Source organism: Anabrus simplex, chromosome 8, assembly GCF_040414725.1.
Source record: "Anabrus simplex isolate iqAnaSimp1 chromosome 8, ASM4041472v1, whole genome shotgun sequence".
NCBI lineage: Eukaryota > Metazoa > Arthropoda > Insecta > Orthoptera > Tettigoniidae > Anabrus > Anabrus simplex.
The window spans coordinates 105,438,027-105,726,384 of record NC_090272.1 but is presented as its reverse complement, the minus strand read 5'-3'; the positions used below and the strand labels follow the sequence as shown (position 1 = coordinate 105,726,384).

Below are 288,358 nucleotides of genomic sequence, written 5' to 3'. Positions count from 1 at the left end.
CAAACACTACCGAACTGAGACACGATCGAACCTGCCAACGTTAGCTCAGAAAGCCAGCGCCTTAACCATCTGAGCCACTCAGACCACAGGTTCCATGTACACACTATAATTGATTGTATCTATCATCTTATCCAAAGAGGATAGAATAGATCTTGTCCTAATCCCGCTACCGCAACATTTAACTGCTACCTACTGTTTAATGTTCTTATTGTTGCCAAAACATAATTATTTGTCACCAGGTGGTATTCCCAATAATGTTACATAAATAATATACCGTAAATACAGTGGAAGCATGATTAAACACGGTCCGATTCATCGTGGATTCGGATTGAAGGCGGTAGCAAGTATGTCTCTCCGAAAAAAATGATCAATCAAGTACGTATTTTTTAATGTAGTAACGAACTGCATAGAGGGACTGCATTGCAATCTAAAACTTACCGACTCCGCGCTAATAGAACGTCAAGGGATGACTGGATGGGTGCCAGCGTGCCTGTCTACTCAGAAAGAATGAAATGGCGTATGACTCTATTTTTTTCGTACCAGGAGTGTCCGAGGACAAGTTCGGCTCGCCAGATGCAGGTCTTTTGATTTGATGCCCATGGGCGACCCGCGCGTCATGATTAGGATGAAGACGACATATACACCCTGTCCCAGTACCAGCGGAATTAACCAATTATGGTTAAAATTCCCGACCCTGCTGGGAATCGAACCCGGGACCCCTGTAACCAAAGGCCAGCAGGCTAAACATTTAGCCATGGAGGCGGACTGTCTATTCAGAGAAATAACGGGACGTGAAAAATAGCTAATCTTTTCTGTACACGCATGCACAGAAATGGTGCCCCGATATAAATAATCAACACGCCCGTACTGGAAAGGCGGGGGAAGTGAAGTAGTAGTGTTGAAGGCCACTCCAGTACTGAAAAGGAGGGGAAGGGAGTGAACGGGTAGTGGTGAAGGCACGCTGTGTGTATTGCTATACATCCACCACTGTGCCAATTTCAATCACAACAGTGTTGTAGCGCGCTGTCTACCTGCAGCAATGCATTAAGCGAGGAAGTGCGGGACGCCATGCTTTGTTTATGTCGAGACACAATTTCTGTGTACGCATGTACACAGGGAAATGTTAAGATGACCTTCCCCCATCCCCCTCAACAACTTAAACTTATTTACCTGCACCTGCGCTTACAAAAAAAGTGACCGTGTTGGTTTTTACCTTTTGTCAGAAAATCTCTTGAGACTGGTGTACGTGCTGTGTCACAAAAAAGAATGAACAATAAATTGAACTTAATCGATCGTGTGAAGAATGGAATGTCGAATCTGTGATCAGTGTCTTCATAAATTTATATTCTCTTGTAGCCTATTACTTTTTCCCAATCTTTTGCTGGCCTGTAAGCGGAGTAAAGCATGCCCCCGGCAACCGCGTTAAATAGAGCGTCTACTGTATTATGATAATAAGTGTATAGTGACGTATGACCTATCCTGTAGCAAAATTAAGACATAGTGTCACTTATCTAAGACGGCGGTGTATGATTGACTGAAGATTGATCCACACTGACCTATCATCGTCAATTCATATAAAGAAAGACAAGAATACATAATAGGACAAACAGTATCTATTTGATAAAAAATGGCTTATGGCTTTTAGTGCCGGGAGTGTCCGAGGACAATTTCGGCTCGCCAGATCAAATACAGTAGAGACAATACGCGACACTTACGGATTTTGCCTTGCTAAAATGAGAGACAATTCGACGGTGGCGCTCCTAGTGACTTGACCTGAAAAAATCGCGCTAAATTCAAATATCAATGGAAATGTATATACGGAAATGGATAAATAAATTACGTCTAGAAAGAAAGTGTTACTGAGATATTAACTTCGAAGTTGCTAAAGCAATTCTGGATAAATGAATGAAGAATTATTTAAAAGGTTATTATTCAAAGACTGAAATTAGACATATAAATTAGATGTGAAATGGACTGCGTGAAATGGCTTTATCTTTCATTTATGCATTACTTTTTTAGCTTTAGCATTCCTGCCTGAACTCTTACGGTTGGATTTGTCTTTTTCTCATTTAAAAACATTGTATCATCACATTAAGACACTTGTCAATAAAAAATATCGGCACATTCCTTACACATATGATGCAATGAATTAACATTTAAAGCTGAACAATTTTCCTCTTAACATGAAGCCTACTAACAGAAAGAAAATCTATAAAATCCCGGCTTTAATCTGAGAAGAGGGATAAAAGAAAGAAAAGTATGAAAATGTTGTCGATAGTGATGCTTTGCGGAATATTTACTTACAATTAGAGTAAAAATGTAACATACGCTTGACTGTATAGTCGAGGATTTTTAAAGTCGCTGGCCTGGAAATGATCTGAACAGATCTTATAATTCTTATATAAGCGTAACGTCCCTTCTTTCTTGTACACCTTATCCAAATCACTTCTGTGACATTTCAAAACCCACAGATCACACCTACAACAACACATCTGTATTGAAGGTTAACTGCTGCGCTATACAATAAAATATGCGTATTACATTTTAAGCCAGTTAAAACATGGGTCTAGCAGGTCAGAAGATTATGAAGTACTATAAAAATCTCTGTCACAGGAAGAATATATATGCAAACACAATATTACTTACATTTTCTTGTCACGAGGGAACCTGAAGAAAGACCGCGCATTCTTCTCTACTTCATAGTTACTGCAGCCAAACACACCACATACCTTTCCCCTCATGTTGAGAGGAGATATCAAGGAATGACACACGTTACTATTTAATTATGTAAACTCACTGAAAAAGCATAAATAACACCAAAAACTTCACACAAAAATACACGTGCTCTTATGACAGAATCAGTAGTTTTCAGGTCTACTCGCTAGAGAGAGCCCCAATAGCTGTCCCCCGATATCTCGCTCAGTGTCCCGTATTGTCTCTACTGTATTTGGCCAGATGAAGGTCTTTTTGGATTTGACTCCCGTTGGCACCCTGCGCATCATGATGGGGGATGAAATGATGATTGATTAATTAATTAATGACGTGTGGCCTCCGAAGAGACCTGGTGCAGGTCTTTTTAGTGGACGCCGTACAGGAGACCTGCACGTCTGTGAGGATGGGGCCCTACCTGTGATGAATTCTGGTTATGAAGACGGCACACACACCCAGCCTCCGAGCCATTGGAATTAACCAATGAATGTTAAAATCCCCGACCCAGCCGGGAATGGAACCCAGGACCCCCTGGACCGAAGACCAACACGCTAACCATTTAGCCATGGAGTCGGGTGAAATGTGATGAGGACGACACATACACCCAGCCCCAGCTAAATTAAACAATGATGGTTAAAATTCCCGACCCAGTCGGGAATCGAACCCGGGACCCCCGTGACCACGCTAACCATTTAGTCATGGAGCCGGAAATCTATTTGATGACAACGGTGAATGGAGATGTGAAGATTGTCCTTGTTCTTTTGTGTTTTCGTGTTTGTTCTTGTATTTTGAATTTTATTCTTTTAACAATTTGTTTTAAGTCGAAAAGACACAGACAGTTCTTATGCCGACGGTGGGATAGGAAAGGGCTATGAGTGGCAAGGAATCGACCGTGGCCTAAATTAAGGAACAGTATCTCCAACTTCATAAAATCCACAAAAAATGAACAGTAACTAGCTCAGAAAACACTTCCACCATTCTTAAAATAACACTAAGCTGTTACAGTATGTGTGACTTAGATCTGGCGTACAATATAGAATACTATTTGTTCTTAAGTTTATTATTTTTCATAACAGAGATCATTGGATTAAAAATTATTGTAATTATTTTATTTTGGATATCCTTACTAAAGTTCGTAACCAGTCTTCCGGGTTTTGCAGATAGCTAAACATGTTCATTTAATACAGCATCAAATTCGGCCATCAACTTAACTAATCAATAAAGTTTCCATTACCTGGATGCCTCAGCTCTTCTTGATCACCCCTTCAAAGAAAGATTCCTTCCCGCCAGTAACAAAATAATAGAAAACAATATATCTAAAACTAATCTCCATATTCTTTCTTCCTTTTCAAAGATCTTGTGTTACCCGGCCCATTAATGTTGATCTTTCAGTTCTTTGAGAGAGTTCCTTCCATTTGCACATTTGTTTTATACGATTGCGAGACAGTTCATGGTTACAGACAACCTTCGAGAGTCCTTGGTAGTCTCTGTATCCACTATCCGTGAGAGAGCCACAACTGGAGTTCAAGAATTTGCAATAAAAGCAATAGGCTATAGAGTATCTTTTCCTTCTGAGTACATACGCGAATTACGCTTTGCCCTTTCATCATTTGGGATCCGACGAAAGCAACACTAAAACAAGGTCTAGTTTCTTTGTCTGTAGAACATATCATGTTCTTGACAGAGATGTCTATAGGGCCTTCCTTAACTTTTATTTTTACGATTTGCTTTATGTTGCGCCGACACAGATAGTTCTTATGGCGACCATCGGATAGGAAAGGGCTAGGAGTAGGGAGAAAGTGGCTTTAATTAAAGTACAGCCCCATTATCTGCCTGGCGTAAAAATGATAAACCACGGTCATCCATCTTCAGGACTGCCGACAATGGGATTCGAACCCACTCTCTCCCGAATTCAAAATAACTTCTACATGCCCCAAACCGCGTAGCCAATTCGCTCAGTTTGTTATTGCACTTCTTCTATTGCTCCCTCTCCCAATGCTAACCTATTATTGTGTTTATCCTGTTGATGTGTTCCTATCAACTTTTCCTTGCCGGGTTGAATAGCTCAGTCGGCAGAACGCTGGCCTTCTGAGTCCAACTGGGCAGGTACAATCGTGACTCAGTCTTGTGGTATTTGAAGGTAGTCAAATACGCCAGCCTCGTGTCGGTATATTTATTGAAACGTAAATGAACTCCTGCGGGAAAAAATTCCGGCATCCCGGCGTCTCCAAAAACCGTAAAGGTGTAGTTGTTGGGATGTAAAACCAAAAATATTATTTTAATTATTACCATCATTTTTCCCATCTTTCTTATATGACTTGATTTGTCCGTTGCTTGTTCTTTTCCCTCATTTATACAGGATGTTTCAAAATTATAGGCATAACCAGCAAGGGAGGGAAGAGGACACTGGGACAAGGAGAAGTGCCCTAATAAAATCAGGTCCGGAAACCAGCCGTTTTCGACATAATGGCGTAATCACATTTATATGCAGAAGATCTGGAGAAATTGCTGAATGGTATGAACACAGTATTTGAGAACGAGTACAAGAAACATCCAAAACAAAAATAATGGAATGCAGAGTGGAACGAAGCCAGGTAATGCAGGATTTACTAGATTGGGAAATGAAGTATTAAATGTAGTTGAACATCGTTACTTCGGTAGTATAATAACTAACGATGGTAAAAGTAAGGAGGACATAAAATGCAGCCTAGCAAAAGCAAGGAAGCCCTTTCTTAAGGAAAGAAATTTACTCACTTCGAACATTGATATAGGAATTAGAAAGATGATTTTGAAGACTTGCGTCTGGAGCGAGGCATTGTATGGAAGTTAAATATAGACGGTAACTATCTCAGAAAGAAAGAGAACAGAAGCTTTAATAATAATAATAATAATAATAATAATAATAATAATAATAATAATAATAATAATAATAATAATAATACTTGATTTACGTCCCACTAACTACTTTTACGGTTTCGGAGACGCTGAGGTGCCGGAATTTTGTCCCGCAGGAGTTCTTTTTACGTGCCAGTAAATCTACCGACACGAGGCTGACATATTTGAGCACCTTCAAATATCACCGGACTGAGTCCGGATCGAATCTGCCAAGTTGGGGTCAGAAGGCCAGCGCCTCAACCGTCTGAGCTACTCAGCCCGGCAACAGAAGCTTTTGAAATGTGGTGTTACAGAAGAATGCTGAAGGTTAGATGGGTAGATAGAATCACGAATTATGAGATACTGGATCGAAATGGTGGGAGGAGACAGATTTGGCGAAATGCGGCGAGCAGGAGATATAGAATGATAGGATAAATCTTAAGACACCCACGACTTGGTTTTCTTGTTTGTTTGTTTTTTTTGTTTTTTGTGGAAAATGTTGGCGGTAAGAACGGTAGGGGTAGACCAGGTATTAATATGACAACCAGATTGGAAGAGATGTAGGATGGGGTAGTAACGTAGAAATGAAAAGTTTAGCAGTGAATAGGGTGGCATGTGAAGCTGCATTAAACCAGTCTATGAACTGATGACCCAAGCAACAACATACATTTTTCTGTATGCGACTTGGCCTGTCATTGTGTTATCCTGTCATTTTTCTTTCTTTTTACAAATGACTTTAAAAAGAAGAAAATATTTACCTTAATGTTGCGTAGATCTAGAAAAGGCGTATGCCAGAGTACAAAGGGAAATTATATTGGCCTTTCTTCGCAGTATATGTCATCAGACGATCGTACTGTACGTATTTATGTCTTAATCAAGCTGCAGAATGGGCGTCTATTCAAATTGAGTTATCCATTCATACCTTTTATGACAAGCAATCAACGTCAGACTCGTAATGATAACCTAACGTTATCGTCTGTAGGTTAAATTGTCCGTTTACTGAAAGGCATAGCTAACTTCTTCCTTGCGAAATACAATAAACTTGCTGTTGTGTGGTAGTCGTTAACGAGTTAGTTTTCACGTATAACGTCTTATAAGTCGGTCTGTCAGTAGGGGAGGGTAGAAAAGTTGGCGTAACGAAATTTGGTAGGAGTTTGAGGCCTTCGTAAAGAAGTTGCTGATGAATTTTCGTTCATTTAGGGAGCAATGTGTGGGGCACATCACTAAGGGATGTGCCGGTTTGATGGAGTGTTAATTGGTGGAGGGAAGGGGGGAGGGGGCAGCTGGAATACAAAATTGGATGCACAGTAAGTTCGAGAAAGCGCTGTGTGAGATTTATAAGTAACTAGCTGTCGTAGTAATGGTAGTAGTAATTGTAGTTAGGGGCGTCACGATATTATCGAGTTCAAAGTGTATCAATAACTGTATTCGATATTTGCAGTATCAGTATCGATGCTGGTTTTTCGATAATATCGCAGTATCGAAACAATTTCGAGTTCGGCTCTTTGCCTGAATGGTCAGCGAATTGGCCTTCGGTTCAGAAGGTCCCGAGTTCGATAGCCGTCTGGGTTAGAGATTTTAACTGCAAATGATGTCAGGTGATGGAGGAAATATTAGATAAGGAAACGAAGTCTTAAAGGTAGTGGATGAATATTGTTACTTGTGTAGCAGAATAACTGATGATGGCAGAAATAAGGAGGACATAAAATGCAGACTAGCGCAAGCAAGGAACGCCTTTCTTAAGAAAAGACATTTGCTCACTTCGAACATTAGTCCGACTCGTTGGCTGAACGGTCAGCGTACTGGCCTTCGGTTCAGAGGGTCCCGGGTTCGATTCCCGGCCGGGTCGGGGGATTTTAACCTTAATTGGTTAATTCCAGTGGCACGGGGGCTGGGTGTATGTGCTGTCTTCATCATCATTTCATCCTCATCACGACGCGCAGGTCACCTACGGGTGTCGAATAGAAAGACCTGCACCTGGCGAGCCGAACTTGTCTTCGGACACTCCCGGCACTAAAAGCCATACGCCATTATTATTACTTCGAACATTGATATAGGAATTAGAAAGATGTTTTTGAAGACTTTCGTCTGGACCGTTACATTGTATTGAAGAAATCTCGACTGTCCACGATAAATGCTTCTTCTGATGACGGAGAGCACAGTTCTCTGCGAAACGTAAAGAATTTAACCCAGAGTCAGCCAACTGCGTGTACGTGTGATGTCAGGTAACACGTCACACACTCTGCTCGGGTAGCGAAACGAAGTACTTAGTACGGTAACTGAGAAGTGAAGGCTAGAGGGGGAAACACAACGTCATTCGTAGGGGGAGGTCCAAGGACTGCAGGTACAATGCTGTATGTGTAGTACATATTTCTCTCTACATATTTTATTGTAACGTAACTTAAGAGTTATAAAGCAAGTTTATCTCTACATATACAAACTAAACTTGTTTTCTGTCGGTGCATCTTCGGAACCAATATTGAACAAAAAATTGCTGTGTTTTACAATATCATGCACTGTAAAAAGAGTGCTAATAGTAAGAAACAGTACAGTTTTAAAACAAAAATAGTACAAAGAGTAATCTGTAAACTCAAAACATATGTTTTACCTCATGATGTCGATACTCAGTTGCCACTCGTGGGTTTCCTTGATTTTTTGTAGTCTATTTTCGTTGACTAGTTTTTCAGTATTAGGAGTTAATGTTTTTAGAAACACTAAGTTTAAGAGCACACTTCAAATTGTGATCTGACAACTGGCTTCTCTGTTTAGGTTTAGTTGTTTTTAAAATAGAAAAAAGTCGTTCACAGGCATACGTAGAACTGAAAATACTCAACATTCTTGCTGCAAACCTATGCAATCGGGGCAACCTTTTTTGTGAAAAATTTCTATAAAAGGCACAAAAAAACTTCTTATTTACAAATTTATCTCTTAGTTCTCTATCACACTGTAAATCTATTAACTCTATTTTTAGGTATGGATCAACGTTATCTGCAACAACTGAATATGGCGTGATTAAAAGTTGAAAATCAGTTTCCAGACACTCCAAATTTTTAAATCTAGAATCAAATTCCAAATAAAGTTTTTTATTTATGATTTTGACAAACCTATCAATATCCTCAGCCGTAGCACATTCAAACACTGTAAGCAGTTTTTGAAAATGTGGAATAGTTCTGTTCATGAACTGACGCTCCCACAGACACAGTTTTAATTTGAACGATTTCACTCTGTCAAACATTTCTGTAATTATTAAACCCTTACCCTGGAGAGAAACATTCAGCACATTCAAATGACCTGTTAAATCTGCAAGAAATGCGAAGTCACAAATCCACATGCGATCTTGTAGTTCGGGGACTGGCACATTTTGTTGTTCCATAAATGTAGCTACATCTTGTCGTGGTTGAAAAAAATGCATCGAGTACTTTGCCTCGACTAAACCAGCGAAGAGCACAATGACAAGGCAAATCACCAAGTTCACTGTCACTTTCTGCTAGGAATTCCTTGAATTGCCGATGACGTAAGGCCCTTGATCCTATGAGGTTAGTAATTCTAACTACTGCCGTCATTACATTGTTCAGTTCAATGCTTTTCGCACAGATTTTCTAAATGTATGATACAGTGAATTGGAACAAGTGTTTGAGCTATATTGAGAGTCTTCATTTTTTGTATTATGAGCCCAACCACTCCAGAATTGCGTCCTACCATAGAAGGTGCACCATCTGTTGCTATTGAAACTAGTTTGTTCCATGGCAAGGAAGCATTTTCAACAACACTTACAATGCAGTTGAAAACGGCTAGTTGGGCCATGTCAGAAATATCTGTGCTCTCGTCAGTTGCTAAGGAGTATGCCCGGAAGCTTTTTGTCAGTTCTATTAATTGTAGGTGGACATCATCAAATAGGTCTTGAATTCTTCTCGACACTGTGTGTGCGGACAAACTGGTAGCTTCGAATTCTTCAATGATATTTTGACAAAACTCCTCACCTGCTAGAATTAAAATTCCTTTACGAATTCACCATCTCTGAACGGTTTAAGTTTCTTTGCAATTAAATATGAAATGTTATAACTCAGTCGAACTGCTGACTCACTGTTCGAATGCTCGACAGGGATATTTAATTTACCTTTCTTTCTGTAATTACACGCACCCTTTCCTCGCCTTGATACCGATCATAATCTGCAGCGTACCGAGCTCGATAGCTGCAGTCGCTTAAATGCGGCCAGTATCCAGTAATCGGGAGATAGTGGGTTCGAGCCCCACTGTCGGTAGCCCTGAGGATGGTTTTCCGCGGTTTCCCATTTCCACACCAGGCAAATGCCGGGGCTGTACCTTAATTAAGGCCACGGCCGCTTCCTTCCACTTCCTAGGCCTTTCCTCTCCCATCGTCGCCATAAGACATATCTGTGTCGGTGCGACGTAAAACAAAATAGTAAAAAATAATCTGCAGCGTGACACAAACTGTAGTGGCGTTGTAAATTATATCTTTTTGTATACTGTAGCTCTTTTCTACAAGCTAAATATTTAGCTGTAGCATTCCTATCATTTTCAACAAATAAATATAGATCTTCCCATAAAGATAAAAAGGTCGGAGGGGTACGTAGCTTGTCGCACCGTGATGTGCCCGGTGTATCCATACTTATGTACTGTACTGTACTGTACTGTACTGTACCACTACCACTACGTATGGCACTGAACGTGTTTACTACAAAGCGAGGCTGTCTCTTCGTCTCACTCTACGACAGCGCCTCCCTACCTTCTGCGCTCATACGTCACATGGACTCTCCGACGTCACACGGGCCCTATTACACCACACGTCAGCGAGTTGGCCGACCCTGATTTAACCTTATTTTCTTCACACGGCATAAGCCCAAAAACATATACAGTATCATGTCTATAAGTACGGGCCGTGAAAGCATCAATGGCAAATCTTTTAGAATACAATTATTCGAACCTCACTATCGGCAGCCCCGAAAATGGTTTTCGGTGTTTTCCCATTTTCACATCAGGCACATAAGGCAGTATCTTAACTAAGGTCACAGTCGTTTGCTTCCCACTCGTAGCTCTTTCCTGTCACATGTCGGTGCGACATACAACAAATAGGAAAAAACTTATTATAGGGCCTATAGATATCTCTGTTAAGAACGTGATATTTCTTACAGACAAAGAAACTGAACCTTGTTTTAGTGTATGCCACTGCTTTCGTCGGATTCCAAATGTTGGAAAGGTAAACCGTCACTGGCGTAGGTCTCTATCCTCAGTATCAAACGATGTTGTATACTGCTTTTATTACAAGTTGTTCTATTGGGAAGTGGATACAGAGACTGGCAAGGACTCTCAAAGGCTGTCTTGCAATCATTCAGAACAAATGTGCAAATGGAAAGAGCTCCCTCAAAGAATTGGAAGCTCACCATTATGGACCAGGTAACACAAGAAGAAAGGAAAAAAATGGAGGTTAGTTTTAAGATATTTTGTTTGCTATTATTTTGTTACTGGCGGAAAGGGATCTTTCTATTAGGGGTGATCAGAAAGATTCGGGAAATACAGATAATGGAAACTTTCTCAGACTAGCTGAATGTATGACCAAATTTGATGCAGTATTAAATAAACATATTCAGTTATCTGTAAAACCTGGAAGACTGGTTATGTACCTTACTTACTAAGAACATTCAAAATGAAACAATTACAATACTTTCTAATAAGTTTATCTCTATTATGAAAAATAATATATTTAAGAACAAATATTATTTCATAATTCTAGATATTACGCCAGACCTAAGTCACAAAGAATACCTTAGTGTTACTTTAAGAATGGTGGGTGTATTTTCTAAGGCCATTTACCATTGAATAGTACTTTTTTGATTATATGAATTTGGATATACTGGAAGAGTAGTATTAATTAATGCTTCAGATATTATTTGAAATTGGGGTGCCTATTGATTGCACATTGTCTTGGACAATCATAATGATGACAACGAAAGCAACATGAAAGAGAAGAACAGTGGAATACCAAAGAGCTCGTTATAATACCTTGCTGTTCCCCTGGTTGTTAGTGATTCAGCTAAATATTCAGTAATTGCACTAAATTTCTTTGGTATAGTACACAGATTGTTTACTTTATTTCCTGCATCTGTGAAGCTCTGGAAAAGCCTGACTGTTCATGCCCACTTGACATTGAAACCAATCTGTGAAACCACATGGAAGGCTAGGATTGAAAGAATTAAAGCTGTCAAGTGCAAGCTCGACAATATAAAACATACTTCAGAAAAGTTGAAAGATAGAAAAGGGGACTCCATGTGTTTCAGTGAGTCAGGTAGTCTATGTACGACTCGTTGGCTGAATGGTCAGCGTACTGGCCTTCGGTTCAGGGGGTCCCGGGTTCGATTCCAGGCCGGGTCGGGGATTTTAACCTTCATTTGTTAATTCCAGTGGCTCGGGGGCTGGGTGTTTGTGCTGTCCCCAACATCCCTGCAACTCACACACCACACATAACACTATCCTCCACCACAATGACACGCAGTTACCTACACATGGCAGATGCCGCCCACCCTCTTCGAAGGGTCTGCCTTACAAGGGCTGCACCCGGCTAGAAATAGCCACACGAAATTATTATTATTATTATTATGATTATTATTATTATTATTATTATTAGGTAGTCTCTTAAAAATCACAACATTCAAGTTTTCTTTGCGCCTTTTGACCTGATATAATATTCATATCAATAAAGTTAATAAATCAGTTCAACAGGAAGGCATGCAGTTGGATACAACAGAAAAACTGAAAAAATGCAACAATAAGTGTTATTGAAGAACTTTGCATCAGTGGTCCGGCTCCGTGGCTAAACGGTTAGGGTGCTGGCGTTTGGTCACAGGGGTCCCGAGTTCGATTCCCGGCGGGGTCGGGAATTTTAACCATAATTGGTTAATTTCGCTGGCACGGGGGCTGGGCGTATGTGTCGTCTTCATTATCATTTCATCATCATCATCATCATCATCATCATCATCACCACGACGCGCAGGTCGCCTACGGGAGTCAAATCAAAAGACCTGCATCTGGCGAGCCGAACATGTCCTCGGACACTCCCGACATTAAAAGCCATACGCCATTTCATTTCATTTCGCATCAGTGGTTTTGATAAGAGCTAAAGAAGAGAAGACTGTTATTGAATGTAAGGATTCCGGATCTGTAATTGTAAAAAAGCAATTTTATAATGAAAGTAGGGACGAGCCCATGTTGAGAGAAGGAAATCATCTACGAATCTACGAATCTACGAATAAACCTGTTCAGTGTTGCAATCGAAACCGCTCTTATGTGAGAGAAATATTTTAACAGTTACATCATATCTCTGACATGTGCAGTGTTATTTGTGATTTTGAGAATTTGACAATAAACACGGAAGATCTGAATAACAGGTGTAATAATCTTGCAGATGCTCTTAAAGACCCGAAAGAGAAGTCAGAAGATGTAAGTGCATGATATCTTGCTTATGAATTAAAAGTGTTACCACATAATTTCAATAGTTGTCTAACAAAATTTCAGTATACCTATGAAAAGTATATAGAAGACATTTTCCAAATGTGGCAGTTACATTGAGACAGTTTTTGCGCATATCGGTTTCATTAGCATCTGCAGAAAGAAGCTTTTTTAAGGTGAAATTAATAAGAAATTGCTTGAGATCTTCAATGCACGAGGGACGATTAAGAGACATTTCTTTAATAGCTGTGGAAAGGAAGATAGTCTTTCTTTACATATTGAGAAGTTAGTGAAGGTGCTTGCAGCTCAAAAATCAAGAAAAGTTAAGATTTAAGTGAGTAATTTATTAAAGTTAAAAACAGGTTAGCAAAAGAAAAGGAAAGTTAATTTTATAGATTGTGTAATTGTGATTATTATGTGTAGATTTTTTATGTAAACTTGCTACAAATTATTTAGTGAGAATGGGCTAGTCTTTTGAGATTCATGTAATAGAAATGACCTACTTCAAACATTAGGATTTTTTTTTTGTAACATGTTTGTATTCTGTTTGGCTGAGAAAATCTGCACCATTCTGGTGATAATCATTGCTAATGTACAAAAATATTATACACTTAAGAAAATGGAAATTGCAACACCATGAAAACATTGATCGTTTGTGTTGATTTTCAAGATATGGAACGATGCCATGTAGGTGTGTAAACGATCAAAGTTTCAGACCCATTGGATTGTTGCTACAGATCTCCCCACGTGATTGGTCGTGGAGGAATCAACTCCTGTATACGGACTCTGGTGTAGCGTAGTTGACTTGCAGTCTGTGCAATGAAGTGTTCCCCGTCAAACATGCCTCGACGACAGAGAAGAGCACGCTGTCAACAACTGTCGCCGTTTGAGAGGGCTCGGATAATTGGGCTATGTGAGGCTGGATTATCGCTAAGGACTGTCGCTGCACGTGTTGGCCGACAGGCATCTACGGTACAACGTGTATGGCAGCAGTGGGCAAATGAAGGTACCGACACTCGTAGACCTGGCACAAGCCCAGCGCGACAGTCAACTGTGAGAGAGGATCGCCGCATCATTCGGATGGCCCTGATGGAACCCCATGCAACAGAAGCGCAAATTCGAGCAGCTGTGGCACCCCACGTTACACAACAAGCAGTTGGTAATCGCCTGCGTGCAGCTGGCTTACGAGCCCGTGTCCCTGCAGAAGGTGTTCCATTGACCCCACAACAGCGACGTGTAAGGCTGGCCTGGTGTCGAGAAAGATCGACGTGGGTCGACGAATGGCATAGGGTCGTCTTTAGTGATGAATCGATCTTCTGTCTTGCCCGCAGTGATCGCCGGAATCGTGTGCGCCGATGTACCGGGGAGAGGGGCCGCCCAGATCTTGTTGTCGAGAGGCACACAGGGCCAACACCAAGCATTATGGTCTGGGGAGCTATTGGCTTTAATGTGAAATCACAATTAGTGCTTGTTGAGGGCGCTATGACTGCTCGTCAGTACGTTGATAGGGTACTCAATCCAGTGGTTGTCCCTATGATGGCGAACATTGCTAATGGGATGTTTCGGCAGGACAATGCCCGGGTTCACACTGCACGCATCTCCAGAGAAGCTCTGTACGACATCACAACCTTAGAATGGCCCGCCAGATCCCCGGACCTCAGTCCTATTGAGCATGTGTGGGACATGATGTGTCGACAACTGGCCAACCGTCCTTAGCCACCCACAACTCTGGAATAACTGACCCGTGAAGTGCAGCAAGCATGAGCCACAATTCCTCAGGAAGCGGTCCAGGGCCTTATTGACTCCATGCCTCGACGAATTCATCAATGTATTGCAGCTCGTGGTGGGCACATCCTGTATTGATTGTTGTCCAAACTTGCGGTCAGAGGGACCTAAAAGTGTATTCGTCGAATCACAACCGAACACTCGTGCTGCATGTTCAATTGCAGCAATGTAGCACCACTCCTTCTGGGTGTTGCAATTTCCATTTTCTTCAGTGTATTAGTGCCTATGATGTAGTTTTTGAAGTGGTGACAAATTATGTCCTAATCTGAACAATCAGTGCTATGAATAGATTCGGTCATATTGACCTAAGATAAACATATGTAGCCCCAAAAATAATGCTTTATAGGGAGCCCAAAATTATTTCCACCGGTTCTGTATTTACAGTAGGTAACAGGGGCGTAGCCAGGGGGGTGTTACTGGGGGTTAGAACCCCCCCCCCCATTGAACTTTCACAAAAAAAAAAAAAGAAACTGACAGTAAACGATAAACTTCTTTTATGTGATCAAGATAAACTCCCTGCAATCTACTGCTTGTTGAGAGTGTTTGCCGCCCTACCTGTCACCACTGCAGCCAGTGAGAGATCATTTTCAACATTAAGACGCCTTAAAACCTACCTCAGAAATACCACAAGTGAAAGTCGACTCAACGGGTTGGCTCCCTTGAACATTCACAGAGACATAGTTGTAAAACCAACAGATGTGTTAAATTTATTTTCTAGGAAGCCTCGAAAATTAGATTTTAGATTGTAAACTGAACATACCGTTTGAGATAAAACTGCTGACCTCGATCATACTGTTCTTGTTCTGTATTTTAAAGTAAGAATTTTGTAGTGTATTGCAATCTGAATATCACATACAGTAATTCACTCTTGTATCAGTATCCTTATGACAGTCATGCATGCGCGTACCAGACACGCACAAGCACAAGCACAAGCACTTTCATTATGTTATATCTTAATTTTGTAACTGTAACCCCCCCCCCCCATTGGCCGATCCTGGCTACGCTACTGGTAGGTAAATAGGTAGGTACAGTAGGCTGATGGTTTACCTGTTAAAAATAAAATAATGTAGGCCTTCAAATGGTTAATTCTATCACAAACTAAAGCTGAATTGACCACTAGTATAGTGTATAAAGAGGCCTTTGGAACTAATTCACAAAGCTGTTAACCAAACTAACTAAACATCCCATTATCGATGACTTAAAAACGACAGCTTACATGATGAAATGGAATGGCGTATGGCTTTTAGTGCCGGCAGTGTCCGAGGACATGTTCGGCTCGCCAAGTGCAGGTCTTTTGATTTGACTCCCGTAGGCGACCTGAGCGTTGTGATGAGGATGAAATGATTACACATACACCCAGTCCCCGTGCCAACGAAATTAACCAAGTAGGGTTAACATTCTTTTTTTTTTTGCTAGGGGCTTTACGTCGCACCGACACAGATAGGTCTTATGGCGACGATGGGATAGGAAAGGCCTAGGAGTTGGAAGGAAGCGGCCGTGGCCTTAATTAAGGTACAGCCCCAGCATTTGCCTGGTGTGAAAATGGGAAACCACGGAAAACCATTTTCAGGGCTGCCGATAGTGGGATTCGAACCTACTATCTCCCGGATGCAAGCTCACAGCCGCGCGCCTCTACGCGCACGACCAACTCGCCCGGTGGTTAACATTCTCGACCCTGCCGGAATCGAACCCGGGACCCCTGTGACCAAAGACCAGCACGCTAACCATTTAGCCACGGAGCAGGATTAGCTTACGTGAGTTGGGTAACAGAAGTCAGTGACATCGCCAACTATCAGCCCGTCTACGATTTTGATTATTTTCATTGTGTGTTAGTATTCTATTGTTCATAACGCATCTGTGTATAATGATATAATTTTTAAGGTTTCACTAATCGTTAATTCGACACTGGTCTTTTTGTGTCCCTACCTGTGAAACTGTCCACACAATAACGCCAACATAGAACGACATTATTTGTATCGATACCAACATTTCGTATATAACGTATTGCCATGTCCTAAGCAGTAGTTGTCGGCGTCGGGGTATTTTGTGTCTAATTGCAGTAGTAATGCCAGTGGAGAAGAGTAGCAGCAAAATAGACAGATTTTTTTTTTTAGAATTGGCTTTACGTCGCACCGACACAGATAGGTCTTATGGCGACGATTGGATAGGAAGGCCTAGGAGTGGGAAGGAAGAGGCCGTAGCCTTAATTGAAGCACAGCCCCAGCATTTGTCTAGTGTGAAAATGGGAAACCATGGAAAACCATCTTTAGGGCTGCCGACAGTGGGGCTCGAACCCACTATCTCCCGGATGCAGGCTCACAGCTGCGCGCTCCTAACCGCACGGCCAACTCGCCCGGTAAACAGAGCGCACCTCAACTAAGAACAATGGTCAGTTAATGTAATATTATTGTTGATAGTTTGAGGGACATTGTAGACCATCACATTTTGTCTTCTTCCGACTCAAATATATTAAAGCATTCGAGACGTGGGCGCCCAAACCCCCCTCTTATGACGACAAAAAGTATTTCTATATCTGTGATGCTCGCCGTTGATTATCTTAGCAATACAATAGTCTACTTACCTTGTTAGCAATACTCGTAAAAAGCAAATTCGTGAATATCTCCATTTTTATAGCTCCTTCGATAACAATGTATCAGACGTAAACGATTTCAAAATATTGTTCCACAATTGTTGTTACGCACACTTCTTAGATGGAACTAATATTTCTTGAGAAATGTAATAATCACCGTTGTTATTATCCATGAGATAAAAGTGCACAAAATATAAGATCGGACAATTATATTTTAAACAACTTTTGTAATGTAGATTTCTGCGAAACAGTTGTTATTAGCGGAGAATATTGACATTTCCAGTTTTGGTCCCCTTAATTTGGCTAAAACTGTATATTAATCAAATAATACATAACCAATCAAGTGGGCGCGTGGTTTGGGTCACGTAGCTACCAGCTTGCATTCGGGAGATAATGGGTTCGAATCCCAATGACGGCAGCCCTGAAGATGGTTTCCATGGTTTACCAATGTTACACCAGGCAAATGCTGGGGCTGTACCTTAATTAATGCCACAGTCGATTCCTTCCAACTCCTAGTCCTTGTATATCCCATCGTCGCCATAAGACCTATATGTGTCGGTGCGATGTTAAGCAAGTTGTAAAGAAAAACAAAAGAAAATCATATATAGCCTAGAGCACTCTCCAGATATCCCAGAACTTAAATACCGACTTTCAAGAAATTCTGTCAAGCCTTTTTCCGGCGATATTCAAAGAAACATCTACACAAACAGACAAATATTGAACTGACCCTACTTTTGAGTTTAGTACACGTAATCCGAGATAAAAACTAATGAAGCAAAATCTTGAAATGCATAGACAAAATTGTAATTTTATTTATAGAAATAAGTAGCATTCGTTTGCCAAATAGATTTATTTTCTCAGACGAATAGTAATATTTGATCGAAAATTTCGCCTGACATCGCGATTCACCGAAGTCGAAATTAAGAAAACCTGCTCCAGTCGATAGAGCGGATCAAGAAATCCAAGAAATGTTACTATAAGTAGGGCTAAACGGACCAGAAAGTGCAAGGAACGCCAGAAAGCCGAGTGCGAGGAGGTCGCACAGCCGGGTACGAGCACTGCCGGCCCTTTTACTGCTCTCACGTTCAGCGATTACAGGTCCAAACGGCGCGATCAACATAGTAGATCTAATGGCCGAATACAAATAACCATATGTTGAACGTATATTTTGATATCTCATCATCAGATGACGTAATGGGGGCTAAATTTCAATGAAGCCAGTTCGTTGGTTCCAAATGTATTTCATAACCTATCTCACCTTGTAGTAGACGGACAATGTTTGTATTCTAATCACTTTACAGTCTGGGTTTCGCTGCAATACCCTGTCCAATATACCTTTGGCTGTGGCGGCAGCGGCGGCAACCTCTTCACATGCTTGCTGCAGGCAATCCTTTGAATAATCTCCACAGGCTTTACCAGGTGTATGCCACTTGCTTCCAGCTCAGAGATGGCTTCCGACATTTCCAGAAGTTTGCTTTCAGGTGAGCCAAACCTACGGGTAGGAGAATCATCCATCCTCATTGAGGTTTGGATTATCTGCAAATATAAACATTTCCTCGTTTACAATTACTTTTTCTTTATGTTTAAGGATAGAAATTAATTAGATTTCACAGTGGGAATAAAGAATGAGGTTTGGTCCGCTGGCTAAAACATCAAAAATACAGTAAATACTTTAAAGCATTAAAGTGGACAAGAGAAAAATAATAAAAATACCTATACCAATCAAAATATGTAAGTGAAATTGAGGTTCAGGTAATAATTAACATATTCAGAATAACGTCATAATCATAGAAAAGAAACCAATTGCATTTCACCTTCTCAATGTCTGAGATGTCTGCAGGAAGCAATGTATCCCAGTGGGTTAACACTGGCTGCGGAGGTCGTGGGGTGAGGGGTGAAGAGCAAAACTGCTTTCAAGACGGGAACTCTCTCTACAAGGAGCCTTTAGAAAGACTTGTTTCACGCTCGAGCCAAGTGCATTCGCTTGATGAAAACGGCCGATGATATCTTCCGCCACGCTATACAGACTATGATACAGTAGGGTAACGGTCAAAATTAATATTATTGTGTTATATTTGGTAACACAACCCACTTGGTTATATTTACAAACATCATGTTCTCGGAAATTAACTAGAACATGAAACCTGTACTTAAGGCAGTACATTTTCAGTTTTCGTTGGGTTATTACGCCAATGTGAGATATTTTCTGTGTTATCCCTGATGCAAGTGTAATGGACTAGTATAACTTGGAAACAATTATCTAAACCCATGGGTAAATAGTCAAAATATTGAACTTAGTTAGTGGGTATTATTATTATTATTATTATTATTATTATTATTATTATTATTATTATTATTATTTGCGTAGTTATGCACGGACATTATTTGATATAAATCGTTGTCGTATCGTTTATTATTTGTGTGTTGTATGATCTGTCTTGTGTAGGAAAATATGTCAGGTTATGCCCCAATACATTTGTTGTATATTAATAAGAGTTTATTACCGAGCTCGATAGCTGCAGTCGCTTAAGTGCGACCAGTATCCAGTATTCGGGAGATAGTGGGTTCGAACCCCACTGGCAGCAGCAATGAAGACGGTTTTCCGTGATTTTCCATTTTCACAAGACGTAAATGCTGGGGCTGTACCTTAATTAATGCCACGGCTGCTTCCTTCCCACTTCCTATCCCATCGTCGCCATAAGACCTGTCTGTGTCGGTGCTATGTAAAGCAACTTGCAAAATTAAAAAAAAATTTAAAAAAGTTTATTCAATGGAAGAGCACGTAATTAATAGTTTATAATTTATTATTACCTCTAAATATGATGTATAAATCCAATGTAATGTTATGCAACGCAGGGTAAGAGTCTAGAACAACGCATCTTTGTCACTCGAGCTTTATAGAATGTTCTGTTCATTTGTACATAGGTTATTGGAGACTCGAGATAATACGAGAAAGCATGCTGTGTCATACTTTTCTAGAAGCCTGGCCAGGCAAGGTATATAAAGAGACGGTCTTGGGAGTGAGTGCGAGTTGTTAGCGAGACTTGTTAGTGAAAGTTGTTAGTCGAGTGTGTGAACTCATGTTGTGATTTTGTTGTGTTGGTAAACGGTTGACATGCTAATGTAGCAGTCAAGTGTTTGTCAAGATGGCGGTTCATTAATGTGTGTGTATAATGTGTATATAATTTGTAAATAAAATAGTGTACACAACTGGAAGCATCTCGTGTGTGCGCCATTGTGATTACGACATCCCTAACACTCAACCATCCGTATGCTACAATTCCGAGCGGAAGAATATTTACGTTAGAAACTCAACAATCGACACTGAAAGCCAGCCTAGAGGCCATGATCGTTAAGGTGTCAAGTCTATATGGTCTGTCACCGTGGTTAGCCGGTTTGAGTACCATTGGTGGAAAAAAGAATCATCATCAGAATGTTTTTCATCAGGGTAGGAGAGGTGGTGGTTTACAAGTTATAATCAATAGATTGCGTGCCAAAAGCCTGGATTCAATTCCAATATAGAGATGTGACAAACGGTTATTTTTGTGTAACTGCTACATCCGTCACTACTACAATGAATTAACTGTGAAAAGTAACCGTTAAAAATAACGTCCAACGTTACTCGCCTTTTATTAGTCACGGCTTCAAGCTTGGCTCCTTATAGCTGTGTTGCGAAGTCCCATTCATTCATTCGCACATTCGCGCATGCATCACTACACTGTTGAAAGTCGATGCAGCAAAATACGCATTCCTATTTGCTATAAAGTTAACGAAAGGCAGACAACGAATGAACTGAGAAGACAACATAGCGTCTTTTATGAAATCTACAGGAGTGAGTTTGGCAATGCCCCGATCAAGGATAGAAGACAAGGAAACATGATGATCTGTCTGCCAAACCTTGACACAAACCGGTACAAGAGGATCGATTCAGTAAAATGAAGTAAGGTTATGTATAATATGTTATCTACAATATCAATATGGAAAGTTAGCATACTCATTTATTTATGGTACAAGAAGAATTATACAAGTGAAACGTATAATAATATTATAATGTAGGTAGCCCTGCGCGATGTCTGAGTCAACGATTACCCCTGAGCAATTGAATATGTCATAACAGTTTACACTTGAGTTACCAGATGACAGCAGCAACTTAAACAAATACACTGTAGAGTATATTATACTCTATAGTATATTTGACTTAAAGCAATCTCCTACGAAAGCGCTCTCACTTGGAACTGTCTGAACTCTGAAGGTCACATTCTGTGTCTGTAAGCTACTACTAGTGACAGTTCCCGCTTCCCAGTTACTGTTTTCACTAGTACGTTATTCTGTTGTCGTTATTCGGTAACCTGTTATTTTTTGTCCTCGTTACATTTGTAACAGTGACAGGCATGTAACTGTGACAAAGTAACTTCTACGTTATTTTTCAGCCATCTCTAATTCCAAACCTCTCCGCAGTGCTCATATGGAGTGAAGACACATGCCGCAGCTGATGGTGATTCGTCCGTCGGATAGGGATGTAAAGCCTTGAGCAGACCCCTTCGTGCTATTCAACAGGAGAAGGCTATGCGCCGGCACCGAGTTTCACCCACTTTCTTCCTAATATCATACATGACTTCATTCATTTCATCTCATTAACTCCTCTGATGATGCTAACGTCAGTCAAGAAGGGAATCCTGTCGTTAAAATATCATTACGAAAGTTCATCTCACTTCATACTGACCACGCAGAGAAACGGGCGCAGGATTGGACACACACTCAACAATCAACACTGTCGCGAGTCAAACACTACCTACCAGTGGATGTGTTTATTTATATCGTGCCTTTCATGCAACTCCTAAATTATCAGCCCATCATGGCCAGCTGACAGTCAAATGTATGACTGTCACTCAACCCTCTCAACCTTACGATCTACTACACTACGCATCTCCACGTGTATTTTCATCACTTTCAACGTTTTTAAAAAAGTAATCATTATTACTCTGGGCACGTACATTTTTCACGTTTGGAAGGTACACCAGCTCAGCTACCTGCATGTAAACTACAAGTGAAATCGGAGTGTACAGCCGCAAAGTCTTTCTGTTAGGGTAGAATACAGTACTTCGAGACTCTCCTGCCTTTAAGCATATATGATGCATTGTCTGTCAATAATATCAGAAACTTTACAAGCCATCAACTCGAAAAACACCTGCGCCAGGCCTTGTAATTATACCAGAAACATGTAATTATTTTAATTTGGTCAGGAATAACTGCGCTGTTACAGAGTGTAAAAATGTGGCCTATAAAACAGCATATCCTAATGTATCATGGCTTTCCAAAAAATTCTTATTTATGGGCTAAATGGATGTTCTGCTGTCCAAGAGCTGATAAAATCAACCCTAACTCTGCTATAATTTCTTCCACACATTTCCTCCCTCATAAGTATGAACGGGACTTCAACGAACTTCGGCAGGTTCGATCCTGGCTCAGTCCGGTGGTATTTGAAGGTGCTTTAATACGTCAGCCTCGTGTCGGTAGTTTTATTGGCACGTAAAAGAACTCCTGCGGGACTAAATTCCAGCACCTCGGCGTCTCCGAAAACTAAAAATAGTTAGTGGGACCTAAAGCCAATAACATTATTATTATTATTATTATTATTATTATTATTATTATTATTATTATTATTATTATTATTATTATTATTATTATTATTATTATACCGGACGGTACACCTCTACGACGCAAGTTCAAATCTTGCGCCAATTGAAACTCCTCTACAGGAGAAACCCTGAACTGTAACAACTGAATCAACTCTCCTATTTATCAGAAGATGTCTCTAGGCGTTTATGATTTGCTTTTGTTGATCAAGAAGTGTGGACATTCTCTAACAGGTGTCTCTACTAAAAACTATGATTATGCACTCTGGTGCGAAGGAATGAACTTTCTTGGATAAATTTTGTATTCATAAGTTTTGTCTTTACTAAATTTTGTTCTTTCATTTGAGGGTTGGCAATATTAAGCTTCATTTCCGCCTGTTTTGAATTTAACCAATCCTAAATTTCTGTAATTAATTTCCCACCAATAAGATGTTTCTTCATCGATTTGTGTGTAACTTTCGCTGTTAACCAATAAACGTTTGTGAGCGGGTCTTAATCATTCATGAAAGGTCTCGAATTTTCCGCGAGGGTATAAAAACTGCTGATTTTCTTGTCTCCGGGCCACTTCAACAACATCTTGCTTAGTGTATAGAAGCATAGCAGGGGGCGGGTAGCGCCTCTTCCTTCGGGCAGCTGCTCTTCAACAAGGTAATGGCCGATTAACAACTTTCTTTCCTCTTGGCTAGCTCAGCAGTTTAACCCGCGGGTCAGGTCCGAAACCTTTAATATGTAACCTTTAAACATGTAAATTGTTTTCCTACTTTCTAAAACATATATCTTTAAATGTAACTCGGGGATAGAGAGTGCTTTACCCTCTCGAGGTCCCCTTCATTTTGAATTTGAGGTGACTATGTTTTCGTAACCGTTTTTCTCTTCCCTCTTAATGTGTTAAATTTATTTCGTATACAAGTCACCTCCATAGATTGGGATTAGCCCCTGTGCAATAGGCCTAGTGCCTCTTAGGTTTTAAAAGGTTTATTTAGGAGTGCAAGTACTCGCCTCCATTCAATCTTGTATTTTGGGCCATTAATATAACCCGTTTTGTTTTCCTTCCTGAGAAGGCCCAGTAGATTGGGTACGAGGTACCCCTGTGCCATTATAAGTTGTGCCTTGATGGCAGTTAAGTGTAATAAGCTGTTATTGCCTTTAATAGGCTTGGACGATTGAGAGCGGGTCGGCTCTTTCTGGTATTTTGAAAATTGCCTCTAGGAGGCTTGACATTACGAGGTGGGAGCAAAGGCTCCATGTAATTAGGGGTTTTCTGCCCTTTGGTAATTTGTGGTTGTGAGCTGAGAGCTCAAGAATTGTTAAATTTTGGGGCTCGTAGCCCAGAATTGTAAAAACCCCTTAACTTGTGCTTTCGTTTGTAAAGTCGCATTGTACCTGATTTTTCTTTGTTATTTCACCTAGTGAAAATTGTTAAATGTTATTATCTGTTGAAAATATAACCTTTATTTAAATTTTAACTTCATCTTTAAGACTTGTAGTTAGACCCATTCCAGCCCGCACCTTCTTTCACCTCTGCCTTCCACGGATAACTCCGTAACAATTATTATTATTATTATTATTATTATTATTATTATTATTATTATTATTATTATTATTATTATTATTATTATTATTATTAAAAACGAACTGTTGGGCTTGCCATTAAAAAGGAAATTGAAGGCAGATGCATTACCCTCCAGAAATGTTCCTAACTGCCATGGAAATGACATCAATGCTACAAGTACAGGAAATGATGACGATCAGCTGACAACATTTGCGCCAATAATGTTATTAAAATAATAACTATACTGATATTTTGAATGGAAAAAAACCTGAAATTATTGTGAATAGTCTATTCCTGTTACTGTATTTCATTTTTTTCTATGATTTTCTACTTGTTCACAGAAATTATTACATTAGGTTCTACAGAACTTCACACCGGGCGAGTTGACCGTGCGGTTACGAGCGCGCAGCTGTGAGCTTGCATCCGAGGGATAGTGGGCTCGAACCCTACTGCCGGCAGCCCTGAAGATGGTTTTCCGTGGTTTCCCATTTTCACACCAGGCAAATGCTGAGGTGTATCTTAATTAAGGCTACGGCCGCTTCCTTAGCACTCCTAGGCATTTCCTATCCAATCGTCGCCGTCGATACGACGTAAAGCAAAATTGTAAAAAAAAAAGGAAACTTCACCATTTAACTAGTACAGACACGTTTCTTGAAGTAGGTATCAATACCAAAGAAGGAATCAGTCGGCTGAAAACAGAAATACAGAGACTGACGACGAAAAATTTGTCATTAAGGAAATCATTTATAGCCCTCAACAAGTCCCAAGATTCAAAGTATGCTGTACCTTTTACGAAACGATCTCTGCACAATTCGAAACAAGAAATCCGTAGCGAGATATAGCGGGTCTGGTCTCAATGTTTCTCTCCGGGCCAAATTCGATCCTTTCTGAGCATAAACAAGAGAGCTAGGGCTTCCATGACATTGCAAATGCCCTTACTTTAAGAGCTCTCTCTCCTTAGGCATATGTTTATTTGCGAAAGCAGAGATACTCTCTACCTTGTAGCTCAACCTTTGAAAATTGGGACAAGTATCTTTTAAGTGTAAACCTGGAATTCTGACAGATGTTCTCGATCTCATTAAGGTTAAAGGTAGAAACACTTAAGTACTTAGAGAACGTAGCAGTTATCAACGTCGACGAAATGAATATAGAAGGTCGTGTCTTAAGATTAACCTAACTACGTGATTTTATGAAAATCCACAGCCTGTTTCCAGTCATTCCATCGGGTCAGGAATGGAATGAATGAAGCACCCATCAAGCAGCGAGGATAGGAATTGTGCCGGCTGCCGAAGCCTGTCGCACTCCTCTGGGGCAATAATTAATGACTGACAGATGAAATGATATTGGAGAGTGTTACTGGAATGAAATATGACAGGGAAAACCGGAGTACCCGGAGAAAAGCCTGTCCCGCCTCCGCTTTGTGCAGCACAAATCTCACATGGAGTGACCGGGATTTGAACCACGGAACCCAGCGGTGAGAGGCCGCCTAAGCTAGAGGTTCTACGTGATTTTAGGTCCACATAATTCCCTGAAATTCACAACAAAATAATATCGCTGTATGTGATTACAAAAACGTTTATTAGGATTAGACGAACCAGAAAACACATGGACATTTTAAGAAAGAATGCTGCGAAGAAGAATCTTCTCTGGGTAGCATTATCATAATTTAAGACGAGTTAATATCCAATATCCTATAGAATATAAGTCCAGATGCATAACAAAATATTCTTAAATTATTGCATTTCCTGTAACCTACATGTCATATAACTGGTATGTTTCTTTCTCTTGAAGCTGCGATAATTAAGTATAATAAGTTGTATTCTAACTGTCCTTCAAAGTGTTGAATTCAGTGTTTACTTCATTTATATGCTTATTAGTTCGAGTACTTCGTTCAAAAAATGTTATTTTTCTTCGATATCACCGCTGTGAGTGCATGTGTATCATTATAGCTACAGATTTGAGGCGCTATGTTTTCTTTCTTTCTTCTTTCTTAATCTGTTTAACCTCCAGGGTTGGTTCTTCCCTCGGACTCAGCGAGGAATCTCACTTCTACCGCATCAAGGCCAGTGTCCTGGAGCGTGAGATATTATGTCGGGGGATACAACAGGGGAGGATGACCAGTACCTCGCCCAGGCGTCCTCACCTGCTATGCTGAACAGGGGCCTTGGTGGGGCATGGGAAGATTGGCAGGGATAGACAAGGAAGAGGGAAGGAAGCGGCCGTGGCCTTAAGTTAGGTACCAACCCGGCATTTGCCTGGAGGAGAAGTGGAAAACCACGGGAAACCACTTCCAGGATGGCTGAGGTGGGAATCGAACCCACCTCTACTCAGTTGACCTCCCGAGGCTGAGTGGACCCCGTTCCAGCCCTCGTACCACTTTTCAAATTTCGTGACAGAGCCGGGAATCGAACCCGGGCCTCTGGGGGTGGCAGCTAATCACACTAACCGGTACACCACAGAGTCGGTCACTATGTTTTCTTATTAAGTTTAAATGATAAATGTTATGTCCTCTAAAGATGCATGACCAAGTGGGGTAAAATTAAATATCTAGAAAGAATAACTCAAAAAAAACCACTCAGCTAACTGTACTTCTTAACACATAACGCATTGAATTTGGCGGTAGCACTATCCTCGCGGTGACGTCACGCGCACCAGTCAATGGCAGCTCAGCTTCCCGGAATGGCCTACCTGTTAGTGTTCTAGTTACATTGCGCATACATATTGATTTTTCTTTAAATATGCAATTTGCTTTACGTCGCACCGACACAGATTGGTCACGGTGACGTTATGCTAGGAAAGAGCTAGGAGTTAGAAGGAAGCGGTCGTGGCCTTAATTAAGATACAGCCCCAGCATTTTCCTGCTGTGAAAATGGTAACTCACGGAAAACTATTTTCAGGGCTGCCAACAGTGGTGTTCGAACACGTTATTTCCCGATGCAAGGTCACAGCTGCGCGCCCCTAACCGCACGGCCATCTCACTCGGTCATATTGAAATTAAAACAGACACCCAATGGAAACTTTTCCTTTGCAACAATTAATAAGTCCGCCTCTGTGGTGTAGTGGTTAGTGTGATTAGCTGTCACCCCCGGAGGTCCGGGTTCGATTCCCGGCTCTGCAACGAAATTTGAAAAGTGGTACGAGGGCTGGAACGGGGTCCATTCAGCCTCGGGAGGTCAAATGAGTCGAGGTGGGTTCGATTCCCACCTCAGCCATCCTGGAAGTGGTTTTCCGTGGTTTCCCACTTCTCCTCCAGGCAAATGCCGGGATGGTACCTAACTTAAGGCCACGGCCGCTTCCTTCCCTCTTCCTTGCCTGTCCCATCCCATCGCCCCATCCCTCCACAAGGCCCCTGTTCAGCATAGCAGGTGAGGCCGCCTGGGCGAGGTACTGGTCATTCTCCCCAGTTGTATCCTCCGACCCAAAGTCTGAAACTCCAGGACACTGCCCTTGAGGCGGTAGAGGTGGGATCCCTCGCTTAGTCCGCGGGAAAAACCGACCCTGGAGGATAAACAGATTAAGAAGAAGAAGAACAATTAATAATCGAAATGAAAAACTTTCTTAAAACACTTAATAACGATGTCTTTGCATCTAAGCACGGGGAAAGCATTCTTTCTTATTACTATATTAGACACGTTTGACAGATTACTAACTGGTGTGATAGAAGGCTCGAGTTTACCAATGAGGCTCAAATTGTAGGATTCCAGCAAAATATATGAGAAATTTCAGACTGAGGTGATCAAATGGAATGTCTCGATACTGACTTATCCAATGTTACATAATGTGAGATGGCTGACGAAAATGAGGTCTATTGGACTAGACTTATGATTGTTTGAATGAGTGGCTAAGTTTCTAGAAAAGAGAACTCCGGGAATTACAGTAAATGAATCATTATCTGATCCTCAACGATTAAGAGGGGTATCGCAAGATAAAGATGACATCATACTGTATACAATATCGCTATTGACTTATCCAAGGCTTTTGATAGGGCAGATCATGGGAGACTGTTGACCAAAATGGGGGCTATTGGACTAGACAAAATATTGGTTGAACGGATGTTACAAGAAGTTATAAGATTGTGAGCGACTGTAAAAAGAGATTGTGAGATGGGCACTAGACAATGGTATGAAAGTAAACGGGGTGAAAATTCTGGTTGTACGTTTTACCAAGAGAAATAATCCTCTCAGATCTAATTACTGAATTGCTGGAGTGATAGTAATTCATGGATTACACTGTAAGTATCTAAGGGTTAATATAAGGAAAGATCTTCATTGGCGTAATCACATTAATGGGATTAGCTGCCTCTGTGGATCAGTGGTAGAGTGTCGGCCTCCGGATCCCAAGATAGCGGGTTCAAACCCGGCAGAGGTAGTCGGATTTTTGAAGGGCGGAAAAAAAGACCATTCGAACTCCATGTCGTACGATGTCGGCATGTAAAAGATCTCTGTTGACACATTTGGTGTTTACCCGACAAAATTCATTAAATCTCAGCCATAGACGCCCAAGAGAGTTTCGGTTGACTCTGTCTGCCATCTAGTGCGCCTAGAGTGAAACGGAACGTCGAAATTGACGAGCAGACAGCCAGATGGCGTCAAATTGAAATGTCTGCACACGGTAGCTGAGGCCAGACGATTATTATTATTATTAATGGGATTGTAAATAAAAGTTAATCTATTCGTACACGATAGTTATGATGGTATTTATAGGTTTCGGTAACGAAGTAAAGGATAGGCTGTATAAGTCCGTGGTAACATCCCAATTAGAGTATGGTTCTGGTGTATGGGACTCCTCACCAGGATTACTCGATTCGAGAGCTGCAGAAGATCCAAAGAAAAACATCACTGTTTGTTCTGGGTGATTGTCGACAAAGGAGTAGAATTGCAAAAATGTTGCAAACTTTGATCTGAGAAAGATATGGGGGTAAGGAGACGAGCTGCTTGACTAAGCGGAATGCTCCGAACTGTCATTGGAGAATGAAATGGAAATGGCGTATGGCTTTTAGTGCTGGGAGTGTCCGAGGACATGTTCGGCTCGCCAGGTGCAGGTCTTTTGAGTTGACTCCCGTAGGCGACCTGCGCACGTAATGTAGATGAAATGATGATGAAGGCGACATATACATCCAGCCCTCGTGCCAGCGAAATTAACCAATGATGGTTAAAATTCCTGACCCCTGTGGCCAAAGGCCAGCACGCTAACAATTTAGCCATGGAGCCGGACGTCATTGGAGAGATGACTTGAAATGACATTAGTAGACGAATACACTTGAGTTGAGATTTTAAAAATAGGAAATATCATTAAATGAAGATAAAATTGGAATTCAAGAAGACAAATTGAGGCAAATATTTGTTTATAGGAAGAGGAATTAGAGATTGGAATAATTTACCGAGGGAGATGTTCGATATAATTCCAACTTCTTTACAATCATTTAAGAAAAGACAAGGTAAACACCTGATAGTGAATCTGCCACCTAGGTGACAGCCCTAATTGAAGATGAGTGGGATTGATTGATTGATTGATTGATTGATTGATTGATTGATTGATTGATTGATTGATTGATTGATTGATTGATTGATTGATTGATTGATTGATTGATTTAACGTGTCATAAACAACGTGATCCCTGGTCATACACAAAAATGGCTACTTGGTAACTTATGTATGTATTCATTCATTCATTCATTCATTCATTCATTCATTCATTCATTCATTCTTGACTTAAATTTGTGACGAAGTTGGAGTTCACAGCCCTCTCTTAGACTTAACCACTTTCAATAATAAAGCAGGGCTAGAGAACAAATAACAACGAAAAGAAACACTTTAAAATTAAAAGTAAGACAGTAATTCAAGAAATTCGAAATATTAGGGACAGATACACAATGTTGATGATTCAAGATAAATACAATTACAATTAAATTCTTAATAAATATAATGTTATCTAAATAACTGCACCAAATGCCCAAATGAAGTGAATTTATACGTAATAATATTCTTAAAACTCATAGCAGGAAAATTATATAAACTACGCTCGTGTGTTTGACAAATTAATTACCAAACAACATGATGAAAATATAAACAATTAGGATCATGTAACAAATCAGTTAGGCAATAAGAGTAATAATAATAATAATAATAATAATAATAATAATAATAATAATAATAACACCGGGCGAGTTGGCCGTGAGGTTAGGGGCGCGCGTCTGTGAGCTTGCATCCGGGAGATAGTGGGTTCGAATCCCACTGTCGGCAGCCGTGAAGATGGTTTTCCGTGGTTTCCCATTTTCACACCAGGCAAATGCTGGGGCTGTGCCTTAATTAAGGCCACGGTAGCTTCCTTTCAACTCCTAGGCCTTTCCTATCGCATCGTCGTCATAAGACCTATCTGTGTCGGTGCGACGTTAAGCCACTAATAATAATAATAATAATAATAATAATAATAATAATAATAATAATAATAATGACTGAAGTGCATAACGGATAATAGTTAACCCATTTGCACAACATACACACATTGATTCACATAACTCAGTTTTGTGTGCCCAGGAAAACTTTCGGTAGGTGTCTTAGTAAGGAGTATGAATATGGCCCACCCTTCACATGCACAACAGCTTCGCAACGAACGCCTTCTCATGCTTCTGACAAGGCGCCACAGTCCAGGGTAAGCACACCTACTCACTCTTCCTAAAGGGCGTCTCGTCCAGCTCCGTGGCTAAATGGTTAGCGTGCTGGTCTTCGTTCGCAGGGATCCCGGGTGCGATTCCCGGCAGGGTCGGGAATTTTAACCATAATTGGTTAATTTCGCTGGCACGAGGGCTGGGTGTATGTGTCGTCTTCATCATCATTTCATCCTCATCACGACGTGCAGCTCGCCTACGGGAGTCACATCAAAAGACCTGTATCTGGCGAACCGAACTTGTCCTCGGACACTCGGACACTCGGACACTCCCGGCACCAAAAGCTATACGCCATTTCATTTCAAGGGCGTCTGTCTGGGATGGTGTATTTCTCACTTGGATACATTGCTCCAGTTGATCCTATATTTTTCGTTCGGATTCAAGTCGGGACATTTGGATCACCACTCCATGCGTTGCACGAGGTGCTTTTGTAGGAATTTTTTTTTTTTTTTTTTTTTTTTGCTAGGGGCTTTACGTCGCGCCGACACAGATAGGTCTTATGGCGACGATGGGATAGGAAAGGCCTAGGAGTTGGAAGGAAGCGGCCGTGGCCTTAATTAAGGTACAGCCCCAGCATTTGCCTGGTGTGAAAATGGGAAACCACGGAAAACCATTTTCAGGGCTGCCGATAGTGGGATTCGAACCTACTATCTCCCGGATGCAAGCTCACAGCCGCGCGCCTCTACGCGCACGGCCAACTCGCCCGGTTTGTAGGAATTTCCGAACGATGTTGGTATCATGCGCTCTAACATTATCATGCATGACAACTGCAATTTCTTCTAGTTTCCTCACTTGAGGAATCACATGAGGCACCGAAATCTGGTCAATGTACAATCGAGCAGTTTAGGATCCATTGCGAATGATCAGTAGATCGGTTTTCGTGTCAAAACCTATGCCTCCCTACACCGTAAGAGATCCACCTCCATAAGCAATGGTAGATTGCACATATGTCGGTGAAATCACTCCCTGCGTCTTCTCCAGGCTCTCAGACAACTATCTGATCGATATAAAGCGAAACGGTATTCATCTGAAAACAGCACAGGACTCCAGTACAAATGATCTCTAGCAAACTGCAGTCTCCTGCCACGATTTTGTCGGTCCAGTTCAGTTAATTGAGTGGGTCACCAATATCTTAAATTCGCCCTTCGAAGCCTTTGTCTAACTGTTTGGTTACTAACTTGTACCCCAGAAGCCTGCTGTATGTACATATGTAGTGCTCGTGTTCTTCGCAGAGTTTGTAGACGCACAAAGCGGTCCTACCCTGGGATTGTTTTCCTTTGGCGGCCCGTGCCAGGGCGCCTGGTGACACTTCGAATCTCCTGGAAACGTTTTTCACAAATATAAAATCGTATTCTGTGTGTATGTTGGTGGGGGTGGGAGTGGGGTGTTGGGTGTGGGTTCTTAAGGTGTATTGATGTATCCTGGTTCTGCTCTATGCGAAATTTCTTTTCATATTCATCTTTAAAAAAATATTAATTTGGACATAACTCTACTACTTCCAAAATTACTACTGTCGGGTTCAAAATGATGGAGACTCGAGTTTAAACCTCTTGTCGTATTGAACCTCAGCTGCTTGCATGTGGAGAATACAAAATATATTGCTTTATTTTCTCCATTTGAAACCAATTTTTCGATCTCTTCGCCAGAAATACTTAACTTGCCTCTTTATTGCAAACTAGGCAAGAGATCGACTGGAAAATATTGGGTCACCATTGATCCTGTACTTGCGTAAAATCGCTTCCGATGACTTTTCCTTCGGTATTATGACCATGACGTGGTTCGAAAACGCTCAAGCATGTTGTGTTTAGTAACAGAAACAAAAATACCCTACTCTCGTCTTCCAGAGTTTCCATTTTCATCATACTTCCATCCAAATTGTAAGTTACAAATAAGAAAACAGGTGCTGTTTCTTGAGAATTGTGATAATAGTACGATAATCGGAAACACGCTAATTGAAATACCACGCATAATTTGACCTTTATGGGAAAAGAACATATCTAAACACTTAAAAAGACAATACATAGCCAATTATACTTCAAGCAGGTACTAACCACTGAAATAGGCAATTACAGGCACTATGAAACTAGGTACGTTAATTTTAATGTTAATGCAAATACCTTAAATTGAATTTATGTATTTAAAGCCTACTTCTCTGCATCAAGGAAAACATAGGCAAGTGGGCAAAATTCGAGCCCTAGTTATGATACAGATGTAAATAGGACACAACAAGATTGTATTACCGTGTGCCTGCTCAGCTTTGAGAGCCAGCGCTGTGCTGAACAGATTGTTATTTTACATTTCTTTCACATCGTCCACACTTTGCTGTGTGATTCTGTCAGGCTCCATGGATAAATGGTTAGCGTGCTTGCGTTTGGTCACAGGGGTCCCGGGTTTGATTCCCGGCAGGGTCGGGAATTTTAACCATAATTGGTTAATTTCGCTGACACGGGGGCTGGGTGTGTGTGTGTGTGTGTGTGTGTGTGTGTGTGTGTGTCGTCTTCATCATCATTTCATCCTCATGACGACGTGAAGGTCGCCTACGGGAGTCAGATAAAAAAACCACCTGCATCTGAAGAGCCGAACTTGTCCTCGGACACTCCCGGCACTAAAAGCCATACGCCATTTATTTTTTGTATGTGATTCTGATTTAAGTGCTCTAATCCATAATTATTATTCAATTTTTCTTTGCTTGAATAATTGAGGGGCACGGGAGTAAATGATGGTAAGGGACATGTAGCATGTTTGGAGAAACGGAGAGAAGAATTTCTGGAAAATCTCATAATTAATTCCTTGAACATACAAGGGCAATAAATAACGTTTTTACAACACTTGGGGTTTTTAAAACTTGCCTATTTCAGTACAAGAATGTTAAGATTGTTTCTTATCTCAAAAAATGACTAATTAATTTGATGTTCATGTGTTCTTAAAATTATTTACATCATAAATAAATCCACTTAACACTGTTTACATCTGTAAATACTAATGATTTGAAAAACGTTTTAGTCTTCAGTATTACCATCATATTGATTACATTATTTCTGTCGACAATCACTGTTATAAACTAGCTGATGGTGCTAAAAAGCAAAAAAAAAAATAATACTATGTCACTTTTACACAATTCAGATGTTTTAATCAAGAAAAGAATGTCCAGATGGAATACATGGCATGTACGATCGCGTTTTGTACTCATTCTGCCCACGATGATATTAAAACAATAGGTTTAGAAGTTAAATTACATGTATTCCTATTAAACATTGATGGTAAGTTCCCACTGCTTGTGTACAGCAAGTAAACAATGTAAACGTACAGCACTTAACATTATTTACGCGAATAAGTTATAGAGGGGCCGATGACCTTAGATGTTAGGCCCCTTTAAACAACAAGCATCATCATCACCATCATCATCATCATCGTCAATAATAGATAATTTTACCTGATAATTTTCCCTTTCAAATATGTCAGCTTTTTCAAGAACATAGTCTATATCTTTTAAGAAAGTCATCACTATCGATATCTTCCACGGATTCTTCTAAACACTCCACTAAATCCACGCCATGTGCATAACAGTCATACACTCGGCTGCTATCGTCAGCCAGTCTGCTGCCTACGTTACCACTGTTCACGTGCCATTGTTGCAATTGTTTATCCATTGTTGGACGTACTTGTAAATGGTCGGCTGCTGAGAGTGCTCTTGCATTATCGTAGTGAAAAAGTAGTTAAAATTGAAATTATTTAATTTTTTTGTGTGTGTGATCCATTTACTGCTATTTATGAAGGTGATGAGTGCTTGTTGGTAGACATTTGGAGTAGTGATACTTAATTGAATTGTATATCAAGTAGTTCAGTTGGTGTTCAGTAGATTACGTTTTCTAGATTAAGTAGGCTAACTAGGTGCCCTTTGTTTCGAATTTAGGTTTAGGAAATAATTTAGATAATAATACTATTTTTTTAAGAAATCTGTGGGTTCGTTGGTATAATACTTACAAAGACAGATTATCAAAATGAGTTGTAACTTCCGCAGCTTTTCCGTTATTTCGCATGAATATCCGTTCAAACTAACACAAAGGTAATAATGTATTCAATTAAATAACACGATACTCCTGTTAACCTCGATTTAAAAAGAAGTTAAAGAGAATACACGGAATTTCACTGGATAATCACTCAACAGTCTTTGGATTGTTGACGATTGTTTGCTGCATTCTGACGAGACGAGATCAAAGAGTATAGACCTCGTGCGCATGATGGGTGCTACGCTCTGGTGGCAAGTCACTTAAACAATCAGGGGGAGTCACAGTCGAGTGCCTATGCCTGTGTTGGTCTTGTTTATACTGTTTGTACTGTTCTCGAAACAGTAGAAAAAATGTTCTGTGGTTGATTGCAACTTCACGTATATCAACTGTCCTCCTGGCACAAAGTTTTTTGTTTCCAAATAAAAAGCAGCATGAAATTAGAAGAAATGCCTGGATTGCGGCACTGAAACGAGGGACTAGTGATGGTAAACCATGGGAACTCACGAATAACTCGCGTGTTTGTAGTCGGCATTTTGTGAATGGAAGGCCTTCGAGAGATCCTGACAGTCCTGGTTATGTGCCGAGATTGGTTATAAAACCGCTTGAACGTCAGCAAGAAGAGGAGCACCGAGTGACGACTAGATACAAGAGGCGAAAATGCTGAAACTAGTACCACGGAAGATTTTCAAATTCATACAGTGATTCAAGCACGCAGACTGAAGTAATGACCACCAATGGTAACAAAACCAGTGTGAACGTGTTATTTTCTGCTCTGAAAAATAATTGTGAAGTGGAAGTTCAACAAATTTTCCAATTCCTCTAGTGAATATACAGACGACGACTGACACTTATTTTAAGAGAGATTGTGGTGTTCACGTGGACTTCGTGGACACCAAATATACATTTCATGGATACAGACCAGTGAAAGACAAAGAACAGCATCTTCTTGAAATAGCAGGTTGCTAAGTTTGCAGTGTTTCGTATTCTCTTATCCTTGTTACCCTCTGTTCATCAGAACTGTACATTTACCGAAGAAACCATGCTGCTTCTACTGCTAATGAAATGTAAACTCGGTATTAGTTTCGCCACTCTAGGCACAATTTTTAAATGTCATACGACTACAGTACCTGCTATTTTTAAATTCGCTCTCCATCATATATTTGAGAAAACAAAGGAGTGGATTTTCTGGCCACAATGATCCACTAACAAAAGCACAATGTCTAATGCTCTTGAAAAACACTTGAAAATTGCACGTGCATTATAGATTGCAGTGATGTGTCCTGTGAAAGGCCTAACAGTGCTCATCAAAGAATTTTAATGTTTTCTCATTATAGGAATTAATTTACAGTCAAATTTCTGGTGTACATTCTGGCTGGCCGAAATGCTTAACTTCCTTTGCTGGAACCAGGAAGGACATAAAGATTGTTCCCCTGTCTCAACTGCAATTGCACGCTTCTGTCAATTTGTTACTTAATTTTCACAACAAAATTTAAATATATTATTTGGAAACATGCACTGTTTTGTGGAAGCTAGTGATATGTTACCTCCACGCAAATTATTCACAAGATAACATCTTAATAGATTATTAACTGTTTGTTTGCCCAACTGGTTAAGACACTGAAATAAGAAGTCCATTAGCTCTACGACGCTTTCAACAATGTTTTCAACTATGCAAGTAGAGGTACAGAAAGATTCACCTTCACACTCTGCTTTCAAGATTTTCGAGAAAGCACAGTCTATGACCTTAACTTTTACTTAAGGATTCAACATTTTCACTTTCCGACGCGTAATAAATTGGCCGCTTATTTAATGGTCCGTTTAGTATTTCTTCTGCATTTCCTCCTTTAAAATACTCCGCAATATTGTTTTAAGGTTCCTTCCATTGTTGCAGAGAGGAAGTCCGGGAAGAATCTCTCTCAGTATCGATATAAATACACAATGCAGCATATGTTTACAGCATTGTGAAGGTCCGGCTTTGCAATCGCACTCATCTGATTCAACCTTTCTGCCGCAATCAATTTGTAAAAAGATTAATCTTGCGTAAATAAATTGTAAAAACAATTAAAACTGCAATAGATACAAATACTGTGCTACGTTATTATATAGAAAGAGAAGACATATGCTTACTTTAATTTTAACAGCATAAGGCGGCTGATGGATGTTTGTCTCTCTCAAACACAAGCAGGTCATTTCTTCTCCCTACGCTTCCGTTGCTTGTAGTATGCGATGACTGTCACAGTTTTTTTTTTTTTTTTTTTTTTTTGCACCCTTCTTTAAAGTAGCTCTAAAATACCTTGCATCCCACTGAACTTAAAGAAATTCTACACAAATATCTAGAGACGACATCTAAACATTCAATTCTTCTCTGCGTTTATAGTTGCACAAGCTACTACCGTCCCCCTGAAAGACTACACAACTCACCGCTACGAGCGCCAGCAACTAAAATCACATGATGCGCACGAGCTCTATATGGTAATTGAGTAAACAAATACAAAAATCAGCTGATTACTGTATTCCGATAAATTAGTTCTAAGTCCCCGGCATACTATGTACTTTGCACCTTCGTTTATTCATCGAGTAAAAGTTAATAATCAAATTTCTATATCCCAATAATAGAGGCGTCCAGATGCAAAATGCAGTAAATCCACTTTTGCTCCAAAATGAGTTGTTGCCATCATTTTGTTCTCTATGCTGTCGTCTATTGATTAGACCCTTAAAACTCAAGCAAAACTGCTTCCGTCTGCTTTAAATCGCGCCCCGAAAACAGCCTACAGATGCAAAAGTGTGTGTATCCACATATGTTTGCAAAGCAAAACTGGGTGAATGCATTTTCATCATAAAGAAGCAGAATTGGTGTATACTGATCAGGCGCCATTAATTAAGGTGGTTTGCAGGTGCAAAACTAGCTTAATACACACTGTGTCCTGCGTTTGAATAATGCTATTTTACAAGCTTTTTTCTCCATGGATGTTAGTTCTGAGCTTGTGCACAAAGCTAAGGCAAAAGCTTTTTATGATGAACTGAAAGTTGAGGACAATGGTGAAATAACCTTCACATTTGATTGCCAGAAAAACCTTACGTTGCCTAAGTTGCAAGATCAAAGTGCTTATTATACCCGCCAAATGTATGTGTACAATTTTAGGATCTGCCAAGGCCCATCAGGTGTGTGGAAAAACCAGGGAAATGCATTTATCTACACTTGGAAAGAAACCGATTTTACAAAGGGATCTAATGAATTGTGTCCTGTGTGCATCACAGGTTAACATCAACAGATTTGAATGGCATCCACACCATCCGCCTAATGTCGGACGGCTGTGTAGGGCAAAACAAGAACCAGACAATGGTGGGTGTGCTGTGCTTTTGGCTAACACAAGAGGCTCCTGTCAGTATGAAACGGGTGAAGATCTTCTATCCAATAGTTGGACATTCTTTTATACCACCCGATAGAATTTTTGGTAGAATAGAAAAAGTTCTCAGGTCGAAAGTTACTGTCATATTACCGAGTGAGTACCATGAAGTATTCAAGGATCACGGAATAGTTTTCCAGCTGGGAGCAGATGTCGTCAATCGGTGTTGGAAAGATGCAGGTGCTGATGTCGTCAAGCCCTGTGGTCAGTGTTACTTCAAATTTGCTCCTGTAAAAAGGGTTGTGATCACCAGGAGTAAACATGGAAACGCACTAGTAAGAGGTGAAGTGGCCTACAGAATGGACGCTGGTGAATGGAGAGAGATATGCAGACGTGGCAAAGCCTACTCGTCCATGAAGCCTAATGTTATCCACATTGGAAGAGCCTTAAAGGAAGTGAAAGTTAGGGACATTGATTTTCTGCTTAGAAAGCATTTTGGGGAGACTTGGGAAGAAAACGAAGATCTTGTTTTCTATAAGAATCTGATGGATTCTCAAACAGCTGTGAACAATGCAGAGGAGGACTCAGAGTTTGAAATTCATCCAGAAGACAATGAGTTGCCTATGTAATTTCGATGGAACAGGACAGGACTTGCAAGGTTGCGGCCTTTTTACTTCATGCAGACTATCATTTGATGTCATATACTATGTAATCACACTTACTTGTAGTCAATAAATAATTTCTTTTGTCATTTGAACCAGCATTAAGGCATCTTCTTTCCAATTACGTTGTGATAATATCTCTACAGAAGCAAACCTACCTAGATCCATGAAAACAGGAGCAAAACTCGGTGAATCCAAACAATTTTAACTAAAAAAATAAAACCCCAATATTTTAAAGATTGTCATAAAATAGTCCTTAAATGAATATAAATTTACAATGAAAAGGAATTTTGCATATCTGCGAGCCAAAGGAAGTAAGACGTTTTTCGTGTTTTCTGAAAATAATGTTCTGGTGCACTCACAGCGTTTTGCTTCTGGACGCCTCAATTGCAGTTCAAGTCCCCGGCGTAGTTTTGACAAAAAAAATTTAGAGAAATTATTGTAGAAAACCTGTTATTTTTCAGCATTTAAGGACACTTTTATTCTCTGTCCCGCGTAGTAGGGAAAATAATAGTAATCCACTAACTGTAAAAATCATATAACCACATTTCAGCTGAGAATTGTAGTGTAGATACAGTATATTAGATAGTATCTTGCCTGTTATATTCGTGTGTATCTTTGTGTGTGTATCTTTCGTGTGTATACATTAGAGCATAGTAGGATAAAATAGTACTAACAATAATCTGTCTACGCAGTTAGCTTTGTTGGTAAAATTTGAGTAGTTCTTCCGAATTTCAAACGTGTATTTTAATTTCTGTTTATGGTTAGTAGTAACATATTGTAATTAGGATACGTCTGAACGTAGTTTAAAATTATTGTAGTGCATTGTATTATCTTATTAGAAATTAGCGTGCTTATTCTGTTATTGTAAAATATTGGTGTAGTATAGTAGAAGTGTCTGTAGAAACACTCTTACTAGAATTCTGTTGTTGTAATTAAGATAGGCATAACTGCAATTTAGAATTGTGTAATTCTTGTTTACTCCTTTCGGTATTCAGTAATTAACAGCAGTTTTCATCCTGTTAGGGTGTTTTAGTATAAAAATATAGTACGACTAAGTAGTATTGTAGTACATTAACTACCTTATTGTCATGTGACCTTCGTGTACTATTCTAGACAATATTTCTTTCCTTTCATTTTTTGCTCACAATAACTTAATTTTTTATTATTTTATTTTTATTTTCCCGTAAAGAATGGCTAAGGAGTGCAAGTATAGGAACTGTGGGTGTAGCCAGGTATTAAGGAGTATGAGGGAGGAGTAGGAGAGTTTGAGGGAGATAATTAGGATTCTCTCAGAAGACAGGAAGGAAGGTAGGTCTCCATCAAACAATGTACAGGATTCAATAAGTGTAAAGGAGGGATGGGAAGGAAAAGGGGGAATTGTAGAAAAGAGGTGGTCTAATGTTTTAAGGGGAAGGAGATTGCAGGCGAAGGGCTCTATTCGGGATCATAATTCAGCACAGGTGTCTGTGAGAAATTGGCTCGAGTCACTTCAGGTGGAACCGAGGTAAGATGAGGGACAGGGAACTGCTGCTAAGAACTGTGGAAGTAGAAGGAAGGGAAAGGGTAGTAAAGGGAAATGTAGAGTAGAGGATAGGAAAAGACAGGTGAAACAGGGTCATGGGAGGGATAAAAGGGAAGAGAAAGTAGCTTCTGCATCTGTCAGAAAAGGTGCTGACCAGGAGGGGAGGGAATCAAATGAGGTGGGTAGGGTTGAGGCTCTGGTCATGGGGGGTTCCATTGTTAGACGTGTGGGGAAAGTGTGTGGACAAAAGGGAACCAGGGCAGAGTGTTATCCAGGAATTAGGTTGAGGCAGATGTTGAGGAAAGTAGAAGAGAAGGAGGAGTGAAAGGAGAAGGTGGTAGTGTTTCACGTTGGTACCAACAACATAAGGCAAGCAGGTATAAGTACCAACGTAGTTGGGGATATGTGGGACCTCGTAAATGCAGCACGGGTGAAGTTTAAAGAAGCGGAGATTGGCATCAGTGGATTACATTTTTAAATTAGTGAGCAATCACAAGGAGACTTATATCTCAAAAACTGAAGATGTTAAAGGCATGAAAATCGGTACCGTATTTGGAATCTGCTTTGAAAATAAAGAAACATGAACTTTTATGTTCTTGGATAATCCAATGAATAGGGGGTGAACAGGAGTGACAAACGGAGTGAATTTAAAAAAAGACTATATCTGCAAATTATCTCAGACTCGTAACATATTATAGATTTGAAAATTGGTATTAGGAATTTCCTATAAAAGTAAATAAACATATTTTTTATGAAAATCCACTTACGGGGAACTGAAAGAGTGGGTGAATTTTTAAAATGAGCATATCTACAATATAGCTCAAAAACTTAATATGCTGCAGAAGTGCAAATTGGTATTTGGAACACATATTCTTTTGTTTTCGGAAAATCCAGTTAAAGGTCTGAAAAGAATTGGAAAAATCGGGTGAATTTAAAAAATGAGTACCGTATAAATACATTAAATGTCAAAAACTTAACATGTTAGATACAAGAAACTTGGTATTTGGAAAGTCCTTTAAAATACAGGAACATCTACCTTTTTGTTTTCGGAGAAGGCACTTAACGGGGGGTGAAAACAAGTGAAAAATAGCTTAATTGCATTTTTATGAGGATACTTATATCTTAAAAACTGAAGATGTTAAGTTACAGACGTGAAAATCGGTATTTGGAATCTCCTTTAAAATTATGAAACTTTTTTTCGGAAAATATACTTATGTGGGGGTGGAGGAAGGACTGAACAAAGGGTTGAAATCTATTTATGGGGATTCTTAAGTATATCTCAAAAACTGAAGATGTTACAGATGTGGAAATATGTATTTGGAATCTCCTTTAAAAATAAAGAAACATTTATTTATTTTTTCGACTTGAGAGAAGACTGTTTCTCACATGTACAGTTCTATGTCGCATGGTCGTCTTAGCCCTAAAAGGTAATACTACAAACGTGGTTTACAAAGAATTTCTGGGGTAAATGAAACTCGATTTTTCGGTTTTTATACTTCAGGAATTTTCAGATAATGTTTTAGTACAATGCCGAGGAACGATTACTTTGATCAAATTACGAAATCCACGAGAGCGAAGCTGCGGTTAATTGCTAGTAAGTTAATATGGGAAGGACAGCTGATTCAGAAAGTGATGGAACCAACTAGAGGGAAGAATATTCTGGACGTGGTACTGGTAAAACCTGATAAGCTCTATAGTGAAACCGAAGATATAGATGATATTAGTGATCACAAAGCTTTTTTTGTCATAGTTAAAAAATGTGATAGAAAAAGTAGGACTATTAGGCCGTGCCATATGGCTGATAAAGCAGGCATGAGGGAGTTTAAAAAACTAACTATGACCGGTAGAAAAAGTTAAATAAAAATGTAAACGGATTCTGGGATGGGTTTAAAGGAATTATTGAGGAGTGTGAAAACAGGTTTGTACCTTTAAAGGTGTTAAGGAATGCTAAAGACCTACTTTATTACAACAGAGAGATAAAGAGACTAAGAAGGAGATGCAGATTGGAAAGAAACAGAGTTAGATATGGCTGTGGAAGTTAGGAGAAATTGAAGGAACTTACTAGGAATTTGAATCTAGCAAAGAAGTCAGCTAAGGATAACATGATGGCAAGCATAATTGGCAGTCATACAAATTTTATTGAAGAATGGAAGGGTATACATAGGTACTTTAAGGCAGAAACAGGTTCCAAGAAGGAAATTCCAGGAATCATTAATGAACAAGGGGAGTGTGTATGTGAGGATCTTCAAAAGGCAGATGTATTTAGTCAGCAGTATGTAAAGATTGTTGGTTACAAGTATAATTTCAAGATAGAGGAGGTGACTATTACTAAAGAAGTATTAAAATTTTTCTATGATAACAATGGCATTTACAATAAGATACAAAAGTTGAAAACAAGAAAAGCGGCTGGAATTGATAAGATTTCTGGGGATATACTAACGACAGTGGGTTGGGATACAGAACCATATCTGAAGTGCTAATTTGATTATTGTTTGCATCAAGGAGGTATACCAAAATGAAAGGAGAGTTGCTATAGTTTCCCCTGTGTACAAAGGAAAGGGTGATAGACATTAAGCTAAAAGTTACAGGCCAGTCAGTTTGACATACATTGAATGTAAGCTTTGCGAAGGCATTCTTTCTGATTATATTATACATGTTTGCGAAATCAATAACTGGTTCTACAGAAGGGAGTTTGGGTTTAAGAAAGGTTATTCCACTGAAGCTCAACTTGCAGGATTCCAACCAGATATAGCAGATATCTTGGATTCAGGAGGTCAAATTGACTGTATCGCGATTGCCTTGTCTAAGGCATTTGATAGGGTAGATCATGGGAAACTACTGGCAAAAATGAGTTCAATTGGACTAGACAAAAGAGTGACTGAATAGGTTGCTATATTTATAGAAAACAGATCTCAGAGAATTAGAGTAATCCAAGCTTTATCTGACCCTGTAATAATTAAGAGGGGAATTACTCAAGGCAGTATAATTGGATCTTTATGTTTTCTTATAAATATCAATGATCTGAACAAAGAAGTGGACTCAGGTATAAGGCTTTTTGCGTATGATGTTATTCTGTATACAGTAATACGTAAGTTACAAGATTGTGAGCTACTACAAAGTGACCTCGATATTGTTGTGAGATGGACAGTAAGCAATGGTATGATGATAAACGGGGTTAAAAGTCAGGTTGTGAGTTTCACTAATAGGAAATGTCCTGTCAGTTTTAATAACTGCATTGATGGGGTGAAAGTTCCTTATGGGGATCACTGTAAAGTACCTAGGTGTTAATATAAGGAAAGATCTTCATTGGGCTAATAACATAAATTGGATTGTAAATAAATCTGCACATGGTTATGAGGGTGTTTAGGGGTTGTAGTAAGGATGTAACGGAGAGAGCATATAAAGCTCTGGTAAGACCCCAATTAGGGCATTGTTCCAGTGTATGGGACCGTCACCAGAATTACTTTCAAGAACTGGAAAAAAAAAAAGCCTAAGAAAAGCAGCTCGGTTTGTTCTGGGTGATTTCCGGCAAAAGAGTTACAAAAATGTTGCAAAGTTTGGGCTGGGAAGACTTGGGAGAAATGAGGCGAGCTGCTCGACAAAGTGGTATGTTCCGAGCTGTCAGTGGAAAGATGGCGTGGAATGACATTAGTAGACGAATAAGTTTGAGTGGTGTCTTTAAAAGTAGGAAAGATCGCAAGATGAAGATAAATTTGGAATTCAAGGGAGCAAATTGGGGCAAATATTCGTTTATAGGAAAGGGAGTTTGGGATTGGAATAACTTACCAAGGGAGATGTTCAATAAATTTCCAATTTCTTTGCAATCATTTAAGAAAAGGCTAGGAAAACAACAATTAGGGAATCTGCCATCTGGGCGACTGCCCTAAATGCAGACCAGTAGTGATTGATTGATTGATTGATTGATTGATTGACTGATTGATTGATTGATTGATTGATTGATTGATTGATTGATTGATTGATTGATTGATTGATTGATTGATTGATTGATTGATTGATTGATTGATTGATTGATTGATTGATTGATTGATTCCAAAAGTGGTCACCTGCAAATGAGTTCAAAATTTGAAACTGCATGGTAATGTAATTTGTTGACCGGGCAATTTAGCCATGCGTTTAGGGGCGCTCAGCTGTGAGCTTGCATCCGGGAGATAGTGGGTTCGAACCCTGCTGTCAGCAGCCCTGAAGATGGTTTTCCGTGGTTTCCCATTTTTACACCAGGCAAATGCCGGGGCTGTACCTTAATTAAGGTCACGGCCACTTCCTTCCACATCCTAGGGCTCTCCTATCCCATCGTCGCCATAAGACATATCTGTGTCGGTGCGACGTAAAGCAAATAGCAAAAAAAGAAAGCTTCCTTCCCAGCCCTAGCCCTTTCCTATCTTATCGCCGCCGTAAGACCTACCTGAGTCGGTGCGACGTGAAGTAAATAGCTTGTAATTTGTTCAGCAATCAAGTAACTTTTAACTTTTAAAACGAGATTAGGAGGTTCCCTACCATCATTTATATGCATTAACTCAACTTTTGTGGAAACGTCCCTTACCATTATTTACTCCCGAGCCCCTCAATTGTGATTTAACATGCTTATGTCGTGATTAGGAATGACTCGATAATCGTCATTTTTACCAAGGTTTGTAAACTATACAGAACGCATACTGTGGTAGTATCTGTATCACACCCCTATTTATTATTACATCTATTCAGTAGTACATTATTGAGTTCATGTGTTAAATGTAGAAACTGTAAAGCTATCCATAGTAGGTTACATATTTGTACAGTAACTGGAAAATTCACAGCTATTTACACAAGACAAACATAACAAAGGAAACTTACATGAGTCACTTCTGTGACTACGGACTCGGGCATGTGTCGTCTCAAAACTCACGAGTCTCAAAATTCACGAGTTTCAAAACTCACGAATTCCAAGAAGAGGATTATTAAGAGCAGGTTTCTCTACCTGGGCCGGTCTCAAAACTCACGAATTCCCGGAAGAGGATTAGTAAGAGTAAGTTCCTCTACCTGGGACAGTCTCAAAATTCACGAGCAGGGACAGTTCTTCTTTGAATGGATACTAAATGTCCACCCTATTAGTGATTGGATAATGGAATATTTTTAATAATTGAATAACTTCCATCCGATTATTTAAATAATCAAATGAGTTTCAAATATCATTCAGGTTATATCACACAGAATAATCGGATGCGTCATGAATATTTTTTTCGGTTTAAGTGTGTCGGGTAGACAATCTACTGAAATAAGCGAATAGATGAACTCTTACGAAAAATAGAAATACGCCTTTTTTCCAAATGCATCTTCAACTGTTGAAACTAAATAAAATCCCTTATTCAACTAAATGCCGCAATCTGGCCGCATAATGGAACTAAACCCTAGTACTACCAACTGACAGTTTCTTTTAGCTAACAGCGGGCAATATACAGTACCTACTTTAATTGTATGTCGTCCGGCTGCTTGCATAAATGGTTGGCGTGCTGACCTTTGGCCCAAGGGATCCAGAGGGGTCCCGGGTTCGATTTTCGGTCGGGTCGGAGATTTTAACTTTCATTAGTTAATTCCTATGGCTCGGGGACCGGGTGTTCGTGCCGTCTTCAGCAATAAACTTCATCTTAGGTAGGGCCTCATCCTCACAGACGTGCAGGTCACCTATACGGCGTCAACACTAAAGACCTGCACCAGACCTCCCCGGAGGCCTCATGTCACTATTATGAATTTATGTGAAAGGGAAAAATGCATTTTATTAGCTTTAAGACAACAGCAAAATATTTTAATAATAATGATAAGAAGAATACACCTCGGCCTCTTTCATTCACCAATCGTTATTTTTCCCCTGTGGGTTGGGGTGGCAGAATAACAGTATCCCCTGCCTGTCGTAAGAGGCGACTAAAAAGGGAAGCGTTAGTCATTGCACACCTCATCCCTCCTGCGGTCATCGCAAGCACCTGATGTCCGGAGTAGTAAATTTTGAGACTCATTTATTTATTATTTATTTATTGGTGACAAAAGGTCCCATGAGCCTCTGGCTCGTGATAGGGACAATACAGTACATACTTTTTTAAGGCAACACAATAATTACATTTCATATACAATGGCTTTTCTGTAGAGTGACAAGTACTTTTTTTTTTTTTTTTACATGTTAGGATCATAATTTTTCAGAAGTATATTCAGATATTGCATGGCTGTAATATACTAAATATGGACAATATATATATTATTGTATTAATTAAAGCAAGTTATAAAGAGATTATATTAAGATATCTGTAAAAGAGTAATATTCCTTCAGTTTTTTCTTAAAACATATAACCGATTTAGAGTTCTTTATACCGAGCTCGATAGCTGCAGTCGCTTAAATGCGGCCAGTATCCAGTATTCGGGAGATAGTAGGTTCGAACCCCACTGTCGGCAGCCCTGAAAATGGTTTTCCGTGGTTTCCCATTTTCACACCAGGCAAATGCTGGGGCTGTACCTTAATTAAGGCCACGGCCGCTTCCTTCCCACTCCTAGCCCTTTCCTGTCCCATCGTCGCCATAAGACCTATCTGTGTCGGTGCGACGTAAAGCAACTAGAAAAAAAAAAAAAAAAAAAAGAGTTCTTTATAACAGGAAGCAACACATTATATTCCCTAAACATTGATGATTCTATGCCTTTCACTCCGTACTTTACTGAATTAGAATGAGAGGGATATATCCTTAATGATCCTCTAGTTTCATATCCATGAATTTCACTAAAATGGGAGAAGTTAACAGTAGAATGGGTTAATTTCCTGTCTAGCTTATACATAAAGACTGCTGATGAAAATGCAATTTGTTTATGGAATGGCAGAATATTTGACTCTGAAAAAACTTCATGTGATGGTTTGAGGAAGGGGAATCCATACATGATTTTGATGGATCTTTACTTGGATGTTTACTTTAGCTACCAGTGTGTAGTCGTGAGTTTTGACACTATTTGTAACTAATTTTAGCCCGTACGTTTTGAGACGTAACCCTCGGGCAGGATAACTACATCAGCATAGTAGCTACGGACCGAAGTACTATCTTAAGGTGTCTTCGCGGGACCACTTCGTTGGAGGGTTAGCGCGGGGAATTTCGCTCTCCAGATTGGACAGCTTTACCCTCGCAGGGTACGCCATGACAAGTTGAAGGTCTGTATAAACCTTGTGTTTGACGTGGGACAGTGTCCTTAATCAAGGGTCAGTCAATGAATCCCCCACTCGTTGGCTGAACGGTCAGCATACTGGCCTTCGGTTCAGAGGGTCCCGGGTTCGATTCCCGGCCGGGTCGGGGATTCTAACCTTAATTGGTTAATTCCAGCGGCATGGGGGCTGGCTGTATGTGTTGTCTTCATCATCATTTCATCCTTATCACGACGCGCAGGTCGCCTACGGGAGTCAAATAGAAAGACCTGCACCTGGCGAGCCGAACCCGTCCTGGGATATCCCGGCACTAAAAGCCATACGACATTTCATTTTTCAATGAATCCCCCTTTTTTTCCTACTAATGGAGAATATCTCGCGGCCGGTATAATTGTATTTTCTTCCTACTAGTTTATCGTCGTGCTAAAACATCGAAGGTTTACGCCGACACAGGAACGGGAAAGGGCTAGGAATGGGAAGGTAGCGGCCATGGCCTAAATTAAGGTAACTGACATCCCCAGCATTTGCCTGGTGTGAAAATAGCAAAGTCACCTCCGTACAGACCACGAAGGCCCTTGGAGGAGTGGAAGGTAAAGGCTCCCACCATTGTTAACCTCGGCACGTGATGGGGTAGAGTGGTTAGCTCTACGCCCGGCCGCCTTTGCGCCCAGGAATTAACCTGGTACTCATTTTTGGTGTAGGCTGAGTGAACCTCAGCGCCATATGCACCTCCGGAAGTGGAAATCTAGTTTCTTAAATTTTACGACTTCCTGACGGGGATTCGAACCCACGTCCTTCCGGGTGAACCGAGCACATCTTTACCGCCTCGGCCAGGGCATAGAAAACCATATTTTAGGCTGCCAACGATGGGATGCGAACCCACTATCTCCCTAATGCAAGCTAACAGCTACGCGACCTTAACCGCACGGCCAGCTCAGAGGATCGATAGAATTTCTTTGTTTTTTCATATTGATTTTACGTCTCACCGACTCATACAAGTTTCATGGCGACGATGTGATAGGCGACCATTGTCTTAATTAAGGTACAGGCAAAGTAGTTTACTGTATCTGAAATGAATGCGAACTAAGCTTTCCGACATCTTGTCTTTTTAATAATGTACACATTTTATACAGCTGCCAACCTACAAGACAAATACTACTATAGGGAATAAATTTACCTAACATACCGCCCCACCAAAAGGTATTGGCCTTTTGCAGAAAAATAATAAAATGGAACATATGCACACAAAAAGCACTAGTCAAAAATAGGGCAAACACGATTTTATAACAGTACGTTGATAATGTTCAAGTAAACTGTAGTTTGATGATCATTCCCAGTAGTTTCTGGCAATACACACAACTTGTTGATAGGACGCATCATGGCGCCAGAAGTAGTGTTGACAGTAGCTACTCTGGCAAGACCGTCATCTCCGAGATGGACCTTTTCCACCAATCCTCTTCTCCATTGAAGAGGAGGTAGGTTGTCATCCTTGATGAACACAAGATCACTAGGACGTAGGTTAGGATGCTCTTGTGTCCATTTGTAACGTTGCTGAAGTGTGTTGAGGTAATCCTTATACCACATATTCCAGAAGTCTTGAGTCATTTTTTGTATGTCTCCATTTAGGGAGACTATTGATGGGACAAGGTTTGAGATCGTGGTCGGGAAGTGCCGTGAGTTGCTCACCGATAAGGAATGATGGAGTGAGATAGGATGAAACTGTCGGATCATCGCTAAATCTGGATAGCGGGCGGCTGTTCAGGCAAGCTTGGATCTGTGAAGATAGGGTAGTTAATTCTTCAAAGGTGAGTATTGTTGTTCCCATCGTTCTTCGAAGATGAAATTTAAATGATTTTACCATGGATTCCCAAGCATCTCCAAAATGAGGTGCAGATGGAGGGATGAAGTGCCAGGTAATGCCTATTCCTTCTGCGATCTTCACAATTTCTTTTTCTTGCTTCGGATCTTGTAAGAACTTCTGAAGTTCCATTAATTCCCTCGATGCACCAATGAAATTGGTGCCAGTGCCATTGTCGCTGTAGATATTGGCAGGACAACCTCGACGTGAGGTGAAACGACATAGTGCTGCCATAAATGCACTTGTTGTAAGATCAGAGATGATTTTGATGTGCACAGCTCTGATCGAAAGACATGTGAATATTCCAACATAAGCCTTTCCTTTTGTCTTACTTCGTCGTGTGCCTATCCGTATTAGGAATGGGCCAGTGTAGTCTACTCCAACGTTCATAAAGGCTCTAGTAGGAGTAACCCTAAATCTTGGGAGGTTTGCCATTTTCTGTTGAGCTGCTGATTTTCTCAGTCTGAAGCATGTGTAGCACGAATGAATGCACTTCTTAACGATTTGGCGAATCCTCGGTAACCAATATCTCTGTCGCAGCGATGAAATGAGCAATTGAGGTCCTGCGTGTAGTAATCTTATATGTTCACTCAGGCAGACAAGTTTGGTGAGGTGATGATCAGGAGGAAATATAAGTTGATGCTTGGCTTCGTATGGAACTGGTGCGTTTTGTAGTCTTCCACCGACTCGAAGAAATCCATTTTGGTCCAGAATTGGGCTCAGACTCTTCAGTGTACTTTTTCCATCAACAGCTTTACCTTGTTTGGGGCAGAGTATTTCTCTTTGATAAGAGACCGATTGTACGATTTTGATACAGACCATGAAGGCATTATTTACCTCTTGTGGTTTCAGTGGTGATTTATCGCGCTCACTGCGAGTTTTCTTGCAATTGGAAGAGAATCTGAGACACTGACCAACTGTTCTGAGTAATCTGTTTAAGGATGAGAATCTATTCAGGAATGTATCATCGTATTTTATGACAATAAGTGATGTTATAATTCTTTGGTCAGGGATCTTCGAGGTGTCGCATCCTGATTGTGCTGGCCATGATGCAGGGTCTAGACGCAGCCAGCTGGGGCTTTCCCACCATAGTGCACTGTCTTTAAGAAGCCGTGGCTGTATTCCTCATGATGCAAGATCTGCAGGATTGTCCAGTGATCCAATATGACGCCAATGGGAGGCTGGCACAGTGTCTTGAATTTCTGCCACCCTGTTTGCCACGAATGTTTTCCATTCTGTAGGACATCCGCGTAACCAAGCTAATACGATTGCTGAATCAGTCCAAAGTAGTACACCATCGGGGGTAGAGTGTAGAGTTTCAAGCGTTTTCTTGATGAGGCGAGCCAAGATTAAGGCACCACATAATTCCAGACGGGGAATTGAAATCTGTTTTAGAGGTGCAGCCTTTGATTTTGCACAAAGAAGTCTCGTGAGAACGTCGGCTTTTTGGTTAACAGATCTTATGTACACGGTAGCCCCGTAAGCAGTCTGTGAGGCATCGCAGAAGCCATGTATCTCGATATTCTTCACTATCCCTTCACTGAGGACCAGTCTTGGAATTTTGAAATTATTAAGTAGTGGTGTTTGTTGATATAGGTCAATCCAGGTATCGAGCAAATTCCCGAGTAGTTGATCATCCCATCCTGAACCTTCTTGCCACAGGCGTTGCATGAAGACTTTGAAGAGAACAACTACGGGAGTTATCAGCCCTAGTGGGTCGAATATTGATGATATTATGGACAGCACCATACGTTTTGGGCACTTGGATTCCCTTGAGATCGATTGATGTGGCTTCAGGCTACAGTTGATTTGAAATTGGTCCGTTGAAGGGTGCCAAGTTAAACCCAACGTTTTTTACTACACTGCTCTCACTGTCAGTCAATGAATGTTTATATTCTCGTAAGTTCTCTGGGATTGATTCAAGGAGTTCTGGGCTATTTGTGCACCACTTTCTCAACGGAAATCCTCCAAGCTGAAGAAGGTCTTGAAGTTCGATTCGCAGCCTTAGAGCTTCATCCAAAGTCTCTGTTCCTGAGATGTAATCATCCACATAAAAATCATGGCGAAGGACTGAAGCCGCTCGAGGGAATCTGGTTGCTTCATCCGTCGCCAGCTGTACTAGACATCTTGTAGATAGGTAAGCTGCTGATGATGTGCCATACGTGACGGTAGTGAGGGCGTAGGCTTTTAGTTCGTCCTGAGGACTTTCTCGCCATAATATGCATTGCAGGGGTTGATGTTTTGGGTGCACTGTTACTTGTCGGTACATTTTCACTACGTCAGCTGTAAAGGCTATTCTATGCATACGGAACCTCATGACCAATGAGCATAAGTCGTCCTGTACTGTTGGTCCTACCATTAAAATGTCATTTAGTGCCACGCCATTGTCGGTTCTTGTAGAGGCATCAAAAACTACCCTTGTCTTGGTAGTACTGCTCGAATGGTTGTGAACCGCGTGATGAGGAAGGTAATATTCTGTTTGTTTTAGTGTGGAATTTGGTTGAAGTTCGACCATGTGTCCAAGTGCTTCATATTCCCTCATAAACTTGACATAATCTCGACGAAGATTACTCTTCACTTGCAATTTTCTCTCCAGAGAATGAAAACGTTGCCTTGCAATCTCCTTTGAGCTTCCTAGGTTTATTTCCTTTTTCAGGGGTAATTCTACTACATATCTTTCACTCTCGTCCCTTAAGGTGGTGTCAATGAAATTTTTCTCACATTCCGCATGTTCTGGTGAACGAATTTCATGACTTATTTCCTCTATGGACCAGAATCGTTGTATTTGATTCTCAAGACTGAGATCAGACCTAATAAAGAATGAATTAGATCTTTGTGCATTGTCTTCTTCTTCATTCATTTGCTGTGGATACTCCCCGCTTAGAATCCACCTAACTGAGTGTTCTGCAGTGTGGGATATCCTGCGCGAAATTTTCTCCCCTCCTTCATGAGATGCAAAAAGAACTGAGCTCCGATTAGTAAGTGAGTACTCTGAGGGAGGTGGAAATCTGGATCAGCGAGGATGACATCCTTTGGGATATTCCATTCCTTGAGGTCGATGTTTGATGCAGGGATATTGCCAGTTATCCTAGGTAGTACTATACATTCCATATTGAAATGAAAGTCACTGACTGTCGAGTGCACTTCTACGTTTACCGATGAATCAGCTTCGGATGTCAGTTCTCCGAATGCTTTCAGGGATATAACGGTCGTTCTTTTCTTCTTAAGTTTAAGTTGTTGTACCGCCTGCTCGGATATGAAGTTGCTTTGGGAACCGCTATCTAATACGCCTCGCATGCGATGACATCTTCCGTTTGAGTCCTTGATTTTAACCGTGACTGTGCTTAGAAGAACCTGAGTGTTTGGAGTACTTCTGAGAGAGTGATACGACGATTGGAGTGTGTAGTTACCCTGTGGGTTTTGTGCCATAGTGTTGTTTATGTTAGTTTTTTCCTCATTCTGATCGTTTTGGTGTAGCAACGTGTGGTGGTATTTCTTGCATACCTTACATGTAGTTCTGGATCTACATGCCTTCTAAATCTGTGATGGACTAAGGCAGTTACTGCAGTGCTTGCTACCTTTGATCAATTTGAACCTTTCACCAGAACTCAAATTGAGGAAATCAGGACATTTATACATTCTGTGCTCTTCTGAGCAGATGTAACATCTCTCTGCTGTCGAAATGTATGATTGCTGTTGTGTTATCGAGCGTGGCGCTGATTTGGGGTAATTGTTAGGACTGACTGCAGGAGGTTGGGTAGAAGAGCAGAGTTGTAGTGTCTAACAGCGTCTCTCCAAGAAACTAATGAGCTCCTCGAATTTAACTGCATCGGAAAGAGAATGCTCCTTTTCAAATTCTAACCTTAGTTTTTTGTCTAATCGAGAGAGTAGGAGTTCATTAAGAAGTAAATCTAGGATACTTGGTTGGGCGTTTAGGGCATTAAGAGCATCTATACTGCCCTTGAATATATTGATCAGTTTGCGTATTTCACTCTCCGTTGAACCTATTTTATGTGAAGTTTCCGTAATTTGCCTAATGTGTTCAGCTGCGATTAATTTGGGTGAATGATAACGATTGACCAGAATGTTGTAGGCTACTTGAAAGTTGGAGTCAGAAATGCTGATATTTCTTATGCTGTCCTTGGCTTCGCCTTTCAGAGAGGAGAGCAAGTAGTGGAATTTCTCTATGTTTTTATAGGTTATTATTGTTGACCACCAGGCCTTCAAACGTGTCTTTGAAATGCAGCCAGGTAATTAGATTCCCACTAAAGGTAGGGAGATTTATTTTCGGTAATTTGATATTTATAGGCATGTCATGTGATGATTGAGTGAGCACTTTAACATTACCTGACATGTTTTGTAGATTGGTGGCCTTCCTTAATTTAGCCTCCAGCAAGTCGATTGTGTCTTCGAATTCTTCTCGGTAGATCGTGTTAGATTCCTCATTTTCTTCATCATACGACTCTAGTTGGCTTTGAATTTGCTTACATTCTTCGTTGGTGGAGAGCAATCTGTTTAATTTAACCTGAATGAGGTTGATATCGGCAGAATTTATTTCTGACTCAACGAAGTGTTGAATGCGAGTCACACAAGCCTTCAAGGTTGCTCTCCTTTTGGTTAATGTTCGCTTGTTGGAGTCTTCCATATTTATAGAATATCGTGGTGCTATAAAATGAGTAAGATTTCGATAAGTTATCAGAGTGTAGTGGATAATAATTATTCCGAGGTAACACGTAACTTTCTGGATGAACGGAAGAGTAAGTAAGAACTAATTACAATATTTTATAAAGGTTCGTGAATTTGTTAATAGATGGTACTAGCCAGGGTAGTTGTAGCAGTGGACGGTTGTGGACCTTGTAAGAAGTTATGACTTTGGGCGAAAGGTAGCGCTAGTTGTACCATAACCTAGCTGCAAGTTCCTTGAAAAGTTGTCACTTTGGGCGAAGTTTGTGCTAGGTTAACTTGGTCAAGCATCTAATATTCGTTTGAATTCGATCAGAATAATGAAATTTTATACTTAAGTGACTGTAATCCAATGGTTGCGTTAATTACCTTACATAGGACGGTGGATTGTAGGAGCTTGAGGCAAGTTCATCCGGGCTGAGTGGACCATGAAATGAATGCGAACTAAGCTTTCCGACATCTTGTCTTTTTAATAATGTACACATATTATACAGCTGCCAACCTACAAGACAAATACTACTATAGGGAATAAATTTACCTAACAGTACCTGATGCGAAAATGTGAAACCACGAAGACCTTCTTCAGGGATTCCGACAATGTGATTAGAACTCACCATCTGCTGAATGCAAGCTCACGGCTACGTAGCCCGAACCGCGCAACCCACTCGCTCGGTCAATGGAATGTAATTTTCCTTTTTCTCACTTGGAATTTCTGAAAGAGAGATAAGCATAATAACTTATACTGTAAGTACAACATAGTATTTGTACATAAAATGCGATTAAAAGCTACCCAGTACTGATGAAGGCAGACTTATTTTTGTCCTCCTTACTTTTGTTTTCATGTCACTCTTCTTGAGAATTCTCATAACCAATAAATTCTTACATCATTCGTTATAGCAAAACCTGCACTTTTCGTACGATTTTATTTTCAACAAGGGAAGGAAAAATAAAATACGATAACAATAATATTTGATTAACCATTACAGTCAGAAGAGGAAGATGTTTGAATGTTTGTAAAGGTGAAAATGTGTTAAGTTTAAAAGGCACCAGAACAATTAAAGAAAAGCTTGCTTTACGGAATACTCGTAAATTCTATACATTGCGATGCCGCTGTTAATGAACACATTCGACACCTAGGGCAATCCCTGATTTACAATACTTTTTTTTTTTTTTTTTTTGCAGTTGTTCGTGTTGTGGGTTAGTGTAGTCACGTCCTAGTTCCAGTGGCGGCTGGTCGTATCTGAGGCTGGGTGTTGCATCAAAATTTTCAATGTTGCAATTTTAAATGAGAATCTAATAGAAATAACAAGAATCCCTAGTATCCGTATGTAATGAACTGCATTCATATTAAAACTGAAATATATCCAGCAATTAAAACACAGGAAATAAGAGTATAACTACAGTTATTCTTACCTCACTTGAATTGAAAATTCGCCCTCCTGTCTTTCATTGATGCAAACTTGTCAGTCACCCGTTGATTGAAGTCTGCGATTTCCATCAGCAGATCTCTTTCTATAGAAAGCATCGCCAAGACCGACAATCTTTCCTGGGTCATAGAGTTCCTTAAGGAAGTTTTTATTTTATTCAAAGTAGAAAAACATCTTTCTGTTTCGACAGACGTCAGAGGGATTGTAAGAATTAAACTTCAGCAGTTTCAAGCACTCAGTTCAGTTAACGTCCTCTCTAGGTTGTTGGTTATTATAAACTCTGCTAAACTAACAGGACCCGACAATGATCTGAATTCTTATGCTAAATAGGGGCTGCCTGGCCGAGGCGGTAAAGGCGTGCTCGGTTCGCCCGGAAGGACGTGGATTCGAATCCCCGTCAGGAAGTCGTAAAATTTAAGAAACGAGATTTCCACTTCCGGAGGTGCATATGGCCCTGAGGTTCACTCAGCCTACACCAAAAATGAGTACCAGGTTAATTTCTAGGGGCAAAGGTGGCCAGGCGTAGAGCTAACCACTCTACCCCATCATGTGCCGAGGTTAACAATGGTGGAAGCCTTTACCTTCCACTCCTACAAGGGCCTTCATGGCCTGTACGTAGGTGACTTTGCTTTGCTTTCTTGTGCTAAATAGATGGACGATAGTTCATGGCGTAGTTTCATTTTGTCCAAAACCGTATACACTATTTCTTGAAACTAAACTACACAAACACCGGCAGCTTTGTGACGAACTCTTACTCACAATTTAGAATCCATCAGTTTTAATAATAACGCACAGAAAAATTATCTAGAACCAAAATACTCAATCACCTGAAAACACACCAAGACCTGCACGTGATAAATGTAAACATAACGTCTACATTAACACCAACAACTCCATGTCGCAATAGTCCAGCCGTTTACCAACATGTGACAATGTTGGCACAAAGCTCGTTTTACGGTTGGCAAATGTATAACATGAAGTTATGCTGATGAGAAAACGTTTCCTCCAAAAGTATATCCTCAAAACAAATTTTGGGATTTAATAAAAGCCTCGGACCTACGGGAGTAATGGAGTCCCACATCCATTTGACAAGCGAGGGACTCCTTGGAAACAACTTGGCGAACGAAATGGAATTCGATGGGCAACTATCAATATTAATGGGGCTTATGGAAGAAACAAAGTTGAACTGGATTAGTCAGCTAAGAGGATGCATCTGGATGTCTTAGGAGTTAAAATGCTAATTCGGGTAAGATCAGATAACGAAGAGGAGATAGGAGATTATAAAGAGTTCTTGACGGATGTTAAAAATGGAAGGGCGGAGTATGGTGTGGGGCTGTTCATCAGGAATACTATTGCACATATACAGTTTCTCTTAGACACGTAAACTGGCGAGTAATGGCGATATATTTGGCAGTTGAAAGAATTAGGACAAGAATTGTCTCAGTCTATTCGCCATGTGAGAGTGCAGATGAGGAGGAAGTTGATAAGTTTTATGAAGCGCTAAAGTGACATCATAGTTAGGGTCAACACCAAGGATAAGATAGCGCTAATGGGCGATTTCATTGCGAGAGTCGGAAATAGAATTGAAGGATATGAGAAGGCGATGGGTAAATTTTGGGAAGATATGGAAGCTAATAGTTATGGGAAGTGGTTTACTGGACTTCTGTACTAGTATAAGATTAGCAGTTACAAATATATTCTTCAAGCATGAGGCCACTCACCGCTACATATGGGAGGACAGGGGCACCAGATCTATAAAAGTCTTTATGATAACCGACTTTGAATTCAGTAAATCTGTAAGGAATGCGCAGGCATTTAGTGTATTTTCGATTATACAGACCACTGTCTGATCTGTAGTGAACTATCTCTAGGTTTAGAACAGAGAAATTGAAATCTGTCTGCAGACGAATAAGGATAGCATATCTCCAGGACAAGGAAATTAGACAGTAGTACACAGATATGATTAGTGAAAAGTTCCAAACAATAGACAGTAATCAGGTTCAGGATATAGAAAGAGAATGGGTGGCATACAGGGACGCTGTGGTACAAACAGCAAGGGGATGCCTGGGAACAACTATGTGTAAGACGGGAGAAAGCGAACATCTTAGTGGAAGATGAAATGAGAGCAGATTGTACACGTAAAAAGAAGGCGTATCATAAATAGCTCACACAAGGACTGACGCAGACTGGAAATTGTACGTAAATGAAGGAAACAGAGAGAAACAAATAATTGTTGAATTCAAGATGAAGTCGTGAAAAGATGACGGTGAAAACATGGAAAGGCTAGGTCAAGCGGCAGGAAAACCTTTCTGGAGAGTAATAAGAACCTCATAAAAGGGAGGAAGAAAGGAAATGAATAGTGTTAGGGATAAATCAGGTGAACTCATAATAGATGGCACGGAATCAATGGAGAGGTGGAAGGAACATTTTGAAAATCTTCTCAACGTAAAAAGTGGAGCTAATGTGGAGGAGGACAATGATGCTGTCAAAATAACGCTCGAGGAAGTGGAAAGGATGGTAAATAAACTCCATTGTCATAAATCAACAGGAACAGATGAAATGATAAAATATAGTGGAAAGGCAAGTATATTATTTTTTTCAAATTTGCTTTACGTCGCACCGACACAGATAGATCTTATGGTGACGACCGGGTAGGAAAGGGCTAGGAGTGAGAAGAAAGTGGCCGTGGCCTTAATTAAGGTACAGCCCCAGCATTTGCTTGGTGTGAACATAGGAAACCACGGAAAGCAGGGATGAAACGGGTTCATAAAGTAATAAGGTTAGCATGGAATGTTAGTGAGATAGGTACCTTCTGATTGGACGAAAGCAATAATTGTACCTATCTATAAGCAAGGGAACAGGAAAGTTTGCAACAACAATGGAGGTATTTCACTGATGGCCAGTACACCAGGCAAAGTGTTCACTGGAAGTTTGGAAGGGAGGGTGCGATCTGTGGTTGAGAGTAAGTTGGATGGAAACCAGTGTGTTGTCAGACCACAGAGGGGACATCAGAATCAGGTTTTCAGTATGCGCCAGGTAAATGAAAAATGTCACGTGAGCAAAAGACTGTGCTATTTATGTTTTGTAGATATAGAGAAGACACATGACAGAATACCAAGAGAAAAGTTGTTCGCCATACTGGGAGACTATGGGATTAAGAGTAGATTATTAAAAGCAATCAAAGGCATTTATGTTGACAATTGAACTGCGGTGAGAACTGATGGTAAAATTTCTTGGTTCAAGATACTTACAAAGGTTAGACAAGTCTGTAATTTTTCACCTGTGTTGTTTATAGTTTACATAGATCATCTACTATAAGGTATAAGGAGGCAGGGAGGGATCTAGTTTGGTTGAAATGTAGTAAGCACTTTGGCCTATGCCGACGATTTGGTCTTAACAGCAGATTGTGCTGAAAGCCTGCAGTCTGATATCCTGGATCTACCGAGCTCGATAGCTGCAGTCGCTTAAGTGCGGCCAGTATCCAGTATTCGGGAGATAGTGGGTTCGAACCCCACTGTCGGCAGCCCTGAAGATGGTTTTCCATTTTCACACCAGGCAAATGCTGGGGCTGTACCTTAATTGAGACCACGGCCGCTTCCTTCCCACTCCTAGCCCTTACCTGTCCCATCGTCGCCATAAGACCTATCTGTGTCGGTGCGACGTAAAGCAACTTGCAAATATATATATATATATATATATATATATATATATATATATATATATATATATATATATATATATATCCTGGAACTTGAAAATACGTGCAATGAAATGGAAATTGACCTTTCCGAAACTAAAGTGATGTCAGTAGGTAAGAAACCTAAGAGAATTGAATGTCACATTGGGAATATAAAGCTGGAACAGGTAGATAATTTCAAGTAATGAGGATGTGTATTCTACCAGGATGGTAGTATAGAGAGATTGAATCAAGATGCAGCAAACCTAGTGCAGTGAGTTCGCAGATGCGATCAACATTGTTCTGTAAGAAGGAAGTCAGCTCCCGGACGAAACTGATTTATCTTTACACAGCTGTTTTCAGACCAACTTCGCTTTACGGGAGTGAAAGCTGGGTGGACTCAGTATATCTTATACATAAATTAGAAGTAACAGACTTGACAGTAGCGAGATTGATCGCTGGTACAAACAGGTGGGAACAATGGCAGGATGGAACTTGATTGATGAAGCTGTACGCATAAACCGGCTTCGGTGGTGGGGTCATGTAGGCCGGATGGATGGATGGACGGACGGATCTTTTATCCCTTAATACTCTTATCAAATGCTTCCAACAACCTCATCTCTTTTATCTTTTTTGCGAATTCACTCCGCGTTTGACAGGTTTGTACTGTCTGTACACCAAAGCGCGAAAATTTCATTTATCTGTCTATACACTTATAACAGGAAAACTATTGGCGGTACTTCAACTTAAAGTTTGAGTATGCCAACTCGAGGACTCTTTTCAGGAATATATATCATTTCGTAAGAAACAAACGAAACATGGTCATCAAAAAAATATCCCACACAACTATGAACACTACCATCAACAAAATCGACAAACATCGAGGTAACCCATAAACCGACTTACGGAACTTACCCCTCATCCTTTACCTAGAAATATTATTTACACGATTATAACAATAAATTCATTATTAAATAGAATAAATATGACTTCCGAGTCGTAGAAACTGGTCATCAAACCATACTGAATTACTCTCACATATCACGTTCGGATAGTCAAAATCGGATTATCTTATTCTGATAAATCAAAAATCATCCTATTATCTGATACGAAAGAATCAGATTAATAACTTAAGACTCAAATAATGTCTGGTATTCAATCCTAAAGAAGGAACAACACACGCTATTCATAATCCAACCCTGTAATCGAAATGTGTCACAAGAAAATGCTAAAATTATCACACAACGTAGTAAAAATATCATCATGAAAATCACAAGTCTTAACCCATGTCTATCAAGAGTCGTGCTTATGGGAAGTCACTCCTACTAAGCACGAGACAACTTCGCAATTCATTGCATCATTAATTTTAACAGTCATAAAAGCAAACATGGTTCCTCATAAATTACATAATTATAATCTCATCATGAACGTTCATCATAAGAAAGATAATCATTAAACCATAAATTTCTTGATTCATCATCTGCGATTTTTCCACCCAGAGACTCCTTTAAAGCACAAAATTTTACTACTTACACGACACTTTGAGCTATCGCATATCAGAAACTACAAGAAACACTCAAATAATTAGCACACTTGATACACTTCACACTCAAAATACAATTATCATTATTATCACATATAATTGCATATCTGTTAAATTTTAGTTTCATGGGTTTTAGGTTAATCATGCCCCTCATATTTCACAAGGTTAAAGAAATTGTTATCTCAAGAAATTCTAACCATTTACTCGTCATGTTTAAAATATGCGACTATATGAAGATCGTTACGACCTAAGAATTCACGTAGAATAAACGTATGCAAAATCCATGATCCATTACATTTCAGTTCATCATGAGATTATTATTATTATTATTATTATTATTATCGGCTCCATGGCGAAATAATGGTTACCATGTTAGGCTCTGATACAAGGAGTCCCGAGTTCGATTTGCGGATGGTTCGGGGATTTTAACCTTTTTTGGTTAATTCTTTTAGTACGGTGTCTGCGCCGTTCTCAGCATTAGAATTCGTATTAGGTAGGGACCCATCCGTATAGACGCGCAGGTCGTCCATACCGTGAAATCCCTGCATTTCTTCGTTACGCCCATTCAAAGAGCGCGTTTGACTTGTTCGTTGGCCTGATGATTTTCGCCTCCATATCCTCCCAAAATCTCTTCTTGAGTGCACTGTGTTGCATCTTGCGTTCTGTGGACCTCTTCCTACCAGTTTTCTTTTTAGGTTTCTCCACGAATTTGTGCTTGGCTAATATTGTACTAAGGGCTCCACGATCTTCTATGATGTCGTCCATGATATTCATTTCTTGGTGGTCCGCCTTATTTTCTTCATTATTATTATTAATATTATTAACATCAATGAAATTGCTTTAAGAAGACACTATCAAAACTTCTAATTCACTCATCAAAAATACGACGTAGAAAACACACACGAGATTGACAACAATCATACCTATATTTTTATTTAGTTTATTTTCCGGGTTGAACCGTGTTGTTGTTATCTGTACATTACGTACAGTTTGCTGACGTTTCGAATACATTGCAGTATTCTTTTTCAAGGCGACTGAAATACCCCTACTCGATCCGAGGCAATCAGTCTCCCAGGCAGCACCTTTCTGGTTGACGTAAGCCCTCTGGCTGTCTCGTGAGAATTCTGGAAGGTATGAGTCACAGCCAGGTAGTGGGGCTTTCCCGCGCTGATATGTAATTGGAGGTTCAGCCTGCGTGTCAATGTTATGGTCTGTATATCTTAAACTATGAATGATAGGCATCCAAGAATTACTGATTTTATATCTTTCTTCTAAGTTCATATTGTTCGGATGTTTCTTGATTTCGATAGCCTCGCGGATTTTCCTTTCCAGATTCCAAGGGATAGCTGCTAGGATCTTGGTCTTGTCAAATTATATTCCGTGCCTTGTTTCGTAGGAATGCTTGGCTACTGCTGAAATACCTGTGTTTTGGTTCTTGGTGTGACGGATACGTTCTTTTAAGCAGGTGGAGATCAGACGTTTTGTTTCACCAACATAACACGCTCCGCAGCTACACTGAATGTGGTATACTCCAGGAGCCTGTAGTTCTATTGTGTCTTTTACTGTTGGTAGATAACGGGCTAGCTTCCGGTGTGGTTTATAGATGGTTTTTATGTCGTATTTGTCCAGTATCTTGCTGATCCTGTCCGTAGTGTTTTTAATGTATAGCAGTATTGCTGTTTTTGGGCGGGTCAGTTCTCCGTTCCCGCTGTTTTCTCCTACTGCGGCCTTTTCTTTGTTCTCTTATGATTTTTTTAAGACTCGTCGGATGCTATTGAGCGAATAGCCATTTTCCCTGAGGGTTCTCGTGCGGTGTTCTTTCTCTTCTTCGAGGTGTTCTGCGTCTGATATCGCTATGGCCCTGTTAACCAGTGATGTTAGAAGAGGCGTGCAGGTATCTGTCTGTGTGTACCCTGAGTCACGCAGTATACAGGAAACCCACACACACACAGACAGAGCTCATTAAAGGGAGGTTGTAGAGAGCTATAATACACTGACTGACAGAGCAAATGCAACACCAAGAAGGAGTGGTTCGAAAGGGATGAAAGTTGGGGAAAAAACAGAGACGGCACGGACGAATAATTGATGTTTATTTCAAACCGATATGCAGGTTACACAATGCGCACGGCATCGACTCAGTAAGATGTAGGACCACCGCGAGCGGCGATGCACGCAGAAACACGTCGAGGTACAGAGTCAATAAGAGTGCGGATGGTGTCCTGAGGGATGGTTCTCCATTCTCTGTCAACCATTTGCCACAGTTGGTCGTCCGTACGAGGCTGGGGCAGAGTTTGCAAACGGCGTCCAATGAGATCCCACACGTGTTCGATTGGTGAGAGATCCGGAAAGTACGCTGGCCACGGAAGCATCTGTACACCTCGTAGAGCCTGTTGGGAGATGCGAGCAGTGTGTGGGCGGTCATGATCCTGCTGAAACAGAGCATTGGGCAGCCCCTGAAGGTACGGGAGTGCCACCGGCCGCAGCACATGCTGCACGTAGCGGTGGGCATTTAACGTGCCTTGAATACGCACTAGAGGTGACGTGGAATCATACGCAATAGCGCCCCAAACCATGATGCCGCGTTGTCTAGCGGTAGGGCGCTCCACAGTTACTGCCGGATTTGACCTTTCTCCACTCCGACGCCACACTCGTTTGCGGTGACTATCACTGACAGAACAGAAGCGTGACTCATCGGAGAACACGACGTTCCGCCATTCCCTCATCCAAGTCGCTCTAGCCCGGCACCATGCCAGGCGTGCACGTCTATGCTGTGGAGTCAATGGTAGTCTTCTGAGCGGACGCCGGGAGTGCAGGCCTCCTTCAACCAATCGACGGGAAATTGTTCTGGTCGATATTGGAACAGCCAGGGTGTCTTGCACATGCTGAAGAATGGCGGTTGACGTGGCGTGCGGGGCTGCCACCGCTTGGCGGCGGATGCGCCGATCCTCGCGTGCTGACGTCACTCGGGCTGCGCCTGGACCCCTCGCACGTGCCACATGTCCCTGCGCCAACCATCTTCGCCACAGGCGCTGCACCGTGGACACATCCCTATGGGTATCGGCTGCGATTTGACGAAGCGACCAACCTGCCCTTCTCAGCCCGATCACCATACCCCTCGTAAAGTCGTCTGTCTGCTGGAAATGCCTCCATTGACGGCGGCCTGGCATTCTTAGCTATACACGTGTCCTGTGGCACACGACAACACGTTCTACAATGACTGTTGGCTGAGAAATCACGGTACGAAGTGGGCCATTCGCCAACGCCGTGTCCCATTTATCGTTCGCTACGTGCGCAGCACAGCGGCGCATTTCACATCATGAGCATACCTCAGTGACGTCAGTCTACTCTGCAATTGGCATAAAGTTCTGACCACTCCTTCTTGGTGTTGCATTTGCTCTGTCAGTCAGTGTACAAACATAGGTGTTTCAGTCATCCTTGTGCTTATGATGTCATTTCTGCTTCAGCCATATCTTCACTTTATGCTAGTTGTTCTACAGTGAAACTGACATTTGAAAATGAATTTGTAAGTAAATCTCAAAAATATCATAATTCATCAGATTATGTTTCATAGATTTCAACTTAGTGTTCTCAGCTTTGTGTCAGCTTGTTAGTTGTAGTGGGAGGCAATAAATGATTTCTGAAAAATGCAAAAATCTGAAGTGGTTTCCTGAAATATTACATATTGTATCACCTTATACCTTTATTTCAGAAACCATTGAACACAGAAAAGAATAAATTCTGAACACAAGTAAATACCACACCTTTTTATCTCCCTGGTAGTATTGTGTACAGATATCATTAAAACTGGAGTTTTAAGAACTGGAATATTATCAACAATTTTCTCAAAAAAAGCGTATTGCCTCCTTTTACGTTTAAAAACATATTTTATTTAGAGAAACCAGTAGAATAATGTTGTCGACATGTAATGACATACTGCTAGTCTCAGACTGATGATGTTATACTGTATAGAGTACGTAAGTCTGGATGGATGTATGGCTTACCCCTACATCAATTTTAGATTCAACATTGCTTGTACCTTCGTTATTGGCTGTTGAACAGCTTGCATCAGGTTTTCGAAAATGATTAGCAGCTTCAACTCTTTTGCGTTTCTTGGATGAGGGTGGTGCGGTTCTAGTATTTTTTCTTCTAGGACTCTTGGCACTAGTTACCTTATAACTGGGATAGTTCGGCAACACTGATGGTACAAAACCTATTTAGTACTATTCGACTTTTGCCTACAAATGAACAATCATGTTCTTTGAAATGAAGACTACAGACAACAGAAGAAGCATAATTAGCCTAGTGTTAGGGACGAAGTTATCGCGAAAAATTGCTTTGGGTTACTCCTTAGTTTTGTCCTGGTCTACAGGGAATTCGTGAAATGATAGTGTCCCTTTGCTCTTTTCCTGTCCGAAGTATAAAAAGTCACACAGCAATACATGTTCGAATATTTCTGAACACAGTTAAAGAAAAAGAAATTACTACACTACACAATCAAAAAAATTTAGCGAATATATTAAAATTCTTGTTTAGGACGAAGTTACGGCGAGAAATCACTTTGAGCCACCCATTACATTTGTTCTTGTTTGTAGGAAATTTATGTTCGAATTACAAAAAGGCGCACAACAATATCACATATTCCAAGATTTGTAAACACAATTTCAAAAATCAAATCACCACACTAGACAATAAAATAACTACCTAGCGCATAACTATCAACTCTCAATAACAAGCCAATAAACATCTCGTCACGAAATCATTACCAACACTTGCGAGAGCAAAACCATATAAATGAAACTGGAAATACTGTAATTATTTTGCGGTATACAACTTCCTGTCACTGACTTAGGTGTCCAGCGTTCCAGCGGCATTATGGTGAAACTTTCCAATTACAGCGCTTTAGGGGAGTCGTAATGCTCTATCTCGTCAATGTTAAAATAGCTGAATAATGAACCCCTTTTCTCAGTAACCATTGAATGTAGAAAGATGATATTTTAATATGATGTTAAATCATATCTTTTGCATGCATTGATCTACAATAGATTTAAAATATCTGCTAGGGAAAGAGTTATGACTTTTTTAAATATTCCCCAATTTTTTCTGCAGGTATTTTATTATAAAAAATAAACCATTCAAGTAATGTCAACCAAAGTAGATCCACACTACCAAAACAGTATCACAAACATTTAGTAAAAATTTCATAGAAATTCACCCAGTAGTTTCTGAGAAAAGGGGCATTTGTTTCAGAAAAAAGTTATTTTGAGTAAATTGCATTTTAAAGTAAACGTTTCGGTAAATCTCACCTACTGCAGAATAGAAGCTTTAAAATCCTCCTGGCTGGTAGTCTTCATCTTCTTCTACACCCATCTCCTCCAATGCTGACCTCTTTCTCCGTGTCCTTGCTTCCTTGGTCACTTTTGCAACGAATATCTCAGCTTTCATAACCCGTAATTTGTCTAAGTCTCTCACACTTCTCAAGGTATTTATTCCAACTTGAATTCCCAAGTCCCTTAAAACTTGTAGTCTTGCAGAATAACTATCGTTAAATGGCATAACACCGCCTAGAACACCAAATTCTAAGGTTAAGAAACCAACGAATACATTCTTAGGTACCCTGGACCACACAATATTGTGAACGACTCGTTTGAATTTTGTGTTTTGCTTTTGAGACGTCTTTTCAGCAAGTCTGGGTGGGCAAGATCTTGAAAGATAGGTTTTATAGCACTCATAAGAACCTTTGGTATGGTATTCTTATGTGTAAAACAGTCCAGTGTACCTTCTTATTTTGCTTTCAAATACTTACACCATTTATTTGAACAGAAAAAATGACATGGCTCTGTATCGGTTGAAATGTTATGAAAATAAATGGCCCAGACTGCTTTCCTCATGCCCTCTAAATTGTCTGTGTTACTTCGAATAGCCATACCGTAGTACTGTGTTATCTGATCCATAAGCTTGTTTATCAATCGACGTTTCATTGTCAAACCGTCCGAAAATTTGCTGCTGCCGAGTGTCTCTCTCATTCTCCTAAGACGTGTGCCCATTCTCTTCTGTACATTATTTATACATTCCAGAGTATTTATCTTTACCTCACCATAAGGTTTGCTGTCTGCTACTGTTCTGTTTTGAGTCCCCATCATCAAATACATTCACATAGCGAACACCACGAACGCTTTCAAAACGCTCAAAAATATTCAGTGCAGCAGCAACCTACATCCCCCCACTAGTGCCTTCATAATTCTGCTTACAAGAAGGCTTTTGTTTAACCAGCTTTCCATTATCTTCATCAGCTTGTCTACAGCCCTGGCAATACTTCGTCATTGCCTCAACATCCAGAACTTTACCATTGTCTATGCTAATGATGCTCGCACAAGAATTTTTTGACTGAAACCCTCGTTTCTGTCAGGACCCGTCAAAAGATATGGCTATATCAGAAATCCACCCATTTTCTACTACAGCTTCCCTTGTGGCAGCTTTCATAGATTCATCAGCAACTGTTTTCACACCAACGACATGAAAGATATAGACTGCTACCTGTCGACCATCTTTGAATCTACTTGAACTTCTGGCAGCCATGACACTTACACGCAAAACAAACGACAGGTGTAATGACATTTGGCTGAACGTGTATAAAAGTACACAATAGATTTATCAGTCTTTATATTTCATGTAATTAAACCGGCCTTAATTATGATAAAAACCTTTTAAAATATATGTAATAAAAGTACCGTTGAAGTTGTGTGATGATAGTGTTTAACCAATGTGATTAATTCGTTTGTGGTTATGTGGCAATAGACTCTGTTGGTTGAAAGGTGGCTCCAGTTTCCTGTTAAACAATAATATTTACTGAAATAATGTTAAATGGTCAAAGTAAGCAGGGTACTTAAATAACATTTAAACTAGAAGTGCATTCATAAGGTGTATTGTAATGATCCAATATTAAATCCTTCTCTCTCCGTTGTAGTCCCAGGAAAGGGGAGTGGTGTTGAGTATTGATTTAAGAGGAAGTACGATTAGCCGACTATATAATACTAATCAGAGAGAAGGAATGGAAGGGATCGAACACTTCGAAAACTGAAGGAATCGGCCAAGGATAGACAACGGCCATGAAGGGCGTGAAATTGAAAGACCCACTATGCCTCGAATGCTCTAATAGCATCGGGGTCGGAAAAAACAAGACTTCACCAAGGGAGGTCGAATAGGATAGATGAAAGTGAGGATCCTGGCACAAGTATGTGGAAACAATGTCAGGACTCACCTAAGGGCCCCGTGGTCGCCAACCCACGCTTCCAAATTGATAACCCCTGGGGGCCTTTTAGTCACCTCTTACGACAGGTAGGGGATACCGTGGGTATTATTCTACCTCCGCCACCCACAGGAGGACTCAGATAAGTGCCCCGTGATCGCTAATTTACGCTCCCAAGTTAAGAGACCTTGGGACCCTTTTAGTAGCCTCTTACTATAGGCAGGGGATACCGTGTGTATTATTCTACCGCTACCACCCACATTGGGAGTTCAAAAGAAACATTGAAGAAAAATAATATGTCATCATTAAAATGACCTATGGGATATGAAATTGGATTCAGGCCTATATTGCTGTATAATAATCTGTATAATAAGGCCTACTTGTGAAATGTAACGTTAATGCACTTCTGATGGCGACTGGTGGAGTTACATGCTGCGCATGATATGATTATCTTGATACAGAAAAACGCATAGCCTATTATTACAAATTAATACTGTTCGTCCTCTTTCCAACCAAACGGCCACCAGATTTGCTGCGCTTTTATTTAATTAAAATTCCTATGATGATTAATTGTAACAGTGTTTTCAAAACGTCTGAACGTTATACGTTTAAATAAGACTTTATTTTTGCAACAAAAATAACCACATCTATTCATGAACTGATAAAAGGGCGAAGCTAAAGTGACATGCGACTAGGCCAGTATCGAAGTGTCAAGTTCTCTTGCCTGCAACTGTCATGACGTCCGTAGTTCACTGAGCTTCAGTCAGGGGCGCTGAAACGAATATGTTTAGCAGTCTATATCTTTCATGTCGTTGTTTCACACTGTTTCCAACAATGTATGTGTATCTGATAGTGGATTAGGGAGATTGAGCATTCCACTAAGAACCTTACCAGCTGTGAACCCCTTTCCTATGCATCTAAGTCCATAAAAATACCTGAGGTTTGGGTCAAAATGATTATTCTTTTCACACTTTTCTGACGTCCAGAAACTCTTGGAACTTTCACAATTCATGCATTTTATTGTTAGATTATAAACCAAGCCATTGCGTTGCGACTCGTTTTCAGAAATCGTTATTTTCCCTCCACAAATATTGCAGTTCGCTGTATCACACAACACCGAATTCAGAATATTTATACGGATTGTTATATTAATGTCGGTTTCCCTCTCATCTGTTTCACTGCAGTTTTCTTCTATCTTTGATTTCTTCTTAGAAGCACTTGGTGGTGTAGCAACTTTATCAGTATTAAGCACTAAATTTTCACTTTCACTATCCACTGTAACCTCACTTTCACAATCTACTGTAACCTCACTTTCACCATCCACTGGATATCTCCTATAAGATATATTTCCCTTGTTCTTCCTTTTCTTAAAAACTCTCTTTATTTTAGTCATGATGAAAACTATTAACACAAGACAGAAACTATCAACACAACTCTCAAAAAATACTCTAAATCACATTTGTTAGATTCATTCACCGCCAAAACAACACTGAATCTTGCAACTACAGCTCAAGCAGGGTGACCAACTAATACAACAGGTAGGACCTATTTCTCTTCAAAACACGCCAAACCACAGCCTTCTAGAGTGAATAGTCCCTGAGATATATGTAAATCAGTGATGCATTGCACAAAACGTGTCTAGAAATAGAAGTGCACCAATATCTTAAATAAATTATTTAAAATAGTAAATATTCGAATATTTGAATGAAACAAATGTCACGTTAAACAGAATGATTCACACGTCAATAAAATGTAAAAAGGTGAAAATGTCAAAATTTGCCGATTTGGACCTTTACGACTCCCCTTTATGCTGGGTTTCACAATGCGATTGTCAAGGCCGGAATAAGGAGCGCAGCGAGGGATCCAGTCGGCCGGACAGAGGAGCAGCGGTTCAAACAGTGCCGCTAGATGTCTGGCTATCCCTCCATTCCTCAGCACGATTCCAATTGGCATTACGGGATAACTTGCACATGAAAGCAAATTCTTTTTCATCATCTTTGTATCATCATCATCATTACCACCATTTGACTGGATTCTTCGAAGATGCAGGCGATTCGGAATGCCTGCGTTGCTGTAGAGACAAAGTCCGTTTCTCTCCAGTCTCGGATACCCCATAACAGAACATTAGAAAGATAAAATATTGCGTTTTGAGTAGAAAACTGATATTTCTATAACGTTTCATAAAAAAAGAATAAGTGTGTCACGCCAACGGCCGTAGCCGTGTTGAAACACCGGATCCCGTGAGATCTCCGAAGTTAAGCAACATTGGGCGTGGTCAAGAAGTGGATGGGTTGCCACGCACTGTTGGTGGGTGGTAAGGGAATGGAGGAGCGGAATGGAACTGGCCACCTTGCCGTACGTAAACTCCAGCTCAGGCACACCTCTGTGGAGATTCAGACCTGCCTTCGGGCAGAATACACCCCCTTAAAGTGTGTCACACTGTAATTCAAGAAGTGAAGTCAGATCGTTGCGACTGGAAAGTTCACTTCCTAGTAGAAATGAAAATACTCCATGATGTGTATATAATAATATATTTACAACTGGCTTTACGTCGCAGATACTGTAGGTCTTATGGCGACGATGGGATAGGAAAGGGTCGGGAATGGGAAGGAAGCGGTCGTGGCCTTAAATAAAGTACTGCCCCAGCATTTGCCTGGTGTTGAAATAGGAAACCACGACAGTAGGATTCGAACTCCCGATTGCAAGCTCACAGCTGTGCGCCCCTAACCGCATTGCTCCTTCGTAGAATTAGGGTACTTCTTCTTGATCGTTATTGGACTCCGCATAGCCTACATAGCCTCCGTCCAGCCACTGAGCCTCTTTGATGTTTACATTTCTTACGTTGAATATCTTGTTATACTATTTAAAATAAATGTCCATGAAAGTCAATTCTTGTTGATGAGATACACTATATAGTAAAACAGTGCGATAAAAATACACAGCGATACAGTGTACAATATCTTCTCGCCTGTGTGATTCATCGCGGCATTTAACTACAAAATATACAACACCGAATCACATATAAAGGAGGTTGTTAGGTATACTAGTAGAGTAATACTGTTAGTTTGCTTTCCTGAAGGAAATGAACCATTGACTCTGTCACTTGAACTGTAGGAATATATAACTGGCAAGAGACATTCAAGAGTGGTGGAAAACCCAATTTCATTCATTTCTGAATAAATTTGTTCCGTTGATGATTGAATTTCTCACGTTGAAAAGAAATCGTTCTCCTCTCACCAACTAGAATCAATGTATATTAATTCGTGGTCCGATCTACCCATCGCACCTTCAGCATTTTTCTGTAACACTACATTTCAAAAATTAGATTATCATTATTTTTGCTAGTGGCTTTACGTCGCACCGACACAGATAGGTCTTATGGCGACGATGGGATAGGAAAGGCCTAGGAGTTGGAAGGAACCGGTCGTGGCCTTAATTAAGATACAGCCCCAGCATTTGCCTGGTGTGAAAATGGGAAACCACGGAAAACCATCTTCAAGGCTGCCGACTGTGGGATTCGAACCCACTATCTCCCGGATGCAAGCTCACAGCCGCGCGCTCCTAACCGCATGGTCAACTCGCCAGGTATTATTATTATTATTATTATTATTATTATTATTATTATTATTATTATTATTATTATTATTATTATTATTATTATTATTATGTATGACAATCACACAAGAATACACTGGTATAAATACAAAACCTTAAAACAATAAGAAAAGGAAGAGATAATAATAATAATAATAATAATAATAATAATAATAATAATAATGGCTCAGTCCGGTGATATTTGAAGATGCTCAAATACGTCAGCCTCGTGTCGGTAGATGTACTGGCACATAAAATAACTCTTGCGGGACTAAATTCCGACACCTCGGCGTCTCCGACAACCGCAAAAGTAGTTAGTGGGACGTAAAGCCAATAGCATCATTATTATTATTATTATTATTATTATTATTATTATTATTATTATTATTATTATTATTGAGCCTGCCAATCTGGGGTCAGAAGGCCAGCGCCTCAACCATCTGAGCCACTCAGCCCGACCAAAAGAAGAGACATAGATAGATAGATAGATAGATAGATAGATAGATAGATAGATAGATAGATAGATAGATAGATAGATAGATAGATAGATAGATAGATAGATAGTGTGCCCTTGTAAAGGCACCCAATGCGGTGGTCTTCTTTCTTGATCTGTGCGCCGGCTGCTTCTGTAAATAATGACATTAAAAAAAATACCTACCGCTGCATGTAGACTCTTCTTCCTCAGAGGTGGTGCGTCCCAAATATCCCACGGGTTGATGGGCCACACGTCGATCGGGGGTGAGGAAATGAAAGATGGGGTAAACTAAACTATAAATGACGGTACCCAAAGACTGAATTAAATTTAAATGAATAAACTGATTTATTGAACAAAGTGCAAAGTGTAAAAATTGAAGGTAAACTGGTGTAAAATGAAACAAAGTGAAATTAAATTAAAATTCAAACAATTAAAAGATCTACATTACAATAACTCAATTATCTGCCTAATACAATTTTGACTGAAGGTCGATCAAATTTAAATATTCTAGATTACGTCGAATCACTGTCTCCATGACGATGACGTGAACAAATTCAAAACACTGGTCAGAAATACCACCTCATTTGAATAACTGATTTGTAATACATTGGAAAATATCCTTTCAAAATAAACTTGCGTAGTTAATTAATTAATTGGTTAAGTCATTAAATCGACACTGACTCAGAGGTGTTTATCAAATTTTTTAACCCATATTCAAATTCAGTTGGGAAACACCCAACTCTAAAATAATCCTGGAATGCACTAACCATGTGTAACAATCAAAGAAAAGGAAAGAAAAATAAAACAGCCATGAACATTGTACTACATCTGCCACATAACCATTGCCACATTTTAAACTACTCGTGGTTGAAAACAAGAAAATTTATTGAAACATGAACCTGAGTGCTACAATCACTCATTTAATTAGTTAACCTTACTTGCATGACTGTGATAGCCTGGACCTCTTAAAATACTAAAATTAATTAGGCCAATTGCCTCATGTTTACATCTCAAATGAACGCGATCCCTTTACATTATTAATTTTACTTAATTTGCCGCTGCCTGCATTTTCATTACGAATTCATATTTGTGGTACCACCACTAGATGGAGACAGATCCCATCTCATTTATATAATTCATTTGCGGCACTTATGATACAACTGCTTATTAAAGATCGCTTCATTTTCCTAACTGAAATGTAGTGGATTTCTAAGGCTTGGTAATTATTGACTGTCTCCTGGTATGAGCATCCCACTACTATGGTTTTGACTATGAACTAATCGATGATCTCTTACCCTAACACATGAAATCTTATTTACATAAATGAACATGTCAACTGGAGAAACACTGCTCCAAAAATACTAAAATCAAAAATAACCTGACTACAACTATTCTATTTACATAAATCAAATACAAACAATTCACGTATGATCAGATTCTAAAATAATACGGTGATAAAATATACACAAAGAAAGGATATAATAACAAACATCTAGATCCCAAAAAAAATCGCTGCCTGCTGAAAGTTAAAAAAAAAAAAAAGCGCAAATATCGGAGTATAAAGAAAAATCTACCCTGCTTCAAGTAACAAAAATATGTGAATTTGATGGCAACCTTTTAATCTCAGACGGAAAATGTCTGGCCATGACACTATGCAACCTTTACGGACAATAATTACTGGTATTACATGTCATCCATGATTCTACATGACTGTCAAAACACACATTGATTCGTCGCTCTGTTCACACATTACCTCATGCTCTAACTTGAATATTTTCCGAGCATCTATTTTCCCTGGAAACTATTTGAAACAATACAGGCTTTCTGCCTACAACAATCTAACATGTCATATATTTAACACTCTCGGTTAAATTATTCATCTCACAATTCTATTTATTCATCAATATTCTCGACGTAGTAACTCATAATACGGCCTCGCTCGTATCAGGCGGGCGAAATATCTGTCGTTCACATCACTATTTCTTACGACACTGTTCATGACATGGTCCAAATATCACATTTCCATTTTCAACGCAGATCATCAGGGATATTATTATTCACTTTGCTCGATCTTTTGATCATCCTCCACTTCACATATTATGAAATATCAGAGCTAACTTATCAATTGCTTCCTGTCACTAACTATTTTACTGAAATAACGGGATTGCCTCCCAAAACACGGCTATCGCAATGTGTAACCGCATTTACACACGGAAATAAACACTCGCGTGTCAACCATATCGTCGCGAAAATACACGGTATGAGAGCTACCGGAAACGGTCATCTGAATAATGATTACATAACATGAAATAATAAACTGAATGCGCTAGTAGCAAAAGTAAACATTAAAAATCAACAAGGCGGCATCTACAAAATCAACGTCAACAAAAATATCGCTCATAACCAACGTTATAATAACATTATTATATTATTCTACACAAATCTACACTACACTTATTTAAAACTCTAGTAAAATGGGATTCTCAAATGTCAAAATGACACTTCAAAATGATCCAGAAATAAAATTCAAAACACATTTACTTAAAGAAAGTACGCAAATAACACTTGCTCACACTTATTATTATTATTATTATTATTATTATTATTATTATTATTATTATTATTATTATTACGTGAATTATTTACAATCCTATCTAACAGTCTAAGCTACATTTTGATCATCGATTGGTTCATAGTCCTACATATTTATTTATACATGTTTTTGCTCATTTACCTTGGTGCTGGAGGCAGGTTGGATCACCCTCCGGGCTCTGTCATGATGATTTAGTATTCCATCTTGAATCTGATGTGGTTATCCGAAATATCACACGTACATACTTGATACATTTTTATGAAGGCGTTGCACACGTCCACATTTACATAAACACTCGCATTTTCTAGCACTCCAATGAAAATTATACAATAACACTGCATTAAAACACCTGACGTAAAGTCGAAAGTCTACTCTTCGCTACCTGCCTGGCCTCCTGCTGTGTCTCTCACACCCCTCTCAGTTTGTTTGTTTAAAGGCTTACTGGCTATTCACCTCTTCGGAACATAACATTGGACTCAAGGTCTTAGCACAAAGTCATTCTCCTTCCTGTAACTGCTTTAACTAATTTTGCTCCCGTAATATCTCACTTGCCATAATAGTTCTTTAAGAGTGATGAAAAAAAGTTAAATGTAATGTTCCTAATGATGTGTGGAGAATTTTTATACTAATCGTCCTCCAAAATATGACCTTTCAACAAATATCCAAACTACGCGTGGATTAGGAAAATTTTATGCAGTTACGTGTTACGACGTGATCCATTGTCCCTCTCGGTTTGTTTGTGTAAGTTCATGGCAAGTGTTGAAAAATATAACTATCATTGTCATTTGATACTTCAATTGCCTGATTATCTCTGCATAAGTTCAATTAAATAAAAGTTTGTCAAAGTGTTCATTTCTCCTAACATATTACTCTCACAAGTAAATACATTGCTCACTCGGATGCCAACAAGTGTCTCTGGTCGCGTTCCTACAAGACTCAGAATTCACACAAGAAAAACGTTCATACACGAACTGACTGAACTAACTCCGTACAAGACTGGATTAGAAACACTGAAGATTCACCACACTGCTCGTTGGTTTTGTAAACAGTCCTCCCCCACTTCGAAAATAGTTCTGTGGAAGGGATGTGGTGTAATAATCTTGCACTTGGGACTGATTTATCATACGTCCGTAGGTTAAAGTTTTAGGAAATATGTTCAAAACATTCCTAATTTTGGTCCGATTTACGTGTTACATTGCGCTACGAGAAACGATCACAGGGTAATTCATACGACGGCGCGCGTCACTGGCTCTATTTTCTTCCAGAGGATGGCGTCTTCCCGCCATGACGGTTCACTTCCTGGGCGATACCACCCTTCCATGTAAAATTAAAAATTTCTTAATTAACCACTAATTAATCACACACTTGCACTGATAAATCCTCAAATATTGTTAGGAAGCCAGGACACCATTTTCCACAACTACTCCGGGCACCAAATCGCGAAAAACTGGCTGTAGATTCCCGCTATGACAAAACATTTAAATTTGCAATTTTGTGATTGGCTGAGACGTTCGCGCTCTTCGCAGCATGGATGCTTCCACTTTCTGCCAAGGGTTGACGGGTATTATTGGTTTCTCTCTCGCACTTCTAAGTAGGTCAAGTTCCAACGCGTGAATTCCCGTGAGAACCGAGTAGAAAGTTTCCACTTCTCGTCGGCATCATAAACATTATTGGATGTACCACTTAGGCCAGCTATATGCTGTCCGTGCCTTAAGACGTGTTCTGCGGATCTTCTTGCAGTCTGAACGGCGCCAGAATGTTGCTTTGTGAGACTGCCAGCTTTCCCCAGCCTACTGCTGTCTTCCAATATGTGAATTATTAAACATTTAATTCATGCATTAATTAAGCACATTCGCTTATGGGTGCAATAGATAGATAGGTAGATAGATAGATAGATAGATAGATAAAAACCTTTAATTTCTGTGACATGAGTTATAGTTGAACATCCAGACCTTTTAGAGAATTTTCTGCTCTTGGAGTCTGTCAGTTACATTAGCAATCCAAAGGCTGGTTGGATCCTTAAATGACTTCTGGAGTAACTCGATGTAATTCTGATAGTCCTCCGCCAAGGGGTCTAAAAAACACTCTAGGATGTGTTGAGTGGTCTGGCAAGTTGCTCCACAAACACAGGATGGTGACCCAATGATCCCCACTTGTGCATTTGCACGCATGTTTTCCCTGAATTGTTCGGAAACGATTTAGCATTGCCCATTCACTACAACTTAAACTGTAGCCAGCTATCCACTCACAGGTAACGAAGCATTCAAAAATTCCTCCTAGATATTTTTCATCTTGAAAGTAACTCCAGTCAGGGCAAATTTCTGCGGTACCATAATAAGTATTGGCTGGCACGTCAAACATGTCCGTCCGAATGCTGTCCATCCCTAGAGCAGCCCTGTTGTGCAAGCCTATTATTATTGTTTGAGATGGATTTTTTTTTCTTTCCTCAGAAAGGCCTTCCTTGCTTGTTAGCGCAGGCATTTTATGTCCTCATGTTTCCTGTCTCACCTGACTTTATTCCATTGCATTGCATTACGTTTGTTTTGGATTTATTTATTTTCTTTTGGTACTCTTTCTCCAAGACTGTCCATATTCAGCAATTTCTCCATATTTTCTAAAGACTCCGATATATATATCAATATGATCGGCAAATCTCAGAGTTCTGATTACCTTCCCTAGATCTGTGATTAATTTTCTAAATTCCTCTTTGATTTCCTTTACCATTGAAAAAAGCGGAGAAAACTGCAATCCTGTCTCACTGCTTTCTGAATAGATGATTCGACAGTCTTTGCTGAGCTTAGTGAGCAGACGTACGTGGTAACGATACGGAAGTGAAGGAAAAGCAGTATGGGCGTAACAGTGCAGCAATACAGGAGTGCAATAGGGCGATGGCTCAGCCGGATCAAGACGGAGTGCAAATTAGGAGTTAATAAAAGAATAGGACTGACAGAACTGTTGATGGCGGCAGATATACTGGCTACTCTATTAGTCATCGAAGGCGTCGAGATGAACCCAGGCCGACTGATATGGGAGGACATGGAGAAAACCAAGGAAGTTGTGCGCGATGCTTTTCAGGCTGACCAGATCAAAAAAATGTTCGCGGTGCAGTATCAACAAATAAACCAAAGAACTAACAGAAATAAAGGAGAAATGAAATGAAATGAAATGAAATGAAATGAAATGAAATGTCGTATGGCTTTTAGTGCCGGGATATCCCAGGAAGGATTCGGCTCGCCAGGTGCAGGTCTTTCTATTTGACACCCGTAGGTGACCTCCGTGTCGTGATGAGGATGAAATGATGATGAAGACAACACATACACCCAGCCCCCGTGCCACTGGAATTAACCAATTAAGGTTAAATCCCCGACCCGGCCGGGAATCGAACCCGGGACCCTCTGAATCGAAGGCCAGTACGCTGACCGTTCAGCCAACGAGTCGGACAATAAAACAGAAGATAAAAGAAGACGAAGAAGAAAGAGCGATACTATATCAGAGGATAAAAGCGCTAGAAGAACAAGTTCAGGTACTTGATGGCGGGCTAGCAGAAGAACGGAGGAGGAGAATAGAAGAAATGTTATTATTTACGGTCTGGAGGAAACGGAAGGAGAGTCCACGATGGAATTGATTAACTCAGTCTTAAAGCTAATGAGAGAGAATTTAGGCATTGACTGTACTGAAAGGGATATGGATGATTTGTATAGGATGGGAAAGAATAGGGGAAGAAGACCTGTTAGAATTAAGTTTGTTTCTTTACTAATGGCAAGCCGAATTTTGAATAGTGCGAGGAACTTGAAGGGAAGCAAGGTTTGGATAAAAAAGGGATATGGACAGAAAAAGCCTCCACGAGCAAAGAAAGTCGAATCTACGGGCATTTATAAGAGGAAACCGCTTGCATGTGATAAGAGATACCTGGGCGAGAACGTGGACGGTCAATGATCTGGGCGGTATGTTCAAAGAACGAAGTAAGCAGTTTGGGTCATCAGCGGAAGTGAATGGTGTAGGAGTGATGACACAAGGGATTCCAGAGTCTACGTGCAGTGCTGGTGTTGATAACCCTGGACAAGTGATTAACGGTCTACGTCAGATCTTCCAGTTAGTCAAATAACAGGGGGAGGAACGACGAGGCGAGCCGGATGTCAACAGCAGGGCCGTGTGGAGCAGCTAGAAGACATGTCTAAAAGACTTTTTTCAGAACAAGGGGATGGGTTCAGGTAGTAGAGCAAAAATCACAGAAGAACTATCTGAGAAGGACGTTATTTGCTCTCCTGGGGGGAGTATAATGGAAGTGAGAATATATAGAATGACTAGAGGTAAGTCAGGGAGTTTAGTGGAACACAGAAGTAAAAAATAACTAGAATTAAAGATATCGTGTGTTAATATTGAAGAAATATGGAACAAAATAGGTAACGAAGGCTTTAAAGAACTACTGGAAGAAATGGACATCCTTGGACTTGTAGAAACTTGGTCTGATTACAAGGAAGACCTAAAAATAGAAGGGTGTACTGTATGGAGTCATTATGGATAGAGGAAGGATATCGGGCGAAATTTCGGTGGTAATCAAAGACAACTTAAAAGATACGATACAGCTTTTAGAATCTGAGTTAAATAAATTAATCTGGATATAATATCAGATAGGGTTAATTGGAGGAATGAAATATGTATAGATTTTGTACATAATCCACCTTTGGGCTACACATTTGCGCAGAATGAATTTTTGAAAATTTATTGGCAGAAATTAGACGGATAAGAAGTACGTATGATCAGGCAAGCATTACAATTATGGGAGATCTTAAGACGAGGATAGGGGACAAGAAATCAGTTTACAGTCAACATGAGGACGGGGTATCAGTAGTTAATCGAAATAGCCAGGATAAAGAATGTAACAGAAATGGAGAAGAACTACTAGAATTATGCGCGGTAGAGGAGCTTTATATGGTGGTGGTTCGGAGGTGAGAGTGGAAAACTAACCTATATAGTAGAAAATGGGGGCAGTACAATTGACCTAGCTGTATGCTGTAGGGATAGTCTGCAGGTTATCAAAGGGATACACGTTAGGGATTGGGCGGGGGCAAACCATATGCCAGTATCTATACAATTAATGATGCAAGATATAAGAGTGCAGGAAAAAGAAAGGAAGACCGAGCTCGATAGCTGCAGTCACTTAAGTGCGGTCAGTATCCAGTATTCGGGAGACAGTAGGTTCGAACCCCTCTGTCGGCAGCCCTGAAAATGGTTTTCCGTGGTTTCCCATTTTCACACCAGACAAATGCTGGGGCTGTACCTTAATTAAGGCCACGGCCGCTTCCTTCCCATTCCTAGCCCTTCCCTGTCCCATCGTCGCCATAAGACCTATCTGTGTCGGTGCGACGTAAAGCAAGTAGCAAAGAAAGAAAGAAAAAGAAAGAAAGGAAGATACCTGGTATCGTTGGAGAGAAGAATTAGGGTATTCAGAGAGTACTCTAATGGAGAGAATTTTGAGATTAGGGAAACAGGTATCGTAAAATTGATAGAAGAGAATAGAGTTGAAGAAGCCCTAACCAGGCTAGAAAATTTAATAGGAATGGCAAGGAAATGTATGAGGCTAAATCTAGGTTAAACGCAGATAAAAGTGGATGGTATAATACAGAATGAACAAAGAAAAAGTCACTAGCTATGAAGGCACTTAGGAGATACAGGGTGGATGGTGGTCAAGTAGCTAGAATAGATGATTCCTTTTCATAGCCCTCGATTCTTATTACTGAGACTGGTGTTTGTATACGTTGTATATAACCCTTCATTCTCGATATTTGACCCCAGTTACCTTCGGAATCTTAAATGGAATGGTCCAAACAACGTTAATGCTTTTACTAGATCTAGGCTACAAGTGCCACGTACGAGGGCTTGCCGTTCTTAATTCGATCCTCTAAGATCAGACGAACAGTCAGTTTGAGTGTCAATACCACCAAGCAAGTGGCTGTGCGGTTTGGGTCACGTACCTATCCGCTCGCATTCGGGAGATAGTGGGCTCGAACTCCACTGTCGGCAGCTCTGAACATTCCATGGTTTCCATGAAAATGCTCGGGCTGTACCTTAATTAAAGCTACAGCCGCTTCCTTTTCACTCCTACCGAACTAGTTGGCCGTGCGGTCAGGGGCACGCGGCTGTGAGCTTGCATCCGGGAGATAGTGAGTTCGAATTCCACTGGCGGCAGCCCTGAAGATGGTTTTCCGTGGTTTCCCATTTTCACACCAGGCAAATGCTGGGGCTGTACCTTAATTAAGGCCACGGCCACTTCCTTTCCATTCCTAGCCCTTTCCTATCCCATCATCGCCATAGGACCTATCTGTGTCAGTGCGACGTGAAGTGGATTGTAAAGGTGACAATATCATCGGCAAATCTCAGGATTTTGATTATTAAAAAAATGAATCTGAAAATGTTTCCTGGTTAGGGTCCGTTATGTACCGTATTATACAGGACACTCCCTTAGTTTGAAGTTGTGTCCCCGCCTTGCCGATATATGTTTTCGGGACGCAGAATTGTCTCATATTTTGTAGATTTGTGTTGAACACGAACATATCTAATAATTAACATATGAAATATCCCAGAAATTGAAGTCCCATTTATCAAAAATTCGTATCAGTTGGCAAGACTGTTATTTTGCGAGAACGGTGGCGCTGATGCGATTATTACTAAGCACAGGCTATTGGATACAACAATGCTCTGCTGTGAAACTAAATCCACTATTTGATGAGGCGAAGATCTTGAAAAAGCAATTACAGAGAAAGAAGATATAAAAACAAAAATGCTCGGGGTCTGTGTCGAAGCCACGGCCGCAGGTATTATGAGCGTAGATACATCGCATGAGTGTTGAGTAGATGTTAGGAAAGAAAGTGAATGCGTACTGCTAAGGTAGATAGATTTTCTTGTTTCTGACTGGACTCTCTTGTTCCGAATGATGTGAAATCACACTCTTTCCAATCTCCGTCGATTCGATTGTATCTTCTGGTGTTTTCAAGCTCATCTGTCTCCACAGACTAGATGGAAGCAGTAGATTAGAAGTACACACACGGTTGTAGCTCGCGACACACTAAACGCACTAGGATTGACCCCCAACCACTGGTCTTTCTGGTGAAATGATGATCCGGTGGTCCAATGTCACGAAATACCTGGGTGTATCCCTCGACAGAGCATTGACTTTTAAAGATTATGCAATTCGCATTTCGGCCCAGGCCATCAGGCGCCTTTCAGAAATTATTCCTCTAGTGAACAATGGTCTCAACTTAGAAAACAGGCTCCTGTTGTACGAATCCTCCATTCGCCCAATCCTCGAGCATGCCAGTCCCATCTGGGGGATCGCAGCCAAAACGCACCTGGGCCGAGTCCAACGAGTTCATAATCGCGCACTTCGCATGATATGCGGTGCGCAATGGTTCAAACGGAATCGAGACTTCCGCATTGAGATTTATACCAGAATTCAGAAGACTACCCGGAAATTCTATTCTGGTATAAACTCTAACCGAAACCAGCTCATCTCTTCCTTGGGCAACTTTGACACCGAAAAACTCCGTTATACGAGGCCCAAGTCCCTTCTATATTTATCACATCACAAGGTGCAGGTCACATTCTGGCCAGCTCGATTCCGTTGTACAGGTACCATCACTTCACCACATCTATGCAGTCTATTTTACAAACCTTGTCGGAAAATTCACTCAAGGCGCCACCGCCCCCCACCCCAAGGCCGAAGGGCTATAATCTGCTCAACTGATGCTCTGTCGGCGGTCTCGTCTTTTTGACCTTGTCTATAGGCTATCTTTCTTGGACACTCTTGCCTTGTTCGATACCCTTTGACACATTATTTCATTTACGGTAGGCTTGAACTTCTTTCAATTAAGATATTGAGATATTTCGAACATGTTTACAAAACTCTCATTTATTTCACCATTTTACATGCACTTATTCAGGCTTTCTGACTAATAATATTGTACTTATCGAATGTCGATACGGACGAAACGAATGGCAGCTGGCGGTACGAACTTTTACGTTGTATTCTCGAGTTATACTAATTTCACCGCATGCTCCAACTTCTTGATTTCACCATGAAATGGCGCATTCACGCTCCGCTCTCAAGTGCTCCATCTCTCCTAGAAAACTACTTGGATATACTCCTTGGACTAATTTCTATTCAAGTCAGTCTTTATATTTTTAATTTCATTTTTATTTTTTCATTATTTTTATTATTTTGTAAGGAAGGTTATTGAATTGTTCTTCAGCATTCCTGTCACTCTCAGGCTTATATTTAAAGGCTGTTTTCCCAAATTAAATACTTATAGATAAATGCAGAGAATATGTTATCTGCATAAACTGTGAAAGCTATGCTGATTGTCAACGTCTTCAGTAACGACTGAGTCGAATTTCATAATTCAAATGAAAAAATACTTTAATTTGAGAACTGTTTAAAGCTCAGTTTTAAGGTGGATGTATGCTTGGGTGATGTTTGTTAAGGAAAGCAAGAAAGTTCTACCGTTCTCAAATGAAAGTGTCCCCCCTTTTCTCCCCAATAAATATGAACCCTGTTCTTGCGTTATGCTAAGAACTTCTTCTTCTACTTCTTCTTCTATCGCTTTTCCCACATCTATGGGGTCGCGGGTGCGAACTGTGTCGCACATGTGGATTTGGCCCTGTTTCACGGCTGGATGCCCTTCCTGATGCCAACCATATGTGGAACGATGAAAGGCCAAATCACTATTGCGTGTTTCTGTTGTGGTCGGTAGTATAGTGTGTTGTCTGAATGTGAAGAGGAAAGTATTGGAACAAACAGAAACACCCAGTCACGGAGCCAGAAGAATTAATCAAACACGATTAAAATCCTCGACGCGGCCGGGAATCGAACCCGGGACCCTCTGAACCGAAGACCTCAACGCTGACGAGCCAATGAGTCGGACTGAGTTATGCTAAGAACTATAAGCTACATAAAACAATTAGTTAAGGTACTTTCTTCTATTTTCGCAACCCGTACGAAGAACTTTTACTTAAGCTAGTATAACATACTATTATGTCAACTCTGGAATAAACAACGAAGAGCGAATGTAGCTGGTCATTCTCGCTTTCATGCATGAAGCAACATCGCACATTTTATCTGTTATCGCCTTCTCACTTTGTGCCAAACGAACACTCTTGCCTGATGCAATCAATGTCGTGTCTTCATGTTACCGAGGGCAAAGTTCGCAAGAACAGATTCAGCATGGATCATAGCAAACCTTCGATACTTATAGGATAGAAGACTGATTGGCGGTCATCTGAAAATTAGCATCGCAAAATGTGTGACGCGATGTTACCGTGCAGGCTTGTGAAGTATTGGCAGATGGTCATACTAAGAGGCCTCATCTCATCATACTCTAGAGAAGTGATTATTTCATTCGTGGTAGAGTCAGTTTCCCCCTTTCAATGCACCGAATCCTACACTTGTTGACTCCAAATCCCATACAGTTGTTTCTCGAAAACGATTCGTTAGACACAAATAAATGCATCGTTATCAATTTGAGTTTCATTTGTTGAAAGATATATTTATGATCATATGATTGATTTACACAAAGGAAAAGTTTACACCATTTTTAAAATTTATTTTTTGGTACTCTCCGTCATGCTCAATGCAAGTTCTCCAGCTCTTACAAAGTGCACGGATTCGGCTAGAGAAGATTCTTTGCACTTGTTCATTTCCATCTTTTCCATCATTTCGTGCTTTTTTTCCAATTCCGTACTTGAGTGACCCAAATATATGTTAATCACTAGGGGCGATATCCGGTGAATATGGTGGATGTGAAAGACACTCAAAATGCAGGTCCTGGATGGTCGCAACTGCAGCACGGGCAGTATCTGACCAAATATTGTCATGCTGCTGCTGTGACAAAGATGCATCACCATACTGAATCGTCATATGTTGAAGCTTTTCAATGGGTTTCTCGCCTTCACTACTCAAAATTGAATATGTCGTGCATGTCTAAAGTGGGGTAGCTATTGTTACAGGTGCCGCAATTTGATGGTGTTTGCTTATTTGCACGGCCAACGGACCGAACCGTGGCGCGACTCTTTTTTCACTTGAAACATGCCAGGAGGAAACGCATAATCTGGCTTCGGAAGCGGGACGATACGTTGATCTTATCAAGGTGCTTGGGAGAGCATCGTTTATTGCTCGAAGGCCAAAAATTCCCCGACATTGGCGATGGGTACGAACGGATCTACCACGGGATAAACGTTCATTGTGGCGATGTTATTGTCGAAGATGCTGAGCTGTGCAACAACTTCGCCGAATTGCACCGTCATTTGAGGGGATTACAATGATAAGGACAGCCGAACATTGTGCAGACTTCGCTGTGATTGTGGCCAGTCTTCAGTAATGGGCAAGGCACTTCAAGAAGAAGAAGATTCGTGTCGCCCTATACCGAAGATCACTGATCACATACACACCCATACTGGCTGTGACAGGGACAAGAAAGACGTATTTTAGGACTATATTTTATCCTGCTGGTGACCTACTTGTACTATGTAGTTACCTCTTGACAGACGCTAAAATGTAGAGTGTGTAGAAAATCAGTACCGGGAACTATTTCATGTTTCAGCTAACGTACGAATTTGTATTTTTACTGAGTATTATTATTCGTGTCAGAAGCACTTACAATGATTGAAGTAATACGATAATAATAATGCATAATATGTACATGATACAATATAACATTGAATTGACAGTTCGTTTACACTTTTTCCGCCCAGAAATTAGCAACATCGATCGCATTTGGGGTAGCACTGATCAGGTCCTCCAGAGTACACGATGCCGGACACCGACTACACTGGAGCACATGGGAGGATGTCTGCACCTCGCCACACTCACAAAATAGCGGCGACTCCGTACGGAAACCCCGCTTCACCAAGTCATGCCTGCATTATTTAGTAACACCTGAACGTAATCTATTGAACGATCTTCATGTGGTCCACATCTCCGTGTATCCAGCGGGAAGTTTTTCACAGGGTGTGAGCCGTCCCTAAGGCCTGTTAAACCTTGCTCGCCAGAGATCAGTTCGGGAATACTGTGGAGTCCCGATAAGAGCCTCTGTTATTCTGAGGAAGCTGTTCGTTGATTTTAGTCGTGGGGTTTCTGGTCGATATCCATGTAAAGGATGTGCTTGAGAAGTTTGCACCTTGTACATCTCACGTTTTGCCGCTACCTCTCTACGGATGCCAGGAGGTGCAATACCAGCAAGGCAATACAGAATGTCAAGGGAGTTATCACCAGGTACAATGTTGACTAATGGTGAACGTGTTTTCGTTGCAACATGACGTCTACAGGATGTTCCATACGATCAGCTGTGACGGCGATTTCAGCTAAATTTCAGAAAGATAGGCCAACGAATAAATACATATGGATACTACTGAATAACTTCAAACGAAAAGGCAGAAATACTGATGAGTCTTGACCAGGTAGATCTTCCACAAGTGAAGCTAACGTTGATGCTATACGTGAGGCATTTGAACGGAGTCCTAAATCTCTGCGTTCTCTTGGACGGCAATTGCACATTCTCAGATCAGCAGTGTTCGCGGTGCTGAAATTCCTTTTGAAGAAGCGTGCTTATCATTTGCAGGTATTACACAAATTGCATGAAGAGGATCTTGCCGGACGTATGACAAGATTTGTAGGACTCTGTGGAGACCGATGATTTAATTAGACATGTGTTGGTCAGCGATTAGGCAACATTCCATGCAAGTGGACGCGTAAACCGCCGTGACTGTCGCATTTGCGCCAACAAACTTCCAACGGATGTCACTGAGCACAGCAGAGACAGCCCAGTGTGTGGTTGGAAATCATGCAAAGATCTTTGGACCCTTTTTTAAGAGCAATGGAACATCTTAATTGGATCGAACCTGCCATGTCGGGGTCAGAAGGCGAGCGCCTCAACCGTCTGAGCCACTCAGCCCGGCTTCACAAATCGAAGTAAATCAGTGGTTGTGTTGCAAAGGAATTTATTGTTTTGACAGGTAACTGTTATTGTAACTTGAAGACGATTTCATTATTTTCACTAGTAAGAGGTCGTTTACATTAAAGTAGTTCCTTATTTTATACGCACCTTGTACAGTATCACCTCACATGCATTAATGCGGTGTTTGGTCGTTTCCTTAAAAGTAACTTTGATAAACATGTCCTCAGTGCCCACACTAAGCTATTTGTTCACAATTTCACAGACACGAACATTTACTTCTATACATGCGAGACTAGAATACTCACAGTGGGCACTTAAAATATTTAGAAAATAGCACTAGTGCTGTCCCTGAAGAATTCTTGGAGTAAATTGACAGGAACGTCGAAGAAAAGTCATTACCTTGGAAGAGGCAGGATGTCACACTGATTGAGACAATATGTACAAACGATCTGGTCTTCCTCCCTTCTTATCCCCATCCGCATTCATTCCAAATATTCCCACAATATCACTTTGATCCTAAATCGAAATGTGTCCATACCACTGTAACAGTTTTTTCTTGCACTTTCTTTAATATTTCTCTCACATTTATACCCCTTATCCACTCCATCTTCGTAGCCCTACATCTTGATCTCTGCCAATTACAAATGTATCTGTTCAGATTGCCTGATTTCCAATGTCTCTGCCCCAAATAGCATTGCGAGTCCAACCAGTCTTATATTTTATTCCCTTGTTTAGTGGTCAATATTTTCTTACAGATCGCACCCGATATCTTTTACTACTCCATCCAAGATACCTGTATTCTGCACTCAGATCTCCATATTTGTTCACCGTTGATCCCAGGTACTTGAAAGTGTCAGCCTTCTTCAACTATGTTTTACTGATCTGAATCCCTCCATCCCGCCATCATATAATCTAAATTCCATGCACTCAGATTTCTGCCTACTAATTTTTTTGACTTCTGTCTTCAAGAATCGTTCGCCAGTGTTATAGCTTCTCCTCCACTTTTCCTTACTTGTGCCACGGCCCTGTCACACATATCTTCCACCAGGCGGACATACTTTCCGGTACTCTCTTCTCTTCTCCCTCATATATCTCGAAGTTTCTTCTGTTACATGCCTCCATCAGAAAAATAAATACTAGTTACAATTCCCTGTTCTACTCGCGGCATCCTTTCGCCATTTGCTGGAGGATGAAAGTGGTACCAGCTGTCCTCTTTCCAGACAGAAAACCAACCTGTTCTTTATTAGCTATTATTTCTTGTCGGAACCGACTCTCAATCACTTTCTCCAAGATCTTCAAGGTGTGCGATGTAGTTTTCACAATCCTGGATGTCACCTTTATCGGTATTTATCGGCACAATCGTGCCCCCACCCCACCTCTTTCCCCTAGATATTCTTCAATCTTCCACCGTTACCTTATCGGGGCTACTTGCTTTTCAACTGTTTATCTTCTGCCAAGCCCGAATAAATTATTACTAACTGACATCATTTACTAGTCTTTGATCTGGTATCCCGTCTCAAAGGACTTGTATAGGATTTTCCTCATTCAGCAGATTTCTAAAATAGCCTTCTGTCTGTCTTCGATTTTCTTATCATCATTTAACACTAGATCCCGCTTGTCCTTAACCTGCCGTGTAGGCATAAAGTCCTTTCATGCTTTGTCCCGTGCCTTTGTTATCCTATACAGTGTGGTTCTTCGTTTTGTATTTCCCAGCTCTTCCAGTCATATGCACGTCGTCTACTAGCAGGTACCCGCAGCTTCGCCCACTTTTATAAATTCAACCGCTAGATATTTTTAAAATAATACATTTAACAGCAAAATTAAAACATTAAATTTATTAACACTGGCATCATTTTTACATAAATTGCATGAATTATATTAATTATTTTTAAAATTAAATTGTCACTTTCAATGTTTAACATATCAGGTTGGTGGATGATACAAATAATGGTAAAACAATATAAAATATCCTATATTATACAAGAACGAACTATTGTTTCCTTATAGAGCTTCCTGATAAACTGTGTTAAGTGTCCTTCCATTAGAAACAAAGGTGTATAGATTGTATGCATTTCCAACTCTTGAACAACCGTCGTACAGTTGGCCATGTGAGAAGCATGATTTCCGAAAATCGAATTCTAAAACTTGAAATTATTGTCCTTGTGCCTTGTGTACTTGTGAAACTTGTGGAACTGTAGATGTCTAAATTGAAACGATATGTCCGAAAGGAGGATTTGGACTCGAGGAATGAACAGGACTTGTCTACTCACGATGATAGCTTCAATAATATTCATCATCACTTTCTTGACTGAGAGTCTTTTTCCACTGCAGACGGCAGGAAGATTCAGATTCCAAAGAAGCATAATCGGTCCCCCAATCTTCAGCTCCAAGATGTGTGAGAGTACTCCAGGTGGCTCCAAGTTATTCAAAAACTCTGTCGTTTAGTTGACAGCCTGATCTACATTATATGTTTTGTTAATAAGCTTGTAAGTTCGTAAGAACACTGGGTAATTCTTGCAAAAGTTACTTGTCGATGACGTTGACGGCTTCATTTCTTGTAACGAGAATCGTTCTTTGGCACAGCCATGCGTGATCGGCGAAATACTGTGCAACATTTGGAAACATCGTCTCTTTCAGCTGTTGTTAGTTTTTAACAATTCTTCCTATGCTCTGCATCGCCACATGTAGGTACATCTCGAACATTCAAAGTCACAGCACCATTTGCTGCTTTAACTACATTACCGGCATACTGCTGTGCAGAGGGGGCTCACCGTTCAGATGAACTCGCATGTTTGTTGGCAGTCCAAGTCTTTCAATGCCATTTGAAATATATGAAGATTTGATGCAGGCCTGAATTTCATACTCCCTGGTTGCGCGGAGAGTAACCAGAAACGACTGTCGGAAGTCACCAGCAATCACCATAGAGACGCCTCCCGTTCCATCGTTCTTATGTCTGAGGTCTTTCAAGGTGACATCCGGTGCCTCGAATGTGACTTTGTGGGGGCATGGTACACTAGTCACAGACGATCAGCTTGCAATTCTCTAGAACCTTGTCCTTTCCTGGATTTCTTGAAATATTGCCTGTAGGAGTCTCCTCGCTTGCCAGATTTAAAGGTAACTAGAAGGCTGAGTTTCAAAAGTGTTGCAGTAATGGCGAACGAATCAACAGCAAGGGCAATCTCATCTCCCTGTCGTACGTTTGACAAAAGAGGATTAATAAGAAAAGTCTTCCCGGTACCACCTGGAGCATCTAAGAATATACCACCCGACCTATCAAAAACTGCTCTAGTAATTTTGTCAAATGCTTCCTTCTGATCTGGAACCATTTTCGACACACTCTCCTCTATGTACGCTGTGAGCAAATCTGTGTCGTAATTTATTTCTGAGTGCACTTCACTCGGGAGTGTGGAATCTCTGTTCCCAATCCTTTACATAAGTCCAATGTTTTCCAGGTCCGACCTTCCCAGTGAAATAATCTTATCCTCGATGTAGATGTGTAGTTGCTGAGATGTCCTCACTGTAATCGAGACCCATATTCTGCTGTTGAATTCGTGCTTGATGCAGTATGTCTTCAGGCAGGCTCTCCTTATGGTTCTTCTATAACTGCCCCGGACTTGACATGGAACAATTCTGCAGCATAACAGCAAACAGGTTACGCATAATATTAGGAGAATCGAGAAGAAGATGCTTCTCCCAGTGGTTTTTCCCCGTGATCGTCGTTTTCCAGAAGTCCTCTTAAATTGGTAAGCCTCGTAAGTTTCGCAGACCCTTCTATCAACGATTTTCAAATCGCCGAATGATTTTGGACCTCTCACTTCGTGCAGTAGTAGTCACATCGTACCTGAGAATCTTGATATATCGCCGGACTAAGTCGGGATCGAACCCGCCACCTAGGGCTTGGAAGGCCAACGCTTCTAATGACTGAGCTAATCAACTCGACACACATCTGAAGGCCACTATGATGGTTATTCAGTCATCAAATGTCCATTTTTATAGTATTATTGAATCCTACATCTATTATTATTATTATTATTATTATTATTATTATTATTATTATTATTTTGATCTGGTTTGCACTATTCATGTCTTCGTCCTTCTCTTCTATTATTATACCTGAACACGTCCTCCCAATATGATGCATCCAAAATCGCCTATTACCTGAATTCCATTATATTTGATTTACATTGTGATAGTACATATATCACACCCCCGAATTATATGTAGAAGGTAGAGATATTATTGTCAGTATTCGATTTATTATTATTATTATTATTATTATTATTATTATTATTATTATTATTATTATTATTATTATTATTATTATCAGTATTTCATTTGTATATTTTGCCATTTATATTGGTAAGCTGGAAGATATCCACATATGTAGGTATGAGTAATTTGTTTTGCACGAGTGGGAAAACATTGCTTTAAGAACTCTGGTAATTTGAATGAGTCATCTGGCTACCCCAGTGTGTGTTGTGATGTACTTGTGTCAGGAAATTCCATTAGTCATGTATATATCCCAGCCTGATGAGATGAGCTTGTTGTTGTACCAGGGAAATTTGATGATTCATGTAAAACTCCCGAGTGTTTGTTTATAACTTGGGAGAAAGAAGAGGTTCACTCATGATTGGCTGGCAAGCACCAATCCAGACGTATCATCTGAGAGGAGGGGGATGTTGATGTCTATAAAGGTTGATCATACGGCGGCAACCTGGGACATTGTAAGGAACATTGTAAGGGTGATTGTAGAGGTGATTGTAAAGGAACGAGAAGGAAGACAACTACAACTACAACTGACGCACTGTACGGGAAGGAAGTGGTGCTGATACACGGTACTGGAGTGACACGGCTGCAATGGACTGGACTTCAAACGTTCGTGGAGCGTAGTCTTGTTATGTTCGTGGAAAGTGGACGATTGTGAAGAGTGCTTGCGCATTAAGTATTGTAGCACTTGTGGCGGCCTAGCATTATATGCTGCTGAAAGCTATCTCAGACTTTCCATAATTTATGTTGAGGATCGACAGACGTGTGTATATATCTTTACAACAAGTGTTAAAATATGTGAACACAGTAGTACAAGGTACAGTATCTGTGTGATGTGATAACTGCCGATTATGAGAATCGGTAAGTCGAATTGATATAGAGACAGTGAAGGGTATTTATCTTCATACATGTACATTGTTCATCGGACTATCTACAAATGGTAGCTTAGCTCTCGCTTTCGTTTTCCCACGGTTTTCATTATTGTTGTTGTTGTAAATATGGAGTCTTCCAGCAATATTTTATGTGTGTATTATATCTATAATGTTGTATGTTGATGAGGTGCTCATGCACGGAATTTGTTAAGAATATAGTTAGCTATTTTAGAATCAGTGTTATTGATGAACCTAGGTGCAGTTCCTACCTAATTAGTCGTTTTCAGGAGGTTAGGTAAGGCCTGCAGCAGATGTACCAGTACGCAGCATTATGTACACGCCCTGGGATATACAGTTTATCATACTCTTATCTAAATTCGAGGGATCCATTCTGGTGAACTCTGGCGCCCATACTACGGACATTTCGGTTAATTATGCTTATTAATTTTATTAAGTTTTTGAGTAATTTTATTTATATATTTTTATTTATGATTTTATTTATTATTATCATCAAAAAAAGTTACAACATGCATTCATTTATTTATTTACCGACAGTTACTGTTATCCATGCACCTTTTTCACCTTCTACAGCTCCCCAAAGACCATGTTCCATCACACAGCAACTTCTCTAGATCCTGTCTGAGGTAGATTCTGAGAAAATAAGGGTTTGGTTTGCCTTCAAGTGTCATGAGTCATGACTGTCAGTGGTTCAAGTAGATTCAAAAATGGCCGTCATATTAACAGGCTATATTCTCCTTATCGTTGTGAAAACACATTCATCGAATATATGCATGTCAGTAATAGGAAATAGGTTGCTTGGTGACATACGGTACGTTGGATTGCTATATCCCAAACTCCTTTTTTCTACCAGTTTTACGTTCATAACTCGCGAACGAACGCAAAATTTAAATATCTCGTTTCGAGGTGCATTTGGACCCCTTCCGTCCACCTACAGTATGTTGAAAATTTCAAATCTCTGCATACGTAGATTTGGCTGGACATGCACCCACACACACACACACACACACACACTTATTATTATTATTATTATTATTACTGAAGAAGAAGTTAGATAGATAGATAGATAGATAGATAGATAGATAGATAGATAGATAGATAGATAGATAGATAGATAGATAGATAGATAGATAGATAGATAGATAGATATAATGGTGTTAGTTTTAGACCCAGTAAACTACTTTTTACCTACGCCGAGGTGTTTAAAAATTTTCATTCAGGAGTTCTTTACCATCCCTGTAAATCTCCGGCCCGAGGCTGGCTTATTCGAACACCGGATTGACCCAGGATCGAACCCGCCAACTCAGGCCGGCTCGAATATCTGAGCTTGGATTATGTCACAGAAATGTCTAGTTCCTTGGCTGAAAGGTCAGCGTTCCGGCCTTCGGTTCCGAAGGGCTCGGGTTCGATTCCCCACTGTGTATAGGATTCTAAATGCATGTAGATAATTCCTCTGGTTCGAGGACTGAGTGTTTATGTTTGTCTTGATATTTTTTCTATACCTGGATACAACACACTGCACTGTCAACCATCACAGAAACAAACAATAGTGAATATATCCCTCCACATAAGGTAGTTGTCAGGAAGGGCATCCGGTCGTAAAACTTGGTCAAATCCACTTCAAATTCCGGTCCAAATAAATTTGGATAAAGGCCAGGAAGAAGATAATCTCATAGCAATCTTTAATATAATCTCCAACTATCGGAATGCCAATATCCGGATCGATTTTAACGGCAGCGCAGTAACATTTGCAACCCCTCCCACTTCCCTTTTCTCTGTAAGCCCTGTCACTGCTGTGTTACAGTAGTTCATTCAATTCCGTTCATGTCTGGTATTCCAACATAAGATTTCGTTGCTGTTGAGGGTTGGGCTGTGAGCGAGAATGTCAAAAAAACGCAAACGTGCAATGTTATCAATAAAAGATATAGTGAAGGTTATTCAACAATTGAATTGAGGTGTTTTGAGGAACCAGTAATCACATGACTTGATTTATTTTGAAATCTTTACCATTTAGGATACAAAGAAAAAACAATGTTTCAATTGTAAACCTTTTATCTGTCCTCGATACTCAGGATAACAGTCCATCACACAAAAAATGACGAGAATAGGAACCTAATGATCTTGAACCTGCAGTTTACAGGTTTTCTTTTCAATTTGTTTTACGTCACACCGACACAGATAGGTCTTACGGCGACGATGGAATATGAAAGACCTAGGAGTGGGAAGGAAGCGGCCGTGGGCTTAATTGTGGTACAGCCCACAGCATTTGCCTGGTATTAAAATGGGTAACAACGGAAAACCATCCTCAGGGCTGCCGACAGTGGGACTCGAACCAACTATCTCCCGGATGCACGCTCACAGCTGCGCGTCCCTAACCGCACGGCCAACTCGTCCGGTAGTTTACAATTGATGTGTACCGGAAAGGTGGTTTGAAAATCATATTTCTGGCCCCGTCACCTGAAAAAGGTACCTCTGTAAATACATACAACTTCATTTAGTAATAATTACGTGTTCAGATATTTCAAACTGTTGGTCTTTAATAGGCCCTACATGTAATGTCATATTGCAATTTCGCAATAGAGTAACATGTGGCTAGACTTCTGACCAAATTACCTATTACTTTTGGATCATGCCAATCCCCAAATATTCTGTATAATTGGAGTTTCACTGAACGTATAATTTATATGTTAACATCTACCTATTTTAATATTGTAATTTATACCGGCCGCCCCTGTGGTGTTTATGCATTCCTTCAAATTTACTACAATTCTGAAAGACATCGGTCACTCTACCTAAACCGGGGTAATATAACAAGATGTGTGTTAGTGTGATTAGCTGCCAGCCCCGGAGGCCCGGGTTCGATTTCCGGCTCTGCCACGAAATTTAAAAAGTGGTACGAGGGCTGGAACGGGGTCCACTCAGCCTCGGGAGGTCAATTGAGTAGACGTGGGTTCGATTCCCACCTCAGCCATCCTGGAAGTGGTTTTCCGTGGTTTCCCACTTCTCCTCCAGACAAATGCTTGGATGGTACCTAACTTAAGGCCACGGCCGCTTCCTTCCCTCTTCCTTGTCTATCCCTTCCAATCTTCCCATCCCCCGCAAGGCCCCTGTTCAACATAGCAGGTGAGGCCGCCTGGGCGAGGCACTGGTCATCCTCCCCAGTTGTATCCCCTGACCCAGAGTCTGAAGCTCCAGGACACTGACCTTGAGGCGGTAGAGGTGGGATCCCTCGCTGAGTCCGAGGGAAAAGCCAACCTTGGAGGGTAAACAGATTAAGAAAGAAAGAAAGAAAGAAAGAAAGAAAGAAAGAAAGAAGAACTTATACCGGGTGGTCCACAAGCCCCTTGCGATTCAGTTTTATGCACTCCTTCATATTAATACAATTCTGAAAGACATCGGTTCCTCTCCCTAAACCGGGGTAATATAACGAGATGTGTGTTTACGGGCTTGAAGACAGCAGGAATCGTGAGCGCCACTATTAATTCATTATGGGTACCTCGAATGAACCCTTAAAACGAGTACAGATGCGCAGAATACGTACTTTAAAACAGGATGTGGGCGCACAGACCGGTAGCACGGTACTGTATAGGCTGGGAAGTGGGCGCCGTACGTCAAGTGTCGCAGTAGCTCACATGACAAGCGGGCGGGGAGATATGTGATAGTGGACAGTGCTCGAGGTAGGAGGTTCGAATGGCACATAAGATTTTTTTTAACAGCCAGTTGCCTGGGATGTTGCTAGTTGCTAGTTGCTTTACGTCGCACCGACACAGATAGGTCTTACGGCAACGATGGGACAGGGAAGGCTCAGGAGTGGGAAGGAAGCGGCCGTAGCCTTAATTAAGGTACAGCCCCAGCATTTGTCTGGTGTGAAAATGGGAAACCACGGAAAACCATCTTCAGGGCTGCCGACAGTAGGGTTCGAACCTACTATCTCCCGAATACTGGATACTGGCCGCACTTAAGCGACTGCAGCTATCGAGATCGGTGCCTGGGATGTGGTAAAGTTGCATACTTGATAGCTTCCAAGGACTGATGGGTGTATTTGACCCTGTAAAAGACCGTATGTATCGTTGCATTGGGTATAGTGCTAGGTTGGACGAGAATGTGGATGGTCTGTGGCCAGTGTAGGCTGGAAAGTGGGTGCCGTCGGTCAAATGTCGCAGTAGCTCACATGGCTATTGCGCGGTAGGATGTGTGATAGTTGACAGTGCTCGAGGGTTAGAAGGTTCAAGTCTCATGCAAGTGCTGTTTTTAAGCCAGTTGCCTGGGATGTGGCAAGGTTGTATACTTAATACCGGTTGCTTATTTGACCCTGAAAAGGGCTGTTGGCATGGAGCTGAGTTGATAGAGGCTAGGAAACATGTGACAGGAAATCTCTTATCCACGTCGTTTAACGCAGAACCTGCTCGAACTGGCGACCTCCGTGGTCGATACAGAGCTGCGCGCGATGTTGTAAGGACCGTCTGGCCCGTTACAACATCTCTGGCGGAATGGGTTGGCATGCCTCGGTGATGAGCTGTCTAAGATGACAAGGACTGGCCGACTCTTGTGCATACACCAGTTGTTTTACATGGCCTCACAGAAAAAATCTAGGAGCGTAAGATTGGGCGATCTGGCGGCCCAGGGGACAGTTCTCCCCTTCCTATCCATTTATTAGGATACGTCGCAAGGAGATGGTTCCGGACGACCACCGCCGCGTGCGGTGGAGCTCCGTTATGGTGAAAGCACATCCTGCAGCTGTCAAGGAGTGGCACATGTTCCAAAAACGGTGGTAGTTTATCTTGGATAAGCCACAAATAGCGTTGGCTGGTCAGATGGCCCTCAAAGAAATGGGAACCGATGAGGTGATCACCCATGATTCCACGCCATACATTCACGCCCCACTGTACCTGGAAAGCTGTCTGTTGCACCCAATGGGGATTATCCACACCCCTGTAATGCATATTATGGCGATTAACGTGTCCGTAAATAAGAGACTCGCTAGAAAAGCAGGATCAGTGTCCACATGCTGTAGGATCCATTGACAGAACGTCACCCGCGCATCGAAATCATGACCATGGAGCTCCTGGTGTAAGTGCAGATGGTACGGGTGAAACCGGTGGGTATGCAATGCCCGCGCTGATGTTCGCTCCTGTGCACGGGCCCGTGTGCTAGTATGGGGGTTACGCCGGACATCGTCAAACACGACCTTCATTGTCAGCAGACGTCTCGGGATGATCTCGAACAGGCCGTGTCCTTCCCAGGGATGCAGTATTCCACAGGTGTCTTTTCACACTTCGAAATGTCATGTCCGCCGATTGTCGTCAATCTGGATAGCGTTCTTGGTACAGGCGTTGTGCCTGGTATGCATTCTGTCTAGCTTCTCCATAGATAAGTAACATATCCACATACTCGTCGCTGGAATACATCTCGAGGCAGTGAATAAACTTTGTGTTATGAATTGCTTCGAAGGAGGGAAGTTCGCGCAGCTACATACTTACCTGCCATCGCATGTTGTTATCGTTCCAATGGGGCATACTTTGCCCTACCTGTGGCCTACGAAGCTTGGAACATGTACGTCGTAGCTAACTGTCCACAGACCATCCTCGAGTTCCACACCTCATATAATTACCTGTAAACCATTCAAAACCAAGTCCAGCCATCACTATCTTGGTATTTCTCTGCTTCTCTTAGCATCGTGACCGAGTCCATTATATATTCTTCTCCCTTCGTCTCACATGTCCCCACCACGAAGCCTTTTTCTGCGTACAGCTTCATCTATTGAGCCATTTTCTCCTCATTACGAGTAACCTGCTGTCATTGTTCCCACCTGTTTATACCAGCAATTATTCTTGCTACTATCATGTCTGTTACTTCCAACTTATGAATAACACAGCCAGAGTCTATGCAACTTTCACTCCTGAGCAGCAAATTCTGTCTGAAAACAGACCGATGTAAAGGCAGTTCCGACTGAGAATGCCGTTGACCGCAATTGAGAGTTCTGCAGCACCTTGATTCAGTTGCACTTATATGCCACCATCATGGGAAAATTCACAGAACTCACATTCTAAGTACTTAAAATGATTCTCCTGTTTCAGTTTCATATGCCCGACCTGACATTGGGCGAGAGTAATTTGATGCCGATATTTATTTGCAAGCTAGCAAAAATGGATATACAGAAACAATTTCGACATTTTAAGCACATTACTTTTATTCCTGAAGAGTTCTTTGTTTCATAAAAACACACCCGTATTTTTCTCATTTTTGCAAGTAGCTCTGAGATTTTCTGATATTTCTTCATAGCACCTTCGCACGTAGTGTTTCCTTAAAGTAAATGAATCTGGAAGATCGAATTTCGTATAAATGGTTTTCCGTGGTTTTCCATTCCCCTGCACTAAAGCGAGTGGCGAGATAGTTCCTAGTATAGGCCACGGCCGCCAACCCCTTCACGTTCTCCGTGCATCTCCTTTACCGTCACAAATCTCCTGGCCTGAGAGACGGCGCACCGTCCAAGAGGCCCGCCTCCCCCTTCAGGGGAGTAATGAAAACATTTTAGTAGTAGTAGTGCGTATAATTCACAAGAAAATGTTTTACTTCTGAATTATTCACTTTACATAGAAATAAAAGTTCTACATAAATCCGAATAAAATTGCTTAAATAGAGATAAATAGTATAATATGCTTATTTTCGTTACCGATACAGCGTCTTACATGAAGAAAGCTGCGTAAGCACTTTATGTGGGCTAGCCGAAAATGATACACGTGACTTGTGGTGTGCATGCGCTACATAATTAGCCTATGGTGTGCGAAACTATTCGATGCTTATATCCTAATGTGCACAATTAGTGTCAAATGGAAAGAAAGTGTTTGTTAAGTTCCCAACGAGAACTGAGCTCTTCCATTCCATTACCCTCAACCCCCATTGTCTCGCACTGGGAAACTTGGCTTTCTGCAGTAGTGTACCAAGTGTACCAGGGTGTTGTATGGTCATAATTTTGATATGTTCAAGACAACGATGGTGCGTTATCGATAGAACTAGTTCAGAACTTATTATATGACAGTAGTTTGTAAAACGAAGTGGACTATGAAAATGAAAACCTACAACCTGTTTTCCAGTCTTTGACCGGCTCAGGGATGTAATGAATGAATCATATATATTGCACCCATAAGCGAATTTGCCTAAATTAATTTACAATCAAATTGAATATTTCGCATATGAGATACCACAGTGAGGCTGTGAAACTAGCAGTCACAAAGGAACTTTCTGGCGCCAGCCTGACGGCAAATAGAATCCATGAAACTCTTCTCTAAGCACGACCCACTTGTAAACCATCCTTAGGGTTCCTTCCAATAAATTTTATGACACCGCATAGGAGCGGCGACTTGCTGTTCGTTCTCACGAGAAAAGCACGCGTTGAAGCCTGACCTACTTGGCTAGGACAATAGAAGACAACGACAATAACCGCCAATCCTTGGGAGGAAGCGGAGGCACCCACGCTACGAAGGGCGCGAAAGTCTCAGCCAATCAGAAAATTCTAAATTTGAATGAGCTGTCATACCGGGAAATCTACAGTCAGTATTTCGGCATTTGAAGCCCGGTGTGGTAGTGAAAAACAGTGTCCTGACTTCTTTATAATATTTGGTGAATTATCAGTGCGAATCTGTGGTAAATTAGTGCCTAATTAATAAAATTCAACTTCACACGGAGGAGTAATAGGATCCAGAAGAAGGAGCTGTCATGGCAGGATGAGGCCATTCACCGGAAGAAAATAACACCAGTGACGCGCGCCGTCGTGTGGATTATCCTGTGATCATTTCCCGCGGCGCAATATCACATGTGAGTCGGACAAAATTTAGGAAGTTTTGCATATGAATTTTGAAAACCATAACCTACGGATGTACGAGAAAGCGCTCCCGAGGACTAGATCATTACGCCACATCCCTTCCACGGAACTATTTTCCAGGTGGTGGGAGGAATCTTTACAAAAACCAGCGACCAGAGGGTCGAATTCTCAGTGTCTTCAGAGTTCTCAGTTTTTTTGTTGAGTCTTGGCAGTGTTTCTGTAAGTCTCAGTCGTTCTCAGTTCTCAGTTATTGTCGTGAGTACTTTTAGTGTTACTTCAGTATTCTCAGTGAATCTACGTTTTGACAGAGTGTGTCAGCTAAGTTTTTTTTTTAGTCAGCTTTATTTTGGCTGGTAAGAAAGCGATTAGACACTTGTAGGCATTTTAGAAAGCCTTGTATTATTTACTTGGGAGAATAGCATTTCAGAAAAATGAACATTTTCACAGACTTTTACTGTACATGCAGGGAGAGTAGGCAAGAGCTACACTTTCAACTTAAATGAACTCACATTACTAGTCGAGGGAAACAAGTCCATGTTTTCAGCATATTTACATAAAGACATTTCTAACCAGCGGGGAGTGTTACATGTGAGATCAGTATAAAAATTTCTCCACAATATAAACTGTATTTTAGCTTGTTTCTACCATTCAATAAACTGTTGGCAAGCGAGATATTTACGGGCAGAAACTAGTAAAGACAGACAGGAAGGAGATTGACTTTTTTCAATGAAGGCCGCAATAGTAAACCTTGAGGAAACAGTTATGTCCCAGTGGGGTTAATGTTCTGTAAGCTGTAGTGTAAACAGAGCTGAGGGATCGGCGAGCAGGCCAGCAGGATTTCCAGGTAGATAGCGAGGTGACCGTCCATCTACACAACGGCAGGAGTCTGCAGTGGCATCTTCTAACTTTCACTGGAGTGAGAGAAGTGCGAGTTTTTTATGCTAATATAATCGTGTGTCACGGCATGGCAAGAATGTGTCAAATTTGCGTGTGTAAAAATCTGGAATACCACATCAGCTTGAAGATGGAATTCTAATTTCCACCATGACCGGGACCGCAGGGTGAACCAACCTGCCTCCACCATCACAGGTATGAGCATCGTTAAATAATGTAAATAAATATGTAGGACCGTGGCAAAATCGATGATCAATGTAATTTAGAGTACTAGGTAGGGTTGTATATAATTCACAGTTTTATAATACTGCTAATTATAATTATAATAATATAATAATAATAATAATAATAATAATAATAATAATAATAATGATGATGTTAATGTTGCACTTTCAGATAGGCTTATTTTGTGCACTTTGTTTAAGTAGATGTTTGTTTGCGTGTATTTTATGGTTGATTTCTGTAGTATGTCATTTTGACAGTTAGGAAGCTATGATATTTGATCTACGAGTGTAATGCCAGTTTATCTTTATTTATTCATCATGTTTATTTAGATCGATGACTAGAGTCATACTTTTGTTGGAGTTTGATCTTTGTAGACGCCACCGCGACATTTCAATGTTTATTTTGCTATTTTTGCGCATTTCAGCTTGTTTTGTGTTGGGGAATCATCCTTCAGATGACCGGTTTTGATTGTACCTATCCCGCGTGTTTTGCGACGAGTGTGGTAGACGCGAGTATTTATTTCTGTGTAGTTGCGGTTACGCATGTTTCAACATCTGTGTTTTGAGAGGCAATCTCGTCATTTTTTTTATATGGAAATAGCGAGCGCCATTGATGAGTCAGCTCAGAGATTTTGTGATATGCAGTGAATGATCGAGAGATCGAGCTAGATGATTAATATCCCTGATGATCTACGTTGATGATGGAAATATGATATTTGGACCATGTCATGATACTGTCGTAAGAAGTCGTAATGTGCACGACAGATATTTTTTTTGCCCGCCGGATACGAGCGAGGCTGTATTGTGAGAATAATGAATAATAATGACGTCGCGAATTAATGAGTTAATAAGAAGTGTGGAATGAAGAATTTAACCACGGGTGTTAAATGTGGTACGACATGGGTTATGATACTACAGGCAGGAGCCTGTATTTGTTTAAATAATTCCAGGGAAAGTAGATACTCGGCAAGAAATGCTAGCCAGTGTACAATGTGAACAGAGCGACGAGTCAATGTGTTTTGAATAATTATGTAGAGTCACGGATGACGTGAAATGACAGTAATTGGTCCATCAAAGTTGAATAGTATCATGTCCAGACATTTATCGTCTGAGGTTTGAGATTGCCGTCAAATTCACAAGATTTATATTTTGCTACTCGCAGCGGGGTATATTTTTCTGGAGACTCCGATTTGATTTTGCGCATTCTATCCTTATTAATTTCCAGTAGACCGCGATGGTGGGATCCAGTTTGCTTCTTTGTTTTTCTTTCTGAGTGCACCTTTACCGTTTATTTGGTAGGACGTAAGCGTATGTGAATTATTTATATTTGATTTGTTGTAAATAAATAGGTAGATAGGTTAGTTTTTTTTGATTTCTGTATTTTCTTTATCGGAGCAGTGTTTCTCCGTTAATTAAGGTAATGATGTAAATAAGATTTCAGATGTTAGGTTTATGGATCATCGACTATGTCACGGTCGAAACAATAGTAGTGGTATGCTCATACCAGGCATTTAAGTAATTACCAAACTTCTTTTAAAAATCCACTACATTTTTATTTTGAAATGAAGCGATCTTTAAATAAACCAATTGTATAAAACTGCCGCAATGAATGGTAAATAAGATGGCATCTGCCTCCATCTAGTGGTGATACCACAAATATGAATTAATAATGAAACGCAGTCAGCGGCAAAATTCAATAGAAATTTTGATGTACAAGGATCGCTATCATTCGATAATGTTAACATCAGGCACTTGGCCTAATTTTGGTTTATTTTTTAAGCAGTCCAGTCTATCACAGACATAAAGGTGAAGTTTAAAATTTAGATGAGTGGTTGGATACACTCAGAGTGATGTTTCAATGATTTATTTGTTTAATCATGAGGTTTTGAATAAGACAATGGTTATGTCGGAAAGGAAGTGTGATGTTCATGGCTGTTCTGTTTTCTTCGAATTATTTCCTTATGTGATACACTTGCTTCGTGCAGTCCATGATGTAAATTTGGGTATTTTACCAAATGACCTACATGTGATAAACATTTGATAACTCCTATAAGTCAGTGGTTTGATGACATAACAAATTTAATTTACTTTTTTGTGAGTCAAATATTTTAAATTTATTTTGAGAGATTTTTCTCCGTAATGTAATTTTGTATTTCAAGAAGGTGGTCTTTCTGACCAGAGTATTAAATTGAGTCATGTTATTAACTTGAATATTTGAGAGATATTTTTTTTCTCCGTTATAATTCTGTATTTCAAGAAGGTGGTCTTTCTGACCAGAGTTTTAAACTGAGTCATTTTATTAACTTGAAGACAATGTCAAGATAGTCTGGTATATTTTAATTAATGTGTTTGACCTTCAGTCAGTTATTTAGGCAGATTATGATTATTTTTGTAGGGCAGATCCTTACTCTTTTATATTTTATTAGTATCACTTATTTCATTTGTTTACATTTTTCACTAGTACAGTTTACGTTCATTTTTAGCATTTTTGCTTTTTATTGAATAAATTAGTCTTTTATTTAAATTTTAATTCAGTCTTGGGTACCGTCATTTTAGTTAGTTTACCCCTTCTTTTCATTCCCTCACTCCTTGATCAGCGGGTGGCCTCTCCGCGGATAACGGACGGGCACGACCGAGAAAGAAGAGTCTACATGCAGCGGTGAGTATTGTTTACGTGTCATTTATTACAGGAGCAGCCGGCGCACAGAAGAAAGAAGAGATCACCGCAGTTCTTGCCTTGAAAAAGGCACAGGGGCCGGAGTGAGGAGTGAAAAGCGTGTCGCCCACCTTTGGGGCCAGATTTGCTTATCCCCGGGACTTTGCACTTTACATTTATTTTGTACCCAGACTAACAGCCATGAACATAGATTTACTAAATATTGATAAATATGAATGCTGTGATAGTACTGTTTGACAAGTAGTGGTATTAATTATAAATGATATGTTTTGTATGATTTTATCCAAGTTTAGGATAAAATTGTTTTGTATTGGTGATTACTGTGTCTTGCATGTGTTGGAAGTATGTTGGGGAGCCTGATGGTCTCAGTCGTATTCTCTCAGCATATAAAAATGTCGATTAGCCAGGAGCAGTGGGACATGTTGATTAAAACCATTAACGATTTAAGTGTAACAACTAGTGAGTTGAAATCGAGTCAGGCCGAACTATCGAATAAGATCGAAAGTAGCCAAACAGAATTAGCTGACGAACTGAAAGCCAGTCAGGCTGAACTTGTAAACAAAGTAGAAAGTAGCCAGGCCGAATTAGCTAACGAATTAAAAACCACACAAGGCGAATTAAAATCCAGCCAGGTAGAGTTAGCTAACGAGTTAAAAACCACACAAGGTGAATTAAAATCCAGCCAGGTAGAGTTAGCCAATGAGTTAAAAGCCACACAAAGTGAATTGAAATCTAGTCAAGCTGAACTTGCAAATAAGATTGAAAGTAGCCAAGCCGAACTTGCGAATAAAGTAGAGGCAGTACACGGACAGGTCTTGGAAGAATTCAAACAGTGTGAGATAAAGCTCGAGGAGAAATTTATAAAGAGCCAGGTTGAATTGAAGAAAGAGTTACGGGAAAACCAGGATAAACTCATGCAGGCGTGTAATGCAAACAGGCAGGAGACGATGGAAGAAATAAAGAAGTTAGCCGATGCACAAGCACAAATACAAGAACAGTTAGACAGCCATAGCGCGACTGTTGAGGAAAGTATGAGGGAAACCAGGGCGATGGTGCAAGATCAGGGCAAGGACTTAGCTCGAGGTATCATACTCTTGGAAGAACGGATAGATAAAATTGAGGACGAGACGAGGAAAGAAATGAATAAAGTATGCGTACAGATTGGAGAGACTCAGGAGGAAACGAGCCACGAAATCATGACCTTAAAGTCGGAGACCCAGGATATTACAAAGAGGTTAACCGAACTGTCAGAAAAGATAGCAGAGACTGAGGGTGCGATTACACTCAGTGAGCAGTCAGTAAGACAGGAAGTTAACGAGGTCATAGAGGGAAAAATCCAGGCAATTAAGACCCAGGGCGAAAACCTGTCGACCTTAGTCAAGATGCTAGTAGACAAGCAAGCCGAATCCCAGGTAGCCAGAGAAATTAGGATACAGCCGCAGCATGAGCCGACACAGAGCGAGCCGATAACGCAAACATTTAACATGGAAAAGACAATGCCGGAGAGTACACAAAGAACTGAAGCTTCCACGCAGATCATAAACATCGTGCGTACGAGTGACGACCAACCGAAGAAATTTAGTGGAACGTCACAAATTACCCCAAAAGTATATCTTAGGGAATTGAAACAATATTTCCAAGATATTAAAGCCCCAGAAGACAAGAAACTACGCATAGTAGAAAAATATCTCGAAGGACAGGCAAAGACCTGGTACTATGGTTTCGTAGATACTTTTAAAACGTTCGAAGATTTCGAGAAGGCTTTCCTCGAAAGGTACTGGTCCTTGTCAACACAACAAGCACTCAGGATGGACTTGTACACTCGCAAGTACATGTCGACACAGCCCACACGATACCTAGACTTCTTCTTAACACAGCTCGTGAAACTTAGACAATTAGACTCCCCGGTGTCTGACGCAGAAATCGTGCAGACAATAATAAAGCAATTTCCGTCGGACGTGCAGAGAATGCTCATTACAGCGAGGGTAGATGATCCAGCTCAAGTTGAGGCTATTCTAAGGGAGCTAGACGCTACATCCACTAATAATGTACCGCAGAGAGTGACCAGGCAAACGCAGGAACATAGGGCTTACCTAGCTAATGCCATCAGTGAAAATGTACGAGGCAATGCGCAGGTAAACGGCCCGAATTCAGGTGCTGTACCGCGGCGAGAGACGAACACGAGACGCCAGGAGGAAGAAACCCAACGTCCGTGGTTTAGAAGACCAAATTATCCAGGCAGGCGACCGCGATACCAGGACAGGCAGCCATACAAAAGGAGGTACCTCTCACGTGATAGAAGGCGATGGGAAGATCGAGGAAGAGATAGGCCTTATTATCGCGACCCTGAAAGAAGGTGGAACGAGAGAAGGAATTACCAGCGAGATAGGAACTCGGACCCGAGGTATCAAGAGGGGCGCCGATATATCAATGACCTGAATAACAAACAGCAGCGTGATCCGTGGAAACAGGCAATCGAATCCCAAGACATGAACCCGGATATCACGGGAGCCGAAAGCCTCGAGTTCCAGCAAACAAGAAGGAGAGGAAGCGAGGACCGCAGACCGCTCAATCCGAATGCACCGACGTACGAGGGGACCGGTGCTAAGAAAAAAAAAACTTCAATTTCGAATTAGTAGTAGTAGTATTTATTTATGAACAAACAGGCTTTCCGCCCCATTACATGTTCACAAAGCAATAAGACACAATATTAATAATTATAATTAAAAAAAATAATAATAAAAATAATAATAAAATAATGATAATAATAATATAATACATAAAAATAAAATAATGATAATAGAGATAATAGGAATAAATAATAACAAAAATGATAACAATTCTGTAGCAGTCCTCGGCTCGAGGATCCAGCAAACTCATCACTTGTCCTTATTCCTACAGCAACTTTCGTCACATTCCTTTTCCCTGACCTACTCCCGATCAATACCAAAACATCGACAGTCAGCACTTACATTCTAACCAGCCATAACACAAACAAAAGTCCTCCACGTTCACAACAATAAATAACACAATCCTAACCCAGCAGAAAATCATAATAACTTACAATCAAATTTCAACACTGGTCTCCCTCCACACTTACCTTAAATACCACTTTTATTTCAATGCATTACTACCTCTCATGTTGCAACTTGACCATTATTTAGCCATGCTTGATCTCATTTTAAAACCCAAGCCATGCTCAGCATTACATTTGCTATCGCAACCACCACTCATTCCGTGTCCTTGTGGATTCAGCACATACGTCATCTTCATTGTCCTCTAACTTACTCTCTGTCCAAACCATAACAACCAACATTCCGCAATTGCCCTTCAATCCATCATACACTACATTTACCAACCCGCACTTAATACAATCATCTCTCCAACTCCAAAAGTTTCAGCAATAAATTAAACCATCTCATTACCAAACCATCTTCGCCTATACCAACACTTCTCCCACACCACATTTTTTTTTTTTTGTCGATAAATCTAAACTAATTCAGCAATAAATAAACCATCTACATACCAACTCCCGGATTCAGATACCACCTCTTATCCACAATTTCCATTCCAGATCCACCTCATATACCTTCCACAATACACCACTAAATCTAAATTTCCAACATCTCAGATTTACAAAATAACACCGCTTAACACCGCTTCTCACCATATTTCAACCATAGTCCTCAATAACTGCGACCATTTTATACCACCACTTCTCCAACACCTCATTTCAGCAATATGACACATCTTACCTTAATCGTATCTAGATACCAGGCCATCTTCACCTTAAAATACCAAACACTCATATACCATCTCTTCACCAACACCACATTCCAATCTCTACCATCCAAAACTCTTGTCCCTCTTAACACTCACTTAGTTAGCATTAAATAAACCTCCTACCCAACCAAAAGCTAATACAGCTACCCTTCAATACCAACACATCGCTTCATATACCACCTCTCAATCTCATACCACACTATCATGCTATCCTCTCTCTTATATACATCAACAATAAATATACCACTTCACCATTGCCACATTTCGGCCTTCACAAATAATTACCATCATAACCTAATAAATTTACAGTGAATAACAATTACTGACATATCGTAAGACTTACCAATCAGCGTCAACTCCAAATATCACAATAAATATATCACTTCACCCTTACCACGTCTCAGCCTTCACAAATTATTTACCATATTTCAGTCTTCACAAATAGTTACCATCCTAGCCTAATAAAATTACAATGAATAACAATTACTGACATATCATAAAACAAACAGACCATGCCATCCTGTCCTCTTACCCAACTCCCCTAACTAAATACTCAGTCCCTATATACACTAAACCATTAAAATTTTAACCTACTATCTCCTTCCCTTATACAGATAACTATACTACCCCCCTATTCCCCTGCCCACCCTCTAACTCACTCTCCTTCATTTTACTCTCGCAGGCCTTTTTTGTCGCACAAAAATACCTGTTCAATTCACCCCCTTTTTCCCATTGTTTAAGAATCCATCTCAGTATTGCGTTCTCATCCCCTCTCCCCAGTACTTCCCGATTCTCGGCACTCAATAATCTATGTCTTAACCCCCTCGTTCCCTCACAGTCTCTTAGCAAGTGAAACTCATCATTCACATCTCCACAAAGTACACACCTTGTCTTATCCCTGCCCTGTAACCAGCCCTTATTCCTTGGCAGACCTAAAAGCCACCACATCATCCCATATCGATTTGACCTATCAACGTATCTAATATTCAACCCTGCTATCTCCTCTATTTTCGTCAAAACAATCAGCGAATTTCTTAGTCTGCTTTCCCCCAATAATTTTTGCCTATGGATATCCCTAATTCTCCTTTCTAGTATTTTCATCCCTCTCACTTCTGTCTTTGACCAAACCTCCCCCCACAGGTGCCCTAATCCTATCCTCTCTAAATATCCTTTTATTTTTTCTAACCATCCACCCTTATACATGCTCTTAAATTGCTGTACATATGCAGCCTGTAAAACTCTCCCACCTTCCTGTCTTTTTAAATTCATCCAATATCTAACTATTCTTTTCACACCCTCTGATTCCAAATCCTCCCCACACATTAATTCCGCCCCTACATTTGCTGTACACCTCGGTAAGCCCATCACTAACTTAGCAAAACTACTAACAATCTTTCTTAGTTCCTCTCTTTTTTCATCCAGCCCCCAAACTTCTGCTCCGTATAATACCCTCCCCACTATTACCGACCTGAACACGAGTCTCAGTGTTTTATAACTGATCCCCGGGAACTTGAGTAGCAAATTTCTGACTGAGGCTAAGGCTGCCAAGCCTCTATATTTCATTCTTTTGATCTGGTCACTCCAAGTTCCTTTATCATTAAAAATAACTCCTAGATATTCCAGCTTCCTTACCTGTTCCAGTCTTTCTCCCTGTATTACCCAATTCCCTTCCATCTTTCTTCTTTTGTTCACCTGTACTATCAATATTTTAGACTTATTTCCATTAATTTTCAATCCCCATTTCCTCGCAAATAGCATCACTGACTCTAAGGCCCTATTCATCGCCCCTGAAGTTAACGTCATCAATAACACATCATCCGCAAATATCAGTCCTGGCACTTCCAAACCATTAATTACCGGTACAGCCCAATTTCCTGCCCCAAACCCCTCTAAAATATCGTTTATAAATAAAATAAACAGTATGGGCGATAACTTGCAACCTTGTTTTAAACCCACCTTGGACTCCAATGGTCCACTCATTCTCTCTTCTCCCAATTTTACACAAAACCTGACGTCCCTGTATATTCCTTCCACTGCCCTCAACATCTTCTCCGAAATCCCTAGCCTACCTAATTTCTCTCGTAGGGCCTCTCTATTTACCTTATCAAAAGCTTTCTCAAAATCTATTGCTGCTACATAAACCGTACTTCTATTCATATTCTTATACTTTTCTAAAATAGTCTTTACTATCATTATATTATCCACTGTTCTTTTCTTTTTCCTAAATCCCCCTTGGTAATCTGTCAAAATTCCATTTTCTTCCGCCCACCCACTTATTCTGTTCGCTAGCACCCCCGTATATATTTTACTCAGAGAATCCAACAGAGATATACCCCTATAACTGTTCACATCGTTCCTACTACCCTTTCCCTTGTATATAGGGCATATAATTCCTGTTTCCCATTCCCTAGGGTAATTTCCTCCCTCGAATATCCTATTGAATAGTTTCACCATGCCCTCTATCATTATCTCATTTTTACTAATTTCCTTCCAAAACTTATTATTTATACCATTACACCCCCCGGCCGACTTCGCTCTGGCTCTACTTATCACTCCCCGGATTTCCTCTCTTGTGATTTCTTTATCCAAGTCATAAATTGCCACTCCCCTATTACTCCAAATTACTTCTTCTCCCGAACCTCTCCATCTAACACCCCCCTTTTTTCCTAGTAATTCCTCGAAGTGCCTGACCCATTGCACTTCCTCAATACTCGTTCTCTCCATATTCCTTCCACCCTTAATAATTCTATTAATCTTATCCCAGACTCTCTCAAAATTGTTAGTCTTGCAGTCATTATTTATGGCTTCCATTTGTTCCTCTAACCACGTCTTTTTTGTCTCAGAAATTTTCTTTTTATACTCCTTCCTCAATTTACAGAAAAACTCCCTTTCTTGGCTTCCACCTTTCCTTCTATATTCTCCTAAAGCGTCCATCACCCTCCTCCGCAATCCTTCACACTCCCTATTAAACCATTCTTCTCCCTCTTTCTTATTTCCTTTTCTAGCTTTCACCTTCTGCGCTACCATCTTTATTGGATGTAGCAACAATTCCAAGGCTTTATCAGTATCATTTTCTTCTAACGCCCCTTCCCACCCATATTTCAGAAGATGTAACTCCTCCTTTACTACCCTATTCCAATCCCGGCCTACCTTCTCTGTCCATTTGTACTTATTATAACCCCTCCCTCGTTTATCCTTTGTCTCATTTTCCTTCATTGTACGCTTCTCTACCTCTCTTTTCAGCATAACCCTTACCGGGAAATGGTGTGACTCAATCCAATCTCCTATTTCCATACTTACAACTTCCTCAATCATCCCTTCCGAGCTCAGAACCATATCTATCACACTACCCCCTTTCTCCGTAACATATGTCAATTTCCCCGTCCTGTCACCCTCTATCCACCCATTCAGAATATACAAGTTTCCCACAGCACACATCTCTAGGAGCTTCTCTCCATAACTATTTGTAATTTTGTCCTCACTCCTTCTGCTTTCTAACAAACACATTCCATCCTCCCTACTATAAATTGGGCTCTGTTCTCCTATTCTCGCGTTCCAATCCCCAAATAACAACATATCCTCCTCCCCTGGATACATTCCCCTTATCCTACCAATATCCACCAATAACTCTTCAAAAAAATATTTATTTGCATATTCTGAATTACTAGGATGACAGTAAACAAAAGCTAGATTTATTTTCTTCCTCCGTCCCTCTCTCTCTCCCAAATTCAATCTCAGCCATATGGTTTCCATCATATCGGTCTCTATATCCTCTACTCTTTCACTAATTTCTTCCCTAATTAGAACTATCATCCCTCCTGGTGCTCGTCCCTTATTCCTCTCTTTTCTTCTATATTTATATTTTATCTCAAACCCCTTCCATGTAATCTCCCTCCCTGTTTCCAACCACGTCTCTAAGAGTGCCACAACATCGAAACTTTCAATTACTTCCCTAACTTTCTTGTTTCCTAATTTGCTCCTTACTCCTTCAATATTCACACATCCTATCTTCCAAAATTGTTATAACTTTCCCTCCCTCCCTTCTAGGTCTCCCACTCTATTCTTACTTCTAGTATTTATCGACCTCTCTCCCTCTGTATCCTCCATCCCTTTACGTACTTTTCCCCATATGTCTTTTAAGCTCTTACTCCTGACTTTACTCATAAGTTTTTTACCTTCTTGTCGATCTGTCTCCTCTTGACCTTTCTTTTTCGCTACACCACTGCACCCTGCACTCACCTCTTCTTGCTGCTCACCCCCACTCTCCCCCTCACTATTTTGGACTTCTGAATCCATCTCCCTTTGTCCTTTCTTACTCACTGCACCACTACACTCTCCTCTCCCAGTTTCTTGCGGTCCACTCTCACCGTCCACTTCCCTATCTTGGTCTTCTGTCTCCCGGCTGCACTGCCCATTCTCTTCCGAGATGCCTTGCTCTCCTGCCACGTCCCTCCTCCTCTTCTTTTCTTCTTTCTTCTTCCCATCTTGCCTTGACCTCTCACCACTCTCAACCCTCTCGTTTTCGTCCATTTCCTTTAGCTTAGAAACTGAATGAACTCTGACCCATCGCCCGTTCGTCACCTCCAACCTCAGACCTCTTATTCGGGCCTTTAGCCCCTGGTTCCTCGCTCTCCAAAGGTGCCTATTCAAGATCTTCGCGTTTTCACTTCCTTCTCTTCCCATGTCTCCTTTCACCCCTATTTTCCGCCCTTGTAAATTCTTGCTGTTTCTTAACACAGAATCTGCCATTAGGGTTGAGAACAATGTAACCCTAATTGGCCTCCGACCTTTGATTCTACCAACTCTCTCTACATCATCAATGTCTACCTCACTAAAGTTTACCTTCATAACATCACGTATAGCTTCCACCACCTTAAATATCAGCTCAATCTTGCTCTCTCTCGCCCCTTCCTCAATTCCATATAAAAATATGGCTTTTTTCAATCTCTCCTGCCTGTACCCCTCCGCTTCTTTCTTCATCTTCATCACCTCGTCTTTCAGATGCTTCACTTCCCCTCTCAATAACTCGATTTCTTTCTCGTTATTGACCACTCTCCTGCTCGATTCCTCTGTCTTCGTTTCAAGCCATTTCTTCATGTTCCCTATCTCCCTTCTCTGCTCCTCCATCATGTCCTTTATTTCCTGCACCTTATCCCATTGACACTTTTCCTGCATCACTTCACTTACAACCACCCTGAGTGCGGCCAAATCCTCTGCGCTAAATTTTCCACTGGTATTTGGGCCTGGGTTCACTTCCACCCCCCCAATAACCAGTAACACTGCTATCACTGTCACCACCAGCACCGCTTCACTCATTTTCAATCCGTCCGTCACCAATCCATTCCTGACCTCCTTCTTCTGCCTTGCCTGCCATTTCCCAATAGCGGCCCGGTACTGTTCAATGCCAACCATGTTTACAGCACGCACTTCGCTACGCAACCTCTCTCCTCGACTGCTCGAGCTAGACTGTCCATGTGAAAGCGAAGGTGCCCAATGTTTGTATCAGAGGAACCTAGACGAAATCTCTGCCATATGTAGAATTATGGCCTGATTAAGTACCTAGAACACAGAATCGTTAAACTACCGGAATTTGCTTGTGGTGGATGGCGTTTTCGCTTTCTCTCAGTCTCTTGGAGTGGCAGCAGTGGGTACAGAGATTTTATGTTGCACAATGCCGCACTATGTGGACGCCATCAACTTGGTGGCTGCCATGTGGTGGTGATGGTGGTGGTGGTGATGTCCCATCATGTAGCTCCCCACGTCGGCTGGCGCAGGACCGGGCGGGGGAAACCCGAACACTTGCTGATGACTCGGAGTCGACGTCGCGTAGTTCTGGTGGTGCTGCTGTTGCTGCTGCTGCTGTTGTTGTTGGTGCAATTTCGAATTAGTAGCTCCATTAGACACTGACTCAACCACACATTTTACCATTGAGAATGAAGAGTGGGAAGTAGCAAAAGTAGATTCGTGGATAGCGCAGCCTGAGGACTTATTAAATGATGAATTCAAGCAGGAGAGCCCACAAATTTTACCTCTACCTGTGATTAAAATAAAAATTTATGGAACAAGCATTTTAGGACTTTTAGATACTGGTGCGAGTATCAGCATTATTTCGAGGACTCTGTTTAATGATTTGAAAGAGAGAATGAGCCTACCTGAGATCCCGGTCTCGACGGTAAAAATAAAAGGGATCGTGCCAGACAGGGTGACTACCTGCAAGTCCCAGACATACCTGGAGATGACAATAGGGAGCTCAACCTACAGTCATACATTTATCATAATGGCCAGAGTTAACTACAACGTAATTCTTGGAGCTGATTTTCTAAGGGAAACACAGGCCGTCATTGACCTTGCAGGGGGCGTTGTGAGATTCCGAAGGAATGGAGGTCACGACAAGGTGGCAATAAATCCGGAAACTGATGAAGAGGACGAAGCAGATGACAGTACTGATGGAGAGTTCCATGATATCTTAGGAGCCGAGCATGCGGATGAACAGTTAAATATTTTGGACCATGAGGGGATTTTTACAGACATTTTTATGGCCGATACTGCAGAAGATATCGAAAAATTAATCAATGACAAGGTTGCAGAGTTCAAAGGAACGAAAGAACAGAAAGATCAATTAAGAGCCTTCTTAATTGAACATCAGGCCGTATTCGATTCCAAAGTAGGCCTCATCCCTAATTTTACATACGTTTTCAATGTTTTGGACTGGGAACCATACAAACGTAAGCCGTACCCAGTGCCAGAGAAATACCACGAGGAGGTCAAACAAATTATTAAACAAATGGAAGAGAACGGGATTATCTCGAAGCGACCCACTCCGTACGTGAACAGCCTTGTCATAGTAAAGAAAGCCGACAATTCCCTGAGGCTGTGCCTCGACGCTCGTCAATTAAACTCCAAATTAATCCCAGAGAATGATCAAGCCATGCCTATTAAGGACGCAATTCGCCGATTTAGAGACATGGAAATTTTTACAGGTGTGGACCTGACCAGTTCTTTTCACCATACCCTTCTGCATGATAAGTCGAAGTTACTAACAGGGTTTATGTTTGATCAACAGACCTATGTCTTTGAGAGACTCCCGTTCGGAACCCGCAACTCTTCTAGCGCTCTCATACGGGCACTTGACAGGAACCTAACAGACGAAGTCAAAGCAGTTACTACTTTGTACATCGATGACATGATAATCGCAACTAAAACCTTTGAAGAAAACCTCCAAAATTTAGGCAAACTGTTCAAAAACCTTATAGAAACTGGATTCAAGGTGAATATCAAGAAATCACACTTCTGTCAGCCGGAAATCCTATTCCTAGGACACGTGATAGACGGCAAGGGAATCCGACCAAATCCAGTAAAATTAGAAGCGATAAGTAACTTCCCTAGACCTACCAAGGTGAAACATGTCCGACAATTCCTTGGTATGTGTCAATTCTTTAGAGAACACTGTAAAAATTTCACCGAAGTCGTAGCACCACTACAAGACCTGCTGTGTAAGAATAACAGATGGAAATGGACACAGGAAGCAGAGACAGCGTTCACATGTACTAAAGAATTGTTAGCCAGGAGTATACAATTAGCGTACCCTGATTTTAACAGACCATTTATCCTTCAGACAGACGCATCTAAAGTGGGCGTAGGTGCAGTCTTATTCCAGGAACAGGACAATGAATGTAAAACCAAGGACTATTTAGGCTTTTATAGTAGAAAACTGAGGTCGCACGAACGGAACTACACAACTACAGAGCTGGAAATGCTAGCTATAGTCCAAGCCCTACAGCACTGGCGGAAAGTTATTTATGGATTTCCAATCGTCATAAGAACTGACCACAAAGCTTTAACGTTCATGTTAAAATCAGCTGTCTCATCTGACAGAATTACTAGATGGTCACTGTTCGTGCAGCAATTTAATTTTACCATTGAACACTGTACCGGCAAGGCGAACATCTTAGCAGACGCCTTAAGCAGGAACCCAAATAAACGTGAAGAGCAGGTAAATTATGTGGACTTAACACAGGAAGACCGGAATGTACTGCTCCGACTGAGCCAGTTACCAACCTTTCAACAGGCTGATCCAACCTTACAGCCGATTATCCAGTATTTCCAGGGAGCAATTCAACAAGGGGACCCTCGTTATGACGAAATTCACAAGGCCGCACAAGAATACAGGTTGTTAAATAATCAATTGTTAAAATATGCAGATAAGGATCATACTAAATTAAAGATTGTCGTCCCGAAAGAATTACAGGAAGAGCTAATATGGCATGTACACCGTGTTATTGGGCACGGAGGAATTGATAAGACCGTCGCCACAATTCAGGAAACTTTCACCTGGAAAGACCTAAGGAAGACTGTCAGGGATGCAATAATTACATGCGACACTTGCCAGCGTGTCAAGGCGAACTCCTACCTTTTAAAACAGAAGCCAATTCCCATTCTACCGTCAAAGCCCCGTGAGTTATTCGCGATGGATATTTATGGAAAAATCCCGAAATCACGGAGAGGTAACCAGTTCATATTAGTCACCATGGATGTATTTTCCAAATTTACAAACCTTTCTCCAATGCAAAAGGCCAATACTAGGTCAGTTTTAAGATGCATTAATAGGGAAATAATTCCGGCCATGGGAAAACCGGAGAAATTATTAACAGATCACGGAACCCAGTTCACCTCCGCAGAGTTCAAAACAGGTTTAAGGCAATTAGGAATACAGCATGTTCTGAGTTCAACACGTCACCCAGAGTCGAACCCGGCAGAAAGAGTAATGAAAGTCATCGCAAAATTCAGCAGAATTTATATCCCGGAACAGCATTGGCGATGGGTCGATATTCTCCCATTGATCACTGACTGCATAAATAATACTGTCCATGAAGCAACAGCGAAAATCCCGGCCACTGTGCATAATGGCTTACAACCGGCCAGGCCGTGGAGTCCAGTCGTTAATTGTCCGCCTGAACCCCTATTATCTCCGGAACTATGTACACAACAGGTACAAGAGCGCTTAAGAGAGCAAGCTGACCGCAGGCTGAGAAGAGTTCGGAGAAAAAAATATCACAAGCCATTAAGGGTAGGTGAAATGGTATTGATCCGTAGACCAGCCATCTCCGATCCTGAAAGGAAGTATTACGCAAAATTCGCACCATTGTACATCGGTCCTTACCGCATTGTTCAAGATATGCAAAACAATGCATATAAAATTAGAAGTTTAGATGGAGAAAATGAAATGGTTATGAATGCAGCAAATCTTAAAACGTACAGAATAGCACCAGGCGCAGCTCAAGTGAATCTTGTGGAAAAACCAAGGAGCTCAAACGCAGGAGAAGACGCAAGTTCCGGCACGGAAGAAGAAGATGATGATGATGACCCGTGTACCGAAGCAGAAGAAGAAGATGACCAGGAAACCCTATCAACGAACCCAGGAGACGACAGTCATTTCGAGAGTGAGACAGGTCAACAGACAGAAGAGAATTGTCCGGAATGCGAACAGAACTCAGCCGAGATGCTAGCAGTCATGAAGCAGATTGCAGATGACCTCGAGAAAGAGAACAAACTTTTAGAGAGAGAAATCAGAGAAAAACTCAGACATAAGCAGAGGTATACTTCATAGTCAGGAGTATACATTCGCTTATGGCTGCAAGTATGTCTAGAATATCATTGGTTGAATTGAGAAATCTTCCACTATCGCGTAAGATTTCTAACGTCGTAAGGGGGCATTGCACCCATAAGCGAATTTGCCTAAATTAATTTACAATCAAATTGAATATTTCGCATATGAGATACCACAGTGAGGCTGTGAAACTAGCAGTCACAAAGGAACTTTCTGGCGCCAGCCTGACGGCAAATAGAATCCATGAAACTCTTCTCTAAGCACGACCCACTTGTAAACCATCCTTAGGGTTCCTTCCAATAAATTTTATGACACCGCATAGGAGCGGCGACTTGCTGTTCGTTCTCACGAGAAAAGCACGCGTTGAAGCCTGACCTACTTGGCTAGGACAATAGAAGACAACGACAATAACCGCCAATCCTTGGGAGGAAGCGGAGGCACCCACGCTACGAAGGGCGCGAAAGTCTCAGCCAATCAGAAAATTCTAAATTTGAATGAGCTGTCATACCGGGAAATCTACAGTCAGTATTTCGGCATTTGAAGCCCGGTGTGGTAGTGAAAAACAGTGTCCTGACTTCTTTATAATATTTGGTGAATTATCAGTGCGAATCTGTGGTAAATTAGTGCCTAATTAATAAAATTCAACTTCACACGGAGGAGTAATAGGATCCAGAAGAAGGAGCTGTCATGGCAGGATGAGGCCATCCACCGGAAGAAAATAACACCAGTGACGCGCGCCGTCGTGTGGATTATCCTGTGATCATTTCCCGCGGCGCAATATCACATGTGAGTCGGACAAAATTTAGGAAGTTTTGCATATGAATTTTGAAAACCATAACCTACGGATGTACGAGAAAGCGCTCCAGAGGACTAGATCATTACGCCACATCCCTTCCACGGAACTATTTTCCAGGTGGTGGGAGGAATCTTTACAAAAACCAGCGACCAGAGGGTCGAATTCTCAGTGTCTTCAGAGTTCTCAGTTTTTTTGTTGAGTCTTGGCAGTGTTTCTGTAAGTCTCAGTCGTTCTCAGTTCTCAGTTATTGTCGTGAGTACTTTTAGTGTTACTTCAGTATTCTCAGTGAATCTACGTTTTGACAGAGTGTGTCAGCTAAGTTTTTTTTTAGTCAGCTTTTTTTTGGCTGGTAAGAAAGCGATTAGACACTTGTAGGCATTTTAGAAAGCCTTGTATTATTTACTTGGGAGAATAGCATTTCAGAAAAATGAACATTTTCACAGACTTTTACTGTACATGCAGGGAGAGTAGGCAAGAGCTACACTTTCAACTTAAATGAACTCACATTACTAGTCGAGGGAAACAAGTCCATGTTTTCAGCATATTTACATAAAGACATTTCTAACCAGCGAGGAGTGTTACATGTGAGATCAGTATAAAAATTTCTCCACAATATAAACTGTATTTTAGCTTGTTTCTACCATTCAATAAACTGTTGGCAAGCGAGATATTTACGGGCAGAAACTAGTAAAGACAGACAGGAAGGAGATTGACTTTTTTCAATGAAGGCCGCAATAGTAAACCTTGAGGAAACAGTTATGTCCCAGTGGGGTTAATGTTCTGTAAGCTGTAGTGTAAACAGAGCTGAGGGATCGGCGAGCAGGCCAGCAGGATTTCCAGGTAGATAGCGAGGTGACCGTCCATCTACACAACGGCAGGAGTCTGCAGTGGCATCTTCTAACTTTCACTGGAGTGAGAGAAGTGCGAGTTTTTTATGCTAATATAATCGTGTGTCACGGCATGGCAAGAATGTGTCAAATTTGCGTGTGTAAAAATCTGGAATACCACATCAGCTTGAAGATGGAATTCTAATTTCCACCATGACCGGGACCGCAGGGTGAACCAACCTGCCTCCACCATCACAGGTATGAGCATCGTTAAATAATGTAAAAAAATATGTAGGACCGTGGCAAAATCGATGATCAATGTAATTTAGAGTACTAGGTAGGGTTGTAAATAATTCACAGTTTTATAATACTGCTAATTATAATTATAATAATATAATAATAATAATAATAATAATAATAATGATGATGTTAATGTTGCACTTTCAGATAGGCTTATTTTGTGCACTTTGTTTAAGTAGATGTTTGTTTGCGTGTATTTTATGGTTGATTTCTGTAGTATGTCATTTTGACAGTTAGGAAGCTATGATATTTGATCTACGAGTGTAATGCCAGTTTATCTTTATTTATTCATCATGTTTATTTAGATCGATGACTAGAGTCATACTTTTGTTGGAGTTTGATCTTTGTAGACGCCACCGCGACATTTCAATGTTTATTTTGCTATTTTTGCGCATTTCAGCTTGTTTTGTGTTGGGGAATCATCCTTCAGATGACCGGTTTTGATTGTACCTATCCCGCGTGTTTTGCGACGAGTGTGGTAGACGCGAGTATTTATTTCTGTGTAGTTGCGGTTACGCATGTTTCAACATCTGTGTTTTGAGAGGCAATCTCGTCATTTTTTTATAGGGAAATAGCGAGCGCCATTGATGAGTCAGCTCAGAGATTTTGTGATATGCAGTGAATGATCGAGAGATCGAGCTAGATGATTAATATCCCTGATGATCTACGTTGATGATGGAAATATGATATTTGGACCATGTCATGATACTGTCGTAAGAAGTCGTAATGTGCACGACAGATATTTTTTTTTGCCCGCCGGATACGAGCGAGGCTGTATTGTGAGAATAATGAATAATAATGACGTCGCGAATTAATGAGTTAATAAGAAGTGTGGAATGAAGAATTTAACCACGGGTGTTAAATGTGGTACGACATGGGTTATGATACTACAGGCAGGAGCCTGTATTTGTTTAAATAATTCCAGGGAAAGTAGATACTCGGCAAGAAATGCTAGCCAGTGTACAATGTGAACAGAGCGACGAGTCAATGTGTTTTGAATAATTATGTAGAGTCACGGATGACGTGAAATGACAGTAATTGGTCCATCAAAGTTGAATAGTATCATGTCCAGACATTTATCGTCTGAGGTTTGAGATTGCCGTCAAATTCACAAGATTTATATTTTGCTACTCGCAGCGGGGTATATTTTTCTGGAGACTCCGATTTGATTTTGCGCATTCTATCCTTATTAATTTCCAGTAGACCGCGATGGTGGGATCCAGTTTGCTTCTTTGTTTTTCTTTCTGAGTGCACCTTTACCGTTTATTTGGTAGGACGTAAGCGTATGTGAATTATTTATATTTGATTTGTTGTAAATAAATAGGTAGATAGGTTAGTTTTTTTTGATTTCTGTATTTTCTTTATCGGAGCAGTGTTTCTCCGTTAATTAAGGTAATGATGTAAATAAGATTTCAGATGTTAGGTTTATGGATCATCGACTATGTCACGGTCGAAACAATAGTAGTGGTATGCTCATACCAGGCATTTAAGTAATTACCAAACTTCTTTTAAAAATCCACTACATTTTTATTTTGAAATGAAGCGATCTTTAAATAAACCAATTGTATAAAACTGCCGCAATGAATGGTAAATAAGATGGCATCTGCCTCCATCTAGTGGTGATACCACAAATATGAATTAATAATGAAACGCAGTCAGCGGCAAAATTCAATAGAAATTTTGATGTACAAGGATCGCTATCATTCGATAATGTTAACATCAGGCACTTGGCCTAATTTTGGTTTATTTTTTAAGCAGTCCAGTCTATCACAGACATAAAGGTGAAGTTTAAAATTTAGATGAGTGGTTGGATACACTCAGAGTGATGTTTCAATGATTTATTTGTTTAATCATGAGGTTTTGAATAAGACAATGGTTATGTCGGAAAGGAAGTGTGATGTTCATGGCTGTTCTGTTTTCTTCGAATTATTTCCTTATGTGATACACTTGCTTCGTGCAGTCCATGATGTAAATTTGGGTATTTTACCAAATGACCTACATGTGATAAACATTTGATAACTCCTATAAGTCAGTGGTTTGATGACATAACAAATTTAATTTACTTTTTTGTGAGTCAAATATTTTAAATTTATTTTGAGAGATTTTTCTCCGTAATGTAATTTTGTATTTCAAGAAGGTGGTCTTTCTGACCAGAGTATTAAATTGAGTCATGTTATTAACTTGAATATTTGAGAGATATTTTTTTTCTCCGTTATAATTCTGTATTTCAAGAAGGTGGTCTTTCTGACCAGAGTTTTAAACTGAGTCATTTTATTAACTTGAAGACAATGTCAAGATAGTCTGGTATATTTTAATTAATGTGTTTGACCTTCAGTCAGTTATTTAGGCAGATTATGATTATTTTTGTAGGGCAGATCCTTACTCTTTTATATTTTATTAGTATCACTTATTTCATTTGTTTACATTTTTCACTAGTACAGTTTACGTTCATTTTTAGCATTTTTGCTTTTTATTGAATAAATTAGTCTTTTATTTAAATTTTAATTCAGTCTTGGGTACCGTCATTTTAGTTAGTTTACCCCTTCTTTTCATTCCCTCACTCCTTGATCAGCGGGTGGCCTCTCCGGGGATAACGGACGGGCACGACCGAGAAAGAAGAGTCTACATGCAGCGGTGAGTATTGTTTACGTGTCATTTATTACAGGAGCAGCCGGCGCACAGAAGAAAGAAGAGATCACCGCAGTTCTTGCCTTGAAAAGGGCACAATATGCTATTAGTACGATGAGGTCGCCACTCCCGAAGTGATTTATTATTGACTAATAGATGCTATGAAATGATAATAGAGAGTGTTGCTGGAATGAAAGATGACAGGGAAAACCGCAGTACCCGGAGAAAAACCTGTCCTGCCTCCGCTTTGACCAGCACAAATCTCACATGGAGTGACCGGGATTTGAACCACGGTACCAGCGGTGAGAGGCCGACGCGCTGCCGCCTGAGGCACGGAGGCGAAGTGGACTATATTTCTGCTAAATTGATTTTCTTCTGAAACTTTATTTAAAAACTTTAAGAAACAACAAATCTCTTGACAAAAAATGTTAAAGAAACCAGCAGCAATAAAAGCAAAATCAACTCGCTCATAGAACTCAAAAATGGAAGTTTTAAAGCAGAAATTCAAATTTGTATATTAAATGAACGTTGGATTTAAAATTATGAGCAAAGTTTGCAAAGTTCTAGAAGGTCATCAAGTAGATATCCTAAACCTAAGTGTGAGTGACAACCCCCTTCTCTAATATACCAGAATGACGTCATGTCTTATAGGCGATTGTTCTCCCTATATGAGATACGTTGTGTGATATCCGACAAGAGTTGTAACGGGCATTTTGGAGAAGACGTTTATTGTGCTCTGTTACTACAGGTTATTTTCTCAATAGAAAAGTGACGAGCTTTATTTGGTACTAGCAAACTTGTATCTTATTACAATTTATTTGACTATGTGAAACGGAAAGAAAATATTTTTAACATTTTAGTTAAAAATGTTTACCCTCCAAGGTTAGTTTTTCCTTCGTACTCTGCGAGGGATCCCACCTCTACCGCCTCAAAGGCCGTGTCCTGGAGCGTGAGACATTGGTCGGGGGATACAACTGGGGAGAATGACCAGTATCTCACCCAGGCGGCCTCACCTGCTATGCTGAACGGGGGCCTCGTGGGGGGGGATGGGAAGATTGGAAGGGATAGACAAGGAAGAGGGAAGGAAGCGGCCGTGGCCTTAAGTTAGGTACCATCCCGGCATTTGCCTGGAGGAGAAGTGGGAAACCACGGAAAACCACTTTCAGGATGGCTGAGGTGGAAATCGAACCCGCGTCTACTCATTTGTCCTGCCGAGGCTGAGTGGACCCCGTTCCAGCACTCGTACCACATTTCAAATTTCGTGTCAGAGCCGGGAATCGAACCCGGGCCTCCGGGGGTGGCAGCTAATCACACCAACCCCTACACCACAGAGCGGACATTCCCATTTTTAATGGATAAAATACAAATAACTTTTTGCACCTATATATTCATTCCCTAACTATTGTTATGAAATTATACAAGCCTTGAGTATTGTATACAGTACATACCACACATATAGCGTGCCATTACAGATGTCCCACTGGGGTTATTCTTGCCTGAACTCCTAGATATTCTCACACGGTGGTGTAAATTGCTATTTTCTTTGTAACAAGTACATAAATTACCTGTCGTTTGCTAGGGATGCTGTACGTAAATTAACTCCTATTTGCCTTTGAGGTCGAATTCTCAAATCGGCCACTAAGTGCATCTCACAAGCTAGGCCTATACCTTTTTCATCCGACGAAATGATGTGGTATTCGGGCGACGTTTCAATATATGCATAGGCGAAGGTATACGCGTATATCATTCACACGGTTCGGCTTTATGGCTAAACGGTTAGCGTGCTAGCCTTTGGCCCAGGGGGCCCAGGGTTCGTTTCCCGGCCGAGTCGGGTATTTCAACCTTCACTGGTAAATTCCGGTGGCTCCGGGACTGAGTGTGCGTGCCGTCTTCATAATTAGAATTCATCATACGTAAGGCTCCATCCTCATAGACGGGCAGGTCGCCTATGTAGCGTCAACTCCAAAGACGTGCAACAGGCCATTAAATTATTCAGAGGCACCATCAACAACTACAATCATTCAATAGAAAAATTAATAGTCTTTTCAACGCCAGATATCCAAATGCTTATCCCTTGAACGACATTCTTTAATAATTCAGAGTGACACGCATCACTTAGAAGACTGGGAGAAAGGAATAAACCTGATTTATGCGAATAATTATTTCTACAAAACAAAATACTTGCAGTTCGGCCAGAACAGATGGTCCGACTTGAATTTTAAGGCCTGTTTGTTTTAAATGCAGGCCTGTTTAAAGCAGTTAGTTTCAAACACATCAGTTTCATGACGTAGTTTTCAAACTGAAGCTCAGCAATAATTTAACCACACTTAACCATACCAGCAATTTGTACGAATCTTGCACATAAGATTATAATGTTGACAATCTTAAGGCTGAAAATGGGAAGAAAATATGATGGCAGTGGCGTATTTATTAACGGAAAACAACTTCACCCTCTCAGGTAATGAGAAGCCAATTTACGAGCCGTAGTTCACGTAAACAGGAAGCAATTTTTGTACTGTAACTTATGTAAACAGGAGGCAATGTATATACCGTAACTCATCTAAACAGGAGGCAATTTACTTTCTGTAGCTCATGTAAACAGGAGGCAATTTTCTTTCTGTAGCTCATGTAAAAACGAGGCAATTTACTTGCTGTAGCTTATGTAAAAAGGAGGCAATTTACTTGCTGTAGCTCATGTAAACAGGAGGAAATTTACTTGCTGTAGCTCATGCAAAAAGGAGGCATTTTACTTGCTGTAGCTCATGTAAACAGGAGGCAATTTACTTGTTGTAGCTCATGTAAACAGGAGGCAATTTACTTACTGTAGCTCATGAAAACAGGAGGCAATTTACTTGCCTAGCTCATGGAAACAGGAGGCAATTTACTTGCTGTAGTTCACGTAAACAGGAGCAATTTACTTACTGTAGCTCATGGAAACAGGAGACAATTTACTTGCTGTAGCTCATAGAAACAGGAGGCAATTTACTTGCCGTAGCTCATGGGAACAGGAGGTAATTTACTTACTGTGACTCGTGTGGACAGGAAACAATGTCCTTACTGTAACTCCTGTAGACAGGAGGCAATTTACTTACTGTGACTCCCGTAGACAGGAGGCAATTTACTTACTGTAACTCTTGTAGACAGGAGACAATTTACTTACTATAACTCATGTAAACAGGAGGCAATTTATTACTGTAACTCTTGTAGACAGGAGACAATTTAGTTACTGTAACTCTTGTCGACAGGAGACAATTTACTTACTATAACTCATCTAAACAGGAGGCAATTTACTTACTGTAACTTTTGTAGACAGGAAGCAATTCACTTACTGTAACTCATGAAAGCAGCAGGCAATTTACTTACTGTAACTCATGTAGACAGGAGGCAATTTACTTACTGTAACTCCTGTAGACAGGAGGCAATTTACTTACTAACTCATGTAAACAGGAGGCAATCTACGTATCGTAAATCATGTGAACAGGAAGCAATTCACTTACCGTAGTTCATGTAAACACGAGATAATATTTCTTTTTTTTACCTGGGGAGGCAATTTACCGACTCCAATTTTCACGTGTGACCTTCCACAAGTGGGTCTGATTCAACACAGTATTACAAGCCACCTCGTCGTCTCTTCCTCTTTACTCTTATGGAACTATATTTTCATGTATTATCTTCAATTTGTTGCCAAGGGTCCACTTATGTAATACCTATGAGTTGCCTTGTAACAGCTCATTATCTTCAGAGCTATGATCTTTTCTGTATATTACGCAATCATCTGCAAACAATCTGCAGTTACTTCGGATATCGGTTAGTGGATCGTTGATAAACACTGTAAACAAAACTGTCCCAATAACACTAGACTCCAACCTGCAATACTTCTGTCGTTATCTCTAAAAATGTGATGATTGTATGGAAGAAAGTTCTGAATCAGATATAGTATACTGAACGTGAGTAATTTCACCACTAGAAGTGGTTTATACTCTGCATACTCACAGGAGAGAAGTCAGCATGTAGCACAAGTAATGAACTTAGTTTGCAGTAGCACTATAATTTGCATGAAACCTACTTGCAGTCCACATTATACCTCACTGAGCAATTTCTAGACTGTTTTTGCATACAGGAGAGAGTAGCTACATAGGGATGGAGTGGCTGCACAGGATAGGGTGTCATGGAGAGCTTCCCCCTGTGGGTGGGGGCGGTAGAATAACACCCACGGTATCCCCTGGCTGTCGTAAGAGGAGACTAAAAGGGGCCCCAGGGGTTCTGAACTTTGGAGCGTGGGTTGGCGACCACGGGGCCCTTAGCTGAGTCGTGGCATTGCTTCCATTTACTTGTGCCAGGCTCCTCATTTTCATCTATCCTACCCTACCTCTCTTGGTCAACTCTTGTTCTTTTCCGACCCCAACGGTATTACGTATGGAGGCCTAGGGAGTTTTTCATTTTCACGCCCTTCGTGGCCCTTGTCTTTTTTGGCCGATACCTTCATTTTTCGAAGTGTCGGATCCCTTCCATTTTTTTAATCTCTGATTAGTGTTATATAGAGGATTGTTGCCCAGTTGTACTTCCTCTTAAAACAATAATCACCACCACCACCATCATGGAGAGCTGCATCAAACCAGTCTATGAACCGATCACCCAAAGATCAACATCATAATCTTCATCAGAGATTCTATTTCCCATGTTAACTTTCTTCGTACGACCTTAGACTACAAGAAACTTTGACCTTCAAAACTACCTCTATAGACAAGCAAGTAGATAATGCAATGTGACCAAAGAAGCGCACGGTAGGAATTTCTTTCCACAGAGTCAAGGATGAAAATTTTCTCAAGAGAATATGAGCTCAGCTACGAAACTGTAATCCTCTCTAGATCAAATTATTTCAAGTCATGAGAAAAGGTATTCTTTCATGAATAAATACTAACGTCCGATGCATCTTGAACATAGTACTACAAATATTTAGTATTTGCAGACTTCTTTAAGTTAAATATTATTTACGACGTGTGATATCATAAATTAGATTCAGTACAGGTTATTTATTTATTTATTTATTTATTTATGTATTTATGTATTTATTTATTTATTTATTTATTTATTTATTTATTTATTTATTTATTTATTTATTTTACAACTTGCTTTACGTCTCACGGACACAGATAGGTTCCACGGCGACGATGGGATAGGGAAGCATTAGGAGTGGGAAGGAAGTCGCCGTGGCCTTAATTAAGATACAGCCCCAGATTTGCCTGATGTGAGAATGGGAAACCACGAAAAACCATTTTCAGGGTTGCTGGCAGTGCGGTTCGAACCCACTATCTCTCGAATGTAAGCTGATCGCTACGTGGCCCAAACCGCACAGCCACTTTTTCGGTGGCTAGATGTATACAAAAACGCATGCTTATATTTTAGTATCCAAAAGATGTGTTAAATTTATGTGTACAAATTGTACAAAGAAACTCAAAAAGTTTTATGACTTGGTACCCTTCAATGTGGGCGCCATATCAAACAATATTCAGGTTCTTACACGTGTTTTAATTATTTTAGACTTTATAAGTTCAACTGCTTCAATGATACGTTATTTCAAAACAGTCGGACCTGTACACAACGTACTTACTTAGCCTCTATGCAAAAAAAGTCCAAATGGGTCAAATCAGGAGATCGAGGGAGGATCGAATCAGGACCCCCTCCTCCTATCCAACTTGTTATTTCCTGTAGACTTTTGTCTCACTGATAAAGAACTTTGCGCGTTGAGGGGTCCACTTTCCCTTCCCTTCATACACATCAGTAAATTGCGAATTGAAATGTTGTTACCATAACACGAATTGCACTTTACGTTCTGGAAACCACAGACTGAATAAAATTTGCGAGGGTTGTGTCGAAACCAGGGTTACAGGTCCTTTGGGTGTAAAATGCGTCATTTGGCTGTTGGCTGGGTGTTAGAAATAAGTGAATGCTCAGAGTTAAGATTTAGAGAGATTTTCTCTTTCTGAATTCTGCTTTTGAATGTTTTTAAATCACACTTTTTCCTATCTCCGTCGACTCGATTACAACTTCTGGGTGTTTTGGGCCCTATCTACTGTATTCCACAGGCTAGACGTGAATAGAAAATTCCAAAAGTCCCATTACCCCCTACCCAACTGTCTACTATATGTTTCTTCTTGTTGAAGGTGATTTTGGTTCGTGAAAATAATGGACGATTAATTTAATTACACCCTAGATCAACGAACTGTCATGAGTACCTGGGCTCATGAACGACCTCACAGTGAGAAAACTTCAAGAGCCGAATAATGTCACTACACAAGCCATCAGAGGAACTGAACGTCCCACTAACGAATTTACAGCGACACATGCCGAAGGACTTACGACTAAAACCGTTCAGACCATCGTTTGGGAATGAGATGAGTGATCAAGACCTGGAGAATGGACGTGACGCCTATGCGCAGTTACTGGAGGTGTTCGACACAACTCCCAAACTCCGAAGACCGATGACCGTTCCACTGATGCTGCAACTTCCGCACACGTGTTTGCTCTTGTTGTTGGTCTTCCAGAACGCGGTCTGTTTTTCATGGAACCAGTTCCAAACAGCTTCTTCTCTCAATGCAATTTTGTCGGTTTCGGAGATGCGGCTGTATTAAATCTAATGTGTTGAAATCATCTTGGCTTTCTCTAAGTTTGCATCACCTGCAACAAGAACAAGCATATAGTACACAGTTAGTTGGGAGAGAGGGGAATGGAACTTTTTGGAACAGTCTTTACATAGGCTCCCTTACGCTCATTCTCGGACATTTTGAGCTTGTTCGATTCCTTTGACTCGTTATTTCTACTGTACTTGTTTTCATTTGCAGTAGGCTTGGGCCTTCTTTAATTAAATTTATTGAGATATTTAGGAAATTTTCACAAAATTCTCAACTACTTCGCTGTTCCCCACGTACCTAGCCAAGTTTTCTCACAAATATAATCACAAATGTTCTATTTATACATCTACGTACGTAGATCAAACGACCACACGCTCCAAGCTCCGATTTCACCGCAACATGGCGCATGTGCGCACCGGTCACTATTGTACCATCGGACGTTGAAAGCTATTTGGATGAACGCTTTGGACCTTCGTCTTTTCAAGTCAGTTATTATAATTTTGGTAGCTTTTCTTCTTCTATCGCTTTTCCCATAGCTGTGGGGTCGCGCGTGCGAACTATGACGCCAACCCTGTATGGAGGGATGTAATCGCTATTGCGTGTTTCTGTGGTGGTTGGCAGTGTGATGCGTTGTCTGTATATGAAGAGGAGAGTGTCACCCAGTTCCCGATCTGGCTGGAAATCGAACTCGGGACCCTCTGAACTGAAGACCTCAACGCTGACCATTCAGCCAAGGAGTTGGACAATTTTGGTAGCCTTTATAGTCTCACATTTTTGGAACACACGTATTTTTACCAAGGGACCCAGTACCAAACCAAACCCCATGGCGCAATAGCCCCTGAAGTGCCATGGTCTACCAAGAGACCACGACTCGAAGGCCTGCAGATTATGAGGTATCGTGTAGTTAGTACAACGATCCTCTCGGCTGTAATTCTTGGCCTCTTAGACCGGGGCCTTCATCTCACCGCCAGACAGCTCCTCAACTGTAATCACGTAGACAGAGTGGACCTCGAACCAACCCTCAGGTCCAGGTTTAAATTCCTGTTCTGGCCGGGAATCGAACCCAGGGCCTCCGGGTAAAAGGCACGCACGCTACCCCTGCACCGTGGGGCCGGCTCGAGAGACCCAGTACTGGAGCGAAGAGATAGGCATGTTGTACGTCAACAGGAATAAGCTACGCAGCTCGTTAAATGCATGAGCAAGCTTTTATGGTGCCATTTTCACGCATACGTAACTTACACCTCGACAATGACATGAAACGTTGACATTATTTAGTTTATTTTCCGGGTTGAACCGTGTTGTTGTTTTTTGTACATTACGAACAGTTTGCCGACGTTTCGAATACATTGCAGTATTCTTTGTCAAGGCGACTGAAATATCCCTACTCGATCCGAGGTAATCAGTCTCCCAGGCAGCAATCACACTACAAGAGTGGTTTCTGCATCCTACATATTCCAAGTGGAATCTGGAAAAGAAAATCGGCGAGGCTATCGAAATCATGAACCATCCGAACAATATGAATTTAGAAGAAGGATATAAAATCAGTAATTCTTGGATGCCTATCACACATAGATTAAGACATATAGACCACAACATAAACACGCAGGTCGAACCTCCTAGTACATAACGGCGCAGGCAAGCCCCACTACCCGGCTATGACACATACCTTCCAGAATTCTCACGAGACAGCCAGGGGTCTTATGTCAGCCAGAAAGACTAGGATATATAGACCAAGGTCAGGAACCATTCTTTTAGTGTGTGATTGCTGCCTGGGAGACTGATTACCTCGGTTCTAGTAAGGAGTATTTCAGTCGCCTTGACAAAGACTACTACAATGTATTCGAAACGTCGGCAAACTGTTCGTAATGTGCAGATAACAACAACACGGTTCAACCCGGAAAATAAACTCAACTCTAAGACATGAAATGTTGACAGTCAAACCACGGAGAGTTTGTCTACCAACTGGAAATTCACGTACAAATTATACTTGATAATTATCATATTATTAAGTTGTTATTTTTGTATACTTCTAGCTTGCATTCGGGAGATAGTAGGTTCGAACCCCACTGTCGGCAGCCTTGAAGACGGTTTTCCGTAGTTACCCATTTTCATACCAGGAAAATGCTGGGTCACGGTCGCTTCCTTCCCAGTCCTAGCCTACGCCTATCCCATTTTCACCATATGACCTGTGTCGGTGCGACGTAAAGCAAATTGTAATATATACCTCTAGCCTGAACATTTTTCAGTTTCATGAAACAGGAATATACTGTAAATGCTTAAATCAAAATGTCCTATTGATAAGAGGTGACGTGATTAGCTGAGTGGCTTAGCTACAGACTTCCCACCTAAAACGTTGACGTTCGAATCCTGGTCGATTCTGGGCTGAGATTTTCATCCTAAAAATTGCGTGGTGTCTGGAAGGTTCTCCGGCCTTAAACCTCTGGCTAAAATTAAGATGGCTCCAGTGACCCCAGAAATAGGGGATGAGCTGAAGAAAGCTCACATTTCGCTGCAAGTAAAATGAAATGGCGTATGGCTTTTAGTGCCGGGAGTGTCCGAGGACAAGTTCGGCTCGCCAGATGCAGGTCTTTTGATTTGACTCCCTAGGCGACCTGCGCGTCGTGATGAGGATGAAATGATGATGAAGACGACACTTACACCCAGCTCCCGTGTCAGTGAAATTGACCAATTATGGTTAAAATTTCCGACTCCACCGGGAATCGAATCCGGCACTCCTCCTTGAAAAGTGTTCTCACTGGGAAATACGAAGTGTCAACATAATCACTTCATCCCCCAGCCTTTCTCTACAACGCCTAGCAACACAACAGAAAGCAGGGATTATAATGTATTGAGTTGTCACAATACTCGGTGTACTTCACAAGCACACAGCATCTGAGAGAATAATCTGAAATATCAGAAGGTGTGTCTGTAAAATGAGCACTGCTAAAACTGTCCAAATCAAATGCCAACTAGAACAGAGAGATGTGAATCAGAATTATGATAATGTCAGGGAAAATTACTTATTCTTCTCCTTCACCTTTTCCCACACCTGTAGAGTCGCGGGTGCGAACTGCGTCGCACATGTGGACTTAGGCTTGTTTAGGGCCGGATGTCCTTCCTGACGCAACCCTGCTTCGAGGATATATTCGCTATTGCCTGTGATAGAGTGGTGTGTTGACTGAATATGAAGAGGAGAATGTTGGGACAAACACAAACAACCGCCGTTGCCAGAAGAATGAATCAGACGCGATTAATATCCCCAACCCGGTCGGGAATCGAACCCGGGACCCTATGAATCAAGGATGTTTGGCCAGTTGTACTTCCTCTTAAAACAATAATCACCACAACCCTTTAAATCTAAGGCTTCAACGCTGACCATTCATCCAAGGGCTTGGCCATTACTTGTATGTTCAAAAATATTCCTGAACTTCCAGCTAGGGATAATATTTGTACAATTAAATCTGCGTTTGGAGAGCGGTAAAAAATTATACCAGGGGCACCATGGAGCCCGCGCGCGCCGCGTTGAACAGGCCTGACTATAATTTGTCTGTAAGTGTATGTTGGGTATTCATCCCGAAGGCTAGTTTGATCCTCTACAGCTATACCAATAGCTGTCATAGATAGCCTATGTGTCACTGAAGAGGCATACTAGGGATATGAGGAGTGGGGTAGTTTCCCGTTGCTTTCCTCACTGAGCCAGAAGTTATTACATATCAGATATCAGTTTCCCAAGCCCACTGAAATGCATGCACCAACCGACCCTATGAGCGATATTTTCACTCCATTCATAACAGTGACTGGCTGCATAAGGATCGGTATTACTAAAATGGTTCATACCTCGGTCATTTTCATATTGTCAAAGCCAAGGATGAGACTGAGACAGGTCAATGAAAGTAATAAATTTATTATAGCCCATACCAGACGACATAGTGCACTGTAAACACTACATCCTACCAGCAAAGGCATAATTTGTCTGTATATCATGATAATTTGGTTTGACTAAGACACCTTTCTATGTCTTATGAAGACCCTAGAGACCGCGGTTCAATTCCCCTCTGTATTAATTCTGCATGTTCTATTTCAGCAGTAATATTGCAAGTAAATATATTTTCTTCATCTATGTTCTATAAATATTGCATGTTTTTTAAATATAATTGCAAGATGGAATATGTACAAATAATACTAGTCTGTTATTTAGTTAGACAAAATTTTGTACCTTACACTAGTTATGAATTTTTCTTTGTATTTACTCATAAGTCTGTTTTGATTTTCTGGTCAGTTTTCTTTCTTCAGTATTACCTACTCCGATTAACATGTCTCTTTCTTGATCTATTACTTTACATTCAAAAATAATATGGTCTATCGTTTGATGTATGTATGTATGTATGTATGTATGTATGTATGTATGTACGAGTATCACGTGAAAACGGCAAAGCACATGCTGAGTTAATTGACTCGACGATATTCAAAGGAGGAATGGGGGGATCAATGGTTTCTTGCTGATATTTTAAAAACTGTCAACTTTGTTTAGAAATACTTAATACAAAACTTCCTTTGAATGTAATTCCGAACATTTTAACGTCTTAATAGCCTTTTATCTTTATAGAGCCGATTCCTAACAACCTAGAAAATAGCACCACTTTCGGACATGAACCCTGCAATCATGGGATCCTGATGACGTTACTTGTCCACTGATCATCAAAAGGAGCCCTTGGAACTAATCAACAACAACATTATGCCGACTGACTGTTGTTAACTGACGTGTTGCGCGCATTTAGGGTCGCGTAGCTGTGAGTTTGCATTCAAGAGATAGCAAGTTCGAATTCCACCATCAGTAACCCTGAAGACAGTTCTCCGTGGTTTCACATTTCCACACCAGGCAAATGCTGAGGCTGTGCCTTAATGAAGGCCACCGCTGCTACTTCCATCCTTGCGTCACTGAAAACCTTCTAAGAGTTCGATCCAGTGTTGCCAGCCTCAGAAGATGGGAAAATAGTACGCGAGATATAAAAAAAAAATGGACCGTAGTTTCGCCCGGAGGACCGTACAATCAAATTTATTATGTAATCGCTGTCCGCCTCCGTAGCGTAACGGTTAGTGTTATTAGCTGCCGTCCTCGGGGGACCGGGTTCGATTCCCGGTACTGCCAAGAATTTAAGAATGGCAGGAGGGCTGGTATGTGGTTGAAATGGTACATGCAGCTCACCTCCAATGGGGGTGTGCCTGAAAAGAGCTGCACCACCTCAGGATGAGGACACGAGTTTACTTTTTATGTAATCGCTTTATTGTAAAACATACGTGCAGTATTTTAATTCTCTCCACAGATTATTTTGTCTATATTTTAGCTGAAAAATAAGCGATAAGCATTTTTTTAAATAGCAAAAAAAAAAAAATGATTCACTGATGTATCAATCATTAAAAGTAAAGCTGTAATTCTTCCTGAAAAGAGGCATTATCACTTTCAGCTGCTTGTGATTTTCTGCTCGAATTGTATAGAGAACATTTTATTATCAAGTTCAACATAGTTTGTGCTGGGGCGAAACTTTTGCATGTGGATCCATCATTTTGGTCACGTTGACTGGCTATATCTTTTTTTTTTTTTTTTTTTTTTTTTTGCTAGTTGCTTTACGTCGCACCGACACAGATAGGTCTTATGGCGACGATGGGACAGGGAAGGGCTAGGAGTGGGGAAGGAAGCGGCCGTGGGAAACCACGGAAAACCATTTTCAGGGCTGCCGACAGTGGGGTTCGAACCTACTATCTCCCGAATACCGGATACTGGCCGCACTTAAGCGACTGCAGCTATCGAGCTCGGTGGCCATATCATTCGCATTACCTGTCGACGTAATCGTTTATTTCGGCGTTTCACTTTTAATTACGGTATATTGATGTTACTGAACACACGCCACGGGAGTGTGGTAAAGATAAGGAAGAGAGAGAGGAATTTGAGAGAGTTTTTCAATGGGAATCTCGTCAGAACTGTGTTTTGAACTTCAGCCTGTGGTCACAACATCCAGCTAGTTCAGTGCAGTTGCTAATTTCTGCTGCCAGTTTCGTTGCCTAATTTGCTTTTAGTGAAAGCAATGCACATGAAACGCACGAAAGGTACAACGGTGAAAAATGTTATCAGCAAACATGACTAGCAGAGAAACTAAAATCACGAAAATTAACGGCGTTAGAAATGAGGAGAAATGAGAGATAGAAAATAGTGCAATTCCCTTTTTCACATTATGTTCCACTAAAGATAAGTTTACTTTAACAATACATTTCACTACAAAATATTAGTAACACCGTACTTAATGTGTACGGTCCAAAAGACTGGTCGTACACCGAACGGGAGGGAAAAATTCCGTATTTGTACGGTCCAGACCGTATGGTTGGCAACACCTTAGAGCAAGATTAAACAATTAGCAAAAAAAAAAAAAAGAAATGTTTTGGGAACCACTAAACAAAGGTGTTATTCTCTCCATAACCTACAGGTAAAGATAAGAATCATAGTGAGTGTTACATATGCACAGTATTTACAAACAAGTCATCGTCTCTTAATGTTTTTCCTGAGTGTCTACCCGAAATGCTGTGTCATCGGTATTGCACGCCTCTTAATTCGAGAAGTCGTGCGTCATCCATCTTGCAACCACTTGTGACATAGCATCATGACGTTCAATATTATTGTTAATGACGTTGTAGTTTTCTCGTCTTATCTCTCAAACTCATTCACACTTCACGACATGTGGGCGGGACAGGTAGCTAGCCATTCATACACTTAACACAGTTTAATTATATCTGTTACACATTTAACAACTTGCTTTACGTCGCACCGACGTCGCATCGTCTTATGGCGATGATTCATTATTTTTAAGGCTGCAACTTTGTAAATATAACTTATTAACCATTTCGGATAGTATCTCCTAAACCTCGTATTATGGACGAGTTTTCTTAGTTTTAATGGCAGACTACCAAGTAGACTCCACCGAATTCGTTCAACTTCTCTTTGTTTAATCGACTAGAAAAACACGGGAGCCAGTACCTACTAATTGTTGTCAAAAATATATGCTGTAATATTGTACCACTTACGGAAGACATTCCACGTTCTAAGCAATGTCTAGTTCATAATGTATTTGTTTGAAGAGCATACATACTGGGTGTCAGGCGCCATTTCTCCGGTGTTTCGGAAGATACGAAGGATGATCAAAAAGAAACCGAACTTTTGCTATAACATCTTTATAGGTTATCGTACAACATTGTAAACTGTCCATCGTAAACATTTTATACACTGTCCATCTCAAAGTATACCCCTCTTCTGGTAATACACCGTTCTTATCTTTCTTCCATTTTTGTAAAGCCTCCTGGAACGACGCACTTTCTGGGATGGCACGCAGATCTCTTATCGCATTGTCCTGAATCTCATTTAGGGTTTTGAAACGACGTCCTTTCAACGTGGTTTTAAGTTTGAGAAACAGGAAAAAGTCTGCTGTGGCTAAGTCAGGAGAATACGGTGGATGGAGCACAACGGGAGTGTGATGTTTTGTAAGATAGCTGCGGACAAAGAGCGTCACGTAAACCGGCGCATTGTCATGATGCACATCCAAGTCTGCTTTTTCCACAATTCAGGCCACTTCCTGCGCACAGCTTCCCTCAAACGTGCTAGAATTCCCTTGTAGACTCCCTTGTTTACCATCTGACCACGTGGTACAAATTCCTGAGGGACGATGCCTTTGCAGTCCACAAACACAAACAGCATCACCTTGATCTTTGACCGACTCATGCGTGCTTTTCCTGGACGAGGGGATACCTCCTATATATGCTTGGCTAAGCAATTGAAATTTATTCGTGAAAGTTTTGCCAAGTTTGTAGCAAAGTTTCACACGCACACACACACACACACACACACGCACACACACACACACACACACACACACACACACAGAGAGAGAGAGAGAGAGAGAGAGAGAGAGAGAGACGTTGTTTTTCAAACTCTTTCATTGTCACTTTCGAACTAATCCGACGAACAAGTGTGCACATCTCACTTCTCACTTCAGCGGCTGTAGCTCGCAGCTAACGGTCTAAACCTGTCACTACGTGCACTCAGTAGTCACAGCGCGCTTCCCTCTGCCGGTTGGCGCATTATTTCAAAAGTTCGGTTTCTTTTTGAACACACCTCGTATTTTCAATTTCGTTTTTGTAATGTGTAGGTAGAGTCAGCACAAACAAGGAATATTCATCAAGTACGCCATGCAATTTCCATTGTCAACGGAAAACATTTTGGTTCTCACTGCAAACGAAATGTTAAGCGTAATTTTATGTGTCCAGTCGATAGAGCGAACACAGTTTAATGCAATATTACGTTCAAGGGTAGCCTATATATTGACGTTGACAGTACAACAAGAGAAATAGTTCCACATATCGGTACAACACTTCCTCGCTACGTATCCTCGCCTGACCCTGCTAGTGCTGCTTCCACGCTACTGTCATGCAATAGCATCACGCAGCCGTTTCTGTAGATACTAACTATTCCTCTTGTTGTACTGTCACCGTCAATAAATATCCTTAAACGGAATATTGGACTACACTAATTTGAGGCCGAGCTATCGATTGGCCACATAAAATTACACTTCAAACAATATTCCGTTTGCAGTGAGAAACAAACCGACGTTTTGCGCTGACACCGGACGTCGCATGACGTACTTGAGCATTCTTTGTTTGGATTGGCTTTACCTACATACTACTAAAACGAAATTGAAAAAAATACCAGAGAAAACAGCAGAGAAAAGCCGCCCCCCGACTCTTAGGCGAGACACTCGGTAGGCATTGTGCAAAAAACATGCCAAACTTGTAGAATTAACAGTGTAAATAAAAATTTCCAAAACAATTCATAACATGAGTGGTTCTTTTTTTTTTTTACAGGTTTGTTTTGTAGAACGCACTGGTGTAGCCACGGGAGGGCCTAAAGGGACTTAAGCTCCCCCCCCCCCCCACTGGTACTTGCTTTCCTTGATCCGAACTCACAGCGGACAAATTCTTCCGTTAATAGCATGTCGGAAAAAAATATTTTGAAAAACTTCTTGTCACTTTCACATACAGAAATCGTGACGAAGAAAAAGGAGAAACGTTCATCGAGTTGTCAATCCTTTACCAGGTCAGTGAAGTAAAGCCACACTTAAAGCTCAGTTTGAACTACCGGTCTGTCTGTCTGTCTGTCTGTCTGTCTGTCTGTCTGTCTGTCTGTCTGTCTGTCTGTCTGTCTGTTAAGTCATCAGCCCAGAGGCTGGTTGGATCCTCAAATAGCACCACCAAAGGTTATGCGGTTATAAGGAAACCCCAAAAACCAATGGCAGCACCAAAATGAGGCGTACTAGGCAAGATGAGGAGTGAGGTAGTTTGCCATTGCTTTCCTCACTGGGTCAGAAAGAACTATTGCAGCACGACTGACCCTATGAGCAGCGCCTTTCATAATACTCAGATGCACTGAATGTCATTACTCAGCACTACCCATACCCCAGCAACTTCCATATTGTCACAGCCATGGATGTTGACTGGGACTTCGGTGGAAGCTACACTCTACTCTGGCCTGTGCCAAGAGATGGATGCAAAAGTACTGTATCCATCAAGAAATGACAGCAGGCAGTGAACTACCGGTATGATACCTGAATTTCAAACGAAGAGACATTCCAAATAGTACTGCTGTGCAGAACTTGAAGGGGACCTACACTATTGTAAACAGCATAAATTTCCTAATGTGCATAAATTGTTGCACGTTGATTATTTCTACGAACACAACAGAAGGTTCCCCTTTAACACTTTGTCGAATAATAATAATAATAATAATAATAATAATAATAATAATAATAGAATTGTACTGCTTTTACGTTTCACCAACTACTCTTTTTACGGTTTTCGGAGACGCCGAGGTGTCGCAATTTTGTCCTGCAGGAGTTCTTTTACGTGCCAGTAAATCTACTGACACGAGGCTGACGTATTTGAGCACCTTCAAATACCACCACCGGACTGAGCCAGGATCGAAACTGCCATGTTGGGGTCAGAAGGCCATCGTCACTTTGTCGAATCAAGACGTATCTAAGAATAATGCGATGTGTGGAAACTTATTGAATGGTTTAGCTAACCTGAATACCCGCAGATAATGTGCCTGTTAAAAAAGAGGTCCATAATTGTATCTCAGAGATCTTCAACAGCTAAATTTGCATAAATACAATTACAATTTACGGTTACGCTAACTGTTCATTGCAAACATGGAATAAAGTGTTTTGTATCTGATATGAATGAGATGTATAAGAATAGCAATAATACATTGAAACGCGGTATGGAATATAATTTAATAAAAATTGTGACTAGTGACAGTATTAATTATTTAATAATAAAATAATATATTGTTTGAATACTTGGCTTTAAAACATGAGATTACCGGGCGAGTTGGCCGTGCGCGTAGAGGCGCGCGGCTGTGAGCTCGCATCCGGATCGGCAGCCCTGAAAATGGTTTTCCGTGGTTTCCCATTTTCACACCAGGCAAATGCTGGGGCTGTACCTTAATTAAGGCCACGGCCGCTTCCTTCCAACTCCTAAGCCTTTCCTGTCCCATCGTCGCCATAATACCTATCTGTGTCGGTGTGACGTAAAGCCCCTAGCAAAAAAAACCCATGAGATTCAGTATTCGGGAGATAGTGGGTTCGAACCCCACTGTCGGCAGCCCTGAAGAAATTTTCCGTGGTTTCCCATTTTGACACCAGGCAAATGCTGGGGCTGTACCTTAATTAAGACCACGGCCGTTTCCTTCCCACGCCTAGCCCTTTCCTATACCATCGTCGCCATAAGACCTATCTGTGTCGGTGCGACGTAAAGCAACTTGAAAAAAAAAACATGAGAAATCCTGAATATACCATCTCCTCCTAGCGGACAGCTTGTTTGATTGCATTTATGATTTGTAGCAGTTAAGATAAAAAAAAAGTCTTGGCTTTGCCACTGGTATAACGTAAACAGTTTGATTCTCTTCTCATCTCTTATCATAACTGCACCAGGGGCTATAAAAGTAACAGAAAAAATTTGTGGCCGTGAGTGGCAAGACAGGATGATAATAAACAAGTTTATTATACAGCTTATATTTCATCTGAACATTTCCTAGTCACACCTCTAATTTCCAACAGGTATGCAGACTGTTAAAAATGAAATACTTGTTGGAGTTAGAATTCTACGTGAAGATAAGCAGATGTAGCTAAAAAGTAACTAAATAATGGTTAAGTTTAAAAAGGGGAAATGGGAGGGAAATACTGAATTTATCATACCAGCAACGGGAAACTACAGCCGTAACTAACTCCCGAGGACATGTAGCTCTCTCTGTATGAATGATTTACTGATGATGGCTTCCTCCCGGGTAAAATATTCCGGAGGTAAAATAGTCCCCCATTCGGATCTCCGGGTGGGGACTACAGGAGAGAGGGCAATCATAAGGAAGATGGGTACTGACATTTTGCGAGTCGGAGTGTGGAATGTTAGAGGTTTGAATCGCTGTGACAGGTTAGAGAATTTGAAAAGGGAGATGGGTCGACTAAAGTTAGATGTAGTTGGTATAAGTGAAGTACGTTGGCAGGACGAGCAGGATTTCTGGTCAGGTGACTACAGAATTATCAACACAAAATCAAACAGGGGAAATGCAGGAGATGGTTTAACAATGAATAAGAAAATAGGGCAGCGGGCAAGCTACTATGACCAGCATAGTGAAAGGATTATTGTGATCAAGATAGACACCAAGTCAATGCCCGCCACAATAGTGCAGGTCTATATGCCTACCAGTTCAGCGGATGATGAAGAAATCGAAAGGATATATGAAGAGATAGAAGATTGAATACAATATGTTAAAGGTGATGAGAATCTAATTGTGATGGGAGACTGGAATGCAGTGGTAGGCTAAAGAAGAGAAGGTAATGCAGTAGGAGAATTCGGATTGGGACAAAGGAAAGAAAGAGGAAGCCGGCTGGTTGAATTCTGCACCGAGCACAATTTAGTCCTGGCTAACGCTTGGTCCAAACACCACAAACGAAGGCTGTATACGTGGACGAGACCTGGAGACACTGGAAGGTATCAAATGGACTTCATCATGATTAGGTGAAGATTTAAACACCAGATGTTGGATTGCAAGACTTTCCCAGTGTTATATACCTAAAGGTGCTGACGCGGAGTTCTTCAATTGAAAAATGTCCTGAAAGGTCAAATTACTGCGTCAAGATTGGATCCCGCAATGTTTACTCGCAAGGAGACGCCGCAGTTGAGTGTTCACGGATTTCATTGAAACTTCAGGAGGTTGATCGCCGTCAAAAATAAACAGATAGGTGTCCGAGGGTTTGTGCCATAAGGAGGAAATGATCCTTCATTTTTAGAATAGAATAGAATAGCATAGAATAGAATAGAATACTCCAGTCCCCTAGTCCCAGATCACCTGAAACTGTAATCCAAAATGTTTTTTATACATACATGATTTTCCTTTTTTCAAAAGTTTCTCTATTACTACATTAAACATTGCAGTTAAGCCGAATAATTATTCTCTAAATTGTAGTTTTTAAAATGAATTAATTAATTAATTTTTGTCCTAGATGTTAACAAGGTTATATCGTCTAGGACTACTTAGTTCTCTCGTACTCCGCTCAACACCTAATTCTTTCTTTATTCTCCCATTCCTAATCCTATCTCTTCCTTTCTTAATTCATAGCCGATTATGACATTTCTTGTCAAGTGTTATTACGCTGCTTTCATATATTTTAAGCACTGGCCAGATTTTTTCCCAAGTAAATTAACGTCGCCCCAACTCAAATAGGTTTTCGGGGAGAGGAAAGGGCTAGGGCAGGTAAGGAACTGGCCGTGGCCTAAAATGAGGTACAAATTCAGCACTTTCTGGTGTAAAAGTGGGAAAACAAACTTAAGGACTGACGATGGTCGGGTGATCGAACCCACCATCTCCCGAATGCAAGTTTATAGATACGCGGCTCGTAATGCACAGCCAACTCGCTCAGTGTTTCACATCTATATGCTGCAAGTGCGTGAAATAAAATGTTGAATATTTTATCTTTTGTTTCCTTTTGTCCGGGTTCGATTTCCGGTTGGGTAGGGGATTTTATTTGCGTATAGTTAATTCACATAGCTCGAGGGCTGGGTGTTTGTGTTCGTCTTAATACACTTTTTATTTGCGTACAACACATCACACTGCAAACCACCACAGAAGCATGGAGTAGTGAATTCATCTTTCCACGGAGTGTTCGCGTCAGGAAAAGAATCCGCCCGTAAAATTGGGCTAAATCTATCCAAAGTGCCGACTACAGGTAACCGGAAAAAAGTCCAGGAAGAAGAAGAAGATATTTTCTTTTCTCTTCTTTTGACGTGGCAGTGTCTGTAAACTCAGGCTACATATATTCGAACCTTAGTGTAACGGATTTTTTTTTTTTTTTTTTTTTGCGATTTGTTTTACGTCGCACCGACACAGATAGGTCTTATGGCGACGATAGGATAGGAAAGGCCTAGGAATGGGAAGGAAGCGGCCGTGGCCTTAATTAAGGTATAGCCCCAGCAGCACTTGCTTCGTGTGAAAATGGGAAACCACGGAAAACCATCTTCAGGGCTGCCTACAGTGGGGCTCGAACCCACTATCTTCCGGATGCAAGCTCACAGCCGCGCGTCCCTAACCGCACGGCCAACTCGCCCGGTGTAACGGAATCATGAGCTCATATTTAGGCTTATAGCACCTGAACTAAAGATCTGATCTGAATGGTTGAGGTACCGTTTGATTGGAAATATACAGGACATGAGTGAAAATTTGACACGCAGTGGACCTCAGTTAAATACGTGGAGTGTGGGGTGGAAATTTTAACGTATATGATTTGGTTTTCGATTAATAATTCCGAAACCAAAAAACCTGCGAAGGTGGTGGTATTTATTGTTCTAAGAGCAAGTACAATTGGGGAGTGTCTGTTTGTCTGTTGAAAATGCGCTATTTCCACTCTAAAATAGTTGTGGAAAACCGCAAGGAAACGTAGCCTATAATAAAACACATGGAACACATCCAAGATCGGGTATGGTACTACTTTTAAAGAATCACATACTTCTGATCTGCGTTACTCATGGCATTCGATAACATTCAATTATTGCATTGCAAGTGGACGAAGTGCCAAAAAAGAACAAAATTGAAATGGAAATATTACTATTTGTTTTACGTGGAACCGACACAGCTAATTAGGTCTTAGAGCGACGATGGGGCAGGAAAGGACTAGTAGTGGGAAGGAAGCGGCCGTGGCCTTAATTAAGGTACAGTCCCAGCATTAGCCTGGTGTGAAAACGGGAAACTAATGAAAACCATATTCAGGGCTGCCAACAGTGGGGTTCGAACCCATTATCTCACGGATGCAAGGTCACAGCTGCGCGCCCCTAACCGCACGGCCAACTCGCCCAGTGAAGTAGGAATAGCACCTTCTGAACAGACACTCCTCAATTTACTTCCTCTTAAAACAATAATCACCACCACCACCACCGCCACCACCAGGAACTATCCTCTATTAGTCAGAAGAAAAAAAGGAAGAGGTCTGACACTTCGATGAATGAAGGTATCGGCGAAAGAAAGGAAAGGGCCACGAAGGACTTGAAAGTGAGAAACTCTCTAGGCCTTGCAAACCCTAGTGCCACCGGGGTTGGGCAAGAACAAGAGTCAGGGAAAGATGAAAGTGGGGAGGAGAGCCCGACACAAGTAAGTCGAAGTAATGCCAGATTCAGCTGGGTGAACCCACGCGCACACGTTGAGGTTCTCCTTTTAGTCACACCATACGATTGGCAGGGGATACAGTGGATGTATTCTCCTCCCACCACCCACAGGTCGTTGTCTAAAAGTATTTGACGCCTTACATTCGCGGAACGAAATGGTACGGAACACAAAAGAATGAAACGGCATGAGAGGGGCCCTAAATTTGAAGTTTTATCGAGCTCGATAGCTGCAGTCGCTTAAGTGCGGCCAGTATCCAGTATTCGGGAGATAGTGGGTTCGAACCCTACTGTCGGCAGCCCTGAAGATGGTTTTCCGTGGTTTCCCATTTTCAAACCAGGCAAATGCTGGGGCTGTACCTTAATTAAGGCCACGGTCGCTTCCTTCCCACTCCTAGTCCTTCCCTGTCCTATCGTCGCCATAAGACCTATCTGTGTCGATGCGACGTAAAGATACTAGAAAAAAAATTGAAGTTGATATTTTTTTAATTGGCGATTTGGCCGTCTAAATATCAATTCCGACTCCTCATGAGCCAGAGATTACGGTCCCATTACAATAATGCTGTACAGTTCTCCGTGCGGTTATATACTAATTTGTAAGGTTGAAGTGTGAGTGACACAGTTTTATCATATTCGTTTCCTCTTTCCAATGATACCAAAAACGAAAATATTTTAAAATATTTGGAAATTTTCGAAATTTGCAGTACACCATGTAACTTCTGTCCTAATTGTCTTAATGCTACCACAGTCGTACCTGTGTGTCGGGTCTAAAATTCTTTCTTTCTTTCTTTCTTTCTTTCTTTCTTTCTTTCTTTCTTTCTTTCTTTCTTTTTTTTTTTTAACGTCGCATCGACACAGATAGGTCTCATGGCGACGAAGGTTTAGGAAACGGCTACGAGGGGGGAAAAAGCGACCGTGGCCTTAATTAAGGTACAGCCCCAGCATTTTCTTGGTATGAAAATGGGAGAACCATATATGCGTAAACAGATGCGATTCAGTAGCACCTAGGTGTTCCATTGACGGAAGTGGCAAAGAGGATTTAATATATCTTTCCTTGTGTTTACCATGTTTATTTAAATCATGCTTTCATGTGAATTTATGTTTTGTTTTCATTTTTCTATTGATTCCAATCATTATGGGTACAGTAAATTTAAAGCAAGTTAAAAAGAACTAGCAGTTTCCCGCTGGCTCCGCCCGCAATGTACAAAGTAAGGTGTTGTTCGTTACTATCCTCACGGATGTATTTGCAAAGTTTCGAGTTAATGAAATAAAGCACATGATCTGCTGTGGTAATAGAATGTAATATTATGTCAACAAAACGCTTGAAAATACATCACACAAATAAATTGAATTAAACGTTCCTTGAAACAACTCTACGCGCCGTACTGTTAAAAAGTCCTTCAAAGATCTTCGTCATGGAGACAAATGTACTCATAACTTTCCTCAGAATCTACCAATTTAAGCAGTTATTACCTCAAGAGAAAGCGCTTGATCCACTGAGTGTTTTTATACCAAAACGAACTGCGTACCTTAATTAGAACGAAAGATACGATTACTTCAATGAGAAAAAATGTTGAAGAAATGAGACGTCAAATTGAATGTGCACTCATAACTTTCCTCAGAATCAACCAGTTTGAATAGTTAAGAGATGAAATGAAAGAGCTTGATCCACTGAGTGTTCTTAGGCCAAAACGAACTCCGTACCCCAATTAGAACCAAAGATGCGATTATCAAAAATGGCTTTCACGGCCGCATACAATCACATGATTAGAACCAGCTTTTGGGTGCAAAATGCACACGGCCTAACCACCCAAAAGCTGGTTCTATTCATGTGATTGAAAGATACGATTGCTTCAAAGAGACAAAAAATTGAAAAATCAAATAATTTGAGGAAGGTGGAAGTTAAGTGATTTATAGTACCTGATGACAAATCTGTACATGAATACCTTTCAGTTAAAAAATTGAAGGAAATCGACCGGATAGAATGGCCGGACTGACTGTAGTTTTCATTTTTTTTAATATATAGATACTTGGAATGAGGAGATAATCTTTATGTTATGAATAATCTTTATGTTAGGAATTGCGGTTAGGGACGCACGGCTGTGAGCTTGCATCCGGGAGATAGTGGGTTCGAATCCCACTGTCTGCAGCCCTGAAGATGGTTTCCAGTGGTTTCCCATTTTCACACCAGTCAAATGCTGGGGCTGTACCTTAATTAAGGCCACGGCCGGTTCCTTCCAACTCCTAGGCCTTTTCTATCCTATCGTCGCCATAAGAGCTATCGTGTCGGTGCGACGTAAAGCCACTAGCAAAATATGTTAGGAATAGATTAAACTCAAAAGACGAATCCCTTCACCTAAAACTAGTGCTACAGTCGGAAACAAATTTCAGGGTACTATTAAACCCACTTACCGTTATGTCCAAGGAAGCTCCAGATGGACTCGTACTGCGCTTTTTTTTTGTGGCATTTGTAATTCTTATTAAACTCATGTTAACCAGCCACCATTTTCAGACAAAAAATCTTCACTGCGAAATTTAAAATGGCTGTACACCTACTTTCAACAGTGATGAAATATCTGATTTTGTCTGCCTCCCACACGGAGGCACCGGGTTCGATTCCCGGCCAGGTCAGGGATTTTTACCTGTATCTGAGGTTTGGTTCGAGGTCCACTCAACCTATGTAATTACAGTACTGAGGAGCTATCTGACAGTGAGATGGCGACTCCGGTAAACAGAACCTGGAATAACTGCCGAGAGGATTCGTTTCACTGACCATGCGTCACCTCGCAAACTGCAGGCCTTCGGGTTGAGTAGTGGTCGCTTGGTAGGCCAAGGTTCTTAAGGGCTGTATAGCAATGGGCTTTCTTTCTTTCTTTCTTTCTTTCTTTCTTTCTTTCTTTCTTTGATTGTTTGCTTGTTCGAAATATCTAATTCTAGTCGCTGAATGAACTTCTGAATATGGCTAAGCAATGGGCCTATATTTTAAATTCAATATTTTGTGGCTAAATATCTTTTAGCAAAATTAGATTTAGCCACAGGTGGTTGCATTGCCAAGTTCATCTTGAAATAAGCGAATTACTGCAGTGGAATTCTTGTGGTGTCTCAGCGAAAGTGTAGTGTGAACTAGACAATTCGAGAGCAAATCACAGCATTTCGAAATTATCGCATCACAGAAAGTGCTGAGGTGGCTGTCCATTATTTTCAAGAAAAACATACAATGGGCAAGTGTTTCAAAAATGGGAATTTTTCAAATCAACATTGTAGTTATATAAATGAAAATCCACAGCCGGTTTCCAGTCATTCGACCGGGTCAGGAATGGAATGAATGAAGCCCCCATCTAGTGGCGAGGATAGAATAACTCTAACCTAACGATAAAGGTTTCAAGCAGCGAACAACTAACTTTATTTTTTAATCGAGATGAAAGGGATATTTTCAATTATTCTTTTTTTTTCGCCGGTCTGCTTCTTACTTGGAGCCTTCGGGTTCGATTCCCAGCCAGGTGAGTAGTTTTTTGCCTGGATCTGAAGGCTGGTTCGAGGTCCAATTAGTCTATGTGATTACAATGAGAAGCTAACTGACGGCGAGACAGCCACCGAGGTCTTAACAAGTTGTTTTACGGCGCACCGACACAGGTACGTCTTATGGTGACGATGGGGTATGAAAGGGTATGAAAGGGTTAGGAGTGGGAAGGAAGCGGCCGTGGCCTTAATTAAGGTACAGCCCCAGCATTTGCCTGGTGTGAAAATGGGAAACCACGGAAAACCATCTTCAGGGCTGCTGACAGTGGGGTTCGAACCCACTATCTCCCGAATGCAAGCTGAGAGCTGCGCGCCCCTTCACCGCACGGCCAACTCGCTCGGCAAAGCCAAGAATAACGGGCGAGAGGATTCGTCGTGCCGACCACACGGCACCCTGTAATCATAATCTGCAGGCACTTCGACTGAGCAGCGGTCGGGGCTGTTGCCCCACGAGGTATAATATTTGCCGGTATGGCGTAGTGGTCCAACTACGACAATGCTAAACCGGCTTCGGTGGGGGGATCATATGATGCGAATGGAGGAGGATCGGTTTTCTAGGAGAATAATAATAGGTGTGGAACTAAACTAGACTAGTTACAAACAGAGGATTGTGGAGACGCTTAGTTAATTCACAGAGGCCTGCAGACCGAGCGCTGAAAGACTGAACAGTCTTTAATTAAGATTCGTGTACAGTAGCGGCAATTGGGAATTAGAAATAGGAGGGAAGGCACAAAAATGTTTAGACAAAAAGCCAATGGATTTAGCGGTGGTGGGGGTGGGGTGGGGGTGGGGGTGAGACATCAACATTGAAAAATGAAATGAAATGGCGTATGACTTTTAGAGCCGGGAGTGTCCGAGGACATGTTCGGCTCGCCAGGTGCAGGTCTTTTCACTTGACACCCGTAGGCGACCTGCGCGTCGTGATGAGGATGAAATTGTGATGAAGACGACACACCCAGCCCCCGTGCTAGGGAAATTAACCAGTGATGATTAAAATTTTCGACCCTACTGGGACTCGAACCCGGGACCCCTGTGACCAAACGCCAGCATGCTAACCATTTATCCATGCAACCGGACATCAACATAAAAAAAGGGTATAAAATAGTTAAGTTCCTGATGCTCTCTGAGCGAATTTCGATAGTATGTTGACAGTCTACCAACTAAAGTGGGGTTATAATCGTACTATGCAAAAAATATTTCACCAAAGGATCAATAATTACACATGCATTACAACTAAATAGAAGTACGGACTGAGTGAGCCTGCCAGACTGACGAATGCGCACAAGCGGGTGACCTTGGCTAAAATATACCCCTGCTACCCTTAAGTCTCAAAGCATGTTATAACTACTGTGGCGCTGTACAGTTCGGTCAGCCGCGACGAACGACATTCTGTGCGTTATTTCCACGAAGTATTTTTCCTCATAATTAAACAAAATAAAGGTAAGAATAAGCTGAAAAGGCAGCAGGGTTTTATACAATTTTTTTAACAATTCCCAGTTAAAGGCGGCTAAAATGGAATAAAAAAATTATTTTTTCTCCACAAAGTCCCCCTCGCCTCCCCCCCTAGTCACCGCTACAATTTATGTATATATTTAAAAGGATACCTGAACTGGCTAGGTCCAATGAAAACATTAAATAGGTACTGTTGACAAAGATCGAGCAGCTATCAAACAGACACTACTTAGTCACAGCGATAAGAAACGTAATAGGGATTCAGCTTGACACAAGTATGAAGACTGTTCCGATTCGTTTGTAAGATCATATTCCATCCCTGCCGTCCGTTCAGGGCCTCTAAATATGCGTCTTATCCCTGATAATTCTGAAAAACATGATAATCCCTGACCTCTAAAAACTCGTGAATGGAAATTAGTTGCACAAAATACTTGCTTGTAACGGTTACATTGCATATTCTCATCAAAATAATCTTTATAAGTGCCTGTGGTGAAGAAATAAATTATTTCTTCAGGGACGATTAATCCCTGGCGTTGCACGTGGTATTGGCATGCTCGCGGAATGTGACGCAATCACGGTCCCTGAGATTGCTCAACAGCCGTCCGTATAAACTATTCCTCGCGTACGGCCCATTCAGTCGCTCGCCAGCAGCTAGCCAGCACACAGGTACTGTCTTCACACAGATATATTGACCACAATTTGCATGCGTTCAGGACTTTAACTTTAAAACTAAACAGTTCGGTAATGAAATCTTCAATATCGATACTTCAACTATTTAGAATGTAGAATTCCTTATAGTGATATTTGGTATTATTTATTACATTATTTAACAAAATTTTGGATGTTCATACATTTCTAATGAATAACTGACACACTGCTTTATTTTTTAATATAAGTTTTGTGCTTAAGGACTGCTAGTCCGCTAAAAAATGTAGTTCAGATGTTTAAGAACTTAAATTACAAATTATAATTACTTGTGGTATATCAGTAAGTACTTCTCATATAACAATACATTGTTTACATTATTTCAGAATACTCAAATGCCAAAAATTTGAGAGCGATATAGGGTTATTTTATTGTATTCCGTTTGCGTCTCGAATTGGTAAATGGGGGTTGTTCGAGACATCCGTTTCAAGTATGACCCTACTTGTAAAGTCTGATTAGACAAGCTTTTCAAAAAAGAAAACTTGTTCCAAATTTTCAGATTCATGAGACAAAAGTTCATCGCTCTTCTCTAGATTGACAAAAACGAGTCGTATTTCATCTTTATCTTCATTTTTCAACGTGAAGGGCGCAAAGAAGTAATATCCTGACTCTGGCAACAGTCTGTTAGCGACATTTCATTTACTGGTTAGAAACATGTTCTTATCGAGTTCTGTGTACTGTCTATGTTTGTATGTAGGCCTGTGTATGGACGGCAAGCTGAGTACAGAGATAATTGGTTTTCTTATGGAGCACAATATTCATAGAATCTTACTGTGTTAAAGCTTTGATGCCCATCCTACGAAGGATAGGTTAGAGATCCAACATGGTTCGGCTCGAATGACCTCACAATGCACTCAACTGGCTTGTTGACACCTGACTGAATCACATTTTTCTTGCCGTGCAGACAGTATGCGCTGCGACCATAGAACAGAGCCCCTGGCTGGAAGTGACAGTGTTTTTCCATGACAGAGATTGGCCTGGACACTTCTACAAATATATGCACAGCTCCTAAATGAGTTTTTCTTGCTGTGCGGACAGTATGCGCCGCGACCATAGAAGAGAGCCCCTGGAAGGAAATGTGGCTCCGCAAAGGCCACTGTTTCCATGACAGAGACTGGTCAAGATGCTCCTACAAAGTGACAAACAGGAAAGATCAAATTCAATACACTCATATTAAAGATAGTCCGATCGCAATCAGCACACGCCATGACAGTTTCAAACTTCGCGGTTTTCTTATTTTCACAGAATGTGGCAACCCTGTAGCTATACATGATGCGAGGTCTGTCGGAGACAATATGAACAACACTGCTGGCCAGTAGCAATAAAGAAAATGGTCGCATTTCCCAGTTTCACACTTTCTCAGTTTTAATTCTTCTTTATGGCCTTCTCATTAATGTTAGAGCCACTTTTGTATTGTTATTTCATATTTGCATTCAATATGTTGTATTATTTCATTTGAACACCGCAGTCTAACACAGTATGTATACACTTTTCCTAAACTTTTCACCGTCTCCAAATAGTTTGTATCCACGATGCTGTTGCCTCTAACGACCTCCGTGAACTGACATCCGGCTCACCAGGTAAGACTAGCCTAAAATCTGTACCTATTCGTAAACAAAACAAAGGCCCTGCCAACTTAAACATTTTCCCCAACAACAACAAAACTAGTTTAATCAAACAGAAGTGGCTAAAAACTATTCTTATAATCTTCGTTGTCTGTTAGTTGATCTCCGGTAAACAAAATTCTAATGCAAATCCATTGCACTCGCTTTTGCCTTCATAACCTATAACATTATTATTATTATTATTATTATTATTATTATTATTATTATTATTATTATTATTATTATTATTATTATTATTATTATTGTCTGACTCGTTGGCTGAATGGTCATTGTACTGCCCTTCGGTTCAGAGGCTCCCGGGTTCGATTCACGGCCGGGTCAAGGATTTTATTCCTTCTGATTAATTCTTCTGGCTCGGAGACTGGTTGTTTGTGTATGTCCCAACACTCTCCTCTTCATATTCAGACAACACACCACACTACCAACCACCACAGAAACACGCAATAGTGATTACATCACTCCATATAGGGTTGCCGTCAGGAAGAGCATTCGGCCGTAAAACAGGGCCAAATCCACATGTGCGACGCAGTTCGCACCCTCATTCCCATAGGTGTGGGAAAAGTGGTAGAAAAAGATTATTATTATTATTATTATTATTATTATTATTATTATTATTATTATTATCAGCTACAGTAGACCACGGTGACATGATGAAAGCAACCTTAGCAATCAGGTGTATGGGTAGGTAGAATAGCGTCATATGTGCCTGGGTCTAAGAAAAGCCTGCTGAGCCACACATTTAACTATCCCGCGATGACGTAATAGATAAAGACTCTCCCAGTCTGTTGGTTCAGTTCCTTTACAGACCGCCTTGTGTTTGTTCATCAGTAAATACTATACATTGTTGAACAGTATAGCCTGCGATCGTAACACACATAACGGTGTTTCGAGTATATTTCGGCTTCACTCGCCTTAATCATATGATCACCAATCAAATGTTTCACAAACTCTGGACACACATGGATCAGTGATGGTTTCGGCCTCCGGATTCCAAGATCGATTCAAACCTGGCAGAAGTAGTAGGATTTTTAAAGGGAGAAAAGAAGTCCATTCGACACTCCATGTCATACTACCGTTGACTTGTAAAAGATATCTTGTGATTGTAGCACGTTTGGTGTTTACCCAACAAAATTAAAACTCTACCATAGATCGCCCAATAGTTATGATTTCTCTGCCATCTGGTGGAATAAAACAGAACGTCGAAATCGACACGCATTCGGTCTGAAGGACATCAAATCAAAATGTCTGCAATACGATTGCTGAGACCAGAATATTATTATTATTATTATTATTATTATTATTATTACTATTTTACACACAGATTTCTCCCGGACCACAAAGCAATAGTCATTCAGCCGGGCTGAGTGGCACAGACGGTTAAGGCACTGGTTTTCTGAGCCTAAGTTGGCAGGTTCGATCCTGGCTCAGCCCGGTAGTTTTTGAAGCTGCTCAAATACGTCAACCCCGTGTCGGTAGATTTACGGGCACATAAAAAGGAACTCCTGTGGGACAAAATTCCGGCACCTCGGCGTCTCCGAAAACCGTCAAAAGTAGTTAGTGGGACGTAAGAACTATAACAGTATTATTAATTCTCATTTACAGCGGCCAAACAAATAGAGAACAACATTGTCCTTTTATGAACTATCAACTCCGAGCTATGGTGACGGTTGAACTTTGTTGAGACATTTTACCCCATAACATTGGTAGTAATGATTATTTAAAGGGGAAGTACATCTCCTATAACTATCCCTTATTAACTCCAAGCAGAAGAGAAAATGGAAAAAGGAGCCTTCCAAAAATGAAGGTATCGACAAAAGAAAGACCGATCACTAAGGAGAGAAGAAATCAGCTGCAAGCCTAGTATGGAGCTTTGAGTAGAGCTGTCTCTTCGGGTTTCCATGCGTGTACCTCGAGCGTCAATTTCCTGCATTCTCTTCAGAGGAACTGAGATTGGGATTCAGCAGTATACCAAAACTGCAATGATCGACCGAAGCAGTAGCAGCGATTGGGGCACAAACATTTATAGAAACATATAAAATACCCGTTTTTTGAGGAATGTAACGGGGGAGGGAGGGGATAACCAGAATTGAAAACAGTTACAAAAGTGTAACTTCAGTGATGTTCTCTGAAATAATTTCGACAGAGTACAGTAAAGGTTCACGAGATTTTGATCCAATTCTTTATAATAAAACTTTCTGCAAAAGAACAATAATTACACGTGTATTGCAATGAAATAGAAATACAGCGTGATTATACAATTAAAATCATTTAGTATATTTGAGTACACCCTTAAGAAAAACAGACAATAAGTAGAACTACAGACATATTGACTGAGAGAGACTGGCCGACTGACGAATACGCGCGGCAAGCAGGTGAATCATACATCAGTGCCCATGACCTTGGCAAAAATATACCCCTGCTACCCTTCCTCCCAGCACATGCTTACACGCTACTGTGCGAGTTCCCACTGCTTGCTGTGGCGCTGTACGAATCGGTTAGCCGCGACGCACGACAATTTGTACGTATTTCCGCAAAGTATTTTTCTTGATAATTAAGGAAATTGAAAGAAATAATGAGCTGATAAGACAACAGAGTCTGTATATTAAAAAAAAATTCTAGTTTCAAGCGGCTAAAGTGGAATAAAAATGTAATGCTTTGTCCAAAGTGGGGAGGGGGCGACTGCCATCCCCCTTCCCCGTAAACGCCACCACTGGATCGAAGATGAAATAAAAACACGAAATGAGGACTGGGCTAACGAGATGCCTAAGCAATACATTTGTTTCTTAAAGCAAGAATTGTATCCGTCTTGTTCATATAAGTGCATCTGAGGAGTGTCTGTTCAAGAGGCACTATTTCCGCCCTAAGCAAGTTGTGGAAAAGTGAAAGGAAATGTATAATAAAAGGCACATTGAATGTACCCTTGATCGGGTGTAGTACTACTTTAAAGGAATTACATCTTTCTGGTCTGAATTGCTCATGGCATTCGATAGCATTCAACTGCTACAATGCACGTGGACGAAATACTAAAAATTATTTTGAAGTGGAAACTGCACCTTTTGAACACACTCTTCATTTATACACTAACGACGTTATATTTCTGGTGGGCAGTCTCCTACTTACCCCAACCACCGATGCCGCCGCTTATTATTATACAGGTATTGTTAACGAACTTCCCGCTCCAAGCTCTTTTCTATCCCACAGTCGCCGAAAACCTGTTTGTGTTATTGCTACATTAAGTGCTTTGTATGGTTAAGTTAGTAACGTTACTTGGAAGCTTTAATGATCAAAGAGTAGACCTTAATTATGACCCTATTCAGGTTGAACCCTCTTCACTCTACCATCCCTCTTGTTCTGAATTTTCGTTCAGTGGTAGACAAGTCATACTTCGGGGCAAAACATGACCTCGCCTCACACAGTATTATTCTATAGCGACAGCGAGGTGTCTATTAGCTGCTTATAGGATTTACTACGCCTACTGTAGCCGGAGTTGTCAAATTGTCTACTGCACTCGACACGAAGAGACAGTAAAGATTGAAGAGAGTAGTTTGATAACTCCCTCAATACTAAACAAGGATCACAACTCTGCAGGGTGTGATTGACTGTTGGCTTCCAGCTCGCTTCCAGGAACAGAGGCAATTTTGCTTTGTCCCCAAGTATATTCCTTAAACAGCATGGCTCCAGTGCTTTCGCAAGTCAACAGGAGTCTGTTAATAAGTGGAAGGTTACCTTTCTCTCCGGATCAACTTACACCTGCAATGCCACATGCAGTATTTTGTATCACTAACAGTGCATTATTTTAGAGTGGTTTAAATAACATTTTTATTATTTGATTATATAATTTGAAAGTTTTACGCACACTAAAAGAAACATTTAAAATTAACCCCGCTTGAAAAAAATAAAGTTATTTATCTCTTACGTAAGATTCAAATTTATATCGTAAAGATGTTGCGTAGTTAATTTTTCATTTGAATGGACGAAGTTTGTGAAAAGCTTCTCTGTTATACAACGTATGCACTGTGAAACTCGCCTAAACCTATTATACAACAAATATTAATGGGTATTGATGTGCAATTCTTCTGCACTGTATCGTATCTTTAATGATAACCTAATCTCCAGAACCAAAACCTCTAAATAATTTATCACTACTGCCCATAAAGCGTCAAAAAAGACTTCATATATTAATAAGCAAACGAACAACTCTCTCTTAGATGTACTTATACCATTCGGCACAAATAAAGACTATACTATACAGCTAGCTATTTTTATTGTAATAAAATTGTCTTTACACTTTCGATCATGATTTCCCAGTTTATACACCGGACAAATGTACACTAATCCGCACAAGTATTGGCCTGTAAAGAAAGATTTACTTTTACACACTCCCAAAACGCGAGCTTTGAGGCTTTCGGTTCAGATGGTCCCGGATTCTGATTTCCGGACGGGTCAGGGATTTTAATCACGTTTGATTATTTTGGCTCGGGGCTGTAGTGTTTGTGTTTGTCCCAATTCTCTCCTCTTCATATGTACACAACACTACCAACCACCTCAAAACAAACATAGGGTTGACATTAGGAGGGGCATCCGGCCGCAAAATAGGGCCAAATCCGTATGTGCTACACAATTCGCATACGCGACCTCACAGGTGTGGGGGGGGCGGTAGAATAATAAATAAATAAATAAATAAATAATTAATAATAATAATAATAATAATAAACTCAGTTAAAAAAAGCAGTCAACAACCATCATTTTGCTGAGAAAATTAATACCAGGACCAATAAATCATGGACTGAAGAGCGGAGGATTTCAGTGTCCACATGAAGAGATTTTGAGAAAAGAAAAAAATCATCAGCTAAATAAGTTCTATCGCGCTCCACAAATGGGCATAACTCTGTAAATAAATAATAATAATAATAATAATAATAATAATAATAATAATAATAATAATAATAATAATAATTAGTGATGGGCAGTCTGAGACGACGTCTCGGGATTTCTCGAGACTAGCGCAGACATTATTTCTCGCGAGAAATTTCGAGAAATCTCGAGATCGTTGTCCCCACAATGTGCGGCTAGCAGCGTGTCGTAGGTCTGCAGGTAGTCGGAGCTGAATGTTGTTTGTTCCGAATATGCGAATAGCCAATCACGGGCCTTCTCATTTTCGTAAATACAGTACGTGTCAACAAGCGACTAGGGCGTTCATTTATACCGAGGTCTATTTTGACACAGTATAACATAATTATAAAGGATACGCATTCGGGCATTATATACACTGGCAGGTACACGAATGAGTGGTTTAAGTACAGAACCTGACGGCTACTGTAGGAACACGTACCTGGATACTAGATGCGCCTTGCTGCATATGCAACCACCATTACGCATGAGTGGAATGTGCAATCTAAATTGCTGTAGAGTATTCGCGTCATAATTAGGTGGGTACTTCGATATGACGGTGCAATGTGAACTGTGTCGAATTGTACGCGACAACTTGAAGACGATGTCCGAAAAGCAACGTACTACGTAAGTCGTGGATGTCGGTTATTTTTAAGAGATGTCACATAGCACAGCCCACTGTGTTGCTTATTCAAAAGAAGTAAAATACATCGGCAGAAATACTTCTCGGATGATCCGGCACTCACAAACGCATAATATCAATGAAGAGGAATCGTCACAGAACACCTCCGGCCCGGTCTGAATCACAAGAAACTACCCTGCCGACAACGATTGTGAGGCATCCAGGTAGGTTTACATCCTAATAATTATTATTCACAAATTATACTGGTTATTCAGCTAAGAAGTCCACCTGACAACTCGTGAACAGTTTAAGATACTGGCATTCTGTATTCACTTTCGTTAATGGTAAGAAGCTCATAGTTCAACATGCAGTGCTTTCATAGGATTTTGACAAAATTTATCGTCACACACGTTTCCATGTGAGAACTGCTGATGATAACTATCAAGCTTACACTCGTAGTTACTGGGACGTCGCACAGCTCGCAGCACACGAGAATCGGTCTCGAGAGCGTTGCCAATCACCCCTGTTACACGTTCCACTCATGTGTAATGGGGGTTGCGTATGTAGCAAAGCACATCTTCCCCGTCTCAGGTTCGAATAATGCACGTCTCTAGTATCCAAGTAGGTGTACATCCTATCTACAGTTATTCACAAATTATGCATTGTTATTCACCTAAGATGTCCATCCCAAATAAGTCGTGAACAGTTTAAGATACTCACATTCTGTTTCCACTTTTTTTTTTTTTTTTTGCTAGTTGTTTTACGTCGCACCGACACAGGTAGGTCTTACGGCGACGATGGGACTGGAAAGGGCTAGGAGTGGGAAGGAAGCGGCCGTGACCTTAATTAAGGTACAGCCCCAGCATTTGCCTGGTGTGAAAATGGGAAACCACGGAAAACCATTTTCAGGGCTGCCGACAGTGGGGTTCGAACCTACTATCTCCCGAATACTGGATACTGGCCGCACTTAAGCGACTGCAGCTATCGAGCTCGGTGTTTCCACTTTAGTTAATGGTATTAAGGGGTTCATAGTTGAACATGCAGTACTTTTCCAGGCTTTTGACAAAATGTATTGGCTCACACGTTTTCATAAGAGAACGTTATTTCACGCAATAACTGCCAATGATATACTATCAAGTTTACAGTCGTAGTTACTGGTACGTCGCACAGCTTGCGCTACAGGAGGATCGGTCTGGGGATTCTCGCGAGAGTCTCGAGATCTGCGACGTCAGTCTCGAGAGTCTCGAGCGAGAGCGTTGTCCATCAATAATAATAATAATAATAATAATAATAATAATAATAATAATAATAATAATAATAATAATAATATATGATGATGATGATGATGATGATGATGATGATGATTCTCGAAACGCGAGGATATTCGTAAACGGTAGATAGTCGGTGGCCGAAGAGACGATACCTAGAACTCCTACTACCTGCAGAATATGTTCATCCTGGGAATGAAGAGGGTTAGTGTAAAAAGACGTGTGTGATAAGGGAAGAGGCGAAGTGTCCCAGCCAGACAGTGCTCCAAGGTAAGTAAATAGTGCTCACTGCAAATGTAAAAAATCAACAGCATATAAGAACAGAAGCTAAATATTCTGAATAAGATAAACAAATAAAAAGTATATTGCATACGAAGGACGCAAGTTTTAGAGAGTACGTCATGTATTAAGGTATTGCAAGATTATCTCTTATAGTTATCGTCATAAGCTTTGACATCATTTTCATAAGCAAGCCTAATCAAACAGGTCATGGCCGTGGCAAGACACGACCATGTCATTCAAACTTATCAAAATTAGTTCACAAGAAAGCTTCTCATTGCGCATTTATCGAACATCAGGCCAGGGATAACAAATCTACTGCATGTGTAATTAGAAGACGTTGATAATTGAAATTAACTTAGGTTTTCACATTCAATTAAGATGTTCACCAAGTAATTTATAAACCGTTACAGATATCGAAAATCTGTTTTCACTTTCTGTACCTAATGTTACGAAAGTTTTCATAATCGAACTTGCAGTACCTTTCCAAGTTGTCAATACCTGACGAGATGTTGCCACTAACTTCGGTTTTTTAACAGAATTACATTGCTTTCAAATGGAATTACTGTTTTCTACACCTAGCATTAGATTCATGCACATTGTTTATTCAGGGCTGTGATTATTCGACAAATGATTCTCGAGAAAATGGAATGTCTTCAAAACATGCTTCATGGGCCGCTCTATTCGATTCGAATGAATCGCTAATCAGGTGGCCAACGCACGTGTTGCCTATGAAGGAGCCTCCTCATGACGTAGGCCTACCGAGGTCTTTCACCCTCTTCTGACAAGTAGATATTTAATCAAAGGCACTGAATGTTTGGAATTTTTCAACAATTACATTACACTGACTGACCATTGTTGTTAGTTGAGGTGTGCTTTCTCTTCTGCTGCCATTCGTCTCCGTTGGATGGCATTACTACTGCAATTATACAAATACTAACCCGTCAAAGATGGATGAGAGAGCTAGTTTGTATATGAAATATACTAGTTCAATAGGTCCTTCGGGACATCGGTCTAAAACACCCGCAGTGCCAGTCTGCTACTATCTGTTGATAATAAAGCGTTTCCGCATAATTAATTATTAATAGCTCAGCTGTTATGTGTAGACTGTTATGATGCAATATTTGCTCGAAAGACAAGTAGCATCGCATGTTCTGAGCCAAAGGTGATGTTGGTCATGGTACGTCTGAAACCCCATCATCGGCAGCCATGAAGATGGTGGGGTTTTTTTTTTCCTTCCCATTATCTTACTCGGCAAACGTTGGAGGCTGTACCTCAACTAAGGCTACGGATCCTACTTTTCCTCCCAAGTTGTTGGACTAACCATATTCGCTATAACCCAGTTCAGGTATATTGTAGAGATGTAATGAACGTACTCATTAGGCCAATAACCAAAGCTAAATACTTTTCCTATATAAACTACAAAAAGTATCAATATGAAAGAGTCAGACTGGTTATTCGAAGCCTTTTATCGCATGCTAGTAATCTTTCCGGTCGATGAACTTCCAACTTCCTTCATTTATTACATCGAGCTTTTATCATTTTCTCCTACATCATTTATTGCAACCCAGTTTTAACATTTTTTACATCTAACCCTTTCTCATTCACGAGATATGACAACTGTTTATAGCTCTTGAAACGTCATGCGTTTATTCTTCCTAGATGCATTAAAGATAAGTGAGTTTGCTCTGCAATATCATCTTATATGTGTTTACAAATGCTCTTCACACAACACCAGATACGAAGTGCGAATCAGTGATGTAACTAAGGAAGTTTCTCTCAATAATAATAATAATAATAATAATAATAATAATAATAATATATATATTTTCATATATTTCATATATTTTCATCAGTGGCAGTTCGTGGTAAAACGGCTATATATTCCACAAGCCGTACGAGGTACATTGCTCATTGTATATTAGGTCGGATGTGAGGGGTTAGGGAGCTAAAGATGTTCACCTCAAATTACTCATAAAGATATACAAATTATTATTATTATTATTATTATTATTATTATTATTATTATTATTATTATACGCCCCACTACCGGTACCTACTTTTACGGTTTTCGGAGATTCTGAGGTGCCGGAATGTTGTCCCGCAGGAGTTCTTTTACGTGTCAGGAAATTTACTGATGCGAGGCTGACGTATTTGAGTACCTTCAAATACCACCGGATTGAGCCAGGATCAAACTTGCCAAGTTGGGTTCAGAAGGCCGAGCTACTCAACCCGGCTTTCCTTTACAATTGTATTAACTGCACACGTAAATAAGAAACTGGAGCACCCAGAAATTACATTCCTTCCTGACGTTAATATTTATCGTGCGCTGAACACTCTTAACATGGAATTTCTTACGGAAAGGAAACCCACATCCCGCTACCCCGGTGTGTACTTGCGGCGGTCAACTGAGGGTAATAGGCCTACAACACATCCTTACGGAGTGCGCGGATCTGACCGATCTGCACCGTAGTTTAAAACTTCGAGTACCATCTCCATCCTACGATGGCGAGCTGTCAGCAAGTCTCGTCATCCGTTTTATGAGGGATAGTGGCTTTCTCATCGTGTTCAAATGTGGATTTTCTTCTTATTCTGCTTCCTCTTCTACCGTTTTCCCACACTTGTGGGGTCGCACTGTGTCGCACAGGTGGATTTGGCCTTGTTTTTCGGCTGGATGCCCTTCCTGACGCCAAACCTATATGGAGGGATGTAATCACTATTGCGTGTTTCTGTGGTGGTTGGCAGTATAATGTGAATATGAAGAGGAATGGGTGCTGGAACAAACACAAACACCCAGTCCGCGAGCCAGAAGAATTAATCAGGCGCGATATAAATCCCCGACCCGGCCGGGAATCAAACCCGGGACCCTCTGAACCGAAGGCCTCAACACAGACCATCCAAAGAGTCGGACTTAAACGTGGCATTTCTATTTGTTTTTAATTTTTAATTTTCTTAGCCATGTTATTTTGACTCTGTTTTATCTATGTTTAATATGTTCTTTACATGTTTAATCACCAGGCGAGTTGGCCTTGCGGTTAGGGACGCGCGGCTGTGAGCTTGTATCCGAGAGATAGTGGGTTCGTGGTATTCCGTGGTTTCCCATTTTCACACCAGGAAAGTGCTGGGGCTGTGCCTTAATTAAGGCCACGGCCGCTTCCTTCAAACTCCTAGACCTTTCCTCTCCCATCGTTGCCATCGTCGCCATAAGACCTATCTGTGTCGGTGGAACGTGAAGCCAATAGCAAAAAAAAAAAAAAAAAAAAAAAAAAAAGTTTAATTTGAATGGAATATAATACAGTATTTCACCTTTAAGGCCTTATTTAATGTTATTACATTTTAATCCAACTTTGTCATTTTGTAAGAAAATAAGGCATTGCGAATTAGATCCACTGATTATATTAGATTCATAATCATTCTTATCGTCTTTTTTTTTAATTCTAGTCAGTGGGTCATTATAAATTATCATTTCATGTCGTCTCATCTTGTACCATTAGGGGCCGATGACCTAGATGACGGCCCCCTTTAAAAAGCAATCATCATCATCATCATCATTTAACACAGAGGTCGTTTAGTAAAGAATGAATCTAACTCTAATGTTTCTGTTCGAATTACATGACTATTGTCCACCAGATAAAATAATATGAACAAGTTTTTTTCTGTTTCTAGCATTCGTACCGTTAAGCCTTGTGTAACCTCATTTTTTAGACGGTTGTAACACAGAAATGTAATGCTGGACGATGGCCGTTTTGAGTACTTTGTCAGGAAACGAACGAAAGAATATTTTCATCAGTGGCAGTTCGTGGTAAAACGGCTATATATTCCACAAGCCGTACGAGGTACATTGCTCAGAGTGTATTAGGTCGGATGTGAGGGGTTAGGGAACTAAAGATGTTCACCTCAAATTACTCATAAAGATATAGAAAAGTTGCTTTAATTTTTAGTAATATTATTACGAAGGGGGTATCATAATGGAACTTTCCACTACTCCAAATGGCCAGTTTGTGCCAAGATAATAGTACTAACTTTATAAATGGAACTATACTGTTTTCTACAACTAGTGTTCGTCATAGATATTGTAAATTCAGGAGTAGGATTATTTTCAAAATCCGACAAGTAGTTCTCGAAAAATGGAATGTCTTCAAACAAATTTTATTCGCCACCCGTGGACCGCCCTATTCGAATGAATCACTAACCAGGAGGCCAAGACACGCTCTAAGTAGATAGTTTCTTTTAAGCCGACGCATGAAACGAAGAGGATGAAATTTTGTTCTGTAAGATGGAATTGCCAGCGTGCTACGGCACATTAGCATATCGATGCGCTAGTTCTAATACAGCGTATCTGACAGTCCCCCTTCCTTACCATTTTCCTTTATATATATATATATATATTGTTCCAGTGTGTTTCATTAAACGGCTCTCACAGTCAGATATCCATATCTTTATTAGTACTCAACATACCAACCTTCTTTAGTGCAAATACGGCAAATTGTTTCCTAAAAATAGATACTGCTGCCAGTGTTCACTGCAGTAGGATCTAGGGAAGAAGTTGCCTACTCGGTCGGTAGAGCATGTATGTGTGATGCAGCCAGACTGCGATAAAAATACGCTCTCGTTTTGTTCGTCCCTGACCTACACCTATATTCGTTCAAATAAATCTGTCTTCACAGAGGTGTGATGGTGTGAATTTCGTTTTTTGGAACTAAACAGAATGATTATCAGCCTCTGTTAACCCTTTGTAGGTCATTGATAGAAGAATGTATCAACTTTCCAACCTATTCTTAAGTTACAATTTACGAAATCGGTTATCAATCAATATGTCGTAAGATTGTTACTTCGATTTTGAGAAAAGTAAGAGCGATTCTAAATTTATGGAACCCACGAACCTATTACGCTGACGTAGCAGGGGAAGAGGTGATACTCCCACGTGGCGCGTCCCAGGTGGCGGATAGGGGGGTCCTAACCGGCTTGCCGGCGGACTTGAAGGAAATAAAATACCTCTCGCGGACCAAACACACTACCCCCTGCGGGGGGGGGGGGACGCACATGTAGAATACACCCGCGGTATCCCCTGCCTGTAGTAAGAGGAGACTAAAATGGGCGACCAAGGGATGATTGAATCAGAACCATGAAACTACTTGTGATTAGTACCATCACGCGGGGAACACCATGGGTCGCCTTTACTTGCGAGTAGTACCAGTCTGTTAGGTACTCAATAGTTTTGGGATTCGTAGCAGGGGGTTCACTGTGTGTTTCCAGTACCTGTGATTTGTACCACTAAATGCGGAACACCACGGGTCTGGGCGTTGCCTGTGATTAGTACCATTATGTGAGACACACCACGGGTCTGAGGGTTGCCCCAGTTTGTCCTCCTGAATTCCAACTTTATCTTCATATTGTGATCTTTCCTACTTTTATAAACGCCATTCAAACTTATTCGTCTACTAATGTCATTCCACGCCAACTCTCCGCTGACAGCTCGGAACATACCACTTAGTCGAGCAGCTCTTCTTCTTTCTCTCAATTCTTCCCAACTCAAACATTGCAACATTTTTGTAACGCTACTCTTTTGTCGGAAATCACCCAGAACAAATCGAGCTGCTTTTCTTTGGATTTTTTCCAGTTCTTGAATCAGGTAATCCTGGTGAGGGTCCCATACACTGGAACCATACTCTAGTTGGGGTCTTACCAGAGATTTATATGCCCTCTCCTTTACATCCTTACTACAACCCCTAAACACCCTCATAACCATGTGCAGAGATCTGTACCCTTTATTTACAATCCCATTTATGTGATTACCCCAATGAAGATCTTTCCTTATATTAACACCTAGGTACTTACAATGATCCCCAAAAGGAACTTCCCCCCATCAACGCAGTAATTAAAACTGAGAGGACTTTTCCTATTTGTGAAACTCACAACCTGGCTTTTAACCCCGTTTATCATCATACCATTGCCTGCATCATTCACGAGCCCATAAATTTTAAAACTCAGATTTATTCAACTACCGAAACTAAAGCAGAGTATTTTACCATTTCAGAATCAAATTAAACATTTTAATGGCTATATCAACAATATTGTGAGCAGCCCACATAGTTCACATATTACTAAAAAGCCTATAATATGTATGTATGAAAATAAACCATCGTTCACTTTTGTATATCTCTAAGGATAACTGAAATAAGGGCCACGAAATTAACGAAAAATATTATACGATAACCTTAACGACATTTTATTATAAAAATATAACATTGTCGTAATTTAAGAAAACGCAAGTGCATGTTGTTTGCAGTTTTTTGTGCGATTTGACGTGGAATGTCCCGTATTGTTCGACTTTCTCGTGCTGCCACGTAACAAAAGTAACTTCAAAGTAAACTAGGGTAAATTCGAATCGTTTTCCTTTTACTTTAAATGTTTAATATCATGGAATTAAACTCATGTTAAAATACGTTAAAACCAGAAGAATACATACTAAGAGTTTGGAAAGAGAAAGTACACCACACGTTCCGGTACAAACAGGCTTAGCGTCGATAGATGTAGAGTGGGTTTCGGCCCTTGGGTTTCATCCCTTAAGAGGCCGCAGCTTGTCCGTGGTCCAACAGCTCTGTACTCTGACCGGCCAACCGAGCAGAGGAAAGGTGGCCACGGCTCTACCGTGGCTCTACGCCTCTGCATTCGGGAGACGGGACAGGGGCACAGGGCTGGAGTTCACGCCTGGCCCCACCTGTCGGCTGTCCTGAGAATGGTTTTTCCGTGGTTTTCCATTCTCCTGCACTAAGGCGAATGCCGCGGCAGTTCGTAGTATAGGCCACGGCCGCCCACCCCCTCACCTTCACCGCACATCTTCACCGTAACAAATCTCCCGGCCTGAGAGACGGCGTAACCGTCTAAGAGGCCCGCCTCCCCCTTCAGGGGAGGAATGAAAACATTTAGTAGTATAGTACTAGTACAAGCTTAGTCGTCAGTCGTCATGGAAAACTAAAAGTTTTTCAGCTACTGCGATGCATTCTCGAAACGAAGTGTTCATCATCTTAATATCTTCATTGTATTCCTGAAGGCGTACAAAAGCATAACGTCGTGTGAAAATATTGATGGGAATTAGTTTCTTCGTCTACAACTGCTAATTAAAAGTGCGAAATTCTCCTTTTCACGTTCCATGTACCTAAAATTATCGACGGGATCCACTTGATCAAAAATTAGCCCTATTTTATTAAATTGTTTGTTGAAAACGGTACGGTAGGTTTTTGCGTAAACTGCTTGTGACACGCTGGAAGATGGCACAAGTCGGCACATCACAACCATTCTCAGGACAGCCCCTCCGCCTCCCGAATGTAGAGCTGCGAGGCTAGCCAAAACTAGCCGTGTTAAGTCGAATCCAAGATTACAGCCCAATGGGCTCCAGACAAGGCAGCACTACAAGAAAATCTTAAGTGTATTGTTAGTTGCAACTATTGAAGGAGACTCCTACCACAGGCCTGACTGGATAATTGCTTCCAAAGGGGCTTTTCTAGCGCAATTTCCAATTGCGACTTGTTTAGGTTTTCCCATTTTCGTTATACTGTAATGTTGCTACCACTTCCAGATTTTCCTCGACTGATAGCAAATGTATGACCTTCGAATTGAAGAGAGCTTTCCTGGAGAAAGGAGTGTTCCAAATATTGGACCATTCCACTATTCTTCATTATGCAGCAGTAGGAAACTGTGCAGCAATGGGAATCGTGTGGCCTATCGTATTCTATGCATTACATGTCCAAAGGCATCATGCAGTTTCGCCGGACGAACACGTCGGGTATGAGCGCTGACCCGTTGTTCATTTCTACGATCCAAGTTCTGGACATAGAAATTGATCAACACGGCACAGTACATGAAATGTGAATCGCACTTTATTTTCGTAAATGATACTTCTGCTCTATCCGACAAGCAATTCTCGACACTCACGTGCTTATTATCTCTGACTTAAATGATTTTATAGGTCTAATGTGCCATGGTTAGAAATTATCTGTCACGGGACATGTCTTTTTTTATCATCTCCTTGAAAGATGCCAAGTGAACCGTGCATTGAGAAAGGGCGGTCGCTGATCTGTAGATTTATCGTCCTTTTTTCGTCATACGAAATCACAGCGATTGACCTATACACAAGGTCTTGTATCCCTTGAGATTAGATGTTAGGTCAATGCAGACTCACATTATACACCCGGAATGAATTTGTAACTGCAAGTTATGTAAACATTAAGCAGTTGGAAAAGATTCACCTGTGGATAACGCTCGTAATATTTCTTAGTATGCTCTACCATGTCCCGTGTTGCATTACTAAGACTCGAATAATTATGCGCTTAAATATTTTTAACTAAATATGTTTAACTTCTTTACATATTTAAGTCGTTTTTAATAATTAAATACATATTCCGGCGTATTTATTGTTAAGTACATATTTTCTATATTCGGTGGTAGGTTCTACTTCTTAAATGTCTCCCGCCCACAGTTTCCATCCTTGGCAATCCCAGCAGTTCGCTCTTTCGCTTCGTCAGTGCACCCTTGTTTCTGTATTCTATTTCAAAACAGGAATTCCCCGGTCATTAAGCACAGCAGACAATGGAGTCTCATTATGTCTTATTTGCCCCTCCACTAGACCGTACCCATCAGGAAATTTTATACTTGGGGACAGAACATGACGACCTCGCCTCACACCACTACTCTCAAGTGGCATCACGGTGTCTATTAGCGGCTTATAGGATTTACTACATCTACTGTACCGTAGCCGGAGTTGTCAAAGCGTCTACTGCACTCGACACGAAGGAAGGGTATAGGCTGATGAAACTGGAAGAAAGTGGTTTGGCAACCTCCACGTCAAACAAGGATCACTCAGAACTCGTTAACTCAGCAGGGTGCAGGGTACGATTGACGGCTGCTGGCTTCTAGCTCGCTTCCAGGAACGGAGGCAGTCATGTTTTGTTTCCCAAGTATACCTGAAATTACAGTTTCTTCTTCTTCTTCTTCTTCTTCTTTTCCTGTCGCTTTTCCCACACCTGTGGGGTCGCGGGTGCGAACTGCGTCGCACATGTGGATTTGGCCCTGTTTTACGGCCGGATGCCCTTCCTGACGCCAACCCTCTATGGAGGGATGTAAGCACTATTGCGTGTTTCTGTGGTGGTTGGTGGTGTAGTATGTTGTCTGAATATGATTAGGAGAGTGTTGGGACGGACATATACACCCAGTCCCCGAGCCAGAAGAATTAATCAGAAGCGATTAAAATCCCCGGCCCGGCCGGGAATCGAATCCGGGACCCTCTGAACCGAAGGCCAGTACGTTGACCGTTCAGCCAACGAGTCGGACTATACCTGAAATTACAGTATTATGTCAAATTTGTAAGAGGTACATAGACTGACAGTGTGGAGTTCTCGTTTCAACAAATAAGATGCGTCCCAAAAATGCGAGAAATGTTATTTTGAACCGTTTTGTGCAAAAGTTTGGAGAAGTTTAAAAAAACTGATGGAACTATTATTTTGCAACATTTGTGAGAAACCCGTAGCGTTCGCAAGTTACACAACATACAGGGTTATTCAGCTAAATAGTTCACCACAAATATCTACTGATCTGTTAAAGATATAGACATTCTGTTTTCAAATTCTTAAATTGCATTAAGAGGCTCATAAAACACTGTCCAATTCATCTCCATCACGTACGTAATTACCAAGAAACCGTTAGCAACTTTGTTGTTTTAAATGTGATTGTACTGATTTTACCCAACAGAACATCTAAGAATTAAGTGATAAGTTCAGTGATGAGCTTATTTTGCAAATCCGACGAGTACTTTTGGAGATATTGAAGGGTTTCGTATCTGCAGGCATTAAGAGAGAAAGTGATGCGTCATTCGCTCTGATGTAGAGCGCATGCTGCGTGACTCATGCCTTGTTGATAAACACACATACCTTAAAGAGTTTATGATTGACTCTACATTTCCCTGCGCGATAAAAGTGGTTGAAAAGGTCGAGAATGAAACGCTGCTCCTAAAAATAAAAATACCTTAACCAAATTGTCTAAATAGTGGTATATGCTAGCATACCAGCGGTAATTTCGCAACTCGACCACTGCCTGATGCTAAGGTACATCGATCTTACATGATGGCTTTAAGGAGGACCAAAGAACCCAACAATCACGTTCTTCGTTAATATTTTCATCGTTTTTTCCAATGACCATGTCTTTCATTGGTTTTTAAAATTAGTATTTATTTCACTTCATGTACTGTGTACTCATGAGGACAATGAATCACTTTGAAAGTATTGCAATTTCCTTGTGTTATGTCGTCTCTTTCCGATTCAACGTCAATGAAACAAAAGTGTTGTAACTCCGAAATGCTGTATCTACATCATACTTTTGTTTCTCCGGGACCGCTCGAGATAAGAGCGAGAGTATGTTTTTAGTTGCCTGCTGACATTTCTTGATGTATACAGTACTTTTCCGTCCATCTCTTGGCACAGGCCAGAGTAAAGTATAGCTTCCACCGAAGCCCCAGTCTCATCCATGGATGTGACGATATGGAAGTTGCTGGGGTATGGGTGGTGGTGATGAGTACTGGCATTCGGAGCACAATTAGTGCGTCTGAGTGTTGCTCATAGGGTCTTTTTTTTTAAAATAAACATGCCATTTATTCGCGGCGTGGACCTAAGTTCTTTTGCCCCTACTTTGCACCATATGTTATGAATCTGCGTGTATCTGGAAATTGCGGAAGTGTTTAATGTGAGGAAAGGAACATTAAAGACGATACAAATACTCAGTCCCCAGGACTGGGATATTAATAATGTACAATTATAAGCCCCTGGCCCGGCCGGGAATCGAACCCGCGGCCGTCGGATGACAGGCGAACGCGTTGCCCCCAAACACCTCGGGGCCGAACTGTTCATAGGGTTAGTCGAGGTACAATAGCACTGCCTGGCCCAGTGAGGAAAGCAATGGCAAACAACCTCACTCCTCATATTGCCTGGTACACCTCATTTTGGTGCTACCATTGCTTTTTGTGGTTTTCCTATAACTGTATAGTCTTTGGTGGTGCTATTTGAAGATCCAACCAACCTCTGGGCTGATGACCTAACAGACATGTGTTTTCAACACGGTAAGAGTCGAGCAGCATCTCTCTAATGTCCACATAAATGAAACACTTTCATAACTCCAAAGGTACTCGTCGGATTTTTGCAAAATAAGCATGTCACTGAACTTGTCGCTTAATGCTTAGTTGTTCTATTGGGTGCAATTAGTAGGGCCTAGAGTCCTGTTTTTTTAAAAAAAGGCTGTTATCGATTTGTCGGTAATTATAGTATGTGCGTGATGAGACGAATTGGACAGTGTTTTATGGGCCCCTTAATACAATTTAATAATCTGAAAACAGAATGTCTATATCTTTAACGGATAAGAAGACATTTGAGATAGACAACTTAGCTGATTAATTCTGTATGGCGACAGCAGAACACGTGAAATGTGCGTCGTTAAAGAAGCCCACACAACGTCTGCTTCCCGAAATGTAGGATGTGAGACCTAGTTCAGCAAACTGCCAGTTTTCACATACATTTGTTAAGCATTTCTTGGCGGCTGTTATACCACTTAACAAATTGCAGAATCCAGTGCTACGTGAAACGATAAAGAAATTCCTACCGTACGTCAAACTTTCTCTCCCTGACGAGTCAACACTGTAAGTACTATTCACAAAAATTTTACTCTGAGATGGTACATAATTTGTGGTGAAATTGGCGACAACGCGGTAGGCCTATGGGTTACAATGTAAGCGACTACGACGCTATTGGCCGTTACACAGCCATCACCGTCATTTTTACCGAAAACGGTTCATCTTGAGAAAACAGTCATACTGTACACTAGCTAAAGCTTTCAATGATGCGTGGAACTTACGTGGCCTGATGACATCCGATATGATTAATTGCATCTTTTCATTACAGACGCTCCACCTTACATTGTGAAAGGACTGAAAGTTCTGTATACAAAGATGATTCATTTAACTTGTTTACCGACGGTATTGCTGAAACGATAAGAAGTATTTATCAAATGTAAACAGAGCCGTGAAGAAGGTATTCATTACAGCACCCAACCGTGTGAGTTTATTCCGATAGTGTGCCGCAATCTCCGCAACCAGTGTCCACCAGATAGGGTACTTCGCTCCGTTGGATGCGGCTACGGACAATTTTGAGCTCTTAAAATCAATCCTCAAAAAGCTAAACAAACATGGTATGTGCATTAGTGAGTCTTTAGAAGCTGTGTGTGCGAACGGAGTTCAAGGAGACTAGGTATACATTAAATCTAACTTTGCTTTCTTAAGTTCCACAATCAAGAACTTGAAAAGAAAGACAGGACACTTTCGTCAGCTCTGCAGGATATTCTTGAAATCTGTGAGAAGCTTGAGAATTTTTACCTGGGAGTCCGGGAAACAAGTTTAGGCGAAATTAAGGAACGTTTTATCAAAGAATCTGGGATACAATAAACTTGTGCAAATAAGCAGTGTCCTTAGTGGCAACTGAGGTCTGAAGCCCAATGAAGAAGGATTTTCACTGTCAGACATTGTATGTTTCACCAGTAACTTCATCTGATGTGGAGAGAAGATTTTCGCGATAAAAAACTGGGTACGGAATGAAAACCTTTAGTAGGTAGGTATGTCGGATTATCCGGGAGATAGTGGGTTCGAATCACACTGTCGGCAGCCCTGAAGATGGTTTTCCGTGGTTTCCTATTTTCACACCAGGCAAATGCTGGGGCTGTACCTTAATTAAGGCCACGGCCGCTTCCTTCCCACTCCTAACACTTCCCTGTCCCATCGTCGCCATAAGGCCGCGTGCACACCGAGCGCGCTTCCCATAGTGTGTCGCGTGTAGCGTGAAATGCTATGCATAGCGCAAGGCGTGCTTGCTGTTCACACCGAAAACTCTACGCCGTGCTCTCAGCTTAATTTGGCGAGAGGCGTTTTAGGGTCGTCACAAACTAATGCCGTTATCCAAGTACACTAGAAACAGTTTACGGATGGATAACAGTTACGTAAAATTAAAAATTAGAAAGAAGAATCGAAAGTGGATTCATGAATTTAATGAAGAACGAATTACTTTCGGAGAATTCCATCGTTTGTACAGAGATGCAAGACTTTATCGCGATAAATTTTATGATTACTTAAGAATGACAAAAAAAAAAAAAAAATACCTTTGACCTTCCAAACCCTACAACTGAAATGTGGCGACAAGTAGCAGAGAAGTATTGGGAGAAATTCTAGCTAGCTATTTGCTTTACGTCGCACCGACACAGATAGGTCTTATGGCAACGATGGGACAGAGGGGCTAGGAGTAGGAAGGAAGCGGCCGTGGCCTTAATTAAGGTACAGCCCCTGCATTTGCCTGGTGTGAAATGGGAAACCACGGAAAACCATCTTTAGGGCTGCCGACAGTGGGGTTCGAACCCACTATCTCCCGAATACTGGATATTGGCCGCACTTAAGCGACTGCAGCTATCGAGCTCGGTGGGAGAAATTCAATTTTCCCAATTGTCCAGGAGCACCGTGCAGCAAACACGTGGAAATTAAATTCCCGGCTAAATCACGCTCTTTTTATAATAATTATAAATAGTATTTTACAATACTGTTACTATTAGCATACACAATTTATCATCGTAACAAAAGTGAAGTAAATGTGTGACAAATATTATATTTACAGTACTTCCAAACCAACTCCTAGCCTGCAGAGTGATAATCTTCATGTTACCACCCTCCATTTGCAAAATTATTGATTCTATGCACTTTGTCACAAAGTGTCCGGCTACATGGCTAAATGGTTACCGTACTGACCTTTGGTCACATGAGTCCCGGGCTCGATTCCTGGCAGAGTCGGGAATTGTAATCATAATTAGTAAATTCCATTTGCATGGCGGCTGGGTGTATGTGTGTATTCATAATCATGTCATCCTCATCACGACGCAGGTCACCTACGGAAGTCAATTCAAAAGACCTGCACCTGGCAAGCCGAACTTCTCCTCGGACACTTCCGACACTAAAATCCATACGCAATTTCATCCTGTCACAATGTTAAGCCCAGTAAAGTGTGACAGTAGAAGTAATATTACTATATATGTTTACTGTAGGAATGCGATAAAACTGTTGTAGATACGTAAGTTCACTTATTTTGCAAAACAGTTATATTTTTATAGTTTTTGTGTCTTGGGTTCCATATTTCTTCTCTTTGAAACACTGCATGAATAATTTCTTCTTCCATAGCTTCAGAACAAGCTAGGTAACGCTAAGCAATTAACCAACACTGCGCGTTGTCTGGCGCTTCGCTTAGCTGTAAGGTAGGCTTTCAGCGCAGCAGAGCGCGGGCTGTGTGAACACCTGGCTTAGGAACAAAGCACGGGTTATGCTTAGCGTGACGCTTAGCATTGAGCAACACGTGACACACTATGCGAAGCGCGCTCGGTGTGCACGGGGCCTAAGATCTATCTGTGTCGGTGCGACGTAAAGCAAAAAAAAAAAAATCATGAACATGTTCAGTAATCTTCAGAATCGTAGTTATGAACAATGTGTGGTATAGTACCAATACAATCGTAGTTAGGTAAAATTTCAGCGTTGTTTAATTTTCCGCATAGGTACAAGGTGTGTTTAACTAGATTTACTGAATAAAAGTAAAATCTTATATGTTTTTACTTGAAGCCCGTGTATTTAATTTATTTCCGGGCTGAGTAGCTCAGACGGTAGAGCGCTGGCTTTGACTCCAAGTTGGCAGGTTCGATCCTGGCTCAATTCGGTGCTCAAATACGCCAGCCTCGTGTCGGTAAATTTATTGGAACGTAAAAGAACTCCTGCGGGACAACATTCCGGCACCTACTTTTCTCCAAAAATCGTAAAATTAGTGTTTAGTGGGATGTAAAACCATTATTATTATTATTATTATTAGTAGTAGTAGTAGTAGTAGTAGTAGTAGTAGTAACATAAAAATGCCCGACTCGTTGGCAGAATGGTCAGCGTACTGACCTTCGGTTCAGAGGGTCCCGGGTTCGATTCCCGGCCGGATCGGGGATTTTAACCTTCATTGGTTAATTCCAGTGGCCCGGGGGCTGGGTGTTTGTGCTTTACCCAACATCCCTGCAACTCACACACCACACTATCCTTCACCACAATAACACGCAGTTACCTACACATGGCAGATACCGCCTACCCTCATCGGAGGGTCTGCCTTACAAGGGCTGCACTCGGCTAGAAATAGCCACACGAAATTATTATTATTATTATTATTATTATTAACATAAAAATCACGAAATGTGAAATATCTTCCTTTGAATGTGCGTTAAATAAAATATTTGTCACTGACGAATGGTAATTATCATTTCAGTTATTAATCATGGATACTTATACACATGTTTTTCCTTCCCCATCTCTCTTTTCACAAGGATATGAACATTATCTGTTATATATACGCATTCATATTTTGAGGTAAAATCATAAACGGTATGCAATAAGAGGATGATTTATTATTATTATTATTATTATTATTATTATTATTATTATTATTATTATTATTATTACAGTTTCTCCGTATTCATATTACAGGCGGTACTCTTGGCCCCTTGCTGTTTTCTCTGTTTATGGACGATCTGCCGTCCGAACTCAACGAAACAGCGAATACCCTACTCTTTGCTGACGACTGCAAGATATTTAGGGAGATCAGGAATCCAGCAGATGCAGCTCTTCTACAGTCCTCACTTAATGCCCTCTCGAACTGGTGCCGTACTTGGAAACTTATCCCCAATCCACAAAAATGCAGCCACATGACCATAACACTACGTAAATCTCCTCTACCGACATCATATTACCTACTCGACAAGCCCATCACCGTGGTTAAGCAACAGCGTGACCTAGGTGTAATATTCGATACAAAACTACAATTTAAGACCCACATAGAAACATATACAACCAAGGCTATGAAATTACTAGGCATTCTCTATCGCTTCACAGAAATTTCTGACCCCCCATTGCTCTTCGTCACTTCTTCCTCGTGATCATTCAACCTCTCTTAAACTACTGCTCTCCGATTTGGACAACAGCCTCCCCCTCCAATACTAAGCAGTTAGACAGAGCAGTGTCCTCCTTTGCTGCAACTGTAAGGAACAGAAACCCCAAGCTCAGAAATCTATCTATGCAGCAGGTATTAATGGCAATTAATATGTCACCGCTGCACATCAGGCGACAGGTAGCTGACCTGAGTTTCCTTCACGGAATCTTAAATGGGCATTACCGCTCGGAACATCTTGTCTCACTCTTCTCTCTCCGTGTCCCTTCCCGCTCCACCAGAACCAAAGAACTTCTCCACATTCCCCACACTCAGCACTCAATACTTCAACGATCTTTCCTAATCTGCCTCCCAACACTCTTTAACAATATTAATAGCAGACAAGAGCTTGATATAGCATCAAATAAAAGTGTATTCGAGAGGTGTGTAAATAGTATGTTAAAGATAAGTTGATGTGAAGGGATTATACCGCCATCTTGACCCACGACGACTTGGCTATGAACATGGACATTCTCATGGTTTTCGATTTGGACAGTTATTAGTAAGCTGTGTACCTGATCTTGTTATATTTTGTTATGTTTGTTATATTTTATTAGGAAAGTTTACGTTTGTTAAATAGTATAGTGAATGTGCAAGTGAAATTTGCTCAGTGTGCTTCGTGAATGAATAAATAAATAAATAAATAACCGAAATGTGAATGAACGTGTTAGTTTTTAATTGTACATGCAATGTGAATTGACCGTAAGAAGTAAGTGTATATAAGGTTATAGAGAGATGTATGTACGTACGCGTACAGTACACTGACCCAGGACTAAGTAAGTTATAACTTGTACCAGCAGCCGTTTATTGTAACTGACTGTTCAGAGCACTGCAAACACGTGGCGAAGCAGGTGCTGAAGGAAAATGCACCTTAATTAAGTCCGCCTATTTTCTATCTCATCGTCACCATAAGAACTATCAGTGTCGGTGCGACGTAAAGTAACTTGTAAAACAAATAGTATCGTGCAGTATAGCGTAATTTTAACGTAATCCGTGTTGTTTGTTGAACTACAGTATGTCGCAACCAACTCTAAGCGCTGCTAAATAACGGGGGCAACCAAGAATATTTCTGTCATCCTCATACGGATTTGAACCCGGAATATTGAGCAGGCCAGTATAGTTATTATTGGGGATGATGTCAACGAACATTTCCACGATAATATGAACATAAAGACAGGTCGTGTTTTTAAGTGTGCCATTCTGCTGCTGCAATATTCCTAAAAATTGAAAACCAGTCGTCCGGAGATAGATAGATAGATAGATAGATAGATAGATAAAAACCTGGGAGGGAGGGTAATGAAGTGTGTAGTACAATATTTGAGGCGATAAGATTACTGCTGAACCATTTTCGAATAATATTAACAATATTTAATATTATGCTAACCTAGGGCAGAGTGAGAAGGGTTGATTATGATGGTAGTAACATCAGCCGGAACATGTGTGCCATATCGCTCTCAATCAAGTAATGGGAACGTTGTGAGCGTTCTCTAAACACTTTCGAGGGTCGAGACTGAAATTGAGGAATATAAATATCGCTGAAGTTCCCATGATAATTTTCTTGCTTACAACTGCAAATCTTACGCATCATGAGTCATGAACTACGGTATAACATGTATAACACATGCATAACACATTAAGAGAGAGTGCGCGCGTGTGTGTGTGAGAGAGAGAGAGAGAGAGATAACTCATTGGCAGGACATAATGATGAACTAGTGAAACAAACTTGAAAGGTTGGTAAAATCATGAAAAGGATGACAATGAAGATAATAAATTGACACCAAGTCTCGAGTAAAACTCCTCCATAATTTTGCAGAATTACTCAGCTACGATAGAAGAGTTAACTTCTTTGAAGTACGGTATGCTCCTGTATTATCGTACCTTGGCCTTGATCGTACTCACCTTGAAGATGATGTACGCTATAATGGAGGCCATATTTAAAAATGTGATGTAGTGATCTGTATTTCCGAGGACCTTTGTGTCTTTGGGTGAAGTTTTCTGTTATGAAGTTACTATGGAAAGATTAAATGTGACAACTATTCGTGCGACACTATGTAAAACAACTAGGTACTCCTCCAGTGACTCTTTTCTAACCCTATGCGTTATCAGAATTACATATAATGTAGGACAGTAATTTAAGTATACACGATCAGGAAAAATACTTTGTGTATACACTGTTTTACTTGCAAGGCTTACGCTGTTTTTTATGTTATATTTTGTCTACTTTCTTAACCATTAGACTACGAAGCTCTGAGACCAAAACCAATTAGCAAACGGAATCATGCCTTTGCCTTGCAAATGCATTACTTTAAAAATAACAATATATACAAAAATACTCCAAGAAAATTATAAGCATTAAAATAACATTAAAATTATAAACATTTTGAAAATACAGCGTATTTAATCAATGAGTTTAGAAACAATGACGTCAAATTTTAGCCAAACTGAAATGTCTTTGTCTTATTTCTTGTTCATACTTCCAAACTTCAGAACTCCAGTTTTCCACATTTTCTCTGAGTCTAAATTGTCTGTAAGATGCACATGTAAGTCCGGGAGGTACGTGCTCCTCATTACGCAGGTCAAATATGTTTCTTTTTGACATTCATGCAGAACACAGACCTAATTAATAATCTAGTGAACTAAATGTGAAGCGAAACTTACAATGGACAACCAATTTTAAATGCTGGAAAGACATAACAAGAGCAAGAAGAAGAGTGGGTAAGAAACCTATGACAAAAGTTTTGTAGATCATAAACTACCAATTAACAAAAACCCAACTGAATAAATATTATTCTCTTTGGGTTAAGCAGTTGTATAACCAACACAACACATGACGTGATAAACAAATCTGATGATAACAAGTGGTATGATTTTCGCATAAAAATAAGACAACTTTGGGGTCTATATTGACCCTTCTTGATAATATAAAGGGTAATATTTTTATAATAGGTTCAAAGTCCACTGTCGGCAGCTCTGAACGTTGTTTTCCGCGGTTTCCCATATTCGCACCAGGCCAGTTAAGGCCACGGTCGCTTCCTTTCCATTCTTAGCCCTTTCCTATCCCATCATCGCCACAAGACATATCTGTGTCGCTGCGATGTAAAGAAGATTATATATGTAACCTTTGCTAATACATCAGAAATTAGCAGTCGACATATTGTTACATACAAGGCCAGTAAGAGGTAAGACAGATCGAAACCTATCCTGCTCTTTTTTTTGACACGATCGTTGTCCTGTTAGAGGAAAATCAGCCTCCAGATGTAATTAAATTATAAGTCTCCGAAATCATGTGGCGAATCTCTCACATAGATCAATGGGAAGTAATGCGAGTATCGTGCATGTACATTTTAGTTGGAGTGGACAGCCTTAACGTCCCAGGTACTAAAGACTAGTGATAGCAGAGCCGCACGCGCTAGTCGTCTATGGGTTGTTTCACTGCATACAGCAATAACGTACCAGTTTTGATGGTTGTTTACTTGTTTTAAAGAAAGAAAGACAGTGCAAATTAGTTCCTCGGAGAATGACTTTTAAAATCCTATTAATGTAGCGGAGTTTGTAATGAGTTATTTCCGCGAAAATGGGTTTTTGTTTTCGGAGAAATTAGCTCGAAAGAAAAGGAACTGGGGCAATATCGGATTTGATGGAAAATAATCATAGAGGAGTGCAACGTATTGAGGAGCTTTCTCTTGATGTACACAGTCGAGGCAGTGAAAGTGACTCAAGTGATTCAGTTTGTCAAAATCTTCTGCCGATTGCAAAGTGAAGTTCCAGGTCAGAGTTCAAAACTAGAATATGACTCCCCGGAATATAGTGAAGCTATGAGTCCGTCGCCATGCAAATCGTCCAGTTTGTTATGTTCCTAGTCCTGTAAAAAGTGTGCGAGAAAATGTAATTATGGGGTACAAGAGGAGGGCTGTACAATTCTACACACGTACGCAAATACTTTAGAGTTTAGTGAAATCAGAGCGATATCTTGACTTGTTGAAAAAGACAAAGGCATGACGGCAAGTCCGACTGAACATTTAAATATATATGTATGGGAAACTATTCCCGTTTCCAGGAGGTAAGAAGGTGAAATGTAAGTGACGAAGATTTACGACTGTGGGCTTTGGAAAATGCACGTGAACTGTCTGTCGAAAAAAGTAATTTTTTCGCCTCTCATGCCTGGATCATCCGTTTCAAGAGACAACATAGAATTGGGAGTAAGAAAATTACGAAATTTGTATCCCGTTCGAATATTCAGGATGAAAAACAAAGGAATAAGGCTCCAGAATAATTTCTGGAGACGGATCGAGAGTGACTTTTCCATTACACCCCGTCCTCTATTTGCAACACTGATCAAAGCGGGTTCGAGCGCGAAATGCGATCGAAAAGGACTCTTTATCTTTTGTAGGTGAGAAAAAAAATCACACACACAGACACGATAGTCCAATCGGTTAGTTCACTCACACATCCACCATAATGCCAACAAGCAGTATGCACGGTTCTTTGTTCCCTAAATGATTTATTGTACTACAGGAGTCGACCAGAACCTTCGGTCTTCGGTTTTCAAAAAATGTTTAAAGCAGACAACATTGTCACTGCAACAAAATCAGGAAAAATGAGGAAAACAGAACTAAAAATCTGGTTTAGAGAAGCCTATTTCCCATTCTCTGAAGACAACAGTGCCCTGCTTTTTGAATCGTGGACCACATACAGTGATACAACTTGTCTTGAAGGCATCCCTCCACACAAAACAATAGAACTGCTTCACATTTCTCCAGGTACGAGGGGCATAATTCAACAGTTAGACAAATTTTTCTTCCGGCAGTGGGAAGCTTTTTACCGCCGATTAACAGAAATTCTAATTTCTCATAATGCTGTTAAAGCTGAGGTTCACCACGCAAACACAATCCTTAAACTGTAGTCTTTCACACATTTTCAGTTTTCATCTCCACGATTACAATATTTTTTTCAGTGGTACAGTGAAGAAAAATTTACCAGTTCAATTTTTTTGTTTTGTTTTTGTATTTGACTTATTTTATATGACTTGGCTCAGGCTACGAAGCCTGCTGTTATGCCATACCATGTTATATTTGCTACATTATACAAACTACAGAGTCTTCAGATTACTGCCATGTGAACTAAATTTATATGAAGACCTTTTTTCCTTCTTGTACCTCACAGTACTGTGTTGGACTCTTCTAAGTATCCATTCCCATCAATAACGTGAGCGTACAAGCTCAGTGTTCTACTCTTCACCATAATGCATTTTAAACAAAACCTCCACATCCTTTCTCTTGTCTTTTGTGATTATGTTAGTTTTCCGAACTTCTGTCGAGAATATCATTCAAATTGCTCGAGGTCATGAAAAAACTCCTGAAAAAGTCTAAATCGGTTTTGAAATTGGGCTCACCTCACACAGTAATACTATTTGATTTGGATCTTTTTTTTTTTTGCTAGTGGCTTTACATCGCACCGATACAGATAGGTCTTATGGCGACGATGGGATATGAAAGGCCTAGGAGTCGGAAGGAAGCGGCCGTGGCCTTAATTAAGGTACAGCCTCAGCATTTGCCTGGCATGAAAATGGGAAATCGTTGGTTTTCGGCACTTTAAAGAACTCTGCAAGGATAAATATAAATTATGGCAACCTCCACACCTCTTATGATCTGCAGCAACTGCAGGGAGATTAAACTAAAATTATTATTATTATTATTATTATTATTATTATTATTATTATTATTATTATTATTATTATTATTATTATTATTCCGAGGTATCTGTGGAACAGCAGAGGTGAAAGAAGGTGCGGGGGTGAACAGGTCCCAAAATACGAAATTAAAGTTAAGATAAAATTTAACAAGGTTATATTTTCTTTTCAAGATTAAGAAATAACAAAGAGAACAGGTACTCAGTAGCCGAAACACAATTCAAAAAAGGTACAAATACAGTGATTACAGGGTTTGGGCTCAGAGAGCCAGACACACAATTCTTGAGCTAAAAGCCCAACCTAGCGATATACCGAATTCAACAAAGGGGCAGAAGACCCCAATCATGCCTAGGAGCACTTGCTCCTCTTTACACAGTAAAGCCTCCTCGAGGCATACAACAACTCAATTTTCAAGAAAGAGCAGCTCGCTCTCAAAATTTAAGCCTATCAAAGGCCACACCAAACTCCACATTCAAGTCGTCCTCCAAGGACATGAAAACAGGGGTAAAATTACCCAACCTACTGAGGCCTATTAAGTAAAGAAACGGTTAATTACATGGCCTCTAAAATACCAACTTGAGAGGAGGCGTTCTTGCACTCCTAACACATTTTATATAAAACCTACTTGGCACTAGGCCGTTACTGCAAGGGCTAATCCCATACTAAAGAGGTGACTTTTAAAAGGAAACAATTTACGTTACGTTAAGGAAGAAACGGTTGAGAAAAATAAGTTCACCTCAATGCAATATGAGTGGGAGCTCGAGAGGGTTAAGCACCCTTTATCCCAATATGTAGTTAAAACAGAAAGAATTGACACCGAGTGTCTTTACATTTTTAAAGGAAAGTTACATGGAAAAGGCTTCGGACCTGCCCCGAGAGTTAAACTGCTGAGCTAGCAAGAATAGAAGTTATTAAAAGGCCATTACCTTGTGGATGAACTGCTGCCCGAAGAAAGAGGCGCTTCCCGCCCCCTGCTACGTACTTTACACACTGAAAGATGTTACTGAAGTGGCGCGGAGACCCGAAAATCAGCAGTTTATATACTCTCGCGGAAAGTTCGAGGCGTTTCAGGAATGAGAACACCCTCCCACAAGAATTTTATTGGCTAGGGTTAAGCAACATATCCCCGTTGAGGAAGATACACCTGATTGGTCATAAATTAATTAAAGAAATTCGGGATTGGCTAAATTCAAAACAAGGGGAAAGAAAGGGTTATACAGCCAACTTAAACAATAACAGAAAGAAATTTAACAAGGAACAAACTTTTGAAATAAAAATTTCTCCAAAAAACAGTTCTTTCACTTCGCACTAGGGTGCACCATTGTAGTTCTTCAGTAGTGTCCTCTAGAAGAGAATGTTCACACTTCTTACTACAGGCAAAACAAAAATACCTCGAAAACGACACAGTTCAGAAACTTCAAAATTTCCAAGTAGTGACATCTTCCGAGAAACTTGAAAATTAACACATTAGATAAAGTTCAGACTTCCTCCAGTAGGGGAGTTGCAACTGGCGCAAAGTTTGAATTAGCGACGTGGAGGTGTACCACCCGGTACAATTATTATTATTATTATTATTATTATTATTATTATTATTATTATTATTATTATTATTATTATTATTATTATTATTATTATTTATCCGTTAGGTTCTTCTAGAGACCACGAGACAATTTCAATGCTTCATCCTATGTTGTTCCTTCTTCTTCTTCTTCTTCCAATACTCCTTCAACTTCTCACATTGTCCCCTTTTCCTCTCCTCGGACCATTTTGAGCCTGTTTTCTTTCCCTCCCGACCTCGTAATCCTTCCATTTTTAACGCTTTCTTTCCAAAAATCTCTGTTGCTTTTCCTTCCATTCTGTTGTTTCTGTCCAAATCTTCCTTGACATCATGCATCCAGGTTACTGTTGACTTCTTGTCCCAAAGATATTTGAAGATCTGTTTGGTTAACCTGTTTTCATCCATTGAATTTCCAAAAACTATCAATCGCCTCTTCCTGATTGTATCTGTTATGTTTTCTATGTTCCGGAATATTTCATCATTACTTCTTGATTTCCAGAGTTCTTACCGGACCGAGTGTTTTCCGTATAATTTTTCTTTTCAGTACTTCTAATTTATTCAGCTTGTAATTCAGTACTAGACATTCTCCCGCGTATAGGCACTCCTGTTTGACTACTGTGTTGTAATGTTGTATTTTGAGGTTTTTAGATAAACACTTTTTATTGTATATATTCCTATATTCTATTATACATATATACATACATTTACGGCCGTTAGAGACCACGGTAGGTAAGTTACATGTTTCTGGAAGCCTTCTTCACAGCCCAAAAATTCAGCATGCTTTCTCTGGCAGCCTGTCTTATTTCTTCCGTCCACCCACGGTTAAGCTTTGGTTCGTCATGGAATCCCTGGAATTTGGTCGATCACTGACCTAAACTTTGTTCGGTTTGAGATGTCTTCTGAATTTAGTCTCACCTGTTTGAGATCCTTTCTCACCTCCCTGAACCATTTGTCCGACACTTTAGGTCTGCTGTCTAGTATTGTGAAAATCCTTTTCGTTAGTCTCTTCTCGTCCATTCTAAATAAATGCCCATAAAATTTAAGTCTCCGTTTTCTCTTGGACTCGATTAGCCTTTCATTGTCAGGTAAAGTTCTTCCCTTCCTTGCGACCTATACTGTCCGTCCACAATCTTTGGACCCATTATTTTGCGAAGGATCTTTCTTTCGAATTTCTCAGCTTCTCTCAGCCCCGCTTTCCCTGTCATTTGGAAGCATTCACTAGCGTACAGACATTCCGTTTTAATCACTGTATTGTAGTGCCTTAGCTTGCCTGGAGTTGGTTTTCTTCTTGTATACAGGATACATCCTACGAAAAGCAGCAGCCATCGTCTCCCGTCTGGTGTTTGCTTCCCTTTCCAGTTGCACTATTTCACTCATGTACTTAAAGCTATCAACTCTTTCTATTTTACCGTGTTCTGTCTTCAGGTACCGAGGGGCTATTCTGATGTTTGTTATATATTTAGTCTTTTCGAAAGAAATCTGTAGTCCTGCTTTTTCCGCTTGTAGGTTTAGTACATTCAGCTGTTCTATTGTTGTGTCAGTATTCCTAGATAGCAGCGCGAGGTCATCAGCAAAGGCATGGCAATTAATCATGACACCACGTTTTGATCCTCCAATGTATACTTGGTTAAGTAGGTAGTCCTTTTCTGTCCAGTTCTTTTCCCCATTCCCGGATAATCTTCTCCAACACACAGTTGAAAAGAATTGGTGATAGTCCATCACCCTGTCTGACTCCTCTTTTAATTTCGAACTGCTTGGAGATCTCTCCCATGAACTTGACTTTCGAATGTGTCCCAGTTAAAGTCTGCTTAATAATTGCCGTTGTTTTGGAGTCGATTCCAAATTCCACCAATATATTGAATAGCACTTCCCTGTCGACTGAATCACACGCCTTTTTGAAACAAAAATCACTGCCAGATCCTTTGAGAGATGATTCTCTAGTACACGTTTCAGACTCCAGATCTGATCAATGCATGATCTTCCCTTCCTAAATCCCGGTTGATACTCGCCTACTTGGCCATCCACTTGTTCCACAAGTCTCTTCTGTAGTGCTTTAGACAGTATCTTATACAGGGTGTTTCTATATTCCCATTACAGACTTTGAGGGCTTGCAGTGGGGACCAAGACGGTTAAGTTTAGCATAGGAACTTGTGTCCGGAAACGTACCGTCTTCCCGCTACCCGTAAAAAAACCACACAGCACACGTTCAAGTCTACCGCATTGTCGCCGCCACAGACTAAATTACGTACGTTAGTGAACGATCATGTGATGTCCCATACCCCTGCAGGTTTGTTGACATTCCATGCGTTCGATCCTGGCTCAGTCCGGTGGTATTTGAAGGTGCTCAAATACGACAGCCTCGTGTCGGTAGATTTACTGGGACGTAAAAGAACTCCTGCTGGACTAAATTCCGGCACCTCGGCGTCTCCGAAGACCGTAAACGTAGTTAGTGAGACGTAAAGCAATTATTATTATTATTATTGACATTCCATGCCATTCATTTGAGTGTGTCATCCGCACGGAGACGTGTTGTACCTGCTGCTGTGTTTGTCATTTTCGTTCATACTACAGTACAGTAATAATTCTTAACGAAGTACACAGCAGTAAGCTGTACGTACAGTAGTTAATCTGTACCAAAGATTTTGGCAATATTGGATAGGTCGTGGTGGCCCGATTGATTGGCCTGCACGTTCACTCGACTTGACACTGCTAGACTACCTGTGGGGTCGTATGAAAACTTGATTTACGCGACTCCTGTGAAATCTGAGGAAGACCTGCTGGGGCGGGTTATGGCTGCGGCGGATGTTGGAGGACCAGGTATTGATGATCGTGTGTACTGGAACATGATACGTCCACTATAGGCAGCCCTGAAAATGGTTTTCCGTGGTTTCCCATTTTCACACCAGGCAAATGCTGGGGCTGTACCTTAAGGCCACGGCCGCTTCCTTCCAACTCCTAGGCCTTTCCTATCCCATTGTCGCCATAAGACCTATCTGTGTCGGTGCGACGTAAAGCCCCTAGCAAAAAAAAAAGATACGTAGGTACTGCCCGTGTCTTTGTTGACGGTGGTGGTCGTCACATCGAGCCCCGCCTATAATTGGACCTAAACGAGAAGCAGCAGAGGTCGGACAGAACGCCGAAAATCCGGGAGCTGTGAAAGTGTGCTGTGGTGGTTTTTTGCGTGTAGCGGGAAGACGGTACATTTCCGGACACAAGTTTCAATAATAAACTTATCCGTCTTGGTCCCCACTGCAAGCCCTCAAAGTCTGTAATGGTAATTTAGAAACACTCTGTGTGTTACAGGTGTGATGGAAATGCAGCGGTAGTTGTTAGGATGTGCTCTATCACCTTTTCTGTGTAGAGGATGAATGACAGCATTTTTCCAGTCTTCAGGGATAACCTCGATTTCGCAGATATTTGCCATTTCTTGCCTAAAATTGTGCGCATTTCTTCACCACTTTTTAGCATCTCTTCTGTGACAGTGTCTTCCTCTTTAAGTCTGTAATTATTTCACGGAGTTCTTTTTCTTCAGGGGTTGAGTTTTCATTCCGTTGCTTTGGATCATCTTTTCTCCACTTATTTTGAGGTTTTTCACAGTTCAACAATTTCTCAAGATATGTAGCCAATATCTCACAATTTTCATTCTTATTCCCTCCGAAATCCCATGGTACAAGGTTGATATCCATTTATGTGCTCTTTAAAGGTCCTGTAAAAGGTTCTAGTATTGTTCTTCTTAAATTCAGTGTCAATACTTTTGATGCCTTTTGGTTTGCCGGAAGGTCTTTGCCGTCTGTTTGCGTACCTCTGTGTATGTCTCAAATTTATCTTCTGTTTTATCTGCGTGCCATGCTTTATAGGCTGCAGCTCTCCTGTCAATTGCTACATCTCAGTCTGTGGTCCACCATCGGTGTCTGCGAGTTTTTCGCAATGGTGCAACATCCTTACCTATATTTGCCATATTCTCTCGAATATCCTCGCAAGTCTCCATTTTCTTCTCCCGCATACGTCTTTGAAAGTCGTTTCTGTTTTCAAGTTTTTCGTGGTTTACTTTTATTAACACATTCGGAAAGAGTCTCTTCTTGTTTAACGGCAACGGCTTGAATCTTATGCGGGTCAAGAAGTGATTAGAGTCAAGAATGGCTCCTTCCCATCCCTCCACAAGGCCACTGTTCAGCATAACAGGTGAGGCTGCCTGGGCGAGATACTGGTCATCCTCCCCAGCTGTATACTCCGACCTAAAGTCGGTGCTCCAGGACACTACCCTTGAGCGGTAGATGTGGGATCCCTCCTTGAGTCCGAGGGGAAAAACCGACCCTGGAGGGTAAACGGATGAAGAAAGAGGAAGAAAATTAAATTCGTTCTAACAGGAATAAAGCTCCTAAATGACTAATTTTAGCATGCTTTACAATTTGGTTTGCTTTTTGGTCAAGTTCAGACACCGTAAAACTTTTTTTCTGATTTTATTACCCGTGTCCTACTCAATTTACAGATTATTTTCTGTAATGTGGTATTTAATTTTCTCATCCGTATATTTTTTAGATTTAACAGAGATAATCGTAGACTTTCCTTGATATAGAAACGAGACTTGTACTCCTTTTTCGTTTGTGGCTGATGTATGAAGATATGGTATGTTCATCGTTATCTGAATCGGAACTTTTACTAAATGTTGATGGCAATACATCATTTTTGGGAGCTGGACCATTCCTGCGTTTGCCATATTCCCGTTTGTGAACAGGATACACAATGAAAACAGAAGGAAATTTGATTGATGTGCTTACACTGAAATCTGTTTTATGAGAAGAATTGCCAGGTACCTAAAGAGATCCTACTATATCACCTTGCCGCACTTAGTGTCATCCGAAACACACTTAGTGTCATCCGAAATACAGAGGTACACAACAGTGCACCATCTTCTCAACCTCACAGACACTCACCGACAGAAACAATATTCACAATAAATTGCACAAAATCAACACAGCATCACAATTACTCCGCGTATCACAATGTTAAAGTCCGCCAAGAACAGAACGGAAACCTGATATCTAGCGGCCAAACCGTGAACACGGTCGGGCCGCTTTTTCAGCGACAAATTAGTAGCTATGTCCCGGCGTTGTAGGCCTATATCTCGTAGGCAACGGTCAAGTTCAGGCTAAAATAAAATGGCTGCCACTTACGACACAAAAGTGATACTATTTGTGTCTAAAATAATTATTAAACGATCATATACTGACAAGATAAATTAACACACTTTCAGTACACATTATCTTGTCATACTGTTTCGAAACCATAAATGAAGTACGGTACTGTTCTTTCTTACAGATGTAAATAAGGCGCACATAAACACGATCTTAACTCATTGCGGCAATTCCTATATTATTATTATTATTATTATTATTATTATTATTATTGGTGAACATCCTATGGGCCACACACAACTGTTCATCACCTCGTACGGTTGGAATAACCCAGCGACGAATGTGCCCGATTTTATTTCCAACCAACGGGCAGTCGCTAGTCCAAACAGAAACAAATTGTGATCTTCAGGGCAAGGTGAGACACCCGAAGTGACCCGGAGTTACTAGTCTGATGCCATTTTGTCAAAGGTGGTGGCGAATCTCCCAGAAGTTGTATTGCATAATTCCATTAACCAGTGCCAGTGGCTAAACGAGCATGCCATTTATGTAAATATTTCATACAATGACTAGGATTTTTGTCACGAATCAAAGAAATATTATTGGAATTTTAAAATCCCACTGAAGTTTACTGAACAATGTCTTTTTCCACGGTAAGACTATATCATTCAGTCACTAGTAATTCGCATTTAGGGTAGTCGCCCAGGTGGCAGGTTCCCTATCTGTTGTTTTCCTAGTATTTTCTTAAATGATTGCAACCGGTACCTCCCTTGTTAAGTTATTCCAATCCCTAACTTCTCTTCCTACTTTAACTTAGACACCACTCAAACTTATTCGTCTACTAATGTCATTCCACGCCATCTCTCCACTGACAGCTCGGAACATACCACTTAGTCGAGCAGATCGTCTCCTTTTTTCCAAGTCTTCCCAGCCAAAACCTTACAACATTTTTGTAACGCTACTCTTTTGTCGTAAATCACCCAGAACAAAATCAGCTGATTTTCATTGGATTTTTTCCATTTCTTGAATCAAGTAATCCTGGTGAAAGTCCCATACACTGGAACCATAATCTAGTTGGGGTCTTACTAGAGATGTATATGTCCTCTTTTACATCCTTACTACAACCCCTAAATACCCTCATAATCATATGCAGAGATCTGTACCCTTTATTTACAATCCCATTTAGGCCTATGTGATTACCCCAGTGAAGATCTTTCCTTATATTAACACCTAGGTACTTGCAATTATTCCCACAAGGAACTTTGACCCCATCAACGCAGTAATTAAAACTGAGAGGACTTTTCCTATTTGTGAAACTCACAACCAGACTTTAACCCATCATGCCATTGCCTACTGTCCATCTCACAACATTATCGAGGCCATTTCGCAGTTTTTCACAATCTTGTAACTTATTTATTACTCTATACAGAATAACATCATCCACAAAAATTCTTATCTATGATTCCACTTCTTTATTCATGTCATTTATATATAAAGAAAACATAAATGTCCAATAATACCGGTACTGCCTTGAGGAATTCCCCTCAATTATTACAGGGTCAGATAAAGCTTCGCCTACTCTAATTCTCTCGAGATCTATTTTCTAGAAATACCCACCCATTCAGTCACTCTTTTCTCTAGTCCATTTGCACTCACGAGTTTAAGTACGATCATATTCATAAACCGAACATCTTAGAAACACACAACGCAAATAGAGGTGGGGACGGAGCGAGTAATACCGATGAGTAATCCGGTTGTAGCGGTAGAGCGCTCCACCGATCCCCTCCGCTTACAACTGCGAGTACTCGCGGAGGACCTAAGCGCAGTGGAGCGCACAAACACGTACGAAAGTACCTGTATTCAATCTGTGTGTTTCGAATGTACGTATATATTTCCTACGCTTGTTATGTTTTGTAGATAATGTAAAGTCTGTTAGATTATATTTGTGGTGTTAGTGTGATATTTAAACATATTCGTAGATAGTAGTTATATATTTAGAACATTTAAAGGAATTTAAAGAAATGCCACGAAAACCGTTGGATGCCTGGCAGTTTTTTGATATCACTGATAATAGGAAACACGCAAAATGCAAATTTTGTGGCCGCACATACGCGACGGGTGGTGGCACATCAAATATAATATAATATAATATAATATAATATAATCATATAATAACTGTATTTATAGAAGCATTCTACTGATAGCTGTTTGGCATTGGGACGTGTAGTACAGTAGTATGTTGTCAGATATGTTTTGTAATCACATTTGCAAAGAAGGACATTCCAGTCAACGTCCATTTACGTAATTACTTTTGTCATCCTGTAGATGAAATTATGTCAGTGTTTTTCATTATATTCTGATAAGATATTTATATTCAGGTTATTCTTCTCATTAACAGTGTACCGTATCACATGAACTTACGAAATAATTGTTAATACATTACTTTTCTGTTAACTTCCAATTCCCTTGTACCCTTCCGGTAGGTATGCGCCATACTTTGTTTCACTATTCGAATGAGTTAACTATACGAGTTACTGACATTTATTCCACATACTACCTCCTACTCCCTAGCAGTTACGTATATAACAATTATAGTGTATATATATGCAGTTATTTACAGTTGGTACGTTGTGAGAGAAGGGTATTAACAGGGGGATGCAATACCTTCGCAGTGCCATAACTATAACGTGTTTAAATGTCCCGCGTCAGGACATTCACTCGGTAGTTCACTCGGTACTACCGGGTGATGACGTCACAACAACTGCTCCGCTCCGCTCCGTCCCCAGCACTAAACGCAAATACTTTGTACAGTTGTTCGGCGATACTATTCACTTGTATCCTCCTTGATACTGCTGCTATCTAACGTTGACAATTGAAATATATACACATTACCGGCACTTAATTTTCATAATAATCTAGGATGTAGTTGTAGTTCCTTAGTGCTTTAACTATTTTTATTTTGCAGGCTAGTTTTTTTTTTTTTTTTCGTATAAATATCCAGACAGTCCTATTTTCTGATCTGGTTGTATGTGGTTGTCACCGGGGTTGTGTACTCAAGGATGAACTAAAATAGGGTTTGTCTAAGATTACATACATTTTGTGAAGAATATTAAATTCATACCTACCTAGTTTATATAGGTCATGTAAGCTTCAACATTCCTTCGTGCTCTCCATTACCAGAGGAATTGATGGTCAGCTTCACAGTTGGTACACATGCGACACAGTAGTAATTCATTGCAATGGTGGAATGTTAAGTGCGTATTTGTCTGGCTCTAAGTGAAAGTTTGAGTGGTGGAAATATATTATCTGATACATCGTTATTCGTCAAGTTCCTGCCTTCCACTCGTCTTACTATTAATATGAAAAGGTTTTCATGATAATTCACCGTTTGAAATGTTGAATATCACACTATCGAAGGAGGATATTCGGTTTATGTTATACCATCAGCCTTGATAGTATTACCAACATGATATTTTTTCGTGTTTGATTACTAAAAGATTGTTGAAGACTTTTAATTATATAACCCTGTTTTATTGCATAAAACTGAACTGTGGGAGTAGTGGGCCACCTCTGATTATGATGAGGTTACGGTCTTTAACTTGTCATACCTTGCCCGCCATTCGTCATAGACATGGAAGAAGCAATTCAGGAACGGGGGCATATTTTTGTGACATTTTTCAGAAATGCATATATTCTCGGTTTTCATTGTTAAGCAATGTTTTTATCGATATAGTTCCTTTTCTCAAACGGAAAGAAACAAGAAGCGCTGACATTAGCTTTTTGTGTTCAGATTTCGATTTCTTGGACGTGTGTAGAGTAATGTTATTTTCATTATTTTACGGCAGAAAAATTGCGAATAATATTTCCACATGGGATGGATTTCAATCAACTAGGTGTACACAGTATGTATACTGCAATTTAATTACACACAATGCTTAATGTTGGATTTGCGCGCGTATTGATTTTATTTGGGGCTCAAAATTTTTGATATTAGGTACATGTATTTTTAATGTATACTTTTTTCCAACACAGTTTTGAAAAATATTTATATCTTTCTTCCTTTTTCAGGATTAGAATTGACAGACCTCAGAGCAGTGGATCACGTGACCCGACCGAGGTTATAAATACGACTACAGTCCCGTCCAGAGACCTCTTTTCCACAGTAGCTTCCGACGCAGTAGCAGAATTGGGACGTAGGTTCAGAATGCCCGAGACTTCAACTCCGTATATCAATGGTTACCATGAAAACGGACACATGGAACCAGAACTCATTGAAGAGGATACATTTTTGTTCACTTCAGAATCTGTTGGAGAAGGCCATCCAGGTGAGTTAATTTGTGTTATTTATAACGGCTTTGGTCGTTTGGAATGGCGCGCAGCCATGTGCGCGCACCGTTATAAAGATTTTATTTTAGATATTATGTCAAAAAAGATGGGAGTTTATATTACATGTAATAGGCAATTCCTTAATTCATAATGCGGATAAAGGATTTGGTAAGCCATTTTACACCAGCCTGGTGGGTTTTCTAATTATGTGCGAGGCGTCCATTTGCAGCATTGTCGCCATTTTCCGGTATGTTGTACAAAATGCATTTTCAATGGGTTATTCATCATTATCTTCATTTCTTACTCTGGGTGAGTTATGTTTAGAAAACACAATGTAAAGATGTTGTTCTATTTGAGACATAGTAATTTTACTTATTATTGTTTGTACTCTTCCAGATAAAATGTGTGATCAAATAAGCGATGCTATACTCGACGCTCATCTGCGGCAAGATCCTGATGCAAAGGTTGCCTGTGGTAAGTACTTAATACGTATAAAGTAATTTCTCGTAACATACCTTTTTGATGTATGTATGTGTGTGCCTAGTGTGTAATTTTAAGGGGTGATGCTATATTTCCTGGCCCGGTGTGTTTTAATGAACCTTACTGTAAAAGGTTATGTATATTTTATTTCACGTTGTGTGTTGTGGTTTGTTTATTCTCTGATAGAGGAATTTTACGAACTTATTTATAACTGGGGTATGTGTAATGACAGTTGATGTTTGGCGATATTTTTCTGCGAGTATGTACAGTTAGTCTATATTCTTTTAAATTAAGTATATTTTCTTGATTATTTCATAGTTGGCAAATTCTCCTTATAAGTATATTTTGACATCAAGGCATTGGAAACTGTAGACATAGTTTGCTAAAAGGACTCAAATTTTAGGTACATTATTCAGGCATAATTCATACGTACCTTCACATAGTATGTACCAAAGCGATCAAAGTGATTTCCGTTGTATGTATAGGCCTAGTGTGCCTGATTTCCTAAAACTTCATACGGTCACTAAAAGTTGTACACCAGAAAGAATTATAGGTAGTGTAAGTCACTGACAAAAGTTCAATTTGCACACAGTCTCGCCTGCTATTGCATAAATATGATAAATTGGATCATTGTGTTTCTGTTGGGAAGTTCATTTGGCAACGTGATAACATGGTGGACTCTGGTGGACCAATACCTAACCTGTTGCTAACACTAAATAAAGGGAAGTCGGTAAAAATACAGAGAGGGGCACTCAACGATTATTACATAGAATGTTACTTGAAATGATTCCAATTTTACCTTATAATGATCGAGGAAGAGAGATGTGTTCAATACGCTTGCCAGAGACCAACCCGCCCGCCCCTAGAAGTTTATTTACTTTTATAATAAGAAAATACTGTTTCAGACGCCATACTCCATTGCTTATAACGGTGATTGGTTCACGTAAATAAGAGGATGACGTCACTGACACCTGGGATGAGGCCGAGAATTTGTTACCAACCATTGCATTAACTTTAAGGTATTTTTGCACCTCGAAAAGATCATTATTTTGGGTATTTTTGCACCTCGAGGCCAATCTCTGTCATGAGAACAGTGGCTCCCTTCGGGAGCCACACTCCCTTCGAGAGGGTCTTAACTATGGCCGCGGCGCATACTGTCCGCATAGCAAGAAAAAAAAAGTCATTCAGAGGTTCTAAAATGCAACAGTTGGCAGCATTGTCGTTCCTCTTGGCGCTCCCTCTCAGCGCTGCTAGTGCGACAGTGAACTGGCGTGCGCCACCTAGCGGTCGCTCATGTTACTAAACCGTGAGTGCTCTTCTCTGTAGCTTTGCCGGGAAGTCTGTTGTAGGCTAACAGTAATTTTTGTCCTGTCAGTAGTTTCACAGACTTTTTTAGGCATGTTGACAACCATGAAGTTACAGGGGGAGTAAAAACAGTGGATAACTGTTGTTTGTATAATTATTTTTAGTCATTTGAATGAAAAATTGTTGCAGTACACTTGCTACAGGAAGATACTGGCTTCAATCCCAGTGTTACTTGTCAAGAGATGACCTTAATTTGGTGTTAGAAATCTGTACGTGGGTGGTGGTGAGAAATTTAATTAAATGCAAAGAAAAAAAGGTGGAATATAGGAGGGCACATAACGGTTAGTCCACACCAAAGTTAATGAATAACATTGGGTATAGTGCGCATTGGTATCACCTAAATATCACTATAAAATTTGTCACAAATGAAACATAATTACTTTTACACATATCAAGTGAAAAATCCCTGGTAAATTAAGAAATGTTTTTTGGAGAATATTAATACGTACTTTACTACTTTACAAGTACATTTGGTGTTGCGCTCACAGTGACACACGTATGTCTTTTGTCTTACACTTTGAACAATTTCGTGTGTGATATCTGTGTTCACTGAAGTTCTTTGCTTTCGTTTCATTCTTCACTTGTCAATGACATCATTTCATGAATTGTATCGCGATATGCAATATTTAATAGGCGACAAAATTATATGGCCAATGTACATAAGAAAAATTCAGTGGACTAGTGATTTCGTTCGAACAGAAATAAAAATATTTATTGGTCCAGGGATCATGCTATTTTTCTTTTGACCTCCATTTTGCTGTTTGTACTGGCCAAAGATAATGAGAATCTACAGACATAGCACTCCCATTCCACGGTGCTAGCCCTGGACCTGAATAAAGTAACAAAAGACGGCACCAGCAGCGTAGTACGACATAAACCAGGCACCAGCAGCGTAGTACGAAATAAACCAGTCCTGTCTACAAGCCTTAAATATGTTTTCATATTTCTCAAATAACGACGGTATTTCTTAATTTGCCAGGGATTTTTCACTTGATATGTGTAAAAGCAATTATTATGTTCCATTTGTGACAAATTTTATAGTGATACTTGGGTGATACCTTTGCGCATCATACCCAATAACATTAACAAAACAAAGTTTGATTATTATTTTACTTCTCTCGGCCCAGTACTCGCTACATTCAGCTGCGCGCGGAACGACTGTCGTTTGTTCACACGCTCGCCGCCTTCTGGGGAAGGATGTGAAGCTGTGCTCAGAGCTGCCTACCTCTATACTGAAGAGCTAATGAGTGAGGTGCATCGATAGCTGGTGGTAGTGATTATTGTTACACGATTGGTCTGGACTGGTTCTTGCCGTGCGGATAGTTAGGACAGAATCTAGACAAGACTATTGGTCTAGACGGTTAGAAGCCGCGAAGCTGCCCTAGGCCCCTAGTTTTGTGAGGAAACATTATTGGTCTGGACGGTCAGGATTCTTGCCGTGGACAAGACGATTGGTCTGGACGGTTAGAAGCCGCGAAGCGGCCCTAGGCCCCTAGTCTCGTGTGGAAACGCGATTGGTCTGGACAGTTAGGATTCTTGCCGTGGACATGACGATTGGTCTGGACGGTTAGAAGCAGCGAAGTGGCCCTAGGCGCCTAGTTTCGTGCGGAAACACGACTGGTTCGGACGGTTAGGATAGGATTTGGACAAGACCACTGGTCCGGACGGTTACAAGCTGCATTGTTATTTTACATGGTGTTTTTTGTTTGTGTTTTTATTCAGCCAGGGTGGTAACACGATGTATTTATCAGCATTGATGGCAATGACTTCACATTCCGTTCACCAGTGAGAATGCAAGAAGCTACTTTAGCCATGGACGATGGCGGCTGCTGCTCTTTATTAGGTTATAAAAGTAAATGTACTTCTTGGGGCGGAATAGTGGGTTCCTAGACATGGCAATGAACACATGTCTCTTCTAAAAGGAATTCCAAGTAAGATTTGCATTATTTTCACTTCCTTATAATGTTATAAATGTTGGGCTGCGAGATGGAAAGTTATACCCATAGTTTGAATGAAAACTTTTCTCAATACGTTGATTAACTTTTGTTAACAAACTTCAACATTGTGTCCACACCAAAATAAGTGTTTGTGAGGTTACAGTGGGTAGGGTCAGGAAGAAAATACTTGGAGCTGCAGCTTTCAGTATTTTAGTAAGAACAATTAGAGAAAAGGCAGATCCGAACTGGGGCTGAGAAAAATATTGGAAAGGCGAGTAGAATTAAGTTTGGAGAGAACACTTAAGTCAGAACTGTTTAATTCTATGATGCAGCAGGCTTTCAAAATTACGAAATAAAGAAAATCTTCGATTAACCTAGTTAGGATAGCATTATTTGATATACGATTATGTGGGGTTTGGTTATTGAGCGAGAATTGAAGCTGGAAATGAAACTACGTTAGAACACGGCCAAATGAATATCATACCGAATTAAAGGTACTGTATATTAGAACTTTCGCTTTTGATTTAATAGTTAATTTTTAGAAGACATCATCGTATTCTGTGCTACGTATTTGCGGGCTCAAATTGCGTCCTTGTGCATTTGCAAACCGATATGTTAATGAAAACACGAAAAGTTAATGAAAAGTTTTATTCACAAAAGTAAATATTGTTTATCAACATGCAGGAAGAGTTAATGAACATGCTATTTATTGACATCCAAAAATGTTCGTGAACATTGTTTATTAAGAGTTCACAATATCTTGGTGTGGTTGCACCTTAAAATATTAGATGGAAAGGTAGATCAGGAATGATAACATTTTAGGTTGAGCTATTACAACAAATGCTGAAGAATCTTTTTTTCACTTTTGGACACAAATACTCCCCAACTCTACTGATTTATGCATTAGCCTCGCTCCCCTACCTCCCAAGTTAATTTTTTTTTTTTCCTGATTGTAAATTAATGATTATAGCACCTGTTTTGAGACTCCTGTTGTTTGAGAATGTTGTTTCAAGAGCTGCCATGTGGCCAGAAGTCTTGTTATCCTTGGCAGCTTTAAAATTAAAAGTGAATATCGCTTTGCACAAATGTAGTGTTCAGGTGGTTTATCAGTGTCTTGAATAAGTTCAGTTGTCATCACTTATTAATGTGGTTTTGTTTTTCAAAAAGTGGTATTAAGCATTTGTTCATGTGATAGGGGCCGTGCTATTTTTCCTGTTGGTTTAATTTATTGTATTTATCATTACAATATAACGTGTTTTTATTCAAGATTTGATTTTTCATTATGGTGAAGAAATATAATTTACTTTTTCTGAAACAGTTTTTGGAGCAGTTTCCATGTATTAATGAATCTAGGAAAGGTTCAAAATTTGTACATCGTAACAACAATAATAATAATAATAATAATGATAATAATAATTTTAAAATCTCAGAATGTGCAAGAGTGCTTGTTATAATTCTGTGCTCAATTTAATCACCTATATGGTTCTATTGCTACACTGTAGAGCATATCTACTATGGCTCTCCACACCATTCACATATGCAGTCTAAGTTTGGCTCGTGATATCTCTTACCTGAGCACGCTTTATAACGAAAACCATGTACTGCGAAATAAGTCGCCGAGTGTAGTGATTCTATACCAGAGTGTAGCTGATAGGAGAGATCCTTTCGTGACGGTTACTTGTGACTATCCTGTTTGCCCTAAACATTACTTTTAGTTAAGTAGTAGAATTACAACTGAGACGGTGTGAAACTGGAGATTGGCTGCCATTTTCTTTGTTTCTGTTGGCTAGCTGCAATCAGCTTTGGTGAGGTTTGATGAAGGCAATGCATGTCTCCAATAGAGTTTGCATGATTTGTAGCCACAGGATTACTATATTCAGTGAAAGAACAAGAAAGGCATTTTGAAATCGTCATGGCATGTGCTGATTGTGATCTCAGTCATTTACTCTTTCGTCATTTTTTTATTTTTGCCCAGGGGATCGTTTTGTCTCTCAGACCTAACCTATCCAGACCAATGGTCTTTTCATTAGCAGCCTGGTCTTTAAAAGAATAGCGTTCCTGTCATTAGTTCTAGGTTGGCAGCCTTGTGTGGGTCGCTGTGACGTCATCTTAGCCACGCCATATTGTCTGTGTAACAGCTGCGACATTGTCAAGAGCCGCGCTACGTTGCCTGATTGTGACGCTCTCCAAGTTGCGCCGTGTTGAATCTGTTCCGAACCGTGGTACAGAACCTTTACGAATCGATGTATAAGGTGTCTGAAGATGATACAGAAACCCAAAATATACCACCTGGCATGAACGAGTTCAATTATTGCCGCAGTCTTTAAAGGAAGATGATCAAAGTATCATCAGTGGTGTCTCGTGGACAAAGTAGTTGGATATTCACACTAGCTAAAACAGACAGTAAAGTAAATGATAGATTAAATCACCTCCATCCTCAAATTGGTGCTCCTCTGAGTATGTATGCCCTTTCAGTATTGTTAGGTACAGGGTTTCAAATGGTAGAACAAGAATTAATGTAGGAAATGACTATAGTAAACACAACTGAGGTGCTACCGCACTGGACAACAGTTTCCTGGCAAAGTTATGGAGTGGCCAATGATATTCGTTGCTCTATAATACAAAACATTCGTGACTCAGTGCATTGTTGTGCATGGATGTGGACGGTATGGTTCACTACAGTGAGTGGGTAATAAAAAAAAAAATTTAAAAAAAAAAAGTTCTTTCAACCTGCATCTTCACCAATACTCTGAAGTCTTGTAAAATCATGAAAGAATTTACCACTCAGTGTGCTGCTTTAGGAATTCAGGTGCCCAATTTAAAAAGGTGTTTGAAATTAAGTAAACTGGCCCACCAGGCAAAAAAATAAAGCTCACCACTCTGTTTTAGAGCAATTGTGTAATGACTGCGACATTAGATCTTTCAATGTAACTGAAGAAAATCTGTACTATTTTATTGTATTGAACAGGTGGAAACCTTATCCTGTTAAATTTCGATTCAATACGGACCAAAAATTAAATTCCTGACATTAAATAAATAAACTGGAAGCAGTCAACAAAGTAGTCATGAATGACTTAATTTACATCCTGTAACCTTTCAAAGAAGCTATGGATGATTTTGGAGACAGCAGTCCAAAAATACAAAACGTGCTTTGGTTCCATCATCTAGCTCTGGGAATCGCACCTGGACACAGAGACAGATGAGGAGCTAGAACGCTGTCCTGGTCAATCTTGATTATTACCAGTACATTACTTGCAAAACAATACCGAATATCTCTTTCGTTTAACTTTGAAGGGAAAGGTGCAAATTGTTAGTGAACGCAGTACGCCAGTAATCGGCTGCTCAGCCAACCTGCTGGTATAACAAACCTAGTAACCCAGCGTGCAAAGGGAACCAAGCGATGTTAGACGAGCTGCGTTGATGTGGCCCTTGTGACGTAACAAGCCCAGCCTAGCTCTGTAGTGCTGTCGCACAATGCAAGTGTAGCTTAGCTGGCAGACACGTACGAGCCCAGCCGAGCCTGAGACCGCTTATTGCTCACAAGAAGTATAAATAACCACCTAATCGATACTTTATTAATGCCTCAGGCAAAATTGAATAAAATTAAAACTTACAGGACATGTTTCGACCACTTAGTGGTCCTCTTCAGCTGTATAAATAAAGAACTGAAAAGAAAAACATTGACAATGGACAACTTGTAATATTGCTCACAAGTCAGCATGTGACTGACAAATACTGCCCTCTTCAGGGGCCATGCCATTTTGTACCTCTGCAGACCAGGATCACATAAAATCTGTTTTCTGAATTCTCATATAAGCTGAACTGCTACCTTCACATCCCAGTTATGCAAACTGCCAATGTTTGTAGTCCTCGCTGGCTTGTGATCGTCTGTCAGGAGCTCTGTATTAGAATGCTTGCACGGTACAAATGGATGTTAAAAACTATTGACTAGATCTACAAAATAATACTTAACTGTTATTTTTGTAAAATAATTACAGTTGAATCTCGATTTCTTGAACTTCCATTACTCAAATTTTCAGTATCTCGAAGTAACTTAACACAGGTGATGGGCCCCGAGAAATCTGTTTAATTCATGGCATTTTAGGTCGCCCTGTGACCGCTCTTGACCATGTATTGAACTATTTCGGACTAGCAAATTGAGTAGAATAAGTTGTAGATGTATATCTGCCACTTCTTTATTCTTTGATTTAGTTTCAAAACGACTTTCTTTCTGCCGGTTCAGTCAATAAGATGGAGCGCTCGTGTAATACAGTGTTAGCTGGCGATATTTTAGAAGAATTGTATGCCGATGATCGTTCAAATGGATATAGTGATTGTAAATTAGTGGAAACTGAATGTGATAGTGGAAGTAATATTCAAGCCCCTACACACCGTAATTTACAAAGTGTGCTCACTTACTCAAGTGTCTGATGGCAACGATGTAAACATTGATGACGTATTAGAAATTGACGCTGAAGATGGTTGTATAAAGACAGGTCCATCAACTTTAAAGATAAAATATTGACTTAATATTTATGTACAATTTTATAATCGTGCACTCTAGTATGCTCGGTAGAAAAATGTCCGGGCCACAGGGTATGTAACAAGCTCGAGCATCCTGTCAGCAATGTGTTAAATTTCCCTGCCATTTGTCTTATTCTTCACGTGTATTTATTTCTCTATTACTCGAAATTCAGTTACAGGAATTTCTCGATTTCTCGAAGCAAACTATTCTTTAACTCAAATTTTGTGCAAAATTAACTGTGCAATACAGCATCTGTGGTTTGTAACGAGCAGTTAACAAGTAAAGAAAGATTTACAGTGATGCTGGGAGGCTAATATGATGGGATCCGAAAAACTAAAACTTCTAATGATTGATAAGTGCAAAAATGCAGCGAAATTCATTGAAAATAACTAACTTGAAATTGTATGCCAATATATCATGTATGAAGAGAAACAGATGACAGAATAACGACTTCTCAATTCGACAGAAGTATCTCTTCATATTAATTAAAATTGTAAAATCCCTTAGTGGTATGGCCATATACTGTAGAGTGACAGCTGTGCCCATACATAGTGTTAGGGCAATTTGTTATTAATCTTGATTATGCCTATATTGTGGTTCTAATCAAGATGTACTTAAGGCATATTGAATGATTATCAACTTTGTTTCTCTTTATTTATTTATTTATCTTTCACTATAATTCACAACTCTCACGAATTAAACATTTTATGAATAATTTTACGAAATGATTACAGCGAAATTAAAGCGATGATGTTAGCCCTATTTTGCGAAATAACGGGAACAAATTCGTTTCTTTTTGCGAAATCGAACATAAATTAATGCGAAAAAATCAAACAAAGTAACAAACAGAAGAGACTAACGGATTTTTTCCAAAGATGTTAACTGAAGTATGTTGTTTGTTTCACTGCTCTATGTACTGTATACTGTCTCCTAAAAAGTTACTTTAATAAGGGTTATAATTAAAGTGATACTGTAAAATATTGTTTGTATATTTTTAAAGACTTAAAAATAATGTATATAGTATAAGCCCGTAGGTACATATGATTCACTTATGTGTTATACGTTCTCAAAAATGATATTCTCTACATCTCGGTAGCTCGAAATAAAAGTTAGCTCCCGAGGTGGTTCGAGATATCAATGTTCCACTGTATTGAATGTAATGTCGTGGAAATCTGGATGTTCATGTACTCCTGTGATCATAAACAAGAGATGCTACTGATTATAATGGTATTTCAGTAATTTGCATAGCGGGAAATTTTTTTTGCTAGTATCATGTTGAATAGTCTTCCAGCAGTGTCTGAGGAACTTCCGGAATCTGTAGATTTTTGCTCCTGAGGCACCATCAATATGATCTGTTGAATCACTGGAGGAGCAGCTCAGAGAACTTCTGCCCTGCCCGTAGTGTTTTATGATCTGTAAAAGGTCTTTGATGCCGTTCCCAGAAATACAATGTGAATGGTAGTAAAAGCAGTTGAATTTTCCTTAACATTTTTGTTGCACTCGTGCAAGCACTTGATGACGGTATGGTTGGTTCTTTATCCGCGTGATTTGTCCGAAGGATTGCCATTTGTTTTACATTACACAGACAAGTCTTATGGTGGCGATGGCATAGGACTGGGAAGGAAGCAACGTAGCCTTACAGTACTATTAAAACATGCATTTCGTGACTGCTCACAAAACATGACGCTGAGCAAAAGTGTGAAAGCACTGTGTTGCCACATGTTCCGGCTGATGTTACTGCAATCATAGTCAAAGCCTCTTGCTCTGTGCTAGGTGCTGCGGAAAATCATATCCATGCACGGGAATTATGAGAACATTAGCATAACGTTAAATGTTGTTATAATTACAGTAGTCTCGCAAATCCGAGGCTCCGTTAAATCAAAAGTGTCATTTGAATTTTTCTTTTCGCAGATTAATTTTTTTTTTTTTTTACGGCATTTTGCTCCCTGCATATTCCTGCCATGTCATTGTGCTGTGCCTCCTCCTGTAGCGAGATCACACGTGTTTGTCATGCTTGAAAGTAAATCTTTGAGAAAGATGGGTCTGCCTATTAAAGTATGTTTATTGCCGGAGAACACAGGGTCACATCCAGATGAACAGGAAATAGTATGCAATTGAATTCATGCTTTATTTTTTCCCCCTAATGTAACTAGTTTGATAATAATTTTGTGTGGGTATTTGTAGCAGAGTGCAGCCCTTGTAAGGCAGACCCTCCGATGAGGGTGGACGGCATCTGCCATGTATAGGTAACTGCGTGTTATTGTGGTGGAGGATAGTGTTATGTGTGGTGTGTGAGATGCAGGGATGTTGGGGACAGCACAGACACCCAGTCCCCGGGCCACTGGAATTTATTTCTATAGTGTCAGAAGCATACATAAGTTTAAAATTAAATATATGGAAAAAGCATAAAACATAATATAAATACTTCAGTGATGGAGAGCCACATTAAACTATGTGAGCCCAAAACCTTGCAACATCAAGTGCATTTGGCTTTGCTTCAACCAGGTCTTCTGTTGTGCAGCTGAATGGGCATGAACTACATTGCAGCAAATGGGCTGTGGTCTGCTCTTCTCCACATACACACAAGGTATTGTCCACTTCAAAACCCCATTTCTTCTGATTTGCCCTGCACCGCGTACCACCAGGGCGCAGTCTATTCAGTGCTCTCCAGTTCAACCAATCTGTGACATGGCCAGGAGGGAGTACCTCTTTTGGGGTCATCCTTTGACTGATCCTCATATGTTGACTCCTGATGCGCCATGCTTGAATTCTTGCTTGCTGCGCTGTTCCTGCAAGTGTTTCGGTTACTCTCAAGAAGCTTTTCCTAGACTTAAGCCACTGGCATGGTGGCTCATATCCAACTTCAACAAGCCTCGTGTTGTAACAAGTCGAATGTTTTGGAGAAATAAGTAGGTATCACATCAACCTGTTTACCTTTGTCCGATGGCATCAGAAATGGAAGATAGATAAATTGCCGGATGACCCTTATGATCTGTTGTTATACTTCAATAAATATACATTTTCAAGTGTTGTTATATCCCCAAGACTGACTTATTTTAGTGGATATTGAATATTAGATCAGAACTATTTTCAAGTATTATGCTATCTATTTTTGTTCTATGTATGGCCAATTAGTTTAAGTATTTTAATATCTTATTGCTGATGCTGGTCTAATTAATATCAGTAGGCCAAAATCTATTACCATGGTTGGAGTAAATTCTAATACTAATTTTATATTGTATTGATCAGGTGGATTACCTTGTCTACAATAATTATATTATCATGATGTTAAACGAAAATGATAGGCATTATTGGATATCGTATAGCAATGCTACTCTAGATGAATGTGAAACTTCGTATTTTTGGCCGACGAGGCCGACGAACAGTACTTCACGCTGCCAACCCTTGAATAAGGGGATTATTTATGAACAATCTGGAATCTCCAGCTGAGGTGGCAAAATGTATCAAGCCCGTTTTTTTTTTTTTTTTTTTTTTTTTTTTTTTTTTCAACGAATGTTTCGTAGTAAAGTGTACTTGACTTTCAAACTGACTTCCTCAGCCATTTGTCTGCTGAGCATATAACTTTCTGGAACCGGTGAATTTCCCTACGCTTCCTGGATACAACTGGCATGCACGGAATCCTAAAATAGTGTTCTTTTTTATGTTTCCTTAGATTGAACAGACACGTGACTGAATGTAAACACATGGCTGCTCATAACCAGTTGAGTGCGGAGGATATTTGTTACAAATTAGATCAATATGTTGACTAATGGAATGGTGGTAGGTATGATAATAAAAATGGTATGGGAAGCAATTGGGACAGGATATGAATCTGAGGGAAATCAAAATATGGCACAGGACAGGAAATGTTCATTCAGGTACCATCTCCCTTTTTTAAATATTAGGCCTACTTGTACAAAACATAATTATCAGTTTTAATTCTCCAGTTAATTCTGTTTCGGACTATGAGCCTCTACTTAATTACATAATATTCCAACTAATGTCAATTTATCTTCCAGTCCCATTCGGTGAAAAATTGTTTATAATCTGTATGTCCAAGAGGAAGTATGATTTGCCATCTAAATAACTACATTAGGTTGATCCCGAACATAAAATAAATTGGGAGATTCAGGGTGAATTCCTGCGTTCTCTGCATTACCAAGAAAATAGAGTGCCCCATCAGGTCCAGCAATTCAGACTGACCTAAAGAACAAGCAGTTTAACATTATGCACCATATTGGATGCTTCTTGATGTATCATTCTGAACGGGGGGGTCCTGCGTGTAATTCGGTGATCTCATTGTATCATTTTAGAATAACTGTAGTGTGTTTTCCATTGTTACAAAATTTGAAAGCGTTATCTTAAGTGGTTATTACAGAATAAATTATTTAGTGAAGGTACTCCACAACTATACCTGACAAGCAAATTATTACTCTAGGTTTTGCCAGACAGCGAGACAAAGATAGTCTGTGGGAAATGGTTAAATCTGCTGTTAAGGAGACTTAACACATAATTTAACAAAATAGTTGTCTCATCAAGAATTGTTAACTCTAACAAATTGTTAATACTTGTGTTAGATTAACCTAGCAGCAGCCCTGTGTTAAACCTCTTAACAGCTGCTAAAATTTCAAAATGGAAGCATTTGGGAGACATAAGTTTGAAGCTTTACTGCTGTGTGAAGACTTTTTCAACTGAAGAAGGCAAAGGGCGACCCATACTAAGGAATAACGACCTTTTAGAGTTGTCAGAAGAAATATTTCTAATTTCCAAAGCTATAATGAACAAGGTACTAGACAATATTGAAAATAGGTTAGAGTTTCCAACAGTGAGGCCAAATATCATGAGGCAGGATCTGCTTCAGACCCTATAGAGGTGATAGAACACTTAAGTGGAAACACATTTTATTTAAACTTGTCAGGTCCGAAACATAATTTCCGAAAATTTATGAACCCCCCAATTATAATGCAACACGTATATACTTGAAGAGTTGCAACCTAGATAAGTGGAGCAGTGGCCGAGTGGTCATCGTACTTGTCTCCGTACCGCGAAGACGTGAGTACGAGTCCCACCATAAACATACTTTTTCAAACGAATTAAAGCATTATTTCAGGGAATGTGAAGGTAAAAATGTGAATAAAATTAATAATCAAATTGCAGTGGAACTTAATTTTCTACCTCAATATATATACAGAGAAAGAGATCCAGCAGTAACTGAGAACGTTTTAGGCCTGTATTAATTTTGGGTATAAAGTGATGTGTACTGCAATTTGCGTAATTTTTGTTATAACGTTCCCTCAGATATTAATTTATTCTTCTTGATCTGTTTACTGCCGGGCTGAGTGGTTCAGATGTTTGAGGCACTGACCTTCTGACTCCAGCTGGGCAGGTTCCATTCTGGCTCAGTCCGGTGGTATTTGAAAGTGCTCAGATACGTCAACCTTGTTGGTCGATTTACTTGCACGTAAAAGAACTCCCATTCTCATGTCGGCGTCTCTGAAAACTGTAAGAGAGTAGTTAATGGGACGTAAAGCAAATAACATTATTTTTTACCCTCCAGAGTCGGTATTTCCCCAGGACCCGGCAAGGGATCTCACCTCTAGCGCCTCAAGGTCAGTGTCCTGGAGCTCCGGACTCTGGGTCGGGGATACAACTGAGGAGGATGACCAGTACCTCGCCCAGGCAGCCTCACCTGTTATGCTGAACAGGGACCTTGGGGGGGGATGGGAAGATTGGAAGGGGAAGGGATAGACAAGGAAGAGGGAAGTGGCCGGCATTTGCCTGGAGGAGAGGTGGGAAACCACTTCCAGGGTGGCTGGGGTGGGAATCTAACCCACCTCTATTCAGTTGACAGGCTGAGTGGACCCTGTGGCAGAGCCAGGAATCGAACCTGGGCCTCCAGGGGTGGCAGCTAATCACACTAACCACTACACCACAGAGGCGGACATATTAATTGATTTTGTACAACCATTATAGCTGCGACGAGGCTCGAACTCACCTCTACGAGGTTTCCAGAAAAGTACGGTGTCCACTTGGCCACCACTCCGTTTCGCTGTGATGTAACTCCCAAGTATACCCATGCCTTGCATTGGAATCAGATTCATCAATTTTTCAGAAGTTAAGTTGCAGACCTGACATGTTTAGGTAAAATTTGTCCGCCTTTTAGTGTTCTATCACCCCCACTTTTTCCTAAGTGGGTTCTGTGTAATGACGTCTGATTCTTTTTTTTCTTTCCGAAAACGAAAGCGTAATACCTTAACCCTTATATACAAGTTACCGTTGACTGTCTCCCCACAGGTACATTGAAGCTCGGGGAAATCGATTGACTGCAGGGTCTGGCCTCTACTTGTTAGATATTAAGCTTGAGACACTTTTCATGTAATTGCAGGCGACTATGTTCACGAGTGCAAGAAATGAGTGTGTAGAATCCTGCATAGAATTCCTGCTGCCATTGCAACGTTAACAAAGCATAAGGCTACGTTATTTTCCCCGCAATAAAAGAATGCCCGAAAGTCATTCAAACATATAAATTATCACATTTTCCTGGTGATAAGAATAGGCTATATCAAATGTTGTGGTATAACGGTCTGTTTCATTTTTTAAGCACTCTCGCATAATTTTAAATTAATACTATAACAACATTTGTCTCGCATTCACCATAATAATGCTTTTGTTGCCTCTTGACATGTTTTAAGTCTTATCGCTCTCCAATAACCATAACCTATAATAATGTCAACCATGTGTCTGTGTGATGAAATACTATTTCAACACACCACTAGGAGTACTTTATGTAAAGAAACAAGACGATCACTGCCAAATGTGTTCAGAAATCTCATGGAAATGTGTCTTTAACAATTGTTTCGTAACAAATATTGGAAATGCGTTTGTGAAACAGGGCACTTTTAAACGAAGTGTTAACTTACCAACAATTGTTGGTTAAAATTTAAGTAAAATTTAACTTAGAATTGAAGAAACTGGGCCTCAGTGTATTGGATGTAATTCTGTGCATGTCTTCTGCCTTGAGACAAGTCTCTCACTGTAGTTAGCAACTGCTTCAAAAATAAAGCGGATTTATCAGGACGATGACTTTAGTCATCAGTGGCAATGTCTATGAGCTCAAGGTCAGCGAAGGTGATGATATACTACATGTGATTGGTAGATCAGGGAATTGTCACAATTGAAGATGTGTACTATACACTGAAAATGTCAACAGATATCAGTGAACTTGAACAAGATCTTCAGCAGTTAGTGTGTGGTGAAAACTGAACATCAATGATGATGAAGAAGTAGTAGTAGTAGTAGTAGTCTACCCTCCACCAACATTTAAAGAAGCTGCTGAGAGGTGAGGAAGTTTAATCATTACATTTTAAGAAAAACGAGATGAATAGTGACTCTTTAGCATCTCAACTTGAAAAAGATTATTTTTGACAAAATGGGTCTGGCCAGAAATATAGCTTTTTGAAAATGAAAGAGAATTTTGAATGCAGTCATTTTGCAAAGGATTACTCTGTGTAGTGTGTTTTCTATTTTGAACTTTGTATGTAGGGATTCTTCAGTAAACTTTTCTTCCTTAACCCTTTCGCACTAGATCGGCGCGAGAGGTTATGGCGAAAGTGCTCACGGCGCCAATACATCGGCTCTGTCTTATTTACGGATTTTGGTCATTTGCATAGCTGTTAAATCGTAACAGTTGATCGTGACAGTACCTTAAAGCGTTGAATTTGCGTTCTCAACAGATATATCCACCAGCCCTACAAAATATTTTTATTTTCGACAAATGAAATCTGTTGACAGTGAATGTTTATGTTGTGGTTATTTGAAGTTGTTACTCCGTGGATCTGTTTTGATTGGCTTATGATCTTGCTATCAGTTTTGTTTATAGTTTATTTCGTTTCTTTGGTATATCGTGTGTTCGATGTACTTCGTAAACTACAATTTTACTCCTTTTCATAACTCCGTTGTTGCACGTGCTTGCGTCATCTTTTTATCATGATGGCTAGGCCATATTCAAGGCCGAATGACGCCGATATCCTTGAATTTTCAGATGATTTAGACAGTAATAATGACCTTCTTTTGCCGAAAGTGATTCCCTTTATGTGGGAAGTGACACGGTCGTAACTGCTCACCATGCATCAGACCGCGAGGACCTGACATCGATGACCGTTACATGTACACTGAATAACTTTGTGCAATGCTTCATGAGTGAATTGCAGCACACACATCATATTGATATCAAATTATTCAGAATTAAATGTTCTTTCATTCACGTCTAAGAGTAAAGAAGACGCAACAATGTCTAATTTTTCTGTCATTGAAAACAATTTATTTTTTAAAATTTATTTTCGTAATTTAATAATTTTTTTGGGCTTAACCAATAACAATACGTCCAAAGTATATTCATTACTGAAATGCTCATAGTTTCCTGTATTAGTGTGATTAATTTTATTTTAATGTGTGTTAAACTCTTTGCGTGTTGAATTTTTGTAATTTGCTTTGGAAAATCACAAAAATTAGTCTGAGTGTCTTCGAGCAAACGCCTGCATATAGGCTGAGTGCCAAAGGGTTAAGGCGACACTACTGAGATAATGTATTTTCACAAAACTTTGTGGGAATGTTGCCTACATAAAAGTAGATATATCATGAACATTTCTGTTGTATACAATTAAGTTTTTCCAAATTAATTTTTAAAATTCTTTTTTGAAATTTTTAATTCCATTTTTTCATGAAATTTAATTAACATGTAGATGGAAATTTGTAATTAGGTAGATAATACTTCTTTCAAAATCTCTCCATATCGATTTTTCTGTACATAATTTTTTATAAGGAACTATATCGTACAAAAGTTCGTGTAATTTTTATGTTCTAAACTTTTGGATTTCATCCCTATTACTTGAAAAAATTCTGCAATCAAAAATTCCATACGCAGGTTTCCTAATATAGCCGTGATACATATTTCATACAAATTTTGTTACATTTGGTGGAATGTTATGGGAGAAAATGGGATTTAAATGTAAAATTACAATTGGTGGGAAAATTAAAGCAAAGTTCAAGTGATGTTTTCTTCCTGATTTATTACCTAAGTCACCAGAACCGTATGTTGTTTTTCTTCTCAGCAGCTTCTGTACAAGTACTGGTAACTGTGGAAGCTTGTCTCTTCTCCTTCTCCAAAGAATGGAACATGATTCACCTGCATTTTGTTTTTCACAGTGGAACTTTTCCCAAGTCGAAGTTATGGGGATTGTAGTTTCTGTCATGCCATGATTGTTGGCTATAGGTTCAGAACTTACATGGCTGAGACACTTTCCTGACGAGAACAATCCGATTCCGGTAACATTTTGTCTCTGGTTTCTTCAGTGGAGACTTCTGTTTGGTAATAGCTGATCCCTATCTCTTTCCTATCAAAAGTTTAGCAATTTGTCTCTTAGCTAAGGCTGATTTGTGTTTATACATATTGTTTATTCCCTTGGTTATGAGCTATCAATTATTACAGCAACTATTAATAATAATAGTATCTTGATATGCAAGAGGTTACTTGTCCGCGTACTTAACAAAGTAAACAGACTGGTTACCGCCACAGAACTCACAAAAAAGATTAAATATGCAAGAATAACAAAACTTATAGTTGTCGGCACTGTTATAGTACCGTCATGAATACCAGTACAAAGACTGGAATGTTGCTCAGTGACGGTCGAGTACTGAAATATTAGTCCGCAACAGGCTTTATAAATTCATTCCGAAATATGGTGGATCTTACAGCTGGATTCTGTACATCGGGAGAGGTGGGGAGGACGAAGGCTATTCGCCCATCCCATTTATGTGTAATTGCAAACAGACATATTTGATTGGAAACATGGCAATGAAATCATTACCTAACAAAGCAGTTCAACGGATGCCACACCAATTTCTGCTGTGTGCAGACTGGCAAACAAAGCATTATTAAAGTGATAAATTGTTTGAATTCAGTGATATAACTTAGTGACAAGAAAGAAGATACTCGATCCTTTCAATTTTGGTCATTAAAAAACTTGCCTGAATGACCAAAATACCGATTGTTAAATGTAGAGAAAGGAAAAATATTCCTTTTTGAATTTTTTGTAGGGTTACTCCAGTGAATTTAAATTCACCATATGCATTTTGTTCCTTGAATGTAAGGAGGAAAATCCATTACGTTTGTGAAGTACTTATCCTATTGTGTAACATTTTAAAATGAATAACGGGTGTTTATTTCCCTGTGGGTCTGTACATTGAGAATTTTTGCTCTGAGCACCAGTAAACAAATATTGTTTTTATTTTTTAGAAACTGTAACAAAGACTGGAATGATCCTTCTTTGTGGGGAGATCACGTCAAAGGCCAATGTTGATTACCAGAAGGTGGTCCGTGAAACAGTTAAACACATTGGTTATGATGATTCTACCAAAGGTAAGTTTTTGCACTATTTTGAACACTTTTTCATTAATACAGTCTAACTGGTCTGTAACTATGAGTACTGTTGAAAATCTGCATTATTGTATGAAAAGCTACTCCATGAATAAACAAAGCTATAAACTGTTGATCTCTTGCTCCCAGCAGTTCTTTGCGATCAGTGTGGATTCCGAGGAGACAGATTAAGAAGTGGGTGATAGGATTAACTATAAATTTAAATTTTGATGTACTTGGCATGTTATGATAACGTACAGAGCTGAAGTCTCATAGAGCTACATGTGTGATGGTAGGCTGTGAAAGAATTTTTAGTGTGTACACACAAATAGTTTGAAGGAAATTTCTTTTTTGGAATAATTAGAATCATTAGGCTTCAGTGCAGAAAGAGGTGTGGAATTTTTTTTTGCATTGTGTGATGCTCGGATAACTTTGTTAAGTACTCTTCTGTAATGAAAAAGCTGAAAATGTAATTCAAATTCAATTTTTTTTACTCTGGATGACACTGTTATCAATCCCACATTAGATATGTTGAGTACTTATAGACATTGAATTGGCTGTCGTGGGAGACAACCCTTAACCAAGTTCTGAGTTACCAGTTGACTGTTTGGTACCTCAGTGCTGAGTTTTTTCATTCGTATGTAAAAAAAAAAAAAAAAAAAAAAATATGTAGAAGCCTCAATTTTTAACTTATCACTGGGGTGATTAGCTTAAAATGTTTATAAATCTAAATGCAAATGGAAAATCCTACACTTATGTTCAATATTATTTTGAGAGAAAACAAAATTACAGTTATGTTGACCATACGTGCATTATCTTTATACAAAGTAAAGACCCCAAAATAATATTATTTCCTAAAATCTGTACGCAATTAATACATGTAACTTCTAAGAAGTATATAAGTTGATATTTTAAAATACTGTCCAAACCTGGAATGTGGTGATAGTTAAAGTTTTCTACTGGTTGTTTGTGATACCGATTTGTTCAACTATCTGCACCAACTCCACTGGCACAAAAGTTTCCAAAAAATCTATGATTTTCGGGCTGTCATCAAACGCTACTTGGCCCTCCGAGCCTTTCACAGTTACCTGATACTCTGGTGAAGAAAAGTAATCCATCCGCCACAAAATTAGCGATAAAATAGCTTTTGTACTCGCCATGTTTTTCTTTCGTTTAGGAGGAGGCTCGTGTTTCTCACATACAATATTTTTAGCTCTCTCTCTATCCCTCTCACTTTCAAAATCGCTTAACAATTCCTTGAAATGATTATCTGCATCACCGCTTTCCGCTGTGATTAATAACTGAAAGATTCTGTGATCCGAATTAACATCACTGCAAGAGCAACTACATTGTTGTTCCGCCATGTTTGTTTACATCACAGATGAACTCCACTGACATCTACAAAAAGCTCTGTAAATTACTTCCCGAAGCTATAATCTCTGATCAGTTAGTTCTACATATTGCCCAACAGATGGCAGAACGTGTCGGAGATAAAATTTGCACTCGAAAGTGAACCGGGAAAGTAAAAAAAAAATTAAAATTCTCGCGCACAGTCTATGGACGGGCGTAGCACTGGTGGACCGGCTGCGTCAGCCCGTCTATAGGCGGGCGTAGCACGGGTTAAACTCCGAGTAATGTCGAGTAGACCCGAAGTAATCCAGTTGTTCTCTGGCTGATGTCTCCAGAGACAGGCTATTCAACATCAGTCCTGAGCATGTCTTTCTCGGGTGTTGGACCTTTGTAGCAACTACCCCGAGTAGAGGATTTGAAGTAATTTTCAGGGGCAGTCATTTTTAGCCCTTTCATTGTAGAATTAGGACTGGTATATGATTGGTTGAAGCAGTTTTTTGTAAATAAATGTCGGCTATTGGTCATAGAACATGAACGTAGTGCCACATCTGAATAGTAGTATTTTTTACATGTAAGTTTCTATAGGTGAGCACAATTCTTAACAAATGTCCTCAGATTATGTTCTGAAGGGAACTTTTACGAGTCTTTCTTTCTGTAAACCAGTGAAATCTGCACAAAGCTCCTTAGTGGCTGGTCTTATCAGTGTAACAGACATCTGTATGACAAACTGTTTACAAGTCCTCTTCTTGATTGTATTTCAGGCACTTGGTAACTTGAAACTAGTTGCCTGAAGTTGAGTATAGTCGAACCTTGATATCTCGAATCACCTCAGGAGCTACATTTTATTTAGAGTTATCGAAGATTCGAGATACAGATAATATTGTCATTTAATTTAAAACACTTATCATGGCAGCTCGTTGAAGGCAGAATGCATACAGTAGAACATGAAACATACTTATGTCAGCACCTTGGGGACGAAAATCAAATTAGTTTGCGTTCTTTACTATTAAGGTTCTTTTCTTCCACTTAGTTTTAAACAGTAATAATTGCTGTTAAAACACTGTCATTTACATTCGACAGACTCTGTATGTAGGATCGTCTAGGGTCAACACACAAATGGTGGACAGATAAGCTGCTATGTAAACATAGAGGTCGGCCAGGAAGATGTACTGTAGTACGTTGAAGGGCAGTTGGGGGGGGGGGGGCACACACGAACCTTTATGCTGTGTTGCACGGTTAATATTCTACAAAATTTGAGTTACAGAATATTTTCAGCTATTAGAGGGAGATAACTTTCGGAAAAATTGGTGTTATTGAATTTTGGGTAATGGAACAGATAGCCACGATTAAAGATCCTGAAAATTCATGTAATAGCGGTTCGAGATATCAAGCTTCGGCAGTATTTTATTGATGCAGTTTTGTGTTAACGTTATAGTGCTTCTAATTTTTTGGGAATCTGTCATATTTGGACATTGTATTTTAAATGGTAATAATATTTAAACCTATTGTTCGTGAAACCCAGCTTGATCTATGCTCACATTCATAGGCTTTGACTACCGAACTTGCAATCTACTCTTGGCGATGGAAGAACAGTCCCCAAACATTGCTGATGGTGTATATGCCAACAGGCAAGAGATGGAAATAGGTGCAGGGGATCAGGTATTGATAAGATTTGTGCTACTTATATTCTACGCTTTTCTACGGGGCATGACTTGGTGGGATGCAGTTATGTTACCGTTGTAAGTTGGGGAAAGAAAAAATGTGTAATCCTATTCCTTTTGGTGATAATACTCTCCCATGGGTTTTGAACCAATATGTTACTACACAGTATTATCAAGGATCTGTTATAGACGGTTATAAATATATGCAGTATATATGAATTGCATGTTCAACAGATTGGAGGTATGTGATTCATTTAAAACAATCTTGCTTGTTTTGGGGTAAGGCATCCAAACGTGGTTGTTTCCATGGAATTTTGGTATAGATCGTAGCATGTCTCTATTTTTCAGTCATTTGCTGTGTTAACTGTTTGGAAATTTTCTATATAAAATTAAGTTTAGTTAAAAACATTCGTAATTCCCGTGTAATTTGTACGTATAGTGATTAGTGTTCATGGCTGTCATCAGGGTATTTTCTGATATAGTTCGTTGCATTGCAGAGCTTCATGTACGTGGTCTTGTTGCTTTTGTGCAAAAGTTGATTTGTTTGCATATCTAAAAAGAAGAGCAACATTGTTCGTAATCTATCTGCTCTCTGGAAGAATAAATTAATTGTTGGTGTCTTAGAGCAGTTTTTTGTACTTAACATCCCTGTGAAGTTATGTAATTTGTAAAGTTCTGTGTGTTTTGCAGTCTTGTTAATTTTGTTTACCATAATGGCAGGTTTGTGACTATTCTTCATATATTATAGATGGGAAGAGTAGTTATGACAGTGTTTAAAATAATTAATGTGATTACTGCCTAGTTTTATACTGTATGTGTAGTGAGGGCATGGATATTCATGAATTGCATATCTTGTTAGTACTCATATCTGTAAGACTTTTCTGTCTTCCAGTGTCCTCTACCTACCTTTAGGTTGTTCATTTGTACTTGGCAAAGGACTGCAGTGTCTTGAGAAACTGAAAAATATTTCTAAGAAGCGCCTATCTTTAAACGGAAAAGTTTTCCTTTCCATACTGTGCTGGCACCTATCCCAGTTGCAACTATTTGTACTGCCCAAACTCGATTGCAGTTACACAAGTTGTTATATACTCCCACACACACACAAGGCTGATGATTGAAGATGTCCCAAATTCCTGTGTAAATCTCTAGTGACTGAGCAGGCTGGCTGCACAGTACGAGCCGTGTAGCAGTAGACTTGCATTCAGGAAATAAGTTTGAATCCCACAGTCAGCAGCACTGGGAATAATGGTTTTCTTGGTTTTCAGTTTTCACAACGGTCAAATGCTGAGGTTACCTTAACCCATTACCATACAAACATTTTCCTTGAGAAATGTACAGGGTCTTTTTTATGGCTTGCTCGGTGTGTCAGAGGAACATGCACGGAAGGCAATAGCAGGGTGATTCATTTGCCGAGAGATGCATTGCTCTGAGTGGTGCTGCGGAGCAAGCTAAAAAGAAGACCCTGTACCTTGGAATGCGATTACTTTTTCTACATTTTATGTTATGGATGCTAAAATAGTTACAAAAGCATACTGCATCAAACTAACAGCATTTTGTTTTAGAGTTTAACTTACTACAATTGGATGCAGTTATGCATCAGTAGACTACGGGCCATTTGACTAAAATTGAGATTTTAGCGCCATCTTGTAGAGGAAGGCTTGAACTATTTATAAAAAATTCCCCACTGCATTACAAGAGGCCGTTAGTTGTTAGTAAAGAGAAAACCTAAGTGACAAAGCGGGAATCACTAAAAATGTACATTGCATCAGATTATGCGACATTCCAGTTTGCATCATTAGACCAAGCGCCACATTCCTCACGTTGCGCGCGGATGACAGAGAAGGAGCCTGCGTTTTCGATAGTGCTCACATTTTTACGTGGTGATACATTGGGTGGTTTATCAAGTGACGAAGTTCTGCGATTTATCAAGTACTTCCAAAAGTAAGGAGAAGGACAATGCTAATAATGCAGCTTGCTAAGAAGGTTGCATCTGAGAATCATTCTCTAGAATTTGATGATGAATCTCAGGAAGCAAGTCTAAATAAGTCAAGACAGGGACGACCACGGGAAAGTAGAGTTCCCTTTCACCTGGCCAAAAGGAAAACCTATCTCTGAAGCCAAACTAAGAGACTTTGGTTCGCTGATGCACTTGATACCTGCAGATGCCAAACAATTTTACCAGAATCTTCAAGCGTATTCTGACATCGTGGATGATGTAGATGGATTTAATGGAGATCCTGATTTCGAGATTGAATGAACTGAGAGCACCAATCTTATTACCTGTCCAGTGATTTGTGTGTATTTATGGGAGAAAATATCTTTAATCACATTTTCTGACTCAAGCAGAACAAAAGAAGGCTTAAAAATATCACGCCAATACTGTGCTCTCAGAATATAATAGGCCTATCGTGAAGGAAAATCCATTCAAAAATTGTATAGACTACAATGGCTAATGTCTTACCATTTATATTTGACTCAGATAAGTTGAAATTCCTGAAATCAGTAAGTCGTCATAACAATTTTAGACTATAGTTTCCCTTCTAGAATTTCTCCATCTAAAACTTGAATAATGTACCGGAGTTGTTGCGCGGCTCGTGGTGGATCAAGCACTTAGCGGGCCTTTTCAGACAGTAGGAGATTCAGTTTTTAATCATGGCTGCCACCACATTATATTTTTTGAAGTTTCACTCAGTAGATACTAAACGGTTAGGGGTTATTGGTGTAGCATCGTGATACATTATTCGCACTTGAGAAAGACCTTTAAATTGCATCAGTAGACTAAGCGCCATTTCTTCAAGAAAATCTATGTAGTGCGAGTACAAAAATGTTGAAATTTGGTGAGAATGTACAATCTTATCCTACAACACCAGTAATACCATATTTAGCAGAGTTATGTTCCCTCGAATTTACACATAGAACCAAATTTAAACGCGATTATCTCGCAACCAACTTTTGGCGCTTGGTCTAATTATGCATAATGGCATCCAATTAACTGAAGTCTTTCAAGGTATGGTACACCTTGAAACATCCATCCACGTGGAGGGAACTTTGCATTTGTTGCACTCAAAGCAAGATTCCTTCCGGATTCCACACTCAAAACAGACTTTACATCTCCTTGATGTGTCTGATTTACTTGCTGTAGTAGTCATTTCAGGAAAATGACCCCAGTGCCTTCTCTGTAGTCTTATTGGTGTGCTACCTTGAGATGGATCTCCTATAGTGGCGTAATCGGGAAGGGTGACAACTTCCAGAATGTTATTTGCATATGCATTGGTTTCCTTGCAAATTCCCTCCCAAAAAGTGTCGGTAAGGAACTGACTCGCGTCATATTCAGTAACATTATCACCCAGATCCCTCCTGACTACAGTATTTAGTTCCCGAACAACTGCACACACATTGCCTAACTCCATTGTTCGATGCAGTGCGGTTATGTACGAAGTTATCTTCATCCTCACTAACACTTTCACGAGCGGAGTCACAGTTCTGAGATGCACTATCGCTGCTGAAACTACTATCAGATAATTCTGGGATATCTTCATCACCACTATCAAGCGGAAATTGCATAATTCTTTCCTCTTCCTCCCCGCGATGTTTACATGACATCTTGCTTCGTAGTAGCATTCATTTCATGAACAAGATCCCCAATTATAGAAGCAAAAGGAAACATTGACATAAGAGCCTTTGGATAATAACATTGGCATGTAAACATGCTAGAACTATCTAGGAATGTAATTCTAAAGTACATCATCACTATCGAAATAAATCTGTAGTCAGACATATTTCCGACTTTAGTACACGGGGACAGTTGTACCCGTCGTTGCATGTTAATGTGGAACTCTTGGCGGCTGTAGCGGAATGGGTTAAGATTATGGCTACTTTCCTTCCAGTCCCAACCCTTTCTGCCCCATCATTGTTGTAATCCTAACAAAAGGTTTCGCGTCATTAAACCATTAGCAACAAAGAAATCTCCATTGCATATTTTTAGATTAGTTACAAAGGGGCTTCAAATAATATTCTTGACTAGTTGCATTGAAACATGATCGTAATAGAAATTGTTTACTTTAAAGGCCAGTGGTTCTTTGAAAAGGGTAACATAGTTAAAGAACTTGGATACGTTCTGTCATACTCTGGCCATGTATTTCTGCAATGACCACGTTTTCTCGCGTAATTAACAATTAATTGACAAAAAATGCAGGTGATATTTTAAAAAATGATTTAAAATTTGTTTTCATTTAAAAGGTACATCAAATATAGTATACACACAATTTGTTCAACTTATATTCTGTTACAGTCATTTGGCGTAAAATTCTACGTGAGGTAAGTTGGGACGCGTAGGTTTGAAGTATCGACACTGAAAAATATTCTTCTCGTTACGAGCCGGCAATACGACCTGAAGTGAAATAAACTTGTACTCATAGAAGTACCGTTCATGTCAGTGCATAATAATGACATACCGGCAAAAGACAGAAACCTGTCCAACACGAGAAGGGCCGAGCTTCGAAGGAGGTACCCAAACGTTTGTATCTAATCTTGTACGAGTGACTTGTCTGTCTACCCTTTTTTTAATACGAACTGCATCCCTCGCGGAAATTTTACTTCAAGCATTGTTTTTCATTTTAGAACAGCGTAAGGTGTAAGCTTTCTGCCATCACCTGTTACAGCAAGCATTGCAGTGCATGCGATAACACTCGATGTCCCCTTCTTATCGATTGTTAGACTTCGTGGCATATGAAAACTGAATGGCGTCTGACCTGCGGTTCCTATTTGGGAGATCAAATATTCCTTCACTTTACGCTTCTCAATGAAAATCACTTTTTCGTTGAAATCATTTGGCATTTTTGACGTAAAGTTGTTCTTTGAAGAAAAAGGCCATTTCCCCTCATAAAAGCAATCTTCAAATCCGAGATACTGATGCCATGTGCAGCAGCTATTTCTTGTCCTTAAAAAAACCCATCATTTCGTGAGAAACGGCATATCCAATGTTGCGTAACAAAATCGTATATTGAAACAGATCCTGCCCTACTTTCGGCAACTTGCCGTGTTTTGGCCGGCAAAATGCATTGCGAGAATTATTAATCCCTTGAAGTGCACTTCTGTTACTAATTAAAAGAAATAAGTTTCATAATGATAGATCCGTATTGAACTGTGATTACAATAGAGGAAAATAATATATTATTTTCCTCTATTGTACTTCTGTTACTGCGGTAGCGGACGTTGCACTCGGTCGCTGAATACTTGTGGCCCGCTGCCCCATGCCTGTATGTTTCGGCGCAACTGATCATCGCAAGTTTATATGATGCAGTTTTACTCGAATTCTTGCTCACTGTGGACTAACAAACAGTTTTGAGATCTAAGAAAACGCATGTCCCGTTCCCAAAACACTCGTAAAATACGTTTGTACCAGACTGGAATAGTGTGTCACTTGTCACTTCTGCATTGATTCACTCGCTGAATTACTGCAGTGGTACTTTCAACCGGCTGATGACAGCACGTTGCCAAGTATGTGGAATGCCCGGTTTTGCAATAGGAAAGCTGCTGCTACCTGAAGAGTTGGCATCTTTATTTCAAAACGCATACGTAGGTGCGTGATGGATGTTCGAAGTAGTGGGCATGTCAAATATGTGAAAATTTCTTTTTCTCCACTTTGGACTAAAAAATATTGCGATGTGTAAATTATACGAGGGCGTTAATTACATATCAGATGTAAGGCTTTTCAGGCGTTCGCTCTGTTAACCAGCGTTTCGTCGTAGGTCTGACGCTAGACTCGTCGGAGTGGAATATGTCAGACCCTACCCACTGACGCTGGGTGTATGAGCTTATCAGAAGCCTATATATGAGGCACAGTCTGATAACTGCATGCGGGAGATAAATCTCACCCAGCGTCAGTGGGTAGGGTCTGACATATCCCACTCTGACGAGTCTAGTGTCAGACCTAAGACGAAACGCTGGTTAATAGAGCAAACGCCTGAAAAGCCTTACATCTGAGATGTTTTTGACATGCTCTGTTGGTGAAAAATATCTAATTCCCTCCATGGGAATTTAGAATTTTCCATAGGGCATTAATTATGCGAGAAAATACATTACCTGTGTAGAAGAAAGGCTTGTACAATCGTGGAAATATGGCTTTATGGGCAACCATACACACCATCTTCCTGACATTCAGTATGGAAATTGAAAGTTCCTTCCATAATTTTTTTAGGTATTGATTTATACCATTCTGAAGACGGGGCATCGCCCAGTTTTTATGTGAACATTAATCTATTGAATATGGTATATTTCAAAATGTCGGTTTCATTTCCTTGTTCCTCTACTGTGACCTTGGGAAGTAAGATTTGTGTAAGTTGGAATGTTTCATTTATGATCTTTAGGATTTGATTACAAGATCTGCAACGTGTTGCTGGCTCTGGACCAACAATCCCCTAACATTGCTGCTGGTGTGCATCTAAACCGCAATGACGATGATGTCGGGGCAGGGGACCAGGTGATATTTCTTGTTGGCCTTGTATTAGACACTTTCTCCTTTTGCCACCCTGCTATCTGTCTTTTTCTGTGTGGAACCTATAGAACTATTCTTGTAGCTGTCTTCCTAATATATGTAGATTTTCATGAACTAATGTTTCATTTTCTTGTGTTTTGTTTAGTTATGCATCCAGTGCATGTATTAACTGAGGGAACCTTCAGTTCTTTCAAAAGGTTTGCTGGAGACCCAGTGTGCGCTCTTAGTCCCATACTTTTTTTATTGTTCCATGGGCAGACATACCTTTTGATAATGCTGTCCTTACATAAGTATTGTTGACATTAATTCTCCTAAATTTTGGTCTCAAAATGTTACATTTAAGCAATAAAAGTGATATTGGGGAGATGCCATGACTAAACCCTTGATCATCAGGAAAATTGAAGTCAGTTCAGCAGGAGTTGGGCAAGTAAGTGGGTGATTGACATTTATAATGGTCGGTCATCGAACTCTTGTGTTTTATTAATGTTAGTGCCATAAAACCAGTCAAACTTTGGTGATGCATCATAATGTGAGGGATGAAATAATTGAAGAGTTACTGCGATTTGATGACATAGTTTATGCTATAGTAGACAGGCATTAAGTCCAAAAAACACCAATAATATAGTACAAGATATAGTGACCCATGAAACCAAGAATTCTTATGTAAAGTGTGAACTGTTCTAAGAACATTGTTTCTTTGTGCAACAAGGACACAACATTCTCAACAATCATTCTAATTTTTGATGAATAATAGGGAATTTTCATATCCCAAGATATTTTCAAGGGTACACAAACAAACCCATGTTGAACTGGCAATGTCTCAGTAAAATCATTGTTATTTATCCTGACCATAATATCCCAGTGTAAATTATGCAATTCAAATTTCGTTTGAAAGTGGGTTCTTCAAACCCCAATTTATGCTTCTTTGCATAGAGCGATATGCTATGCTTTACTACTTGGTAAACGTGAGAATTGCCAGAATCATGTAGTTCAGTTAAAACATTCTTTGTAGGGCTTTCCCAGCTGAACAACTAGTGAAAGCTGAATGTACCTCTGGTAGAAAGTTTTTGGAAAAACTTCAGTGGGGCTTTTATGTGTTCCTGATGGTCATCTGTAACAAAATTCTTGTAGCCTAACGCAGTATACACAAAATTTGTGCAATAAAATAGGACGACTTGTCTTGAGAAAATATGAATGTGCTAGAGTTACGAAAAGATACTGTGGCAAGATTCCCACTGTTCATTTTTGGCACCTGCATCATTCACCATGTTCAATCGTCAAATGCTCGCATTGATTCCAGCGGTGCTGCCATGATCAGAAGCATTCCAGTCATTTTCTTGCAGCATGTTCAAGACCGACTGCAATTCAGTTTGAATTTCCTCCAGTGGTTGAAATATTCACCCCTGCTGCTGTATTTTAAGTTTTTTTGCCAATGATCGGGTCACTTGCTCCTCACATCCTCCCATAGATGTTTCAGAATTTCAGTGTAGAAAATAGCACTGACTTACGTGAGCTAAAGGCAAATCTACCCAAGATGAAGACTAATGCAATAAGATGCTTGTTCCTTCATTTACATTTGTATTTAAAGAAACTAGCAATTAATGAGTATATCCCCTATTCTTAGCTAAGGCTTTTCTGCCTGCCTGTTTGGTTATAATCAGTGGCGTATCCTGGAATCTCCACTGAGGCATGCAACTAGTAACCATGCAGTTAACACAATGTATTAAGTAAATTTCAATTCTACTCACCCTAATTACATGTAGGTGAACTCGAGCCAAACAGTTTTACTGTAAGTTTCTGGATTGAACGTGCGTACATAATTCTTGTTATCTCTTTTTAAATTTACGAGGGTCCGCCTCTGTGGTGTAGTAGTTAATGTAATTAGCTGCCACCCCCCGGAGGCCCGGGTTCGCTTCCCGGCTCTGCCACGAAATTTGAAAAGTGGTACGAGGGCTGGAACGGGGTCCGCTCAGCCTCGGGAGGTCAACTGAGTAGAGGTGGGTTCGATTCCCACCTTAGCCATCCTCGAAGTGGTTTTCCGTGGTTTCCCACTTCTCCTCCAGGCAAATGCCGGGATGGTGCCTAACTTCAGGTCACGGCCGCTTCCTTCCCTCTTCCTTGTCTATCCCTTCCAATATTCCCATCCCCCGCAAGGCCCCTGTTCAGCATAGCAGGTGAGGCAGCCTGGGCGAGGTACTGGTCATCCTCCCCAGTTGTATCCCCCGACCCAGAGTCTGAAGCTCCAGGACACTGCCCTTGAGGCGGTAGAGGAGGGATCCCTTGCTGAGTCCGAGGGAAAAGCCAACCCTGGAGGGTAAGCAGATTAAGAAGAAGAAGAAGAAATTTACGAGGGAAGGTAGAGGTCGCGCGGCTTTAACTATTTGCATCTTTTCATCAAACGAACGGCCAGTAAATGGCTTTTCAAACTGATTTACAATTATATCCGTTTTAGACTCGTCCATCGTTAATACCACATTGCGCAAAATATAATAAAACACCAAAAACGACGAATAGCACAGGAACAGTACACACAGAATGAACTCGCTAATCAGCAAAACACACAATGAATTAACTCACTAGTTAGCCACAACTTAAGCACTGGAGGTAAGTCACCCCAGTGGCATTGGTCAGTTTCGTCACGTTGGGTTCTCGCTAGGGGGTAATCTGTGTGTCCCGTTCGCTGTAAACATGTCTACTTTCTCCAAGTTGCTAACAGATGGCAGAGGGTACCACGGGTATGGGGTGACAAATTCTGACCAAGTTTCAATTGCAGCGACATCGTTCGGAGGGTTTCAGAACTACGTCTGCCACTGAATGCAATTTTAAGATTGAATGCCTTACGTCGTTAACTCCTGCATTTGCTGTCTCTTTCTTCCGAGAGTGGAGTAGACGGCGAGACTACACCAGCACCACACGTAATCAAGCAACGGAACTAGTACAGTTGCGCGGACCTTTTGAACTTCTGAGAGATAAAATCATTAATATTTGACCTGAAACAACCTAAAATCGTAAATCAGACAGTTCTTTGTGTTATCATAACGCATGCAATGAATGCCTTGCATTCAAGGAGAATACGCCCCTGGTTATAATCTACCCCATGTATCGTTACTCCCACTCTTTTATACACATAGCAATTACAATTTTCATAAACACTTATGAACACTACTAATCTTCATAAACCTGATTCCCCCCTTTTTTAAGGCTTGTCAAACATGACTGCCAGTCGTGATTGGGATGGCCCATTACTTTCAAGTTCTAGGACATTTTCGAACTACTCCTTCGCTTGCTATTTCTAAACATTGAAACGTGGCTATTTAGATTGCATGTATCAACTCAATCGTAAGACCTTCTGACCTCGCAAGACCGTCTTCATTCCTTTCACCTCAACACATGGCTGCTTAGTTAGCACAGGCCTATGGATAGAGTTTCTAAAGTAAGCACTCTATACTGTGTACTGCTTATATTATGTAATGCTACATAACGCAGGTTTGTGTTTCTGGACATGGCAGGTGCTCACTATTATACAAACTTCACCAGTGATTCAACGACTGTCTTGGCGAGTAGTCCAATGCACTTTTGCAAACATATCCGGTGTTGAGGGTCAGACATAACCAGTGTTCTACCCCTCCTTAAGGGGGTAGAACAAAACTACTCCAAAAGGCCATCCTCGGCATTTCATAACGTTCTGAAGCTGTTTTCCCTAGATAGAAAGCGGAAGTTGATTCAAACATGCTGTGCATGTAAATCTTCCATTTCACTGTATGCACACAGCATGTAGTTACGCAAATGTAACATTACTCCTGATCCACAGAAAAAGCCAATTTCAAGCACAAACTCTTGGCACAGCAGTACTGCTTTTGGCTGGTAACAGTGATAATGCTCCTTATGAGCGACGGAGTACAGTCAGGGAATTAAATTATTAGAGTGGTAAATATTATCTTGTTGACAATGACTGACGCCTCAGGCGTGATAATATAATTTTGATAATAAATGCTATCCTTGTAATCCATCTGCTTACTGTATAAAGTTCAAACAAGTATTTACGTACGCCTTGTCAGAAGTCTTCGTCTAGTGCATCTGTAATCACTTGATGAGCTTCCAATAACATAATCTTCTTTAGTCTCTATCCAATAGAATATCTTCCATGTGTCTCAGTTGTAGCTTCACTTGTGGCCATTATTTTTCTCTGATTGAATTATTGCAAGTATAGCTTCTTACTGGAAAATCTATGGCGATGATGATAGCTGCATTGAATCTTCGAATATAGGAGCTATCTGATTGTGAGACAGCAACCCCGATCTAGAAGGCCAAGAATAACAGCCATGAGGATTTGTTGTTGTGTTGTCCACACGGCATGTTATAATCTGCAGGCCTTCAGGCTGAGCGGCAGTCTCTTGATAGGTCAAGGCCCATCAGGGCTTGTGGTGACATGGAGTTTGGTTCATTTTGGTTTTTGTAAGTGGTGATTATTGATTGCAACTAATAATTCTGGTAGTACATGAACATAATAGTGTGTACATAGACCGAAATGGTGAATTCTGGTGAGAACAATCCACACAGCTCGTGTAGCTTTGAATATTTGCTAATATTGTTGTGCAGGCTATACAAGAGTAAATATGGTGTATATTTTTACTTGAACTTCAATTTTGTGATCAGCAGAAGCTGTGTGTGTTAAATTTTTAGCCTTTTATGCTGAGATAAATTCTCTTTTGTAAAAGCCCTGTGCTGAATTATTTTTAATAATTAACTTCAATACATAAAAGTCAGAATTAAAATGGGGAAAACCAGAGGGTTCTTGTCTGCTTGTCTTATATTTTTATACTAAATAGGGAAGGTCCTAAACTGATTTTTCTAACAAAATTAGCTATATGTTGTGCAGGAAATTCAAGGTTGTCCAACATAAAAAGGCCAACAATTGAACAAAACTTGAACTAATAATTAAAAATACCAGTAAAAAGCTCAACTTACATATTTCAGTGGCTACAGGTGGTCCTAGCTGTCCACTTCCAAGCACCGATATATAACTAAACTCAAGACAATAACTTCAGTGGTGTCTAAAATGAGTAAAAATGTATCTAAATTTTACGGTAAAATATTATTCAAGATAAAACACATTCCAAAACTGTGGGTAGCTTACATTTTTTTCAAATCGTGTTCATTCGCATGAAACAAGTTCATCTCCTTCAGTACCTTACTAGGGTATGGTAGTTTCCGAAGCAGGGGTGTACAGAGTCCGTCGCATTTTTCACACATATATCTACTTTCTTTCCTCTTTTTCTCATTAAGCGTGGTGTTTGAACACACATGGCAGTACCTGGCAGGAAATCTCTACAAGTGGTTGGACAACTTCTGTACTTTAATTATAATCGGTGTCGTCACCATCATCATTATTCTCAAAATCGCTAAAATATGAATATTCATCTTCCGGTTCTAATGTGGATAGCACTCTTACAACCTCGGATTCGGTTAGATCGCGCGCTTTACTGGCGGTCGACATACTGTAGCTTACTCGCCCCTCACGCGGGCCTCACTACTAGCTTGCACGCTGGGCATACCGCTGAACAGCTCGTAAAGCAGAGTGTCATATTTATCTCAACTCGTGAATGAATCAAGATTGTAAATTCATAAGCTCCTGTCTACTGCATAGATGCGTGTATCCACCCACCGAGTTTGAATGACTTCTTATGTCAACATTGGGAGTATTGCGTAGAAGTCGGAAGAATGTCACGCTCGCAATATTACGGGCGCAGCAGAGCAGCGGTCACTCTCCGCGCTTGCAATATTGCTCAGCAATGTAAAGTTAATAAGGGTGAGCATAACTTTGAAGTATATAAAATAATAGATACGTCTGTCTGGTAGCCGTGCTCATTAAGGTGTAAAGTCTACATGGTGTGATTCCATAGTTAGCCGGTTTGAATCCTGTTGGTCAAAAAAGTTTTCACTGTCTGAATGTTGGCGGGCAGGGCAAGAGGAAGTTGTGATTCAGAATTCCCAGTCACTGGATTGCATGCCGAAAGCTTGGATTCAATTCCAAACCTTTCTGCTGTGTTCATACGGATAGAGTGCATATGACTTATGGGGTTCCGTCAAGTCGGCTGGTGACATTAAGTATTGAGCAGACCCTTGCTGCTATTTGACAGGAGTAAGCTGTGTCCGCACCTGGTTTCACCCTCTTCCTTCCTATTCATATGATGTTGACGATAAGAAGGCCGTCTGGTCATAGAAGCTTGTTGGGAAGATTAATCTCTTTTCATACTTAACCCTGTAGAGAAACGTGACGGGTTGGACAACAATAGATACATTTCTTAGGATGTGATAATAACCTTCTATTTTCAAAAGTACCTTGAAAGGGTAGATTCTGCACAGAGTGCAAGGTGAGTGTAGTGTTGGCGAATCAGTGATTCACTGGGAAGGAGGTATCTGTACCTGGCAAGAGATTTTGGACATTTTTTTTTTACAGTGTTCAACGTCCGTACAATCAAGTAATCATTTCAGATATATACTGCTTTCAATTAAATATTAAAAATGGGAAGCATATTGTACACGTACTGGAAAACAGTTTCAAAACAACCCAATAAAACGTTATTTTTCATAATTCAACCTAGTATTCAGTCATTTATTCACTTAAAACAAAGATACATAGAAATACAAGTTACATGCCAATGTTTACTTTAATTGTACCCTCTCTGGACTTGTAGCATGCCTTGATCCTGTCAGGCATAGAGTGGACCAGCTTCCTGCACTCCTCACGTTACACTTGTTGCCGTAGTGTGAGGACTGCCAGTCTCAATTCTTGGACTTGTGGTTTGCCAACCGGCATCCCATTGTGTTCCATAAATTTTCTATAGAGTTGAGATCTGGACTACGAGGAGGCCAGGGAAGCAGCTCAATGTCTTTGCCTATGGGGTTGAGATCTGGACTAGCAGGAGTCCAGGGAAGCTCCAAATCATCGCATCGATTCCCCGGGAACGGCGGCATGGAGCGTTGTTCTGCGGTGCTCGCGGAATCATGACTTCCTCCATAATCTTGCAGTATCTGACATTATTCATCGAACCTGTCACCACTACACTCTCCTGGGCCCTCTGAGGTGATGCATCCCCAGATCGTTGTTGCATTGCCTCCTTGTTTCACGACACAAGCTGGCAGAAATTTTTTGGTGTTGTTTCTACGATCTTCAATCTTGCATCGTGGAAATAGCTCGAAATGGCATTCATCCGAGAACATTACTCTCTCCCAAGCTTCCTTGCTCCATCCCAAACGCTCCTTACAAAACAGAAGTCTCTTCTTTTTGTGGCTGTCATTCAAACATTTTTTCCTCAGCGCAAAAAATTGTCCTAGGCCTGCTTCATTCAATCTGTTGCTTACCGTGCGGTGTGTTATGGCAGTATCGTCACACGAGTTCTTTAGATCTCTCGGAAGATCACGAGCATTTCTGTTCAACTTTCAGTAACTCACGGTCTTGCCTTGGTGAGGTCTTCCTTGGGCACCCTGGCCTTGGCCTGTCAACAACTTTTCCAAACTTGCTGTATCGATAAATTGTTTGTTGCACACACACACGTCTTACACACTTACAAAAATCTCAGCAATTTCTCTCTGTAACTTTCCACCCTTATTTGAACTGATAATGTGCCACTTGTGGCTTCTGACTGACTTTTTCCCCATATTGCCTCCAGCACCAGAGTTAACCTCCAGATGTTGAAACAAAACAACAGCTAAATGGCGGTGAGTGCCAGCTGACTTGCATAGAGTCTACAATATCAGTCTACACATTGCATACTGAAAGGGAAGGTGGGCCCTTTTTTTTCTCTTCAAGGCTTGCATTGAAGTACCCTACCTATGTTCTCTTTGGACAACAAAAATTGTACCCTTATCTTACCCCAATTTTTTACTGTGAAGTTTTCTTCATGACAAAATAGATAATTTTTTGTTATTTCATAATACCTAAAAATTGTAACTTTTGAACTGTTTCAGCTACAGTATTTCCCATTTGACCAAAATATTCTATTTTTAACGTACTTTATGCCATATTTAAGGAAAGTTGGAAAAGTAACAAGTTTAAGACCGAATGCACATTCATTGATTTCTAGGGGTGGTCTTAAAACTTTTTTCCGGCACTGTATTCCTCAGAGAGACCTCTTACGTAGACAACACAGTCCACAAATAGGTGCTTAAGTTTGGCTGGGATGCAAAAACTTGTTCTTTTATTCACATTGATGAGCAATTTCATCCGATTTTAAAAAAAATATTTGCATAATAAGTAGAGTTCTGGGATCTTGCTGTGATTTCTGGTTTTGATTTCTTTGTTCTTGCACACAGAACCAATCACTCTTCAGATCAACTGTACTGTCATTAAATATTCATGCATGATATAACTCAATGTAAGCATGTATAAATATCAGCTTACAGTTGTAAGTTTTAATTAGTTCAAAACATAAGTTTTTCTTCTTTCTTGCTTTGAATAAATATTGGAAGTAACATAAGATTTTATTGAAGAATAGGATTGCAGGATAATTCTGTATTTTGCTTTGCTGCTTTCAAAATCTGCCTGTTCATGTCTTGCTGGTTCTGCCTAAGAAAAATGTAGTTCAAAACTTTGCTCCCTTGCAGTATTTTGTGTCTTTTTGGGTTTGCATGCGCTTTGGTGGTAGTAGTAATGTTAGCTTGCATGTATTCTATGGTGTGAAAAGTGTATCTTCTAAAGTTTTTTCTTAAGATTGTTTCAAAATTTCAAAACTGTTGATTTCAGTCGCTGTTTTGTTTTCTGTGTACTTGTGTAACACAGTACTTGTTATTGCAGGGTCTCATGTTTGGTTATGCAACTGACGAAACAGAGGAATGCATGCCTTTAACTGTTGTGCTCGCACACAGGCTTAATCAAAGAATTGCTGATTTGAGAAGAAGTGGCGAATTCTGGTGGGCACGGCCGGATTCCAAGACCCAGGTTAGTGATAATGTATATACTAAGGTAGCTTGTGACTTGCTTATGGAAATTGTTTTCTTTCTTAAAAATTTTCTGAAAGAAAGTGGCAGTTGTGTTTACTATGATGCTATGTGTATTTGCTACTCTTGACTGTTGTATGACGACAAATCAGCACTGAGTAACTTACGGAACTGCTACATCTCATTTACTTTACATTTAAAGGCAGTCTGATTTTGATGATCTTCTGTTGGTGTCCTGTGTCATTAATACAGTTGAAATATTTTTCATATTGGTTTACTGATTTTTCAAAAGTACTTGTGTCCAACCAAATTTTATCAATTTTAAGAAATTTGAAGTAAATTTTTTTGTGTAACTTCCAAATGACTGCCTCAGTCTTCAAGGGAGTAATTCTTTCAGGAACGTTCCAGGAAACATAGCCTTGATAACTTCTAAACTGATAGTTCGCGGAATGCAAGCATCGCCTTACCTGTATTGTCAGCGCTCTACTGAACAGCTGATGCAATATGACAGTGGAATTTTAATCTATAGAAGATTTTAACTAATCCACAAATCATTTTAAGCTGAATGTATTGATTTTTTGTATATACTGAGAAATCTGTAAATATTTTGAAATCCTTTTGACTTCAATTGTCAACCCAGTATAGTTGGGGACAAATCATAACGACCTCGCCTCACACCACTACTTTCCAGCGGCAGCTCGGTGTCTATTAGTGACTAATAGGATTTACTCCCTGCTGCAGCCATAGATGCCAAATCGGCTACTGCACTCTACACGAAGAAAGGGTAAATGCTACAGAGAGTGAGGAAGAAAGTGGTTTGGCAGCCTCTCCAAAACAAACAAGGATCACTTAGAGCTCATTAACTGAGCAGGGTGCAGGGTGGGATTTACAGCTGGCTTCCAGCTCGCTTCTAGGAACTGAGGTCGTCATGTTTTGTCAACAACTATATCAACATTGAGTATTAATATTTTATATTATCTCCATTAGATGGGAGCACAAATATATCTCATTAGATCTTTAAAACAGGATTAACCAATTCAATCCAAATAGACCATAATGTCCTTATACATCAATGTAAATTATTGTAAACAATTGGTTTTTAAGAGTAGATTTAATATAACATCCACTTCAGAGCTCTGACTTGCAGTGTAGAATTTATGGCTGATGATGCTTGCAATTACTGGTGAAACATGTACCTTTACAACCTTAATAGAATATCATCATAGTCTTCAAGACTTTAAAGTATTGAATAGGTGTTTTTCAATAAATTAATGTTAAAAAATTCACTATGTTGAATTTCAATAATGAGATTAATCACTTGTAATGAGATTGATCTCTTGTAGTGGGACACAGCTCTCATAAAATGTAATTCTGCACTCTGAATAGAAACAAACACACACTCTTAAAATATCACATTCTATGTTAATACTAGCAAGATACCCGTGCTTCGCTACGGTATTATACTGCAATTTATAATTGAATGCTTATTGTTTTAGATATATAATCCGCTGAAATTCACGATCTCACTCGTTTTCTGAGAGATTACGGCAAGGTTCCTCCCAATTTTTCGATCTTTCTTTCCAGCAATCGATTTCGTACTTCCCGGGTTAGGTCCAGGTATTCCACCCGGACAGTTGGGTCCCTAAATCTTTGCCATCATTTCCTATAAACATTTTATTATGGATCAAATCCTTGAGGAGACCCGGTGTGGTGCCGTCTTGGGTGCCTTGGCGGTACTGAACCCGCGGCCGGACAGCAATCGTAGTCATTACCCGGCCAGGAAACGTTTCCAGCGCGGCCCACACATTTTGACGACGGTCCTGAACATTATTATTGTGGTGGGTGAAATTAGTTGAATTTAGGTATTATTATTATTACTATTATTATTATTATTATTATTATTATTATTATTATTATTATTATTATTATTGTTCTGGACCTCGCAGCAAGATGCAAGACACTACTTGGCGGTAAATTAGATCTGCTGCCATTGTCATTGGCGACAGTATGACCTGCACCATTGTCTCGCATAGGCCAGTGTGCGGGATTTCTTGCGATACGAATGACATACTTCCGTGCAGTAAGACCTTATTATAGAGGAGAACAATTGGACGGTCAATCTCATTCCTATCATTTATTTCAAAGGTGTTTAAATTTTTATTCAGATGCCAGTAGAATCTACTGTAATCTAAGAACGTTCTCCGAAGAAAAAGATGGCTCTTGAAAACGAACCCAGGAAAGATTAAAAATGATCGGTTTATGATCAGAATTAGTGCATCGAAAATCTACAGCCTGTTTGCAGTCATTCGACAGGGTCAGGAATGGAATGAATAAAGCCCCCATCTAGCGGCGACAATAGGAATTGTGCCGGCTGCTGAAGTCTGTCGCACTCCTCTGGGGCAATGGATAATGGATGACAAATGAAATGAAATTATATTGGACAGTGTTGCTGGAAGGAATGATGGCAGGGAAAACCGGGGTATCCGGAGAAAAATCTGTCCCGCCTCCGTTTTGTCCAGCACGAATGTCGCATCGAGTGACCGGGATTTGAACCACGGAACCCAGTTGTGAGAGGCTGCCGCCTGAGCAACGGAGGCTTCTTATAAGTACATTATGAACAGTAAAATCCATTGGTCTCGCCTCCTTTTACACCCCACTGCCCTTAAATTTATTTACTCTCACACCCCCCCCGAAACAAATAATTTAAAGAAAGTGTGTTTATTTATGTTTAAAGGAGATTCAAAACACCAATGTTCACGTCTATTACCTTCAGTTTTGAGATATAAGTATCCTCATAAAATTAATTCACTTTTGTTTCACTTCCTTTCACATTCCTCCCCTACCTTAACTTTCCGGCAAAAATTACTTGTTTCTTTAATAGTAAAGGATCTTCTAAATACAAATTATCACGACTCTTAACTTCTTCAGTTTTATGTGTACTCATGAAAGGAATTAAACTCCTTTTTCTCCCGCTGTCCATGAGGATCCCCCCCCCAAACGTGTTTTTCTTTGTTTTTAAAGGAGATCCAAATACCAATTTTCACGCCTGTAACAACTTTAGTTTTTATTAGATGTAAGTATTCTCATACAATTAAGTCAATTAATTTTTCAATTCTTTCATCCCCCGCCCCCCCATACTTCATTGGACTTTACGAGAATACATGTTTCTTTACCTTTAAAGCAGAATCCAAATACAGTCGAACCTGCCCTAACGGACACGCTTATTCAGCAGACACCTCCCTATATGGACAATTTTCCTTGGAACCGATTTTATTTTACACAAGACAAGTGCTAAATTGGCCTCATTTAAGCGGACAACTTGGACAGCGGACAGCGCCATTTGTCCCGTCCACTTGCCTTAAGCGGACACTTTAAATGTTGCAGGACAATTTATTTCACCGGACCACACATCGTCTTTCTTTTAAAACCATTCTTCAGTCATAAGGAAATCCCATTTGAATGTTCGTACTATTTCGAGGCATGTACATCGGAATGCAGTTCTACCTAGTGGTGTATAGGCCTATTCCGAGAATTAATTGCCCAGAAATGCTCCCAGAGACTGTTGACTCACAAGTTGCCCGGGGATTTTCTTCCCTTCTTGCATCATTCTATTCATAACTCGGATTTTCGCTGATAAGGTCGAGCTCAGGTAGTCAACTTGAGAGGGGAAAAGACAGTACAGGCGCTAATTACTGGAACAGAAATACCGTAGAATTTCAGTTGCCTGCTAAATATGAGTAACAAGGGACGATTGTGTTTAGATCTCGAGACAAGAAGAAATGTGATTATACACTCGAATGTGGCAAGGGACTTTCAGTGAGAAAGCTTGCCGAAAAATTAAACTGCGGGAAAACTCAAATAAACACTATAGTGAAGAATAGAACTGAAATTTTAAAGGAGTGGGAGGAAAATAGGAATCGAGGAGTGAAAAGAAAGCGGGAGTCAGTTTTCTCAGATGTGAACGTTGCGATATATTAATGCAGGGCCTCTCAAACACCCAAAATCTCACGCGTGCAGAGCGATGCGCAAGAGCTCCATGCACTGTGCATCTGTGCCGCTCGGTATGGCTCGGCTCAACTCAGCGCGGATTTGGAGCGCTACGGCGCAAGTGGGGCAGAGGGAGACAAGCAGAGCGAGCTAGAGAGGCGTGAGGAAAGAGAGAGTAAGCGCTATTGCTCCAAATCGAGGAGTGGGGGGTCTGCACTCTGGTCAACCAAGCCAAGTTGTATTTTGCACCGTGCACAGTGCATGCACCCTGAGAGGCCCTGTATTAATGGTTCAAGTGTGCTCGAGTGAAGAAACTGTGTGTGAGTGGACCAATGTTACAAGAAAAAGCTCGAGAAATCGCAAGTAATCCGAAAGTTGAGAATATTGTAGTTAGGAATGGTTGATTAGATTGTTTAAGGTGGATGTTCTTTGCTGTTAAAATGTTAGATTATTTTTACAAACTTGTTTTAGCGGACACCTCTCGTAACGGACATTTTTCCTCGGAACCCACGGTGTCTGCAGAAGTGAGGTTTGACTGTATCAAATTTCACGTCTGTAACATCTTCATTTTTGAGATATCAGTAGCCTAATTAAAAGAATTCAATACCATTTTCAGTCACTTACACACACACCCTTCGCCGAAGTGGTATTTCGGAAAACTAAAAATACACGTTCCTTGATTTTTAATAGAGATAAAAGTGGCATCACCGCACCAGCAGTACACGGGACTCGTGGCGACATGAACGGTGATTGGTTCTTGCTGTTACATCTTAAATCTGGCTCACCATTGACGCCACGCATTGCAAACCGTGGCAATTCTTCTACCTCTAGAAGAACTCTCAGTGTTTTTTGCGGTAGAACAATAACATCAAATCTACCAAGGGTGTTGGTTTCAGTGATTTAATATTTAAAACATACGGCACAATTTAAATTCTTATTAGCAGAGATGCCAACTATTACGATTCAATCGTAATAATTACGAATTACCCAATATAATTACGCCTTTACGAATGACACACCACAAATTACGATTTTTTGTTGATTTTTAAATCTAAGTGTATGAAGTGTTCAAAAGGATACACAAGGCGTCTTGAATTCTCAGAATATTATTTTTGGATTTCTCAGTAATAATTTATACCCCTTTCCTGTCCCTCGTTTAAGAATATTTTGAGTTTTCACGCGCCGCACGCAGTGTGTGCTTCCAGTACCGGAAATACAGGCACCTGTGAAGTGGTATATCTTGCGGAGTTGTTGTCTTTGTTCGTCACATGATCAGACTTCCATGCAAGTATGAGAGTTCTTTGTCTTTGTTTTGGTGGTAAAGTGGTGACAAACTCCGTTTAATTGTGAATACTGTGTGCGTGACTGTTGAGGAAATATATATTGCGATTTTGGTTGCCAAATTTACATATATTGCTCTTCTAGGATATATGCTAATCGTGTGTTACGACATGCGAAAGGTTTGAAATAATGAAGCGATTTCTTGTGCAGGAAATTACGTTACCGTGACTAGTGACGCTAGTAATAAATATAGTTGAAAAATTTAGGGAGGTATACTCCAAAGAATGGCCGTGTTTAATGCGCTCCTCAAAATCTCATTCACACGTGTTTTGTAGTGTGTGTAGCCGCAGTGTTTCGGATGCGCATGAAGAAGAAGACTGAATTTCGTGCTAATATGAACTCCGAACTGTTAAGTGCTCTGTTAGTGCAGAGGATGCACATGATATGAAAAGAAAAAGCATGTCACCAGTGTACGTTTACCAAACAGCCACAACAAGCTTTAAATGATATGTAAGTTAGTAAGATCACAAATAAAAAAAAAATTTAAAAAAAATAAATAAAAAAAAAAAATCTACGACTGCCCCTGCTCCCCGTGCCCTACGGCTGCATTACGATTTGCCATTTGGCATCTCTGGTATTAGTGTTTTCAAGGTTATATTTATGGTTTCAAATCACCACAGGTTGGTAATACTGTTCTCTCCTCTCTCTCTTTTCTTTACACCAGTATCTGTCAGCGCCAGACTGCCGGCAACTGGACTATAGAAATAGCAATATGAAAAACACAAATTACTGAAGAAAATGCAAAATATCGCGAACCAAACCAATTACCACACACGCCGAATGATATGGTTAACCACTTGGAGAATTTAAACAATATAGTTGGCAACGGTGAGATCTCACATTTTCATCTTCAATTAGAAGAGAATCGTCGGCGTAGGCAATGACTCAACGTCCCATTGGAAGAGTTAGCTGTAAGAGGTCGTCATAAAGAATATTCTAGCAACCAGGGCTACATGTTGATTTTTGCAGACCAGGGCAATCTGAAGTTTCAGTATTGGGCATTGTTTCTCCTGTAACTGGGACAAAATTTTGGGCCACTAAGCATTGTCAAAAGCACCACTTATGTCCAGAGAAATGAATACAGCAACTTTCTTCATTGAAAATATGTCTTGGATCCATTCTACCATGTCAAGAACAGCACCTTCGGTTGATTTCTGAGGGGTAAAGCCTTTCTGGTTGCAACTTAGAAAACCATCGAAATACATGTTATAGATAACTCGATCAGTGAATAATTTCTCTTAAGATCTTTCCAAGAACAGGTAGGAGACAAATTGGGTCTCAATGATTTGGGAGCAAAATTAAATAAGAGGACTTCCCTTCGGGATTATTTTAACAATTGCAATTTCCAAGAAGTTGGAAAATGGTATAGAGCCAAACATTTGTTGAACAGAATAACAAATAAGGAAGGAAAGCAGTAGTGAAAGTTTTTTATTACATTAGCAGGCAATCCGTCCCAGCCAGGAGCTTTCTTGTCATTCTGCAACCCCAAGAGTTGTTTTTTGTTGGAGCAGAGCAAAATTTGTTCCAACATATTTGTTTTAGTATTAATTTTCTGTAGTTTTCTTTGGTTTTTAAGTATACTTCTTCATATCTCTGACGTAGAAGAGAGCAGCGATTTTTCTTATATCGTCTGTGACAGGCCAGTACTCTCTTTTGAATTGTAGAAAGTTCTTCATTCCACCAGAATTGTTTACATGACTTTTGAGAGATCTTAGGTAAATTAACCTCTGAAAGCTTTATTATGGTTTCATTTAAGCAGTTTACTATTTCATCCAACTCTTTCGCGGATTTGCATGCCTCTATCTTTGTTGCCATTTTCACAAGATTTCTTCTGGCTGCCAAATGAAAGTGGTCCCATTTCACATTTTTGTTCTATATAATCTTGTCAGGCTCTTTTTCTTATTGTAAGCGACTGTACTCGGTACTCTCCTGCTGACTTGCTAGGCCTAATGCATAAGAGGATTTTCTTTCAGGGTTTACTCCCTTAGCCTTTGAGGATGCCTTCCTCAGTAGGTTTACATCTGTACACCCCAGAAGGATGGGTTGCTTCTTCCGCTATCTCCACTGTACCGAAGTCCATCTTCTGTGCCGTAGATGCCGTTGAGGTCTTCACCCTTAATCCAGCGCAAGGGCCCTCCATATTTATGACCCCTGGAGAGAGAGGGTGTTGTAGTATTTTAAAACTCCCAGGAATTGGGCTACCTGTTGATCCGCGGGTTGTATTGGTTATTTCAACCAGCCCTACATACTGTAGGAGCCCCCTATCTGCCACCTAGGGACGCGCTATGAAGGGGTCAGGTTCCCCTGGTTACTTATTGGAAGTAAGGATTAAAACTTGGAAGTTGCAAGAAGTCCAAAGAAAGTAAGAATACAAACTAAGGATTCAACGGAGTTTGCTGAAGGGTGAAGTAACCAGCATTAATGAAGGGTGGAAGGCCTTCAGAAACCTTTGTGGGAGAAGCCAAAAACCTATGTGGAGTTAAAAGTTCTATCAAAAGAGGAAAGGAGACGCCATGGTGGAATGATAGTGAAAATAGCAGTGAAACAAACCAAATAAAGAAGGCACTGGACAAGGAAAAACAAACGGGGACAACGAAATGAACAAGAAATACAAAGACTTCAAGGAGTATACAGGAACAAGAAACTTGCTGTAACGAACATTGTACAAGAAGAAAAAGAGAAGAAATGGAATGACTTTGCAAACTGGAAGAGGACAGTAGAGGAAATATGAAATTGCTATACAGAGTAGTGAAAAACAAGCGAAGAGACCAAGAGACCATAAAAACAATAGAACGTGATGATGGAACTCTGGCACAAGAAGGGGGAGAAATTAAACAAGAACTCCAGATCTATTTCGAAAAGCTGGTGATTGGAGATACAGAAAACATAACGACGGATAGAGGAGAGCCAAGTTGAGGAACCACAACTGAACCACCATTTAATTACTTGTCTTGTAATCCTTCACTTTTTACTTTCGTTTTAGACCGGAAAGTAAGTGACCTTCCAACACTTCCAACCATGCTCTAATCACTGTGACTATACAATCTACACAAAGCAGGTGTACTATTAATGCTTCGAATTATCTGACAAGATTATCATCCTAAACCATCTCCAGTTTCCCGGGTGTGGTATATGAGTCTCCTCCATCTCATCCTGTCCTTGTACCATTCTTCCTCCACCAACTTGTCCAAATCATGACCTCTCAGCAGTACATCGTTCTTAACTAAATCTATCCATTTCCTTCGTGGCCTTTCCATGATCGATATAAATACCCTTCAGCTGATATATGATTTGAAAGGAAAACTGATTTTCACTGGAGACAAATGCCAAACACAGATTATGGAGCAGACCTATCGAAGATTCTCGAGGAAAACTCTTACGACTACTGTAGTGCCAATAACCTATCCTCAATAACGGCGACAAACCAACCTACTTCTGAAGTAATTCCCAGAGCTTTCGAACAAGATTTCTGTATTGCCCTACTAATTTGGTTGTGGAAACATAAAGTGAGTGTTACGCATGTAAAAGCTATGATCTAACAACAAAAGGTCCCTGTATGGGATCAATGTGCAAACACGCTGTTGGAAATGAGCGACCCAGTGAACTTTGGACCACCGTTCCTGGATCGGAGAGTTTAATTGCTGAATTGTTCCTTCTTTTTCTTTCTCTTTATAAATATAGTGATGTTTCCAAAAAATACTGGTATTTACTTTCCAGATTTTGTAGTTAAAATTTTCAGGTCCATTTTTCTACCCAGAAAGGGTCAGGTTTTTCTAATGCATGAAGGACCAACATATTCTGACTAGGTTACTGAATAAAATGCAACCTTGAGTTTTTTAATGTAAGTATTCAAAATGTAGGTAAAAAGAAAGGCTTTGCGTTACATATTTCCATGCCAATCTTCACAAGCAAATATCTTTCTATTGTACAGGAGAGATGGTCAGTCCTGCAGTTTTCTTTGTTGTGAATGTGCATAACGTTTGGGGAAAATTAGAGGATGGTAGGAAGTTTTGCAATACACAAAAAAGTGTGGCTGTACAGACTTGTTTTTGTGAAGGGTGGATAAAAGGGGAAAGACTTGTGCGTTTGGGACAAGGGTATAAACTTCACAATTTGTCGCATAGTAGTGGCAGTGAAGGTAGGTAGCAATATCGAAGCGTGGATACTGCGCAATTGTATGTATGTTCAGTCGTCAGCCCTAAGGTTGGTTGGATCCTCAATAGACCACAAATTTCCTTGCACATTGACTGTTGATCACTCCTGTACTGGGGAAGGACTATCCACATCGGACATAAATTTTTACCGGTACAAGAGAGTTTCTGGAGGGTGGGGTGGGATAGAATTGATGTGACTTACTCTGCAACATCTGTCTGAAATTCTCACTGAAAAATTGAGGCTGTATGAAACAGTTGCAGCACAACAGGCATCTTCACACATTAACAGATAGAACAGACTGCTCACTTCTGCTTCCGATTTTTGTAATTTCAGTTCTTCATGGACTCCTCTAAGTGTTAGAAGGCTTCGCTCGTTTAGTAATGCCTCATTCACTTTCAAAAGAATGAGGTGTACCCTGTGAAATGATTCCAATGCTAAAATGATTCTGAGAAATGGAACTACAGCGTGAATAGTATAATTACAGATAATGAAACTTGCGTAGTTATTATGACGTACCAAGGAAAGCCCACAGCAAAGTGGTGGGTGTTTGAAGAAGAGAGTGTTTGTGTAATTGTCCAGAAGTACAAGATCTGTGGAAAGGGTACGATTGTGGTACAGCGAGACTATTCTCCCACAAGTTATCCCAAGCTCTCAAGCTGCTTTGTCGAAGATAATGGCTCAATGCTTAGTTCCTGCACCTCAACAATTGTCCAGCACACAATGGAGTTTCTTGCAGAATTAGGGCTGACTACCAGAGAAGATTTTGGTCCATGCAACTTAGGACTCTTCGTGGAAGTAAAGGTTAAACACAAAGGTAGGCACTTGGCATCTGATGAGGTTTTGGCTGCATAGGATTAGGGGTGTTGGCAAAATAGCAGAGGGAAAATGGCAATTGATTTAGCGACTGGTTTTGGTGTATGGGAAATTGTATTCAACATTCGGGATAATGTTAGAAAAACGATGAAAAGTACATACGTCGTGAAAATTTTTCCAGATGATCTTTTGTGCAGTATTGGATTTGCAATTATTGCACTTCGTATCATGCGGCTTTAAGGCTACCTTTTTCCAAAATATTTCTTTACCCTACATATTGATTTACTTTTACATCATAATCTACTGCTAAATTCAATATGCATGGCATTCTTATTTTCCAGGTAACCTGCGAGTATTACATGTCACACGGTGCGTGCATTCCACAACGAGTACATACTGTAGTGGTCTCTGTTCAACATTCCGAAAAAATCAGCCTTGATGACCTTCGTATAGAAGTGATGAACAAAGTAGTCAGGGTGGTAATTCCTGAGAGATACCTGGACGATAGAACTACCTTTCACATCAATCCATGTGGACTCTTCGTTGTTGGTGGCCCACAGGTAGGCCTTATTTCATTGTTTTTATTATTTGTCCATTAGTGCTTTTCTTTGTTCGGTGCTTTGTGATAACACAACCCAGCATTTTCAGACTTTTTTTGGCAAGAGGTGTGATAGGTGATCTTTAAGTAATTTTGGGTCGCTGAACACAAATCCGTAGTCCGTTTCTATGTATCACATCATTTTTTCTCGTAATAGGTATATCAGAATAAGAGAGACACTTGAATATTGCATATAAAAAGTACTGAAAAATGTTAATAATTTTGGTAATATTTATAACTTTTTGTATTATATATTTTAAAATAGTTGAATATTGTCTTGAATTATTACATACAATGAAATATTTTGCATTTATTGTTAAACTAGCAATTACCCGCGGGTTCACTCGCATGGATTTCGTAATTTTATCAAAGTAATCTTTCCTCGGCATTGTTCGAGACATAATCTGAAAATTCCTGAAGTATAAAAACTCACCCAAAAGTGAGTTTCATTTACGCCAGAAATTCTTAGTAAACCATGTTTGTGGTATTACCTTTTGTGGCTAAGACGACCATGCGACATACAACTGTACATGTGAGAAACAGTCTTCTCTCAAGTCGAAAAAGTAAATACACGTTCCTTTATTTTTAAAGGAGATTCCTAATACCAGTTTTCATGCCTTTATGTCGGTAATACCTTCAGTTTTTGAGATAAATGTATACTCATAATTAAACTTCTTCTTGACTTCTTTCCACCCCTCTCCCGCCTTAAGTGAACTTTCTGAAAACAAAAATAAAATAATGTTTCCTCATAAAAGTAATTAAACTCCTTTTTCACCCCCCTTCTTACACGTTAATTTAATTTCCCCTACCAAAAAGTGCATGTTTCTTTATTTTTAAAGGAGATTCCAATTACAAATGTTAACGTCTATAACATTTTTTGCTTTTGAGATATGTTTCCTCACACAAAGAATTAAACTAATTTTTCAATTCATTCACCCCCTTAAGTGGATTTTCCGAAGACAAAAGAACACGTGTTTCTTTACTTTGAAAGAATATTCCAAATACAAATGTTCATGCATCTAACATCTTCAGTTTTTTAGACATAAGTATCCCCATAAAAATTATTTAACTCCTTTTTCACCCCAGCCCGTTAGGTTCCCATCCAAAAAATGCGTTTTTAAGGTGATTCCAAATACAAATTTCACGTGCATAAGTTTCTCCATTGAAGAATTGTAGTTCTTCACTTCCTTTCACCCTTCCCCGCACATCTCAAGTGAATTTTCCGAAAAACAAAATGACTTGTTTATTTATGAAGGAGCTTCCAAATGCCAATTATCACGACTGTAACATCTTCAGTTTTGAGATATATGTATCCTCATAGAAAAGGAATTAAACTCCTTTTTCACCTCTCCCGCCCCCAGATTGACCGCCCCACCCCAAAATGCGCGTTTCTTTCTTTTAAAGGAAATTACAAATACTAATTTTCATGTCTGTAGCATCTTCAGTTTTTGAGGTATAAGTATCCTCATGATAAGTATTCATCTACTTTTTCACTCCACCCCCACCCGTTAAGTTGGTTTCCCCCCACCCAAAGTGTGTGTTTCTTTATTTTTAAAGGAGATTCCAAATATCAATTTCCACGTCTGTAACCTCCAGTTTTGAGATATAAGTTTTTTACTTCCTTTCGCACTCTCCACTCAAGTGAATTTTCCAAAAACAAACGGTACCCGTTTCGTTAAAATGATTGTAACATCGTCCGTTTTTTATATATATGTATCTTCATAAAAGGGGTTCATCTCGGTATTCTTCCCCTCCTCCCCCCCCCACACCCCACCCCAACCAAGTTGATCAATGTTGATTCCCCTACCAAATGTGTGTTTTTTTATTTTTAAGAGATTCCCGATACCAGTTTTCATGTTTGTAACATCTTTAGATTTTTTGGTGTGTGTGTGTGTGTGTGTGTGTGTGTGTGTGTGTGTGTGTGTGTGTGTGTGTGTGTGTGTGTACGTACGTTCTCATACCTATCGTTCAACTAATTTTTCAATTCTTTCACACACATACACACACCGTTAACGGTTTGTCCCGAAAACCAAAGAATACATGTTTCCTTATTTTCAAAGGAGATACCAAATACCAATTTTCACGTCTGCAACATGTTAAGTTTTCGAGAATTTAAAAATTAACCCCCATTATCAGTTCCTCACAAGTGGATTTTCCGAATTGAAATATTTGTTTCTTTACTTTTACAGGAAATTCCAAATACCAGTTTTCAAATCTGTAATATGTTAAGTGTCTGAGATAATTCGCAGATATTGTATTTTTTTTTTTTAATCGCCCCGTTTGTCACTCCTGTTCACCCCCCTATTCATCGGATTATCCAAAAACACAAAAATACGTGTTTGTTTATTTTCAAAGGAGATTTCAATTTTCATATGTGTGACATCTTCAGTTTTTGAGATGTAAGTCTCCTCATAAAAGGTGTTCAACCTGTTTCCTCCCTTTGTTCAACCTCCTTAATGGGATTTTCCGAAAACAAAAAAATACGTGTTCTTTTATTTTTAAATGAGATTCCAAATACCAATTCTTACGTCTGTAAACTTTTAAGTTTTTGAGATACCGATCTCCTCATTTTAAGAAATCACCCCCCTTTTCACCCCCTTAGTGACTGAATGCCCAAAAATCCTCCCTTAGCGAGTACCTATATGTTAATATGGATGTATCCCCAAAATTTCATTTCTTTATGTCCAGTAGTTTTGTCTCGGCTATGATGAATCATTAAATGTTAAACAATTAATTTATTGAAACCACCTATTCAATACTAGTTTAGTCTTTATGACACTAACAATGTCATTACATTAAGTTGATCCCTGCAATGCTAGGCGAAACATGTACCATACTCAAATTTAATGTAATGACATTGTTATAGTCAAAAAGACTTAACTAGTATTGAATAGATGGTTTCAATAAATTAATTGTCTAACATTTAATAATTGAATCTCAATACGGTCAAAATGAAAATAATCACTTGTAATATGATGAATCAGTCAGTCAGGACAAGTTCTTTTATATATGTAGATAATACTGATTTACACATGTACAACTCTGAGGCAATGAAAGCAATTTATGTTGAAAATTTAACATGATTTACAAGCAAACAATTTAACTTTTATTCAGTATCTTTATGAATTCATAAATGTGAACAAAATAAACTTTTAACAGTCCTAGATGTCCCCTTGGTATGAACGCTTGGCTGTCCAGCGTCTGACTGCATCAAGTTTGTCTTCTCTTTTCAAATACCAACAGTAGTCGGCCATTATTAGTTTATCCCCCCCTCCTGGTATCTTCTTTCTGCCTTCTTGATGTTCTGGTGAAACCTCTCTCCTATCTCTCCAGCCCCAATTTTCCGGAAAGTGATCGAGATGAAAATGAAGTGCAGTTTCAGACTCGTTCTACACCCCAAATCTTTCATATCATCCAACATCGTTTTCACTATTGTTTAGTATTGTTCATCCTTTACATTTCCTAGGAACTTTGTTATGACATCTCTTATTGAATTCCATGCAGAAAGTCCCACGGCATTCGTCTCTTCAGAGTTTCTGCCATTCAGAGGCTTTCTAATTTGTGGCCCATTAAAAATGCTTCCCTTGACTTTTGCATCAGATAAATGTGGAAATTTGCTTGCAATGTACTTGAAATAGGGGATACTTTTGTCAAAGGCCTTAACGAACTGCTTCACGATTCCCAGTTTGATGTGTAGCAGTGGCAAACTTTTTTTTTTTTTTTTTGTGGGTTAACTAAGGCAGCATTTGTAACATTTTTCACACCAGGTGTCAAAACTTGTCTCTTGGGCCAGGAAGGTGTAGACCAGTGTTTGTCCCTTGCACTGCTGTCCCATTCACATACATAACAAGGGAATTTAGTGTAGCCTGCTTGTTAATAGAGTACCGCACACCTTCAAGTCACTACACACATCCCACCGGTGCTCATGATATTTTATTTTATTTAAAACAGTTTGCATTGAGATATTTTCTTTTAGTGAAATGGAATGTGCCACAGGAATCGAAGCTAGAATGTTTCAGTTATGAAGTAGTACATCCTTTAAGCTCCTCTTAGAGGAATCCACAGTCTCCATTCTTCGGGACTGTAATCCCTCCCTAGCTGTTGTAGTAATGGTGGAATGTCACAGCAGTAGGTCAGATCATCTTCCTTCTTGAAATACTTCCTGATCTCCTTATCTCTGTCTATATCAGGAGAAGGTAGTTCCAGGTGCAAAAAGGTTTTTTCTTTCAATTGTGACCCTAGTAGTTCACTTTTTTTCCTTCGTAAGACCAAGATCTCGTATCAGATCTCTCGACTCAGACTGCTTAAACAATTGTGGACCTACATCTGTGGTAGGTGAAAAATCCATATCAACTTGCTCGTTATCAGAATTTGAGGCACCGTCTGAGTCAGCTAAACTGGTGGGAGGAGAAGGTATTGAAATATCCGGTCCATGAAGAACAGATCTCTTCGTCGACTTCAAATTCGGGTGCACAATACTGTCCTCGTTTCTCTTACTGAATCCCGCTACTTTACACAGGCAAAAGTAAGTCCCTGGTATGGTCCTGGGCCTTGCACCAAACCATTCCTATCTCAAATGGAAGGGCCTTACGTTTCCTGATGCTCCACTGTTGTAGGTTTTCAAGGCACGTTTACCAAATTACGTGGAGAGCCCACGACTTGTCCAAGTCTCCTAATTTTACTTTAAAATATGCATAATATAAACGTTTTACTGATTCAGTTACTGGCCTACTCTGTCCCTTCATGTAACACCCACACACGTAAGAGAATGACTGTGGCTTATTCACACATCTTCTAATTCCTGACACACTTTCCATTTTCACAACACAACACAAAGTATAAAAAGGTCAGACTTCAGCCACACTCAACGCAACTGACTGGCTTCACCGCATTGCCGCTACCACGTGCTAAAAATATTACTGTTATCTGACTAATTCAATGGAGGGGACATAGTCGGTGGAGGTGGTTTGGATTGACAAACGTACGCAACATTTACAAACCGAACCGCGGCCACTCTACAACAGCCGATTCACTGTTATCACAAAGCAACACTGTGTCGCAGCGACACATTTTCAGACAGTAAATGGCAAGTAACACTAAAACTAGATGTCATACGATAGAACCAATGATATTTCTTAAATCAGGAGACTTTATTTAGATAAAATCACATATCAGATGCTTTGCTGCAAAAATCATGCTGGGTGGTGTAATCATTGTTTTTGCATCTGTAATTTACATTACCACCATGACAAATTGTAAGACAAGTACTGGACTATCTTTCATTGTGATGCAATTGGCTGAATGGACTGTGACAACACTGATATTGATTGAATAGATTGATGACCTTTGTGTAGTGTTGGATTTGCAATCATACTTTATATTATATGGCTTTAAGAATACCTTTTTCCAAAATGTTTCTTTGCCCTAAATCAAGTATTGTTTTCTGGCCAGTCCATTCATGGCAGGCTAAATAACAGGATAATCGTATAAAGCAGTGAAAATTCAAATTGATCCTTAAGCCAAATTAGCACTGAAAATTATATGTATTTTTCATGTCCATGATTTACAGAAAGACATTCTTAGACATATATATGCAGTCCCCCTCAAATAATTCCCAATCTTTGGCACCAACAAGAGGTTATTTATAGTTTTGGCCTTTTCAAGTGCAGAATACCACATTATGCAAGTTGGAGTTCTGATACTGTACCGTGAAGCTACACTGAAATGGTTTATCCATTGTAGATTTGAATGTTACATACAGTGAAACCTCGATTCTCCGTTTTTGGAGGGACCACCGGAAGAAAACGTACAACACAGGAAAACGGAAAATCCGGGAACTAATCAACAATTTGGCTAAACATCACAAAAATGATTCTTATATACTTATATACTTATAATCTTGCAAAGACCCCTAAACCAAACCAAACTACAGCCAAAATGGGCCTTCCGCCTACCAAGCGAACGCCCTCGGTCCGAAGGCCTGCAGATTACGGGGTGACGCATGATCAGTGTGACGAATCTTCTCGGCCGTTATTCCGGGCTCTCTAGACTGGGGCCGCCATCTCATCCTTCAATAGCTACTCAATTAAAGGTAGTCGCAGAAAGAGCGAACCTGGAACCAGCCCTCATATTGAGGTAAAAAATGCCTGACCGGGCCGGTAATCGAACCCGGGTCCACCAGGTGAGAGGCAGGCAAGTTAGATAGCGGGGTCGGCTTCAAACATTAATTACCGGTACGCGACTTTAAAATCTTGAAACTTCAAATTCAGTTTTACCGGGGAAACTTCGTCAGTTTTGCACGGAAAACTTCCTTCAGTTCAGCAACTTTGATGAGCCAGAGCCAAACTCTTCGAAAAATCTAATACCCATAACGGCAAGCCAAACAGTTGACCACAAGTAGTTTTTAACTCTCTAATCTAATAAAATAAAGCACATTAAGTACAAAAGTGCCAACATGTTGGCGAAATCCTTTTCCTTTTATCTTCCATTGTTATTTGGTCACCGGTTGTAAGTATCGATCTTCAACTTCTCGAATGCATTAAATTCACTTCTGCCCGTCACTAATCACAATCAAATTGGAAAGAGGAAAAAATTTCATTAACACTTCCAAAATTACGATTAATTGTGACCTTGAGCTAAGCTGGAAAGCGCGCTCGCTGTACAAGTCGGTACGAGTGCAAAATGACAAAGCTTTAAATGTGACGTGCGCAAATAAACCGCCTGCAGTTTTAACGCACAAACGTGAAATTCTCAGTCTTATATTAGGTCGAAAACAGTAATAGGCGATCCCAAAACCTCCCATGACTAAGTATAGTGCGCGAACCTTTTCTTGAGCCCTGAACTCCATAGTGCCGAATGGGAACTATGGCTCGAGATAAGGTTCGCGTACTATAGGTAAGGTGCAAAATCTGTTCTCGTCTCCATAACATAATCGTGTACGATATTAAAATACTACTGTAAATTTGTTACCTACTTAAGAAGGAGCAGTTTCGATTTCTGAGGGAAATGCCAAAAACCTGTTCGGCGAGACACTCCGGGGGGGGGGGGGGGTAAAAAAAAATAAACATCTAACCCTGGACATAATGTAGACGTTTTGCAAGTACGAACATTTGACGAAATTCGTTTCGTCTCCAAGTAGAGCTGTCGAAATGCGCTCTGTCTCCTTCCAATTGGTGAGGAAACACTCTGCTTATGATTTCCACGGATTTTCTAAACAATACCACCCGAATGCGCTGCTAAGATGGTCCCTTCTGCAAGTGCGCCGCCGATCGCTTTTCTAGTACAGTACTTCCTCAAATTACCGCAGTGACGAGACGTTAACACCAAGATTTGTAAGTATGCCGTAGCCGTCCTTTCGTGAGATGCAGTTTCTTGAAAAACGCGTAATCAAGGTTTTAGCGTTGATGGGACTGAAATTTCTATACAGTTGATCCGGGAGATCATTTCTTCGAGGAACGGATAATGCGGGACTTTTACAATGTGATTTAATTAGGATGCTCACGGGACCATGTAATTTGAGCGTATAATACGGGAAAACGTAGTTTCCGGGAATGTATAATCAAGGTTCTACTGTATTTATAAAATAAAGAACCAACTTTGTTTGCAAAAAATATAATATAAACACCTATCAAACATTTTCAGAGGGACCTGATTTTTTGACCTTAAATGGAGTTTTATCTTAAATCAAGGGTTCAGTAGAAAGCACACCTTTTGCAGAGATCTTTGACTGTATTAACATAAATTGTACCCTCATACATTATTTACAGTGACAGCAATAAAACAAGGAGATATCTACCCTACACACTGTACTGCAGTTACGGTTTGCGATTCATTTTAGCAGATTTTTGTCAGTGAATGCAAAACTGCTATGGTTTAAGGTTGTTCTTATAACGTTATACCAGTACACGATTTTTTATAAAATAGGGAAAAATACTAAACTCGCACAAAAACGCATTAAAATTTGCGTGAAACAGTAATGGGTTTGTTTAAACATTTTTTGGATGTTTTCCAAGCAGCGGCTTCCTCATTCCAATAGTCTGAACATGCATATTCAGTTTCATTCTTAGAAATTGTAATAGCATCGCTCCAGAGGCTTGTGGCAAACGTTTAAGTTTTCTTACTTCAAACGGCGTCGCCTAACTTAGGTTTACCATGCACATATTATCAAATCCTATTTCAAGCTTCCTGTATAATGATATTTTCACAATAAATTTACACGGGAACAGCCTTTCTAAAATTTAACAAGTTGCGAAAGTACATAAACCAACCTCTAAAATTAGTTATGCACACCGCTATATCTTAAGAATATCACATTCTTATTTTATATAGGCACATAGTATTAATATTAAGTAATCGTTTACTTCAGCCTTAATTTCTAAGGAGTTAACAACTGCTGCCATTCCACTTATTGCAAAAATATATTATCCGGATGTTTGTTTACACGAGTTGGAGTTTTGAGGAGACCTAATGCTCATAGAAGATGCTCGCGCGTAGCGAGGAATCAGTGCGGAAGATGATCGATCACATTCAGTTTAAACACTGAAGTTGACAGTGTATGAAAATTGATAATGGAGTACAGGACAGTGTCTATGAAAACTGATAACGGACTAAAACTAACATGCCCGTGATAACTGATGAATCTGTCAAAGGGTTGTCATTGTAACCGAAGGATATTGCACAGATTAATATAGGAATTTTCAAAGGTTATAATAACATTGTCATTAAAACTAGGGTTCTCTTCTGCTACGGTGGCCGCGGTCGGATGTATATCTGAGTCCGACATCTCACTTTAGGCCTAAGTGCCCGCGTTCTAAATTAGTCTTCTGCCCTGGATGATCCTTAGCAAGCTTGTCGTTTTTTCATAGATTCTTAATATCCCATAGCCAAAACAAATAGATATAAATATTTGAGAATTTTAACTTTTTCTTGTCGCTAAATACGGGCATTGCCCTATTGTGAATTACGTGAAATAGAGTATGAAATTGAATTGCTCTTGCGGAATAATTTTCGGGACTGGAAATTTCTTCTGTTAAATGCAGGTTTGCGTTAAATCGAGGTCATGCAAAATCGGGGTTATACTGTCATCCCTCAAACAGCGTTGGAGAACTATTCATGGTTATAATAATGACAGTAATAACTTCCATTGCATCTGCCAACACCTAATAAGAAATATAAAGGACGTGGTTCAACTTAAGGCACTTTGTTTGCTTAAATTTATCCCATTCGGGTTGGTATACAAGCCAGCCTGGGATAATATGCTTACAGGGGAGATCCGACAAGTGCCATCTACCATCAACACCAGCATATCTAAGATAACTGTTGGAACATCACAGGAAGAAATCAGAAATGTGGATGGAACTCTGCAATATGGTAGTTTTGATCAGGAATGTTTAGAAGAAACCAATCACCATATTTCCTAGTGTAATTAGACCTCCTCCACCCCCCCTAGCTTTTGGAGACAAAGAAAATGGAAGAAAAAATACTTGCATGAAAGATCCCCGAAAGTTAATTCATCTGAGGACAATTCCTCTTCGAAGTGGGTACAGGCTGGTTGGCACAATTATCAGCCGTTGTCGGAGGCCCGAGTACTGCCGTGGATTAACCTTCTTAGTGCCGGCTCCCTTACTGCCGTGGTTGCTAAGAATGCCTGAGAGAAAATGCCTATCATGCAGCACCGAAGATAAAAAGCATATCCTATCCTCACTTTTCAAGATATCCCATTGTAGTTTATATTTTCTTGTACCGGGCGAGTTGGCCGTGCGCGTAGAGGCGCGCGGCTGTGAGCTTGCATCCGGGATATAGTAGGTTCAAATCCCACTATTGGTAGCCCTGAAGATGGTTTTCCGTGGTTTCCCATTTTCACACCAGGCAAATGCTGGGGCTGTACCGTAATTAAGGCCACGGCCGCTTCCTTCCAACTCCTAGGCCTTTCCTATCCCATCGTCGCCATAAGACGTATCTGTGTCGGTGCGACGTAAAGCCCCTAGCAAAAAAGAAATTTCTTGTAGCTAAGTGATCCCTCTCTTCACTCATATTACATACATACACACATGCATTATCATTATAGACGGTTATGACTTTCAGCGTTAGTCTGCAAGCCTCTGAAATTTACTAAACGTCGCCACAATCCTCGATTTGCAACTAGTGTTGTGGCCTCATTTCGTTCTATACCTCTTATCTTCAAATCGTTAGAAACCAAGTCTAACCATCGTCGTCTTGGTCTACCTCTACTTCTCTTACCCTCCATAGCAGAGTCCATTATTATCCTAGGTAATCTAACCTCCTCCATTTGCCTCATTTGACCCCACCACCGAAGCCAGTTTATGCGTACAACTTCATCCATCCAGTTCATTCCTAAATTAGCCTTTATCTCCTCATTTCGAGTACCCTCCTGCCATTGTTCCACCTATTTGTACCAGCAATCATTCTTGCTACTTTCATTTCTGTTACTTCTAACTTATGAATAAAATATCCCGAGTCCACCCAGCTTTTGCTCCCATAAAGCAGAGTTGGTCTGAGAACAGACCGATGTAAAGATAGTTTCGTCTGGGAGCTGACTTCCTTCTTACAGATTATTGTTGATCACAACTGCGAGCTGGCTTTACGACACCTCGATTCAATCTCACTTACTGTATTACCATCCTGGGAGAACGCACAACCTAAATACTTGAAATTATCGACCTGTTCTAGCTTTGTATCACCAGTCAGACATTCGATTCAGTTGAATTTCTTACCCACTGACATCAATTTAGTCTTCGAGAGGCTAATTTTCACACCATACTCATTGCACCTATTTTCAAGTTCCAAGATATTAGACTGCGGGCTTTCGGCACAATCTGCCATTAAGACCAAGTCGTCAGCATAGGCCAGACTGATTAATACATTTCCACCTAACTGAATCCCTCCTTGCCTTTTTATACCTTTCAGCAGATGATCCATGTAAACTACCAACAGCAAAGGTGAAAGATTACAGCCTTGTCTAACCCCTGTAAGTACCCTGAACCAAGAACTCATTCTACCATCAATTCTCACTGAAGCCCAATCGTCAACATAAATGCCGTTGATTGCTTTTAATAATCTACCTTTAATTCCATAGTCCCCCAGTATGGCGAACATCTTTTCCCTCGGTACCCTGTCATATGCTTTCTCTAGATGTACGAAACATAAGCACAACTGCCTATTCCTCTCGTAACATTTTTCAATTACCTGGCGCATACTGAAAATCTGATCCTGACAGCCTCTCTGTGGTCTGAAACCACACTAGTTTTCATCCAACTTCCTCTCAACGACTGATCGCACCCTCCCTTCCAAGTTGCCAGTGAATACTTTGCCTGGTATACTAATCCATGAGATACCTCTATAGTTGCAGTCCTTCCTGTTCCCTTGCTTTTAGGTAGGTGCAATTACTGCTTTTGTCCAATCTGAAGGTGCCTTACCACTATACTTCACCATTTCAGGTCTAATTTCATGTATTCCTGCTGCCTTATGAAAATGGAGTTTATTTACCATCCTTTCCACTTCCTCAAGCGTAATTTCACCAACATTATTTTCCTCCTCATGAGCTTGGCTATTCACGACACTACCAGGATTATTTCCTTTTACATTGAGAAGATGTTCAAAATATTCCCTCCACCTCTCCAGTGATTCCCTGGGATCTATTATGAGTTCACCTGAATTACTCAAAACACTGTTCATATCCTTTTCCCCTCCCTTCCTAAGATTCTTTATTACTGTCCAAAAAGGTTTCCCTGCTGCCTGACCTAGCCTTTCCAGGTTGTTACCAAAATCTTCCAACGACTTCTTTTTGGATTCAACAAATATTTGTTTCGCTTTGTTTCTTTCATCCCTGTCTGCCTCTGCCCTTGTTTGGAGCCATTTCTGATAAGCCTTCTTTTTACGTTTACAGGCTGCTCTCACATCATTCCACCAAGATGTTCGCCTTTTCCCATCTTTACACACAGGTGTTCCTAGGCATTCCCTTGCTGTTTGAAACGTTAACGGCATTATTATTACTCTGTGTCGTCTGAATGGTCGCCTAACTCAGATATAATCAGAATCATCACTCAATATATTGTACCAAATCGTCATCAATTTCAAACATAATACAAGAACTAGTTGCCATTATTACGAACACATGGTCTACAGGTACGCGCCAAACAGCTGAAATAGAAAGTCATAACATCAACACATGTCGCACAGAGATTCTGGTGGTAGATTTAGAAACTATGTAGTATCTACTACAGATTGATGACGACTGGAGCTGCCATCTGTCAGATATGTGCAAACTATTACGACTTACATAGAGCGCGATCACGCTCGTGGCACATTCCGCTAGGCTACATGCGCTCTAAAGAGTTAAAGAAGCTATTAATATAGCAGGCGTAATTATTAATAAACTTAATGTTTAACCCTTTCGCACATCGCGCACCGATGATAGGCGCAAGAGGTTATGGCAACAAAGCTCACGGCGCCAATACATCGGCTCTGTCTTATTTAGGGATTATGGTCATTTGCGTGGCTGTTAAATCATAACAGTTGATCGTGACGGTACCTTAACCCCTTAGCGCCGACCTCTATACGTGGTATAGACCCATACATGGTTTCGCATTTACGGCTATAGCGCGATGAGTTTTGGAGTTACGGATATGAAAGTTATTTTGTTTTCAAGAAAACATTTTCGGGTTTATCAGTGTTGTAAATAAGAATTGAAAATCGTTAAAATGTAGTTGTTTTTGCACGGATAATTATTTGTCAAGTAAGTCTGAGCACTAATCTCTGCTTTTTTTAAAATTCTGTTTGCTTCATTCTTTCCCACAGAATAAAATAAAGAAATGATGGTCTGAGAAGTTTGTCTTTCCGCGCGATGTTGTTTGCTCTTATTTTACATTAAGACTTTGCTCTAATTTAACATTAAGAGAGCGGTTTATTTATTATATTTTGTCTTTATTTCTCGGCTTGTAATATTTTCGTAACTCTCCGCGAGCGCTTTGTGTAGGCATGAGTTAGTGCTGCTTTCTGTCATACGATACGAGAACCAGTTGTTCATGGTATATATCTCGTTTGAAAGACAATGTCTCGACCTTTTATCTGAAATATGTATCGTTGGTTTGTTATTCCCGTCATTCAGTTTCGTCCTACTTTCGGGCTTGCTGTAGCTTCGTCAGTCCGTGTGACGCGCTGCGCTCAATGGCTAGCTCCAGTCGTGGTTTGACTGATAGTAACGTGCTTGAAATATTGTATGATTCAGATGAAAGTTTAGTCTGAAGTAGTAGTGACGGTATTAGCAGCAGTGATAATGAAATAGATGGTGTGGCTGTGACGGATGCAGTTGTAAATGATGAGAGTGACGATGAGGAAGAACCAGTACTTGGGAATTTCGTGTAGGAGACTATAGGTAATTACACAGGTCAAAGGGAAGTTTTCAAGAGTGAATTCTGATTCCTAAATTCTCTAATAATATTCAGACAAGTCACAGGGACAAACATTGAGCAGTTATCTTATCGGGTTCAGCTGATGGAAGGTTTGTTTACAAAATACGCTCGCCCGGGCGGGGAACGAAATATTCAAGGCCGGCGCGCATCAGATAATACAGTTCCAATGTTGCAGGAAAGACATTTTATCAGGAAATTCACACCCAAGAGTGAGAAATCCAAACCTCAGAGATGTCGTGTTGTGTGTTCAAAACACGGCAAAAGGAACACGTCGGTGTACTGCTGCCAGGAGTGTGACTTGGGTCTGTCTCGAGTGCTTCAAACTCTATCACACAAAACTAAATTACTAAGCAAATGTGAAACTTATGTAATTATCTGCACGCACATGGATCTATCATAAGGAATCCCAAATTTCGTGAATATCGGGCTACTCTTATGCATGTAGTAACGCTTTAAGTGAATCAATGTATTTCAGTCGTGCGTAGTTTAAATCTCATCCGGCCGCGGGATAGGAAGCTCTAAATGGCTGCGACGCTGAGGGGTTAAAGCGTTGAATTTGCGTTTTACTCTACCGATGTATCCACCAACCCTATAAAATATTTTCATTTTCGACAAATGAAATCTGTTGACCGTGAATGTTGTGGTTATTTGAAGTTGTTATTGCGTGGATATGTTTTGGTTGGCTTATGAATACAATAATTTGATCTTGCTAAGAATCATACATATCTTTATTTTTATTATTCTGAGTCATTAGTCACCATAAGACCCGCCTGTGTTGGTGCGACATAAAGACAATTGAAAAAAAAGTATTTGACTGTTACTCAAATATATACTCCAATGTAGAACCAAGATGTACCAGCAGCATCAGGTATTTGACCCACACACACTTCTTTGAACGTCCATCGCGCAGCTCCGGATGCGTGGGTTTTTTCTTCGAAACAAATATGCCAACTACTCTTGTAGCAGCTTTCATATTGCAAAACCGGGCCTTCCAAATATGGGGCAACATGCTGTTATCAGCTGGTAGAAAACACTGCACTAGTTCAGTGAGTAAATCAGTGCAGAAGTTAATGACTCTTGATTCCAGTCTGGTACAGATGTATTTGACTATTTTGGGTATTGGACATGAGTTTTCTGTGATCTCAAATTTGTTTTTTAATTTTTGTTACAACTTGTTTTACGTCGCACAAACACAGATAGGTCTTACTGCGATGATGGGACATGAAGGTGCTAGGAGTCGGAAGGAATAAGCCGTGGCCTTAATTAAGGTCCAGCCCCATCATTTGGCTTGTGTCGAAACGGGAAAGCACAGAAACCATCCTCAGGGCTGCTGACTGCGGTTCAAACCCACTATCTTCCGGGTGCAAGCTCACAGCTGTGCGCCCCTAACTGCACGGCCAGCTAGCCCACTCAAAATTGTTTTAGTCCACAGTGAGCAAGTATTCAAGTAATGCTGTGCCATAAAATCACGGTGATCTGTAACGCCGAAACATACACGAATATGGCAGCGAGTCGCAATTATATTTATTGTCCGAATGCAACGTGCGCTGCTGCAGTAACAGAGAAGTGCACTTCAAGCGCCCAACAACTCTCGCTAAGCATTTCACGGACCAAAATGCGGCACGTTTCTGAAAGTAGGGGAGGATCTGCTTAAGTATATTATTTCGTTGCGCAACGTTGGATATGCTGTTTCTCATGAAATGCTGTATTTTTAAGGACGAGAAATGGCTGCTTCACGCGGAATTAGTGTCCCAGATTTGAAGGTTAGCCGGGGCTTGATGAACAGAAATGGGATTTCTCTTCGACGAAGGACAACATTATGCTACGAAATGCCGAACGATTTCAACCAAAAAGTACGGTAATTGATTTTCATCGCCTTGTGATGAGAAGCGTAAAGTGAAGGAATATTTGCTTTCCCAAATAGGAACCACAGGTCAGATGCCAATCAGTTTCCATATGCCACAAAAATTAAGAACTACTGTTAGGTTTAATAATTTCACTCTTCAAGTGAAAACTATTTAATATTAAAATATATTAAACATACTTGGAAACATGTTTCGTCTAATTTTAGACTTCTTCAGCCATAGCATCTCGAAACAGATTACGATACTCATTGTTGCTATCTAATGATTTTAAAAATGGAAGAACCCATGTCCTTCATGAACTGTTCGAGAATACATGGGACATGGGTTCTATTTTTAAAATTAAACAGCATCAATGAGTATCGTAAACTGTTAAGAGACGTTATGGCTGAAGAAGTCTTAAATTAAACGGAACATGTTCCAAAGTATGATTGAAAGGTTGGTTGTTTATGATGTTATTTAAGAGTTGTAACAATCTTCTGTAAATGACTTGTTTATTTCAGAGTGATGCTGGTCTTACGGGTCGTAAAATCATTGTTGATACTTATGGTGGTTGGGGAGCACATGGTGGTGGTGCCTTCTCAGGAAAGGATTTCACCAAAGTGGATCGTTCAGCAGCATATGCTGCTCGTTGGGTAGCTAAAAGTCTTGTTAAGGCTGGACTCTGCAGGCGCTGCCTGGTGCAGGTAATTTAGTAATTTGCAGATGTGGTCTCAAAAGTTTCACTACTTTCCTAAGTTTGTTAAATTTAGTGCAGTTAAATTACAATGATGCTGTTTGTATTTGCTACTCTTGACTGTTGTGTGATGATTTAACTATTCTGAGAAAAATGACTGCTGTGATGCCCTTATTTGTATGGAATGTTTAGAGCTTCCCAGTTCTATTAAAGGTAACTCCTCTTTGTGTGCAGGTATCGTATGCTATTGGAGTAGCAGAGCCCCTGTCTATCACTGTATTTGACTACGGAACATCCAAGAAAACACAAAGGGAACTTTTGAGGATCGTTCAAAGCAATTTTGATCTTCGTCCAGGGCGGATAGTCAAGTAAGTAGCGTTGGTTCCTGGTGTGATGCGTTTTCGAAGATAGTCATCTAGCATTGGTTTATAGTGTAATGCATTTTTCTTGCTACCATAATTTAATTGAGGTAATTTTGTGTGTGAAGCTAGTTCAGAAATACCATGTATGTTCACTCGTCAGCCCTACATATAATCCTGAATACCACCCTCACTTTCTTTTATATTTTCGAAAATGTCACTTTTGAAAATTGGGTGCGGTCTTATCCAAGCCTTTCATTTTGCGCCATGATACTTCACGTGTCTTGGGGAATGTTTTGTTTTTTATTGTAATCTGGTTTTAAGGGTTGGCCCTGGATTCAATCGTGTCTTCAGCCATGGGTTGCTTGAAACTAACAACTGGACATGTGTGTACCATATTTTTCTCTTACGTATTTCATGTGATAATGGGGGTTGTCTTAAATATAAATGTGTGTAAAACTTTCTTTTAAGTCAGCTGTAGTTTATAAGCTCAGTGAAAATATTTTCAAGTATGGAACAACTCTGAAACCAAACAATTGGCACACTCGTGGTTGCCGTGAATTCTTAGCGCGCACTCCCCCAACCCCAAACACTATTTCACTTTTCTTTTACTGTCCATCTGTAGTCTTGTGCATTCTGGGTGCAACGTGTAAACATGAACTGAATCGCTGTCTTTTACTGTAAGTGAAAAACTAAAAAATTATAAATGAAGCTGAAATTATCGGAAATCGTGCCGCCGGTAGGAAATTAGATATACAGTAGACGTCCGCTATAGCAAGTACGGCATATAACGAGAACTCCGTTATACCGACAATGTTTTGCTATCCCTTCAAAATTCTAATATTAAACTGTGTAATGCCATTCGGTTACAGTGAGAGCCCTATCACAGGCGCATCCCTTATTACGAGCGATGAATCGCGCACGTTTTTTTCCGCTACCGATATTTATGCACCGCAGCTATTATGTTTGCAATCTATTATCTTTGGTATCATTTCCTCGCTATGTCGACTGGCGAGTTCTCTTGTCAACATTCGAAGACGATGTCGGAGTCCATTATTAATACCTGTAGACTCTTGTTCCGTAAAGAAAATTTGAAATAAACGAGAATATATTTTCGTAATAAATACGTAAATAACTGTCCGATAAGTTTTTAATTTTGCATGTGATTTGTCGGGCGAAACATGTACCATTTTAATTAACATGTCAATGTAATTCAAGGACAAGTTTCATTGTATTGATTAACGCTGTGGAATAAGGAAGCTGAAACGTTTGCCACAAAATGCAATCGATCATCTTTGGTATGGTATAGTTTTCTCACTATGGGCATTTGCGAGCTCTCTCGTAGACATTAGAAGGCGATGTTAGAGTCGTTTACTAATACCCGACGACTGCTGTTCTCTAAAGAAAATTTGAATTAAAAGAGGATAATAAGTTTCCGTAATAAATTAATGGTTATGAATTTCATGTTTTTGGTCCGTATTGAACTGAGAATAATATGTAAGTAATAATAATAATAATAACGTAAACGTTTCCACCTTTTCAATACTAAAATATATTCACAAAATTATAAATTACACGGTACTAGTTTCGACCCATCTAGGGGTCATCATCAGCCGTATTGGAGCAAAGATCACTTTTGGCGAAATCCTAAGAAAATGTTATTTTAAAGAATAACAAGTGAAATGAGATGTTGTTATAGTAATAGTTAATAATACAAGGAATATACATACTAATACGTTTTTAACAAAGAATAAAGTATAAACGGGGTGTTGTAAAAATTATAATCATGGAAATCAGTAAGTTCTTGTATTGAAATGACATATATAAAATTATATATGGCTTAAGAAGAGGGCTTAAGGTGGGGCTGAAGGGTGCGGGAGAAAGTGTAATTGTCTTGGAAAAGTACCTTTGATTAAATTTAGGATTGAGTTTAGGTTGGCTGCATTATTGTTTCTGAGGAAAGTGATAAATAGATCGAAGAGTATGTTGGGTTTCTCTGAGATTTCATTGAGATTGTGACTGGCATTAAAGTATTCGTCTAGGTGTATGTAGTAATTTTCCATTATGTTGAGTGGCCGATAGCAGTTAACTCGTCAAAAATAACAGCTGAAGTAAATGATCTCTTAATTTTAATATTTATTGAAATTAAGTAAGAATGTGATGCACATCAAAATTTGGCAGACTACATCACTGATTTCAGGGGATAGTTCATATCTTCTTGCGTCTAGTTAAATTTCATAAAGACTATTCACATGTACATTTTTAGCGAGGATAACTCATCTCTCTACAAGCGTTTCAATTATGTTTTCATGACACACATACGGTTAGGTTATGTGACGCCATTTGAAGAAGAAAACTCTGGAGTGACACTGTATTTCTCCAAATCCAAGACTACGGGCGTTTTTTTTCCCCCCCTCAACTTGTGCGAAAAATCAAGGGTTGTCCTGTATTCGCGGTCTTAAGAGGAATGAATGCCACTGGCAACTACCGCGGTACGGTAACTGGGCTGCTTCTTTTCGCACGCGCACACAAAATTCATTGACAATAAACGACTGCCTCTATTATACATCGCTAGACACGACAAACAGTTGTACAGTGCCTGTGTGTAACGTCACTGGATCTCGGGAAATAGAGAAGAGAGAATGCGAACCTTCCAATTCTTAGAAAGGCCACGGCTACTAAGTGGCAGTTATAAAGCGTCGGCTGTACCTGACTTAATAAAATTACGTTTTATAGACAGCAAGAATATTTTAGTGATAGATAGTCTTAAAGATATGTGGAACAGGTATTGCCGGCAAATTTTTAACGGGTTCTCTTCGGTGCTATGCCATTAAGTTAATGGTCATTAAACCCGCAGAAATAAAGAATAATTGTGCAGCCACAAAAAAGTGCGGCATAACGAAAGCCAATATTCGGCGTCCAAAAATGCATACTTTACAACGAAGGCATTCATATGTTTTTACAAGCAGTTTTTGAGCCTGATTTAAATTTTTTGAAGGAAAAAGTGGAGTTTGATTTGGAGAAATGCAGTACCAGTACTATAATTTTTTCCGAATGAAATTAAACACACACTTTCATGTAGTATTGGATTTCGAAAATCAACAAATAAGTAAGCTGTATTGTGGATATTATTCGCGGAAACGCAAGTTTTGACCAAACTGATTGCCATTTAATACTGATTTTTATGTGTATGGGGGTTTTCCGACTTTTATTTTTAAAAATGGGATATAACGACAATCCGCTATAGCAAGTAAAATTTCCACTGTTGTGAATTCTCGCTATAACAGACTTTACTGTAGATGAATCTTGTATTCGAGATTAAAGAAGAAAGATTTTCTTTTAAACAGTGGTGGTGATAGTAGAGGTTTCTGCAGGCAGAGTGCCCAGTTTCGTGAAATTGAAAGAATTCTGTACAAATGAGTAACAAAGGCGGGAATCAGAATATGGTGTGTCGACCGAAATGTGCAGATTGAAAGCATTAGAAATTGCAAAAGAACTTTCTGCGCCAGAGTTCAAAGCAAGCAGAGGGTGGATCAGAAATTTCTGTAAGAGGAATAGACTGAGTATTAGAAGGTGTACCAGAATTTCACAGCATGTTCCTACTGCCCATGAAGAAAAACTGTTTTCCTTCCAGTGCTATATAATTCGGTTGCAAAAAAGTTTGTATCTGCTTTCCCAAATTGGAAATGCAGGTCGCATGCCAGTCTGTTTTGAAATGCCATTGGACAGTATTGTGAGTGTTATGAGGTCAAAAAGTGTTACCTTCAGAAGGCGTGGTAATGAAAAACAGAGGTATCCTTTAATTTTTTGTATACTTGCTGATGGGACTAAATGTCCGCTGTACGTTGTCTTGGACAGACTCTTCCAAAAGAAAATCTTCCTGCTGGTGTTATTATCAGAACTCAGGACTCTGTTTGGACGGACAGTCTACTAGTGGAAGACTGGCTGAAATGTTTGGCATTGGCACCCTGGTGCATTGCTTAGACGGAGAAGCTTGCTTGTTGTGGACGGCTACTGCGGTCACTCAATGGAAGCCGTGAACAAGCAAACCAAGCGGGGGGGAAAAACCAACCAGATCTAGCAATCATTCCGGGTGGTTTGATTTCTGTATTACTGCCACTGAACGTCAGTGTAAACTGTCCATTCAAAGCAACCATGAAACAGCTGTGTATGGAGTGGGTGGCGGCTGATAATCATGCACTGATGCCAGCTGGTCGTATTAAGCACCCGAGAGTTCAACTGTTTTGTTCATGGGTAAAGACTGCCTGGGATCATCATATCTCTGGTGACCTTGTCCAGAAAAGTTTCCAGAAGTGCAGTATTTCTAATGCCCATTGCCCACAGTAAAATGCTTGTGAAATTTGTTACACAACTAATTTTATAGAAATGTGACTAAAGCTGGTTGTGTAGTTCATGATAAAATTCTTTTATAAAATCCATGGAAGCAGAAGTATGGCCATCTATGATCTAAACTCTTGAACTAAGATGTGTATGTGCTGCCGTAGATTGAGCTCAACGCCTGTTTATCCTTGCCTTTTCATCAGCCTGGATTGTGTTTGGCTGAACTTTTGACACAAATTTGGCGATTTGAGTTTTCTGTCTCCCTTGCAGTGCTATTGATACGTTGGTGTTTTACCTCATAAAAAACACTAGCAGCTTCCTTAATCCGCCTGGATCATGCTATTTTTGAAGTGTTTGTTTACAAACGAGCTTCACAATCTCGTATCGTGGTGCTAGCATCATCGCCATGCGAGCTTCGGTAATAGGTTCGTTTTGCAAAAATAATTTTAAGGAGTATAAAATGTCCTATTTTATGAAAAGTTATGTGACAAGTTTTATAAAACTTGAATTTACCTGTGAGCAACAGAAATTTTATAAAATTAAATTACCTTATAATCCCGAACGCCACCTGGTCCTATTATTCACAATTCACCGTCGTCATCTGAAGTTTCACCATAGGAACTTTCGTCGCTGGAATCTTTCCAAAATAGTCGTCCTCACTGCCGTCCACTGAATTTGAAATTCCACATTTCTAAAAGCTTTTGGACACTAGGTCCTTGGAAATGCGCCCATGCGGTCTTGATCCAGCTGCACATTTGTCCCGCTTCAGGCCTCTTCACTCGTCTAGTTGGTGTTAACGCGTGATCACCGTCAGACTTCCATTTGGTGTACAACTTATTCACTGCAGTTTTGAAAGGCCAGTTCACACACACAACCAACAGCTGTAAAATAGAAGTGAGTCCTCCAGGAATTGGTTTTTCCTTTCCTCATCATATCTTTTACGTGATCAGTTGCATGTCCTCGTAACTGTGCAACACAAGCATGTTTCCTTTTTGTAACAAAGCTCTCGGGCAATGTTGCCAAACGCACTTCACTCAGTCCTCAACTAATGCACTGTCCATCTAGCCAGACTTGTGTTCTAATAGTAACACCAGGTGGCAAGTTTCCTTTTCAGAACCACATATGGAGGGAGTTTGGTTCCATCCACTACTTTGCCTTTCCCGTTTACATGCCAATGTAACCGTATTGAGAAAAATAGACCTTGTTTTCTAGAACCCAACTAAATCACAATAAGACCTGAATGCCCGGTTACATGTGGTATAATGAGTGCGATAACCGTATTAAAATCTATTTCAATACTCCATGTAAACACAGTAAATATTTACGAGGATGAACTGCTTGAATACGACCCGCACCCAAGATTTAGTACCAATATTTTGGGAAAAATAGTGCGGGTGGTATTCGGTATTATATGGTACTTAAGAAGCGCGTAATTCGAAGTCCGATTTTTTTTAGTCCCAACGACTTTGAATTAACAAGGTTTTACTGTACTCCTTTCTTCTTCTGTTTATTTCTGATAGGTGTGTTACATGTTTTCACCCTCCTTTCTTCATCAGCTTTGTATTTAAACTCTTTCCTGTTGCTTCGTATAATTCCATACAGCATCCTATTCCTGCCAGCTCTATCAGTTTCCATATTTTGTGTAAATTCTTCCACCTCTTCTCTTATCACTTTTACATTTCATTCTATAATCAAAATTCTTCCTTTTGTGATACTTTCTTCTTTTCTTTCGCTGCTTCTCTCACGTCATTCCCCCATGGTCTTTTTTCTGTCAATCTCGATGTTCTACACAGCAAATTTGCCCCCTATTACGAATGCCCATGTAAAGTTGGACCATTCATCTTCCAAATTTCCTACTTCAGTAACTGAAATTACAGAGCTCGATAGCTGCAGTCGCTTAAGTGCGGCCAGTATCCAGTATTCGGGAGATAGTAGGTTCGAACCCCACTGTCGGCAGCCCTGAAGATGGGTTTCCCATTTTCACACCAGGCAAATGCTGGGGCTGTACCTTTAAGGCCACGGCCGCTTCCTTCCCACTCCTAGCCCTTTCCTGTCCCATCGTCGCAGTAAGACCTATCTGTGTCAGTGCGACGTAAAGCAACTAGCAAAAAGAAAAAAAAAAAGTAACTGATATTTGTTGTATCAGTCCTTCCAGAAATTATTCTTTTTTTTTTTTTACTGTCTCTTATCTCTTTTATAGTGCTATTAAAACAATGTGCGCGTGCTGACAGTTCGCAGCACGTGGCGCCGAAAAAAGGGAGTGGGAGCGCTGTGTTGCCACATGATCCAGCAGGAGTTACTACATCACAGTTAACATCTCTCGTTCTGCGCTAGGTGTGGCCAGCGTTTACAAATGTTTCATCAAGCCACACAATGCTTTCGTAATCTGCATTCCTAACAGCCCTCAAGTACCGACAGCGCCAAGCTACGATATCATCAACACAGTTCGGTTTGAGTATTTTTCAAAATGAAATCCTAACTTATGAAGGGAGATTCGAAGGGAAGACACACTACCAAAAAACAATTTATCTTCTCTAAGACTCTTATGTAGTTTTCATAGTGTTGGGTGTTCCTTTCTCTTGTAATAGGCATATATATGCCGTCGAATTGCTCCTTCCTGGAAACCATCCATACTGGTCACACGTTTGTCATAGTGTCGGGTCTTGCCCGGTGTTGATAACCCGTCATGTGGGTCCAGATACATCCACTCCCTCTCTTTCCCCTTCACCTTCTTCCCAAGGCTCCTTTTCTTTCTTTTCTTTTTCTTTCCCTATTCTAATTACTGTAGCTTCAGAAATTTTTAAAGCTGCTGCTGTTCTTTCTACAACTTTGTTAACGTCTGTCAGTGGGCCTCCATTTTCCCTTTCAGCCTCAAAATATATAGCGAAGCCATGCCTCCCCATTACCTTCGCCTTTTTTCTAGGCGAATGATTCTAGGTCGCCCTCGTTGTCGTTTAGCGGCGCTCTGAACGGGTTGCAACATTTTGAGTTCAGTAAATGAGATGGTGTTAAAATGATACTATACTACACAATACTAAAATTTACTCTACACTAGAACGCCAGCCTCGATAACGATACACTTATTAACACGAACACAATAGCACTATAATATTTAGCTGATTTCAAAAACACACTATACAGAGAATGACACTCAAAGTAGACATTGTTAGCCCAGCCACATGTGCTGCGTTATACTATATTGGCAACGTGGAACTCGGACCGACCGCCTCTCGAAGCTGTAAGACAGCGGGGGTAGGAAAAGGGAGAGTGCATGTCGAGCTGCGATTGGCTGAAACGGGAGGCGTGTACTGGTTGCCATAGTAACTGCCACCTCCTACTACCACGCTGAGAGCTGTCAGAACACGCACATTGTTTTAATAGCACTATAATTTTCCCATTTTCCCTGCTCATTTTTGCTATCACAATTTCATGGTCTCCATCAAATGCTTGCACCAGTGTAATAGTAAAATATGTGTTTTGTAAATCAACTATCTGCTGCAATTATTTTTTATTTTCTGCAAAAGAAAAATTTGAATTTGATTGTAAAAGGGAAAGTAATGAATTACTGATTTTATTGTTTTGTAACCTTCCTGCTATTTGGAAACTGGAAAGGAAGATAACTGATGTGGAAGTGTTTATTATGGGCTGTATGATTGGAGAAAAGGAATGGAGAGAAGCTATTTTTGTGAGAGAAATTTCATTTTAGCTAATTGGAGTGAAGAAGTATGGGGTGGATATTATTAAATTGTATTTAATGTTTCCACAGCATATAATGTAGAATGCTCCTAGTTTGATGTCATGATGTCATTGTAATATTCCATTAAATTCCACTAGGCCCTCAGTGGAGTTGTGTTGAAAATTCTGCTCATTTGAGCTGTTTTCTTGCAATATTTACAGTGGATGTACCGGTCTTGGCCACTGTTACGTTGTACTAGTGAAAAGCTGTACTTGCAATAGTATCTTTCTGAATATAACCTTGTTTGTTTTCTTTCCAGGGAGCTGAATCTTCGAAACCCTATCTATCAACAAACCAGTACTTATGGCCATTTTGGACGTGACATCTTTCCTTGGGAGCAGCCGAAGACCTTGATAGTTTGATGAAGGGAAAAATGAAAGGACTCTGTTGTGAAACATGGCAGTTTTACAATTCCATCAACTCTTTCTCTTACTTATTTTAATTGCTATATCTCATTCACATTATTTGTTTTAATGTTGAATTGTGTATATACTGGCAATAAGTGTCGTAACCCAAGTGTATGATGAGTGTATGATACAGATAAGGCGAGATGGCGAAGTCTCTTGCTGATGTTTAGGTATTCTGAACCTTAGCAAATGTCCAAAGGCCATACTATGCATTTTTGAGAGCTGGAGTTATATACAGGTGCTTTGGTATGCTTTTTTTTTTTTAAATGTATATTTATATTGAATTAGTGAACGCAAGGCTTTCTAGAGGAAGTATGTTATTTCCTTTTGATTTTTTGTGTGTATATTTTGTTCGAGACAAGTTTTTTATTAGTATCCAGCTTCTGTATTTGAACTCTCCTCTTCTATTGTATAGTATGGCCTTATTATGATTTGTTCCCTGATAGCCTTTTCTCGGTGGACCCGAGATTGAACACCAGTGTAATAGTAAAAGATCGAAGTGGAGGTAGGGGGGGAACAAAGCTTGTCTCTTAAGAGATCACAGTGATGGGCTGATTTGTTGATGCCCTCACTGCAAATGTGTGTGGCCAAGAAAGCACCTTTCCCACTAGAGTTTTTTCTCTTGGTGGAAACTTCGCACATTTTGTGTTGTGTTTACGAAAAAGAATCTAATGGAAAAGAGCATTTCCGAAAACACTCCGATCTGTTAAGACACAAGGGAGAGGTAGCAGATGTGTGTACTACTCCCGATGCATTTAATGAAGTAGATCTGTAGGCACTGAATTGCATAAAATATGTATTGATGTTTAGTACGAAATTCAGTGCTGAACTAGATCGTTTGTTGATCTTGTTTTAATTTTTCCTCTGCTACATCTTTGATCTTCCCCTTGTATTATAAGCATTAATATTACGATACTGTTTATTTTATTTTTTCTTCCGTATAAATGTGCATGTGGAGAAAAATGAACGTCTTAAGAAAATAAATAAATGCTATAGTTACATTTTTGTGATTGGTAGCAGGACAAATGTGTAATTATTTTCTTTAAATTTCCTCTCTTCTCCCATTCCTTCAGGTGTTATCAAGTGCAAGGTTTGTATAATAACAGAACATGGCTAGTAGTTGCCAGAATGGAAGAGAAAACAAGATTCTGATGTATTCAGAATGGAATAATAAATGGTTATAGCCAGTCCATTAATTCTATAAAATGGGCTAAAGTGAGTATTTTGTCAGTTTGTGGAGCATGATGCTAGACTGCACTACAGACACCATCGTGCTGTTGTACCAACCAAATTCGGACATATTCTATAGCTTTTATGCTAAATCTGAACCTGGCATTGTTGCTGCTGAAATACTTTCATTTCCATATTTTCCTCAACTTCCTAGCTCAGTAATGATTCTATCTTTTATCTATTGAGTTTCATCTTTAAAACAAATACAGAATAAAACCTTGCTATTACTATCCTGTTTATGATCTTTTTATACATTCTGTGGGCATTTTGTATATAATTCTGCGTAGTGTTACCCTTGTAGCCCTTCCAAATTTTTAAATATTTACGTTATTAGTAGTCCTATTTTATTGAAAATTGGTATGCAAATTGGAGAATGGACCCCTATAATTTGAGCTGTAAGTAATTTTATTTACGCTGAGTGAAATGGTAGTTTAGGGGAAGGCTTAAATGTAATTCTCAAATATTTGTTATTTGCCATATCGATAAATAATACATAACCAAAGTTATAGAGAATTAAATTTCAGACCATTTGTCTTGCATATTTTTACCGTACCGGCTATGATAACACAGATATTCATGAATTTGTATTTTTGTTGCTAAGTCCATATCAACACTGAGCCAAGAGAAAATGGGTTCACAGAATTTAAGGAAAATCGGTATATAGTTCAGGAATAAGAAACTTTAGTCTAAGCTACAAACGACTAAAATGTAATTTTTAAATACCAATGTTGTTGGTCCTATCAAAAAATACTAGATAAAAAAGTTATAGAGAATACAATTTTCAATCATTTACCTTTTATACAGTTTTACCGTACAGAGTATGAAAAGAGCGTTGTTTCAGAGTCGGAAGGAAACTAAATGTGAAGGCCTATAATATCGAAAAACATTGATCAACAATAACATTACATTGTTTATTGTGATGTTCGTTGTCTCTTATGCTGCCTCTCAACTCTGATAGATGGGATTACTGCTCCTTACCGACTACAGAGTATAACAGCCTGACTGAATGTTGGCAGGAAATAGCCGGGGAGTTAGAAAACTTCCTTCTTTAGCATGCCATTCCTCTGGTTCATACATTTTCTGATGCAGCTGGTACGTAACACACTGGATCATCATAGTATTTCAGCTATTCTATCCCTACTCTGACGTGCTGTTTTGAATGAGTAGTGTGCATACTTAAGGCAGGGACTCACTTAGTGGTGGTGGTGGTAGTAGTACTATGGCCTGGTTTAGAATATCAATTTAGGTCTTTTCCAAATTATAGCACCACAATATTCATTAAATAACCCAAAATTCAACTCTGAAAAGAGCTGTTCCTTAAGAAAAGCTTTCTCTTCATTTTTATTAAATTCTACATTCAATTTATTCCAAACTAGCACTGAAGATGGGGGGGTTTCTCTCCTGGCTTGGAGGAAAAATTGGCCTTCAACTCAGATGGATTTTTCCGCCACCAGTGTAGTGAATTGATATTTTCCGACTCGTTGGGTATTTTTTTTTTTTTTTGCTAGGGGCTTTACGTCGCACCGACACAGATAGGTCTTATGGCGACGATGGGATAGGAAAGGCCTAGGAGTTGGAAGGAAGCGGCCGTGGCCTTAATTAAGGTACAGCCCCAGCATTTGCCTGGTGTGAAAATGGGAAACAACGGAAAACCATCTTCAGGGCTGCCGATAGTGGGATTCGAACCTACTATCTCCCGGATGCAAGCTCACAGCCACGCGCCTCTACGCGCACGGCCAACTTGCCCGGTCGTTGGGTATTCCTAGGAAACAATAGTTCCAGCTATACAATTTAAGACAATCTTGCTCACGTGTGCACTACCAAACCTAGAGTTCTGTATACAATGTAGAATTCCATAGCGAAGCACGGGTACATCAGCTAGTGTTACCATATAAACAACAGCTATTATAATAATATGGAGCATGTGAGACGAACGGGACACAGATTATCCAACAGGACAAGAAAATTATTCATTGACAAAGGAATATAGAGCAGTGTGCAATATGTCCTGAATAAATACATACATTTTCACGATTAACTGAAGCTTTTGTGTCACGTACAGTTTCCGAAGGAAAATGCAATTTATGAGATTCGTACACATTCTTTGCACTCTCATTAACATTCATTTCAATATTTTTATGGCATTTATGACTATGTCAACAAATTAAACACAAGAATTGAAACATATCACTGGTGTACTGCTCCTTCACAGAACCTTTGGGTTCGTTTAGATAGTATAGTATCAATGTTTGGTACTATCGTTGCGTACTGGCAAGTCGCAAAGCACATTTCAAGTTTTCGTCGGTGAGCCTACTTCTGTGATTAATTTACAAATCTTCATTAATGAAAACATCTGTTCACATAAATAAGTTGATCCGAATATACTTAAAACGTGAATGAAATTTGTGCAATCTAGGAAATCTCTCCCGTGGAAAACTAACATAAATTCAGTCAAACTGTTTGTGTTTGCAAACTTTTCTTTCATTTGAGTATCTCGCTGTAAGTCGATCAGATCTAGCTGTAGTTCTGGTCTAACAGTTTACACATCAACTGAGAAGGGTGTAGCGAACACCTGCAGATCCTTTCCTAATGCCTGAATATCGTGAAAAATTACTCGTATAGTGACATTAAAACAGACTAGGCTTGAACACCATGTGATGAGAGGAAACGCACTGTCACCTCGCATGAGTTCACGCGGCAATCTCACCTGTCCAGAAAGATGCGCTATACCTTCAGTACGTATTACGTCGTGCACTTCCCCTATTTGCTCGCTAAGCTGCTCTCTTTCCTCAAAAGGGGGAGCAAACTGGCTCCGAAGGCATTTTGCTCTCGATTGACGATGCCTGATTTATACATTTCTCCCAAGTATATCCCCCACAGGCAGGCTGCCCTGCAGATGAAAAATATCAGTTCCTTATAGATCTAGCAGACCAAATAAAGGAAGACATCATCACAATTATGGGAGACCTGAATGCCCAAGTTGGGTCAGATGGGCAAGGCTGCGAAGACATCTTACGCCCCAGTGGCGTATCCTGGAATCTCCACTGAGGCATGCAACTAGTAACCATGCAGTTAACACAATGTATTAAGTAAGTTTCAATTCTACTCACCCTAATTACATGTAGGTGAACTCGAGCCAAACAGTTTTCCTGTGTTTCTGGATTGAACGTGCGTACACAATTCTTGTTTTCTGTTTTTAAATTTACGAGGGTCCGCCTCTGTGGTGTAGTGGTCAGTGTGATTAGCTGCCACCCCCGGAGGCCCGGGTTCGATTCCCGGCTCTGCCACGAAATTTGAAAAATGGTAAGAGGGCTGGAACGGGGTCCACTCAGCCTCGCGAGGTCAGCTGAGTAGAGGTGGGTTTGATTCCTAGCTCAGCCATCCTCGAAGTGGTTTCCCACTTCTCCAGGCAAATGCTGGGATGGTACCTAACTTCAGGCCACGGCCTCTTCCTTGTCTATCCCTTCGAATCTTCCCATCCCCCGCAAGGCCCCTGTTTAGCATAGCAGGTGAGGCAGCCTGGGCGAGATACTGGTCATCCTCCCCAGTTGTATCCCCCGATCCAGAGTCTGAAGCTCCAGTACACTGCCCTTGAGGCGGTAGAGGAGGGATCCCTCGCTGAGTCCGAGGGAAAAGCCAACCCTGGAGGGTAAGCAGATTAAGGAGAAATTTACGAGGAAAGGTAGAGGTCTCCCGGCTTTAACTGTTTGAATCTTTTCATCAAACGAACGGCCAGTAAACGGCTTTTCAAACTGATTTACAATTATATCCGTTTTAGACTCATCCATCGTTAATACCACATGTGCGCAAAATATAATAAAACGCAATTAATTAACTCACTAGTTAGCCACAACTCAAGTACTGGAGGTAAGTCACCCCAGTGGCATTGGTCAGTTTCGTCACGTTGGGTTCTCGCTGGGGGTAATCTGTGGGTCCCGTTCGCTGTAAAGATGCCGACTTTCACCAAGTTGCTAACAGATGGCAGAGGGTAGCTCGGGTATGGGGTGACAAATTCTGACCACGTTTCAATTGCAGCGACATCGTTCGGAGGGTTTCAGAACTACGTCTGCCACCGAATGCAATTTTAAGATTGAATGCCTTACGTCCTTAACTCCTACATTTGCTGTCTTTCTTCCTAGAGTGGTGTAGACGGCGAGACTACACCAGCACCACACGTAGTCAAGCAACGGAACCAGTACAGTTGCGCGGACCTTTTGAACTGCTGAGAGATGAAATCGTTAATATTTGACTTGAAACAACCTAAAATCATACATCAGACAGTTCTTTGTGTTATCATAACGCATGCAATGAATGCCTTGCATTCAAGGAGATTACGCCCCCATGCCAATGGTGGCAGAAAGCAGGAGGGTTGAAATCTGATAATCTGTGCGCGGAATAACCTGAGAATACAAAACTCTTGGTTTTAGAAGAGAGAGCCATAAAATCACACTTTACAGTTGGACAGTGGTAGATGTATTAGCCAGTTCATCACTGATGTTAAGGTTATTCCAAGTGAAAGTCTCGATGGTGACCACCAGATTTTGGTTACACACATTGGGAAAGTCCATCTGCAGGGTGTCAAGCGCAAGAAAATGTCAAAGATAAAGACCTGGTTGCTAAAGAAGAATACCAAATAAAAACCTCGGACATATTACCAAAATAATGAAAATAGAGGAGCAGAAGAAGAGTGGCTGTCATTCAAGAACACCCTGGTTTCAGAAGCTGAATCATTTTGTGGAAAGACAAGTTCAATATGCAGGGAAAAAGAAACACCCTCATGCAATGAGAGGGTGAAAACTGCTGTGAAAGAAAAAATGCAGCAAAGAAGAGGTTAGATAACGAAAAACAGAAATCAGTTCGCCAAGAAGGTGAACTTCAGTATCTGGCACAGGAGTACCGGCACAAGATACTATTATCTGAAGCGACTGATTAAATAAGAAAAGGAAAAGTGATGGAACAAGTTCACTACCAGGCTAACAGCAGACTGAAAGTAATAGAAAGTTGCTTTGTAAAGTAGTCCAAAATAGAGGAAGCGAGCATGGCAATATCCTTGCACTGGAAGCAGATGGGAACCTGGTAAAGACCGATCAAGGCATCAGGGGAGAAATGAAGAACTACTTCAATACTTTATTAAATGGAGAAAGTCTTCAAAATATTATCACTGAAAACTGCATTTTAATAGTGATGGGCAGTCTGAGACTAGGTCTCGAGATTTCTCGAGACTAGCGCAGGCACAATTTCTCGCGAGAAATTTCGAGAGATCTCGAGAGCGTTGTTCCCGCATTGTGCGGCGAGCAGCGTGTCGTTAGGCCTACAGGTGTTGGAGTTGAACGTTGTTTGTGCTGAGTATGCGAATAGCCAACCATGGGCCTTCTCCATTTCGTAAATACGTATTAACAAGCGACTAAGGCGTTCATTTCTACCGAGCTATATTTTAACGCAGTATAACGTAATTATAAAGGATACGCATTCTGGCATTGTATGCACTGGTAGGTACACGAATGAGTGGTTTAAGTACAGAACCTGATGGCTACTGTAGGTACACGTACCTGGATACTAGAGGCGTGTAGTACTCGAACTCGAAACGAGACAAGATGCACCTTGCTGCATATGCATCCACCATTACGCATGAGTGGAATGTGTAATCTAAAATGCTTGAGTTTGCTCCAATTCTTTTGACAGGTAGGTGTACATTGTTATCAGATCCCACATTCAATATCATATTATGCCCACTGCTTGTGTTTACCGATATTTTGGTGACGAAGGAAATAATTCCTTACAATGTTATAGAGTATTCGCGTCATATGTAAAGTTAGCATAATTACACAACAAGAACAAGAGTACAACAGGCAATTCCATGGAAAGGAAATATTACAAGAAGTACTACTAATTTAACATTCTAAATCCAGCATCATTTTGCAGAAATTCAGTATTTCCAGTGCTTAACATTACCGCTTACAATACTACAGGTTGAGCTTTCTACTAGCTTAACATTACAAGTGATAATAAAGTGAAGTTAAACCATCATTACCCTACAACTATAACGACAACAACAACTACGAAAGAAAATATGACAAGAAATACGAGTTTAACTTTCTAAATCCAGCATCAGCTTAAGTATTTCCATTACTTAACACTATGGATTATAATACTATAGGTTGAATGTACTACTAGTTTAACACTACAAGTGATATTAAAGTTAAAACAAAACTACCCAACAACTACAACAACAAGCAATTCCATGAAGAGAAATTAGAAGAAATACCGTACTATTAGTTTAACATTCTAAATCCAGAAGAAAATTACAAATTCAGTGTCCGTCATTTACAGCTTTTAATTTTTTCATTTACATTAGCATTAATCATCATCTTAAAGGATTTGATACCGGAAGAGAATCTATCAAAGACTGCTACAGGTAAGTTATTCCAATCCCTTATGGTCCTGTTTACGAAGGAAAACTTGCCCACATCAGTATGCTGGTTATTATTACACTACTGTTAGTGACAATTGCCACCGGGATTGTCCCATTTGCGGTGCATTTGTTATTAATAATAATTAAGTACTTCGGTATATGACAGTGCAATGTGTAATTGTGTCTAGTTGTACGCGACAACTTGAAGACGATGTCCCAAATGCAACGTAAGTCGTGGATGTCGGTTATTTTGCAGAGATACCACATAGCACAGCCCGCTGTATTTTTTATTCAAAAGAAGTAAAATACGTCTCCAGAAAAACTTCTGGGATGGTCCGACACTTAAAAACACATGAGGAGGAATAGTCACAGAACACCTCTGGCCCGGTCTGAATCACAAGAAGGTACCCTGCCGACGATTGTGAGGCATCCAGGTAGGTTTACATCCTAATAAGAGTTATTAACACATTGTACTAGTTATTGAGATAAGAAGTTCACTTGAAATAACTCGTGAACAGTTTAAGATACTGGCATTCTGTCTTCACTTTCGTTAATGGTATTAAGGAGCTCATAGTTCAACATGCAGTGCTTTCCTAGGCTTTTGACAAAATTTATCGTCACACACGTTTCCATATGCGAACTGCTAATGATAACTATCAAGCTTACACTCGTAGTTACTGGGACGTCGCACAGCTCGCAGCACACGAGAATCGGTCTCGAGAGCGTTGCCATATAACCACTGCTGAAAGAATTGGAGAAAAATCGGGCATTTTAGATTACACGTTCCACTCATATGTAATGGGGGTTGCATATGTAGCAAAGCACATCTTCCCCATCTCAAGTTCGAACATTGCACGCCTCTAGTATCCAGTGGCGTATCCTGGATTCCCCACGGAGGCATGCAACTAGTAACCATGCAGTAGCACAATGTAATTAGTAAATTCCAATTCTAATCATCCTAATTACACTTAGGTGAAGTCGATCCTGCAATTCTTTTTTCAGAATTCCTTGTTGAAGTCACTGTAGAATTCCTCACGTGTTTTCAACTCAACAAGATTATCCTTGTCTATAGACATCATTCCTAATGCAGAGGGATGACTCTTACTTTAAGAATTGTGGATGAAGTATTTTATTCGCTTTAGGGCAGAGAAAGAGCGTTCTACAGATGATATAGCGGGAATAGTTGTAACCAATGTGCACAATTTATAAAGCTCAGGAAGACCACTATAGATATCAGTAGTCAATAGGAACTTCCGGATTTAAGCCGCAGTCATATCTTTGAAGTGTTCAGAAGTGAACACTGCCCTCAATTCGGATTTAAGTCGTACTGTATCAAAATATTTCCCATAGAATTCCATCAGTTTACTGAATTGATCTTTAGGAAACTCGCCAGAAGAAAATGAAAATTTCTTACAATCATTGTGTGGTGCCCCAAACATCGTGTGAAATATTTCAGGTTAGAACTATGGCCTGTAAAGTTCAGTTATCTAAGGTTCAATATTGTGCGAAATTCTATCAAGGAATTATCGTTATTACTGATATACCTGCCGCGTGTCAGTACTCCTTCGACACCATTCTCAGCAATATTTTCAGACGCAACGGTGATATAGCCTGGTAATTGGATATATTAACAAATAGATTTTTTTTATTTGGAGTGATTTAAGGAATATGAAAACTGCCCATTTTATTTGATGAAATTGTATCCTGCGTTATAAATGTTTTTATTCCAGCTTATATGCCCAAACTTTACTGTTAGATTAGCCTATAAATTGTGTTCAGTCGAATGTAATATTTTTCTCCACATTAACGAAAAGTAGAAATATTAATATGTGTGTTATTTTCTTATTTGTTTATGCAAGAAAGCCAATAATACTGTAAATTGAATATTCCTATTTGCTGAGTTTAAGTGCATGTTGGGTATTTTCCTGAACTTGGGCAGCTGCTAGATTTAGTGTTGCCAACTATCATGAAGTCACTAATTGGGATAAAATGTCAATACATGAAATTTTTGGAACTAGGTCTACATGGGATAATGTTGAAGGATTAAGTGGATGAATAACTACAACATACCTAATTAAAATGAGAAGAATATGCAGCTGAGGTTCCTGTTTACGCAAGGCCTTTTCATGGAATTCATAATTATGTATAACAGGTCTTCCTAACACTTTCAAGAGCGTTTATGGCATCTGTTATGCATCTCTATTTTCACCAAGTTCAGCTGACTAAAAGGACCTTCTACCTTTGAATTTATTAATAGCAACAGCATCTAAATCCAAACATCCTCCACACAGCTTTGGGCTGGCTATCGTCGTTAAGGCCAGTCTTGGAAAATGGAGCAGCTGTATTGGATTCGTCCCGAAGAGAGCTCATCTCGCCAGGGGGTAATCCGTGCTTCGCACTCGACGTTACCTTGGACATTCCGCCTTTCTTCAAAGCTGTTAGCAGTTGGCCGAGGGTAGCAGGTGAATGGTGACAAAGATTGAAGTGCAGTGACGTCATGCGGAGGGTTTCAGAACTACGTCTGCCACCGAATGCAATTTTAAGATTGAATGCTTTACGTCCGTAACTTCTACATTTGCTCTCTCTTTCTTTCTACGGTAGAGTAGATGGCGAGACTACAGCAGCGTCACACGTAGTCAAGCAACGGAACTAATGCAAGTTGAGCGGAACTTTCAAACTTCTGAGAGATGAAATTAATAACACTTGACTTGAAACAGCCTAAAATCGTACTTCAGACAGTTCTTCGCGCTATCGTAACGCATGCAATGAATTCCTTGCATGCAAGGCAAATACGCCCCTGCTAGTATCCTATCTACAGTTTTTCACAAATTATGCAGGGTTATTCAGCTAAGATGGCCACTCCAAATATGTCGTGAACAGTTTAAGATACTGACTTTCGTTTTTCACTTTCGTTAATGGTATTAAGAGGTTCAGAGTTGAACATGCAGTACTTTTCCAAGCTTTTGACAAAATGTATTAACTCACACGTTTTCATATGAGAACGTTATTTCACGCAATAACTGCCAATGATATACTATCAAGTTTACAGCCGTAGTTACTGGTATGTCGCATAGCTTGCACTACAGGAGAATCGGTCTCGAGATCTGTGACGTCATTCTCGAGAGTCTCGAGGGAGAACGTTGTCCGTCACTAAGTATCTCATTACATGCAGCGCAAGTATGCGAATGAATAGGCTAAGTACATAAACTGACGGATAGTGTAGGTACACTTACCTGGATACTAAAGGCGTGCATATTCAAACTCGAGACGAGCCAAGATGCGCCTTGCTGCACATGCAACCACGATTACGCACGAGTGTAATCTAAAATGCTTGAGTATGCTCCAATTCTTTCGACAGGTAGGTGTGCATCATTATCAGACCCCACATTCAATATCATATGACCACTGCTTGTGTTTAGTGATATTTTGGTGACAAAAGAAATAATTTCTTACAATGTTATATAGTATTCGCGTCATAATTAGGTATTTCGGTATATGGCGGTGCAATGTGTAATTGTGTCCAGTTGTACGCGACAACTTGAAGCCTATGTCCGAAACGCAACGTAAGTCGTGGATGTCGGTTATTTTGAAGATATGTCACATGACACAGCCCGCATACTATCGCTGAAGAGGAATCGTCACAAAACACCTCCTAGCCGGTCTGCATCACAAGAAGCTACCCAGTCGACGACAACAACTGCGAGGTATCCAGGTAGGTGTACATCCTATATACAGTTATTAACAAATTACACGGGTTACTCAGCTAAGAAGTCCACCTGAAATCGGTCGTGAACAGTTTAAGGTACTGACATTCTGTTTTCACTTTCGTTAATGGTATTAAGGAGCTCATAGTTAAACATGCAGAGCTTTCCTAGGCTTTTGGCAAAATGTATTGGCACACACGTTTCCATATGCGAGCTGGTGATATACTATCAAGCTTACACTCGTAGTTACTGGGACGTCACAAAGCTTGCAGCATAGGAGAATCGGTCTCGAGAGCGATGCCCATCACCCCTCTCGAAAGAATTGGAGCATACGGTACTCAGGCATTTTAGATTACACGTTCCACTCATGTGTAATGGTGGTTGCATTTTGCAGCAAAGCATATCTTTCCTCGTCTCCAGTTCGAATAATGCACGCCTTTAGTATCCAAGTAAGTGTACATCCTATCGACAGTTATTCACAAATTATACAGGGTTATTCAGCTAAGATGTCCACCTCAAATAAGTTGTGAACAATTTAAGATACAGTACTGACATTCAAATTTCACTTTCGTTAATGGTATTAAGGGGCTCACAGTTCAAATGCAGTACTCACCCAGGCTTTTAGTAACATTTATTGGCACACACATTTCCATCTGAGAACTGCTGATGATATACTATCAAGCTTACACTCGTAGTTACTCCGACGACGCACAGCTCGCAATACAGGAGAATCGGTCTCGAGATTCTCGCGAGAGTGTCGAGATCTGTGACGTCAGTCTCGAGAGTCTCGAGCGAGAGCGTTGCCCATCACTACATTTTAAGTGCAAGTAATGGAGCACAATGCCAGCTAAATGGGTAGAAGTGGGGTCTAAGATGAACATGAGAAATGGCAAGTCCCCAGGGTTTGATGATCTCGCTGCTGACATGATAAAAGCAGCTGGAGGACAAGGCATACAATGGTTGTATAGAGTTCTCTGTCATCTGAAAAGAGAACAGGATACCAGAAGACTGGAAGGAAGGTATAATATAAAAAGGGAGACAGGAATAAGTGCAGAATTATAGAGGTGTCACTCTACTTTCTCACTCACGTAAACTTTCAGAGAATATAATAACAATGAATTAGGATACAGTTGAACCGTTATTGGAGGAGGAGGAACACGGGTTCAGGAAGAACCGAAGCACTGCAGACCTGATATTTGTCATCAGAATGATAACGGAATAGGCTATGTTAAGAACTTAGTGATGTTTTTTATGGACATCGAGAAGGCCTACGACAGTGTGCCTTAGATAATCTGGGAATGCCTAGAAGGTATAGGTGTGCCACACATCCTCATTGATAAAGTAAAGATGCTCTATCAAAAGTGCTTAGCCTGTGTCCAAATAGATGGAAGATCAGATTGGTTTGAAACAAAAGAGGAGTCCAGCAGGGAAGTGCCTCATCACCATTCCTGTTCATCATTGACATGGGTTGGATCACAAAATCCAACAAGAACATTATAAAGTGCCTAATACTCTAATATTTGCAGATGTTCTGATCTGGGGAGAAGATGAAGCAGAAGTAGTGGTACAGGAGAAACTAAATCCCTGAAATGACAATTTTAAAGAATGTGGACTATAAATCAGTAAAACAAAAGCTGTTGAAATAACTATCAACAGGAAAAGCGCAGATTTAAGCATTTTCCTTAGGAGCAAAAGATCCACCTGGGTCAACGCCCCGAACAAATAGCATTAAAATTTCTTTAGGGAACTCTTTTACAGTCTCTTTCGAACTTAAACTACCGTGGAAGAATAATTTCAAAAGAACACATTAAATAGGTCCTCTCAGAGTGCATGCACCAATGCACTGCGCTGTGCACGGTGCAAAAGACTATTTTGCTTGGTTGACCAGAGTGCAGACCCCCACTCCTCGATTAGGAGTGATAGCGCTGTCTCTCTCTTTCCCTACGCCTGTCTCTCTCTTCGTCACTTGTTCCGTAGCACTCAAAATCCGAGCCGAGTTGCCCAGAGACGAAACGTTGGCCCGAGCAGAGTGGAACCGATGCACTGTGAACAGGAACTCTGCGACTCAGTTTGCACGCGTTTGGTTTTGGGCGTTTGAGAGGCCGTGCATTAAACCATAACACATTAGGACTCGGAAATTTTCTTAATTTTATTTTCAAGTGAGAAATCTACTATGGGAAGATAAAATATCCCAGAAAGAAAAATTATGTTTCATACCTACTTCATTCCAATTCCCACGTAAGGCATAACAAGGCAAATAGTAAAATCCAGTCAACAGACATGAAATTCATCAGAACAATGAACCAAAAGACCAGGAAGGACAAAATTAGAAATGAAGCAAACAGGAAGGAGGCTGGCATCAAAATACATGTTACCGAGCTATCAGGAAGAGGCAGGCTACAATGGTTTGGATATGTTATGACGATGGACAGAACGAAAACAACAAGGAATTACTTTGACATAAGTGAAAGAGGAGACGCCAGTAGGGAGGCCAAGGAATCGATGGATAGAGACGGTGAAATCGGAGGTCAGCAAGAGGAATGCCAAGTGGGATGATTTAGAGTAACAAAAACTATACTTTAGCAGGAAGAAGTGGCCAGCGGTTGTACACCACACCCGGGAAACTGGAGCTGGAAAATGATGAAGATGATTATGTATGGATGTAAGAAATGTGCAAAATTTACTTTGCACAGGAATCATCTGGCAGCAGATTTCAGTTATGCGAATGACACCTCACTTTTCTTTAACATATCTGATCATGGCCTAACAGTTGCATAGCCTTTCATTTGAGCCATGAGACACTAATTACAGACACTTTTAACAGTGTATCAGCAGGGAGGTTGAAAACCAACAATCTTAAGAACAGATTTAGCTGTTACCTGCAGCTTTCAGGAAGGTAATTATCGTATTTCAGTCACACAGCTCGTGGAGTGTGTTAAAAAGAATCATACAATTATACATCATGCTCGAAACTTTCATGTGATTTGACCTTACTTTACAATAGGAACAGGAGTGTACCAATGACTGCTGATCTTGAAAGGTAGCCTATATCCATTAGTGGTTGGCGAATTTGCTTGAATCTCATTATCTCATGCTTGGAAGAGAAAACAATACCTTTCAATATCAGCTCACTGTTGGTTCTGTATATGGAACTGAATGAATAACCTTTACATAACCTCGTCTATAATAACCTAGTGGCACTACTGAAATTGATGGGATTATATTCAGCCTTCTCATCATCACTTTCTTCTAACTTTCTGTTATACAGTAGATTCAAGCAAATCAGCAATACCGCAATACAAGTACAGCCTCAGTTCCACTACCTTGTATTATAATTAATTATCATTTGGCTAATGTTACCAATCCCGTAGGTCTATACTCTATTGTTGAGACTTATAGCAGTATTTATAGTGAAAGTACCCTATGTATAATCTGCCACCTGGGCGACAGCACTAAATCCAGATCATTGATGATTAGTGCAATTCTTATTGATTAATCAAACTGTATATCGGTATCTAAGGTAAAATAGGGCATACATTCCTATATATAACGTGAGGTTATAATACTTGATGCAATACAGACGTCAATTATAATATTAAGAAATACACAAAAAGTAATTCTTTACATATTTATTTGTATAAAGCCTGTACATCTTATCCTGAAGAAAATGTATCCCTATGTAGCCTACATCAGTCGTAAAAGAATGCCTACCCAGTATCCACACATAAGCGATGAATTTGCTCGCCTTAAACGGGCAGTAGTAGTAGTGGTGGTGGTAGTAGTAGTTGATTTATTGAACCATACAGGCCTTCGCCCAATACAGAGTTCAAATCCATAATAGCCTAAGCCAACAAAACAATATAGAAATTGAAAACAAACTGATAATAATTCGAGAATGAATGGCCAACGGTCGATACGCTACCGGAGTCCTGTGGGCCCTGTGAATCAATCTAATCTACCGATATAAATACTGTTCAGGCTATTGTCAGTGTACTGGACTCCTCACGCTGTGACCACCGCCCGGCGGGGCCTGATACGGTGAGGCTGCTCATCGTAACAGAGTGGGTCTCCCAGGCATCGCCTAGCGCGCACATGAATCTGGTGCTAACCAGATGTACGGTGATTGCCAGGGCTCGCAAGGAGGCTCACGAGATTATAATAATTATGGACTAAAAGGATAGTAGTGATAATTCCTCCCAGCAGTGCTGTCTACTGGGGAAGCCTCGTGCTGACCAGTTAACTGGGAAATGTTACGCAGCCTGCTTAGATTACGTAACATATAGATATAAAACTGCACTAAGGTTCTTGGCTACTGCAGGCGACACCCGACCTTGTACCAGTTTACTTTGCCTGGATATGCCAGTCGGGCAATACAATACCATGCTAGCAAACCCTGGCAGGATCACGTTTCCCGCTGAGTGCACTGACTTATCTGCTTAATCAGGACAGTCCTCTTACCATTTAAATTATTTTCCATTAGCATATTACATTCACACAAACTCTTCACTACACTTAGGCCCTACTCAAGCTGCTGAGCTGTAGCCTACCTTTCTTACTGTTCGACTTAAAGTTCCAACTCACACTCACTTATGCAATAAGAAAAACCCGCACCAAATAGAGCAAATTTCCCCTCCAACTCAGCAAGTAAATACTTTTCGATACAACTTGACCTACTACTTGTCCTCTCACTTTACAATTATTCACTTAACTCTTTCAGCCCTAGTGTTGCTTCAGGGCTACATGATATTCCAATATGTTTTAGAACCAGAAAACAAAACTATTCGTTCCAACTCCAATGTTGCTTTGAACCCACGTCTTAGTAGTTCCTGAATCATCCACTAGATGCCTCATGTCTGCTATTCCATGATAGTATGTATACTCTTTGGATTCAACTGCATCACAGAATGGCCGGAACCTGCACTGAAATGTTTTTCAGCTTGTGTTATCGTGTGTTTAGTTTGAGGTTTGAAACTGCTTTCTACTATAATTATTACAGGATATATTCCAGAATTCATATTCTACCATTAGATTCAGTGAAGAAATCAACAGTGTTTGTGTGCATTGGTTGAAAAATCGTGTTAATCCTAAGCTACAATGGGACTGAGTGGTTGTGCTTCCTCTAACCTAAAGGTAATCTTCAAAGTTTCAGTGTTCAAATAAAACTCGGTAGATAATGAACTCAATACTTTTGGGCTGAAAGAGATATTTCTGACATAGAAGATGATAACTTTTCAGATATAGGAGATGAAACATCTTTATTTACTAGTGGAGGTGATCTGGATATTGAACCTGAAAACGTGGTAAGCTTCTCAAGGCAATATTTGTTCGTGAAATAAGTATAGCCTATTATTCAAATGTATATTGTAGACTTGGTATTTTTGTATATAGTCTTTTAACCTAAAAACGAATTAAATACATTTTTGCCATAGGAACCTCAAGCAGCTATTACAGGGCAACAACCGGTTACGGAAAATATTGCTGATAGAAGCCAGTCTACCGGGATCACCTCACGTCAGCGGAGATCTGGATATAAGTTGAGAAAAGTGGAATTTGTCTCGCCACGTGCTATGTGGAAATCATCTGTTCCCCCAACACCACAGGATGAAAAAACACCCTTGCAATATTTTCAAATGTTCCTCAGCAGTGATGCATTCGAAATGACGAGTTCTCAATCTAACCTTTATGCACGTCAGAAAGATGGGACCATTCTGAATACCACCAATAAAGAAATGGAACAGTTCATTGGGATTTTGATGATGATGGGAATCGTAAAATGCCTTCATCAAACTTGTATTGGTCATCTGACTGTAGGTTTTCTCCCGTGGCAGATATTATGAGTCGTAGTAGGTTTGAACAGCTACATAAGAATTTTAATTTAGTGAACAATGATAAACAGAAAGCCACAACTGTTCTTCGGCATGATAAGCCTTTCAAGGTGAGGCCATTACTCAATATTTTGCAGTCTAATATGAGGGAATTTCCTCCAGAAGAAAGAAACTCCATAGATGAACAAATAATACCATTCAAAGGGAGGAGCTCATTGAAGCAATACGTAAGAAATAAACCACATAAGTGGGGCTACAAATGCTTCATGCGAGCGGGTGAATCTGGGTTAATGTATGACTTTAGAAATATATACACGAAAAGGTACATCTGAGGCTGTAGGATTGGGTTTTTCGGGAGATATTGTCATGGCTCTCACTAAGGATCTTCCTGAAGATCAGAACTTCAACGTGTACATAGACAACTGGTCTTCCTCCCTTCAGATTGCAGTTGCATTGAAGAAAAGTGGAATATTCTGTGTGGGTACTATTCGCAATGATCGAATGGGAAATTGTCCACTGGTATCAGAAGTTGATCTGAAAAGGAAAGAAAGGGACAGTTTTGACTTCAGAATTGAAACGCAACACAATGTTGCACTTGTGAGATGGTATAATCGGAAAGCAATAAACTTAATATCTACATATGCAGACATTGAGCCACAGGATACATGCGAACGTTGGAGCCAATCAGAGAAGAAACGCATTAATGTTGATCGCCCATATATCGTGAAAGAGTACAATCAATTTATGGGTGGTGTTGACTGGGGAAATATGCTGCTTGAATGGTACAGAACTGATAACCGTTCTCTGAAATGGTACATGTGAATTGTGTTCTGGTGCATTGGAGTTGCCGTAGTCAATGCTTGGCTTCCATACAGAAGACACCAGAAGCAACAAAATAAGAATTATCGTGAATACTCACTAATGAAGGTCCAAACTCAAATAGCATCAGCTTTGACTAGGGCAGGGAAAGTACAATGTAGGAAACGAGGTCGCCCAAGTGAGTCACCTAAGGAAATTTAAAAAAGAGACATTTTGCCCCAAGACCTGTTGCAGATGTACGATATGATCAATGTGGGCACTGGCCACAATATGAGGAAGAGAAAGGTCACTGCAAATTTTGCCCTACGGGATTCACTCAGTTGCTGTGTACTAAATGTAAAGTGCACCTGTGTGTGACATCTGCACGCAATTGCCTCTATAAGCCCACAATAAGTAATGCCACCCATGAAGATAGACTGCCAGTATGAAGGGATCAGCCGTTCAAGTATTTGTGACTGTCCTTCAAAAGTTACAACTTGCCATATGAGCTTGTCTTCATCTTCACTCTATCAAGAACTCTTTTTACTTATATAAATACTATTTCAAGCGTTGTTGTGTTTTGTCATATGACCAATTGTGCACCATCATTTCATCATCATTTGCACACTTTTCTTGTAAAACTGTAATGTAACAACAGTGATTCACTACTTCTCTGCCACCATGTATATAGCACCATTTATAGTTTTAAGTGTCAATAAAATGTTTGTTAAAATACACAAGCTGAAAAAATAGGAATACATAAAGGTTACACATTGTAATAAACCTAAGTCTGTTGAATTTTTATGTATAAAATATTGACTCCTGACCCCAATATTGATTCAAAGGAACATGTTGAATTTTCTTAACCAATTTGAAAAAATCACACATTTACATGTTCACAGTACAGTATTGAAAGTGAATAGCTGTTAAAATACTTTTTTGTTCAAAAGTATAATTCGGGGTAAATACTGTACTCTTCTCTTGACCGTATCAAATACTCACATCAAATATAACTTCTTCATTCTACACAGTGTTCTACTTAAAGCTCCAACCCCACACTCCAATTCCACCCCATTTCCATCCTCTCTCTAAACCAAGTAATATTTCACAATCGCTATGCATTTCAGTTGCAATATCTATAATAATTAAACATACTACATGCCAATTACAACTTACTCAAAATTAACCTCTACACTAAAATACTAATTTCTCTCAAACATGCCTCCGCAACACACTTCACCCTAAACACACCTCCAAAACAAACTTCGCCATTAAATTCACTATGCAAACACATACCACCATGAACATCAACGCCACCTTATTCTCATCTTCTCTCTAACCTCTACCAAGTAATACTTTACAATTGATATACCTTTCAGCTACAACATCGATAATAAATAAACACATTTCATTACCTACCATTACACCACTAATTCACTTTTCTCTACCTTATTCGTCATAACTGTGACAGCTACTAACTTTCTTTACTTAACTTCATACTTCTCGTTACTATATCCTCTCCCTTCCCGTCTTTCTTACTCCACAGTTCTTTCAAACTCATGCTTCTCCCTTTTCTCGAAGTTTCTCCTTAGCTAAGTGTCAATTTTAGCTCTTTCTTGCTTTCGCGGTACTTCGTCACATCCGCATTCACGCCTCCGTATATGCTTCAGTGATAACAGTCATGAGAGCTGTCCTTGGCGACATATTCATCAACTTCTCTTTATCGCTGTTTCTTTCCACTTCATCACTGCCAACATCTCCCATTCTTCCCGCCTCACTTGACACCTCTAAAGCATTTACTACGACCTCACTGGACTCTGATACTTCCCTTTCCTCATGCCTCGCCTCACCAGGAGTGTTTACCTCATCGCGTCTTTCACCCGCACTCATCTCCGTATCTTCCTCTTGATTTCTGTTTTCTCCTAGGTCCAGTAGTTTGGTCACAGTCCAAATTCTTCTCCACCTTCCATTTGGCACTACTAATTGCTGTCCCCTGATAAAGGCTGTCAAACCTTGTTGTCTAGCCCTTACCTATTCTTAAGAAGTTTAGCATTCTGATCCCTTCACTTCCTGTATCTATCAACCCATATTTTTCACTCTGTATGTTACCCGCATTTCTAATCACTATTTCAGCCAGCAAAGTGGATAACAGTTTCACTTTAATGAGCCTATTTCCTTTTACTTTACCTATTCTCCCCACATCGTCTATATCTACTTCGCTAAAAATAATTTTCATTTGCCCCTGGATTAACTCCACCACTTTGTGACTTGTAAGCACTTTGTATTTCCCCTTCCACTCTGGCACACCATATATAAATAGGCATTTCTTTCTACGATTTTGATTACTGGCTTCTACTTCTGCTTTAAGCTTCAACACTTCCTCTTTTAATCTTCTTATTTTCTCCCTTAATGATGCAGCTTCTTTGGCGTTGTTTCTCACTTTGGATGTTGTGTCGTCTGCGTTTCCTGGAACGATTTCTTCATTTTCTTGAACTCGTTCGTTTACTCTTGTATTATGTTTACAGTTGCTCAAATGGGCACACTTCTTCTAACATCTCTTTTACTACCCTTCTGATTATTTCCACGTTTTCCCAACTCATGCTTCCACTGGAGATCGGCCCGGGGTTCAATTCAACTCCCCCGATCCATAGCATTACTATAATCACGGCCGCTGTTAACATCATCTCTCCCATCATTCCCAATTCCATTCAGCTTCCTCCCATTTTCACTTCATTCTTCTTTCTCCCCTGCCCTGTATTGTTCCACACCAATCATCCTCTCTAAACTCTTCACTTCTTTCTTGCACTCCCCTCCAGCACTCCCGTCTCTCACTACCGGGACCCTCTACTCAACACGTCCGCTCTTGTCGCTCGCTCAGGCTATACTGTAAACGGGCAATACAACATACTGTACAGTATGTACCACTGGGAAATATAACAACAACAATGACAAATATTGAGCTCCAGAGACCAACAGCACCATCCAATACCTTCGCACAATATATTCTCAACACACGAGTCACGTTTATATACAAATGTGCTAATAATCTGAGCATAAACTGAAAGTGGTTCATTAATGTTGCCCTATACATTGTTAAATTGCATTGCTTATATAAATATTGTTTTTCAGAATTGCTATGCCACGAAATGTACGTTAGGCCTACTGTGTTTACAATAGTATTATACCAAAAAATTCACGCAAGTGTTTTCTATTCTGGAATAATGATAAAAAACGAAGCGCTAATAGAACTAAGAAATCTCTTGCAGCTCTTTTCTTATTAATGAAGAAAAACGCGTTGATGATGCTCAGCACACAGCTGACCATGTGATGATATGAAGCTGCAGTAGGTAAAAATGTATACACAGAAATGTTCTTCAGAGTAGTTCAGTTCAGAAAAGTTAGTTCGTCTGAACTACTCGATGCATAAAGCGGGAATACGTCATTCGGAAAGCTTCAGCTTGCTCCGTAAGGCTTCGGCGTGCAGCCGTAGTACGTCCCGTCCGGGAATAACGTCGAGTCAGTTATAGCAATGACACCGAATCTAATTGAGAGTAATTATGACCCAATAAATTGATAATTATACATAAAAACAGCTGTGTTTCAGTGTGCTGGTATCATCAGCGTAAGGACACATAATGTATACTCTCCGGAGAGAACAGCTGTTATTCTCATTGGGACTTTCATTGTAATGAATAGATACGCTATGCTGTTCACAAAATTAATATCCAAGTTATTGCTGACATCCCACACAGTAGTATCAATCGACCACCGAAAAAAAATATTCCGCTAGTTTCGACACAAATAATTTGATTACGCTAAGGAAAATGTATGCAGAACAATTTGCTTAACTATTAGATGCATTCAACGGACAACAACAAACCCTGCTTACTCAGTTTATAACAACATTCGAAAGAGAATCAGGAAGAGAAGTCTCATATTCCGGTAAATGTTCAAGCATGCAACCATTTGAAAATTTCGATTCTCGGAAGGAAAAATATTGCATGCTATATAGAGAGTCTGAGACTTACGTAGCGATGAAAAAGATAAGGCAAAGAAAGTACAGCTACTATGCATGTGTATAGGTTCTGCGCATTACAACAGTCTCTCTGCGTTTTAGGCCCCGAAAAATCGATCAGAACTCGGTCATTTACAGATTTGGTTAAGCTGTTTACCCAAATACTTGTTCCCAAGTAAAGTGCCGTTGTTTCTCAACATTATTTTTTAAATGTCTATCAAAAAGAGGAACAGTCTACCGCCGATTTTGTCGCAACTCTTCAAAGCAATATAACTGAGTGCGAATTCATAGTCAAGTGCCAACGTCAACGTACAGTTTCAATTTCGGATGTGTTTCTAAGAGCCTAGTACATAATTTGCGGGAAGAAGTTCAGTAACTGCAGCACTTTTTCAGTGTAGATATGTAGGCGCGATTGTACTGTAATTTGTTTCTTTCTCTCCGACTTCACCCTTACCATCTTGAACTACACCAAGAGCTCCATAGGCGGGATTTTGAAGCTCGAATGGAGTTCTGTCGGTGGCTATTACACAGGCTAGACAGTGATGCATCATTCGTATCGCATATCTTGTTCTCTGACGAATCGCGCTTCCACAAAAATGGGAACGCTTATCGCCACAACATGCACTATTGGAGTCTGGACAATCCCCACTGTGTGCGACAGGTGGCTCATCAAGTTCGGTGGGGAGTGAATGTTGGGTGTAGAATGTTAAGGGATCGCCTGAATGGACCTTGTTTCTTTGAGTGCCATTGGATGGGCCCACGCTACCTGTACTGCGCCGTACCCTGACGGCTCATGTGAGATATTAAGTCATATTTTGGCATATCAAATAGTATTATAAACATGGACTGAGGTCAGGTATTAGAAGAGTAGCCGATTACAGTACAGTTGAAACCGGAGGTCTATGACACAGAATGTCGCTGGATACATCGCGAAGCTTGCCTGTGACCGTGGGAAACGTTCAGTTTTACCCAGAATCAGCACAACCCAGCACGTGTAGAGACCGTTAGGCCACGACGTGTGTTAAGCCAATTAGAAAGCGAGGGCGTGGCTACTATGAATTCTGGACCGCGCAGAGTTAAAATTTCAGGATGACCAACATTGTTATGTGTGGTGTGTTCAGTGAGAAAGAGAGGTCAGTTCTGTTATTTGATGTTTTCCACAGGTCTGAGAACGAGAAATATTTATGAATAAATTATAACAATTGCCTGAGGTGTAATCTGGTTATCATGAGTTCATCTGATATTAATTTTAGCGAATCACAAAGACATTGTGTGGCACAATAGCTCTGACTGACTGAGCATTTGCATCTCCAGGGAATCCCCTAGCCATAACGGCGTCTGCTTAGTTACTTAAGCGCACCGCCTGTTGGATCGCTCTCCTTTGTCTGTGTGCGGTCGAGTAGTGAGCATCAGTGTCATACTTCAGTGTACGCGAGACGCGTAATTGCTGACACATGGGCAGGAGTCTAATTTTGTAAGGGCGTAACGATCCAAGATAGCGTCTTTCTTTCTTGTGAACAGTGTTATGTAAACTGTGTGCAGGCATAATTAGCCAAGTGCGCCATGTCACAAGTTCGTGTATTAATGGACCGGTCGGTAACTTCAGCCGCAGACTGGTAATCGAGCGAGAGACACTTATCCGTGTTTTACTTTCGTGCCGGTCGCGTTCCGCGAGAGACAATTCGTATCGATACGCGAGCCGCTCCTAGTGACTGTGTTTAAACCCCTAATATTTAGTGTATATAGTGAACGCTTGGTTGGTGTGATTTCATTCATGTTGGCTTGTAATTACAGCTGACAAAGGGTTTGTTCGGTGCAACGTGCACAGAGAGCGGTGGAGAAATACTGACCAGAAACTCGTGTGTTGCTGTTATACAGGAAGTAACTTCAAGAAGATGGCATTGCCTATAGAAGAAAGAAGATTTGATCCACGTGTTGAAACCCAGATGATCATTGAGTAGATCCTCATAGTAGTGGGGATGTGAGCCGTTACAGCTGTCCTGGGAGTTGCGAAGATAAGACGCATGAATTATGTCCAAGGCATGTTTATGAATTACGATTAATACTAGTGAGGCTTAGATTAGGGATTTTCTTTAGTATAATTTCTGCCCGACGGCATGTGTTCATTTTATATATGTTAGATTGCAAATATGGAAATGTCGGTATTACATGTTTACTTTTTATTTCTTTTACTTTATAATTAGCTAGAAGGGATATTGAGGGAAGTGATAGGTTTTGTTTAGATTTTATTTGTGTAATTTATGCATGTCACTTAGCTTAAGGTTATTCCCGTGTTTTTGTTTGAGAGAAATAGAAGGATTAGATAGCTGAAATCATCAACATCCCGAGTTAACACTCACAGCGCCGAGACTAAATTTTATAAAGTTACATTCAGAGACTAGTGACAGATAGGATGCTTGCTGCATGCATTCCAGGTGCTGTGAAACGTCTTAGGCTGTATATGCACCGCTGATTACATTGGGTTCTTTTAATATGGGTTGGAATCTGTTTTGAACAATGATTAGACAGGGAATCGAACCCTGATTTGTAATGAAAAGGGCTGATGAAATTAAAGGATATACATGAGAATTTAGTGCATGCTGAAATATATATACGAAGTCAATGATGCGGGCAGTGTGCATGCCTGGAAATGTTATGAGAATTATGTGAAGCGAGAATAGGCCTGTGAATATATTATGGAATATTATTGAGAATTAGAATTGCCATGAAGTAAATGTCAGGCCCAGTGAATATTACACGTGTGTTGAGAAATATAGTAGCGTGCTGGCAATATGTACGTTTTGTATGTGCATCTCCGAGCAGTTGTCGAAATATTGGATCACTATGAAGGCCAGTTTATCAGCCAAGGTTATACTGTAGTTGTGAAGTGAAGAGCAATTTCCGTGATATCATCTTGTCAAAACAGTGACCAATTTCCAAGAGTAGTCTTGAGTTTTATCATTCTTTTCAGCTTACTGCCAAACAGGAAGTATGTAATTGACGGAGGGCTACCCTGCGCGCCGATGCAGCAATATGAATGAGATGGTTGCCCGTTGCTTTCCATGTGTGTATTGAATTACATTGTTTGTTTCTCTTACAGGATTGTGTATTTATCTGATTCCAGTGTGATTTTGGTTTGCAGTCTTTTTGATTAATGGGGAACTGCCCGGATGCTGTGTTGATGGTTAAGGTTAATCTAGTTCTTACTGGATCTTTCGGTGAACCGTGTTT

At 40.2% G+C, this 288,358-nt stretch overlaps 1 protein-coding gene and 1 pseudogene across 4 annotated transcripts; both read left to right on the top strand.

Moving 5' to 3' along the window:
- The first annotated feature begins 148,735 nt into the window (after positions 1–148,735).
- Positions 148,736–264,176, top strand: LOC136878866 (S-adenosylmethionine synthase). Of its 4 annotated transcripts, none has more exons than XM_067152424.2 (10): positions 148,736–148,763; positions 190,013–190,269; positions 190,667–190,744; positions 208,872–208,994; positions 218,371–218,483; positions 227,296–227,439; positions 238,076–238,294; positions 254,128–254,310; positions 254,535–254,668; positions 262,996–264,176. In XM_067152424.2, exons 2-10 carry the CDS (start codon positions 190,149–190,151, stop codon positions 263,096–263,098), a joined length of 1,218 nt encoding a protein of 405 aa, XP_067008525.1. In that variant the 5' UTR covers positions 148,736–148,763; positions 190,013–190,148; the 3' UTR covers positions 263,099–264,176. The 4 variants fall into 4 exon arrangements, with proteins under 4 accessions (XP_067008525.1, XP_067008523.2, XP_067008521.2 ...); XM_067152422.2 differs by lacking the exons at positions 148,736–148,763; positions 218,371–218,483 and adding exons at positions 189,194–189,846; positions 211,888–212,000; XM_067152420.2 differs by lacking the exon at positions 148,736–148,763 and adding an exon at positions 189,196–189,846.
- Positions 264,177–280,056: 15,880 nt separating this feature from the next.
- On the top strand, positions 280,057–281,136 carry LOC136879318 (piggyBac transposable element-derived protein 3-like; annotated as a pseudogene).
- The last annotated feature ends 7,222 nt before the right edge of the window (positions 281,137–288,358 follow it).

Coding starts and splice junctions, on each gene's coding strand:
- LOC136878866 (XM_067152422.2), top strand. CDS start 189,521: ATGATGAGGTTACGGTCTTTAACTTGTCATACCTTGCCCGCCATTCGT. Junction 189,847..190,012: donor CAATCAACTAGGTGTACACA/GTATGTATACTG, acceptor TTCCTTTTTCAG/GATTAGAATTGACAGACCTC. Junction 238,295..254,127: donor TCGTTGTTGGTGGCCCACAG/GTAGGCCTTATT, acceptor TGTTTATTTCAG/AGTGATGCTGGTCTTACGGG.